Source organism: Stegostoma tigrinum, chromosome 21, assembly GCF_030684315.1.
Source record: "Stegostoma tigrinum isolate sSteTig4 chromosome 21, sSteTig4.hap1, whole genome shotgun sequence".
NCBI lineage: Eukaryota > Metazoa > Chordata > Chondrichthyes > Orectolobiformes > Stegostomatidae > Stegostoma > Stegostoma tigrinum.
Genome location: NC_081374.1, coordinates 47,650,623 through 47,894,792, shown reverse-complemented (window position 1 = coordinate 47,894,792; position 244,170 = coordinate 47,650,623). Strand labels below are relative to the sequence as shown.

The window sequence follows — 244,170 nt, the reverse complement described above, 5'->3', positions numbered from 1 at the left end:
GTCACATTCGGGTCACATTGTAGGAGGGAGGGTAAGAAATGGGGAACTTAGCATAAAATAAAGAAAGAGAGCATGGGAAGGAGAAGAGTTTGTGGTGAATGAAGGTGATACAATGACAGATGGGGGGACAGTAAGTGAGGGGACAGTGAAGGAGTGTTGGGGAGGAGAGAGAGTGTGTGGAAGAAATGGGAGATAATGCAGAGGGTTTAGTGAGGGAGGCAGAATGAGGACAAAGCAAAATGAAATGATAGGGCGGTAGAGGGGTAGATGGTGGGGTGGTGAAACGGAAAAAGAGAGGGTGAAACAGGGAGGGGGCAAGTCAAAGAAATGAAGAAAGAGATTGAACCTGCAGAGAGAAACTGAAGGTGCCTGACTGATAGATAGAGACCCAGTAGGAAGGTGAGAACTAGTACAATGGAGAGAAAGTTTGAATGTGAAAAATGTGTGTATATAATAATTTACAGAGATTTACAGAGATTTAAAGTACAGGCTAAATAGAAACAGGCCAAGGAGGGATATGAGGGGACAGGAATAGAGTTGTTGAGTGTTGTGGGAGATGTCATTCACCATAGGCTTTGCAGCTGTCACTGTTCCCAGTCCATATAAGGTGAGCTAAAGCCTGCTTAATGTGTCAATGGTCAGGGATCGCACTGAGCTCACACTCCTGTATTAAAGGGAATTACAGACCCTCTCTAGTTGGTCCCAGCAGATCTGACTAAACTGCTGCTTTGTAATGTTAGAGGTCTCTAATGTGACTGTTGCTGCATTAATTCTGAATACTGGGGGAGTAAGATAAATCACACACCTTCAGATCTTTCGTTGAGGCAATGAAAGGGGAACCTTACTCCCTATCTAATTCCGTGCTGTACCTGTCCTGGGAATGTTTGATGGGGATAGTGTAAAGGGAGATTTACTCTGTATGTAAACATGTACTGTACCTGCCTTGGCAGTGTTTGATGGGGATGTTATAGAAGGTACTTTACTCTCTATCTGATCACATGCTATATCAGTCTTGGGAGATTCAGGGAATAATGTAGGAGTTTCTGCTGGGAAAACGTACAGGGATTTTTAGCCTGTACATCATAGCTGTTCTAATTCTCTGGAACTGTTTCGTTGGAGTATTCGCAAAGAATTTTAATCTGTAGTTAACCTCCGCTCACCTGTGTTGGACCAATGGATAAGACGATATAGAGAGATTTTACCATCCTTCAATTTGTTTTATGAGACTATGGATGTCATTGGTTGTGTGAATGGGGATATCCTTGACACCATTGTCAGACCCTTTGAAATTATCATACTAATTACTATCTTTGCCAATTGTGTGGCCCTGGCTGTGTACACGCCCCTTCCAGGAGATGACACCAATTCGTTGAATTTCAAGTTGGTAAGTTATCAGTGAGTCCTTCACAATTATCTGAATATAAACAACTAAAAACAGCAGATAGCCTCTCAACTAAGCACACTCTACCATGAAGCGGTCTGTGCAAAACTGCTCTAAAAAAGACCAGAGGTACGCGAGGTTGAACATCACAGGTACACCCCAACCCTGGTTCCAAACCAGACAGTCAACTGGTGAAGGACAGAGAAGGAATCGGTCTTTCCCCAGTTATTTATTTGCAGACTCAAACTTTAGAAGCACACACCGCCTCCCCGAACATGCCCGGTTTCATCCACTGAATATGCATCCGTTCATCCTCTTTCCAGAGTATTTACATCTCTACCCCACCCCTTTCAAAACCCTCGCCATCAAGTCTATTTACATGGCTACCCTCAGTTTATTCACATCCCTCTCTCCCCAGTTTATCTACATCCCTCTCAGATTACTTAATTTAAAATTGGTGTGTGAGCAGTGATGGAAGGGTGTGAGTGCTGGTGTACAGGTATATGGACCCAGACGGTCGCTGTCATGGTGCCTCGACCTTTGCAATTGTCTAGCAGTTTTGAGGCTCTTGCATGCTGTATGGTTGAGAGTGGGAACTGCGGGGACGATGAGCAAACTGACAATGGCATGTTCAAGTTGTAGGAGGAGATAGAAAAGCAGTTGTGGTAGGGAATTGTATAATTAGGGACAGATTCTGTTCTCTGAAGCTGTGAGCGGGAGTCCCGAGAGCTGTATTGCCTGCTCAGTGCCAGAGTTAAGGATAACTTGTTGGGTCTGGAGAGAAACTTGCAGAGTTGGGGGAGAGATCTAGCTATTATCATCCACATGGGTGCCAGTGACCTTGGTAAAACTTGAAATGAGGTCCTCCTGAAAGAATTTGAACAGTCGGGATCTTAATTAAAAAACTGGATTTAAGAGATAATAATCTCTGGATTACTACCTGAGCCCAGGGCAAATTGGCATGGGGCAAATAAAGTGAAGGAGCTACATATTCAGCAGAAAGATTTGTCTGGATTGGGAGATAGTAGGAACTGCCGATGGTGGAGAATCTGAGATAACAAGGTGCAGAGCTGGATGAACACAGCAGGCCAAGCTGCATCAGAGGAGCAGGAAAGCTGACGTTTCGGGTCTAGACCCTTCTTCAGAAATGGATTGAATAGATTTCAGTTTGTGGGGCACTGGCACGGGTGGAAGCGAGCTGTTTTGGTGGGATGAGCTTCACTTGAACTGTGCTGGGTTATGCCCTGGTAAACTGAATACCTTGGACTGTAGAGAGGGCTTTAAACTAATTAGAGGGGTGATGGTTTACTGCGAGAGGATACGGCAGAGTTACTTGGACAATTAAGACTGGAGTGGTACAGGAAGGGAAAGCGTGCACAGACATCGAAAACCAGCAGTAAATAGGGCCAAAGGGGCAAAAATGGTAATAAGGTAAAACTTTTGACTCTTTACTTGAATATGCGTGGTATTCAGAACAAAATAAATGGCATCAATGCAAGTTTCTGGGTGTGAACTAGCCGTCATAGAGACATAGATACTGGGAGATCAGAGCTTGGAATTAACACTCAGGAGTATGCCATGCTTTGAACATACAGGTAGGAGGAAAAGGGCAATTGGACAGCATTGTTAGTAGGGGATGGATTTAGTATAGCAGCAGCGTAGACCCTCACTAGAGACAAAAACATCAGGAGGCAGGCAAGATTCAGGCAAGTGGAGGACGTTTATTCGAGCAGAAACTGGTTAATGCAGGGAGAGGGCCAATGGATCTTCCCCGAATCTGGCCTCAGTGTAAGAAAGCAATTTTTCCCGTAATCTTTGGCTCAGATCAGAAGAGAGATCAATGACACACTCTGATTTTTACAGTGAAAGTACAACATTTTACACACTTTATGTTGCATTAATCGAATACAGCGTAGTTGCTGTTCTTCCTTCTTGATCTATGCCCTCATTCCTGTGGGAGACCTAATCAATGATGGGCATTCCTGTCGATAACCCCAGATTCCCATGGTCTTACGGTGTTTACCAGACATTGTACTCTCTAGGCCTTGGGATCTTTCTATGCAGACTATTCATTCACATTCCAAAGTTGCTGGCTACACACCTTCAGATCTGTCTCAAACTGCTTATCTCTAAGGACAGTGTGAATTCTATTATTCATGTACTTTCTTTTATCAAATTCAGCCACTCCTCATATTTGCCATTGTCCTAATTATTTATGTAAAAATACAAAAGGCTGTTAGTTTTAACTAATTGCTATAAGATTAAATTTGATTATAAAGTTAGTTATAAAATGTAAAGTAGTACAGCTACTCCTACTCTTAGCACGTTGTAATTAGTGGATTGTGAGCAATCTATTTTGCTTAAGGCATAAGACGTTTCCTTAGGCTAATTAACTTTAACAAACAGGTTTAAATGCTTTTGCCCTAATGTTTGTAATATATTCTGGTTATATGTTGAAAACTACTTCAATGATTATCTGAATAATCTTTAACTAAAGCCTGTTTCTTAATGCTGTACGTAAAAAGCTAATTCCTGCAAGATATCTTTAGCTGTTCTGTTTGCAGCTGTTTAGATAGTTAATTGGGATGGTTCCTGGGGTGAGACTCACACCTAGTGTTATTCATTTACTGGGATATCATCTTTTCATGAATGAAGTTGGAATTAATCCCTATCTGTTCTTAGGCATCCTCTTATTAAAACTGTCTCAGATGGTTGGTGGTAAGGATCTTTTGCTAATCTTACAGTAATCTTGTTCAAAGGTATCATTGTGTTTCATTGAAATGTTGGAGCAGGCTGTCCCATTTTGTTCTAATCCTTGTCGGCCATTTTGTGTCTTTTAAACATGGGCCGCTTTGGTGTAAACAGGTATAGTTCACCCCAACATGTATAAAAACATGAAAGGATCTTGGATCAGAAGACATAAAATCTATATAGTTGGAGGTAAGAAATAAAAGGTGAGCGAGAAAGGGATTCTGGGTAATCCAAGATGGACGATAGGAAAAAATGGTGGCTCTAAGAGCTGCACCTTTTTTTTGAGGCATTTCAATATTGGGGCTAATTTCCCCAAATACTAAACACAACTATCAATGATTTTATAAGCTTTTGCATTGTTTTGGAACTTTGGAAAAGAAAGAGATCAAAATAAAGGCCCTTGGTCTCTCATCCTCCTTCATAAAGCAGAGACCAAGTGGGAGGTAAAATAAATGGAGAAATAAGCCTGCACACCTGTATGACCAAACAGTGAACTGGTACAGCTGCATGTCTCAGTTGTTTAGTTTCAAATATCTCTGGACATCAAAGTTCCTTCTAAGAAAAATAAGCAAACAGTAAAATTCGCAGCTGAATTTGGAGAAACCAATATGGGTGGGGGAGGGTGGTGCTCATGGTAGGGGAACAGCTAAGTGGCTATTTTTAAGGTGTAATTTTACTGCCCCCCCCATCCTCACTCCCCAAGGCATAGAGTGTTTTAGCTATTGGGAGAGGCTGAATAGGGTGGGGCTATTTTCCCTGGAGTGTTAGAGACTGAGGGTTGACCTTAGAGGTTTATAAAACCATGAGGGACATGGATAAGGTAACTAGCCAAGGTCTTTTCCCTGGGGTGGGGGAGTCCAAAACCAGAGAGCATAGTTTTAAGGTGAGAAGGGAAGGGTTTGAAAGGGACCTAAGGGGCAACTTTTTCACACAAAGGGTGGTGCATGTATGGAACAAGCTGCCAAAGGGAGTGGTGGAGGCTGGTACAATTACAACATTTAAAAGGCATTTGGATGGGTACATGAATAACAAGGGTTTAGCGGGCTATGGGCCAAATGATAGCAAATAGGATGAGATTGATTTGGGGTAACTGGTCAGCAGGGACAAGTCGGACCGAAGGGTCTGTTTCTCTGCTGTACAGCTCTACGGCTAAGTAGCGGAAAAGTTATAGCCCACAGGTTCCCTCTCAGTAAATATATGGTAGGACAGCAAATAAATTAGATCATGAGGCTACGTCAAAAAGTCAGTACATTGATCATGGATAACTTTAATTTTCATGTAGATTGTGATAGTCACAGCAGAGGAAGAATATGTAGTGTGTATTTGGGACAGTTTCTAGAACAAAACATTATGGATCCAATCAGAAATAAGGCTATTTTTAGATCTAGTCATGTATAATGAAGCAAGATTAATACATTATGTCACAGTAAAAGATCCCCTAGGAAATAGTGACCATAACATGGTAGAATTTAGCATTCAGTTTCAGAGGGAGAAATGTGGGTTGGAAGCAATGGTGCTCAACTCAAACAAGACTCATTACAAAGGAACGAGGGCAAAGCTGGCTGGAGTGGATTGGGAAGTGAGTTTACCTGTGAAGATGGTTGAGAAAAGTAGATTGTCGCCCCACAGTAAAACTATATCCCAGTATTCCTACTGGCACGTTCCTGGAAGGAATGTAGGAAGGGAATCAGCAACAGTGCTTATCCAGGGAAGTTCAGGATAGCATCAGATTGAAAGAACAAACATACAATGTGGGAAAGATTAGTGGTAAGCCAAAGGATTTGGAAAGTTTTAAAACCAAGAGAAGACAATCAGAAAACTGATAGAGGGAAGGGGCTAAACTTGCAACTACTATCACGATGGATAGCAAGACCTTCTTTAAATCGATAGAGAGAGAAGCCAAAGTGAATTTTGGCCCTTAAGAGAATGAGGCAGGGGATATAATGGAGAATCAGGAGCAGAGGAGTTGTCAAAGATCATGACATAGGAGCAGAAGTAGACAATTTAGCCCATCCAGTCTTCTTAGGCATTCAGTGAGATTATTGCTGATCTGAGAATCCTCAACTTCACTTTCCAGCCTTTTCCCATAACTTTTAAGTCCCATACTGATTAAAAATTGAATATTTGTAACAGCACAGCCTCAACAACTGTGTGGTGAAGAATTCCACAGATGAGAGAAGAAATTCCTCCTTATCTGTGCCTTAAATGCGCAACTTTTTTATTCTGAAATTATAACTTCTGGACCTACTCACCCACAATGGAAAGTAATCCTTCTGCACCTACTGTATTGTATGTTTCAATAAAGTCATCGCTTATTCTTCTGAATTCCAGGCCTCAGAAGTACAGGCCCGATCTACTCAACCTCAAACAACAAGGAACAAAGAAAATTACAGCACAGGAACAGGCCCTTCGGTCCTCCAAGCCTGCGCCGATCCAGATCCTCTGTCTAAACCTGTCACCTATTTTTCAAGGATCTGTATCCCTCTGCTCCCTGCCCATTCATGAATCTGTCCAGATATATCTCAAATGACGCTATCGTGCCCACCTCTACCACCTCCGCTGGCAACATGTCCCAGGCACACACCTTCCTCTGCGTAAAGAACTTTCCACTCATGTCTCCCTTAAACTTTTCCCCTCTCACCTTGAAATCGTGACCCCAGTAATTGAGTTCCCAACTCTGGGAAAAAGCTTCTTGCTATCCACCCTGTCTGTACCTCTCATGATTTTATAGACCTCACTCAGGTCCCCACTCAACCTCCATCTTTGTAGCATAAATAATCCTAATCTACCTCACCTCTCTTCATAGCTAGCGCCCTCCATACCAGGCAACATCCTGGTGAGCCTCCTCTGCACCCTGTCCAAAGCATCCACATCCTTTTGGTAATGTGGCGACCAGAACTGTATGCAGTATTCCAAACGTGGTCAAACCAAAGTCTTTTACAACTGTAACATGACCTGCCAACTCTTGTACTCAATACCCTGTCCGATGAATTAAAGCATACCGTATGCCCTCTTGACCACTCTATCAACCTGCGTTGCCACCTTCAGGGAACAATGGACCTGAACACCCAGATCTCTCTGTGCATCAATTTTCCCCAGGGCTTTTCTATTTACCAGATAGTTCACTCTTGAAATGGATCTTCCAAAATGCATCACCTCGCATTTGCCTGGATTGAAGTCCATCTGCCATTTCTCTGCCCGACTCTCCAATCTACCTACATTCTGCTGCATTCTCCGGTAGTCCCCTTCACTATCTGCTACTCCACCAATGTTAGTGTCATTTGCAAACTTGCTAATCAGACCATCTGTACCTTCCTCCAGACCAGTTATGTATATCACAAACAACAGTGGTCCCAACGCGCATCCCTATGGAACACCACTGGTCACAGTTCTCCATTTTGAGAAACTCCCTTCCACTACAACTCTCTGCCTCCTGTTACCCAGCCAGTTCTCTATCCATCGAACTCGTACACCCTGGACCCCATGTGACTTCACTTCTCCATCAGCCTTCTAATAAGAAATTCCCACCACTGCCAGCATCCACCTAGTGAACTGTCTGTAACTGCCTCCAGTTCCTGAATGTATTAAATCATATTGTTCACAGTAGTCCAGCTGTGACCTGACTAGAGTCTTGGATTGTTTTAGCAAAGCCTCCTTAATTTTATACTCCATTCCCTTTGAAATAAAAGCCAACATTCTAATCACCTTCCCTTTACCTGCTGAACATTTATACTTCCTAAATTTGTGAGGACTCCCAAATCCTTGCGTGCTGTAGCTCTCTGCAGCCTTTCTCAATTTAAATAATATTCAGCACCTCTAATCTCCCTGCTCAGGGAAGGTGATAGCTATTAAATGATTAAACTATTAACTACTAAACCAGAAACTCAGCTAACGTTCTGGGGACCTGAGTTCGAATCCCACCATATCAGACGGTGGAATTTGAATTCCATACAAGAAATATTTGGAATTAAGAATCTACTGATGACCACAATTGTCGATGGTTCACTGATGTCCTTCAGGAAAGGAAATCTGCCACCCTCACCTGGCCTGGCCACAGCAATATTGTTCACTCTCAGTTGCCCCCTGAAATGGCCACGCAAGCCATTCTGTTGTTCCAATCTCAACAGAATCTTGATGAAATGAAACTGGATGGATCACCTGGCATCAGCCTGGGTGCTGGAAGAGACAATGACGGAAACAGCCCTGTTGGGGGTGGCACGGCTCAATGGTTAGGACTACTTTCTCATAGCGCTGGGTTCGACTCCACCCTCGGGCAACTGTCCGTGTGGACTTTGCCCATTTTCCCTGTGCCTGTGTGGGTGTTTCCTCTAGGTGCTTCAGTGTAAAAGAAAGGACATAGCTGTTCGACTGGGAATAAACATAAGGGAGAGACATGTCTAACCTCATCCTTACCAATGTGCCAGCTACAGATGCCTCAGTTCATAACAGTATTGATAAGAGTGACCATCCGACAGTCCTTGTGGAGATGAAGTCCCACCTTCACAATGAAAATAACCTCCATCATGTTGTGTGGTGCTACCACTATGCTAAATGGGATAGACTTCACACAGATCTAGCAACTCAGTACTGAGCGTCCATGAGGCGCTGTGGGCCATCAACAGCAGCAGAATTGTACTCCAGCACAATCCGTAACCTCATGTCCCGGCCTATCCCCCAATCAACCATTACCATCAGGCCAGGAGATCAACCCTGGGGACAGTGGAGAAGGCCACGCCAGGAGCAGCACCAGGCATACCTGAAAATGAGGTGTCAGCCTGATGAAGCCACCAAACAGGACTACTTGAATGACAAGCTACATTAACAACGAGTTGACAGAGTTAAGCAATCATACAACCAATGGATCAGATCTAAGCCCTACAGACCTGCCACATCCAGTCATGAATGATGATGAACAATTAAACAACTCACTGCAGGAGGAGGCTTCATAAATATGACCTAACCAGCTCACTGATGGAAGAGCCCAGCACATCAGTGCAAAAGGTAAGGCTGAAACATTCTCAGCAATCTTCAGCCGGAAGTGCCAAGTGGATGACTCATCTCAATCTCAGCCTCCTCCGGTAGACCTCAGCATTACAGATACCAGTCTTCAGAAAATTCAATTCACTCCATATGATACAAAGAAACAGTTGGTGATTGTAGATATTGTAAAAGGTTATGAACCGTGTCAATGATCTGGCAATAATACAGAAGACTTGTGCTCCAGAACTTGCTGCTCCCCTAGCCAAGCTGTTCCAGTACAGTTATAATACTGGCATCTACCTGATAATGTGGAAAATTGCCCAAGTATGTTGTGTATATAAATAGCAAGACAAATCAGACCTGGCCAATTAATGCCCCATCAGTCCCCTCTCGACCATCAGTAAAGTGATGGAAGGTGTCAGTAACAGTGCTATCAAGCAGCACCTGCTCAGCAATAACCTGCTCAGTGACACCCAGTTTGGGTTCTGCCAGGACCACTCAGCTCCTGATCTCATTGCAGCCTTTGTTCAAACATAGACAAAAGAGCTGAATTGCAGAGGTGAGGTGAGGTGAGAGTGACAGGCCTTAACACCAAGGCTGCATTTGATTTGTGTGTGGCATCAGGGCAATGAGAATGAGGGGAAAACACTGCTAGACAGAATCATGTGTGGTACAAAGGAAGATGTTCTGATTTGTTAGAGGTCAGTCATCTCAACTCCAGGACATCTCTTCAGGATTTCCTCAGTGACTTTTACCATCCAGAAGGAAAAGGGTGGCAGATACAAAGGGATACCAGCTGCAAGCCACCCTCCAAGCTATTGATTATCCTTAGTTGGATGTCACCGTGCCTCCATTGTTGTAAGGTCAAATTCCTAGAATTTACACCGGCAGAGTTTTGGGGTGTCCCTACATTAGATAGAGAGCAGCAGTACAAGAAGGCAGCTCACTAGAACCTTGCACAGGTCAGTTAGTAATTGGCAACAATTCATGCTCTTTCCTATGTTTCATACACCAATATCTATCTGTTGAATTGGGCAGCAGAAAATATTTAGAGCTTTACAAAGGCTTTGTTATGAATCGATATAGTACGTACATCAGTTTCTGCCTTTCTTTTCAAAACCCCTTCTCTGTTCTGAAGCCAGCCTTACCTGGGACAAACTTAGCTAATGTTTTTTATACCGAAGGCAAAAATCAAAATCTTTGAGTCGGGGGAGACTGCGAACCAGGCTGGGGATAGAAGAAGGGCGTGGCTAACGGGGTAGTGCAAAGGTGGTAGATCACCCCACAGAATGGATCCACACAGGAAGGGAACTGCCGCAGCTAGTCCTGGTGGAAGGGAGGGAATTTTACAGGACTGGGAACAGAAGTGGATCTGAAGCCATTGACTCGTGAAAGTGATGCTGGCAAGCTGTTTGCCTCAGAAGGAATGTCACAACATAGTTCTCTGTCACTCTTACACTTACTTTTCTGTCTCTCTTGTAGGAAAAGGTTGAGTACATCTTCCTGATAATATTCACAATTGAAGCAATTTTGAAAATCATTGTGTATGGCTTCCTGTTTCACCCAGATGCCTACTTGCGAAATTTCTGGAATGTTCTGGATTTTGTCATTGTCTTTGTTGGGTATGTCTTATGATTTTTTCGTGAGTGGTCTGTTAATTCGCACAGTAAGCTTGCACAATCACGTTTTATTTGACACATCCAGTCATGATTCATATACTTTTTGTCAATGTAGAATTTGTTGAACTTCTATTGCCAAAAATATAAGAGGTGCACAGTAAACAGGAGATAACACGGTGTGAAGCTGGCCAAGCAGCATCAGAGGAGCAGGAAAGGTGACGTTTTGGGTCGAGACCCTGCTTCAGAAGTGGGGGAGGGGAAGGGGATTCTGAAATAAATAGGGAGAGAGGGGAAGGCAGATAGAAGATGGATAAAGGAGAAGATAGGGTGAAAGCAGACAGGCAGGTTAAAGAGACGGGGTTAGAGCCAGTGAAGGTCAATGTAGATGGGGAGTTGGCGAGGGGATAGGTCGGTCCAGGGAGGACGGGCTGGTCAAGGAGGTGGGGTGAGGTTAGTGGGTAGGAGGTGGGGCTGGGGCTTGAGGTGGGAGGAATGGTTGGGGAGGCGGGGATGAGCTGGGCTGGTTTTGGGATGCGGTGGGGGAAGGGGTGATTTTGAAGCTTGTGAAGTCCACATTGATACCATTGGGCTGCAGGGTTCCCAAGCGAAATATGGGATGCTGTTCCTGCGTATTTAGGGTGGCATCATTGTGGAAATGCAGGAGGCCCATGGACATGTCTTCCGAGGAGTGGGTGGTGGGGAGGGGGGGAGGTGTGGGTGAGGAGGGTAATTGAAATGGTTCACGACTGGGAGGTGTAGTTGTTTGTTGTGAACAGTTTGAAAGATGCAAGCTCCCACAAACATGAATGAGATAATCTCCAGATCATCTGTTTTTGTGATGTGAGTTCAGGACTAAATAATGAGCAGGACACAGTGAACTACTCCCTCCTGTTGCCCAGAGGTTCTACAACTAATAGGTGCAGAAATGTCAAAATTTGGTTCTGGGAACTATAGACAGAGGAGGTCTGGACACCACATGAGTAACTAGTATCCATTAAATTACATACAGGAGCATTGCAGAGCAGAACCTCACTGAAACCATCTTCCATCATGTCCAAATCTCATGTGACCTGACGATATTGAGGATGCAGTCTAGCTGTTCATGTGTATTCTCATCATTTTCTGCTACAGAATATAGACACTTCTAAAGAGAAACATGAGTTTGAAGATTTTTGCTTTGCATTCTCCAGGACTGCAACACAGGAAAGTGAACTTTAGAAATGAAACAATAGTTTATGTAGCACCAAAAGAAGCTGCTAATTGGTATGGAGATGTAGCACAGACATTTAGCTGCCAGTCTTATTTAAATTAATAAATTTCAAGCAGGCAGGTCAACTCTGGTCAGAGTATTGCCATTTTTAAATTCATTCACGGGATGAGGGTGTCGCTGGATAGGCAGCATCTATTGCCCGTCCCCAATTGCCCAGAGGGCAGTTAAGTGTCAACCACATTGCTGTGGGTCTGGAGTCACATGTAGTCCGGACCAGGTGAGGATGGCAGTTTCCTTCCCTAAAGGACATTAGTGAACCAGATGGGTTTTTCCAACAATTGATAATGAATTCATGGTCATTAATAGAGTCTTAATTCCAGACACTTTTTTAAAATTGAATTCAAATTCCACATCTGCCGTGTGGGATTTGAACCTGGGTCCCCAGAATATTGCCTGGGTTTCTGAATTAACAGATCAGCAATAATATCACAGGGCCACCACCTCCCCTGTGTGCAGCAGGGATTGGCCTTTTCCATGCTCTCTCATTGAAAAGGATACAGTGTGTGCATCCGTTTGCCTGCAAGGAACAGGAAGTTCTGCGTGTTTGTGAGTGTACATAGTTTCTAGCACACACAAGGAAATCGACTTGGGTGTCAACTGATATTATTCATTTGGTTTCCAGTCTAATTCTTAGCAACTGTCCAATAGCAGAATCACATGTAGTTTTAGATATTGTTCTCAGCTTTGCAAACAGAGACTGGTTGCACATGGTAGGAATTCATAGAGATGTGCTATTTAATATTTCTGAGATGCTCTCTCATTTGTTGGGATGTACAGCCTTTATACCCTGGCATCACAATGTCCCTGAAATTCATGTACCACGCTACTGAATTGCAACGTGAGCTGAAAGTCTTTTTGGCTTATATTGGCACCCTGTTAGTGAAGAATACAACTCATACATTTACTGCAAGATGGCAGTGTAGGATGGATAGCTTAACCTCTTGCTCAAATATTTGAGATGCCTTCCTATTTTAGCATAATCTAAGGTGGAGTGGGCACCATATTTCGGGCCAAAGTGGTGGCCTGCTGCCCTTTCATGAGGTTGCGATATATAGCAAGGGATGGTTTGATCAGCGTTGCCATTATTGTGTAGTTTTGCTATCTTGGCATGAAGCTTGCATAACGAGCAAATGGATAGAGCTCTGTTGATGAAGTTGCTGCTAATCTGAGCTTGGAGTACCTGGCTCGGTAGGAATCCCAATAGGGGTTAGTTTATAATCATCAGCCATTATTGCTAGATGTTACAATCCTTTGGTCCTTGACATGAGTTCTCATTATGGAAGGTATTGAGTTTTTAAATTCCTCTTTGTTTCTGGTTCCACCTTATAATGCTCTTATCCACCTGTCAAAACCACTTCACATTACCCTTTCAATTCAAGGTAGGTTTTTCCAGGCTACTTCCTGTTTCTGAAACCTTTGTCTCTATGTTTAAGGAACTAACTCATTTGCAGCCAATATAGTTTTGCGATAATTCCTGAGGGGCGGTGAAGCATAAATATCCTATGCTTTACCTGTCCACATACTCTGCAAGAGGAATGTCCAGTCCTCGTTTGCACAATACGTTTGTTCTGCCCAGGGGTAGGGAACCTTTTTATATTGGAAGGCCACATTTTATTTAACCGAGACCCTATTAGGCCACATGCTGAGAATTTAACACATACAACAAAATGTCACATTTTGACGACATGTTTACTCATTTTAATTATTGCCTGCTTTTAGGTGAGGAATTTGAACAAAAAAAATCCAGCAAAGACACATTTATTTGTTTGACAGTAGAAATAATAACGTGAAAGACTTTGACAACAAACCATTTAATGTCTCTTTTGTGATGGCTTATTGGTCCTCCGGGTGAAAAGCTGTCATCTTCAGATCTCAAGCCCGTTTTAATTTGTATCGCATTTGAAAATATTGATTCACAGCAGTAGGGTGTGCCTAAACAAAACAGCATTCGATGAACATGTTGATGTAGACGTGGGTATTTAACCACAGTTTTCCATATTACAATGGGATCCTTCCAGTATCAAATAGAGACTTCAGAATACTGTCTTCTGAGAGATCAATCAATTCAGGTGCTTTGGAGACATCAAACAGGTGTGGTTGAAAAGCTAGTTTCTGCGTGAGATCATGTTTCTCAAAATCTGCAAACCTTTCATTGTATTTTTCAATCAGAGCATCTAGAACAGTGTGTATTCTTTCGTGTAGCATTTCCTTAATAATTTGCTTGTATCCTGTTCATTAATTACTCTTTGCTAGTTCAGGAAAGTATTCAGCTGAAAGTTCCGAGAGTTTTTTAAAAAGGTCAGCTTTTACCAAAATGCCTGAATTTTTAGCCACATATCATATATAGGTTTAGTTGCACCCTGCAAAAAAAATTCAGATCGCTTTGCTTTGACATTATACCACACAGAAGTGCAGCATTTCTGCAGAAATCCTCATTTGACAGTTCGCACGGTTCATTCAGTTCCTCAAAAATTTTTGTGATTTATTTTCTCAAAGAGAAAAGTGTTACAAGCATTTGTCCTTGTGACAACCAGCGCACTTTAGAAAGATATGGCAGATCCGAGCTGACTCTTCATCACCAAGCTGAAACATGTTGCGAAGTTGGCAATGCCACGATGCATTTGCGCGAGTGTGGTTCACAATACCTACAGCTTTATTTGTGTCACTAAAAACAGTAGATTCAGCTCAGAGATTCTATTGGTGCATAAGACAATGAAAAGAAATCAAAGTATCTGGATCTGGCAGTTCTTTTTATAACAAATCCTTCATGCTTTCCTGTCGCGGAAGGTGCACCGTCTGTGCATACACTCACTAAATTACATAAATTCAGTTTTGCTTCATGGCATTTTTCTTTGAAGATAGTGAAGGTGTCAGTTCCACATGTAAGGGTACCCAAAGCCTGTAACTCCTCGTGGCAATGAAAATCCGCAGCTATAACACGAATAAAAAATAACACCTGTGCTGAGCCATCAGTGTCACTGGATTCATCGAAGGCAATCAAATAATAAATGCCTTCACTTTGGCATGTTCTGTTACATTGAGGGCTAATTCATTGTCGCCGATCAGTTATGGCCCTTCGTGAAAGGAGTAACTGTTCGTACTTACTAACCTTTTCTGAATCCAAGCATCCTGCAATTTCAACAGTGCATTCTTTTATGATTCCCACATTGCTACGTGGCCTACCTCTTCTTCCGAGTATATGTGCGACTTTATGAGTTGCTTCAGTGATGTCAGTCCCTTGTCCTGCTGCTGCTCCTTTTGATCTTTCATTTTCTTAAGTGCAGACTTTCGGATTTCTCCATCCAGCTTAGTATATTTGTTGTCCTTATGAACTGCATAATACTAATATTGTAATTCTTCACTGTTGCAATTATCGCAGAGCAAACACATCGTTATCTCTCACAGCAACTATGTACAATTGCAATTCGCGTTCTTCATTAACCACTCTGCTCTCTTTCTTTAAAATTCTTTTCTTAGTCTTTGACATGACTCAGTTACCAGTAAACTTTTTAAAAATGGTACACAGATTTAAAAAGGAGGGTTTAATATTTGCAGACAAATAGGCAGAAGGCCGCAACCAGTACCCCAGAAGGCTGCATGTGGCCTTAAGGCCACAGGTTTCCCATCCATGTTCTGAACCTTTCCTGTTCATATACCCGTCCAGATACCTTCTGAACTGTACCAGCCACCACCACTTCCTCTTGCCGCTTGTTCCATTCATTTGTGATAATGTTGCCCCTTGGCCTCCTTTAACATCTTTCCCCTCTCACCTTAAACCTATGCCCTCTAGTTCTGGACTCCCCTACCCTGGGGAAAAGACACTGCGGTTCACCCTATCCGTGCCCCTCATGGTTTTATCAACTTCTTTAAGGTCTCCCCTTGGTCTCTGATGCTCCAGGGAAAATAGTCCAAGCCTCTGTCTACAGCACAAACCCTTCAACTCTGGCAACATCCCCTTTTAAGTTTCGTCATATCTATCCTATAGCTTGTAGCATATGGTTTCCTCACAGCACGAGGTGATGGCTGTCTTCAGCTCTTTCCAGATCTCCTTCACTCTGTTAAATTTAATTCTGTGGAGATTTTGGTAAGGGTGTTGTTGGAAGTTTGCTGGTCTGCTAGGCTATTGAAAGCGATTATTGCCGAACTTTTGTTTTCTAAGCTCTTTCTTCACTTCAGGTGCTGGTATTTGATGGACTTTGAGGAGCAGATAAACCAATAATGTGTCCAGCAGCCATCTGCACTGGTCGTGACCATCCCTTTGGTTTCAGGATTGAATGATAAAGTAATTAATCATATACTTTCATCATGAATGTTTCCAAGAAGTCTTGAACCTGTCTTTTCAATGTAATAGTCCACTGGTGAAGATAACCTGCATGTTAACCTTAAGAGGAGCCTGAGCTAGGACTCCTAAGTACCTTGGTGTTTCAGATAATCAAAACCTTTTCCCATTTAGAAAATGGTCTATGCCTTTGTTCTTAACAAAGTGCATAACGTCGCACTTTTCCACATTGTATTCCATTTCCCGCATCTTTGCCCATACTCCTGGCCTGTCCAAGTCCTTCTGCAGCCTCTCCACCTGCTCAACAGTGTGCCGTCAGCCATCTTAGTGTCATCTGCAAAATTGGCAACAATGCTGTCTGTCCATTTGTCCAGATAATGAATGTAAATAGTTGTGATCCCAGCACTGATCCCTGCAGAATTCCACGAGTCACCAGCTGCTACCTTCAAAAAGATCTTTTTATCCTGACTGTTTGTCTCATGGCTGCCAGTCAGCCAATCCTCTATCCATGCCTGTACCTTGCTCCTAATACCATGGGATCTTATTTTTTGTTCTTTCTGCTAGAATTCACTGACTCAACCTGTCTTTGTCTCTTCGTGAACTCTATGCCTTCTCTTAGCGACTTGACTTTGCTACCTGCTTGGCATCATCGACAGGTTTATTTAGGGCGCCTTTTCCAGCCCCTTCCCCATGCGGGGTGAGCGGAGTGGATCGTGAAGAGAGCTGCCGAGTTGTAAAGAAAGCTGCCAGATGCTGTCCTGTTCCTATCCTAAGAGTGAAACGACCGAATCAAACTCTGTTCCCAAGTTGCTGGTTCCTGGTGTGACCCCACTGATGTGCTGTAAGGTTGGATGACTGACTTAATCCCTTCCCAAACTCTAAGCAGAGGAATGGCCTCTCCCCAGTGTCAGCCCACTGGCATACAGTGAGTTCAGATGATCGTTTGAACTCAGTCCCACAACGAGAGTCCTTGATTGGTCTCTCAACAGTGTGAATATGTTGATGGAACATCAGTTCCTCGAATGTCAGGAGCACTGACTGCAGGCTGAGCACTTAAATGACCTCTCCCCAGTGTGAGCTCGCTGATATAGTAGCACTCTGGATAATATAACAAATCCATTCCCACACTCAAGACCAGGTGAATTGTCTGTCCCTTGTGTAAAGTTGTTGATGTATAGTAAGGTTATAAAGTCATACAGCGAGGAAACAGACCCTTTGGCCCAAACAGTCCATGCCGATTATAAACCCAAACTAAACTCATGCCACCTGCCTGTGCCTGCCCCATATTTCTCCAATCCTATTTGTGCACTTAACCAAGTGTCTTTTAAATGTTGTAATTGTACCCACATCCACCACTTCATCAGGAAGTTCATTCCACAAGTGAACCACTCTCTGTGTAAAAAAATTTGCCCCTCATGCCTTTTCTAAATCTCCCTCCTCTCACCTTAAAAATGTGCTCCATAGAAACTCCCTCGTACTCTTGAAATGCCCCATCCTAGGGAAAAGACAATTACTACTAACTGTCTTATCTGTACCCCTCATTATTTTGTAAACTTCTATAAGATTGCCTCTCAGCCTCCTACGGTCCAGTGGAAAAAGTCCCAGCTATCTAGCCTTTCTTTATAAGTTAAACCTTCCATAGCTGGCAACATCCTCAAATCCCTTCTGAACCCTGTCCAGAATAATAATATAACTGGGCGACCCCACTTCCCTAACCTGTTCTTCCTCTCACCTATCCCCTCCTCCCACCTCAAGCTGCACCTCCATCTCCTACATACGAACCTCATCCCGACCCCTTGACCTGTCCGTTCTCCCCGGACTGACCTATCCCCTCCCCACCTCCCCACCTATACTCTCCTCTCCACCTATCTTCCCCTCTATCCATCTTCGGTCCACCTTCCCCTCTCTCCCTATTTATTTCAGAACCCTCTCCCCATCCCCCTCTCTGATGAAGGGTCTAGACCTGAAACGTCAGTTTTTGTGCTCCTGAGATGCTGCTTGGCCTGCTGTGTTCACCCAGCTCCACACTTTGTTATCTCGGATTCTCCAGTATCTGCAGTTCCCATTATTTATGACTAGAATTGAAACAGTATTCCAGAAGAATCCTCACCAATGTCCTGTATAACCTCAACATAACATACCAACTCCTACACTCAAAGGACTCAAAGGCAAGCGTGCGAAACACCTTTTTAACCACTTTATTTATACATGATGCAAACTTCAAAGAATGATGTACCTGCATCCTAGGTCCCTCTGTGCCATCATTTTGGTGTTGCCCACAAACGTACTCACTATGCCTTCTATATTAGAACATAGAACATAGAGCAATACAGTGCAGAACAGGCCCTTTGGGCCTCGATGTTGCGCCAACCTGTGAACTAATCTGAGCCCTTCCCTTACACCATCCTATCATTATCCATATGCTTTTCCAAGGAATGTTTAAATGCCCCGAATGTGGCTGAGTTCACAGCATTGGCAGGCAGGGCATTCCACGCCCTTACCACTCTCTGGGTAAAGAACCTGCCTCTGGCATCTGTCTTAAATCTATCACCCCTCAATTTGCAGCTATGCCCCCTCAATCAAGCCAACGTCATCATCCTAGGAAAAAGACTCTCACTGTCCACCCTATCTAATCCCCCGATCATCTTGCATGTCTCTATTAAATCCCCTCTTAGCCTCCTTCTCTCCAATGAGAACAGAGCCAAGTCCCTCAGCCTTTCCTCATAAGACCTTCGCTCCAGACCAGGCAACATCCTGGTAAAGGTGATAATGGGAACTGCAGATGCTGGAGAATCCAAGATAACAAAGAGTGGAGCTGGATGAACACAGCAGGCCAAGCAGCATCTCGGGAGCACAAACGGTGACGTTTCGGGCCTAGACCCTTCACCCTCTGATGCACCTTTTCTAATGCTTCCATATCCTTCCTATAATGGGGTGACGAGAACTGTACACAATATTCCAAGTGGGACCACACTAGCATTTTGTACAGTTGCAGCATGACATCACAGCTCCTACACTCAATCCCTCTACCTAATTGAGGTATACAAGATAATGAGAGGCATAGATAGAGTTGATAGCCAGAGACTATTTCCCAGGGCAGAAATGGCTAGCACGAGGGGTCATAGTTTTAAGCTGGTTGGTGGAAGGTATAGAGGGGATGTCAGAGGCAGGTTCTTTACGCAGAGAGTTGTGAGAGCATGGAATGCGTTGCCAGCAGCAGTTGTGGAAGCAAGGTCATTGGGGTCATTTAAGAGACTGCTAGGACATGTATATGGTCACAGAAATTTGAGGGTGCATACATGAGGATCAATGGTCAGCACAACATTGTGGGCTGAAGGGCCTGTTCTGTGCTGTACTGTTCTATGTTCTATGTTCTATGTTCTACCAGTAAAACCTAACACACCGTATGCCTTCTTAACAGCACTATCAACCTGGGTGGCAACTTTCAGGGATCTATGTACATGGACACCAAGATCCCTTTGCACATCTACATTACCAAGAATCTTTGCATTGACCCAGTATTCTGCCTTCCTATTATTCTTCCCAAAGTGAATCACCTCACATTTATCTGCATTGAACTCCATTTGCCACCTTTCAGCCCAATTCTGCAGTTTATCCAAGTCTCCCTGCAACTTGCAACATTCTTCCACACAGTCCACCACTCCACCGACTTTAGTGTCATCTGCAAACTTACTAACCCATCCACCTATGCCTGCGTCCAAGTCATTTATGAAAATGACAAACAGCAGTGGTCCCAAAACAGATCCTTGAGGCACACTGCTAGTAACCGGACTCCAGGCTGAATATTTTCCATCAACCACCACTCGTTTCTTACAGAAAGCCAATTTCTAATCCAAACTGCTAAATCTCCCTCAATCCCATGCCTCTGTATTTTCTCCAGTAGCTTACAATGTGGAACCTCATCAAAGGCTTTCTGAAGTCCATGTACACCACATCAACTGCCCTACTCTCATCCACATGCTTGGTAACCTTCTCAAAAAACTCAATGAGGTTTGTGAGACACGACCTGCCCTTGACGAATCCATGTTGACTATCTCCAGTCAATTGTTGCTTGCTAGATGATTATAAATCCTATCTCTTATAATTCTTTCCAAAACTTTTCCGACAACAGACGTAAGGCTCACAGGTCTATAATTACCCGGGTCATCTCTACTGTCCTTCTTGAACAAGGGCACAACATTTGCAATCCTCTAGTCCTCTGGTACTAAACCTGCAGACAATGAGGACTCAAAGATCAAGGCCAAAGGCTCTGCCACCTACTCCCTAGCTTCCCAGACAATCCTCGGGAAAATCCCATCTGGCCCAGGGGATTTATCTACCTTCTCGCCTTCTAGAATTGATAACACCTCCTCCTTACTAACCTTAATCCTTTCCAATTCTAGTAGCCCATATCTCAGTCTTCTCCTCTGCAATATTCTGCTTTTCCTGAGTGAAAACAGATGAGAAATAATCATTTAGCACCTCTCCAGTCTCCACAGGGTCCACACACAACTTGCCGCTCCTGTCTTTGACTGGCCCTATTCCTACCCTAGTCATCCTCTTATTCCTCACATACCTATAGAAAGCTTATAGAAACCTTTATTCTACCTGCTAATGTCTGCTCATGTCCCATCCTTGCTCTTCTTAACTCTCTCTTTAAATCCTTCCTAGCTAATCTGTAATTCTCCATCGCCTCATCTGAACCATTTCGTCTCAACGTCACAAAAGCCCCCCTCTTCCGCTTAACAAGAGATACAATTTCTTTAGTAAACCACAGTTCCCTTACCTTATCACTTCCTCACTGCCTGACAGGGACATACCTATCAAGGACACGCAATATCTGTTCCTTAAACCAGCTCCATATTTCGATTATCCTCATCCCCTGCATTTTGCTAACCCATTCTGTGCCTCCTAAGTCTTGCCTAATCGCATTATAATTGTCCTTCCTCAATCTATAACTCTTGCCCTGTGGCATGTTCCTATCCCTTTCCATCGCTAAACTAAACGTAACCGAATTATGGTCACTCTGTCCAAAGTGCTCACCTACCACTAAATCAAACACCTGGCCTGGTTCGTTACCAAGTACCAGATCCAGTGTGGCCTCTGCTCTTGTCGCCCCTTCGACATACTGTGTCAGGAAACCCTCCTGCACGCATTGGACAAAAACTGATCCATCCGACGTGCTAGAGTTATAGCAATTCCAGTCAATGTTAGGGAAGTTAAAGTCTCCTACAATGACCACCCTGTTCCTTTCACTCCTGCCCAGAATCGTTTTGCCAATGCTCTCCTCCACATCCCTGGAACTTTGCGGAGGCCTTTAAAAAACTCCCAGCAGTGTGGCCACTCCACTCCTGTTCCTGACCTCAGCCCATACCACCTCAGTAGACAAGTCCTCCTCAAAAGTTCTTTCAGCCGCAATTATACTGTCCTGGACTAACAAAGCCACACATCCCCCCCTTTTACCACCTTCCCTGATCTTTATCAAAGATCTAAACCCTGGAACCTGCAACATCCATTCCTGACCTTGCTCTATCCATTCTCATCCAAATCATTTATATAAATGGCAAACAAAAGAGAACCCAGAATCAATCCCTGTGGAACACTGCTGGTCACAGGTCTCCAGTCTCCTGTTGTAAATGTATCACTCTGTGCTCCTCTAATTACAGTTTACTCATTTCCACTCTTTTAAATTCTACTTCCCTTTCTTTATCTTTTTCCACCTTAACCTTGTCCTCTTCTGCTCTTTATTTGTGAACTTCTTCCCTCTGGAACTTTATCATCATTTTTTTTTTCCATTCTGTCCTTTTCATTTCCAGCTTCTTTAACCCTAACTTAATTTAAATGTTTCATCCCTGGATTACCTGTTTGCTTTTGTATTTCCTTAAAACCTCAGTGTTATCCTCGTGCCTCAACTAACTGCTTTTCTGTTTCCGTCAGATAACGCTACCTACCCACCAAGTCAATCAACCTAGTCTTTGCAAGTTCCCTTAGCACTTGCAGTGAACAATGTTGCCACTTGCAGGGACTATTTTGCCATTTCCAGTGCCGTGTCTCAAACACAGCACAGAACCTGATGTTTTCCTTCAGCTCTGTTATTTACTAACACCATACACAAATATTCATTGCCTCTGTTTCCATTCAATCCTGGATGAACCCCAAAACTTTACTCATTGGGGTTGCACCTGGAAACCAAGCCCTGCAAACTCAGAGCCATCACAAAAGTTAAAGATTTTAAAATGTATTTGAGGATTCCCATGCTTACCCCTCTTTAAATCATGGAACATGGGTTTGTATTTAACAAGAGTTTTTCCTTTTTACAAATAATTACACTTGAGCTACAGGTAAACAGCTATGAACCGTCTGCATATAACTCTACTGATTAAGACTCTAATCCACTTTACATACACAGACCTACAAACACAGACAGGGTTATCGATAGAGGGAATAATGAGAAAAACAGTTCAGTGCTTCATGGTTACAAAGCCTCCTGAAATGATTTTTGTGCTGCTTAGAATGCAGGTTCTCAATTGTCCATCTCCAAATGCTTCCACTGTTTTATATGAGGCAGTGGATGGATAATTCATTTATGAAAAGGTCTCTGGTCTATCAGATAATAATCACTGCTTATTGCAACTGCTGAAGGAAACATAAACTGGTTTTAAAGTGCCTTACTGTGGAGAATGGAGAGTTAAATCCTGATTAGTAGAGACCTGATGATTTCTAAGAATCTTGGTCCCAGCCTCAACTGTTTAGCTACCTGACAACCAATCACATGCTTGTTGGCAGGCAGAAGGCCTTTGTCATTAATGGTCACCTGTCTACAAACCAATCAGCTTTTTGTTGCCAACCGAAGCTCTTTATGTGCATAACCCTTTAGCTCCAGTTCATCTGCAAACATTGCTGTAACCCGCAGCTGTACAAATGGTGTTCACAATGAGTATACAATTAATTGCCTTCAAACTATGGAGAAATCCTTGGCTTTTAGTCTGCAATGAAAAAACACAAATGAACTATAAAGACATGTTTTTTAGGAGTCATTACAGAGACAGTGGAGAGTGATTACCCTGGCAGCAGGTAATAATTATGAGAATTGCTGTGGGAGTAATGAGTTTATGTCGGGGTAGCAGGAAGCAATTGGAGCAGAAAGGAGTGATTAGTGGGTGAGCTGAAGGGGCAGCAGGGTGTGATTACAGAGGAATGTGTTCAAAATGAGATATATGTGTATGTATTTGAGCATAATTTACAGCAAGTTTGCATTCTTGAAATTCTAAGTTAAACATATGGGTTAGTCTGTGTGTTTGGAGTTAGCTTTTAAAAGCTACAGTACCCACAATTCCAAGTGAATTCCTCAGGAAATAGTCAGAGATTTTTTGGCAAAACTTTCTGGACTCTGACTTTCATTTTGAGTTGATATTCAAAGCTGCTCGAGAGAGAGAGAGAGAGGCATGTATCAATCCCTGAGGTCTGAGAAGTCTTTCGGTGGATTAGCATGTGCTAAGCGGTGTTCCTAAGGAAAGGGGTTTAAAGTAACAAAATTATCGTAAAATCAGAAGTTGTTATCGATACCGAGTCGGTGTGTTGGGGTACAGTTTGTTGAAAATGAATTAATTTAAAGTTTTGAAATTTTCAAAAAACGAAGGAGTTGAAGCTGTGTCAGAGATAGTGTAATATTGAATGGAAGTTATGCCATGAACACAATAATAACTAAGAAATAGTTATGTACAGCTCCAGCAGGTGAATTGAAATTTTAATTTCATCAAGCCCATAGAAGCACTCGGAAAGAAGAGTCTCTCAGCCTGAGAAAAGAGCTGGACTGTGTCTTGCTTTAGGTACAGTACCAGGTGTTCTTAGATTTGCAACTCTGTTTGTAAGCTGTACTGGTGTACTGATATTGATATAGAGCTGCTGATTCTGTTCAGTCTATAAAGACTACCTGGGGTCTTTCGAAAGTGCCCACAGCATCACAGTCTTTGGCCAATTTGATTCACTTCATGTGATATCAAGAAACAGTTGGAGCCACTGGATATTGACAGCATTCCATCAACAGTTCTGAAGTCTCGTGCTTCAGAACTTGCCCTCCCTAGCCGAGCAGTTCCAGTACAGCAACAACATCGTACTGACCAGAAAATGTGGAAAATTGCCCAGGTGTGTCCTATACACAAAACGCTGGCAAAATCTACCCGGCCAATTACCGCTCTTGTCATTCTGCTCGCAATTATCAGTAAAGTGATGGAAGGTGTCAGTAACAGCGCCATCGAGCAGCACCTGCTCAGCAATAACCTGCTCAGTGACGCTCAATTTGTGTTCTGACAGGACTTGTCTTCGTTGCAGCCTTGGTTCAAACAGTTCTAGAGGTGAGGCGACAGTGAGAGCTCTTGATGTTTAAAGCTACATTTAACGAAGTGTGGCATCAGGAGCCCAAGCAAAACTGGAATCAATAGGTGTAATGGGGAACACTGCCCACTGATTGGAGTTGTATAGAGTACATAGGAAGATCACTGTGGTTGTTGGAGTCAAGTCATCTCAGCTCTGAACATCTTTACAGGAGACGCTCAGGGCAGTGTCCCGAGGCCCAGCCATTTTCAGCTGCTTCATCAATGACCTTCCCTCCATCGTTAGGTCAGAAGTGGGGATGTTGGCTGACGGTTGCACAGTGTCAGCACAATTCGCAGATCCTCAGATACTAAAGTGGTCCATGCCCAAATGCAGCAAGACCTGGGCAATATTGAGGTTAGAGTGGACAACGATAAGTAGCATTCACGGCACGCAAATACCAGGCAATGACCATTTTCAACAAGAGAAGATCTAATCACCATCCTTTTACATTCAATGGCATGGTCATCACTGAAACCTGGGGCTTACATTGACCAGAAAACGACCTGGTCTAGCCGTACAAATAATTAAAACAGCAACTGCTGGAGAAACTTAGCAACTCCAGCAGCATCAGTGGAGACCAAACAGAATTCATGTTGCAAGTCCCATTCTGAAGAAGGGCCACTAGACTGGAAAAGTTAACTGTTTTCTCTCCGCAGATGCTGCCAGAAATGCTGCTGTTTTGGTTTCAGATTACGAGCATCAGCTCATATAATTACAGGGGCTATAAAAGCAGGTCAGAGGCGAGGAATACTGCAGCGAGTAACTGACCTACTGACTCCCCAAAGCCTGCCCACCATCTACAAAGCACAAGTCAGGAGCGTGATGGGATACTTACTTCCACTTGCCTGGAAGAGTGCAGCTCCAACAACACTCAAGGAGCTAAACACCATTCAGGACATTGCAGCCCACTTGACTGGCATAGCAATAAATATCCACTCCCATCCCATTCCCCCCCCCCCCCCACCCCTCCAACTAATGCACAGTAGTAGCAGAGTATACCATCTACAAGATGCACTACAGAAATTAACCAAAGCTACTCAGACAGCACCTTCCAAACCCACAAACACTTCCATCTAGAAGGACAGGTGTAGCAGATACATGGGAACAGCACCATCTGCAGATTTCCCTCAATCCACTTGTCATGCTAACATGGAAATATATTGTCTTTTCTTCAGTGTCGCTGGGTGAAAACCCAAAACTCCTTCCCTAAAGGCAATGTAGGTTTACCTAGAGCACATGGACTGCGGTGGTTCATGGAGGCAGCTCACTGCCTACTTAAGGGCAACTTGGGATGGGCAAATCCTGGCCAAGCCTGTGATGTCCATGTCCATGAGTGAATAAACAAAAGTAGAGAGTGAGTGCGGGGGCGGGGTGGAGGGGGGGGGGAGTAGGAAGTAACTATGGGGGAGCAGAGAGTGATTGTAGTTGGGGGAGGAACAGGGACTGATTACAGTTGCGGGGTTAGCAGGGAGTAATTACAGTGGGATCAGGGATTAATTAGGAAGGTGGGGAGTAGGGAGTGATTAAGGTTGCTTACAGGGAGAGCAGAGTGTGATTACGGGGAATAGGAAGTGATTTTGTGGGGAGTAGAGAGGGATTAACGGGGGATTAGGGATTGATTAAAGGGGCAATAGGGTGTGATTACAAGGCAAATAGGGAGTGATTGGTGATGAAACATTGAAGTGGCTAAGCTGGAGGTGGTGTTGTAAGGAGGGATCATCAGCAGAACCTGGAGTGAACTTGGGGTTGGAGAGAGAGTGTTTGCTCCACCTCTCAGACTCTGTTGCTTCAAAGGCTGTGAAAGCTCAGTGTAGAGTTGCAGATTGGGTTCCAGTCTGACTAATCCACTTACTCCTTCGTTTGCAGACTCTGTACTGTGGCATTGGAGCACCTGAGCCCATCAGCAAAGAGTGCAGGCTTTGATGTGAAGGCTCTTCGAGCGTTCCGAGTGTTGAGACCATTGCGCTTGGTGTCGGGAGTTCCCAGTGAGTACACAAAGTGTCACTATTATTTCCCACACAAGTAGTTTTAGCAGATTGCTTACATACAGTCATAACGACTCACGAACTTCATTGTACCTCAGTATGTAGCAGAGCAATTTGTACTGCACACCCCCTCCCCCCCCCGCCGCTCTGATCTCTGCTTACAAAACTTGGAACAAATGGGATATCACTGGCTGTGATCTTACGTCATTCATGATTTTCTCAGCTTGGTGTAATACTGTGGCTAACTCTGTTGGCTTTGTTTTTGCCACAAGAACTTTGCATTGGAGGATTCACTGGGTGATCTGCATGTCTGGATTGTGTTCTTTCACCTCACAGACACATGTTTTGACTTTTAACGACTGGAGGCTGCTCTGTCGGTGCGAAATACGGCTCAAGTAAACTTGTTTCCCCTCAATTCGGTACCTGTTACCAAAATATTTCTTCACCAGCCGCAGGGCTTGGTGGCTCATTACAGGAGAAAGAGGTTCTCCTGAAGGGATAACAAAGTGTGGAGCTGGATGAACATCTGATGCTGCTCGGCCTGCTGTGTTCATCCAGCTTCACGCTTTGTTATCTCGGATTCTCCAGCATCTGCAGTTCCCATTATCACTTCTCCTGAAGGGAGTTCCCATCACCATACTGACATTGGCCAGCAGCTGGCAGTGTCTGCCTGATTTCTCAATCTGCACAAGGTCAGCTGTCATGTCAACTAGCCTTTTAACTGTATTATCAGAGAGTGGAATTTAGTCGGTCCCTTTTGCAGAAGCAGGTCCTGATACACCTTTGATTTATTTACCTGGAGGCATGACCAAGATTTCGGCGGTGGGTTCTTTTCTTCAGCAATGGTGTCAGGCTTTTTTGATTTTGCTGCCAGCTCAGCCCCCGGGTAACTAACCTCTCGAGCTTTACCCATTGCCTGCACGTATTCCATCAGACTTGGGTCAACTTGATATAGAGATAGTGGGAACTGCAGATGCTGGAGAGTCTGGGGTAACACGGTGCGAAGCTGGATGAACACAGCAGGCCAAGCAGCATCAGAGGAGCAGGAAAATTTGACGTTTCGGGTCGAGACCCTTCTTCAGAAATGGGGGAGGGGAAGGGGATTCTGAAATAAATAGGGTGACGGGGGAGGCGGATAGAAGATGGATAAAGGAGAAGATAGGGTAAGAGGCGGGGATGGAGCCAGTAAAGGTGAGTGTAGGTGGTGGTGTTAGGGAGGGGATAGGTCAGTCCAGAGAGGACGGACAGGTCAAGGGGGTGGGATGAGGTTAGTGGGTAGGAGATGGGGGTGGGGGACTTGAGGTGGGAGGAATGGTGAGGGAGGCGGGGACGAGCTGGGTGGGGGAGGGGAGATTTTGGGTCAACTTGATGTTTTGTTCTCAAGCTCTTGCCTACTGAATGTATCACGAGGTGGATGTTTTGTCTATAAATGACATCTTGACATACTTGGTATGATTGTATGTTTACAAACCTCTCTCTGCTGGTGAGGCATTCGCATAAGTGGTGTGAAAATCCAAAGGCCAGATAGCTCTCATTATACTATTTCTGAAGAATTCTTGCTTATTCCCTTTGGTTCAGATGTTTCATTGGTTGAATTAGCAGGGGAAGTGCCTCTTTTCACAAGAAACTTACAGATTTATTCTTAGAACCTACTCTAACATTAGATCAATGTTTTAACTAAAACTGTTCCAAAAATATTCACCTTATGTTCAATACTAATTTGGAAGTATGCCCAGGCAGGCAGGTTAGTTCAATAATTGCATACCTTTTTAGTGCACCGTGTGCACTTTTTTCTCTTCCTGGTGGTTTGATCCTCGATCAATGTACCTGCTCAGACTGAGTGTTTGGGCCTGCACATGTGAATGAAGCCTGCATAATAAGCATGCTCCCTGTCTTCCATGCATGCATGGTGATGAATCTCTACCCATGAGCAGTATTGGAAGTCTGCAGGAAGTGGTGCTGCTTCCTGAGAATTTTGTGGCATACTTCTCACCTCAAACCTCTGCCCTAGTGATAGGACACATTACAGAGAAACAGAACACTCCAGAAGTCCATTAGCCCGTGTCCACGGGGTTCTGCTAGAGAAGGCAGGCTGGGGTGTTGAGGTCCTCAGCACGGGATCTTTAGAATGTGGCTATAAACTGTATTTGGGAACTTATTGCTCTGAAAGTAAAGTTATGGTGAGTTTAGTTTGCGGTTTGCTTTTGAGGTCTCAGAGAGATACGAAATAAGGGAAACCAAAAGCATCTAGTGAATGCATGGAGCCTTAGCAAGGAACCTTAGGGTGGAAACTGATGTTTAAGTGTTGCTGTGATAATATGGTACCATCAATTTGAATCTGTTTCTGATGCCCGTGGTGTGTGCAGTTCTGGTTGCCCCATTAAAGAAGGATATTATTAAACTGGAGAGAAGAAGTTCACCAGGAGGATAGAGGGTTTGAGTAAAAAAAAAATAGGCTGGGACATTTTTCACTGGAGTGTAGGAGGTTGAAGGGGTGGCCTTACGGAGGTTTATAAAAAGGCAATGGGGTGTAGACAAGGTGAATAACAAAGGGTTTTTTTCCCTCGGGTGGGGGAATTCAAAGCTAGAGACCACATTGTTAAGGTGAGAGAAGAAAGATTTAAAAGGGACATAAGGGGCAACTTTCTTTACGCAGAGTGTGTGGAATGAAATGCCAGAGGAGGTGGTGGATGTGAGTACAGTTACAATGTTTAAAAGACATTTGGCTAAGTATGCGAGTAGGAACAGCTTAGAGGGATATGGGCCAAACGCAAGCAGGAGAGACTTGTTTAGTTTGGGAACATGGTTGACATGGACTAGTTGGACCAAAGGGACTGACTGTCTTCATGCTGTATGATTCTATGACTTCTTGTTTGGTGTCTTTTTGTTTTCTCATTCAGTAAACATTTTGTTATTTTGTACTGGTATCATCTTGTGACTACATTCAGTAACTGACTTCCACAGTTAAAAGTAAATCTAACTGAGCATAGCCATTGAGGTCTACATCACAGAAGGAGGCCTTCCAGCCCACTGAGACTGCACCAGTCAAAAATAACCACATCATTAATTTAGTTGCATTTTCCAGCACTTGGCTTACAGCCTTGTTTGCCTTGGCATCACACGTGTACATCTCAATACTTCTTGCAGGAAGTGTGTTTCAGATTCCCACAACCCTCCAGCTTCTTAAATACCTGCTCTACCCCTGTCCTGTTACCTTCAGTGATCGGTGTACATGTACATCTTGGCCAAGTCTCTCTGATCCTAGGTACTTCCCATAGACCTATCATTCGTCATGTATCCCCTTGTCTTGTTGTCCTACCTAAGTGTATCGCCTCACACTTATCTGGATTGAATTTCATTTGCCGCTGAACAACCCGACTGATCAGCCCATCATTATCCTCGGGTAATCTAATCAATATCCTCCTTGTAGTTTGCTACCCCAACAATTTTCATACCATCCCTGAGCTTACCAATCAGTTCAAATCGTGCATTCAGATCTAACATGTTTATATAAACGACAAACAGCAAGGGCAATGTTACTGATCCTTGTGAGAGCTGACTGGGCAATCTTCTGGTCTGAAAAACAACCCTGAAGTGTCTAGGCCCAAAACATCAGCCTCCCTGCTCCTCTGATGCTGCTTGGCCTGCTCTGTTCATCCAGCTCCACACCTCGTTATCTCAGATTCTCCAGCATCTGCTGTTCCTATTATCTCTCATCCATCACATCCTGCTTCCTGCTGCTCAGCCAATTGTGGATCCAATTTGTCAAATGTTCTGGGATCCTGGAGGCATTTACCTTTGCTCTCAATCTCCTTATCAACTGTCTTGCTGAAATGCATTTAGAGTACTTCAAATGTATTGCCCTGTTCCTCACACCTTGTCACATCTTCGAAAATTCAATCAATCTGGTCCAATGACTTCCCCTTAACAGAACTGTACTGACTGTTCTTGCTTAATCCCTGCCTCTCCAAATGCAGGTTTGTTCTGTCCCTCGGATTTGCTTCTAGTAGTTTTCCCCACCACCAAGTTTGGTCTGACTGGCCTGTAGTTTCCTGGTTTATCTCTTGCTCCCTTCTTAAACAAGGGTACTTCCAACGGCTGTCCCCCAGTCCTCTGGCGCCTCTCATGGGCAGACAGGAGTCGAAAATTATTGCTAGTGCTCCTGTCTCACTCAACAGCCTGACATACATTTCATCCAACCCTGGACATTTGTCTACTTTCAAACCTCCTCTCTGTTTACGCAACTTTCTCTGATGTACCACAGCCCTTCTCCCTAATTTCTAGACCCATTTTGTCTCTCTCACTTGTGAACACCAGCACAAAGTATTGAACCTTACTACATCATCTGACTCCATGCCCAAATTATCACTGTGATCCTTAGTTATCCCTCCTCTTTCTTTGGTTATCCTTTAACCCTCAAAGTACATGTGAAATTACTTTGGATTTTCCTTTATTTTACCTGTCCGTCACCCTTTCCTGTCCTCTTTTCTGTCCTAATTTTCTTCTTTTTTGGTTCCCCTTTGCCCATTCTGTCCACGTTTAGATCTTCTGCTGTTTTGAGCCCTCGATATTTACCAAAAGCTTCCCTATTTCTCTTTAACCAAACCAGTATATCCTTTGAGATCCAGACTTACCTAAATATATCTGCTCCCAGTCAAGTCTGACGAAATCATATCTGATCTTATTAAAACCAACCTTCCTCAGAAAAGGATACAAAATTGCGCACAATATTCCAGATGTGGTTTCACCAAGGCCCTGTATAACTGCAACATATCCCTGCTACAGTACTCAGAACCTCTCGCAGTGAAGGCCAACATACTATTTGCCTTCTTTACTGCCTGCTGCACCTGCACATTTGCCTTCAGAGACTGGTGCACAAGGACACCCAGGTCTTTCTGCACACTCCCCTCCTCCAATTTACAGCCATTTGGGTAGTAATCTGCCTTCTTGCTTTTTGCTTCCGAAGCGAATAACCTCACATTTACCCAAATTATACTGCATCTGCCATTGATTTGGCCACTCACCCAACCTGTCCAGATCATGCTTAAGGATCTCTGCATCCTCCTCACAGTTCACTCTCCCACCCAACTTGGTATCATCTGCAAACTTGGAGATGTTACATTTTGTTCTCTCATCCAAATCATTGATATATATTGTGAATAGCTGGCATCCCAGCATCAATCCCTCTGGCATCCCACTAGTTAACGTCTGCCAATCTGAAAAGGACCCATTAATTCAGAGTGTTTCCTCTCTGCAAACTAGTTTCCTATTTATCTCAATACACATCCCCTAATCCCATATGTTTTAATCTTGTATAATAATCTCTTATGTGGGACTTTGTCAAACACTTCCTGAAAGTCCAAATATACCACATGACTCCCCCTTGTCAACTCTCTCTGTTACATCTTCATAGAATTCCAACAGATTTGTTAAACACGATTTCTCCTTCATAAATCCATGCTGACTCTGTCTGATCCTGCCATTGCTTTCTAAATGCTCTGCTGTAAAATCCTCGATATTGGATTTGAGAATTTTCCCCTCTACCAATGTTAAGCTTACTGGTGTATAACTCCCTATTTGCTCTCTGAATCCCTTTTTGAATATTGGAGTGACGTTAGCCATCCTCCAATCAACAGGGAATGTTCCAGAGTCGACAGAATCCTGGAAGATGACCACCAATGCATCCACTATTCCTACAGCCACTTCCCTAAGTACTCTGTGATATAAAGAATGCAGTTGAAATTTCATTGGTGTGTGTGGGATCTTGCTGTGTACAATTTCACACAGAGTTTCATACATTACATCAGTGACTATACCTCATTCGTTGTAAAGTGCGCTGGATACCCTGAGGTTGTGAGAGATGCTTTGCAAATGTAGAATCCTGTATGTAAATGTGTGCTAATATGTTAATAAAAGTGACATTGATATAATGACAGAACTTGGCCAAGCTGAGCACTCCCTTATCTCTGTGTTTAGGTTTGCAGGTGGTTCTGAACTCAATCATCAAGGCCATGGTCCCCCTTCTTCACATTGCTCTGCTGGTCCTTTTCATGATCATCATCTATGCCATCATTGGATTGGAGTTGTTCATGGGCAAAATGCACAAAACATGTTTTTACGTTGGTACAGGTACTGTGTGGACACGGTGCGACACACATGCGCATACACGATGTAGAGCGGTGTGAACACACACAGTGTAGATGTAACATGAGCCCACAGTGTAGACATGGCGTGAAGGAAGACACACAGTGTTGACGCAGCGTGAACATGGATATACAGTGTGAGCACGGACACATACCGTGTAGACATAGCCCTGGACAGTTTATATACGTGCGCACACACACACACACACACACACATACACACACACACACACACACACACACACACACACACACACACTCTGTCTCTCCCCCCTCCACACACACACACACACGCATACATGCGCAAACACACACACGCACACACTCTCTCGCTCTCTCTCCCCCCCACCATACACACACACACACAGACACACAGACACACAGACACAAACACACAGAGCACAAACGTAAGGTTGGGCTCTGAGTGACGGGTCAGTTGACAGGGAGAGAACACGGAGGGTTAATTTGGGCATGACTGTGTGCCATTGAAGTCTGTGAAAATTTGGTCAGTGTTATTTTCTCTTGTTTCTGTTGTAACTGTCTCTCGCTGTTGTCTTCCCACTCTCTTATTCTGTTCTTACCATTTCCCACTCTAACTCTACTCCTTCCCCTCCCTCCAATCCTGTTCTTCACTTTCCTCAAATCCTCTTCTTCTGTCTTACATATTTGTAACTTTTCCTCCCATTCCATTCCTCCTTATCTCTCTACTCCCCATTCTTCCACCATTTGCCTTTTCCTCTCTCTTTCTTTATTTTTCAATCCATTGTCATGTCTCTGCTCGTGCTTTCGTACACGCACCTCACTCTTCCTGTTCTTCCCTCCTTGTCTTCCCATCAATTCCATCACCCGGCTCTCTCTGCATTTTGCCTGTCCACTCTCATTCCTTTAACACATTGTACCTCTTCCTCTCGCTTCGACTTCACTCACACGCTGCCTACTTTCACATGCACCCTCTCCTCAATCATCCCTTCTTCTCACTCACTTCCTCCCCTCATTCTCCTCCTCACCATCACGCTCATTCTCCCGCTTAAACTTCTCCCCCTCACTCTCAACTCCCCCTTCCCCCATGCGCACCTTCCCCTCACTCACCCTCCCTGCTCTCTCACCCCCCTCCCCGCGCTCTCACCCCTCTCCCCCTCCCCCCTCACTCTCACACTGCTCTCTCCCCGTCCCCTTCCTCTCTCCCCATGCTCCTCCTCTCTCCCTGTCCCCCTCCTCTCTCCCCTTGCACTCTCCCCCTACCCCCCCATCTCTCCCTTCTGCCTCTCTCTTTCCCGCTTCCCCTCTTCTCTCCTCTTCCCCTCCCTGCTTTCTCTCCCCTCCCCGCACTCTCAACCGACTCCCCGTTCTCTCACCACCCCTCCCCCCTCTCTGTCCCCAACCCCTCCTCTCTCTCCTCCCCCTCCTCTGTCCCCCTCCCTGCTTGTGCACCCCAACCGCTCTCGCTCACCCCTCCCCCCTTCCTCTCTCCCCCTCTCCCCTCACCCTTATTCTTCCTCCTCACTCTCCACATCCTTCTCATTTTCTCTGTGCTCCTCTCTCCCCCTCCACCCCTCTCTTGCTCCTGCAATCTTCCCCTCCCCATTACACTCCCATTCCCCCGCTCACTCTCTCCCTCTTCCTCCTTTCACGCTTACCCTACCTCTACCGCTCTCCCTCCCGCCCCTCCCCGCTGTCCTCCCCCATCTTACACCCTTCTGCACGCCCCCCCCCCCCGCTCATTGACACAGATATTGTTGCTGATGTGTGGCCGGCCCCATGTGCGCATTCAGGACACGGCCGTCACTGCGCCATCAATGGCAGTGAGTGCAGGTCAGGCTGGCCAGGACCCAACACCGGCATCACTCACTTCGATAACTTCGGATTTGCCATGTTAACAGTTTACCAGTGTATTACCATGGAGGGCTGGACCAATGTGCTGTACTGGGTAAGGGATATTGGCGGCAGATGGACAATGTGTGATATTCCAACATCCCACACAATTCGTTAATGTTGCAACTGGAGCTCAAAAACAATCTCCCATTTAATACCCCACAACTCACTTCATCTCGCCTTATCCCACACACGCTCACTCTGTGATGCTCACACTCACTATGTGACCCTCGCGCTCACTCCGTGACCCTCGCGCTCACTCCGTGACCCTCGCGCTCACTCCGTGACCCTCGCGCTCACTATGTGACCCTCGCGCTCACTCCGTGACCTCGCGCTCACTCCGTGACCCCCTCTTTCTCCGTGACCCTCTCACTGTCGCTGTGACCCTCTCACTGTCGCTGTGACCCTCTCACTCTCTCCATGACCCTCACACTCTCTCCGTGACCCTGTCACTCTCTCCGTGACCCTTTCACTGTCGCCGTGACCCTCTCACTCTCCGTGACCCTCGCACCCACTCTGTGACCCTCTCGCTCTCTCCGTGACCCTCTCGCTGTCTCCGTGACCCTCTCACTCTTTTAAAGGAGGCCTCACCAATGTCCTGTAAAATCTCAACATGACGTCCCAACTCCTATACTCAAAGGACTGAGCAATGAAGGCAAACGTGCTAAATGCCTTTTTAACTACCCTGTCTGTACGTGATACAAACTTCAAAGAATGATGTACCTCCATCCCAAGGTCCTACAATTAATTGTAGAAGCCTGCCATTGTATATTGTACCAAAATGCAATGCCTCGCATTTATCCTAAGTGAACTTCATCTGCCATTTTTAGCCCATTCACCCATTTGATCAACATCCCTTTGTAATCTTAGAAAATCTTCTTCACTGTCTACTATGCCACCAATTTCGGTGCTGTCCGCAAACTTACTAACCATGCCTTCTATATTCTCATCCAAATCATTTATATGAATGACCAACAAAAGTGGACCCAAATCTGATCCATGTGGAGCACTGCTGGTCACAGGCCTCCAGTCCGAAAAGCAACTCTCTGCCATTACTGATAATGGGAACTGCAGATGCTGGAGAATCCAAGATAACGAAATGTGAGGCTGGATGAACACAGCAGGCCCAGCAGTATCTCAGGAGCACAAAAGCTGACGTTTCGGGCCTAGACCCCTGAAGGGTCTAGGCCCGAAACGTCAGCTTTTGTGCTCCTGAGATACTGCTGGGCCTGCTGTGTTCATCCAGCCTCACATTTTGTTATCTCTGCCATTACTCTCTGTCAATTACATTTCCAATTGGTAAGCTCTCCCTCAAACCCCGTGACCTCACTTGACTAATTAGTCTACGATGTGGAACCTTGTCAAAGGCTTCACTCAGATCCAAGCAAACAATGTCTACTGCTCTGCCACCATCAATCGTTTTGGTAACTTCTTCAAAAAACTCCATCAAATTTGTAAGACACAATTTTTCTGGCACAAAACCATGCTGACTATAGCCAAGATAACAAAGTGTGGAGCTGGATGAACACAGCAGGCCAAGCAGCATCAGAGGAGCAGGAAGGCTGACGTTTTGGGCCTAGACCCTTCTTCACTCCATGACCCTCGCACTCACTACGTGACCCTCACACTCTCTCCGTGACCCTCACACTCACTGTGCAACCCTCGCACTCACTCCCTGTGCAACCCTCACACTCACTCCCTGACCCTCGCACTCACTCGCTGACCCTCACACTTACTCAGTGACCCTTGCACTCTCTCTGTGACCATCGTACTCTCTCTGCTACCCTCACACTCTCTCCGCAACCCTCACACTCATGCCCTGACCCTCACACTCACTCCGTGATCTTCTCACTCACTCCCTTTTTTTCTGAAGAAGAGTCTAGGCCTGGAACGTCAGCTTTCCTGCTCCTCTGATGCTGCTTGGCCTGCTGCGTTCATCCAGCTCTACACCTTGTTATCTCAGATTCTCCAACATCTGCAGTTCCTACTATCTCTGACTATGCCTAATCAACTTTTGCCTCTCTGATTGTCCATAAGTGCTTTCTTTTGTACTCACCTCCAACAATTTACCCACAACCGAAGTCAGACTAACAGATCTATAATTCCCCAGTTTCTCCATACAACCTTTCTTAAACAAAGACACAACATTAGACACCCTCGAGTCACCAGGCCCCTCACCTGTAGTTATCGGTGATATGAATATTTCTGCAAGGAGTCTCTCAATTTCCTCCCTTATTTCCCACAATGTTCTGGGATACGTTAGATCAGGTCCCAGGGGCCTTTATACTCTCTCAGAACTTCCCGAACTTCCTCTTCTGTAATATGAGCTGTTTTTAAAAAATCAAAATTTATTTCTTTGCATTCTTTTAAATCCATTTCTTTGTCCACAGTAAAAACTTACCTGAAATATTCATTTACTATCTCCCCCTTCTCCTGGGGTTCAGACAAAAATGACCTTCTGATCTTTAAGAGGCCTCACCCTCTTTCTAGTTACCCTATTGCTGTTAATGTATTTGTAGTAACTCTGTAGATTATCTTTAATGTTATCTGCCAATGTGATCGCAAATCCCTTCTTTGCTTTCTTGATTTCTTTCTTGAGAATGCCCCTTCACTCTTTGTATTGATTTAGAGATTCAATTGAACCAAGTTGCCTTTATCTAAAATAATATTCTCTTTTATTCTTGACTAGAACCTCAACACCTTTATTCAGTTATTATTCCTTAATCTTGCCACCCTTACCCTTCACTGTAACAGGAACACAATATCACTGAGCTCTTGTCATGTCACTCTTGAATGACTCCCACTTGTCAGATGTCGTTTTCCTCGTAAACAGTCTCCTTCAACCAACTTTTGAAAGTTCTTGTCTCATACCATTAAAATTTGCCTTACTTCAATTAAGAACTTTAACTTTTATGGAAGGCTTATTCTTCTCCAATACCATTTTGAAACTAATAGAATTATGATCGCTAGACCCAAAGTGTTCTCCCACTTTTACTTCAGCTACCTGCCCTGCCTTATTGCCCAAAAGAAGGTCTAGTTTTGCTCCTTCTCTAGTAGGAGCATCCACTTATCAATAAAGAACATTTTCCTGAACACATTCGACAAATTCTTCACCATTAAACCTTTAACACTATGGTATCCCCATATGGTGTCAGTGTTTGGAAAATTAAAATCCCCCATTATTACAACCTTGTAATGCCTACATATATCTGAGATCTCCCGACATATTTGTTTCTCATTTTCCCTCTGACTATTAGGGGGCCTATCGTACAATCCCATCAAAGTGATCTTTCTTATTTCTAATTTCTACCCATATATTTTCACTGGATGATTTTTCAGAAACATCTCTTTAAGGTTTATTTCTGAATACTATTTAAACATTTTTCATTTGGAGCCTTTTGTCTGTTTGACTGACACACCGCCCCATATCTGTGAACAATCATCACACTTGCACCTCAACCTGACCCAGAACAATGTGACTCTCTGCTGGAACACAGTGTCCTGATTCCTGATTTGTTCCTGATTCTCATTAATCTCTACGTCTCTGACACCAGTCCAACATTTCTGACTTCCACCAGATGTAGATTTAGTACGATAATAAATGTGGATTGTCCAGGGTCACACGGCCTTCTGCAAATTCTCTCTTGTTACAATTATATCACAGGAATGTCAGCCCAATCTAATTTTGGTATAGTTGTAGGATCAGCTTGGAAACAAACCCTTTGGTCCAACTAGTCCAGGTCAACCATGATACAACTAAACCAGATCCAATTGCCTGCATTGGATCCACATCCCTCCGGACTTTCCTATTCATATACTTATCCAAATGTCTTTTAAATATTATAATTGTACCTGCATCACTGCTTCCTCAGGCAATTCATTCCACACTTTTCCACTACTAGCTGTAAAAAAAATTTGCCCCTCATGTCCTTTATAAATCTTTTTCCTCTCATCTTAAGAATGTTCCCCCAAGTTTTGAACTCACTTGCCTTAGGGAAAATACCTTTGCTGTCCACCTTATCTGTACCTCTCATGATTCAGTTAATTATTTAGAGTGTGAATTTGTCACCATTTCATTTTTCTACACAATTAAGGTAGCATTTGATCTTGTACAAAAACAGAAGTTGCTGGAAAAGCTCAGCAGGTCTGGCAGCATCTGTGAAAAAAAAGAAGCAGAGTTAACGTTTTGGGTCTGGTGGCTTCCCTCAGAACTGTCTTGAGGAAGGGTCACTGCACCCACAACATTAACTCTGACATTTTCTTCACAGATGCTGCCAGACCTGCTGAGCTTTTCCGGCAACTTCTGTTTTTGTTCCTGATTTACAGCATCTGCAGTTCTTTCGGTTTTAATTTAGCGTTTGATCTTGTTTAACTTGGTAAGTTATTTTTAAATATTTACCTGTAAACTTAGCCCTCTGCACTTCCCATCGTTGCTATCTCACTTTGTGAGATTTTTCTTTTAGTTAAGTTCAACTTATCCTGCTGCTGCTTTTATTTAAATCCCGAGGGTGACTGTCTGGATTATCCTTGTTTTCCTCCCATCTGTAGCTGCTAACTACAGGATTTTCAACTCAATGACTGGATAACTAGGCATTTAGCAGCCCAACCACCAATAACTACCAGAGATAACACAGTGTGGAGCTGGGAGGACAAAACCTTAGGAGCACAAAAGGGCCTAGACCCTTCATCAGACAGGGGGATGGGGAGAGGTTCTGAAATAAATAGGAAGAGAGGGGGAGGCGGACCGAAGATGGATAGAGGAGAAGATAGTGGAGAGGAGAGTATAGGTGGGGAGGTGGGGAGGGGATAGGTCAGTCCGGGGAGGATTGTAGACGGCGGAAGTGTTGGAGGATGATGTGTTGTATCCGGAGGTTGGTGGGGTGGTATGTGAGGACTAGGGGGATTCTCTTTGGGTGGTTATTGCGGGGGTGGGGTGTGAGGGATGTGTTGCGGGAAATGCGGGAGACATGGTCGAGGGCGTTCTCTACCACTGCGGGGGGAAGTTGCGGTCCTTGAAGAACGCGGAGATCTTGGATGTGCGGGAGTGGAGTGCCTCATCCTGGGAGCAGATGCAGCAGAGGCGAAGGAATTGGGAATAGGGGATGCAATTTTTGCAGGGGGTTGGGTGGGAGGAGGTGTATTCTCGGTAGCTGTGGGAGTCAGTGGACTTGAAATAGACATCAGTTTCTAGCTGGTTGCTTGAGATGGAGACAGAGAGGTCCAGGAAGGTGAGGGATGTGTTGGAGATGGCCCAGGTGAACTTGACGTTGGGGTGGAAGGTGTTGTTGAAATGGATGAACTGTTCGAGCTCCTCGTGGGAACATGAGGCGGTGCCGAAACAGTCATCCCACCAACCTCCGGATACAACGCATCATCCTCCGACACTTCTGCCATCTACAATCCAACCCCACCACCCAAGACATTTTTCCCTCCCCACCCTGTCTGCCTTCCGGAGAGACCACTCTCTCCGGGACTCCCTTGTCCGCTCCACACTCCCCACCAACCCCATCACACCTGGCACCTTCCCCTGCAACCGCACGAAGTGCTACACTTGCCCCCACACCTCCCCCCTCACCCCCATCCCAGGCCCCAAGATGACTTTCCACATCAAGCAGATGTTCACCTGCACATCTGCCAATGTGGTATACTGTATCCACTGTACCCGGTGTGGCTCCCTCTACATTGGGGAAACCAAGCGGAGGCTTGGGGACCACTTTGCAGAACACCCCCATTCGGTTCGCAATAAACAACTGCACCTCCCAGTCGCAAACCATTTTAACTCCCCCTCCCATTCCTTAGACGACATGTCCATCCTGGGCCTCCAGCAGTGCCACAATGATGCCACCCAAAGGTTGCAGGAACAGCAACTCATATTCCGCTTGGGAACCCTGCAGCCCAATGGTATCAATGTGGACTTCACAAGCTTCAAAATTGCCTCTTCCCCAACTGCATCCCAAAACCAGCCCAGCTCGTCCCCGCCTCCCTAATCTGTTCTTCCTCTCACCTATCTCTTCCTCCCTCCTCCATTTCCTACCTACTAACCTCATCCCGCCTCCTTGACCTGTCCGTCCTCCCTGGACTGACCTATCCCTCCCTACCTCCCCACCCATACTCTCCTCTCCACCTATCTTCTCCTTTATCCATCTTCGGTCTGCCTCTCACTCTCTCCCTATTTATTTCAGAACCCTCTCCCCATCCCCCTTTTCTGATGAAGGGTCTAGGCCCGAAACGTTAGCTTTTGTGCTCCTGAGATGCTGCTTGGCCTGCTGCATTCATCCAGCTTCACACTTTGTTATCTTGGATTCTCCAGCATCTGCAGTTCCCATTATCACCAGTAACTACCAGTTCACCAACCCATACACTGTCTGACTTTGGGTTCATCGGACTAATCACTGATTAATAACCAGTTCACCAACCCACCCACCAGTTAACTATGGTTCATCAGACAAAGCATCAATTAACCACTGGTTCACAACCTGGTCACCAGCTATCTGCAGGTTCACCACCGATTCACTACTGGTTCACCAATCCACCCACCGTCGAACTACTGGTTTACCAGGTTATGGACTGATTAACTACCAGTTTGCAAATACATTGACCAGTTAACTCCAGGTTCACCAAGCTAACTGTAGATTAACTACTAGTTAAAAATTATACTCACCATTTAATAAAGGTTCAGCAGGCTAACTGCTAATTAACGACTTGTACACTAGCCAGCTACTGGCCCAAAGCCTGGCTAATTACTGCCTAATAGACACTACCTTGTCACTGCTGCCATCTCCTCCACATGCCATTGGCCTTTCCTGTTGCTTGCATGTGTATCTGTCCTGCAGGTCAATGATGCCATTGGAAATGAGTGGCCTTGGATCTACTTTGTCAGTCTCATCCTGTTGGGCTCATTCTTCGTGCTGAACCTTGTACTGGGCGTCCTGAGTGGGTGAGTCACAATGTTCCAGTGCTGAAATAATGCATTTCACCCCACAAATTATCGTTGTTGTGTTTTTCATTTGAAATACCCACTTTAACCTAACCCTCATCATCCTTCAATATCCTCCCAATGGTCTCTCTCTCCTCACCCTTTAATATTCCCCCCCTCCTCACTTTGCACACTCTCTTCACCCTTCATTATTCCCTGCTCTAACCTCGCCCTGCACATTCTCCTCATCTTTGAGTATTCCTCTACTGTAACTTCACTCTCTATACTCTCCTCACCCTTCAGTATCTTCTCTCTCTAACCCCTCTCACCTCATCCTTTAATGAGCCCCACTCTAACCTCATTCTCCTCTTTAATACCAGCCACCATTATTTGTTCAGACTCACACATGACTCCACACTCACAGCAATGAGGTTGCCTCTTAACTGCTCTCTGAAATGGCCAAATGAGCTACTAAGTTCAAGAGTAATTAGGGAAGGTCAACAAGCCGAGAGTCCCTGCAATGTGAAAGCAGGCCATTCAGCCCATTGAGTCCGCATCAACTTTTCAAAGAACATCCAACACAGACCCACCCCCCTACTCCTGTAACCCTGCACTTCCCATGGTTAATCCACCTCGCCTGCACATCCCGGTGCACTATGGGAAATTTAGCATGGCCAATCCATCTAACCTGGACATCTTTGGACTGTGGGGGGAAACCGGAGCGCCCGGAGGGAATACACGCAGACACGAGGAGAATGTGCAAACTCCACACAGACAGTCGCCCAAGGGTGGAATCGAACCCAGGTCCCTGAGGCAGCAGTGCTAACCACTGAGCCACCATGCAGCCCTTAAATAAAGGCTGACATGGTCAGGAAACACTCATTTTGCTGAAATCCAGGATTGTACCTGGGACCTTCATGTCTTCATCTAATGCTCTCCTAACTGAGCTATTTTTGACTTATAGCTACACTTGCACAGGGACTTGAACTCTGGTCCCTCAGATTAAAAGTCTGACGTTCAGCCGACTGAGCTATCTGGGCTCACAAGTGCTGGGGTCATCAGCAATGGCCACATAACAAGTAAGGGAAAGGGTTTTAATTCATTACCATCTGCAGTGACCACTCAGATGCTGCTTGGCCTGCTGTGTTCATCCAGCTGTACACCTTGTTATCTCTGTCTGTCCCAATGTGATGCCTGTCAGATCTCCTGGCAGTTAGGCAGCCGACTGGTTCTTCATGGCCTCTCAGTTGGGTTTAGGACCAAGGATCAGGAGGACCTGGTCAACAAGAGTTGGTGTGCCACAGAGAGGCAGTGACTGCAGTCAGTACAGCTCCTTTCCCAGCCTTGCTCTCTGTCTCTCTCACTCACCAATTCCCCCTCCTCTTCCTCATTCCCATTCATGTCCTTCTCCCACTCACCACACTCCCGCCCATTTACTGCCCCTCCCGCTCTTCGCTGCTGTCCCCTTTCCTCTTCAGATCTTTCTCCCTCTCCCAATCCTCCTCCCCTCCCTCCTCTCTCCATCTCCCCCTTCCATTCCACCTCTTCTGTTCCCCTTCCTGCTCAGCTCCACCGCCCTGCTATAAATGCCAGTTGAAACCAAGTGAGTTGATAATTTTCATACTGGAGTTGCTGGATTTTGTTGGCCAGAATTATTAAAGGTTGCAAGGGAAAGGTGAGTTTTGAGGAGATTGCCAGAAGGTCAGTCATGATCATATGGATTGGCCTCTGCCTGTTCCTGGGTTTACCTGGTTGTTGGTGTAATTTTCATCCAGCCAGTTTTATGCATTGGAAGTGGTGGAGAGCCTGACCTCCTCCTGACACCGAGCTCGTTGACTTCAGCTTTCTTTAGAGAATATTTCAGCCTGTTCAGGCACTGCTGAATGGCACAACCATGTTCACTTGGCGAGAGAGGCAGTCACAGGTACTTTGAGTTTAATGTATTGATTCAAGCAGTGAGGGAATTGACAGCAATTCCATTTTTTTTGAATTCCCTCAGGCATGTGGACATCGCTGGCTGGGCCAACATTTATTGGCCACCTCCAGATGCCCTTGAGAAGGTAGTGGTGAGCTATGTTCTTGAACTCCTTTAACCACCTGTTATGCGTTGACCCACAATGCCATTAGGGAGGGCGTCCCAGTATTTTACACAGCAAGAGTGATTGAACAGTGATATATTTCCAATTCAAGATGGTGAGTGGCTTGAAAGGGATTTGCAGTTGGTGGCGTTCCCACGTATCTGTTGCCCTTGACCTTCCAGATGGAAATGGTTGTGGGTTTGGTCATTGGGTCGTGGGTTCATCCAGCTCTACACCTTGTTATCTCAGATTCTCCAGCATCTGCAGTTCCTACTATCTCTGGGTTTGGGAGGTGCTGCCTAAGGGTTTTGGGAATTTCTGACGTGCATCTAATCGGTGGTGGAGGGAGTGGATGCTTGTGGATGTGGTGCCAGTAAAGCAGGCTTCTTTTTTTGTAAAAACCAAAAGAACTGCAGATACTGTAAATCAGAAATAAAAACAGAAATGGCTGGAAAAGCTCAGCAGGTCTGGCAGCATTTGTGGAGTGAAGTCAGAGTTAATGTTTTGGGTTGAATGATCCTTCCTCAGAACGGTTTCTTTGTCCTGGATGATGGCAAACTTCTTAAATGTTATTGGAGTGGCACCCATTCCAAGCAAGTGGGGAACATTCCAGCGCACTCCTGACTTGTGTCCTGTGGATGATGGACAGGATTTGGGAAGTCAGGATTCATTCCTTGTTACAGTATTTCAAGCCTCTGACCTGCTGTTGTAGCCACTGTGTTCATGTGGTGACTGTAGTTGAGTTCTGGTCAATGGTAAAACCCCAGGATGTTGATAGTAGGTGATTTAGCGATGGTAACACCATTGATTGTCAAGGTATAGTAGTTAGATGATCTCTTATTGGAGATGGTCATTGCTTGGTATTTGTGTGGCATGAATGTTACTTGCCAGTTGTCACCCCAAGCCTGGATATTGTCCAGGGCTTCTTGCATTTGAACATGGACTGCTTCAGTGTCTGAGGAGATGTGGATGGTGCTGAATGTTGTGTGAACATCCCCACTTCAGACCTGATGATACAGCAAAGACCCATTAAATGGTGAAATCTGAAAGAAAATGACATTTTGTTTCGTACAACTGATTATTTTTGACGTTATTATTTTTATAGATTCAGACGAGGGTGTTACCCAAAATATGATAACTGAGGGCAGAGCCCTCCTACAACATGGCAGTGGGAAGGTCAGCCTCGGAATAGGCTCAGATCTCTAGTGTGGGGTGACTCCAAGATGTCAGCAATGCCATAAATTGGGTGTTTTGCAGAAAAATCATGCGTCTCTGAAGGTAACACCAAGACTTTCTGTCTGCCATCCAGGGAGTTTTCCAGGGAGAGAGAGAAGGCCAAGTCTCGGGGAGATTTCCAGAAGTTCAGAGAGAAGCAGCAGCTGGATGAGGATCTGAAAGGTTACCTTGACTGGATCACACACGCTGAGGATATTGACCTGGACCACATCAACCATGGAGATGGTAAGGAGCCTTAGAGGCAGATGGTGGTGTAGGGGTAATGCCATTAGATTAGGAGTAGAAGATCAGGCCACTGCTCTAGGGACATGAGTTCAAATCCCAAGTCCATTGAATTTAAACTCAATTAGTAAATCCGGGATTGAAAGCTACTGTTAGTAGTAGTGACTATAAAACTACTGTTTAATTTTGTAAAAACTCAAGTGGTTTCTAATGTCCTTGAGGCAAGGAAATCTGTTGTCCTTATCCAGTCTGGCCTGTATATCGCTTCAAACACACGGCCACATGGTGCATCTTAACTGTCCTCTTCAAAAGGCCTCAAACCAGGACAATTAGGGATGGGTGAAAAATACTTGCTTTGTCTGCAATGCCCACAGCCCGTGAAAAATTAAAAGGGGGAGAAAATGTTGATTGAGTCCTTGAGTCCACAGTCACCTCACACTTCGGCAATCCAACGCTGGAATTTGTGCTAAAGATTTGGTGCCCCGTATCTCTGACTTACCCCCCCGACCTCTTAATTCGACTAACTGCTTACACACGCATTGTTGTGTTTCTGCATGCACCTAGCCCTATAGTTTCTATTACCAACCAGCCCCCATAGGTTGGGACCAGCAGTGAGCTGCAAGGATCAGTGCTGGATCCACTGCTTTTTGTCATTTACACAAATGATTCAGGTGTGAATTTAGGAGGATATTTATTATATATGTAATGTAGGAGGTTAGTAAGTTTACAGCTGGCACCAAAATTGGCCATGCTGTGGACAGTGAACAAGTTGCCTATTAGGACAATGGGACCTTCATCAGCTGGGCCAATGACTTGAGGAATGGCAGATGAGGCTTAATTTAGATAAATGTAAGGTGTAGGACATTGGAAAGGCAAATCAGAGCAAGACTGATACGCTGACTGGTAGGGTCCCGGGGAGCGTTGCAAAACAATGAGACCTTGGAGTGCAGGTTCATAGTTCCTTGAAGGTAGAGTCACATGTAGACAGGGCGGTGAAGAAGGCATTTGGTACTCTTGCCTTTATTGGTCAATGTATTGAGTATTGCAGTTGGGAGGGTCATGTTGAAGCTGTACAGGATATTGGTTAGGCCACTTTTGGAATGTTGTGTTCAATTCTGGTCTCCCTGTTATAGAAAGTATGTTGTTAAACTTGAAAGGGTTCGGAACAGATTTACAAGGATGTTGCCAGGGTTGGAGAATTTGAGCTACAGGGAGAGGCTGAACAGGCTGGGGCTATTTTCCCAGGAGCCTCGTAGGCTAAGGGGTGATCTTGTAGATGTTTATAAAATCAGGAGGGGCATGGATAGGATGAAAAGCCAAGGTTAAGAAGTTAAGAAGGCATACGGTGTTTTAGCTTTTATTAATAGAGGGATCGAGTTCCAGAACCAAGAAGTTATGCTGTAGCTGTACAAAACTCTGGTGCAGCCGCACTTGGAGCATTGTGTACAGTTCTGGTCACCGCATTATAAGAAGGATGTGGAAGCTTTGGAAAGGGTGCAGAGGAGATTTAGTAGGATGTTGCCTGGTATGGAGGGAAGGTCTTATGAGGAAAGGCTGAGGGACTTGAGGCAGTTTTCATTAAAGAGAAGGTTGAGAGGTGACTTAATTGAAATATATAAAATAATCAGAGGGTTAGATAGGGTGGATAGGGAGAGCCTTTTTCCTAGGATGGTGACGGCGAGCACGAGGGGGCATAGCTTTAAATTGAGGCGTGAAAGATATAGGACAGATGTCAGAGGTGGTTTCTTTACTCAGAGAGTAGTAAGGGTATGGAACGCTTTGCCTGCAACGGTAGTAGATTCGCCGACTTTAGGTACATTTAAGTCGTCATTGGATAAGCACATGGACGTACATGGAATAGTGTAGGTTAGATGGGCTTGAGATCGGTATGACAGGTCGGCACAACATCGAGGGCCAAAGGGCCTGTACTGTGCTGTAATGTTCTATGAATAGGAAGGGTTTAGAGGGATATGGGCCAAATTGTGGAAAAAGGGACTGGATGAATTTAGGATATCTGGTCAACATGGATGAGATAACAAAGTGTAGAGCTGGATGAACACAGCAGGCCCAGCAGCATCTCAGGAGCACAAAAGCTGACGTTTTGGGCCGAGACCCTTCATCAGAGAGGCTGAGTTGAAGGGTCTGTTTTCATGCTGTACATCTCTCTGACTCTATAAGAGAGTTTGAGAATCTTGAGTTACAGCAAACAAAATGGTGAACTTCTTATCATTTCTCCCACTGTCTTTAATCCCAGCTGATGGCAATACTGAACAAGTCAGATCCTAGACTGAAACCAGGCTTAACTGATCGAATATCTAATTTTTACAATTGTCGTGGTTGGTTGCAACATATTCACATGAGACTGCAGATGTTCTCGAACAGCAGAACTTCAGTTTATTATGCGAAAAGATATGTAGAAGGCAGTTAGAAAGATCTTCACACAAGTATAAAAGTAGTTTCCCAATATCATCTGTTACAGAGATTAAATTGTAGAAAATATCACTGCTGTCTCAGATTTGTAAATCATTGTTAGTTCACACTTTCCTGTTTCTTTCACTTGATCGGTTGAAAACATTTTGTTTTCTGCCTCTGAGTCTGTTGGCATGAACCTCTCAGAATTCTGAAGGTCTAAATTTTCTCTGTTCTAAAACTTGAAGCTTTCTATCCAAACTCTCCTGGCTTAGAAGCTCCATATTGATGAGAAACCATTTTTGCTGAGGTTTCTGTCTCCCCTGAACTAACTGGCTTCTCTTCCACGAGAAACAGTTTTACCTTCTGAACTCAACTCCTGATTCTGCTCGACTATAACATTGAACTTTGTGTTTTGAAGTCAAAACTAAACTAATTGCCTCAATGTGTTTGCTCTGCCATAAACTCGACAGTCTAAATATTCGATTCATTAACATCACAGGACTTCTGCAAGGCACCCCACTGTAGTCACATGCTTTCTCTGAACTCATGCATCTAGGTCACTGGAGTTTTAGATATTAAAAGAAAACCTTCTTAGGACTGGTCAAGATCTATCTGCATCTGTTTTGAAATCCAAATCCAAAAATAAATACAGGCATGTTATATACATTTATCACACTTTCTGCTCCTTAAATATTGGTGCCTCCTCTGTGGAGGCTTGCTGACTGAAGTCCCACTCCAGAAACACGAACATGAATCGAGTGGAGCTCTGAGAGATTGTAGCACAGTTAGAATTGCTGTCTTTGGATAGACTCCTTCTGCCCCCTTAGCTGTAACTGAGATCCTACGACAATATTCAAAGAAAGCGGGCAAATTTTCACCGTCGTTCGGGGATAAATATTTCTCCCCCAACCACTATGATCAAAGCAGTTTATCTGGTCTTTAATACATTAATGTTTGTGGGACCTTGCTGTGCCAAAATTAGATTAGATTCCCTACAGTGTGGAAACAGGCCCTTCGGCCCAACAAGCCCACACTGCCCCTTGGACCTCCCACCCAGACCCATCTCCCTACAACCCACACACCCCTGAACACTACGGACAATGTAGCATGGCCAATCCACCTAGCCTGCACATCTTTGGATTGTGGGAGGAAACCGGAGCACCCGGAAGAAACCCATGCAGACACAGGGAGAATGTGCAAACTCCACACAGGCAGTTACCTGAGGCTGGAATCGAACCCAGGTCCCTGGTGCTGTGAGGCTGCAGTGCTAACCACTGAGCCACCGTGCCGCCCCTATTAGCTGCCATGTTTCCTACATTTCAACAGTGACCGCACTTTCAAAACATCTTCACTATTTGTGAAGTGCTGAGATTGGTAACGATCGTTTGCTCTGAAAGCAGACCTGGCTTAGGGATGTGCTGTGCAGCCCTCGGGGGGGGCACGGCTGGCATTTTGAAATGTGTGAACACAGTGAGTGCATCTCTGTTTGTGCAGGAGTGCTAACCTCAGATGAAGGTGGCTCCCTGGCCTCTCAGGAACTGCTCGAGTTGGAGGGAATGAGCCTGCTGTCACGTGTCAAGTAAGTTACCAGCTGCAGCCTATTCCTGTGTGAAAGGCCCGTTACAGCCAGCCCTGTTGGCCACGGAGTGGGGCAAGGGGACTGATTTGGAGTTGGTCTGGGTGAGGTTGGGGAGGTGGGTTGAGGGTTTCTACATGATGTGATGAGTTCATTTGTGTTGTTGCTTGCGGAGGTCTAGGATTCACAGTACTGGACTCAGAACGCGGGCGCCTTGAGTTCAGATCCCACTGCAACAAATAGTAAACCAGTAATGCAGAGAATGTGCAGGGCATGACTCAGCAAGCAGCCTCCTAGATATGTCCAAGCTGACACTTCAGGCCAGTGCTGGATTGCCAGAGGAGCCAGCATTAACAGTTTGGGTTTCCCCAAGGCCACTTTCTTCCTGATCTCATTACAGCCTTGTTTCAAGTATCGGCAAAAGAGTTGAATTCCAGGGGTGAGGTAAGACTGACTGTCCTTGATATCTAGGCCACATTTGACAGTGTGTGACATCGAGGAAACCTAGCAAAGCTGGAATCAGGGGAAATCGCTCTGCTGGCTGGAGTCGTAGCCGACACAAAGGAAGATATTGAGTTTGATGAAGATAAATCATCTCAGCCCATTGAACTGGAGAAACGTTATGTGCAGAAAGAGGCCATTCAGCCAGTGGCCTGAAATAAATAGCAAGCAACCCAACCTCATTTCACGTTCCATAGCCTTGCAGGTTCCTGCAGATCCGGGTTCCTTTCAAATGAGTTGAGGGTCTCTGCCTCAATCCCCAAAATGGGCAACAAATTCCAGACACCCACCACTCACTTCTGGGTGAGGAGGTTCGTCCTTATTCCTACACCGCCCCACCCAAGTCTTTCCAGCAATGACCTTAAATCCGTGCTCCAGTTACTTAACCATTCCACAAAGAGCGACAGGTCTTCCTTGTACACTTTATCAACACACCTCATTGTTTTGTAATTAATTAATTAATCAAGCAGTTAATTCCAAATTGTTATAATAATTCATTCTAATTAAGTCAGCTTCCTCCATTTTAAGGAAAGCAGCCCTAAACTATCCAATCTTAGAGCTGCTATTCAAGCTCTGGCATCATTTTTGTAAATCTCTCTCAAGCAGTTATATCCTTCAGCTTCACAGCATCTCTGTAAGGTAGTGTCCTATGCACAAACATCTTCAGTCAATGACTTTCTCTCCATCATAAGGTCAGAAGGCGGGATATTCACTGGTGTCTGTGTCAGCACTATTGACTAGATACTGAAGGAGTACCATATCTACATGCAGCTATACTTAGACAATATCCAGGTTTGGCTTGACAAGTGGCAAGTAACATTCACACTACACAAGTGCCAGGCAATGACCATCCCCATTAACAGGGAATCTAACTGTTGCCTTTTGACATTCAATGGTGTTACCAACACTGAATCATCCACTTTCAACATCCTGGGGGTTATCAATGAACAGAAGCTGTGCCCACGCGCCATATAAATGCGGTGGCTATGGGGACAGGTCAGAGACTAGGAATCCTGTACTAGGAAACTCACCTCCTGAATTTCCAAAACCTGTCCCCCACCTCCAAAGCACATGTCAGAGAGAGAATTCTCTCCCACTTTCCTGGGTAAATGCAGCTCCAGTAACACTCAGGAAGCTTGACACCATGAAGGATGAAGCAGCCACCACATTCATAAATATCCACTCCCTCCACCACCGACACACGGTGACAACAGTGTGTCCCATCTACACTGCAGAGTTTCACAAAGGAGGTAGCTCAGTGGATCCCAGCTCCTTGGCCCACAGGACTAGGGCTGGTGGTTGGGGTGTGTTTAATTCTGGGAATAAAACCAGGCTCGGGATTCACCTCCTAATGGAATTTTCCGGCAGTTGGCGTTGTCAGAGGTGGAACCGACTGTTCAGGCGGACATGCAGAGCGTTGGTCAAATCCGACTTCTTCTACTGGCTGGTGATATTCCTGGTCTTCCTCAACACTTTGATGATAGCATCGGAGCACCACCATCAGCCTGATTGGCTGACCAACGTCCAGGGTAAGAACTGAGCCTGAGGGCATCAGGAACAAAAATAGCAACCCCTTCCATGCAATGACTCCTACTCCCTTCCAGCAATCTGCCTGTCCCTCCCCTTCCCTGTTACAGTCATCCCCTCCCTGTGTCTGTGTTTCTGTCCCTCATGCTCACTCTGTTTCTGCCTTGCTTTGTAGACACTGCCAACAAGGTGCTCTTAGCCCTGTTCACGGTGGAGATGATGCTGAAGATGTACAGCCTTGGCTTGCAGGCTTACTTTGTCTCACTGTTTAATCGGTTTGACTGCTTTGTGGTGTGTGGTGGGATCCTGGAGACGATTTTGGTGGAGGTGAAGATGATGTCTCCACTCGGAATTTCTGTCCTCCGGTGTATCCGACTCCTGAGAATCTTCAAAATCACCAGGTGCGGTTTGTGAGGGTGGGGGGAGGGGCGCCAAATACAGGTGCGGTTTGTGAGGGTGGGGGGGTGTGGGCCAAATACAGGTGCGGTTTGTGAGGGTGTTGGGGGGGGTGCGGGCCAAATACAGGTGCGGTTTGTGAGGGTGGGGGAGGGTTGGGGCAGCATAGCCATCCAACACTAGCGCTCAATTTTCTGGTGTCAATGAGTTGAAAATGGATATTTTCAAATTAACCTGTTCAGAGATGCCAATACGCAATGTGACAGAAGTGGAACTTGAACCCGGGCCTCCTGGCCCATGGATCCGGACACTAACACTGAGCCACAAATGCCCCTAGAATCGAAACATTGCTCACTGCATCACCATTGCTTTAGCTGTGTCTTGTGACACCTCACAGGAAAAATGATTAAACAGCTCATTGGTAATAATACCACAGATGAAGGCCAAACATGGCTAAAGATTTTAGCCATTGTAAAAGGGTATAGTGTCAGACAGCATGAAAAGGACATGGCCCAACTAATCCACACTGACCGTGTTCCCAAACTAAATTAGCCCCACTTGCCTGGATTTGCCCGATATCTGTCCAAATCTTTCCTACTCATATGCACATTCAAATGCCTTTTAAATGTTGTAACTGCAGCTGTGAATCCACCACTTCCTCTGGCAGGTCATTCCACACACGAGCCATCCTCTGTGTAAAATCGTTGCCTTTCACGGCCTTTTTAAATCTTTCCCCCTCACCTTAAAAACGTGCCCCCTAGTTTTGAACTCCCCCACCCTCGGGAAAAGACCCTAATCATTCACCTTATCCCTGCCCCTCATGATTTTATGAGCCCCTATAAGATCACCCCTTAACCCTCTATGGTTCAGTGATAAAAGTCCCACCCTGTCTAGTCTTGTTTTAAATCTCAAACTCTACCCCACCATTCCTGGCAACATCTTGGTAAACCTCTTATGAAGCCTCTCCACTTTAATAATATCCTTCCTATAACAGGGCGACCAGACTGGACACTGCACTCTAGAAGAGGCCTCACCAGTGTCCTGTACAAATTCAACAAAACGTCGCAACTCCTAAACCCCAAGGCCTGAGCAATGAAGGCAAGCAAGCTTAACCACCCTGTCAATTAGTGATTCAAATTTCAAAGAATTATGTACCTGAACCCCTAGGTCTGTCTGTTCTCTGACACCACCCAGGGTCCCACCATTAATTGTAATAAGTCCTTGTTTGTTTTACCAAAAGGCAATAGCTCACATTTGTCCAAATTAAACTCCATCTACCACTCCTCAGCCCATTGACCCAACTGATCAAGGTCTCTTTGTGATGTTGGATAACCTTCTCTTTCCTACATACCACTAACTTTGATGCCATCTGTGAACTTACTAACTACGGCTCCTATATTCTCATCCAAATCATTTATGTGAATGACAAACAAAAGTGGACCCATTATCGCCTCCTGTGGAGCACCACTGCCATAGGCCACCAGCCTAAAAACGTACCCTCCACCACCACTCTCTCTCTCCTACCATTAAAGCCATTTGGTATCCAATTGGCAAGCTCAATCTGAATCCCATGTGATTTAACTTTACTAATTTGTGAACCATGAAGGACCTTGTCAAAGGCTTTACTAAAATCCAAGGAAACAATGTCTACCACTATGCCTTCAACCTTTTTGGTTACTTCATTTAAAAAAATCAATCAAGTTTCTGAGAAACAATGTTCCTTGCACAAAACCATGCTGACTATCCCTAATCAATCGTTGCCTCTCCAAATGTAAATCCTATCCTTCAGAGTCACCTGCAACAACTCATGGACAATGTGCCTGACACAGATGTCAGACTCACAGGTCTATAGTTTCCAGGCTTCTGCTTACGGCCTTTCTTAAACAATGGCATAACATTAGCCACTCTCCAGTCCTCCAGTACTTCAACTGTGTTTACAGATGCCACAGATAATTCGAATAGGGGCCCTACAATTTCCTCTGTAACTTCCCACAACGTTCTGGGATATGCTTGTTCAGGTCCTGGAGATTTATCTATCTTTGTGTTTCTAAGACCTCCAGTACTTCCTCTTTGCATTGTGAGCTGTTTTCAGAACATCGATATTTATTTCCTTGAGTTCTCTGGCCTCTGTTTCTTTCTCAACAGTAAAAACTGGCATGAAACATTCATTTAATACCTCTCCCATCTCCTGACAGTCAGCACAAAGACAAGTGCTGTGTACAGGTCGCCCTGATACTGGAAGAATACCATTAAAATTGGAAAGAGTGCAGTGAAGTTTACAATGATGGACTGGAGGGTTTGAGTTATAATGAGAGGCTGGGTAGAATTATAGAATAGAATCACTGTGCAGAAAGAGACCTTTTGGCCCAAAGAATCTGCACCGACCCATAATATCGGCTGCGACTTTTTCCCCTGGAGCATAGGAGGTTGAGGTGTGACCTACAGAAGTTTATAAAATAATGGGGGTCATAGTTAAGTGGATATCAAAGGTCTTTTCCCTGGGGTAGTGGAGTTTAAAACTAGAGGGCATAATTTTAAGGTGAGAGGAGGAAGATTTAAGAGGGACCTGAGGAACAAACGTTTTCACTTGGGGTGATTCGTGTGTGGAATGAGCTGCCAGAGGAAGTGGTGGATGCAGGCACAGATACAACATTTAGAAGGTATTTGGACAGGTACATGAATAGGGAAGTTTAGAGGGATATGGGCCAAATGCAGGAAAATGGGTTAGTTTAGTTTGGGAAGCCTGGTTGGTATGGATGTGTTGATGATAAGAGTCTATTGCTGAGCCATATGACTGTACAGCACTATAACGTTATTTTAGATGGGTAGGAGCAGTATAAAGCAGTTCTGAGAGCAGGAGGAGGTGACTGTGTGGGTTGAAGAGGGGGCAGCAGTGATGGTCTTTCACTACAGCAATAATATCCATACTGGAATAAGGCAACCATCACAGAGTACTGATCAAACAAGTGAAGTGTCCGTTCTTTCCATGTAGTTCAGCTCATTTGGTTTTAACTGTCTGAATGGACCCTGAAATAAAGCGACCGTGCATTGTCTTACAGCTTACTGTGCACTTCATTCCTTGATTTAAGAAACGCGATGATTTCCGGCAGGCATCAGTACTAAAAATCTTTGTAGGATCTTCCCTTGACTTAAGCACCTTCCATCAGCATGAGGATTAGTTCACCAAAGGCAGGATCGAGTTTGCCAAGTAAGGATTTCAACAAGCAGTGCTGAAAGCGTCTGGCTGGAAGCCTTCACAGAAACTTTCAGTGCAGGAGCGTAGCTGATGCTGACTGATAGAATATACATTGTTAACTGACAAAAGAGCGAAAATCAGGACAATTTCTGCAAAATGCAGCAAAGCTCATATTTGCACCGAGCATGACTGGTGCACCATCACTGCCGGTGGGAATCAGTTTCTTGATTGGAATGTTTTCCTCAAGGATGTACCTTTTGAATTTGTTGTCATTGTCCTTTGTTCTGTCTTTAACGGGCAAAAAGGCGAGAAGATCTTCTAATTGTATGTCTATAAGAACCTTGCAAACAGAAACAATCATCTGGCCTGTGTTGGTAATATCAATGAATTCATCAAAGTGCAGTGAAAAACATTCAGAGTCCTTCAGCTCCTGCTGTAGTTGCTGAAAGAATTCCTCTCATTTGGCTACTCTGGACGCGTTAAGTGACACGTTCTGGTTTGTCATGGTTGTTTTTTCTTCCTTCTTAAAGGCTTTTAATAGCGAGTCAACGACCAGAGTCATTTCTTCTTTCATTACTTTGCTATCTGTGAATAATTTTTTATGTTTTACTCAAAGATGGCGAACACAAAATGATGCTTCAGTGCAGGCATGAGCTCCTTTTGCTGCTTTGAACAAAATGACCACTGAGTTTTCAAAACAACCTTCAACATTCATCAGTTTTCTTGCAGTTCGAGAGAAAACTATCCTTGAATTTACTGTACAACTTATGAGGCGTCATTCCAAACTCCTTTTTACTTACCAGTAAACTTTAGTGATGTATAAGGCCTTTTATGGTCGTGAACAGAAATTCATTTTCCCATTCTACACGGATGTTTATGGTTGTGTTTTCGATGGCCCAGGTTCATTACTTGTCATTATTGCTTCACCTTATAGTTGGTGATATCCCTCTGTCACTGGTCACGCTGCAAGTTGGAACACCCAGTATAATGCTGCTGCTTTCACGTTTGGAAGCTGGTCTGATATTGGATATGGGGTGTGGCAGAGGTCCCCGTAATTTTTCTTCATCCTGCACAGACCTATTCGATAAACAGCTGGAGACGAAATAAGTGTGGGTCAACACTGAACAGGCAGAGGAGTGGGACAAGCTCTTGGAGAGAGTCTGCATGGGCATGATGGGCTGAATAGTTTCCTTTGTTTCTGGTGCTGTGATTTACTGGCTCAGGCATTAGTTCCTTGTATATTCCTTATTCCTTTGTTGGCACTGCCACCACAAACTTACTTTAAATGGTCCTTCAGGCCTAAACGATGCAACAAGCTGACAAAACCTGTCAAGACCAGCTTCTGGAAGCAGAGCACTTGTTGCCAACCTTTTCCACATTCATATTCCTGATGTGTTGTATGTTATGTGTTTCTATATGATTGTACATATTTCCTTAGATATGGAGACTGACACTGCACGTGGTATTCCAAATCTGATCTCTAAATCCCTGCACAATTATGGTGATTTATATTTTAACCCCTTTGCAGTAAAGACCACCATTCTATTTCTTGAGGAAGGGTCACCGGACCCGAAACGTTCACTCTGTTTTCTCCTTCACAGATGCTGCCAGACCTGCTGAGCTTTTCCAGCAACTTTGTTTTTGTTCCTGATTTACAGCGTCCACAGTACTTTTGGCTCTTAGTCCATTTATTTTAATTGCGTGCTGTAGCTTTATGCTGATTTGCTGTGTTCCTTATGCCAGTCAATACACAAGGCTCACCTGCATGAGCTCTTTTCCCCTCAGTGTTTAGACTAGTCATTGTTCAAATATTTAGTTGGGACTATCCCTCCTGTTTTTCTGTTCTCATTGTCTCACTTTGCTCTTGCTCAGGTATTGGACTTCCTTGAGCAACCTGGTCGCCTCCCTGTTGAACTCAGTCCGTTCCATTGCATCCTTACTCCTCCTCCTCTTCCTTTTCATCATCATCTTCTCGTTGCTGGGGATGCAGCTGTTTGGTGGAAAGTATAATTTTGATGACATGGTTGTGCGAAGGAGCACATTTGATAACTTCCCACAGGCATTGCTGAGTGTGTTCCAGGTGAGTATTGGGTTGCATGAATCCCACTGTCATGCTGAATGTAATTGTGTATTTGGCTGGTCATTTGAGCAGATGGTTGGGAATTCAGGCCCCACTGCTGAGGGTTGAGACTGAATCCGGTCTAATGTAAACTGGTCACTTTCTGAATGGCAGCCAATGGATGCCACAGGGGTCAGTACTTGGGCCTCAGCCATTCACATTATGTATTATCGTTCATGTAGGGAACCAAATGCAATTTCAGGAAGCATGCAGGTGTCACAATGCTAGGTGGGAGGGTTCACTGTGTTGGGATGTAAAGATGCTTCAGTGTAATCTGGACGAGTTGAGTGAATGGACAAATGCGCAGCAGATAGAGTATAATATGGATAAATGTGAGGTTATCCACTTTGGTAGCAAAAACAGGAAGAGGCATTATTATCTGAATGGCAATAATTTGGGGAAGAGGGAGGTGCAATGAGATGTGGATGTCCTAGTGTACCTGTTGCTGGAAGTAAGCATGCAGGTGCAGCAGGCACCGAAGAAAGGAAATGGTATGTTGGCCTTCAGAGCAAGAGGATTCAAGTGCAGAGCAGGGATATCTTGTTGCATTTGTACAGGGTTTTGGTGAGGTTACACCTGAAATATTGTGTGCAGTTTCGGTATCCTTATCTGAGGAGGGATGTTTTGGCTATGGAGAGAATTCAACAAAGGTTTACCAGACTCATTGTTTGGGTGGCAGGACTGACGTACAAGGAGAGACTGGATTTTTTAGCATTATATTTACTGGAGTTAGGAGAGTGAGAGGTGAACTCTTAGAAACCTGTCAAATTTTAACATGCTCAGATAGGGTAAGTGTATCTGACACCTTGGGAGTCCAGGACCAGAGGTCACTGTCTAGGGAAATGACCACCGGGGATGAGACAAATATAACTTTCTTCATCCAGAGAGTGGTAATCTGTTAGAATTCTCTGCAGATGCCAAAACATTGAATGTTTTCAAGAAGGAATTTGATATAGTTCTCAGGACTAAATGGGTGATAGCAGAAACATGGTACTGAGTTGTGTGGTCAGCTATAATTAGATTAAATTTCAAAGCTCAAAGGGCCGAGTGGTTGAGTTCTGTTTTACTTTCTATATTTGTATACCCGGTCCTCGGGATGTGCTGCCCCGTCCAAGCCGTTGTGTATCTGATGGAACACCAAAACACAGATCTGATTGTTTCTTTAGGTGGATGCTAAAGGCCCTAAAACTAAAATATTGATCCCTCAGCCAATAGAATAAATAGACTAGATTAAAATAAAAAAAGGCAATGCCAGAAACCCTCAGTCTGATGAATTTTCACATGAGCTAGTAAAAATTTACATTTATTTTAGATTATTACCTTGTTGTCGTGATTTTGCAGTTTGTGTATCTTGATTTTGGCATCAGGTGGCAGTGCCTGCCACCCAGTTCACGTTGTAAAACGCTTCAGGAATTTGAGGTTGTGAAGGGAGCTTTTGGGATAAGTCTTGATTTTCCTTTAAACTTCCTGGAATCGTTTATATTTCCTCTGAACGAGATGTTGTCTTGTCTTTCCACATGGAACCAGTGACCACCTTCCCTCACTGTGATTGGTTGGAATGCAAGTTCCCTGCCCTGGGCTAGAGTGGGTGGGGTTTACTGACCCCAGGATAGATCATCTGAATTTTGAGCAGGAGTATTTGGCTCATTGAGTCATGGTTGCTTTGACTGTGGCCCTAATTCCACTGCCTATCTGTACCACGTAACCTTTGACCTCTTGTTGATCAAAAAATGTCTAACTCAGCTTTGATAAATACAATGATACTTGTTCCTCTGAGCTTCCTAGTGTCCTGCCATTCATTTACTAGTTCTTTCTTCCAAAGTGCATCACCTCACATTTAGAATTAAATTCCATCTGCCACTGATCTACCCATCAGACCAATCCATTTCTATTCTCCGATAATCCAAGTCCTTCTTTCTCACTGTCAACCACTTGGCCAAATTTTGTGTCATCTGTAAAGTTACTTATCACCCCCAAATTTTATTCTGTACTGTTTATATATGTATCATGAACGACAAGGAACGCAGCACTGATCCCTCCAGTAGTGCACAGCAGCCTACAGTCACATAAACAGACTTCTGTCACCACCCTGTATTTCCTACCACAAAGCCAATTTTTGATCCAACTTGCCAAGTCACCCTGAATCCCATGTACTTTTACCTTCTTTACAGTCTCTCATGTGGAACCTAGTCAAAGGCTTTGCTGAAATCTGTATAAAGTACATCGACTGCACTCTCCTCGTCTAACCACCTGATCACTTCCTCAAAAAAATTCAATCAAATTTGTTAAGCTATTCTGATCAAACCTTGCCTCCCTACATAGGGATTAATTCTTTCTTTTAGAATTTTCTCCAATAGTTTCCTCACCACTAATTGCCTCGTAGAACCCAGGGTTGTGCAGGATAGGTGGATTAGCCATGGGAAACACAGCAGGCTCTGGGTGGAATGATTTTAAGAGGGTCGGTGTGGACTTGGTGAGCCAAATAGCCTGCTACCACACTGTCGGGATTCCTATGATGTGGGACTCACTGATTTGTCGTTCCCTGATCTATTTCTGTCACCCTTCTTAAAAAGTGGAATGACATTAGCTGACCTCTGGTATGTCCTCCGTGGCCAGAAAGGGATTAAAAATGTGGGTTGGGGTCATCCAGCTCCTTCGAGCCAATGCTGTCATCACCTTCCAAAACAGAAAACTGATTAGTGTGCAGGACACCAGGGGACCCATCTGCTTGTTTCTCTTCGACAGTCTGGTGGTCAGGATCGATAAACTATTTCCTTCCTTTAATTTCCTTCCTTGTCACCCAAAGCAGCCTGTGATACAACTCATCTGGGACGAGAGGTTTGTACCTAATAAACCCACCAGAACTTCCAGTACCCTCTTTATCATTCTCTTCAAGAACCTCACAATCACTTTTGTCAAAGTACCTATATCCTCCTTTTCCCGAGTGAAGACAGATCTGAAGTACTCATTGAACACCCGACCAATGTCATCCAGCTTCACACGTAGATTGTCCTCTTGGTTCATAATGGGCCTTATTGTTATTCACTTCCCCTTAACTTTCAGAGTATCTTAAGATCATCCCCAATCTTACCTAATTGTTGTCTCAAGTTCATTTAGGCACTGTTACTACCCCCGCTAGGGCTCCATTTATTTGCTCCCCTTGCACCTGTTGAAAGCCTCCCTTTCCCTTCAAATCTGCACGTTTATCCTGAATATTTTCAGGGTTATTCGGGCTTTAACACTCCAAAGGGCATGTATTCAATTTCATTTTGAATGCAATCCTTCAGTTTTGCTGTAGTTTTACCCAGAAGTAGTTGTTGTCTGTTTACTTCGTCAGATCCTGTCTTATTTGAACAAAATCTGCTTTTCTGCGATTCAAAGGGGCTCTTTGCAAACCATCTTCCTGCTTTTCTATAACAACCATAAAATGTGTGGCGCTGTGGTGACTATCATTAAAACGGTCCCCCACCTCTGTCACCTTTAATCTACTGCCTAGTTCTGTGACTCTTGATGCAAGACTTCATCCCCCATTCTACCTATGCCATTTGTGCCAGTATATTCCATACCTTTAGTCTTATCTCCCTGTTCTTTGAGGATGCCATCCTGCTGCTCAGTGACATCACTGACCCTGGCACCAGGGAGGTAACACATCATCCTAGAATCGTGTCTGTTGCTGTAGAAACGCCGGTCTGTTCCTCTCATGAAACTCCTACCACAATTCACTTTCCTTTCTTCTTCCACTCCTGTACAGTCAAGCTGCTTGTGGAGTCAGAGGCTTGGCTCTGTCTGCACTCCTTCGAGCCAATGCTGTCATCACCTTCCAAAACAGAAAACTGATTAGTGTGCAGGACACCAGGGGACCCATCTGCTTGTTTCTCTTCGACAGTCTGGTGGTCAGGATCGATAAACTATTTCCACTATTTGGAGATTCTCAATCTCTGAGAATGAGGGCCAGATCGTTCAGAGAGATGTTAGAAAGCATTCTACACGCAAAAGGTAGTAGATGTTTGGAACTTTCTTCCACAAACAGCTGGAGAAGCTGAGATAACAAAGTGTGGAGCTGGATGAACACAGCAGGCCAAGCAGCATCATAGAAGCAGGAAAGCTGACGTTTTGGGCCTAGACTGCTCCTCTGATGCTGCTTAGCCTGCTGTGTTCATCCAACTCCGCGCCTTGTTATCTCAGATTCTCCAGAATCTGCAGTTCCTACTATCTCTGAAGCAGTAGAAGCTGGATCAGTTCAATTTGAGATAGATGGAATTTAAACTGAATGAGTGTGAGGTGATGTATTTTGGGAGGTCTACTCAGGGAAGGATATACACGATGAATAGTTGATCCCTCAGGAGTACTGAAGAAAATGCCTGAGCACAGGAAGCTGTGGAACAAATACAGATGAATGGGATTAGTTAGTTTGGTGCTTGTTGGTCAGCAAGGACATGGTGGGCCGAAGGGCCTATTTCTATGCTGTATGACCCTGAGATAACTCTGTTAAGCAAAGATATTAAGAGATATGGGCCAAATGCAGGTATATGGAGTTAGGCTACAGATCAGCCGTGACATCATTGAATGGCCAGGAACAGGCTGGAGAAGCTGAATGGCCTCGTCCTTTTCTTATGTATATATGTTCCAAACAGTTAATGCTATCAAAGAACTAACGATAATTAGTACTAGATTCTAAGGCAAGTGATTCATGCTCAAATTTCCACACTTACCATCTGCTACACTTTGCTGTCTGCAATTCGCACTCTGTCATCACAGACAATCCTGTGAATTTCTTTTTATCAAAGTAAGTCCTGGGAGAGAGGAATAGTTAGAGTTTATGAACAGCACAGTCACCCTAGCTGTGTACAGCAGAGTTAAGCCTGGCTTTTTCCCAAAGGCTTAGCTCTGACTGGCATGTTGTGTTGTCTTGCTGTTGATTCTTCACCCAGAGGCAGTAGTTCATTATCTACCAGACCCCTCCATCATGTAAAACGCACCAATTAAACATTCGTCTTAAACTCAGCAAATACAAGCTGGCTTTGTGCATCCTTTCTTCAGAATGGAAACTTGGATGATGCTGGGGATCCTCTTCAAATACCAAAGTGTACCTCCTTACTGAGACAAGGTCTGGTCACTCCTAGATATTCACAAATCTCATCAGTTCCTGTGGGAATCCTGACAGGACAAATTTTCAAATATCATTTCAGCTGCCTTTTTCTGCTTTTTAAGCTGATGGGGTGGCCGTGAATTTCCAGTAATTTCAGGTGGAGATATTATGAGGCTTTTTGAAGTATATAATATAAATTCGAAGCAGAGTAATGGAGAAACTCAGCAGGACTGGGAAAGAGAAGCAGAGTCTGGTATAACTTAAGAGTCTGGTCTTCTCCTTTCTGTGGTTGCCCGTGTTTGGATAGTATCACAGGAAAGCTGTACTGGTAAGGGAAGGATCCCGCGGTGTTGCTTCTTGAGGACTGTGATGGCTGATAAGGAGATTACTGCATACCCCCACCAAAATAAAAACGGTGGATTGTCTGCCTGCTGGAAGACCTGTGGTGACCCACTGTGTTTGCTGCAGATATTGACTGGCGAGGACTGGAATTCTGTCATGAATGATGGCATCATGGCCTACGGAGGTCCTTCCTTCCCTGGTGTGCTCGTCTGTATTTACTTCATCATCCTGTTCGTTTGTGGAAACTGTATCCTTCAGTGTGAATAGTCTTTCAGGTAAACTGGTGGGTCTGTGGACTGGGGTTGGGGAATGAGCATGGTGGGGGATGTGGAGACTGGCGAATGGTTCAGTGGCTGGAGTAATGCCAGCTCCAGCTGTCTCTGAAAGAGGAGGCTTGAGGCCTATTTGTGGTCACTCTGTAAAGTAACGGTAAGATGGTTTAATATTTGATGGACACTCAGCCTAGTTGTCAATGCATTGAGGTTCTTCTTTTGGAGTATATTTTGATCCTAAGCTCGATTTCTCCAGATATTCTGTTAAATGTTTTCTTGGCCATCGCTGTTGACAATCTAGCAGAGGCAGAAAGTCTGACATCAGCTCAGAAAGAAGCAGCAGAGGAGAAGAAGAGAAGGAAGTTGGAGAGGTGAGTTAGAGGGAGAAGCAGGTGGTGGGAGGTGTGAGGAAATTACCATTGCCATCATCACGCTGTGAGAACACAGCATCAAATTCATTGCTGCAATTGAATATTTATTTAGGGCAGGTGAGCTAAATTTTGAACATGGGACTCCTTGAGAATCATGGCCCAGGCCTTGGGCTTAATCACTGAGAATCATGGCCCAGGCCTCAGGCTCAATCACTGAGAATCGTGGCCCAGGCCTCAGGCTCAATCACTGAGAATCTGGCCCAGGCCTCAGGGCTGGTTACTTAGAATCATGGCCAAGGCCTCAGGCTTGATCACTGAGAACCAGAGCCCAGGCCTCAGGCTCGGTCACCGAGAATCAGAGCCCAGGCCTCAGGCTCGGTCACCGAGAATCAGAGCCCGGGCCTCAGGCTCGGTCACCGAGAATCAGAGCCAGGCCTCAGGCTCGGTCACTGAGAATCAGAGCCCAGGCCTCAGGCTCGGTCACTGAGAATCAGAGCCCAGGCCTCAGGCTCGGTCACCGAGAATCAGAGCCCAGGCCTCAGGCTCGGTCACCGAGAATCAGAGCCAGGCCTCAGGCTCGGTCACTGAGAACCAAACTGAGCTTTAATTCTGCAATCTGCTTTCATTATTCAGGGCTGCCAACCCGGGCCGATCAGAGGAAGAGAAACTACTGTTGAAGAAACTTGAGCTGGCGAAGCTTAAGGCTGAGGGTATTCCCACCACTGCCAAGGTCAATGTTAAACCTGTCTCTGCCATCTTAGCACTGTCGTGTATCCGTGGTAACTCAGCTCAGCTTCTCTGAGTCCTATCAGCAAACACAGACCCAGTAGCGCTGACTGACACTGCACATGGGAGAATTTATGGGGCATGTGAAACATTGACTTAATCACTGAGAACAACAGCACTACAGACTAGCACTGTATAATTCTAGTAGGGGAAACACAGCACAGGCCTTGATTGTATAATCTGGTGAGGAAATGCAGCCCAGGTCTGGCATTCTATAAATCTAGTGGGGGAACCACAGTCCGGGTGTGAGATTAAGCAACCCGGGGAAGTGGTCTTGCTTTAGGAGGATGCATGGTAGGAAATAATGATCAGTGTTCCTGCTGCTGTGCATGTGCTTGTTCGGGAAGAGCGAATTAAAGGCAGCCTGGAAAATGCAAAAGTTACGTGTAATCCAGCGAACATACCTGTGCACTCTGAAAAAGGTTTAGATGGTACATTGATAAGGATAGGTCAGACCATTCATGTTTACCCTACATCTCAGCAGCCTACCAGCCCCCAAGCCAGCACGGGGCTGGGGGGGGGGGGGCGTGCTGAAATTGTGTCCAATAACATTTCAACTTGTGTAAGATGGTTTGTTCAAAAATTAACTCCTTCCCTGCCCAATATCAAACAAAAAACCAATGGATAAACAAGAGATTCGTGTCACCAGTTCCAGGTTCCTGAAAAACAGATCATACTCTTTTATGGGGATGGGGTTTTAATGGAGTGGAGGAGGGGTTTGACAGAGTGGGTGTTGATGGGTGGGGGAGGGATGTTTTTGGAGATGGGGAGGGTTTTGATAAAGTAGTGTTGGGGCACGGGAGATATGTTTGATGGAGAGGCCAAGATTTTGACAGTGATTTGATGGACATGGGGGAGGGATTTCATGCAGTGCAGGAGGTGTTTGACAGTTTGGGTGTTGGAGGGGGCAGGAGAGGATTGATGGAATGGGGGAGCAGTTTGATGATGTGCGGGAAGGGTTTGACAGTTTTTTTTTTTTAGATTCCCTACAGTGTGGAAACAGGCCCTTTGGCCCAACAAGCCCATACTGCCCCTTGAAGCACCCCACTCAGACCCACCCCCTATAACCCACACACCCCTGAACACTATGGGCAATTTAGCATGGTCAGTCCACCTAGCATACACATCTTTGGCTGTGGGAGGAAACCGGAGCACCCGGAGGAAACCCACGCAGACACGGGGAGAATGTGCAAACTCCACGCAGACAGCCACCCGAGGCTGGAATCGAACCCAGGTCCCTCGCGCTGTGAGGCTGCAGTGCTAACCACTGAGCCACCGTGCCGCCCCAGTTTGGGTGTAGGAGGGGAAGGAAGGGGTTTGACGGAGTAGGTGTTGGAGGGTGGAGATGTTTGGTGGAGTGGGAGTTTGGCGGAGTAATGGGGAGAGAGTTTGATGGAGGGGGAAAGGGGTTTGATGAAGTGGGGGAGGGGTTTGACAGAGTGGGTTAGGGGTTTTGATGGAGCACGTGGCCAGGGGGAGGTTTTGATTGAAAGGGGAACGGGCTTGACAAGGTGGGTGTTGCAAGGTAATAGGTGCAGGGAGGGGGTTGATGTGTGCCAGCTGTTTGGCCAGGTTGGCCTTGTTACCTGAGTCACTGGGGACTTGGACTGACTTCGGTCTGGACTTGAATTGCTGGTTTGAACAAGACAATGTTAACTGGGGATTTTACACTGGGCTTGGACCCTGGAGTGTGGCATATGTGTTAATTGGTGTAGATATATCCTAGGATTGAAAATTCCACTGGGATTGGGCATGCTCTGAACTGGCTATCTGTCTGTATGAAACCTGCTGAATTACTCACTGGATCTGTTTACCATTTGCAGCTGAAAGTGGATGAGTTTGAAGCTAATGTCAATGAGGTGAAGGAACCTTATCCTTCTGCTGACTTTCCAGGTAATGCCCAACACTAAGGCCGGATCTTACATTTCCCTGATATCTTGTGCCAGGACATCTTGAAGCACTGTCTTGTTAATCAAGTAGTTTTGAAATTAATGTTGCATATAGGGAAACACGGGGCTAATTTGCACAGCAAGGTCCCACACACAATGAGATAAATGGCCAAGATCCTGTGGAGTGGCTCGTCTAAGATGCATGGAGCCTGGTTTTGCAGGAACCAGGAATGTGCTCCATGGGGAACAAGCAGGATGGGTACAAATTTAAATCTTTTAAGGCTACTTGGTCCAGCCGTCCCCTGTTGGTTGGAGTCATACCTGATAGAAAGTAGGATGGTTGTGGTTGTTGGAAGTCATTTATCTCAGTTTCAGGACATTTCTGCAGGAGCCCTTCAGGGTAGTGTCCTCGGCCCAGCCATCTTCAGCTGCTTCATCAATAACCTTCCCTCCGTCACAAGGTTGGAAGGGGGATGTTCTCTGTTGATTGCATAATGTTCAGCACCATTAGACTCCTCAGACACTGAAAACGTCCATGTCCAAAAGTAGAAAGACCCAGACAACACTCGCGGCTTGGGCTGTTAAGAGACAAGTAATATTCACACCACACAGGTATCAGGCAATGAGCATCGCCAACAAGGGTGAATCTAACCATATTCCCGTAACATTGAATGGCACCAGTATCACTGTATCCTCACAGTCAACATCCTTGGATTACCATTGACCAGAAACTGAACTGGACTGGCCATATAAATACAGTGGTTACAAGAGCAGCTCAGATGTTAGGAATTTTGCAGCGAGTAACTCACTTCCTGACTCCCTAAAGCTTGTCCACCAACTATAAGGTACAAGTCAGGAGAGTGGTAGAATATTCTCACACTCAGGAGTGTGATAGAATATATCACCTGCCTGGATGGATGCAGCTCCAACAACACTTGAGATGTTCAATATCATCTCAGACGAAGCAGCCCGCTTGATTGGCACCACATCCACAAGCACCCAGTCCCCTCACCACTGATGCACAGTGTAGCAGGATGTGTATCATCGACAAGATGCGCTGTAACAACCCACCAAAGCTCCTTCCAAACTCAAGACCATTTCCATCTAGAAGGGTAGGGGCACTAGATACATGGAAGCACCACCACCTGTGGGTTTCCCTCTAAAGCCACTCACCATCCTGACTTGGAAATCTGTTGCTGTTCCTTCACTGTCAGTGGGTCAAAATTCTGCAATTCCCTCCAGATGGTTTGTGGGCCCACCTATACCGCAAGAACTGTAAAAGTTTAAGAAGCTTGCCATTACCTTCTCAAAGCCATCTAGAGATGGGCAATAAATGCTAACTTTGCCAATGAAGCCTACATCAGTTGAATGAAGTAAAATTTGGGATACTGTGCCAGTCTTAATGTCACCGTATGCTGCAGCAAAGCAGCAAACAGAAGTTGGAAGGACTGTTGGTGTAGAATCCCTTACTGTCCCCTGCATGGGATTGTTGACATCCAGCTAAGGGAGAAGGTAGACCTCACTTTACCTCCAGCGGTGCGGCACTCCCTGAGTGGAATGTGAGGCTGGAATCAAGACTCTACAACCCACAACCTTCAGTGTTGAAGGATGAGTGTTACCACACTGATGTCAGCTCTGATATAATGAGTCTACCTCCCAGTGGCTTTGCTGTTGGTGACACCTCTCTTGATGATTAGATTAGATTTCCTACAGTCTGGAAACAGGCCCTTCGGCCCAACAAGCCCACACCGCCCCTTACAGCATCCCACTCAGATCCATCCCCTGAGAACCCACACAACCCTGAACACTACAGGCAATTTAGCTTGGCCGATCCACCTAGCCTGCACATCTTTGGACTGTGGGAGGAAACCGGAGCACCCAGTGTAAACCCACGCAGACACAGGGAGAATGTGCAAACTCCACACAGACAGTCGCCCGAGGCGGGAATCGATCCCGGGTCCCTGGTGCTGTGAAGCTTCAGTGCTAACCGCTGAGCCACTGTGCCACCCTTACATTGCTCTGGAGTCAGCATCATAAGTTGTGATGAAGCCTGAAGAGAAATGTGAGTGCTCTGTTTCTCTATCCTCCTTGCTTTCTATCCCTCTCTCTCCCTTTGACTGCCACGCATTTCCTGTATTTCTCCTTGTCTAATTGTCTCCTTTCTCTTTCTCTTTGTTTCCCTCTCCCTGGTGCCACCACCAAATTCCATGAATTAATGTCCCCCACCCACAGAATTCCCTATTCTATTGTTCAGCACTCACCCACTGAATTCCAAACCCTGACTCAGATGAAATTATATGAATATTCTGGGTTGCTAAGAGATGAAAGAGAGGAAGTAATGGTGACTGGTATCATTATTTTGTAATCCTGTTTGGTGAATAGGCATGGTGTCAGAGAAGTGGAGGACAGATAACATTGCATCATTGTTTAACAAGAGAGAAAATGATAAACTGAATAATTATACCCAGCCTCACCTCGACTGTGAGGAAGCTACTGGGGAAAATTCTGGAGGACAGGATAAATCCACATTTCAAAAGACATGGATTAATCAAGGACTGGCAACAGGGGTTTGTTAAAGGAAGCCCGCGTTTGACCAACGAGATTAAATATTTTGAGGTAATGAGAAGATTTGATGAAGGAAATGTATATGATGGAGTTGATGCAGATTTTTACAAGAGTTTTGACGAATAAACAGCGTGGTCTCTAAAGCAAAAACTCATGAGATACAAGTTGGTGAGAAGTTGGATGCACATTTGGATCTGTTTTAGGAAGCAAGCTGTTATGATCGCTGAGATAACCAGGTGTAGAGTTGGATGTACACAGCAGGCCAAGCAGCATCGGGAGAGCAGGAAAGCTGATGTTTTGTCCCAATTCTGAAGAAGGGTCAAAGCCCGAAACGTCAGCTTTCCTGCTGCTCTGATGCTGCTTGGCCTGCTGAGTTCACCTTGTTATCTCAGATTCTCCAGCATCTGCAGCTCCTACTATCTCTGTTATGATTGCTGAATCTTTTTGTTACTGGAAAGCTGTTTGCTGTGGGTTTGTGCAGGGCTGCATCCTGGGCTTCTTGGTAATTATGGTCATTATCAATTATTTGCACTTGAATGTAGAGATTGATTAAAAAGCATGATTTTAAAAAAACTTGGCCATGTGGTTAATAGTGAGGAAGAAATCTGTAGACTGTGGGGAGGTCTCAACAGACCAACAGGAGGTTGAGTTGTGGTTGATGGAGGTCAGACTGGAGAATGTGAAGTCTTGCATTTGGGGCACAGTACCAGTGCAAGAGAGAGAATAAATCATAGGTTACTGAGAGAGTCAAGGAACAGAAGAACTTGATGTACAGGATCACAGATCCCTGAAGGTGACTGGACATTGTGTAAATTAGTCAAAAACGTGTATTTGCCTGCACTAGCCAAGGTATAAAAATGTAAGAGTTAGTAGGATTATACTGGAACACAATGCAACATGAGTTAGGCCACAGCAACATTGCTATGTGCAGTTCTGGTCACACTATAGGAAAGGTGTGGATACAGAAGAGTGTGTGCAGAGGACAGATTTACAAGGATGTTGCCTGCCATGGAGATTTTAATTATGATGTAGTTGGGTGGCTCGCCGAGCTGATTCGTCATTTCGCAGATGTTTCGTTGCCATGCTAGCTAACATATTCAGATAAAGAATCTACTTAATTTAGCCTTAAATATATGTAAGGACTTTGCTCCCAGAGCTGTTTGTGACGAGGAGTTCCAAGACTGTCAACACACTAAGAGAAGAAATTCCTCCTTGTCTCAGTATTAAATTGGTGCTCTTCTATTCTGAGACTGTGCCTAGACAGTCCTATGACGGGAAACATACTCTCGGCATTTACCTGTCAAGCCCGTTAAGAATCTGATACGTTTAAATGAGATCACCTCTCATTCTTCTAAACTCCAATAGGTAGAATCCCAACCTGTTAAACCTTTGCTCAATAGATAATATCTCCATCCCAAGGATCATCTTAGTGAATCTTCTCTGAACTGATGCATTTCCTTAAATAAGGGACCAAAACTGCTCACTGTACTGCAGTGTGGTTTTATCAGAACCTTGTACAGTTGCAGTGAGGCTTCCCTTCTGTTATACTCCAACACCGTTGAAATAAGGGATAATGGGAACTGCAGATGCTGGAGAATTCCAAGATAATAAAATGTGAGGCTGGATGAACACAGCAGGCCAAGCAGCATCTCAGGAGCACAAAAGCTGACGTTTCGATGAAGGGTCTAGGCCCGAAACGTCAGCTTTTTTTTGTGCTCCTGAGATGCTGCTTGGCCTGCTGTGTTCATCCAGCCTCACATTTTATTACTGTTGAAATAAGGGCCTTCCTAATTAACTGCTGCAGATGGGTGCTAGCTCTCTATGTTTATGCACAAGTTACTCCAGTCCTTTTGTGTTGCAGTTTTCTGCAGTGTCTCTCCATTTAAATAATACTTTCTGTGTTCTCTGCAGGTGATGATGAGGAAGAGGAGCCTGAATTCCCCCTGAGCCCCCGTCCTCGCCCCCTTGCTGAGCTCCAGCTGAAAGAGAAGGCAGTCCCCATGCCCAATGCCAGCTCCTTCTTTATCTTCAGCCCAACAAACAAGTAGGTGAATTTTGGTGGAATGGGCTAGTGCAAATGGCTCTCCAGTGTGCTGTGATACAGTTGCTATGTTCCTAAGAGCACAGGTGGAGCCTCAGCAAGCCAGCCCCACAGTTGTAAGCACTTGTGATCCAGAACAACAGCATTCTATTCCACCTAAATAAAAACTGAAAGAACTGCAGACGCTGTAAATCAGGAACAAAAACTGAAGTTGCTGGAAAAGCTCAGCAGGTCTGGCAGAATCTGTTTCAGGTCCGGTCACCCTTCCTCATAGATGCTGCCAGACCTGCTGAGCTTTTCCAGCAGCTTCAGTTTTTGCTTCTGTTCCACCTGATTTCTTCAAAGCCGAAAATCTACAGCTGCCTCTCCTTTTGCTGTTCTCAAGTTGCTGTTCTGCTTCACAGGATATAACCCTTTGGGTTTTGGGACCGCAGCTATTCACATTATACATTTAATGATCCAGATGAAGGAACTGCGGGCATCGTTGCAAAGTTTGCAGATGACACAAAGATGGGTGGAGGGACGGGTAGTGTTGAGGAAGTGGGGAGTCTGCAAAAGGACTTGGACAGTGTAGGAGAGTGGATAAAGAAGTGGCAGATGGAGTTGATTGTGGGAGGTTATACGCCTAGGTAGGTAGACTTGAAGAATAGACTATTGTCTAAGTGGGGAAAGGCTTCAGATGTTTGAAGCACAAAGGGACTTGGGAGTCCTAGTTCAGGATTCTCTAAAAGTTAACATGCAGGTTCAGTTGGCAATTAGGAAGGCAAATGCAATGTTAGCATTTATTTCAAGAGAGTTAGAACATAAGAGCAGAGATGTACCACTGAGGCTGTGTAAGGGGTCTGATGCTAGACTGCATTTGGAATATCATGAACAGTTTAGGGCCCATCATTTAGGGAACGATGCTCTGGTGTTAGAGGGGCTCTAGAGCACTGGTACAAGAATGATCCTGGTGATGGAGAGTTTATCAAATGAGAAGAAGATGGCGTTGGAGAGACTAAGGCCCAAGAGCACAGCCTCAGAATGAAGGGATGACACTTTAAGAACTGGAGATGAGGAGGAATTTCTTCAGCCAGAGGGTGGTTTTAATCTGTGGAAATCATTGCTGCAGAGGGCCGTGGAGGCACTTAAATACATTGAGTGTGTTTAAGACAGAGACAGATAGGTTTTTGATTAGTAAGCGGATTAAGGGTTACAGGGAGAAAGCAGGAAAATGGGGTTGAGAAACAGGTCAGCTGTGATCGACTGCTGGCGCAGACCCGGTGTACTGAATGGCCTAAAGCTGCTTCTACAACTTAATGGTCTATGGACTGTGGTCTCACCTTGTTCATGGATTTCCCCCATTCTGTCTTTTCCAGATTACGCAAGTTGTGCCACAGGATCATAAATGCAACCACCTTTACAAACTTCATCCTTCTCTTTATCCTGTTGAGTAGTATCTCACTTGCTGCAGAAGACCCCATTCGAGCAGAGTCCTTCCGCAACCAGGTAGGCTGTTACTCTGCTCGGGGATTGGGGGGATGCAGTCTTTGTCTCTGATATGTTACTGTTGTGTTTGGATCTTGTGCGGTGTACCTTTCGTTTTCAACATTTTTACATTTCCCGATCTGTTACCTGAAGGATCATCTAATAGCTGCTCTTTGTATCTATTTTTCAGATTCTTGCCTATTTTGATATTGCTTTTACTGCCATCTTCACCATGGAGATTATTCTGAAGGTAATGCTTTATGTAATGCAGCATCACTCAAGCTCCTGTTTCACTGTACTTCTCAGTCTGTCTCCCCCTGTCTTCCATCTGTGTCCACACCTCAGTCTGCCTGTGTCCACGCCTCAGTCTGTCTGTGTCCACGCCTCAGTCTGTCTGTGTCCACGCCTCAGTCTGTCTGTGTCCACACCTCAGTCTGTCTGTGTCCACGCCTCAGTCTGTCTGTGTCCACACCTCAGCCTGTCTGTGTCCACACCTCAGCCTGTCTGTGTCCACACCTCAACCTGTCGATGTCCACGCTTCAGTCTGTCTGTGTCCACACCTCAGTCTGTCTGTGTCCACACCTCAGCCTGTCTGTGTCTATGCCTCAGCCTGTCTATGTCCACGCCTCAGCCTGTCTGTGTCCACGCCTCAGCCTGTCTGTGTCCACACCTCAGCCTGTCTGTGTCCACGCCTCAGCCTGTCTGTGTCCACACCTCAGCCTGTCTGTGTCCACGCCTCAGCCTGTCTGTGTCCACGCCTCAGCCTGTCTGTGTCCACGCCTCAGCCTGTCTGTGTCCACGCCTCAGCCTGTCTGTGTCCACACCTCAGCCTGTCTGTGTCCACGCCTCAGCCTGTCTGTGTCCACACCTCAGCCTGTCTGTGTCCACGCCTCAGCCTGTCTGTGTCCACACCTCAGCCTGTCTGTGTCCACACCTCAGTCTGTCTGTGTCCACGCTTCAGTCTGTCTGTGTCCACGCTTCAGTCTGTCTGTGTCCACACCTCAGTCTGTCTGTGTCCACGCTTCAGTCTGTCTGTGTCCACATCTCAGTCTGTCTGTGTCCACATCTCAGTCTGTCTGTGACAACAAGCTGTGTCTACAGCCCACTCCGTCTGTGACCACACCATCTGCATCCACAGCCCACTGATTCAGTGTCCATGCATAGAAACATAGAAGATAGGAACAGGAGAAGGCCATTTGGCCTCTCCAAGCCTATTCTGCCATTCTTCATGTTCATGGTGGATCGTCCAACTCATTAGCCTTCTTTCTCCCCATAACCTTTGACCCCATTCATCCCAAGTGCGGCATCTAGCCACCTATTGAATACATTCAGTGTTTTGGCATCAACTACTTCCTGTGGTAATGAATTCCACAGGCTCACCACTCTTTGGGTGAAGAAATGTCTCCTCTTCTCCATCCTAAATGGTTTACCCCGAATTCTCAGTCTGTGACCCCTGGTTCTGGACTCACCCACCATCGGGAGCATCTTCCCTGCATCTACACTTTCCCAACCCTGATAGAATTTTATAAGTCTCTATGAGATTCCTCCCTCACTTGTCTGAATTCTAGTGAAAACAATCCCAACCTAGTCAATCTCTCCTCAGACGTCAGTCCCACCATCCCCGGAATCAGCTTGGGAAACCTTCATGGACTCCCTCGAAAGCAAGAGCATCCTTCCTCAGAAAAGGATACAAAATTGCACACAATATTCCAGATGTGGTTTTACCAAGGCCCTGTACAACTGCAACATATCCCTGCTGCCGTACTCGAAACCTCTCGCAGTGAAGGCCAACACACCATTTGCCTTCTTTACTGCCTACTGCGCCTGCACACCTACCTTCAGAGACTGGTGCACAAGGACACCCAGGTCCTTCTGCACACTCCCCTCCCCCAATTTACAGCCATTTGGGTAGTAATCTGCCTTCTTGCTTTTGCTTCTGAAGTGAATAACCTCACATTTACCCAAATTATACTGCACCTACCCTTGATTTGCCCACTCGCCCAACCTGTCCAGATCATGCTGAAGGAACTCTCCATCCTCGTCACAGTTCACCCTCCCACCCAACTTGGTAACATTTGCAAACTTGGGGATTTTGCATATCCCATTCCATCAGTCTCTACTCACCAGTGTCCGCGCCCCACTCCGTCTGCGTCCGCGCCCCACTCCGTCTGCATCCGCGCCCCACACCGTCAGCGTCCGCGCCCCACTCCGTCAGCGTCCGCGCCCCACTCCGTCAGCGTCCGCGCCCCACACCGTCTGTGTCCGCGCCCCACTCTCTGACTGCATCTCTCTCTATCAGTGACCACTTCTCACTTTAACTGTGTCCATACTCCACTTTGTTTGTGTTAACATCCCACTCTGTGTGTCCACATCCCCAGTCCATAAACTCTGAGCTGAAGTGCTCAAGCAGCTGCTGACGTTCTTGCCCTGGATCACATCACTTGTCTTGCCATTCTTAACAAGTTCTTGGTAACTACTTCAATTATTCATTTCCTTCTTTGTTTACGTTTGGTTAGATTTCCCGAACTTACTACCAATTCATCTACTAATTTGTACCTTAAGAATAGAATCGATCTTTTTAACTGGCCTGGTACATATTCACCAAACTGCTCATGTTTGACCGTGTGGTGGATAAAACCCAGATCCAAAGGGGCGAATGAGTAGAAGTAACAAAACAAAAGTGTAACTCCTTCCTTTCCCCATCAAACTGTATCACTCATCAAATGGCCCGTACCCTGGTTCAAGTCACGTTGAGACTCCTCTGTTCATACGCCATGTTTTAGGCCTGAGTTACAATTTTTTTTCAAGAAAGGGAACCTCTAAAGGACGTGATTTCTGCATTGATATCCAAACAAACTGCAGATTGGCTTGGGACAAATAAGATTGAGAAGATGAATACGTAGCTCAGAGACTGGTGTGGGAGAACTGGCTTCCAGTTTTGTGGAACTCTGGTATCAGCCCTGGGAAAATGATATGTATCAATGGGGCGATGGCCATCTGAGCAGAATAGGGCTTTGTGTTCTTACCAGCCACATAACTACATAAGTAGAGGAGTTTAAATATTGTGAGCGCAGCACCATATTTGAGAATTCGTGGAAAGTCAAAGAGTAGAATTAAGGCCAAAGAAAAAGATATGCATTTGGAAAATGATAAACTTACTGTGTGATGTGAGAGGATACTGACTGTGAATCTAAGAATGAACCAATTGGAGTAAAAGAATAAAATTTAAATCTCTTGCATATGATAGGTTTCTATGAGTTCACCTCTCACTCTCCTAACTCCAGTAAATATAATGCTAAAAGATCCCGTCTCTCTTCACTTGTCAGCCCTGCCACCCAAAGAATGAGTCTGGTGACCATTTCAGAGAGTTGGCTGCACAATGACATTAATTGTGACCTGAACCTTGAAGTTTGGACTGACAGGGAAGGAGGAAAATTGGAGGTTGGCTCCATCAGTTCATGGTGTTAGCCTGACACAGACTGCAGATAGTTTAGGTAGAAATTAGAAATGTTTAAAGCTTGAAGTCACTTTGTGGGAGCAGTGTGAAAGCCACCTAACAGGCAAGCATACAGGGTAGCAAATGAAGGAAGAAATAATGAGAGCATCACAGAAAGGCATGGTGATAATCACAGGAAATTTTAATCCACACATCAACTGGAGAAGACAGATGGGCAAAAGTAGGCGAGATGAGCTCATAGAATGTTTTCAGGAGAGTTTCTTAAAACAGCACATTCTGGAGCTAACCAGAGAGCAGCCTATTACTAGAACTGGTACAAAAACTGAAATTGCTGAAAAAGCTCAGCAGTTCTGGCTGTATCTGTGGAGACAAATCAGAGTTAACATTTCAGGTTAAATGACCCTTCCTCAGAACTGATGGCAGCTAGGAAAATGTGAATTTATGTGCAGAAGATAAGCTGAGTGCAGGGGCTAAGGAATAAATGATAGGTGGGGATAGAGCCCAAAGAGACAGGACAGTTGGATAGACAAAGGAGTGAATAACTGTCTGGCTAAGATGGTAAATAGCTGTTAATAGGGGCTACCAATGGCTAACGATGGGTTGTATGTAATAGCTGTCTATGTGATAACAAGGCCTGGTGTGTGGAGGTTGGGGTGAGGAATAGGAGAACTCAATCCCTAAAGTTGTTGAACTGTATTGAGTCCAGCAGGCTGCAGGGTCCCCAAACGGAAAATGAAGTGTTGTTCTTCCAGCTTGCACTGAGCTTCGCTGGAGCACCGCAGCAAGCCAGAGACAGAGATGTTGGCCAGGGAACAGAGTGGCATGTTGGAGTAGCAGGCAGCTGGAAGCTCAAGGTCTGTTTTGCAGACAGAACATATGTGTTCTGGGAAGCAGTCACCCAGTCTATACGCTGTTTCCCCAATGTAGAGGAGACCATATTGTGATCAGCGAATGCAGTAACTAGATTGTTGGAAGCGCGGGTGAACCGCTGCTTCACCTGGAAGGTATGTTTGGGCAATGTGACAGAATTTTGCAAAGGAGTGAGTTCGAGACTATTTTCAAAAATGTAAATAAGGTCAGCTATGAGGGCATGAAAGTCGAACTGGCTAGAGTGCATTGACAAATTACGTCAAATGACAGGATATTGGAAATGCAGCAGCAGGCACATAAGGGCACATTTCAGAATATACAGAATAAATACATTAAGGTGGGTAAGAAAAGAAAAAGCCAAGGGGCAGACCCACTATCTGTGGTTGACTATAAATGTTAGAAGTAGAATCAAACTGAAAAAACATTGATTGCACAAAGACAGAAGATTGAACAGAACATTGACAAGCAGAGGTTTTTGAGGCTGTTACCACTTTACCCTGTTTTTAAAAATATTTTAGATTTCCTACAGTGTGGAAACAGGCCTTTCGGCCCAACAAGTCCACACCGCCCCTTGGAGCATCCCACCCAGACCCATCTCCCTATAACCCACACACCCCTGAACACTACGGGCAATTTAGCATGGCCGATCCACCTAGCACCTGCATATCTTTGGACTGTGGGAGGAAACTGGAGCACCCGGAGGAAACCCACGCAGACACAGGGAGAATGTGCAAACTCCACACAGACAGTTGCCCGAGGCTGGAATCGAATCAGCGTCCCTGGCGCTGTGAGGCTGCAGTGCTAACCACTGAGCCACCGTGCTGCCCACATGTTCAAGAATATGTTCATGAGATGTTGGTGTCACTGACAAAAAGCAACCAGTTATTTGCACATCCACATTGCTGTGGGCCTAGAGTCACCCGTAGGCGAGAGCAGGTAAGGATGGGAGATTTTCTTCCATAAAGGTTACTAGTGAGCCAGGTGAACTCGTCCTGCCCCTTCAAAAATCTGTAGACAGATAGCCCCAGAAACCCAGTTCAAAAGCCCCCTTTACAATTGCTGTGACTTCTTTCTTTCAGATTAATATTACCTTGTCCTTGATTATTTCTTGAGAGGCAATGGGAAAGACCTGGAGAAGCCACAGTGAGACAGACCTGGGGAAGCAGTGGTGGGATGGTGCTGGGGAGGCGGCAGTGGGATAGAGCTGGGGAGGCGGCGGTGGGATAGACCTGGGGAAGCTGCGGTGGGATAGACCTGGGGAAGCGGCGGTGGGATAGATCTGGGGAAGCGGCGGTGGGATAGACCTGGAGAAGCGGCGGGGGGCATAGACCTGGGGAAGTGGCGGTGGGATAGACCTGGGGAAGCGGCGGTGGGATAGACCTGGGGAAGCTGCGGTGGGCAGAGCTGGAAAAGCTGCGGTGGGACAGACCTGGGGAAGCGGCAGTGGGATAGACCTGGGAAAGCTGCGGTGGGATGGACCTGGGAAGCTGCGGTGGGATAGACCTGGGGAAGCAGCGGTGAGAAAGACCTGGGGAATCGGCGCTGGGATTGACCTGGGGAGGTGGCGCTGGGATAGACCTGGGGAAGCGGCGGTGGGATAGACCTGGGGAGGTGGCGGTGGAATAGAGCTGGGGAAGCGGCAGTGGGATAGACCTGGGGAAGCCACGGTGGGATAGATCTGGAGAAGTTGCGGTGGGATAGATCTGGAGAAGTTGCGGTGGGATAGACCTGGAGAAGCGGCGGTGAGATAGACCTGGAGAAGCGACGGTGGGATAGGGCTGGAGAAGCGGCGCTAAGATAGATCTGGAGAAGCCTCAGTGGGATAGATCTGGAGAAGCCTCAGTGGGATAGATCTGGAGAAGCCGTGCTGGGATAGATCTGGAGAAGCCACGGTGGAAAGATTTTGAAGTGACGGTCAAGCTCGGCTGGGGAGGTTTTCTAGACGTGAAAATGATTTGACAAAATAAATACTGAATAGATGAGGCTTCTTCTGACAAATGTGTCAATAGCCAGAGATTGTAAAATCATTGGAAAAATGTCGTGGTGGAGGATAAGAATTTTTGTTAATGAAAAGCTCCAATTGAGAGGCTGATGAAGGCTGAGAGCACAAACGTTTGAAAAGAGAGCTGCCAATCACTGGAGTTAATCAACTTAAAGAATACAGAGAAAAGGTTGCACAGCAGGATGATTGTCATTTAGATGGATCAGCACAGGCATGAAGCATGGAGTGATCTCATCCTGTTCTGTAAGTTCCTACTATTGTCGCACATAGTTTTCAAATTAATCAAAAATTCCTTACAAATGTAACTATCTCGATAGCTGTTTTTAATTCTCTCTTTCAGTTACTCATAGTTTCTCCCCTCTCTACTGTCATCTTCATACTTCAGGCATCCCTCTCACTCACTCCATTGTTCTTTGCTCTTTATCACTCACTGTCTTTCTCTCTACCTCCGCACCCCAACAGATGACAACATATGGTGCCTTCCTACACAAAGGTTCTTTTTGTCGGAATTACTTCAATATCCTGGACTTGTTGGTGGTCAGTGTCTCCCTCATCTCATTTGGAATTCAGTGAGTAAGATGGCATCTTCAGCCCCTTGTCTTGTTTGATAGCAGTTTGTTTTATTAGAATCCTTGGTTAATGCCATGCTGAGGAAGACTGTTCAGCCCCATCATTCCTTTGCAACTACTATGGAGAGCTAGCCAATTCACCCCTTGCTTTCCCCCACTACATTGCTCATTTCATTGTCATTTATCCAATGTCATTGTAGAAGTTCTGGTTGTACCAGTCTTCACATCCTTCGAGGTTGTGCATTCCAGATCATGTCATAGCTTGAAACAATTACTGCTCATCACCTCCCCTGTGCTGGCACTAACTTTAAATCCGCTGCTTACCAAACACACAGCCACTGGATACAGCTTACTGTATCATACCTGTTCATCTTTTTGAACCCTGCTGTTAAATCTTATCCTTCTCTGCTGTTAGGAGAAGAAGCTCAGCTTCTCTCTTTCTCCATTCAATTCAAGTTGCTCATTCCTGTTAAATTTCTGAGAAATCTCTTATGTCAGAATCAAACAGATTACTCCAACTGAGGGTTATCCACTTAATTGTAAAGAATTAAGATAGCTTCTCTGTTTTTGTATTCCATAACTCTATTAATAAGGGCACAGTGCCAAATACTAATTTTTAAACAGAATGTTTCTGCTCATTCAGAAATTAGACAGTCCCAGATCTCCCTCTACAGTTCCCTTTAAATTGTCTCTTCTACCAAACTGTTTCATTTTGTGTTTGCTGTTAAAATTCACTTATCACATGTCTGCCTATTTTCAGTAGGTTTTATTGTTTTACAACACTCCAAGTTTCATGTTGCAATTTTTATAATTTGTCAGTTTTATATTTTTGAGAGTGTGAGTGAGTGAAGACTGGTCCAGTCCTGGTTGGCTCATCCTGAAGTGAATGCTGTATATCAGCTTCCTGCCAACTTTGTTAATCCAGTGGGTATGAGGTCATTACAACAAAATCTGTTTAAAATCATTGCTCTATCATCCCTTTTGGGGCAGCACAGTTAATAAGTATGAAATGAGGTCACTTGTCTGGTCTTGGATGATGTAGAGTCCATTTGGGTGGAGGTAAAGGACAGCAAGGGAATGAAGACATTGGTAGGAAGAATGTACAGGTATAGACCCCCCAAACAGTAGCCACACTGTAAGAAAAACTATAAATCAACAAATAATAGGAGTATGTCAGTAGAATAGAGCAATAGTGGTAGCATGGCGGCTCAGTGGTTAGCCTTACAGCAGCAGTAGGTTGGGTTTAATTCAACTCTCAGGTGTCTGTATGCATGGAGTTTTCACATTCTCACTGTATCTGCATGGGTTTCCTCTAGGTGCTCTGGTTTCCTCCCACAATCCGAAGATGTGCAGGCTAGGTGGATTGGCCATGGGAAATACGGGGTTCCAGGGATAGGAAAGGTTATCGGTCTTGGTAGAATGTTCTTTGGAGGGTTGGTGTGGACTGGATGGGCCAAATACATGCTTCAACAGTGTAGGGATTCAATGGTTCTATGAATAATTTTTGTGTTGACTGGGTCAGTCGAGTTGGAACAAATTCATTGAATGCATTAGGGATAGTGTCCTATAGCAATATGTCATGGAGACAACTGGATAGCATGTTGACCTGTATCTGGCACTGGATAATGAGGCATGCTTAATAAGTGACCTCAGATAAAAGATTCCCTCGGAAGTAGTGATCATAACATGGTAGAATTTCATATTCAGTTTGAGAGTGAGAAACTTGGATGGGAAATAACTGGGTTTAAAATAAATAAAGGGAAGGACCATGAAATGCAGATAGCGTTTGTGAAGTCGACTGTGCAGATAGAATAGCAGGAAAAACAGTCAGCAAGCAGAGGTGATTTATGACTCAGAAAAAATATTCTAAGGCCAGCCAGGTAGGTTAAGGAGAGTATTAGGTTGAATGGAAAAGCATATAAGGAGGCAAAAGACAATATTAGCCATGAATCATGGAATCCCTGCAGTGTGGAAGCAGGCCATTCGGCCCGTTGAGCCCACACCAATCCATTGAAGAGCATCCCAGCTCTGTGATCCTGAATAATTTCTTTGATGTAAATTGCAGTTTGTTTAGTTTAATGCAACAGCCTCCCATCCAATGTTAAGTGCATGTGCTTTTCCACATCACTATGTTACCACATTGTGTAACATCCTATTCTGGTTGATTGTAGCACTATATAGTAAAATGTAGTTAAAGCAAAGTACTCTGGGAACTGGACATCAATTCTGAGGAAGAGTCTCAAAATGTTAATTCTGTTTCTGTCTCCACAGATGCTGTCAGACCTGCTGGATTTTTCTTGTACAATATAGTGTCTGAGATGATTTCATTTTACATAACTTTACAATTGGTGATTTGCCTCATTATTTGCTTCTAGTAAGACCTTCTAAATGAATGACAGCTTCCTCAGAAATTGCATAACTGAGCATTTACAGAGGCAGCGTACGTTCTCGAGATTGACTGGGATTGAGCAAATACAGATTTACTGAGTTCTAGTACCCAGGCTGACAGTTTTCCTGGGATTTTTCTGATGGAGTGAATGAGAAGATGTGAGAGTAGGCAAATGAGTGAGAAAGCCAGTGAGCGAGACCATACATAGTTCCCCCTGCAGTGTGTTCAGTTAAGGAGCTCAGTGCTTACCTTTCTTTTCCAGATCAAGTGCTATCTCTGTGGTAAAGATTCTTCGAGTCCTCCGAGTGCTCAGACCTTTGAGAGCCATTAACAGAGCCAAGGGACTAAAGGTGAGCCAAGGTGTGGAGAATGTGCCTTTGTGACTGCAACAGTATATGTGTGTACATGTACATATGTACATGCATGTGTGAGTCAGTGTGTATATGTGAATTTATGGTTTATGTGTACATTTATGTAGGTGGTTGAGAACAGGTATGTGTGTGTATGTTGTGCATGTGCAGGTGCACCTATGCATGAGTCTGTATTTGAATATGTGCCTCACAACATGTTTAGGTATGCATGCAAGTGTGAGTATGCATATGCATGTAAACACAGATGTTTGTGTTTAGTAAGGCGTATGACCCTGATCATCACGTGTGACTACACATCAGTACACATTCATGAGTGTGTCAATACGTGTGCATTTGTGTGTGTAAATGTGTGTGTTTATATGTTATGCAGGTGCGTGTGTATGGGTATATGTGCACACGTTAATCTGTATATGTGTGTGCATGCATATATATGCATGTGTGCATGTTTGTGTATATGTGAGCATATTAATCTATGTGTGCGTCTATATGTATATATAATGTGTGTGCCCATATATCTTGTGCATATATGTGTGCATGTTTATCTGTGTGTGCTTGTTTGTGTGCATGAATATATGTATATTTATGGGTGTGTAATAATGTCTGTGCATTTGCAACAGTTCATTCTGCGTATGTACCAGGGCCAATAGTAAAGCTTGTTTTCAGTTTTCTTGATTATCCCTTCTGTTACTTAAGTTTAAAATAGGGATTAACTGAAGATTTGATACCCATTCATGCTAGTGCGGTCAAATAGACATGGGGTCCAGACCCAATGACATTTTGGACTGAATCTCCTTTTAGCTTAACAACAACTGGAGTTTGCATTCATTAAACATCTTTCATGCGTCAAAACATCCCAAGGCCCAACCTCAAATGACTTACATAAGGACATATTAGGGCAGATTCCGAAGGCTTTGTGAAAGAGGTGAGTTTTGAAGATTGTGTTAAATCAAGTAGAGGGTTGGAAATTTGTAGGGAGGGAATTTGGAGCTTCGAGCCCAGGCAGCTGAAGACAAGGTCACCGGAGTTGGAGAGATTAAAATTTGGGATGCTCAAGAGGCCAGAATTGATGAATGCAGAAATATGAGGGTTGTGGAGCTGGAGAAGGTTTCAGAACTGGGGATGGGAGGAGCAATAGAATGACTTGAAAACAAGGATGAGAATTTTGAAACTCGGGAGTTGCTGAGTGTTTGTTAGGACACAGGTTTGGGATGAGCTGAAGTTTGTTATTTACAAAACCGTTTGGCTGACTCACTCAGCAGGGATGGGAATGAATGATTCTTGGGGGGAACAACTGTGTGACAAGAGTAGTGGCAGGGGCAGAGTTCAACAGCTCCAAGGAGCGGGTAATGGGTAGTCTTGCTGAGAAAATGAATATGTGTTCGCGAGCTCCTCTCAGGTTAAGGAGGATATTGAGGTTGTAAACGGCCTATTTCAACTGTCCAGGGAAAGGGAACAGAATTCATGGAAGGGTCCAAAGACAGTGGCCCAGTTAAAGCAGCGATGAGGCAACAGTTCTTTCTCTCAGAGGGTCGAGAGCCTTTGGAACTCTCTTCCTGCAAAGATGCTGGGAGCAGAGTCCTTGAATATTTCTAGTACAGGGGTAGCTAGATCTTATTAAGCAACAGAATGCAAGGTGATCAGGGTTATGTGGGTTTGCAAGTATGAGGCTATGATCAGATCACTCATGATCCTCTTGAATGACAGAGTGGGCTCAATGGCCTACTCCAGGTCCTTGTTCATACAGGAAGTTGAACCTTCTGCTGGGCATCAGGAATCCTCTGGAAAAGCCCCCAGCTGCTCAGTCTCCAGTTGTCTCTCTTCCATTAGGAATTCGCTGATCGAGCTACCTCTGAATACACTTGTGGTCCCCTGCCCTTATGTTTAAGGCTGCATAAGAATTGTTGTACTTGTCATAACAAGATGTGTGTTGCACGGTTCAGTACTAGCAGTTCCACAACATTCTGTACCCACCCCAGCTTCCCTGTGCCCTGCTGCCACCTCCTTAACCCACAACCAAAGTTCAGTTCGTTTTCCTGTGCACGGTCCTAGTATCCCTCATCCACTGTACCGCTCCTCATTCCCCTGCGCCAAGCTCCCACCTCTCACACACCCATGCCCATCCCCAGTCCTTCTTTGCCCACCCCATCCCCTAAGCTCAACCCCCCCTTCCCTCATTCATCTGTAACCCCCTTTTCAGTTCCCTCCCTACATCTGCCTTTGCACTGGCTTTTCGAATGGGTGTTTTGTGAGTCAATGTCAGCCTGTACTGTGAAGCTTCCCTGAAACCCCCATCCACCCCCCAAAAGAAAACTGTTGCAGTACCAATGCCGATTTTCTCTCTCTCTGCCTTTCTTGCAGCATGTGGTTCAATGCGTCTTTGTGGCCATTAAGACCATAGGGAACATTGTGATCGTCACCACCCTCTTACAGTTTGTGTTTGCCTGCCTCGGGGTGCAACTTTTCAAGGTGAGAGCCCGGTTTGAGATCGTGCTGACGCTGATACCATTGCTGACGACTGGAACTCTGGAACCCAGTCTCCCGTTTCAGGTCGATAGCAGTCACAGTACCCAGACTAAAGTGGTAGAAGCATTGCAGTCTGCATGGGATTAACCTGGGAGGCTAGAACGTCAGGCAGGAGCCAAATACAATCAGTATATCTTTCTGATGGCCTGGCTGATGGGTAGAAAAACAGTCAGGTTTCTGAAAGTACATTTGCGTTTTCTGTAAAGTAGCCCTGTATTGGCTCCATCCATTTAATCAAAGCTGCCCAGGCAAGACCAGAGAAATTGGTTTTCACATGGATCTGTGAAAATGTCAGATATAGAGCTGACCAGTTATTACTGTGTCAGGGTGGTGATTAATAATTCTCAATAACTGAGTGGACCATATAATACTGTGATCAGGGGTGAGAAATTATTGCTGGATGCAGAGCCGATTATTCCTGGTCCTTTGAGTTGAATATAGCTGAGGCATGTGGTTGAACTGTTATTAGACCTTGTCATGCAGGCCCATAGTTCCTTGAAGGCGGGGTCACAGGTAGAGAGGGTAGGAAGGAGGTGTTTGGTACACTTATCCTTGTTCGTCAGCGCATTGAGTATAGGAGTTAGGAGGTCATGATGTGGCTGTACAGTACATTTGTTAGGCTACTTTTGTAATATTGTGTTCAGTTCTGGCCTCCCAACTATAGGGAAGATGTTGTTAAACTCGGAAAGCAGCAAAGATTGAGAAGGATTTTGCTGGGGTTGGATGGCTTGAATTGTAGGGAGAAGCTCACTAGGATGGGGCTGTTTTCCCTGGAGTGTGGTGGGCTGAGAAGTGACCTTATCAAGGTTTATAAAATCATGAGGGGCATGGATGCAGTGAGTATCCAAGGCCTTTTTCCTGGGTTAGGGAATTCCGAAACTAGAGGCTATAGATTTAAGGTGGCAGGGGAAAGATATAAAAGGGACTAAGGGGGAAACTTTCACCCAGAGGGTGATGCGTGATGAAATGAACTGCCAGAGGATGTGGTAGAAGCGGGTACAATTACAACATTTAAAAGGCATCTGGATGGGTACATGAATAGGAAGGGCTTGGAGGGATGTGGACTAAATTATGGCAGTTTTTGTTTCTCTATTCACCTGTGGGTGTGGATATTGCTGGCTGACCAGCATTACTGTTGCCCATCCCCAGTTTCCCTTGAGAAGGTGGTGGGGAGCCGCCTTCTTGACAAATGGGACTAGATCAGTTTCGGATATTTGGTTCGTATGGGGAAGTTGGACCAATGGGTCTATTTCAGTGCGGAGCTGGAGGAACACAGCAAGCCAGGCAACATCAGAGGAACAGGAAAGCTGACATTTCGGTTCAGGACCTTCTAGGGTCCTAACCCAAACCGTCAGCTTTCCTAGTCCTTTGATGATGCCTGGCTTGCTGTGTTCCTCCAGCTCCACACTGTGTTATCTTAGACTCCAGCATCAGCAGTTCTTACACTCTCTGGGTCTATTTTGGTGCTGTATGGCTGTACTGAGTCAGAAGGCTGAGGAATCTTTACTGGGAAATTTTGACTGAGACTTAACATTCTTGCCAGATTGTTTTGTATATGAGGCCATTCACCCCACAGCGTGGTTCTTGGAAAGTAGCTCGGTTTGCCCAACAAACCCTCTCTTGCTCCATTTCCTTTCGATTATATTCTTCAAGTATCCATTCAGTTCTTGTTTGAAGACTGTAATTGAATCTGTATCCACCAGGAAACATATTCCAAATAGAAACCACCTGTCATTTCAAATAGTTATTCCGCACATAAATTCTGGCTCTTTGTCAATCACCTTAAATCGGTGTCCATTGGTTATTGATTCTTCACCCTCTTGAAGTGCTTTTCTTGCTTTACTTAATCACAATCCTAATGATTTTGAACTCCTCCATCACATTTCCTCTGCACTTTCTGTGCTGTGTGGAGAATAACGGTCTGTCCAAATGTACCACACTTCCTCTTCCACAGGTCAACCCTTTTCCGAAGCCTTCACAATTCTTACCAAAATGTGGTGCCCGCATCCAGACACACTATTCCAGCTGGAGCGGAACATTTCATTCACCTCTGGCATACAGGCATTGCTGGCTGGGCCAGCATTTCTTGCCTGTCCCTAGTTGCCCTTGAGAAGCCGGTGGTGAGCTGCCTTCTTGAGCTACTGCAGTGCATGTGCTCTAGGTAGACCTCCAATTCCATTAGGGAGGAAGTTGCAGGATTTTGACCGAGCAACACTGAAAGAATGGTGATGTATTTCCAAGTCACGTCGGTATGTAAACATAGAACATAGAACATAGAGCATTACAGCACAGTACAGGCCCTTTGGCCCTCGATGTTGTGCCGACCTGTCATACCGATCTCAAGCCCATCTAACCTACACTATTCCATGTATGTCCACACGCTTGTCCAATGACGACTTAAATGTACCTAAAGTTGGCGAATCTACTACCGTTGCAGGCAAAGCCTTCCATTCCCTTACTACGCTCTGAGTAAAGAAATCACCTCTGGCATCTGTCCTATATCTTTCACCCCTCAATTTAAAGCTATGCCCCTTCATGCTCGCCGTCACCATCCTTGGAAAAAGGCTGTCCCTACCACCCTATCTAACCCTCTGATTATTTTATATATTTCAGTTATGTCACCTCTCAACCTTCTTCTCTCTAATGAAAACAGCCTCAAGTTCCTCAGCCTTTCCTCGTAAGACCTTCCCTCCATACCAGGCAACATCCTAGTAAATCTCCTCTGCACCCTTTCCAAAGCTTCCACATCCTTCTTATAATGCGGTGACCAGAACTGTACGCAATACTCCAAGTGTGGCCACACCAGAGTTTTGTACAGTTGCAGCATAACCTCTTGGTTCTGGAACTCGATCCCTCTATAAATAAAAGCTAAAACACTGTATGCCTTTTTAACAGCCCTGTCAACCTGGGTGGCAACTTTCAAGGATCTGTGTACATGGACACCGAGATCTCTCTGCTCATCGACACTTCTAAGAATCTTACCATTAGCCCAGTACTTTGCCTTCCGGTTACTCCTACCAAAGTGCATCACCTCACACTTGTCTGCATTAAACTCCATTTGCCACCTCTCAGCCCAACTCTGCAGCTTATCTATGTCTCTCTGCAACCTACAGCATCCTTCGTCACTATCCACAACTCCACTGACCTTGGTGTTGTCTGCAAATTTACTAACCCATCCATCTGCGCCCTCATCCAGGTCATTTATAAAAATGACAAACAGCAGTGGACCCAGCACCGACCCTTGCGGTACACCACTAGTAACTGGTCTCCAGGATGAACATTTCCCATCAACTACCATCCTCTGTCTTCTTTCAGCAAGCCAATTTCCGATCCAAACTGCTATATCTCCCACAATTCCATTCCTCCGCATTTCGTACAATAGCCTACTGTGGGGAACTTATCGAACGCCTTGCTGAAATCCATATACACCACATCAACAGGTTTATTCTCATCTACCTGTTTGGTCACCTTCTCAAAGAACTCAATAAGGTTTGTGAGGCATGACCTTCCCTTCACAAAACCGTGCTGACTATCCCTAATCAATTTATTCTTTTCTAGATGATTATAAATCCTATCCCTGATAACCTTTTCCAACGCTTTACCAACAACTGAGGTAAGGCTCACTGGTCTATAATTACCAGGGTTGTCTCTACTCCCTTTCTTGAACAGGGGAACTACATTTGCTGTCCTCCAGTCATCTGGCACTATTCCTGTAGACAATGACGAGTTAAAGATCAATGCCAAAGGCTCGGCAATCTCCTTCCTGGCTTCCCAGAGGATCCGAGGATAAATCCCATCCAGCCCAGGGGACTTATCGATCTTCACACTCTGTAGGATTTCTAATACCTCTTCCTTGTGAACCTCAATCCCACCTAATCTAGTAGCCTGTATCTCAGTAATCTGCTCGACAACGTTGTCATTTTCTAGAGTGAATACTGTTGAAAAATATTCATTTAGCGCTTCCCCTATCTCATCTGACTCCACTCACAACTTACCACTACTATCCTAGATTGGGCCTAATCTTACTTTTGTCATTCTTTTATTCCTTCAATACCTATAGAAAGCCTTAGGGTTTACCCTGATCCTATCCGCCAACAACTTCTCATGTCTCCTCAGGACTATTGCAAAAATATTGTCAAGGCCCATAACTTTGACAGTATCCAGTGCCTCCAACCATTTGGGGCGGTACGGTGGCTCAGTGGTTAGCACTGCAGCCTCACAGCACCAGGGACCCAGGTTCAATCCCATCCTCAGGCAGCTGTTTGTGTGGAGTTTGCACCTTCTCCCTGTGTCTGCGTGGGTTTCCTCTGGCCACTCCAGTTTCCTTCAACAGTCCAAAAATGTACAGGCTAGGTGGATTGACCGTGCCAAATTGCCCATAGTGTGGTTATGTGTGCCCATTATGTGCCGGTTAGGTGGATTAGCCAAGGAAAATATGGAGTTACATGGATTGGGTGGGCCTGGGCGTGATGCTCTTCAGAGGGTTGGTGTGGACTTCATAGGCTGAATGGCCTGCGTCCATACTGTAGGGGTTCTATTCAATGATTTCTTGATAGCCTGTGAAATGATTCAAATTGACAGAAGACTGACGTCAGTAATGCTGGGGAGTGGAGGAGACTGAGATGGATCATTAACTTGGCACTTCTGGCTAAAGATTGCTGCAAATGCTTCAGCCGTTTATTTTGTGCTGATGTGCTGTGCTCCTCCATCATTGAGGATGCGTAAATTTTGAGTCCTTAGAGTAGTACAGCACGGAAAGAGACTCTTCTGCTCAATTCATCTGGACTTGCCAGATATCCTAAACTGATCTAGTCCCATTTGGCCCATATCTCTCTAAACCCTTCCACTTCATGTACCCATCAAGATGCCTTTTAAATTTTGTATTTTTACCTGTCACCACCACCTCTGACAGCTGGCTCCATTTATGCACCATCCTTTGCATGCAAAATTGCCCTTTAGGTCCCTTTTAAATCTTTCCCTCTCACCTTAAACTTATGCCGTCTAATTTTGGACTCCCCTACCCTGGGAAAAAGACTGCGGCTATTCACTCTATCCATGCCCCTCGATATTTTGTAAATCTCTTTAAGGTCACCTCTCAGCCTCTAATTCTCCAGGAAAAAAAAGAACAACCCACCCTATTCAGTCTCTCCTTTTAGCTCAGACCCTCCAATCTTGGCAACATTCTTGTAAATCGTTTTTGAACCCTTTCAAGTTTCGCAACAACTTTTCTAGAGCAGGGAAACCAGAGTCCAACACAGTATTTAAAAAATGGCCTCGCCAGTGTTCTGTACAGCTGCAATATTAATCCTCACTCCTACGCTCAAGGCACTAACCAATTAAAGCAAGCTTACCAAATGCCTCCTTCACCAGCTCTCCAGCTGCGACTCCACTTTCAAGGAACAGTGCACCTGCACCCCTCGGTCTCTTTGTTCAGCCCTGCTATTAACTGTATAAGACCTGCCATGGTTTGCATTACCTCATTGTGGAGCCGCCTCCTCCACTGATTTGTATAATCATCCACCACCATTCACAACTGAATGGGGCCGGACAGCAGAGGCTTGATGTGATCTGTTGGCTGTGGCTTTAGCTCTGTCTGTCATTTGCTGTTTATGCTGTTTGGCATTTAAGTCATCTTGTTTGGCCGCTTCACCAGGTTGGCACGTCCTTTTTAGGTAGGCCTGGTGCTGCTCCCGGCATGTCTTCCTCCAGTCTCCATTGAACCGGGGTAGATCCCCTGGCTTGACGGTGGAGGATCTGCTGGATTACGATGGTACAGATTCTGCTGCTGGTGCTGCTGATGGCCTTGAGTTGCTAGGTCTGTTTGAAATCTTGCCCGCTCAACATGATTAGAGTATCGCGCACGTTACTGGATGGTATTCTCTATGTGAAGGTGGTACTTTGTTAGCAGAAGGAATGCCCAGTGGCCACTCAATGCTGCCGTGGACAAATACATCCGCAGCAGGCGGATTGGTGAGGATAACGTCAAATATGTCTTTCCCTCTTGTTGGCTCCCTCACCAACTGCCATAGACCCAGTCCAGCAGCAAAGTCCTTTAGGACTTGGTCAGCTCAATCAGTAGTGATGCTGCCAAGTGGTGAAGCCCCCCACTTAGAGTACGTTTTGTGCCCTTGCCAACCTCAGTGCCTCCTTCAGTTGTTTGTGGTAGTCAGCAGGGGTTTCCTTCCCCAAATCTAACTTGATGCCACGATACATAAGGAATTCTGGAGTCAATGTTGAGAATCCCAGGGCAACTCTCTCCTGATTGAATGTGCCGAGCCTGTCCTGCCTTTGGGACAGCACATGTCCATGAAGGGTGATGATGGTGCCTGGCACATTGTGTGATTCTGTGAGAATGTCTTCTGTTGCTTGAACAGCCTGTGAGACAGATCTCCCAATTTGGCCCGACTCTCAGAAGCTTTTAGAAGGATATGGACCAAGTGCAGGGAAATGGGGTTTGTGTGGATGGACATTTTGTTTGGCGTGGACCGTTTAGGCCAAAGGGCCTGTTTCTGTGCTGTCAGACTCTATGACTCTAAGTTGATGAGTGGTACCTTGCAAGGTCAACAGGGCTGAGTTTGCTGTTTTCATTTCCAATGCCTACTTTGATGCCAAGATTCCTTACTTTGAGACTTTTTTTTTAGCAGATTAATACAACTGAGTAGCTTATTAGGGCCATTAGACAGAGCAGCTAAGAGTCAACCACATTGCTGTAAGTCTGGGATCACATGTTGGACACACCAGGTAAGGAACGCGAATTAACCCTTCCTAAAGGAAGGTTAGTGAACCTACAACTGTTTCACAATCATCAATAAACCATCACTTTCCTCAGAGTATTACCTGTATTTCTAGTCCAGTGACAATATCTGTACACCATTACCTCCCCATAGCTTACAGATGGATAACTGGAGTGTTGCTAATATAGTGTACTTATTAAAATTCTTTGAATTCTTGAACTGTTGCAGTCCATAGGTGTTAGTCCACCTACAGTGCTGTTAAGTTGGAGATCCAGGTTTATTCAGTATCGTTACAGCGAAGGGACAGTGATATGGTTCGAAGTCATGATGGTGCGTGTGGCTTGGAGCAGAACTCGCTGGTGGTTCTCAGTTTACAGTAGAGCTGTGTAGTTGGTGCTGGATTAATTCCCTCCTGTTGATAACTGACAATGTAAAATCACTGCTTGTAGCTAACTTATCGTTTTCTTTAATTTAGGGAAAGTTTTACAGCTGCACTGATCCCTCCAAAATGACAGAAGAAGACTGCAAGTGAGTGTGAGTAGGGGATGAGTTGACCCCTGTGTTTCAGTGAATGTCATGGCTGGATGCTCATGGTTCTCTGTGGCCTGAAAACCAGGGCTGAATTTTAACAGATGTTGGGCTGAATATTTTGGGGGATCAATTAGCACAAATGATTGACCTCTTTCTGCACTGTATCAGCACATTATGTCTGTACTGGTAAAGCTGCTACAATTCCACCTATCCTTTCCTCGTTCCTTTGAAAATTGTGTTTCGTTTTCCAAGTATAAATTCAATTCCCTTTTGATTTAGGTAATTTTTTATTTGTAAAGAGCGAGGAACTAATTCTTTCGTAGTTGTTCATTCAGAGTTTAAGTTTTACTGCTGCACTGCTCTCAGGTGCTGAGTCATTGTAACAAAAACACTAAGTCCACAGGTGAACAGCAAGAAATACGCTCGTTACGGAAGGTATTATTTTCAACGTATGGGAATTAAACAAGAAGTGGCTTTAGTAGGTGTCAGTGAGCAAAGCAACCCATTAAAATAGATTTAATGTTGAACTGGATTAAATATGTTTCACTGAAACGGGTGGCTCAATGTGAGAAACCCCTTCAGCCACGAGCACGCAGCATTAGCCCTGAATGGACTGTGGAGCTGATGATGAGATTGAGACATTTGGAAAGTTCAATGAAAAGTGTAGACTGACATTCAGAAGTTTCCTGTCATGCCCCAGTGAAGAGGCAAGTGTCAGGTACATTCTTCCATGGGCAGGAGAGAAGGGTTTGAGTCTGTTTAAAGATGGAAGATGAGAGTGAGGATGGGAGTAGAAAGCCAGACGAAAGTTCAGCACACATCTCCAGCCAACGTCAAAGCATCTGATCCAACAGGTATGAATTTCAAAGCCCGAGGAAGAAATTTACGTAAATTCTTGACAGTTTCCAAACAAAATTGAAAAACACAACTGCAAAGAGCAAAGTCCATGATACAGATGAAAGACTGAGAGGTGAGCTTCTTTACAACCCGGCAATCCCTGCAGTACAAAACAATTTGATTGGAAGGGACTAGTTCACAAGGCTGTAGACTACTGCCAGGGCACAGGTATACACTGCCAGAGGACAGGTAGACACTGCCAGGGCACAGGTATACACTGCCAGAGGACAGCTAGACACTGCCAGGGCACAGGTATACACTGCCAGGGCACAGGTATACACTGCCAGAGGACAGCTAGACACTGCCAGGGCACAGGTATACACTGCCAGGACACAGGTATACACTGCCAGAGGACAGGTATACACTGCCAGGACACAGGACAACACTGCCAGAGGACAGGTAGACACTGCCAGAGGACAGGTAGACACTGCCAGGGCACAGGTATACACTGCCAGAGGACAGGTATACACTGCCAGGGCACAGGTAGATACTGCCAGAGGACAGGTATACACTGCCAGAGGACAGGTATACACTGCCAGGACACAGGACGACACGGCCAGAGGACAGGTATACACTGCCAGAGGACAGGTATACACTGCCAGGGCACAGGTATACACTGCCAGAGGACAGCTAGACACTGCCAGGGCACAGCTAGACACTGCCAGGGCACAGCTAGACACTGCCAGGGCACAGGTATACACTGCCAGGGCACAGCTAGACACTGCCAGAGGACAGGTAGACACTGCCAGAGGACAGGTATACACTGCCAGGGCACAGGTATACACTGCCAGAGGACAGGTATACACTGCCAGGGCACAGGTAGATAGATGAAGATGCTGACTACCCAAAGAGTTAGCCTTCAGTTCAGTTAAGCTGATGCATCAAAAGGGAAATGAAAGAGTGAAAGACATGCAGGAGTTGTGGATGGACAGAAGGAAATTTCTTTCATATGGATCTAACTGCAGAGTTTGAAGAAAACGCAGTCACGAGGAAGAGTGTGTTGAACAAGGGAAGAAGATAGTCGAGGAGTTATCTGAGACAAAACAGCGGCACAGTGGCTTAGTGGTTAGCACTGCAGCCTCACAGCGCCAGGGACCTGGGTTCAATTCCAGCCTCCGGCAACTGTCTGTGTGGAGTTCGCATATTCTCCCCGTGTCTGCGTGGGTTTCCTCCAGGTGCTCCGGTTTCCTCCCACAGTCCAAAGATGTGCAGGCTGGGGTGGATCAGCCATGCTAAATTGCCCATAGTGTTCAGGGGTGTGTGGGTCATAGGGGGATGGGTCTGGGTGGAATGCTTCAAGGGGCGGTGTGGACTTGTTGGGCTGAAGGGCCTGTTTCCACACTGTAGGGAATCTAATCTAAATAAAACAGGGCAAATAAGAAGGAAAACATACGAAAGCTGCTGCAGCTGGATGATGAAGAATTTGCAAACACGATTAATATAGGGACCGTCAAACTGCATAAAATACCCGACTGTGACAATTCCCAAAGGAAAGAAATTCACACGACCATTCAATCCAGGAGGAGATTGGGAAATAAACCCAGGACCATAAAGCTGGAGCTGAAGCTTGATACCAGAGTACAGAGTAACATCATTGAACTCAGATGTGATGAGAAGATGTGTCTAGGACATTTAAAAGGCAATTGTAGCCCAAGGAAAGATGCTTTTGAACTGGGCGACATCATGCTAATGGCTGATGGAGAGCCTGTGCTTTGCCAGGAAGGAATAGCCCAAACCTGAGGGACCTGCAAATGAAAGGATGTTATCTGTACATTCCACATCGCAGAAACAATGGTTCTGCCTTCGTGGGGTTGTGTTGAATTGTAACTTGTCTCAATAAACTGTCAGATGAAGGAGTCAACACTGAGGGCTGAAGGTAATAGAGCTATTGAAAATCCCCTTTCATCAGAAGCTAGAAGGATCTGATACAAGTGTGTCCAGTGTATTTTAATGAGTTGTTAGGATGTTTTGAAGATTAGGACCATCACATCATTATTTCTTTTATTTATTCAGGGGATGTGGACATCTTTGGTTGGGCCTGCAGTAATTGACCATCACTAATTGCCCTTGAGAAAGTTTTGGCGAGCTGCCTTATTGAACCTCTGCAGTCCTTGTAGTGTGTAGGGACAGTGTTGTTTGGAAGGGAATTCAAGATTGTGAGCCCTGTGCCTTTGCAGTGAAGGAAGTGAGCAATCAAAATGCAGGCTTTTTTGTCCTGAATGGTATCCACTTTCTTGAATGTTGTTGGAGCTGCACTCATCCAGGCAAGTGGGGAGTATTCCATCACAATCCTGACTTGTGCCTTGTGGATCGTGGACGGGCTTTCGGGAGTCAGGAGATGACTTACTTCCCGCAGTGTTCCTATCCTCAAGGAGCAATGATCTGATCGTCTCTCACTGGACATGGTCGTTGATTGGCATTTGTACAGCATGAATGTTACTTACTGACCCAACAGCACAGACAGTGGTTTAACCTCCATGTCAATAGAACAAAGAGGATGTCTTGAAATAGAACTCCCAAAGTTGGAAAAAAAAATGGAGTGATCGCTATAGTCACAGAACGTACAGCTGGGTTAGTACTGTTTTGGTGAGTGAGAACCCAAGTGGATGGCTGAGAATTTGCCTGGATCCCAAAGATTTTAATGAAGCAATAGTGAGGAATCTTGACCTCATGCCAACCCCTGGAAGAGATTACACCGTGATGTGTACCTGTAATGTAAGCCAATGTCAGAAAAGTCTTCCTGAACATGAAGCCTGGTGAGGAATTTTCACTGTTGACAACATTCAGCACATACGTGGCTGGTATAAATTCCTGCCTTGAAGTAGTGAGAATGTGTTCCATCAAAATGTGGACATCACATAATGGTGATGTAAAACGTTGGTCAGCATCACTAATGATGTCCAAACCCACAGAGTAGTGGGAAAAAATATCCGTGGCATCATCCACACAGTCTAGCAATCCAGGAAATCTGCAATCAATCTGATTGCAGAGAAATGCGTTGTGAAGGTGGCAGAAGGCCTGTTCTTCAGAATGTTGTATATGCCCAATGGAGTCAAGCTGAGTCCTGAAAAAAATTACAGTTACCTCTGAAATGAAAGTTCAAGAGGCAAGAAAGTGGAGAGCAGTTTCCTGGCGTGACCCCGGACATGCGTTCTTCCATGCTTTGCATATCAAGAAATACAGTAAGCCTATGAGAGCTAATGAAGAAAGATGGTGAGTAGCAGGGCTAGAGTTACCTCCACAAAATTTGAACATTCTCTGAGAAGTCACGTGCAAGGAGAGAAATCTGTCATTCGACAGCAGAGAGAAAGCTGTCACTCTGCTACTCATTAATGCACAGGTCAAAGGAGGTCAAGGTTTTAATAAGAATCTTAATGCCTTACTGAGCTGTTGAAAGGGCAAGCTGTGAAAATCTAGTAAACGTTGATGATGAATCAGAAACTCCAGCATTAAACTGCAACTGGTGAGCAAATGAGAAGGAACAAGAGTTCATATTCAATCAGTACCCGAGCTGGAAAATGAAAGATAATCAACACCAGCATGGTCAGCAGCCTACAGAACAACATCAACAGTATCACAAACAAGGGGCACATTAGCAACATCAAACACAGCTCCTACAAACCCAGCTGCAACATTGCCCAGGCAGCATGTCAGGCCATAGCGGGAGCATTGAATTCCAAGCCTACATGATAGAGACACATCTTACCACCACAGCAATAGCATGAATAATATGTCAAGAAAAAAATAGTTATAAGACTCTGAAGATGTTTAATTTAATCAAAAAGTGATCATTAATCTTTTGATAATTATGGAAAGTTAATAATTGGAATAATATTGATTTAGCGATTGTTTTTTTAGAAGGTAAGGATGTTGCATTGTTAATTAATCCTTAAAGAGCTTGGAAGTGATTATCACGTGGCTATACTGCCAGGGGTCACATGTATTGCTCCAGTGCCTCAGAAACTGCAGCGATAATGTGCCAGTCACCAGGCACAGGGAGAACAACAAAAAATGCACTGCGTGAAGACATTCCTCTGAATCGAAAAGTGTGATTATCAAAAAAGAAAACCCTTCCCAATTCACCTCTGCTGATTTTTTTTCTACAAACCTGTGTTGTCTGTTACCATTCCTTACATTTCAAATGCTTCCACCTTATCTAGACTCATAGAGATCTACAGCACAGAAAAAGGCCCTTCAGCCCATTGCATCTGCATTGGTCAAAAACAACAATCGAATTATTCTAATTCCATTTCCCATCACTTGAGCTTGTATATAGCATCACAGTTGTGCATCTAAATACTCATTAAATGTTACAAGGGTTGCTGCTTCGACCATCTTTTAAAAGTATGATGTGGAGGTACTGGTGTTGGACTGGGGGTGGGCAAGGTCGGACGTCACACAACACCAGTTTATAGTTCAACAGGTTTAGCTGAAATTACAAGCTTCTGGAGTGCTGGGCTCTCAAAGCTTGTGATTTCAGATAAACCTGTTGGACAATAACCTGGTGTTGTGTGACTTCTTACTTTTACGGGCAGTGAGCTCCAGATCCCCACCACCCTCTGGCGAGCAACCTTTCCTCACATCTCCTCTAAATCCCCTGCCCATTAGCCTTAAATCTATGTCCCTTGTCATCAATTCCTCTGTCAAGGAAGAAGTTTTCTTCCTGCCTACCTGATCTACGCCCTCATAATTTTAAATGCCTCAATCATGTACCCCCTCAATTTCCTTTGTTCTCAGCAAAATAACCCCAGGCTGTCCAACCTCTCTTCATAACTGAAATTCTCCAGCCCAAGCAACACCTTGGTCAATCTCCTGTTCACCCTCTGGATTCCAGAACTGAACCCATACTCTAGCTGTGTCCTCACCAACATTTTATACAGTTCCAGCATAACTTCCCTGCTCTTAAACTCTGTAGCTCAATGAATAAAGACATCTATCCCCTATGCCTTCTTAACCACTTGATCAACTTTTCCTGATACCTTCAGGGACTGGTGTACATGCACCAGATTCAGAGGAATGTCTTCGCACAGTGCTTTACAAGGCCCTATTGTTTATCATGTATTCCCCTTGCCTTATTTGTCCCACAGAGTGCATCACCTCACACTTACCTGGATATTGGATTGAATTCTGTTTGCCATTGATCAGCCCATTTGACCAGCCCCTTTATATCCTCTTGTAATCTAAGGCTATCCTCCTCATTATTTACCACCCCACCAATTTTTGTACCATCTGTGAACTTACTGATCAACCACTCTACTTTTAAGTCTGAATTATTTTATATAAACCACAAACTGCAAGAAGCGCAACACTGACCCCAGTGGACCCCACAGGACACAGAGTTCCAATCTGAAAAACAGCCCTCTACCATCACCGATTTAACAAAGTGTGGAGCTGGATGAACACAACAGGCCAAGCAGCATCTTAGGAGCACAAAAGCTGACGTTTCGGACCTAGACCCTTCACCCTCTACCATCACCCTCTGCTTCCTGCTCCTCAGCCAATTGTGGATCCAATTTGACAAATTTTCTTGGATCCCCTGGGCTCTTAACTTTGCTATCAGTCTCCCATGCTGAACCTAATCAGGAGTCTTGCTGAAGTCCATGCGGACCATATCAACAGCATAGCCCTCACCTACACACCTGGTCACCTCTACGGAGAATTCAATCAAATTGGTCAGACCTCCCCTTAACAAAACCTCATGCTGACTGTTCTTGCTTAAATCCCTGCCTTTCCAAATGCAAATTAATTCTGTCCCTCAGCATTGCTTCCAACCAGTTGATCCCTCATTCTGCAATCATTCTAGTAACTCTTCTGTACTCTTCCTCTGGCCTTGATGTCCTTCCTAAAGTGATGCACAGAATAGAAAATGATACGACTATTGGGATTGATCATTTCTTCCTCCAGGGTTCAGCATAATTTCCTTGTTTTTGTACACAGTGTCTCAGTTATAAAAACCAAGTTTTCCAAGTATCATGCAACATCCTTCTCAACTCATTCTGCCATATTTGAAAGTCTGTTGAAAACTGCACTCATTTCTCTCTCTTTCTGCCCCTCCCTCCCTCTCATCCTCACTTTCGCCCCCATCCCTTCCTCCGTCTTTGTAATTCTCACCCTTCCTCCCCACTCCATCTCCCACCCCCCCTGTGCTCTCTCTCTTTCTCCCTCCCTCCCCTCCTCCAATCCCTGGCCCACTCTCTCTGCCCCCTTCGTCCATTGACCCTGATACCTCTGCCTCTCTGTCTCCATCTTGTATTTTTCTCTCCTGTCACTTCATTTCATTCCCCCTCACTCCCCACTCTACACCCCTACCCCTAAACTCCCTTCCATTGTCTTCCCCAAATTCTCTCTCTTCCTTTTCCCTATTCTCTCCATTGTGTCTCCCCCTTCAATATCTCCACTGCCCCTCTGTCCCCCCCTTCGCCCTCTTCCACTCTTCATTTTACATCGTCTTATTCCATTCTCCCAACCCTCTTATCCCTTTATCTACCCCTTTCTTTCCCTATCTCTTTCCTGCTCCCTCCTTTCTCTTCTCACTCAGAGGCCAGTTTATTGCCTATGGTGAACCAGATCAGCTCTCAGTCCAGGAGCGAATGTGGGTTAATAGCGACTTCAATTTTGACAATGTGTTGTTGGCGATGATGGCTCTCTTTACAGTTTCCACCTTCGAGGGGTGGCCCCAGTGAGTACCGAGGCTGGGGCTTGGGTTAGAACCGAGGGAGGGGCCGAGTGTGTCCTGAGGATAGGGCTGGTAGTACTGAAGGAGGGATCAACTGATGCTTTTTTAAATTCATGCATGAGATGTCAGCATTTCTGAACAGGCCAGCATTTAATGCTTAACCCTAATTACCTGGACAGCAGTTAAGAGCCAACTATATCGCTGTGGGTCTAGAATCATGTAGGCCAGACCAGGTAAGTATGCCAGTCTTCTTCCCCAAAACACATGTGTGTGCCTGCTGGACATTTAGGACAATCAGTAATATTTACATGGTTGCCATTAGGCTAGTGTTTAACTTCAGACATTTTTGATTTAAGTTCAAATTTCACCATCTGCCACAATCAGATTTGAACCCATGTCCCAAGATCATTAAGTTGGGTCTGGATTACTCGCCCAGTGATGTTAACACTATGCTACCACCTCCCCATCTACTGAGGGAGGGGCTGAGTGAGTACCAAGGGAGGGGCTGAGTGAGTACTGAAGGAGGGGCTGAGTACCGAGGGAAGGGCTGAGTGAGTACTGAAGGAGGGGCTGAGTGAGTACTGAAGGAGGGGCTGAGTGAGTACCAAGGGAGGGGCTGAGTGAGTACTGAAGGAGGGGCTGAGTGAGTACTGAGGGTGGGGCTGAGTGAGTACTGAAGGAGGGGCTGAGTGAGTACTGGGGAGGGGCTGAGTGAGTACTGAGGGAGGGGCTGAGTGAGTACCGAGGGAGGGGCTGAGTTAGTACTGAGGGAGGGGCTGAGTGAGTACCGAGGGCCGGGTAATAATTGTTGGTATTTTCAAGGACCATTCAGAATCTCTGTCAAATCTGCTCGTCTCATTGAGTACCCAGGGTACTGACTCTGAGTATACTTAAAGCTATGGCCCCATTAGTACTGGGGCTTGGGTGGCCCAAGCACTTATTTGGGATAGGGTGAGTAACTCAACTGAAGGATTTCCCTCATTCCTCTCATTTACTTCCCTTTTGCCATATTACAATTCAGATTTGCTATGGGACTGATTTAACGGAGAGCGCGAGCTAAAGATTATACAGGGTGCTGACTAAATGCCCAGACCAGAGGTAACAGATATCTCTGCCACTCAGGTTATTGTACAAAGCCATTGACTCTCACACTGAAGACATGGGCCCCATCTACAACTACCGAGTCGGCATTTCAATATTCTTCATCATCTACATCATTCTCATTGCTTTCTTCATGATGAATATCTTTGTGGGGTTTGTCATTGTAACGTTCCAGGAACAGGGAGAGGCTGAATACAAGAACTGCGAGCTCGACAAAAATCAGGTAACAATCCTCTCCCTCACCCCGTACCTGAGTAACAGTCCTCATCCATAGCCCATACCTTCACCCTTACTCCATACCAGGGTAAGAACCTTCATTTGTAGCCCATGCCCGAGTAACAATCCTCATTCGTAGCCCATGCCTGAGTAATAATCCTCATTCATAACCCGTGCCTGAGTAACAATCCTCATCTGTAGCCCATGCCTGAGTAACAATCCTCATCTGTAGCCTGTGCCTGAGTAACAATCCTCATCCGTAGCCCGTGCCTGAGTAACAATCCTCATCCGTAGCCCATGTCCGAGTAACAATCCTCATCCGTAGCCTGTGCCCGAGTAACAATGCTCATTCATAGCCCGTGCCCAAATAATAATCCTCATCTATAGCCCATACCCAAGTAACAATCCTATCCTCACCCATACTGCATACCTGAATAATAATATTCCCCCACACTTGATATGCCAGTAACATTTGTTACATTTTAAGGTGATGGTATGACTGGATATGTCGGATCCCAGAAAAAAACCTGGCTTGATAGCTATATGTCTTTGCTTAATTTGTTAATCTGGTGGTTAGTTGCTGGGATATATTCACTCAAGGCTGCAGACTTGCGTTAACACGGGGCAGAAAGTAACAATACAAAAAGAAGAAATTCAGTAAACTAAGCGATCAAAATGCAGAAAGAGTTACAAAAACCACAAAAGACAGCAAAAGGAAGATTCAACTTGTTGCCCAACATTGTACATGACACACCTCAAGTCCAGAGAAATAACGCCTCTATCTTTACTCTAACTTTCTAACTAACTGAATCCTGACAATTTCTTTGCGGCAGACTGCGGAGACAATTCGCTGAATCCATTCCAAATCTTCAACACAAATTTTTCACAATTTTGAGAGCCTAAACATGCTCAGTTTTAATTATGTGCATATTTCCAGTCAAACTCGCCTGATTTGAAAGCTTTACAATCTAATTCCTTCTGCTGAGGCAACTGATTTCCTGAACTGCCCTTCTAGGAGACAAACTAAATTAGCCCTGAACATAACTCCTCTCAATCTGGGATCCTTCTTAGAGAAGGAACTGGGAACAAAGCTAATGGTTTTAAATGTTTACCAAACTGTTGTAAACTCAACAGCATAAACATTTTCTCAGGAGTCAGCAGTTAGCTGCTTTCTGACAAAATGCTGGATTCACTCACTATTCCAAAAGGACCCTCTGACCATTTTTTTATAAAGAAAACTTTTCATAGAAGTAACTAATAGCCCTCTACCTCTAATTTGAATTCCAAACTTTAAAAATGATACTGAGTTGTACATAAAAGGTACACCTTGCATTAATCAAGCCACATCCACACCTTATATTGCAGTAATAAACCCCATTCAACACCATGTATCCCAGTCATCATCCCCACTCACAGAGTGTAGTTCAGTAACAATCCACACCAGTGCTCATGTCTGAGTAAAAATCATCACTCACCTCTCATTCCTGAGTGACAGTCTTTGCCCGTACCTGTATCCGAGTAATAATCCATGCCCACACTTTATACGAGTAATTTTCCTCATTTGCACTTTGTACAGAGTATCTGCCCCCATCAAAACCCAATACCTACAACCTGTGAGCTGAGTAAGCGATCTTCAAACACAGCCCATACCCAAATAGCATTCCTTGTGTACAGCTCACACTCGACTGACAAACCTCACTGCACCTGTACCCAAATAATAATCCTGACTCAATGGCCATGGCAGAGTAACAATCCTTACTCACACTCTGTACCCGAGTAACACACCATGCCCACATCTCATTCCTGAGAAAAAATCTTCACCCATGCCGCTTACCCAGGCAACAATCCTACCCACACTCTGTTCTCCAATAACAGTCCTCAACCACAACCCGTTTCCCCAGTGATAATTCCCACACACACCTTGTGTTCCAGTAATAATCCCCATCACACCTTGTACTCAAGTGATAATCCCTGTTCCTTTAACAATTCTCATGTACTTGAAGCACCCCAGTAGTAATACTACCTACAACCTGTACCCAAGGAATAATCCCCACCCACATCCTTTCTGTGGATGTTATGTGTTCCATTTCCCGTTGGTTGTGTTTGCCATTCCCACTGGCTTTGTCCTTTCCTGCGCTATGTTGCTAATTATATTTCTGTCTCCTGTGCAGCGTCAGTGTGTCCAGTATGCCCTGAAGGCACGACCCCTCATGAGGTACATTCCCAAGAACAAATATCAGTACAAGGTGTGGTATGTGGTGACCTCCTCGTACTTTGAATACCTCATGTTTGCCCTCATCCTGCTCAATACCATCTGTCTTGGGATGCAGGTGAGTGAGCAGCACACCGCAGTGTATAATCACATTGATGTACATATGATATGCTTTTTAGGATTGCAGGGCAATAAATATTGGGAACAGAGGGAGTGACTGTGTGGAGGCCGTTTCTATCAGTGTGGCACTGATGATCTTGCACTCAGCTGAGCGCGCTGGCGATATCCGAGGAGTTTTCCCCAATCCAACTACAGTATCCATTCTCAGTGGTGTCAATAATCTCAGCTGAAGCAAAAATGGACCAGTAACGTCTCTCAGGAGGAAATCTAATTTTTGTTCGAAAGCTGGGGACAGAGAGGCCATGAAAGTGGCTGTCATATTCAGATATGTTTCCTAATACCTCACGACTTTGAATGAATGAGTACAGGGTGTGAAGGAATGAGTGAGGGGGTGAGGAGTTGGTGATGGACTGAGTGAATTGCTGACGTGGCCGGCTGAGGAAGTGTGAGGGGCTGAGTGAATGCGTGAGAGCCTGAGTGAATTGGTGATGGGGGCGAGTTAATGGATGAGAAGCTGAGTGAGTGAGGGGGTGAGGAGGAGGCTGGGTGCAGGGTGAGATAAGTGAAGTGGGCAAGTATTCAGATCTTTGTGTAGTTTTGGTGGGAGGGTAGGAGGCATTTATTTCAGAGCCTGGTTGTGCTCTTCCCAATTACATTAGCTGATTAATACATATATTAAACTGTCTAGTATTCCCTGGGTAAATACAGAAACATAGGAATTAGGCGGGGAGGTAGACAATCAGCCCTTCAATCCCACTTTGCTATTTAACATGATCATGGCTGATCTTATCCTGGTCTCAGCTCCACTCTCCTGCCTGCTCCCCACAGCCCTTTATCCTGCTTTTCATCCGAAACATATCTATTTCTTTCTTGAACCTGTTGATTGATTCTGCCTCCACTGCACTCTGGGGCAGTGAGTTCGACAGATTCTCTAAGAGAGGTAGTTTATCCTCATCTCAGCTTAGAACTTCCCTCCTTTCACTCTATATCTACACCCTCTTGTTCGAGACTGTCCCACAAGGAGGGACATCTGTTCAATAAAAACCAAACGAACTGCGGATGCTGTAAATCAGGAACAAAAACAAAGTTGCTGGAAAAGCTCAGCAGGTCTGGCAGCATCTGTGGAGGAGAAAACAGAGTTAACGTTTCAGATCCGGTGACCCTTCCTCAGAACACAGGGTGTTGACATCCGTTCAATGTCCATCCAGTCAATCCCCTTCAACATTTTACACACCTCAGTCAGATTCCCCTCTCATGCTTCTGAACCCCAGTGAGCTCAAGCCCAAGTTATTCAACTCCTGTTAGTACAACAGCCCTTTCCTCCCTGGAATCAATCTGGCGAACTGCCTCTGAACTGCCTCCAGTGCCACCAGATCCTTCCACAAGTGAGGAGATCAAAATTGGACACAATACTCCAGCGGTGGTCTCACCAATGCCTTATATAGTTAAAATGACACATCTTTACTTTTATAATCCAGTCTTTTTGCAATGAATGCCAAGATTCCATTTGCTTTTCTTACTGTATGCTCCACCTGCATACCCACTTTCTACGATTCATTCACAAAGGTGCCCAGGTCCCTCTGCACTTATGCACTTTGAATCTGCCCCCCATTTGAGTAATGATTTGCCTTGCTTTCTGGGTGTATTCTGCCCACTGGATTGAGGTTGTGGTGAGGGTTACAGGTCGGGGTGAGAGTTCCATGGAAGTCTAGGTTGAGGTGAGTGAGCCAGGATTTTGATGAAAGTTTTGGTTGGTCAGTGTGTTTGAGGTCACCGTGGGGTGAGAGTCAGGGTTGGGATGAGGTTCAGAGGTCACAGACTGGGACTGATTCAGAGTTGCAGGTTGGGCTGCGGGTTCAGGTTGGATTGGAAGGGCATGCTCAGTGTTGTAATTGGTGATATCTGCTCAGATCCTGACCTCTTTGTCTCCTTCCACAGCACTATGAGCAATCAGAGGAGATGAACCAGTTGTCGGACATACTGAATGTAGTCTTCACTGGGCTATTCGCATTGGAAATGTTTTTTAAACTTTGTGCTTTCAAAGCGAAAGTAAGTATGAGGCTGAGTTAAACAAAGAATAGAATTTCAGACTCATAGACTATAATTCTGGCTATCGTGGGAATGCTAGAAACCATGTAATTACTGCAGGAATGCTGGTCACTATGGGATTACTGTTGGTTACTGTGGGATTATTAGAGTCATAGAGATGTACACCGTGGAAACAGACCCTTCAGCCCAGCTTGCCCATGCCATCCAGATATCCTAAATTAATCCAGTCCTGTTTACCAGCATTTGGTCCATACCCTTTTACACCTTTCTATTCATGTACTCATCCAGATGCCTTTTAAATGTCTTATCATTGTACCAGCTTCCACTGGCAGCTAATTCCAAACATGCAGCACCGTCTGTGTGAAAGATTTGCCACTTGGGTCCCTTTTAAATCTTCCCCCTCTCACCTTAAACCTATTCCCTCTAGTTTTGGGCTCCCCTACCCTGGGACAAAGACCTTGCTATTCACCCTATCTATGCCCCTCATTATTTTATAAACTTCTCAGCCTCTGACTGTCCAGAGAAAAAAGCCCATCCTATTCATCCTCTTCCCCAAGAGCTCAGACCCTCCAATCCCAACAAGGCCCTTGTCAATCTTTTCTGAACCCGTTCATGTTTAACACCATTTTGTCTACGGCAGGGAGACCAGAACTGAATACTGTACTCCAAAAGTGGCCTAACCGATGTCCTGTAACAGCTGCATCATGACCTCCCAATTCCTATTCTCAGGAAATAAAAACCAAAAGAACTGCGGATGCTGTAAAAGAGGAACAAAAGCAAAGTTGCTGGAAAAGCTCAGCAAGTCTGGCAGCATCTGTGGAGGGGAAAACAGAGTTAACGTTTCGGGTCCGGTGATGTTCTGCGGAAGGGTAACCGGACCTGAAACGTTAACTCTGTTTTCCCCTCCACAGATGCTGCCAGACCTGCTGAGCTTTTCCAGCAACTTTGCTTTTGTTCCTATTCTCAGTGAACTGACCAAGGAAAGCAAGCATGACAAACTCCTTTTTCATCACCCTGCCTACCTGCAACTCCACTTTGGTCCCTCTGGGAATTCTGGTTACTGTGGGAATAATTATTGCAGGAATGATGGTTACTGTGTGAACATTGGTCACTGTGGAAATGCTGGTTACCATGGGATTACAGTGGGAGTGTCAGTTACCATGGGGTAATAATGGGAATGTTGGTTAACATGGGATTATAGTGGGGAATGCTGGTTAACATGGGATTATAGTGGGGAATGCTGGTTACCATGAGGTTATTGTAGGAATGCTGATTATTGTGGGAATGCTGATTGGAATCTGGTTACTGTGGGATTACTGTGTGAATGCTGGTTCCCCCTTGAGGTTACTGTGGGAATGATACTTACCATAAGATATAGGAGCAGAATTAAGCCATTTAGACCATCAAATTTATTCCACCATTTAATCATGGCTGACCTGTTTCTCAACTTCATTCTCCTGCTTTCTCCCCATACCCTTTGATCCCCTTACTAATCAACAACCTATCTATCTCTATTTTAAATACACTGAATAACTGGGCGTTCACAACTTTCTGCAGCAGTGAGTTCCTGGCTGAAGAAATTCCTCCTCATCCCAGTTCTAAAGGATCATTTCTTCACTTTGAGCCTGTGCCCTCAGTTTCTAATCTTTCCTACTAGTGGAAACATCTTCTCCACATCCACTTCAACCAGACCTCTCAGTATTCTATAAGTTTCAATGAGATCCCTCCCCTTCTTTTAAATTCTATAGAGTACAGACCCAGAGTCCTCAGAATCCTCCAATGACAGGTCCTTCATCCCCAGGATCATTCTTGTAAACCACCTTTGCACTCCCTCCAATGCTAGCCTATCCTTCCTTAGAAACAGGGTCCAAAGTGGCTCATAATGTGTCATATGTCGTCTGACCAGAGCCTTATACAGCCTTAAGAGTACATCCCTGCTGTTGAATCCTAGCCCTCTTGAAATGAATGCTAATGTTGCACTTGCATTCTTAATTAGCAACTGAACCTGCATGTTAACCCTAAGATACTCCTGAACTAGGACTCTTAAGTCCCTTTGTGCTTCTGAGTCTTGAAGCTTTTCCCTCATTAGAAAATAGTCTATGCCTCTATTTTTCCTACTAAATTGCAGAAGCTCACAGTTTCCCACTTTGCATTCGTCTGTCACTTCTTTGCCCACTCCCCCAACCTGCCAGGTCCTTCTGCAGCCTCCCCACTTCTTTAACACTACTTGCGTCTCCACCCACCTTTGCGTCGTCTGCAAATTTGGTGACAGTGTCATCAGTAACCTTGTCCAAATCATTAATGTATAACGTGAATAGCTGTAGTCTCGACACGGACCCCTGCGGAACTCTACTCGTCACCAGTTACCATCCCGAAAAGGACCCCTTTATCCTAATGCCTCTGCCATTCATCATTCCCCTACCCATGCCGTACCTTCACCCTAACAGCATGGGCTGTTGTCTTATTTATCTTACAATATGATTACAGGGGGGATACCCCTTACCATAGAATGAACTGCAGGAATGCTGATTCCTGTGGGATTACTATTGAAATGCTGGTTCCTGAGTGGGTGTGTGATCTTGAGATGAGGTATGGGGTAGTCTTAACTGCGCAAAGAACATAAGAAATAGGAACTAGAGCAGACCATTCAGCCCATCGAATCTGTTCTAGATCATGATAATCTTCTACTTCAACTCTATTTTCCTGGACTAAACCTACATCCCTCGATGTTTTTGCACTGCCGACAGCATTTAAGCACTGCCCTGAAACTGCTCAATCATTGAGCCTCCACACCCTCTGGAGTAGAGAATCCCAAAGATTCACCATCTTTGAGATGACAAAATTCCTTCTTATCTCAGCTTTCTGTAGCTTATGCCTTGCATTGTACTGTGCACCCCCGTTTTGCCTGGGCAGACAATGCTCCAGGTGTGCTCTCAGTAAGGCTGTACAAGGCACCGTACAAATACAGTAAGACATCTTTGGTCCTGTATTCAAATTCTGTTCCTAACTTTCAGTGCCTCATGAACAAGGACACCGAAGTCCCTTTAGAAGTTTGACACTTTCCAGCCTGTCTCCACTGAAGAAACACTCTCTACTCCTGTTTTGCCGACAACAATAAAAACATCGATATGTCTCTGTTTTGCACTCCACCTGCCAAATACGTCACTCAGCCTGTCCAAATTCGCAAGTGGTTTTGTTCCATTTGCAAATATAGAAATATTGTATTTAATCCCCACATCCAGACCATTGGTTGAGATTATAAATAGCGAAGCCACAACCCCTGATCCTTGCAGCAATCCAAGCCAACCTGCCAACTTGAAAGGGATCCATTCATTCTTCCTCACTGTTTCCTGTCCCCTAACTCAGTTTTCAATCCATTTCAGTATACTTCCCCCTGCCAGCTCTATCCCATGTCCTCTGGTTTTAGACACCAAACTTTCGACTGGAATGTTATTGCAACAAAAGCCTCCTCTACATGTCTGTCTGCTCAGTTACCTGGTCACTAAGCCAGTCAGGGACAGGGTGGCAGATGTGAAGGGGAGTAGGCTGTGTTCCCAGAGTCAAGGCTGGGGTTTTGCCTGAAGCAGACGAAAGTGTGAAACTGACAGGTGTGGATGGTAATGGGGTGTCAATCTGATGAGGGGACAGGGCGCCCTGCTTTCAACATTACTCCTGTTCATTGTGGCTTCTCTCTTCTTTCATGCCTTCTAGAAGGGACCTGTAATTGGTGAGTAATAGACTGTGTCTCACTGTTACCCTCTCACTCGCACAGTGGTCAGTTCTGTTACACTCTCTCACTCTCTGTGATCAGTCCTGATATTCTCTCGCACTTTTTCAATGGCCAGACCTGTTACCTTCTCACTCACACAGTTATCAATCCTGTCTATTCTATGATTCTGTTACTCTCTTTCACACACATTCTGTAAGTGGTCAATTCTGTTCCTCTCTCGATCTCTCTCACCCTCGCTCCCTCTCTGTCTCTCTATCTGTCCTTTACCTCTCTCCCTCTGTCTAACTCTCACTGTAACAGTGATTAGTCTTGATGGCATTCTCTCACCCTCACAGTGATCAGTCCTGTTACACCCTCTCGCACAGTTATCAATCCTGTTCCTCTGTCTCATCATCTTTCTCACGCACATAGTGGTGAGTCCTTTTTTGCACCCCCCTTCCCTCTTTTAACAATCACTGCTTTGCTTCTCTCCCTCTCTCTTATTCCAGCTCTCTCAGTGATAAATTCTGTTCATCCTTTCTCTTTCTTTCTCTCACTGACTCTCACAGTTACAGTTCGCAGAGGCCACTGAACCAGCCCTTGCCTCTTCTGCAAGAACTAGCAATCTGTCCACTTGTTTGCATTGTTTGCTCTAACAGGTTCCAAAGGTTTTCATTTATTCTTCCCAAACAGTTTCCTTCGATCATCCACTGGATGTGGATCACTGATTATCCCTTCATGCTAACCCAATATTTCACTGTGATTTAGGGTTGGTTTTTAATCATCCTGGGATCAGTTACTGACACAAAGGGTCGGATTGAACCTGGCAGTATATCCTGAAACTGTTCGGTGATCCTGCATTGGAACGTGAATCTCAGTTCAATGATTGCCAGTTGAAGCTCAGAGATCCAGTGTATTCCAGAGAGAGGAAATTGGATCTCAGAGGAGAGCCATTGTGGTGTAGCGGTTCAAAGCATCCCTGTGCGGGATCAATAAGTGACAGAGTAACCTAGTGGATCACAATTAAGATGAGGTTACTGGATTCCTCAGTAGTACTCTGTGGCTCTCGATCTTCAACAGAGTAATCAGTAAGTCCCAGCAGAGGTTTTGTAGATCCCAGAGGTGTCCTATGCTCCTGCACTGCAAGGCCTGACCAGTTGGTGTAGCCATGTTGGAAGTGGGGGATCATTGGGAGATTTGATTGGATCAGTATTATGCTCTGTGCAGCCAATCGCGCTTCCCTATCCATCTCCGAGCCAGGCATGGACCCTCTGGAAAGTTTATTCTCTTTAAATATACCTGGGCCGGATCGCTCCGTATCTCTCCTCACCTTCACCTGCTGCTCCTCTCTGATTCACTGTTCCCCTCTGCGCTCTGTTCTCACCATACCTCTCTCCTCTCCTACACAAAAAAAAACCAGAAATCACTAGAAAAGCCCAGCAGGCCTGGCAGCATCCGTGGAGAGGAATCCCAGTTGACTTTTCGGGTCCAGTGACCCTTCCTCAGAACTGCACTTCCCTGGTCCCTTCTCCTTACCATTCCCTCTCTCACCTTTCCTGCCCTCCCTCTCTTCTCCCACCGCTTCCTCTCTCCCTCCATTCCACTACTCCTCCTCTGACACTCTGTCTCTCTGTTTGTTTTTAGGGTTATTTTGGAGATCCCTGGAATGTATTTGATTTCCTGATTGTCATTGGCAGTATTATCGATGTGATCCTCAGTGAGGTCAATGTAAGTAACGATGGTCTGATGATGAAAATGCTGTAGCAATGAGATGGGAATGTGAAGAATTTGGCCTCAGCTCTGCTTCATTCTCATGGCTGTGTTTTACAGTGGGTGCTTGGTTTGTGTGTGTCGGGATTCGAGTTACTTTGTTGACATTAGATATGCAGGGTTGGATGAACAAAAGACTTTTGGATAAATATGAACACATCTGAAGCACGTGTCCCTTGCAGCTTGATGTCAGCTCTGCCCAGCTCACATCGCCTGCTCCCACTCACGTCCACAGGGCAAGCTCTGAGAGTTTTCAATGAGCAGACTCTGGTGAGATGTTTCTGGTTTCCCAAAACAGACTGTGCTTGCAGATTCAAGCACACATGAAGGACTAGGGGACATGATGGTTGTGTGTGTGTGTGTGTGCACGCTCTTTTATTGATAGCACATGGTATGCTTGCCCGTTCTGTCCATGCCAGTGTATGCTGGGGTGGACTCGAGTGGGTTGGTGTGAGCTCGTGGGTGTTGTTGTGAGCTGTGTGCCAGTGCCGGTATGTGTTGTTCTGAGCTGGTGTGAGCTTGTGGGTGTTGATGTGAGCTGGTGTGTGTTGTTCTGAGCCGGTGTGAGCTTGTGGGTGTTGATGTGAGCTGGTGTGTGTTGTTCTGAGCTAGTGTGAGCTCGTGGGTGTCGATGTGAGCAGCTCACTGAGTGGCAGGGAACAGGAGGTAGTGAATTTGTTTGGGGCAATCCTCACTAGCCACAAGGACAGTGTTGGATCATACTGCTCAGTAGAAGTTCAGTATGGCCAGCTGAGCAGTAAACAGTGTGGTTTCAGCATAGGAGCCTAGTTAGTCACTGGTGTGCCCAGGCTGAGCCCTGACACATCACCCCTGGTGCAGTGTTTGTGGGTCTCAGTGTTTGTGTGTGTAAGAGCTTGCGCTGTGCAAACGTTCTCTCTCTTCTATGGTCATCTCTCTATTTTTGTTTTCCCCTCTCTGTGCATCTCCCTTTCTCTCTCTTTAGCCTTTCCTTTACGTTTTTCTCTTTCACATTCTTTCTTTGCCCACCCTTGTCCATTCCTTCTCTCACTCTGGACCTCTGTCTCCACTGCCTCTCCCCATTGTCTGTCTCACTCCCTCTCCCTCTGTCTCACTCCCTCTGTCCCCTGTCTCACTCTTTCTGTCCCTTGTCTCACCAACTCTTGCCCCGTCTCTTTCTCTTCCTCGCGTCAACACTCTTTTTCTCTACCCCATCTCTCTCTGTCTTCCCCCTTCTCTTCCCTGTGTCTCTACCTCTCACTCACCCCTGTCTGTCTGTCTCTCTCTTTCTCTCATGCTCTCTGCTCATCTCTGCATTCCTTTGACAGACAGCTCTGGCTTCCAGTGGGGGTCTCTACTGCCTGAGCGCTCGATGCGACTCCAGTGTAAATATCTGGCTGCATGTGGGGTTGGCTGTGTGCAGAGCATGTGCCTCGGAGTGTCCACTTTGTCATCAAACTCTCATCCTGTAGTGTGGTATAATCAACTAGCCCATTTGACACTCAAAGAAGCAAGCACATTGAGTTTACAGCCTGTGGGGGGCTGGACCCAGACACTTTGAGCAGAATGCTGCAGAGTTCTCTGAGCGATGTTGGCTGCGCTGAAACAAACGCAAACAGAAGTTCCTGGAGAAAATCACTAGGTCTGGCAGCTTCTGTGAAGTGAAACAGCATTCATGTCTCGAGTCAAGTGACCCTCCTTCAGAACCGGGCTATGGTGAGATATGAGGCAGAACTGGGCGACAAGCTCATTAAGATCACTCCTGACATTGGGAGCACGTTACTCCATCTTTCAGATATTTTTGCATCAGCCTGTTCAGATGGTGTTACTAACCACATCTAAGAGCAGGTAGGACGTGAACCTGGTCCTCCTGACTGCTCTACAAGATCCCTCACACCATCTTTTATACTTTTCACAAAGGTTGTTGCAAGTTCCTCAGTGGGCAGGGGTGAGTTGATAATTGGGGGGATTATAGCTTGTTTAAATGCCTTGTTGATGGCACCACCCACCTCATTAATATTCAGCACACTATCTTATCAAACTTGCCGAACAAGCTAGATGTCGAGAAATCTCGACATGGACACCAAAGTGGGTACCCCACCGATTCAGCCCAACACTTGCGCTGAAGAACCTCCGTATTGGAGACCAGGTGCCTCTATCTTGGGGCATGTTCCAGGCCACCAGCCACACCCTCCCTATGCCCATAGACATTGGCATCTGGCTTGTGCCAGCCTCTAAGACCCCTCATGGCAGATCTCCAAACGTCTCACAGAACCCTACAGTCCTTCAGTGCTGGCCCTTAGAATCATAGAATCCCTACAGTGTGGAAATAGGCCCTTCAGCCCAACAAGTCCACACTGACCCTTGGAGCATCCACACTGACCCTTGGAGCATCCCACCCAGACCCGTCCCCCTAGAACCCACACACCCCTGAACACTATGGGCAATTTCCCATGGCCAATCCATCTGAACCTGCACATCTTTGGACTGTGGGAGGAAACTCACACAGACATGGGGAGGATGTGCAAACTCCACACAGACAGTCACCTGAGGCAGGTATTGAACCTGCGTCCCTGGTGCTGCGAGGCTGCAGTGCTGACCACTGAGCCACCGTGCCGTGGGCTGTCTCAGTAACTCTCAGTGTAACGCTGGGCCTACAGAGAGACACTGCCAGCTCGTGGACTGCGCCAGGCTGGATCTCTGTCTCTTTGCTCACTGATAGCATTCACTCACCCTGAGCCTACCTGGATGCTGTTGGCAGCTATGCCTTACATTGCCATTTTGCACCCCTCAGCCAGAGATCATCTGACTGTTATCTTGTCGTGCTGTTCCATGCAAACACAAAGCCAGGAAGCTTGCCATTAGCCTCGGCCAGGTCAAGCAGGATCGCCTTCCTGCAGGGATTCTGACACAGAAAGTGCAGCGTAACCTCCAACTCCAGTCGAGGGGCTTGGACACAGTTAGTCAGCTCTCAGTGGTCAGAATGGGAAAATGCTCCTTGAAAGGAGTCGAATGTCAGGCAGCCCACCATCGACTTGAGTCTTTCTGCCCCTGTGTGGGGTGTTCTCCCACGGGATGAGAGAGAGAGAGAGAGAGAGAGAGAGGTAGATATTATGGGAAATGAAATTGGGAGGCACAGTATTACTGTTGGTGCGGGTGGGGGGTGTCCCAAAAAGGTAGCGCAGAGAGCATGCAGGGCTAGTGGTGTCAGGGGTTAGGGTGAGTGACAGTGAGTGACGGAAGATATTGCATTTAACAGTGGAAGTGGTAAAACATGAGCCTTAGTGGGCAGTGGGTGCAGTAGCAGAGATGGAATGAGTACGAGGTGTTGGCAGAGCGGAGAAATGGTGAAGTGAAGAAGGTCATTGACTTTCTTCCTAGATCCTACATTCCTCCAGATGGTTGAGAGTGCTTTAACTGGGTGGTAACCATGGACCAGGCTGGTAGGGTCTGGTGGCCTCACTGCTGGTCCTGGAAGAAGAACAGCACCCGCCAATTCACTGCCTCATACAGCAGGTGCTCCACATTTCCCCCTATCTACCCTGTCTGGGGCAAATGTCTGCAGGCACAGGCTGGGCAGTAGCAGACTGACAGGAACTGTCTTGGATCCACATTCTAAAGATGGCCCAAGCACAAGAGGTCCTGGTGATCCTGAGATACATGCTGAGTGGTGAGTTGACCAAGGAATGGTGTGTGGTAACATGAGGCTAGAATTGGATGTGAGGGATACTCTAGGGTGTGCTAGTTAGTTAATATGGCACATTTGGTAAGATACAACGAGAAATCCCTCCAAAATGTCAACATAACTTGGACTTAGTGAGTGAAATGTAAGATTCAGCCCATTGTTTTTCTTTCTAATGTTCAAAGCCTCTTAATGGTGTTAATGATTGATAGAAAGCTGTAACAGAGCTTGAGTCCTGCATTTATCAGCTCTCTGACTTGGCCTCCGAATAAAAAGCCTGGCATTAAATACAAATTGGCAAAGATGTACTTAAAAATGTGAGCATCATCTGGGAATTAGATGTATTCACAGTAATATTTCTTCATTAGTAGTTCACGCAGAGAGGTAGAACATCATGATGACCCCATTCCTTGTGAGCACTTGTCCTGGTTGAGGGGCCAAGCAGTCAGGATGAGATCGCTGCGTTGTGAATACGAATATACAGCTGGGTGGGTTTGTGTTCAGACCCGGCACAAACCTACTCCGCCATTAAATCTTGCCCCAATTCCTACCTCTCCATTGCACTGTGATAGTCTGGAAAAGGCATTGGGAACCAGAATATCCGATCCTGAACTTTCGACATGCCCAAGTTGCACCTGACTTCCCCACTTTGCTTCTTTGAGCAGTGCAGCCCTAACTGACTCAGTGTGGATGGAAATAGGTGTGATGACAGTCAATTAAACATTTACTGACGTTAAACTCCCAGCTCTGTTTGGTGTAGGAATAACGGCTGAGGAACTCGCTTCTTCAGTCACTCATTAACATGGTCTGTGAGCCCACTAACTGGGCCTTTCCTGTGGTCTCTCTCGTATCTCATGCACTAACTCTCCTTGCTCCATCCCATCATGTCCCTCCCCTTCCATTTGGTCCTCTCCCCTTGGGCACCTAACCCCCTGCCCCCAGGTTACCAGCTGCATGAGTTTTGGTTCCCCAACTTTACGATTGCATCACTGTTACTGAAGTGGGAACCACTTCTCCCCTCAATGACAAACACTTTCAAATACTGTTAATGGAAGCATAATGATGAAAGTAAACATTGAATCACAAATAGAGTAAAAATCAAGCAGATGGTGGAAACCTGAAATAAAAACAGGAAGTGTTGGAGAAACAGCAGATCTGGTGACATCTCTGAAGAGAGAAATAAAGTTTTTTTTGAGTCCTTCAGAACTGACGAGAGAAGTAGAAAAGTGATAGTTTTTTATATTGTAGAGAAAGGTGGTGTGGAGTCAGTGAAAGAGAGGGGACAGTAAGGGGAATGTTAGATGGTGAGGAATATTCACTTTTGCCTAAGTTGAAACTTACCAGCAGAGAGCTTTCTCACTGACACCCTGAACTAACTACTCGGACGTTGTAGAGATTGCGATTCTACAGTAAACTTTTGGAATTTGTGGTATATAATTTTTGCTGGTTATCATGAGTGCTGAGTCATTAGATGCCTGATAAAACAAAGTTTACTGTACTTAATATAAGGGGTGTTTTTAAAGGTGATTTTGTGGGATGTGGACGTCGCTGGCTGGGCCAGCATTTATTGCCTGTCCCTTGTTGACCTTGAGAAGGTGGTGGTGAGCTGCAGTCCACCTGCTGTGGGTTGACCCACAATGCCATTAGGGAGGGAATTCCATGATTTTGACCCAACCTCCTGTGAGTGACTGCCTCATGAAATACAGCATCTCAGTAACTTCCCCCAACCCTCCCTGATGAAGAATCGTACAGTCTCTACTGTATGGAAAGAGGCCATTTGGCCCCTCAGGCCCTCACCAGCCCTCCAAAGAGCACCCTATCCAGACCCAGACCCCTACTGTATCCTGTATTTCCCATGGTTAATTTAACTTATACTGTACATCCCTGGACTCTATGGGGCAATTTACATGGCGATTCCAACTCACCTGGGCATCTTTGGACTGTGGGAAGAAGCCGGATTAGTTTGTAATCTGTAAATATTTCTCCTGTTTACCTTGAATCCAAATGTAATTTATAATAGATAGTCAAATTAGTAGCTATTACTGATCAATGGACCAACGGTTTTCCTGCGATGTCACTTTGTTTTGTGCTAAACTGTTTAAAAAAAACTTTAAAACTATGAGCTAAAGACAATGAAACAAAAACCACCTCTTCCACTCTGCACCAAATTCCCCAAAACTCACTCAGGCTGTGTCTCAATCCGGATGTGATCTCTCCTTCTTGACTAGTTGAAGCTTACTGTTCCAAGACTTTTGATCTAAGCTTACTGGTCAGAGAGCAAACGGCAATGGGAGTGGTAATGGTCGTAGAGAGCTCCAGAGTTATTGTTAGAGTCGGTGTTAATGGTAGATGTTTCAGCTCCGCTGAAAGCAAATATAAAAAGACTGATATGTGAGGGACAGAGGCGGTGTCACCTGCCATTGTGATGAGGTGAGCCAGCTGGACTTCACAGAATATGAGTTCCCTGATTGGGGCTGTTAATCTGGACCAATCAGGGAGTTCTGGCTGACAGATGTAAACAGGAGTGTTGGAATTTCTGCTCACTCTGAAAGATGGATCTGAGGGAGCTAGACCAGCGTCAAGGACTGGACATGTGTAAGTAAAGGATGAGTTGGTGACAGAATACCGGCCTCTATGGAGTTATTTTGTCACCATAATGGAGGACAGAGGTCATGCTGTGAAGTTATGGAGTTCGCTGTTTAGACGTAGAGACTATAAACTGCCAAAATAGAAAACGAGGTGTTGTTCCTCCAGCTTGCATAGAACTTTGTTGGAATGTTATAGCAGGCTCAGGTTGGAAATATTAGCCTGGGAGTGCGATGGTTTATTGAAATGGCAAGCAACTGGGAAGTCAGAGTCATTCCCATTGATAGGGTGGAGTCACTCAGGCTCCGTTTGCTCTTGCAAATGTGAAGAAGACCACACTTTGAGCAGTGAATGCAGTCAACCAGATTGAAAAAATTGTACAAGTGAAACAGTGCTCCACCTGGGCCTTGGAAGGTGAGGAGACCCTGTGAGCGGATACAGAGGTGCTGTTGGAGGGTCATACAGTTTTAGGGGTGATTGTGGAGTGGACCAAAGTGCCCCAGACAGAAGGGAATGATGACTCGGAAAGGAAGGAGGTGTTTGTTGATGTATCCTGCTGGGGGCAGGAATAGTGGAGGACAATCCTTCGAATGCAGAGACCGGTGGAATGCAAAGTGAGCACAAGGTGAACACAATTGTTGTTCTGAAAGGGAGGGGACAGGGTGTGGGCAGAAATGGAGGAGATGGGCTGGACATGCTTGGGGAACCTTGTCAGCCACACTGAGGGAGCCCTCAGCTGAGGAAAAAGGAGCGTGTCAGAGGCAGTCTGGTGGAAGGTGGATCCGCAGGACACATGCGACAAAGGTTGGGAAGATGGAATGGAGTCCTTGCAGGAAGCGGGGTGTTAGGATGCACAGTCAAAGTAACTGTGTGAGTCAGTGGATTTGTCATGGATATCAGTGACTAACATATGCTGGTTAACTCAGTTGGCTGGATGGCTGGTTTGTAGAGTGATGCGAACTGTGGGTTTGATTCACATCCCATCTAAGGTCATCATGAAGGTCCTGCCTTCTCTCCCTCAACTGAGACATGGTGACCTTCAGGTTAAACTCAGCACCAGTCATCTCTCTCTCAAGAGAGAGCAGCCTTATGGTCCTAAGGGACTATAGTCACTTCATTTACTGGCCTTTCCCCAGCAAAAGACTCCTTTAATGTTAGTAAGTGCTGAGCTAACTGGTCTAGAATCTCTTGGGTTCCCTCTCTCGTTGATTAAGTATTATGTTAATTCCTGGCATTCAGGCACACACCAGGAACAGTTGTTCCTGTCTCTTTTGCTCATGCTGAAGCATGCTGGGTTTTCTCCCAGTTGTGGCATTGTTGGTGAGTGCCCTTAAGCCAATGCCAATATTAGTATATAGCAGAGTGGTGAGATTGCTCACTGCCCATTCCCCAGGGCTTCCTGTCTGCCCGTGACAGAAGACTTCACCTCCTTCTTGACTCCTTGCAGCCTCTCCTAAGACCTAAAACCCTCGCTGCTTTCCCTCAAGCCTTCACCCAGTTCCCTAAAACACACAGACTCTCCTGAGCATTCATCATTTTTTCCTAACCCTCGTGCCTTTCCCTCGTATTTAATGTGGCCACATGTGAAATTTTGTCTGATAATGTTCCTGTGAAGTACCTTGAGATACACATTGACTTCATTTTATGCAAGTTATTGTTGTGGGAAAGCACTTGGAGATTTCATGTGGTTATGTCAGGTTTCTCCAATCTCCCTCCCTCAGTCTTCCATTTCCCTTAGCCTCACTGGCTCCCCAAACCTTCCCAATCTCCACATCCCATCCTCATTCTCACCCTGTCCTGAACTGCCTATATCCCTGGTTTTTTGCAACTCATCTCACTGTCCCTTTCAATGCCTCCAAGCTCCCAGCCCTAGTCTCCTGTTTGCCCTTTAACTCTCCCTTTGCAGTTTGTACACAGTGTGCTCTTTCCGTTTTTGTAACCTGTGTTCTCTTGGTGATTTCTCAGGAGTCAGAGGATAGCTCCCGCATCTCCATCTCTTTCTTTCGTCTGTTTCGTGTGATGCGCCTGGTCAAGTTGCTGAGCAGAGGAGAGGGAGTTCGAACATTGCTGTGGACGTTCATCAAGTCCTTCCAGGTATAAGAGCGCAGCCATGTTAGCTAATCACAGACTGGACTGCAAACGGCCAAACAATTCACTAGAGAGCCAGCGACAAGCTGGAGCAGGATGGAAAGGAAACGGTTAAAGGCATGTAATATTCAGCAGCTCTGTGAGATCTGAAGGCAACTTGTCCAAATGCTGAGAGATTGCTGAGCTCTGATATACAGTGGGGTCTTGGTGTCCTAGTGCATGAATTACAAATGGTTAGCCTGCACTTAACAAAAATTGGAAAGATTAAACAATGATATCATTTAACACAAGGAGGATTGAATAGAAAAGTAGAGAAATAAAACAAAAACTACAGATGCTGGAGATCTGAAACAGAAACTCGGCAGGTCTGGCAGCATCTGTAGAGAACACAGCAGTTAAAATTTTGAGTCCAGTGTGTGTCAGCCGTGGCTCAGATCAACCGCAGTTCACTGAAGGGCAGAATACGCTAAAGGGGCTGAAAGATCTACTCCTCTTTGTTTAGCCACACCTCTTCCTGATCAGAACAGTGACAAGTTTATTGGCGAGGCTGGGTGTGACCTAAAAGGGTGGAGACCCTGATGTGGGAATAGGATCTGTTCTAGTTGGGAGCTGCGTCAGCGTCGGCCGTCTCACCATCTAGTAGATACTCGCTTCAGGCCACGCGGCTTCATGATCTGACTTCTGCTGAAAAAGGACACATTTTGTCAAATATTTGTGTCAAAAATCTCTTACAATAAACTTTGATGAGGGGCCTTAACAGCAATACTCAAATTCTAGAAAGGAGTATTGAGTCTGTTTTTTTATTTTGTTTTACTGACAGGCGCTGCCCTATGTGGCTCTGCTCATTGTGATGCTGTTCTTTATCTACGCTGTCATTGGGATGCAGGTAAGGCCAGGCTCCATTAACTCCACATCCAGCTGAGTGAGGTGCTCATTAACCCTCTAACGTGTGTGATTTCCACGAGTCAATGAGAGCTGTACAAAGATGTCCATAAACCTCAATGCACTGTAATCTCGAAAGCAAACCCTTTCTCGGAGATTCTGTACAGACATCTGTCTCACCCGCTGCCATCTCCTCTTGTTGACCAGGTCTTTGGTAAGATTGCCAATGTGGATGGATCACAAATCAATCGCAATAATAACTTCCAGACGTTCCCACAAGCTGTGCTCCTGCTATTCAGGTGAGAGACGCCTTGCCCCCTCGCCCGCTGACCCACTGCCCCCCTTCACCCCCCGACTTACTGACCCCTCACCCCCGACCGACTGCCCCCCTTCACACCCCGACTTACTGACCCCTCACCCTGACCGACTGCCCCCCTTCACCCCCAACTTACTGACCCCTCACCCCCGACCGACTGCCCCCCTTCACACCCCAACTTACTGACCCCTCACCCCGACCGACTGCCCCCTTCACCCCCAACTTACTGATCCCTCACCCCCTGACCCACTGCCCCCCTTCACCCCCGACCCACTACCCCCTTTCATCCCCCCCGACTTACTGATCCCTCACCCCCTGACCGACTGCCCCCCTTCACCCCCGGCTTACTGCCCCCTCACACCCTGACCGACTGCCCCCCTTCACCCGCGACTTACTGACCCCTCACCCCCTGACCGACTGCCCCCCTTCACACCCGTCTTACTGATCCCTCACCCCGATCGACTGCCCCCCTTCACCCCCAACTTACTGATCCCTCACCCCCTGACCCACTGCCCCCCTTCACCCCGACCCACTGCCCCACTTTACCCCCCCGACTTACTGATCCCTCATCCCCTGACCGACTGCCCCCCTTCACCCCCCAACTTACTGATCCCTCACCCCCTGACCGACTGACCCCCTTCACCCCCGACTTACTGATCCCTCACCCCCGACCAACTGCTCCCCCTTCACCCATGACTTACTGACCCCTCGCCCGCCCCCCCCACCCCCGACGACTGACTGGCCGGCCTGCTGCCCCCTGATAGACTCCTCCCTTGTCCCCGAGTGCCCACTTGCCCTGTGACTAGTCCTGTGACTAATCCAGTCTCCTGGCTGCCTGCCTCCTCCCACTTGACCTCTCACTGCCAACCTGAGCCTCAGTACCCCTCGTGGTGCCCCCTGCAGTAGCTGACTGTACCGTCGCTGTCTCTAGATGTGCTACAGGTGAAGCCTGGCAGGAGATTATGCTGGCCTGCCGACCGGGTAAACTCTGTGACCCTGAATCTGACTATGAACCTGGCGAAGAGTACACCTGTGGAACCAACTTTGCTGTCTTCTACTTCATCAGTTTTTACATGCTGTGTGCTTTCCTGGTAAGTGAAACATTGACCAGGAGCTCCCTCACCAACGTGCACAGGGTCAGGGTGGAAGTCTAATCTGGGGGTTAGACATAAGGTCAAAGGAAAGAAACAAACTATACCAGAGTAGGAGATATATCTTCACTCAGAGAACTGTGAGGCACGCTGTCCAGTAAATGACAGAAAACGTCTGTAGGAAGATGGAAACAGATGGGCTCATGATTATTAGCTCTGGATGTTAAGTGTGACCCTACCTTGGTTAGGTGAATAGCTATCTTAAAAATTTGTTCTCATGTTGACTACATTCATTGTCCATCCCAGACTGTTCTGAGAAGGTTGGAAGTGAGCTACTTTCTCCAACCACCACAGTTTGTGGACTAAAGGGATAACCGCTAGCAGTAGCTATTGAGCATGTGCTATGTCCTGATGACACCAGGTCATATAGAACTGGAATCTGGATGTGTACAGAGTAGATTCCAATGTAGATTGCTGGCGTAAGATGCCTGCTGGTGGGTTCCCACTGTAACATGCCCTGTGTAGGGTCCCTGGTGTAAGGTTTCCTGTGTAGGATTCATGGTGTAGTGTATTTACTCAATCAGAGAGGACTCAGTCCCATACAGGAGCTGCCTGTGCCTGCATTATCCATTCAACAATGTGCACATTACACATTGCGCCGTACGCTATACACTGCACTATATGTCAGACACTGCACATTACATTAAGTACTGTTATCCTTTTACAGATTATTAACCTGTTTGTGGCTGTAATTATGGACAACTTTGATTACCTGACACGTGATTGGTCCATTCTGGGCCCTCATCACCTGGATGAATTTAAGAGGATCTGGGCCGAGTATGATCCTGAGGCCAAGTAAGTTTGGTGTAAACATGTTCGGGCACACTCACAGGCAGAATCACTTTGTAAATGTGCTGACAAACACCACGTGCGTATCTTCTCAGAAACAAATCCTTGTCACCATCACAGACACATGCTCAAAGACACATGTACAAACAGTCATGTGCACACCACATTCTCATACACCCACACTCTTAGGCATACACCATTACTGTCAGATGCACGCAGACATACATATGCACACTCACTGACTCACACACACCACACTCAAACATGAACCATTCACAGAAACACAGAAGGCTCTTAAACATACACCGTGCAGCCACACACACATGCAAACACACACCACACTCACAGATATAATGGGAACTGCAGATGCTGGAGATTCCAAGATAATAAAATGTGAGGCTGGATGAACACAGCAGGCCCACACTCACAGATACGTGCTTTCTTACTGACACAGACACACCTAGTCAGGCACATGCTTATTTGGTGGTTTTCTTGATTATTCTCCACAGGGGACGCATCAAACACCTGGATGTGGTAACATTGCTCCGTCGCATCCAGCCTCCTCTGGGCTTTGGCAAATTCTGCCCCCACCGTGTGGCCTGTAAGGTAAGATCAACCGGACTGAGTTCCTTTTGTTCAGCCAGCACGTGATTGATTTGCTGGCTGGTAAGTCATTGCCCAGAGACTGCAGAAGTGTGTAGTTCATTTAGCAGCTCCTTCTAAGTTTGGAAGCATTCACATGAATGTCTGAAAACCCAGTAATTTTGTGGATTAATGTTGAATGTTCAAATCAGGGTATTGTGGAGACACTGTTTTCTTCTCATCACAGTTGCCACGTGATCCACTGAGTATTTTCAACATTTACTGCTTTGATTTCAGATTTCCAACTTTTACGGTAATATTTAATTCACTACCACTTCTTCAGGAGTTCCCACCTTGAAGAGGTTGTGCAGTTCACTCCTATGGCATGCCCATTTGTCCTTCTAGTTTGTATGTCTTCATTGCTTTGTCATTTTCTTCTCGTGTGTGATCTGGTACCAACAAAAGCCCATGTCCACAGCCATAGCTCCTTCCTGAACAACACTCTCTAGCTCCATCCTATTCCATACAGATTCCAACTGAAATTTCATCTATTGTATTTCAGATTCACCCACGATTATAGATATATCCAGGACATTCAATATTCTTGAATTACTGTCCTCGCTGTTTCCTCAGATGAACCGTCAATGTGCCGCCACATGATCATTATTAATCACTTCCTTAAGTAGCACCAAATCACCCTCTCTCACAGCTCTCCTCCCACAAGTTCACTATCCTTCACCTTATTCGATGCTTAAACAAAATCTTTTTATCTTCTTTCACATTTGAAGTATCTCAAGATTCACCAACACATGGGTATCATAAGTAACTTGTGCCCCCTCTGGAACCTACCTGTCCTCCCCTCTGATGCCATCCTTTTTTCTAATTTCCCCCCTTCATCTCCCTACACTCACACTTCTGCGAATGTCAGCTTCAGCACAATGCTGAGCTCCTTTGCTCCTTTATCTCTGTGCTCACCTCCTCGATCAACAGCCTTCCCTTGCTAATGGACCTTTTTAATTACCTTCAGTATTCTCCCTCCCTACCTGGACCCCATTCTGCAGCCTCATACCCTCTTGAAATCGTTCGATTGAGAAATTTTAAAAAAATAAGTACCATTGCAGAAACATGGTTGCAAGGTGACCAGGGCTATCTGAGAAAATTGAACATTTACGAAGGACAGACAAGAAGGAAATGCAAGTGGACCTGCACTGATAACAAGAGATGGTATCAGTACATTAATAAGGAAGAATCTCAGATCAGAAGAACAGTGGATGCAATCTGGGTGGAGCTAAGAAACAACAAGGGCCAGCAGATAATGGTTGGAATTATTTATGGGCCACCAGGTATTAGTGGTAGTGTGACATGAGAAGAGAAATACATAGCATGGACAACACAGTTATCATTTGGTGACTTCAATCTACATATGGACTGGGGAAAGCAATTGAGCACTAAAGCTGGGGAGAAACTCAATGAGTTTTCTCATAGAGCCATACAGCATTGAAGCAGACCCTTTTGCCCACCACATCAATGTTGACCAACACACACCAAACTCCACCAAGCCTGTTTACCCACATTTGGTCCGTGGACTACTATGCCCTGCCATTTTAGGTACCCACCCAAATGCTTCTCAAACGCTGTGTCCCTCCACTACTGCTTCAGGCAGCACGTTCCATGTTTCTACCACCCTCTGGGTGAAAACTTTATTTCTCAGATCTCCTCCTAAACCACTCCTCACCTTAAACTTACGCCCCCTGGTGTTATACACATCTGCCATGGGGGAGAGGTTCTCAAGATCTCCGTTGTCTATGCTTCTCATAATTTTCTATACCTCATTCAGATTCCACCCTCAGCCTCCTCTGCCCCAAGGAAAGCAAATCCAGTCAGTCTCATAGCTGAGACTTGCCTTCCCAGGCAAGGTCCTGATGAATCTCCTCTGCACTCTCTCCACTGCAATCATGGCATATCCTTCTGATTATGGTGACCAGAACTGCACACAGTAATCCATCTGTGGCCTAACCACCATTTTATAAAGTTGAAACAAGACTTTCTTGCTCCTATATTCTATGAACAGCATCCTTTACGCCACCTTCACCACGCTCTCTGCCTGTGCTGACACCTTTAGAGATCTATGGACTTGTACACCGAGGTCCGTTCATTCCTCAGTACTCCCTAGGGACCTACCATTCATTATAAACATTCCTCCCTTATTAGATCCCAAAATGCACCACCTCACATTTATCAAATTCCATCTGCCATTGCTGTGCCCAATTTACGAGCTGATCAATGTCAGTCTGTAGCATGAGACCACCCTGCTCGGTATCAAGAACATCTCCAGTTTTCTTGTCACCTACAAACTTACTAATTAAACCTTCTATTTTCACATCCAAGTTGTTATGTACATGACAAACTGCAAAGGCTCCACTGGTCACAGGCTTCCAGTCACAAAAACAACCCTCCACCATCACCCTGAGCCTCCTATTTCCAAGCCAACGTTGGATCCAGTTTGCCAACTTGGCGTGGATTCTATGGGCTCTTACCTTTTGGAACAGCCTTCCATGTAGAACCTTGGCACGAGCCTTACTGAAGTCCACGTAAAGCACACCAATTGCATTAACCTCATCAACATATTTTGTCACCTTTTCAGAAACTCAATTTGTCAGTCATGCTGACTATTCCTGATCAAGTCCTGCCTTTCCAAGTACTGATTAACCCTGCCCTTCAGAACTTTTTCCCAATTATCTTCCTACCACTGATGTCAGGCTAACTAGTCTGGAATTACCTGCCCTTTCCCTGCTGCCCTTATTGAACAAGCCATTTTAGCTATCCTCCTGTCACCTGGCACTTGACCAGTGGCCAGTGAGGCCACAGTGAAGTATTAAATACTTGTAAGTATTAAATGACCCCAGGGCCCCAGCAATCTCCTCACTTGCCTCTCACAGCAGCCTGGGATACATCTCATCAGGCCCTGGGGATTTATGCACCTTTATGCCCTCCAAAACATCTAATACATCCTCTTCATTAAATCTTAACATGTTCTACAACCTCACCATCCCAACTAAATCTCTGGCTGCAATGTCTTTGTGAATACAGATGAGAAGTATTCATTTAAGGCTTCACCCACATCCATTGGCTCCATGCACAGGTTGCCCCTTTGCTCTCTAATAGGTCCCACTCTTTCCCTGATAATCCTCTGACTGTTAATATACTTGTAAAAAGCTTAGGGATTTTCCTTGATCCTGCCTGCCAAAGTTACCCTCGTTGCCTCCTACTTTCCTTTATAAGCAAGCCCCGACACACTCTATACTTCTGAAGCACTTCCGTTTTATAGATGTACAGTACCTGACATATGCTTCTTTCTTTTTCTTTATCAAAACCTTGATGGTCCTTGACATCCAGGGTTCCTGAGACTTGCTACCTTTCAACATACCCCTGAACAGGAGACTGGGGTAGTAGATGGATAGATTAGAATTGTTTTCAGTTTCAGGTCCAAAATTCATCCAGTTGTCCTCCTGCTCTGTAGCCTGTTGTAGGGTTAGATTTGGGTTGTTGATATAAAGTAGTTCTCACCTGTGTCAGTAAAGACCAACAACCTTTATTGACTATATACAAGGGATGTAAGACAGGACACCTCTGGGACCATATACCCTTTGAACTCAAATACATATGATCCATTGGCACTAACCACCCTTCCTCCCTGGACACTGGCATGTTGCATAGAGCTATACCTTCTCACTATCCTGGCACCTCCCCAGTGCACTGGCAGTGCCCTCTGGAAGCCCAGGCTTGCATTGCAAGGCACACCAGCAGAAAGCATTGAAAAACTGCAGCAAGGACACATTTTGCTGAGGTGCAGGGCCCCAGCTCATGGATTGGTCCAGGCTGTATCTCAAAACCGTTTGCTTGCTCCCTTAGCGCCCACTAAGCATGCATGCCTTCCCTTCCCTCCCCTTCTCATGCTGCTGTGGGAGTTTTCACACCCACCTGAGTCGCTTTTTAAATTTGATTTCTTGTCGTCACTTGTACCTAGGTACAGTGAAAAGTTTAGTTTTGTATGCAGTAGGGGCAGATCATACCATACAAAGTGCATTAGGGTAATAGAACAGAACGAGGAACACAGTGTTACAGCTGCAGAGAAGGTGCACAAAAATGACATCAATATTAAATTTAAAATTAGAGAGATCCGTTCAGAAGCCTAATAACAAGTCTTTAACAGCTGATGCACTTTTTCTGAGCTCCTGGCCCAGTTTGTGAATGTGTTTTTCTGAGTTGTACTTTACTGACCCCACTGATGCTGATCTCTCCATTCTCTGTATCTTTGCCAGCGGCTGGTGTCTATGAACATGCCCATGAACAGTGATGGCACAGTCACCTTCAATGCCACACTCTTCGCGCTGGTACGAACAGCCCTCAAAATTAAAACCGAAGGTAGGAGAGCGAGTGCTGACAGTGAATGTCCCTTTGCTGACAACAGGCGAAGGCGGTTAAAGGTGAAACAAGGCTGTTTAGGAGATTGCTTCGCCCTGCAGAGTGTGGGCTGGCGATAAGGGCTGTGACTCCACTATATCAGGACTCGAAACAGCAAAGCTTACATCAAGAACACACAGACAAAGCGGTACTCTTAATAAACACTTGGGCTCATGATCCAGAAATATGGGTTGAAATCTCACCAGAATGTCTAAGGGAGTTTACATTCATCTGGAATAAAACAAGTTAGTCTAGTCTCTACGATGGTGACTATGAAATGATTGTGGTTAAAAACCCATGTGGTTCTCTCCTGTCCTTTAGGGAAGGAAATAAGCTGGCCTGGCCACCTCATGATAGCTGAACCACAACTTACTCAGACCATCAGACATCATGATCACCTGCAGAGATCTGTTATTTGGCCTGTCAACACTTTACTCACACCATTTGTGTGACTTTGGACCACGTCCCACCCCAGTCCAACACCGGCACCTCCACACCACGGTAATGTGATGACCTTAACGATCCTGTGCAACGGCTGAACAAGACACTCTGTTGTATCAAATCTACTGTGGAACTCTTGACTGAAATCATACCAGATGGACCATCTTGCACTGAGCTCAATACTGGAAATGACAGACGCAGTCTCATCGACCCTGTAAAGTCCTCCTCACTAAGATCAGGAGATTTGTGCCAGAACTGGGAGAGCTCTCTCATAGACCAACCAGGCAACAGCCTAACATAGCCGTACTCATGGAATCCTACTTTACAGACAAAGTCCTCAATATCACATCACCATCCCTGGACATGTCCTGTTCCACCAACTGGACAGATCCAGCAGAGCTGGTGGCTCAGTGGTATACAATGGGGAGAGAATTGCCCTGGGAGGCCACAACATTGTCTCCAAATCCTTTGAAGTCTCATGACATCAGCTCAAGCAAAGATAAAGAAGCCTCCTACAGATTATCATGTACTACCCTCCCTTGGTTAATGAATACTCCATGTTGAACATGGCTTGGAGGAAGCATTGAGGGTGGCAAGGGTGCAGACTGTACTCTGGGTGTAGGACTTCAATGTCCATCACCCCCAGGCATTGCTTGGCAGTACCACTGTTGATTGAGTTGGTCAAATCCTAAAGGACATAGCTGCTGGACTGGTCCTACAGCAGTTGGTGAGGGAGCTAAAATAAAGGAAGAATCAATTTGACCCTTATTGTCATAGAGCTGTTACAATAGTTTTCATAGAAATGATCTCCACACAGTCCTTTATTGAAATTATGTCCTGTCTTCACATTGAGAATACGCTCACTTGCCCACTGTGCTAAAGAACAGATCTAGCAATTCAAGACTGAGAGACTGTGGGTCATCAGAATTGAATTTAACGTCTGAAAACTAACCTTCCAGCTCAGCAAGCAAACTCACATCCAGATCCTTACCCACTCTGGTCTACATGTGACTCCAGACCCCATTCACCACTCTGACTTTGAAATGTATTGCTGTTCCTTCAATGTCGCTGGAATGTCCTGGATCTCCCTTTCTAATAGCACAGTTAATATAGACCTGTAATGTCTCTACACCCCAGGACTGCAAGCAGGTCCTAGGAGTTGGCTCACACTGTAACCTCATGGCCTAGCATTTCCTCCACTCTACCATTACTGTCAAACCGGGGAGATTAAAGCAATTAATGGGCCAGACCACCAAAGTTCTGCAGTCCTGCCATTTCCAGTTGTGAATGGAATCATTAAATCACTAGGCAGCGAAGGAAGCTTGATGAAGGTCCCCATCTTCAACAATGGTGCAGGCCAGATCATCAATATAAATGACAGGACATGAGATTTGCCACTTGAGGAGGAGGCATGGCCTAATGGCATTATCACTAGACTACTAACCCAGAGACCCAGGCAATGTTCAGGGGATCCAGGTAGAAATCCCACACTAGCAGATGGTGAATTTGAATTCCGTGCAAATCTGGAATTTAAATGTTGAATGTTGACCATTTTGATTATCAGAAAACCCCATCTGGTTCACTAATGCCCTTTAAGGAAGGAAACTGCAATCCTTACCCAAGGAAACCTAAACAGATAAATAGAAAGTGGGACATAACACCAGCGCTTCACCAGAGGCTCACTGATGATGTTACCTAGAATGGTGACGAAACGTCTGAAAACTAACCTTCCAGCCCAGCGAGCAAACTCACATCCAGATCCTTACCCACTCTGGTCTACATGTGACTCCAGACCCCAGCAATGTGGTTGACTCTTAACTGCCCACTGGGCAAATAGGGATGGACAGTAAGGGAATGTGATGGAATACTTGCCACTTGCCTGGATGAGTTCAGTACATAAGAAACTCAACATAATCCAGTGCAAAGCAGTCCCCGTGATGGTACCACACCCACAACTTACACATTCATTTCCTTCACCATTGATGCTCATTTGTGAGAGGGGAACTATCTACAGGATGCACTGAAGAAATGCATTACAGCTTCATCGGCAGTACTTTCTATATCTGAGTCCATGACCACTGAGGAGCTCAGGGCAGCAGCTCCATGAGAATGCCATCGTCTGCAGGTTCCCCTCCAAGCCATTCACCACTCTGACTTTGAAATGTATCGCTGTTCCTCTAATGTCGCTGGAATGTCCTGGATCTCCCTTTCTAATAGCACTGTTAATGTAGACCTGTAATGTCTCCACACCCCAGGACTGCAAGCAGGTCCTAGGAGGTGGGTCACACCACCCTCTTCAGGACAAATGAGAATGGGTAATAAAGGCTTAGCCACATCACAGGAAAGAAGAAAATCAACGCAGAACCTCGGAGGAGGTGCTAGTTATACATGGTGCGGATTTCCCCAGTATTGTTAGGATTAGAAGGGAGGCTCAGTGAATTTGACGGAGTAAGTGACCTAGAGTTGCTTATTGTGACCTCTGAGCTAAGGCCAGTGAGTGTGCTCCTGTTCCTCCTGGTGCTCCTGGCCCAATCAGAATTTTGGGCAGCTCTGATAGGTGCTGCTGAGGCAGGCCAGAGACTATGGCTTTCCCACCATCAAACAAACGTGCACAATGCTGGAAAGTATTGACCCATGGGAGTAGGGGTGACACTTAGATTCACACATGCACTCTCTTTAACACTTCCTCTCTCACACACATGCAACCCATGGACACACACATGCTCGCTCCTAATACACTCAACTGCTGTTACTGTCTCACTCACACACACACACACACACACACACACACACACACACACACACACACAGTGGAAGCAGAGATACAGACATGTACACTGTCACTTTTGGACACGCATTGCAGGGTATCATACACAGATAAGCACTTGGGATCCCCACATACAGTGGAGGGCGTTTATGAGAGTTTTACAGAGACTGAGTTTTATATGCCAGAACTGACAGTTAGATGATTGGTTGATGTGATAGCATGAATGTGTAATTATCTGGTTTATTCTTTCTGTCAACAGGAAATTTTGAACAGTCGAATGAAGAACTGAGAACCATCATCAAAAAAATCTGGAAACGAACTAGTATGAAATTATTGGACCAAGTGATCCCCCCAATTGGAGGCGAGTGACTGTTAAACATGTTGGTTCACAGAGTCAATTTCACTGTGTCACATTCTGTTGTAAACCACCATCATCCTGGGATTTACCATTGACCACAGACTGAACTGGACGAACCATATAAATATTGTGGTGACAAGAATGCATCAGAGATTAGGAACTTTGTAGCATGTAACTCACCTCCTGACTACCCAAAGCCTGTCCACTATCTATAAGGCACAAGTCATAGAGTCATACAGCATGGAAATAGACCCTTTGGTCCAATTTGTCCATGCTGACCATGTTCCCGAACTAAACTAGTCCCACCTGTCTGTAATGGCCCATATCGGCCCAAACCTTTCCCATTCATGTACTTATCCAGATGTCTTTTAAATGTTGTAACTGTAGGGGAATTCAAGACTTCCTCTGGCAGATCATTCCACACATGAATCACTCCCTGTGTCGAAAAAGGTTGCCCCTCAAGCCCTTTGTAAATCTTTCTCCTGTCATCTTAAAAATGTGCCACCAGCTTTGAACTCCCTCACCTTAGGGAAAAGACCTTTGCTATTCACATTATCTATCTGCCCCTTATGATTTTATAAACCTTTATGCGGCCACCCTTCAACATCCTACACTCCAGTGAAACAAATTTTAGCCTATCCAGCCTATTTTATAACTCAATCCCTACAGTGTGGAAGCAGGCCATTTGACCCATCAAGTCCACACTGACTCTCTGAACAGCATCCCACCTCGATCCATTCCCCTACCCTATCCTTGATTTTCCATGCACTTCCCATGGCTAATCTACCTAGTCTGCACATCATTGAAAACTTATGGGCGATTTAGCATCGTTAATACACCTAACCTGCTGATCTTTGGACTGTGGGAGGAAACTGGAGCACCTACAGGAAAATCACGCAGATGCGGAGAGAATATGCAAACTCCACACAGATAAGGTGCCCGAGGGTGGAATTAAACCAGGGTCCCTGGGGCTGTCAGGCCACGTACTAACCACTGAGCCACTGTGCTGCTCTATTCCTGGCAACATCCTGGTAAATCTTTTCTGAATCCTATCCAGTTTAATCCTTCCTGTCAGAGGGTGACCAGAACTGCACACAGTACTCCAGAAGAGGCCCCCTCAACATCCTGTACATTCTCAACGTGACGTCCCAACTCCAATACTCAGAGGGCTGAGCAATGAAGTCGAGTGTGCTAATTGCCTTCTTAACCACCCTGTCTACCTGTGACGCAAAGTTCAATGAATTATGTACCTGAGCCCTTAGTTCTCTCTGTTCTACAAGACTTCCAGGGCTCCACCATTAATTGTATAAGCCCTACTCTTGTTTTTTTTTCACCAAAATGCAGTATCTCGCAATTGTCCAAACTAAACTCCATCTGCCACTCCTCAGGCCATTGACCCAATTGATCAAGATCTCTTTGTAATCTTGGACAACTTTCTTCACTGGCCACTATACCACCAACTTTGGTGTCATCTGCAAACTTGCTAACCACGCCTCCTGTAGTCTCATTCCAAATCATTTATGATAAATGACAAATAAGAGTGGACCTAGTACTGATCCCTTTAGAACACTGCTGGTCACAGGCCTCCTGTCTGAAAAACTACCCTCCACCACCACCCTGTGTCTCCTGCTGTTAAGCCAATCTAGAATCCATTGGCAAGCCCTCCCTGAATCCCACGTGACCTAACTTTACTAATTAGTGGAACCTTGTCAAAGGCTTTACTAAAGTCCGAGTAAACAATGTCTACTTGCTCTGTCCTCAATCTTTTTTGGTAACTTCCTCAAAAAACTCAATCAGGTTTGTGAGACACAAACCCATCTCTCACACAAAACCATGCTGTCTATCCCTAATCATTCCTTGCCTCTCCAAGTTCTTATAAACCCTATCTTTCAGAATCAGCTCCAACAATTTACGCACCACCGAAGTCAGTCTCACAGCTCTCCGTTTCATCTTAAACCATTAGACACCCTCCAGTTGTCTAGGATCTTGCCTGTGGTTTCAGATGATACAAATATTTCTGTACTCTTTATTAAATTAGGACAGTAGATTAGAACAAGAGAGTTGGAAGAAAGTTCACCTGCACTGTGGAAAATTAAAACCCTAGACTGCCTTGTGTCAAAAGTTGCAGAACCTGAAAAATTCTCAAACTTCAAATTGTCCCAGGTTAATGTCACAGGTTAATGTTGTGTGTAATGTCACTAACCATCAGGATTGGGGAGCAGAAATGGTTCACAGTCCTAACAAAGGTGGTGCGATCATAAAATAGACCAAATCTTTTGTTTGTTTGAATAACAAAGTCAATTCAAATAATGTTTATATCAACTTAAACCAACTGAAGAGAACAAGTGTTTTAATATTTAACCTTCACTGCATAGTGGTGTAGTCAACATGATTTTTTACACAAAGGCTAATAATTCATAATTCACTCATAATTCATGCATAAATTGTCATGTGATACAGCACAAGGACATATAATTGAGAAAGTCAAACATTCAAATTCAGGAATGAGGGCAGTTGTTCACTGGACTGCCATTTTATAAAAATTATTGACCAATGAACCACAAACAATTGAAAGAAAAGAAGAAAAATCACAAACGCTTCAGATCTTGTAATTTACAATGGTTTGGTCCAAACAGGAATAACTAACACTCATCCCTCTGTTCTAATGGCCATCAGTGTGGGATCCAATAGAGCTAGTAAGAAAACCCACATGTAGCGTCTGTCCAGCAGACTAATGGTGACTGCATAAGCAATCTCAGCACAGATACATACATGAGACATCCTTTGACAGTTTGCTGGTTTTGGGATTGAAATCACAAAGGCATACTACTTACTCCCATTCTGTTCCAGGTATATCTTCATTACAATCTTGGACAAAGACCCTCTTCAGCAGCTCTGAAACAATAAAGTCTGGAGTGTAAAGGAAAACTCGCCACTTGCCTAGTTGAGAGCAGCTCGAACAACACATGATCCAAGATAAAACAGCACGCTTGATTGCCTACATCCTCAAGTATCCACTCCCTCCATCACTAATGCTCAGCAGTAACAGTGTATACTGTCTCCAAGATGTACTGCAGAAATTCACCAAAGGTCCTTAGACAGCACCTTCCAAACCCATAACCACGCCCACCAACAAGGGCAGCAGATGCATGAGAACACCGCCACCAGCAATGTTCCTCTTCAATCCACCCACCATCTTGAAATATGTCACCATTCCTTTGGCTTCTTTCCTTCGGTTTCACTGGGTCACAATCCTGGAATTTTCTCCCTGTCAGCTTTGTAGGTCTATCTACAGCACTTGGAGTGCAGCTTACTGCCACCTTCTCAAGGAGCAACCAGGGACGGCAAAAAATGCTGGCCCAGCCAATAACACCCATGTTCCACGAATGAATAAGCAAACCCAGGAATGACCAGGACTCCCGGGTTTGTTGCTGGTGAAATGTTTATGTTTTAATATGATCTAGTTGTTTCTATGGCAATAATGAAGCACTAATATTTTCTGTTCAGATGATGAGGTGACAGTCGGCAAGTTCTATGCCACATTTCTCATCCAAGAACACTTCCGCAAGTTCAAGAAACGTCAAGAAGAATATTATGGAATTCTCCCATCGAAGAAGAACCAGAATCAAAATGAGATTGTGCTCCAGGTAAGAATGATAATTTCTGGGGTTTTGAGTGCCTTGTGATCTTTAATCAGTCAGAAAGGATTAATATGCAGATTTCCAAATTTCTTCGTCAGGAAGTGGTGGCTGCTGTAGTGATTCTAGTTTGTGCTATGTTGCTGGGGAAATGGCGTGATTTTAACAATTTGCCATATCTCTGTGACTGTTATTTCTGTTTCTACAAATACTGCAAGGCCTTCTTAGTTTGTTTTCCCATAATTTTCAGTTTTTATTTCTGGCTTCCAGTATCTGCACTGCATTTTGTTATTTCTCTGTGATTTGTGCTGGTTTGTTTCTGTTTGTATTGAAACTGCCTTTGTGACTGACATTGGTTCGTCTCACAATGGGTCATGCTGTAAGTATTGAAAAGGGAGAAACATGGGAAGATGCTCTGATAGAGTCCAGATTTCAGCATTTAAATTTCTAGTCAATGGTAACTCCCAGGATGTTGATCATTGCTATGACATAGGGATAGGAAGCCAAACTAAATCAGACTTGCTAACTCTGGATTCACAGCACAGTGACATTAAAACATATGATGACCTCCCTAAATTGCTCACTTGTTCTTTATAAGTAACTGGACACTACGTTTATAATTAAACCAGAATGAACAAGTTGTGATTAATTCTGTAACTTCGGTGGAGTACAGATGAACTAAAAGGCAATCTAATTAATATGTACAATCTAGGCCCTATCATCTCTGATCATTGCATTGGGGTTACATATTTTAAAAATAGGAATCCTGCATTACCAGTTTGATAACCGTTACAATGACGTAGTCATTGATTATTGCAATCAGCTTCCACAGACCTCTGGAGACTTTCCTGATTTCCTGTAGACTTTTCTTTCCCCTCAGGACTTTCAATAACTGGACAATAACTAGACAGCAAAACTAACAAATTAAATCCAGCAGCCTCCAAATCAACACTGCATCCTACCCAAGACTCAGTCAAAACCACTTCATCCTTTGCTGGAAAAGCTCAGCAGGTCCTGCAGCATCTGTGAAGAGAAATCCGAGTTAACGTTTCGGGTCTGGTGACTCTTCCTCAGAACGTAGAAACATGAACTCTGATTTTTTTTCTTTACAGATGCTGCCAGACCTGCTGAGCTTTTGCAGCAACTTTGTTTTTGTTCCTGATTTGCAGCATTCACAGTCCTTTCGGTTTTCACTTCATACTTTGTTTTCTCATTCTGTATTTTGCGACATTCTCTGTGGTTGGTTGGCCAGCATTGGACTTCTCTTGATTGACCGATTCCACATCCTGCCAGTCTCTGAGCATAACGACATCTCAATGCTGTTTGCCTCCGGTGTTCTTAAAGCAGTAATTAGCCTAGATTATCTTTCCAGGTCGTTTCCTAACAGCAAACGTCAGTCTTTGGTTCCTTTTCTTTAAAAAAACAAGCTGCTTCAAAGTTCAACTCTCAACTGCAACTCAATTCCAAACTAACAACAGGAGAAATAAAAGCAATGGTGATCTCAACATAACACAGGATTCAGTGATGGTAATGCCATTGAATGTCAAAGCTTGAAGTGAAGGTTTGATTCTGTCCTGTTGGAGTTGGCCAATGCCTGGCATTTGTGTGGTACAAGAGTTACTTGCTGTTTCTCAGCCCAACTTCAATATTGTCCAGGTCTTGCTGCATTTGACCATGCAGTCAGTAACTGAGGAAGGGGAGCTGGTTCTGAACTTTGTACCATCAGCAAATGTCCCCACTTCTGCACTTATGAATTTATATAACATTATAACAGAATTTATAAGCAAAAGATCAAAGGGTCACAGAAGTGATGCAGTGTTGAACAAACCTAAGATGGTTGTTAAATCTTTAATCAGCTCGAAAGGATTAATATGCAAATTTATGAATTTCTTTCCAGTCACTGCCCTGAGATAACTAAAGGTTTTGTACTGAGGAAACGGTTAAAATCTTTTACTTATAAATTCTCTGTCTGATGCTACTTCTCTCACTCGAAGAAGCAACACTCCAAAAGCTTGTGTTTTCAAATAAACCTATTGGACTATACCCTGGTGTCCTGTGAGTTTTGACCTTGTCCAACCCATCTGACAAAGCCTTCTATAACGTTCTGTAGTTTAAGGCTTTCTTCCTTGCTATTTACCACACCATCAATTTTCCTGCCATCTATGAAACTCACTGATCATACTTCCTATCTTCACATCTAAATCATTAATGTCCACAACAAACTGCACCGAAGCATGTGGTACCCCACTGTACTCAGCCTTCCAGGGACGAAACACCCTCTGACCATTATCCTCTGCCTACTGCTACTATTTGCCAAATTGCCCTGGCTTCCATGGACTCTGACCTTCCTAAGCAGCCAGCCGTGCAAGATCTTGTCAAAAACCTTGCTAAAATCAGTGCAGACTACATTAACTGCACTGCCCTCATCTACACACATTGTCGTCTCTTCAAACCTCACTGAGATTTGTTAGACATGATCTCCCCTTAGAAAGCCATGCCGACTGTCCTTAATTAATCCTTATCTCTTCCTGTGCAGAGATAATGGGAACTGCAGATGCTGGAGAATCCAAGATAATAAAATGTGAGGCTGGATGAACACAGCAGGCCGAGCAGCATCTCAGGAGCACAAAAGCTGACGTTTCGGGCCTAGACCCTTCATCAGACTCTTCCTGTGCAGATTGATTCTGGTCCTCAGTACTTCTTCCAGTAGCTTCCTGATCACAGATGTCATTTTTCTTGAATAATACTATCATATTAGATGTCCTCCAGTCCTCCTTTTGTAGCCAGAGAGAACCTGAAACTTAATGTCAGAGCCCCTCCAACCTCTTTCTCAGCCCTCCACACCAACCTGGGATGCATCTCATCTAGGCCAAGGGATTTATCGATTTTCAAGCCTGATAAAACTGCTAATATCTCCCCCCCCCCACCCCCCCTCCCTCTCTCTGTGAAGGAACACAGTTCTGTTCCCTGATTTCAATACATACTTTACTCTTCTCAATTGTAGGCTCAGATGCAAAGTATTTATAGAATACATTGGCTGTGTCTTCCAGCTCCACACACAGAGATCACCACTTTGATCTTTAATGTGCCCTTCACTTTCCCTGGTTGTTCTCTTCCCTCTAATATATTTATAACGTGCTTTTGGATTTTCCTCAGTGTTGCCTGTCAATGTTTTTTCTTGTTGCTTCTCTGCTCTATTAATTTCTTTTATTAAGCAAACCCCTGCATTTTTATACTCTGTTGGGTGTTTGAGCCTTTGGTTTCTCCCATAAATTTCCTTTTTTTTTATCCAATCCTGTACATCTGTTGATGCACACAGTTCATAGAACCATCATAGAATGATTTCCTGGACTAGTTGACCACATCCTTTACTTTTACAGGAATATGTTGGCCCTGCACTCTTGTTGTTGTCTTGTGAAAGACTTCCACTGCTCTGATGTAGATTTTCCTAGAAGTAGATGTTCCCAGTCTCCTTTGGCCAGATTCATCTTATTAAAATTGGCCCATTCTTCCACCAATTCTACGTGCCGTCTTAAAATACTCTCCCGAATACATATTAAGGATTCAATCCCCACACTTTGCCTGGAAGTGTTGTTAACTACAAGGAGGTTCGTGTTGAACTCAGTAGTGGAAGTATCGGAATTAGATTTAAGGGATTGGCAAAAGAAGCAGTAGCTGCATGGGGAGAAATGCTTTCCTGCAGTGAATAGTGAGGCTTTCAGGAGGGAATCGGGTTGTAATCTGAAAAGGAAAAGTAGTTACGGTCGTGGGGAAAAGGGGTCCAAGTGGGTCTTGTTGATTTGATTCTTCAAAGATCTGATACAGTCCCAATGGGCCAAATAGCTCCCTTCTGTTCTGCAGCCATTCTGTGATTAACCAGAGCTGTAGGAGAATATGCTGAGCAGAGAGAAGGACTTGTTAGGAGCAGTTTGTTTGTGCAGCCCCTTCAGTCAATTGTAGATTAACATTGATGAGACATAAGTTCAGATCTTGTCTGTCAGAGGCAGCGAAAACCAAACAGTGACAGTGTTGTCTGTCATTTATAGAAACAATTTGAATGAGCATATAGGAGACATGGTTAGTAAGTTTGCAGATGACACCAAAATTGGTGATAAGTTGGACAGATCAACCAAGAGTACAATGGATTTCGATCAACTGAGTTAGTGGTCCGAGGAACGGCAGATGGGAGTTTAATGCAGATAAGTACAAGGAGTTGCATTTGGTGAGACAGACTAGGGCAGGACTAGCACAGTTAATGGTGGGACCATTGGGAGTGATGTTGAACCAAGGGATGCAGAAGCATAATTTCTCGGAAGTGGTGTCACAGGTATAGGCAGGGTGGTGAAGGAAGCATTTGGCACGTTTGCCTTTGATCAGGGCATTGAGTACTGGAGTTGGAATGTATTGTTGTAGCTGCAGAAGGCTTTAGTAAGACCACATTTGGAGTACTGTGTACAGTTCTAGTCGCCTTGCTATAGAAATGATATTATTAAACTAGAAAGGGTGCCAAAAGGATTTAGAAGGATGTTACTGAGACCAGAAGGTTTAAGTTAGTGGGAGGCTGCATAGGCTGAGACTATTTTCCCTGGAGTGTAGGAAGCTCAGAGTTGACCTTATAGACGTTTAATAAAATCACGAGGGGCATAGATAAAGTGAATAGCCAAGCTCTTTTCCCGGGGTCGGGGAGCCCAAAACAAGAGGGCATAGGCTTAAGGTGAGAGGGGTAAGATTTAAAAGGGACCTTTCACACAGAGGGTGATGTGTGTATGGAACGAGTTGTTGGCGGAAGTGGTAGAGATGAGTACAGTTACAACATTTAAAAGACATTTGGACAGGTACTTGGGTTGGAAAGGGCCATTCGGACATGGGCCAAATGATGGGACTAGTTCGGTTTAGGAAACCTGGTCGCATGAACGATGGGTTGAAGGGCCTGTTTCCATGCTGTATGCCTCAAAGACACTATAATCCATGATATAAGTGAGGAGAACTATATAGGTGTCTTTCTCCATGTAACATCGCACTGAGGTTTGTCTATCAGGTTGCATAATATATGTGGCAGAGTATGTGATTTGAAAGCTTGTACTTTTTGAGACAAACCCAAATTGAAGAGCGAAGCTGAACCTCTAAGTTTCTATGGAAACTAAATCTAAAATTGAGATTGTAAGCCAAAATTCCTGAAGATTGAAACTACTTTAAATAGACTGAAAGACACAGAGCCATCCCAGGCCAGTTCATGATGTCACCTGCGCAGCACAAACAGACTGAAGTAGACAGAAGTTCGATCAATGAGAATAGGCAAATTATCCAATTTCTGTGTCTGCTTCTGTTAGCGATTCACGCTAGCCAGGTTGTCTGCAGCAGAGGTAGCAGGAACTGCAGATGCTGGAGAATCTGAGATAACAAAGTGTGGAGCTGGATGAATGCAGCAGGCCAAGCAGCATCAGAGGAGCAGGAAGGCTGACGTTTCAGGCCTAAACCCTTCTTCAGAAAAAATTTTTCTGAAGAAGGGCCTAGGCTCGAAACATCAGCCTTCCTGTTCCTCTGCTGCTGCTTGGCCTGCTGCGTTCATCCAGCTCCACACCTTATTGTCAGAAGCAGAATTGGGGTCTTCTGCAGGCATGGGCCATTTTTCATAAAGGCCTGCACGTGGATCTTGGAAGAATAATGCACCAATGTCAGCTGGGGATCAGGCCAAATCCCAGAAGAAGGGGAGTTTAAATTTTTGGTGAGAAAGATGAAGATTTGAAGGACTTTGTGACTGACATTGATGACCGAAAGGCTGAGTACACTGCAGAATTATTTCATAAGACTTGTTTATATTTAATGTGTTAATAGTTTATAATATAGTTTATAATCAAGTGCAATTAGCCTGTTAATTCACATTTAACTCATGTTGGTTCAGGTGTTTGAGTATAGTTAGTAACCCAGTGAAAATATTCAGTATTTGGTTTGTTTGAATCTTGCACAGTAAAAATTATTTTGTCTTAAACCATGGAATCTTGTGGTTTCTTTTTCATTAGTAACTAACTGGAGTTTCTTCTTTAAAGCAAAGTCACTGGTTTTGACTAAAATTATACCAAAATGTATTTGAGGTGAACTGCATGTTGGATCCTGAAAGGGAGCTGAGGTATCACAGCCAGGTTTGTCAGACGTCATCCAGAGCACATTCAACCCGAGTCAACAGGCAACAGGAAAGAATTGGCAACACATGTAGTGTAATAAATAGAGATAAGTCGTAGGACGGGTGTGGAGTTTTTTTATTATTCAGTCATGAGATGTAGGTGTCACTGGCGAGGACAACATATGTTGCCCATCCCTAATTGCCCAGAGGACAGTTAAGAGTCAACTGCATTACTGTGGGTCTGGAGTCACACGTAGGCCAGACCAGGTAAGAATGGCTAAAGGACATTAGACAACCAGGTAGGTTTTTCTGACAAGTAACCAAGGTTTCATAGTCATCATTAGACTCTTCAATCCAGATTTTAACTAAACGTAAATTGCACCATCCGTCATGCTGGGATTTGAACCCAGATCCCCAGCTGGATTAGTAGTCTACCGCTAACACTGTTAGGCTACTGCCTCCCTCAGTAGGAGATGAAGATGTAGGGGATAAGTAGGGCTGCTAAGGGATGAGCATCTGAGAGGTGTTGTACAGTGCTTGACCTTTCATCCTACTTCCACGTTAGGCTGGATTGCGCAGTATTGAGGAGGAGGTTGGTGATAATCTCCATCGAACTGTATCCGGAGAGCTGCCAGTTGAAGAGGAAGGAGACCAAACTATGGAGGAAGGGGGCTTGGACGAAACAATTTATAGGGTGAGTCACTTCACGGCACTTGTTCCGTGGTGACGGTTTCAGTGGTGATGATCCACATATGTCTTTCATTGATGAGAAGAAATGGTCTGTAGAAATTCATTCAGCATTAAGAGTTTGTACATTCCACCAGATCAAGTCAGAACTCCCCCATCTCATTGAAGCAGAGTCATGATTGACTGCAATAGTGAGCATAGCTCCCATAGTAACAGCAGAGACTGTCGATAGTGATGATTCATAGTGAACATTAGTATCTCCCAAGCACTCACGGTGAGCAATAATACCTCTCAGTAAGTAATAATCGTTGCCAACACATAGTCAGTAATAATACCTCACAGCGATTAACAGTAACTTGTAGTGGATAATGATAATTCCCAAACACTTATACTGAGCATTAACAACTCATAAGAAGCAATGATAATTCTGGAACACTCACTGGGAGCAATAATGACTCTCAATAATGGCAATTCCCAAAAATTCAGTGAGCAGTAATAAGTCCTGAGCACTCACAGTGAGTAATAACAGAGACCACACACCCAGTGAGTAAAACAACTCCTCAACACTCACACTGAAAAAGGATAACGTCTATATACTTGTTGTGAGTAATAATTCCCAGACAGTCATAAAGTGTAGTAATAAGGCATGCACTGGTCGGACCAAAGGGTCCGTTCTGTGCTGTCTGACTGTATGATTCTATAAGTCCTAAACAGTAGTAGTGAGTAATTGCAACTCCTGAACTCTCGTATCAAGTAATAATAACTCCCAAGTACTCATATTAAATAATTATAGCTCCCAAGCAATGTCAGCAGTCACAAAACCAAGATATTTATAGTGAGCACCTCAATAAACACATTAATCAGGAGAGTGTGTGACCTTAACAGTCATTGCCATGTCTGTTTGTTCCAATTTTGAATCAAGGACAAAAACAGAAACATTTGAATTTTCTTTCTTGTGTGGTAACAGTTGAGATTTGATTAATTTCAGTTGTCTCCCTGTTGGCGCAATCCCGTTTGAATTCTGTCATTCCAGAGAACGGGTGGTCTGTTTGGAGAACAGCCTGATTCGTACCCAATGGACAGAAGTGGCTCCTTGCAGCCACACATGACGAGCCAGCGACCGTTACAATTCAGCAAATCTGAGGGTGGAGGAGAGGAGCCTGAGCCGCCACACAGCAGGCCGACTGATTCGCCATTTAACACAACCAGTTTCTTCCCAGCAACTGACAATGCAAACACAAATAACGCCAACAATACAGCCCTAAGCAGGTAACTGAGGTATTGTCTCTCTATTTCTCACCGTAGCCCCACCCACTCTCTCTCACACACTGCACTCCATCAAGTGCCCACCCTCTCTAACACACTGTATCCCCTCCCTCAATCACACACCATACCCCGAACTTTTTATACAACCTGTAACCCATCCAGCTCCTCTGTTACACACGCTTTCCTTCGTTCAGGACATGAGTGAACTCGATGGGTTTTCCTGACAATGAACATATGAGCCCCATTAGACGAGCTTTCTCCTTCCCGTTGTTGAAGGCAAATTTTGTTGTGTGTGCTGGTGGGATTTGAACTCATGTCATCAAAGCTTTAACCTGGGCTTTGGAATTACAAGCCCAATAAGAATGCCATCGCCTGCCTGAGCGTGTGGTGGAGGCATGTACTTCTGCAAACATTTAAGGGGCATCTGGACAAGCACTTAAAATGCCAGGACACAGTAAGCTATGGACCTAGTGCAGAGAAATGGGATTGGGGTAGTTTGGTGTTTGTTGGTCAGCATAGACATGGTGGGCCAAAGGGCCTGTTTCTCTGCTGTATGGTCACTTGTTAGGAAGGGGATGTCAAACACCTCTGATAATTCAAGTTGAAACACAAGCCCCTAGTCTGTTATGGCAGGAATAGAGAACCCCCTTCTAATAATTAAACCCGAAACACCCAGAGAGCCCGCCTCACCTCGCCTAATCTGTTAAACTGTTATAGAGAAGGGGAGGTTAAATGTAAGAAAATCCCTGATATTCGCTTTATAAGTAACAAGTAACAATTTATTTATACAACACTGACAGTGAACAAAATAACAGAACTACTAACAGACCAAACAATTCCCCCTTAACTACTAACTCCTCCGTAGCTGAACTAAATTCTACTGGTATGTTGTTCAAAAAACACACATCGTATTTATATAAACCCAAGTAATAAGAAAATAAATTAAAACTTAGTCTCTGAAATTTCATCATACATACCTTTCTTCTGCTGTTCTCAAGTCATTAACGCTTTTCTTCCACTGATCTAGCTGTCACAGGTTTATTCTGTGAATTCTTCTGTGAGGACTCTTAGCTAGAAGTGCCTTAGTAGCTTTTATGGTTAAGATGGTGCTTTCTTAGGGAGCTTAACAATTTCTTATGAGAGCTGATGCTTATTTCTTAGATGGTTGTTTGCTGTCACACTGATTTTTCAAAAACCCTCTCCTTATATACCTTGGATCACATACAAATTTTCTTACAAGAGCATTGGTCTGAGGTTGTCGGAACCATCCGATTTAAATGCAATCGGCTTTCAATCACTAAGTGCTTGGTTTAAATTAATTGGCTGACTCCAGCTTGTTGGCGAAACATCAAAATACTCCTGAGGTTTCCAATCACACTGCCAATTTCGGAACTGGCTGTACCCGTTCTGCTTACAAACATGCAAGCTGAGAAAGGCACGTCATCTCTTCAAGGAGCCACACACTCCCTTATCATTCTTTTACACACACGTTCTAGCTTCCTGCCTTCTAATTCGCAATTACTCTGTGCAATTTTGTAACACCACAAGATCGTTAAAATTGCAAACGCGAACATATCCAACTGCGCCCCCCCCGACAGACTGTACAACATCTAACAACCCACTCCCTCTCACACACTGTACAATATCTAACACCCCACCCTCACACACACTGTACAATATCCCACACCCCACTCCCTCACACACACTGTACACCATCCAACTCCCCCCCCCATACACACACACACACACACACACACACACACACAGTGCCACACCTAGCTCCACACACATTGTACCCCATCCAACTCCACATCTTCTCACACATGCTGTACCCCAATCAACCCCCACCCTCTCATACACACTTTACCCCATCCAACACCCCACCCTCATACTGCACCCCATCCAACTCCCCACCCTCACACACACTGTACCCCATCCAACTCCCCACCCTCACACACACTTTACCCCATCCAACACCCCACCCTCACACACGCTTTACCCCATCCAACACCCCACCCTCACACACACTTTACCCCATCCAACACCCCACCCTCACACACACTTTACCCCATCCAACACCCCACCCTCTCACACACTGTACCCCATCCAACACCCCACCCTCATACTGCACCCCATCCAACTCCCCACCCTCACACACACTGTACCCCATCCAACTCCCCACCCTCACACACACTTTACCCCATCCAACACCCCACCCTCACACACACTTTACCCCATCCAACACCCCACCCTCTCACACACACTGTACCCCATCCAACACCCCACCCTCACACAAACCGTACCCAACACAACTCCCCACCCTCACACACATGCTGTACCTCTTTACAACTGACACCCATAAAACTCCCCACATCGCATGTGCACTGTACCCCATCAAACTCCTCATCCTCACACAGGAGAACCACACTCTCTCAATTATTTTGCACTGGATAGTGTGCAGTGTACAGGGAGTGTAGCTATAGCCGTGTGTTGGGTAACAGGGACCCTGGCCCTGGACAGTGTGCTGGTACAGGGAGCCTGACCCCGGATATTGTGCTGGGTAGAGAGAACCTGGGCCTGGACACTGCGCTGGTACAGGGAGCCTGACCCTGGACAATGTGCTGGGTAGACAGAACATGGGCCTGGACAGTGTGCTGGGTAGAGGGAGCCTGGGCCTGGACACTGTGCTGAGTACAGGGCGCCTGGGCCTGGACACTGTGCTGGGTTCAGGGAACCTGGGCCTGGACACTGTGCTGGGTAGAGGGTGCCTGGGCCTGGACACTGTGCTGGGTAGCGGGAGCCTGGGCCTGGACACTGTGCTGGGTACAGGGAGCCTGGGCCCTGACAGTGTGCTGGGTGTAGGGAGCCTGGGCCTGGACACTGTGCTGGGTAGAGAGAGCCTGGGCCTGGACACTGTGCTCGGTAGAAGGAGCCCGGGCCTGGACACTGTGCTAGGTACAGGTGGCCTGGGCCTGGACACTGTGCTAGGTGCAGGGAACCTGGGCCTGGACACTGTGCTCGGTACAGGGAGCCTGGGCCTGGACACTGTGCTCGGTACAGGGAGCCTGGGCCTGGACAGTGTGCTAGGTAACAGGGACCCTGGGCCTGGATACTGTGCTGGGTACAGAGAGCCTGGGCCTGGATATTGTGCTAGGTACAGGGAGCCTGGGCATGGACAGGGTGCTGTGTACAGGGAGCCTGGGCCTGGATAGTGCGCTGGGTAATAGGGAACCTGGGCCTGGACAGGGTGCTGCGTACAGGGAGCCTGGGCCTGGACATGGAGCCTGGCTGTGGACATTGTGTACAGACAGAACTGGGCCCTGAACATTGGCTGGTTTTTATTTGGTGAGAAGGTCACAGAATTGTCTCAGCCTGTTGGGAATTTGTGATTTTCTGCCCGACTGTTGTCATTAGTGGAGAGACTGACAGCAGCTGGCTTGTAGTTTGTGTGTTGGGCTCAATAATGTGGCTGTCATTTTGTTTACAGAGAGTGCATAAGAGATCGGCATATTGAGAATAGTCCCATTTCTTGTGAATTTCATCCTTGACTTCATTCCTATATGTCAAATTGGGAATGGGTATTAACTAACACGTTGTTGACTGAATGTCTGGCTGTGGTGAGAACCAGTAGTGGAGGCCTCTGTTATCTCCTGAGACAGGCTTCTGAAGGTGGAGATGTGTTTAAAGTGTATTGACTCTCCAGGAGACGGGCCGACACTCTGACTCTGTCAACTCCATTGCAGGGTTGCCTATGAAGATGAATTCAAAAAGAAAATTACAACATGTAAATGCACAGGTGAACACGAAGCTCAAGTGGGCTGGCTCAGACAAGCCCCACCTCAAATGCCAGGTGAGTATGACCACCCCCACATCTATAACACTGAAATAGTATGTATCAGAGAAAACTCTTCGCCCATCCCTTCCCAAATAATGGTTTATTTAACAGAATAGGGCCAGAGGAATAGGTCATTCCTGCTGACCGGTCAGCTCTGCTGTTTAATTATCTCATGGCCAGCACCTCAATGCCACTTTCTCTCGCTACTTCTGTATACCTTCATATCACTAGTGTTTAGAAACTTACCAATTTCTGACTTGAACATGCTCAATGATTGGAATTCCCTAACTCTGCCTAAAGATTTACGGCTGCCTGAGAAAAGAAATTCCTCCTCTTCTCAGTTTTAAATGATCTGCCCTTTTGCCAGAGATTACTTCCCCTGGTTCCAGAGTCCTAGCATGGGGCAACATGCTATCTACACCCCCCCGCCTTCAGTGCCTTGTCAGAATTTTGCAAATGTCAACAAGACCACCTGTAATAGTTCCTTATTCTTAGACCCAGTTTATTCAACTCTTCTCATAAAAACAATCCCACTATCCCAGGGATTCATCTGTCTAACGTCTATAGATGCATTCCTTCAATATGTACCTTCCTTCAATAAGGAGACCAAAACATGACAGCATTCTCTGTGTGCAGTCTCACTGTACTCTGCCCCATTACAGTAAGACACCTTTGCTCCCATCTCCTTGTGCTGAACGCCAACATACCATTTGTCTTCCTAATCGCTTGCTGTATCTTCTTGCTAGGTTTTAGCAACTCGTGAACAAGGATGCCAAGGTCCCTTGGATGCTTGTACTTCCTAACAGTTTATTTTTTTTTCTACCAAAGCAAATAACCTCTTGCTTATTCACTTATCTTCTCCCTGCCGTGTTCTTGCCTATTCAGTTTGCCCACTTAAGTACCCTTGAAGTCTCTTTGCAACCTCCTCACAGCCATCATTCTCTTCTAGCTTTGTGTCATCGGCAAATTTGGAAGTATTACTTTGGATTTCATGAGCCAATAATAGCTGTGGTCCCACCAAATTATACTTTTCGCACCCCATTAGTAACAGCCCGTCATCATGGGAAAAATCCATTTATTCTGACTGTCCGTTAACCAATTCTCAGACCATGCTGGGTCATTGCCCCTAATCCCATGCATTCTAATTTTACTTACTAACCTCTGGTACACAACCTTATTGAAAGCCTTCTGAAAATTAAAATACCCTACATCCACCACTTCTCCTAGATCTATGATAGAATTAACATCCTCAAAAACTCCAACACATCTGTCCAACAGGATTTCTCTTTCATAAAACCATGTTAACTCTGCACAAAAATACCGTTATCTCCTAAGTGTCTGGTTATCGCTCTTTTTAACAGTTTCTATCTTGCTGATTCATCACTGCCTACTGAATTATGTGAAAAATTAGGAAGGCATTAACATGAGCTGTGCAGCAGGTGTCGGCTGGGGCTAGCAGTCGTCTGTATTGATAGATTGTTCTAATTTAACAGATTGGGGAGGACCAACAGACTCAAGATTAAACTAAGTAAAATCGGGAATGCATTGGATGTTGGGCAGTTCCTTTCCCAGAGAACCACCCTTTCCCAGAGACCAGTGGTTCTCTGGGATAGTAGGAACTGCAGATGCTGGAGAATCTGAGATAACAAGGTGTAGAGCTGGATGAACACAGCAGGCCAAGCAGCATCAGAGGAGCAGGAAGGTTGACGTTTCGGGCCTGGACCCTTCTTCAGATTCTGAAAAAGGATCCCGACCCGAAACGTCAGCTTTCCTGCTCCTCTGATGCTGCTTGGCCTGCTGTGTTCATCCAGCTCTACACCGTGTTATATCAGTGGGTCTCTGGAGTATGTTGTCGGTTGGTGTGGTCAGTGCTGACTTCAAGATGGAGCTGGATGGGTTCCTGACTAAGGTGGAGATTGAATCAAAGAGATGGGAAGTAACTTATTAAATATAATGCCTGGCCCATGATATGAGATCTCTGGTTTTGCTTGTCAAATGGGGATGGAGAGCAATTTTACAGAATATATTTTCCTTAATTTTGGCATCTCCTTGGAGATGAGGTGGCTGTGGGGTGGGTGGAAGGTGATGGGAGAGTGGAGAAGGAAGGGAAGGAGTGTTAATTGTAGTCGCCCATCCATCACAATGTGCAGGAAAATAGGACCCAACTGTTTCCGCCAGCAAGATTCAATTAACGAAAGAACTGGGGGTTCGGAGAGACTAATGCTTCAGACAGCAAGCTGTTGAGGAATGTGAAAATACAATCATAGGAAATAGGAGCAGGATTCAGCCCCTGAAGCCCACGCTGCCATTTAATCAAATGATGAAGATCTGAATTTTAACCTTAAATCCACATTTCTGCCTCTTCCCAATAACCTCTATCCCCGCCAATTAACAAGAACCTTTGTGCTGCTGAAAAGGACGATGCAAATAGATTTGTCTGTAACTTTCAAAAGAAAATTAGGTAAATATATGAAGGACCCAGATTGTGAGGTTACGGGAAATCAGGGGTGGGCTAGGGCCTGGTCTGGGTGGATAGTTGGAACTTTAATTAAATGCATCAACATAAGCTTGATGGTCCGAATGGACTGCCTGTGTTCTTGTCTGAAGCTGCCCAGGGTTCCAGCTCAGCCTGGAGCTGGCCTAGCATCAGCAGAGGGAAGCTCAACTCCAGGAGGATATGTTGCCAGTGCGGGATGCAGTGCAGATGGAAAAAGGCCTGTGTAAAACATAAACGCTATGTTACAATGTGGAGACCGAGTTGGAAAGAAAAGATTACCCACAATGCTAATAGAAAGAAAATCCGGGCAAGAGTTCAGTTTTTAAAACATTAACTGCAACAAAATCATTGAAAATCAACATAATTAACAGGTATAGGACATAGTAACAAAGAGATAAATTTCATCTTAAATAATCAGTGGAAGAAAGATAGGTTTTGCGTAATTCAAGGCACTCATTTTACTCCCGTACCAATGTGGGACCATGTACAATCTAATGGCCTTCCCAAAGCAGCGCCCATTCTCTAATATTTCTTACATCCTATCCTATTGTTTCTGCCCCTGGGTAGCACTGACCAACAGGCACATTCCACCCAACGCCCCGAGACACAGGTATCACAAACAAGCCAAAGGCCTGCAAATCCTGCTCATTCTCTCAGTCACGATGGTCCTGAGGGGACAGCATTCCTAGAGACTCACTTTTCAAAGCCACTTCATCAGTCTGAATGGCTCTGGCAATGCTCAGATATTAGCAAACGATTTTGTTCAACCTCTTGAGCTTCTCTGCCTTCAACTCTCTGCCCTCTCTAAATGTATAACGCTGACAGAAAGCACAGTCACTGTCCTATTCGCAGAGATCTGCTTCACCACAAGGATCTGTTAGGAAACTCACTTGTTTCCTCTCACATGGATTCTTAGTGCCTTCTGAGTTGCCAAACAGAAAACACAGGCAAAAACTTAACTCCACTGCAATTCACTTTCCATAAAACCTTAACTTCTCAGTTGCGAGCCAGCATGGTAACCTCAGGTCATAAAGGCAACTCTTGGAACCTAATGACAGGACAATCAAGAAACAAGTTAGTGATAATGGGAACTGCAGATGCTGGAGAATCCTCTCTGATGAAGGGTCTAGGCCCGAAACGTCAGCTTTTGTGCTCCTGAGATGCTGCTTGGCCTGCTGTGTTCATCCAGCTTCACACTTTATTATCTAAAAAACAAGTTAGCCCTCTTTCACAATATTCCTCTGCCAACTTTGGCCTTAAACAGGGGATGCAGCTCGAACATAGAACATAGAACAGTACAACACAGTTCAGGCCCTTCGGCCCATGATGTTGTGCCAAACCATACCCTAAACCTAAGGTCTATCTAACCTCCACCCCTCCCTTATTCTATCATCCATATGCCTAACTAATAGCCACTTAAATGCCCCTAATGAGGCCGACTCCACTACCCTCTCCGGCAATGCATTCCAAGCCCCTACCACTCTCTGAGTAAAGAACCTACCTCTGACGTCTCCCCTATATCTACCTCCACTCACTTTAAAACTATGCCCCATCATAGTAGCTACCTCCACTCGAGGAAAAAGTCTCTGGCTGTCTACTCTATCTATACCTCTGATCATTTTGTACACCTCTATCAAGTCACCTCTCATCTTTTGTCGTTCTAAAGAGAAAAGCCTGAGCACTCTCAACCTTTCCTCATAAGACCTTCCCTCCATTCCAGGTATCATCCTGGTAAATCTCCTCTGCTCCTTTTCCAACGCCTCCACATCATTCCTGTAATGAAGCGACCAGAACGAGACACAATACTCCAGATGTGGCCGAACCAGGCTTTTGTATAGCTGGAGCATAACTTCACGGCTCTTGAACTCAATCCGTCTATCAGTGAAAGCTAACACACCATACGACTTCTAAACAACTCTATCCACCTGGGTGGCAGCTTTCAGGGAACTGTGGACATGAACCTCCAGATCCCTCTGCTCCTCCACACTGCCAAGAATCTTTCCGTTAACCCTGTATTCTGCTTTCAAATTTATCCTTCCAAAATGAATCCGCTCACACTTTTCAGGGTTAAACTCCATCTGCCACTTCTCAGCCTAGCTCTACATCCTATCAATGATAATGGGAACTGCAGATGCTGGAGAATCCAAGATAATAAAATGTGAGGCTGGATGAACACAGCAGGCCAAGCAGCATCTCAGGAGCACAAAAGCTGACGTTTCGGGCCTAGAACCTTCATCAGAGAGGGGGATGGGGTGAGGGTTCTGGAATAAATAGGGAGAGAGGGGGAGGCGGACCGAAGATGGAGAGAAAAGAAGACAGGTGGAGTGGAGACTATAGGTGGGGAGGTAGGGAGGGGATAGGTCAGTCCAGGGAAGACGGACCAGGTCAAGGAGGTGGGATGAGGTTAGTAGGTAGGAGATGGAGGTGCGGCTTGGGGTGGGAGGAAGGGATGGGTGAGAGGAAGAACCGGTTAGGGAGGCAGAGACAGGTTGGACTGGTTTTGGGATGCAGTGGGTGGAGGGGAAGAGCTGGGCTGGTTGTGTGGTGCAGTGGGGGGAGGGGACAAACTGGGCTGATTTTGGGATGCGGTGGGGGAGGGGGAGATTTTGAAGCTGGTGAAGTCCACATTGATACCATTAGGCTGCAGGGTTCCCAGGCAGAATATGAGTTGCTGTTCCTGCAACCTTCGGGTGGCATCATTGTGGCACTGCAGGAGGCCCATGATGGACATGTCATCTAAAGAATGGGAGGGGTACTGGCAATGGTTTGCGACTGGGAGGTGCAGTTGTTTATTGCGAACCGAGAGGAGGTGTTCTGCAAAGCGGTCCCCAAGCCTCCGCTTGGTTTCCCCAATGTAGAGGAAGCCACACCGGGTACAGTGGATGCAGTATACCACATTGGCAGATGTGCAGGTGAACCTCTGCTTAATGTGGAAAGTCATCTTGGGGCCTGGGATAGGGGTGAGGGAGGAGGCGTGGGGGCAAGTGTAGCATTTCCTGCAGTTGCAGGGGAAGGTGCCGGGTGTGGTGGGGTTGGAGGGCAGTGTGGAGCGAACAAGGGAGTCACGGAGAGAGTGGTCTCTCTGGAAAGCAAACAGGGGAGGGGATGGAAAAATGTCTTGGGTGGTGGGGTCGGATTGTAGATGGCGGAAGTGTCGGAGGATGATGTGTTGTATCTGGAGGTTGGCGGGGTGGTGTGTGAGAATGAGGGGGATCCTCTTTGGGCGGTTGTGGCGGGGGCGGGGTGTGAGGGATGTGTTGCAGGAAATGCGGGAGACACGGTCAAGGGCGCTCTCGACCACTGTGGGGGGAAAGTTTCAGTCCTTGAAGAACTTGGACATCTGGGATGTGCGGGAGTGGAATGCCTCATCATGGGAGCAGATGTGGCGGAGGCGGAGGAATTGGGAATAGGGGATGGAATTTTTGCAGGAGGGTGGGTGGGAGGAGGTGTATTCTAGGTAGCTGTGGGAGTCGGTGGCCTTGAAATGGACATCAGTTACAAGCTGGTTGCCTGAGATGGAGACTGAGAGGTCCAGGAAGGTGAGGGATGTGCTGGAGATGGCCCAGGTGAACTGAAGGTTGGGGTGAAAGGTGTTGGTGAAGTGGCTGAACTGTTCGAGGTTCACCTGCACATCTGCCAATGTGGTATACTGCATCCACTGTACCCGGTGTGGCATCCTCTACATTGGGGAAACCAAGCGGAGGCTTGGGGACCGCTTTGCAGAACACCTCCGCTCAGTTCGCAATCAACAACTGCACCTCCCAGTCGCAAACCATTTCCACTCCCCCTCCCATTCTTTAGATGACATGTCCATCATGGGCCTCCTGCAGTGCCACAATGATGCCACCCGAAGGTTGCAGGAACAGCAACTCATATTCCGCTTGGGAACCCTGCAGCCTAATGGTATCAATGTGGACTTCACCAGCTTCAAAATCTCCCCTTCCCCCACTGCATCCCTAAACCAGCCCAGTTTGTCCCCTCCCCCCACTGCACCACACAACCAGCCCAGCTCTTGCCCTCCACCCACTGCATCCCAAAACCAGTCCAACCTGTCTCTGCCTCCCTAACCTGTTCTTCCTCTCACCCATCCCTTCCTCCCACCCCAAGCCGCACCTCCATCTCCTACCTACTAACCTCATCCCACCTCCTTGACCTGTCCGTCTTCCCTGGACTGACCTATCCCCTCCCTACCTCCCCACCTATGCTCTCCTCTCCACCTATCTTCTTTTCTCTCCATCTTTGGTATGCCTCCCCCTCTCTCCCTATTTATTCCAGAACCCTCACCCCATCCCCCTCTCTGATGAAGGGTCTAGGCCCGAAACGTCAGCTTTTGTGCTCCTGAGATGCTGCTGGGCCTGCTGTGTTCATCCAGCCTCACATTTTATTATCTACATCCTATCAATGTCCCTTTGTAACCTAGAACAGCCCTCCACACTATCCACAACTCGCCCCACCTTCGCATCGTCTGCAAATTTACTAATCCACCCTTCCAGTCCTTCATCCACATAATGGAAGCCCTCCCTCCTATGCCAGCCCTGTAGCCACATGTTTAGCTGCGCGCTCTCCCTATTTCTTACCTCGTTATCACATGGCACTGGTCGTAATCCAGAGATAACTACCCTGTTTGTCCTGGACTTCAGCTTCCAACCTAACTCCCTGTACTCATTTTTCATAATCTCAGTCCTTTTTCTACCTATGTCACTGGTACCGATGTGTTCCATGACTGCTGGTTGCTCACCCTCCCCCTGAAGGATCCTGAAGACATGATCTGAGACATCACAGACCCTGGCACCCAGGAGGCAGCGTACCATCCATTCATCTCATTTACGTCCACGGAACCACCTGTCTGAGCCTCTTACAATCAAATCCCCCACTACAATTGCTCTCCTATTCTCCCAACTTCCCTTCTGTGCCACAGGGCCAGGCTCACTGCCAGAGAACTGCCTGCTATGGTCTTCCCCTCGGAGGTCATCATCCCCAAAAGTATCCAAAACAGTATACTTATTATTAAGGGGAATGGCCACAGGGGATCCCTGCATTTCTGCCTACCCCCTTCCTGACAGTCACCCAGCTACTTTTTTCCTGAACCTTAGGTGTGACCACCTCCCTATCACCCCTTCAGCTTCGCGAATGATCCAGAGTTCATCCAGCTCCAGTTTCAGTTCCCTAATGCGGTTTTTGAGGAGCTGGGGTTGGGTGTGGTTCTCGCTGGTGAAGTCAGAGGGGACACCAGCAGTGACCCTTACCTTCCACATCCTGGAAGAGGACCATGCAAATGCTCTAGCTTCCATTTCCTCTACTCCAGATTTCCAGAAGAATAAGCCTTACCTTACCGACCCTCCATAGAGTCTTTTTTTTGGTTAGAGGAGGAGGATGGGTGGGAGACACTGCGCGTGTCGTGTTTCGGGTTTAGCCAATGCTCGAATATTTCAGTTCCTTCCTGGCTCACGTTCTCTCCACGCACCCTCCGCTGAAATACAGGCTTTTCCCAAAACAAGTACAGAAATTGCTGGAGAAGCTCAGGAGGCCTGGCAACATCTGTGGAGAAAAGTCAGAGTTAACATTTCAAAAAGTTCAGAGGAAGGATCACTCAATCGGAAACATTAACTCTGATTTCTCTCCACAGATATTGACAGACTTGCTGGGCTTTCCCAGCAATTTCTGCTTTTTTCTTTTGTTTCTGATTCACAGGATCGACAGTTTTTCAGGCTTTTCCCAAAGCAGATGGATTATTACAACTGACATGTATCAGGTGGGCTGAATGGTGTTTTTATCTCATGTGACACATTGTATGGATGTGGCTGGGGATTTCCAGAACCCCCAGATAATAGTATAGTGAGACTGAATCGTTGTCCTTATGCTGATAAACTGCACAGAAACCCCTGTGCGAAAGACCAGTGTCAGCCTGGCTGTCTGGGGGCACTCTCACCCCTGAACGGTAAGGTTCTGGGCTCAAGTCCCGCACCAGAGATGTGAACACAGAATCCAGACCTCTGCTCCCCTCTTAAGTGAAAAGAAAATAACACATTAATGACATTGGAAGAACAGCAGGGCGGTTCTGGCTAATATTTATCCCTCAACTAATAAGGTGACAAGATTATAACGTTAGTGGGATCTTACTGGTTGTAATTTGTCCGCTGGGTTTCCTGCATGACAACACTGATTACACTTGGGAATGATGTAGTTGACATGAAATTGCTTTGGGGCTTCATGTTCAATGCTAGGATACGCGTGTTTTTCATTGCTTTTTACATTGTTTAAAGGTGCACCAGTTTCGTGTATTAATCACTTATCAATGAACTGTTCTGACACCTCCAGGACTGCACCCCAACCATCGAGTAAAGACAACCTTGTCAGAAACAACAGGTGCCAAGAAAGCAGAGGGAGACACCATCGCACCAACATGGCAACAACACAACGGCCAGGTAATGGTCCAGCAGGGGAGGTATTGGTAGTTGCCTGTTGATGTGAAGAGCCAAGGCAGTCATGGTGATTTTGGGAACAGGCATGTGGCTTAAAGCACTCAGGACTAGTGGGGAGACAAAAAAAATCAATCCTCAGTCCCAGCAACACGACAAGCTTGCTGATTCACAGCATGTCGTCCACTATAGGATGCCTGCAACATCTCTTACCCCGTGAACATCACCAGTTGAACTCTCCCCTTCCAGTTTCCATATTGCTGCCGTCTGGCTCAGTTGTGACTATTTAACATTTTATTATTTTAAGCTTTAGTACATTTCATAATTGAGCAATAGATGACACTTTGACCACTTCCCACCTTGTGTATAATGTCTGCATACCACACACAGGCAGCTTGTACATTTTATGTATATCTCAAACATGGGTACAAGCTGTATAATCACAAACGGGGCACAGTGTTTAACTCGTACACGTGCGTCATGCTGTAGGTACAGTCTGCATATCACACACACGAGATACAGTGCCTCCATTTCATAAATGCTGGGTACAGTGTTTGGAGATTATATACATGCTCTGTATATCTCCCAAACTGCACAGGTGTCTGTATATTTCAACACTGCGAATATCTGAACCACAAGGTACAGTGTCTGTATATCACAGTCATTGAGGATAATGTTTGTGTGGAACACATTTTGGATACAGTATCGACACGTACCACATCCCAGGTATAGTATCTGTTTCTCAACCACACTGGGCCCGGTGTCCGTATATCACCCGCCAGCTGGGCCCAGTGTCCGTGTATTGCCCGCCCGCTGGGCCCGGTGTCCGTATATCGCCCGCCCGCTGGGTCCGGTGTCTGTATATCGCCCGCCTGCTGGGCTCGGTGTCCGTACAGACACCAGGCCCAGCGGGCGGGCAATACACGGACACTAGGCCCAGCTGGCGGGCGATATACGGACACCGGGCCCAGCGGGTGGGCGATATACGGACACCCGCCCCAGCAGGCGGGCGACATGCAGACATCGGGCCCAGTGTGCAGGCGATATACGAACCCTGTGCCCAGCGGGCAGGCGATACAGTGACACCGGGCCCAGCGGACGGGAGATATACACTGGGCCTGGTGTCCGTATATCGCCCGCCGGCTGGGCCCGGTGTCCACATATCGCCTGCCTGCAGGGCCCGGTGTCTGCATATCGCCCGCCGGCTGGGCCCGGTGTCCACATATCGCCTGCCCGCTGGGCCCGGTGTCTGTATATCGCCTGCCCGCTGGGCCCGGTGTCTGTATATCGCCCGCCCGCTGGGCCTGCTGTCCGTATATCGCCCGCCTGCAGGGCCCGGTGTCTGTATATCGCCCGCCCGCTGGGCCTGCTGTCCGTATATCGCCCGCCTGCAGGGCCCGGTGTCTGTATATCGCCCGCCCGCTGGGCCTGCTGTCCGTATATCGCCCGCCCGCTGGGCCCGGTGTCCGTATATCGCCCGCACACTGTCCCGGTGTCCGTATATCATCCGCCCACTAGGCCCGGTGTCCGTATATCGCACGCCCGCAGGGCCTGCTGTCCGTATATCGCCCGCCTGCAGGGCCCGGTGTCTGTATATCGCCCGCCCGCTGGGCCCGGTGTCCGTATATCGCCCGCACACTGTCCCGGTGTCCGTATATCGTCCGCCCACTAGGCCCGGTGTCTGTATATCGCCCGCCCGCTGGGCCTGCTGTCCGTATATCGCCCGCCTGCCGGGCCCGGTGTCTGTATATCGCCCGCCCGCTGGGCCCGGTGTCCGTATATCGCCCGCCTGCAAGGCCCGGTGTCTGTATATCGCCCGCCCGCTGGGCCTGCTGTCCGTATATCGCCCGCCTGCAGGGCCCGGTGTCTGTATATCGCCCGCCCGCTGGGCCCGGTGTCCGTATATCGCCCGCCCGCTGGGCCCGGTGTCCGTATATCGCCCACACACTGTCCCGGTGTCCGTATATCGTCCGCCCACTAGGCCCGGTGTCTGTATATCGCCCGCCCGCAGGGCCTGATGTCTGTATATCGCCCGCCCTCTGGGCCTGCTGTCCATATATCACCCGCCCACAGGGCCCGGTGTCCATCTATCGCCCGCCCGTTGGGCCCGGTGTCCATATATCGCCCGCCCGCAGGGCCCAGTATCTGTATATCGCCGGCCCGCAGGGCCCGGTGTCTGTATATCGCCCGCCCGCTGGGCCCGGTGTCCGTATATCACCCGCCCGCTGGGGCCGGTGTCCTTGTATCGCCTGCCCGCTGGGCTTGGTGTCCGCATATCGCCCGCACACAGGGCCCGATGTCCCCATATCATCCGCACACTGGGCCCTGTGTCTGTATATCGTCTGAACATGGAGCTTGGTGTCCACATATCATCCACACTGTGTGTGTGTTGTGTTGCAGTAATGGCCTTTAAATACCCATCAAACACTCTTCAGATAAATCATTTTGTTTTTACCCAGAGTGTGGACATGAACCAAATCTGTGAACACCGTCACAAACCCAAGAACTTGGAAAGTTATTGGACGGTCAACAACCTCGTAAAACAGGTAGACCATCATGTTCCACACTGTTAGCTTCATCACTACAATCGCCTCACAGCTCACTAATCCCCATGTCACAAGCTGTTATCCTCCACAGCCCATAAGACCATCAGGCCACAGGAAATACAAGCAGATCAGCTGTATATCCTTTAAGATCATGTCTGATCCAACATTCTTCACATCCATTTTCCTGCCCTTTTCCCATAACTCTTAATTCCTCTACTGATCAAGAATCTCTCAATCTCAAAATGTACAGAAAGACTCTGCCCCAAGAGGTCTCCGGGGGCAAGGAATTCCAAAGAAACTCAACCATCTTAGAGAAGAAATTCCTCCTCATCTCAGTCTTAAATTGGTGGCCTTCTGTTCTGAGACTATGTCTTCTGGCCCTGGACTACCCTTGAGGGTAAATATTCTCTCAGCATTTACCCTGTCCAGCCTCTTAAAAATCCTGTATGTTTCAATGAGATTATTTCTCATTCTTCTAAACTGCAGTGAAGAGTCCCAACCTGTTAAACTTTTGCTCATAAAACAATCCCTCCATACCAAAGATCATCCTTATGAAGCTTCTGTAAACTGCTTCCAATGAAATAATATATTTCCTTAAAGAAGAGAACCAAAACTGCACACCCTCAGCCTCCCCGTCAGGCCACTTGGTGTGTTGTCTGTTCAGTGCGAATATTGAGGGTATCCCAGAGCAGTCACAGATCACGCTGGTTGGGATGAGTGAAGCCAGAATCATAGAATTGTAATCATGCATAAAGTAGGCTTTGTGTGTAACTGGCCTGGTCTCTGTGAGAATATTTCTGCCTTTCCCTCTGTGCCTTGTCTTTTCTAATTCCTTTTGAAAGTCAAGATTGAATCTGCCTCTGTCACAGTCTCAGGCACTGTGTTCCAAACACTAACCATTCGCCCTGTAAAAGAGGTTTCTTTCCCTCATGTTACCTTTGCTGCCTTTGAATCTATAGCCTCCGGTTCTCAACTGTTTTACCAATGGGAAAAGATTCCCTGATGACTGCATTCAGATCCCATGGGATTTTTAAGATCTCTTCAAAACTCCTCGTAGGAGAGCAGCCACAGGCTGTCCAATCCACTCTTGTAACCAGTGTCCTCAACTCTACAAACCACCCTTATGAAGTTCTTCTGCACCTTCTCCAAAACGTTCCCACCTCTCACTGTGGCAGTGCGCACAATTGAAAACAATACCACGTGTTGATGGTGAACCAGTGCATTATCAGAAGCTTAGTCGAACCTCCTTGATTTTGTGCTCCAGGCGTACATTTACAAAATCCACATCCAAACCTCCTAAAGAATCCACATTAAAAACTGGCACTCCCTGAATAAGTAGCACTCTCTCTTTGTAAGGCTTATCAGCCCCTTCAGTAACCACAGTAATGCATGCCTCAACCTCTGATAACTGCTGAATAAAATCCTTCTCTACGTACCCCAGTGAGTGATCTCCCAGCCCTGAAATTCAGACAGGAGGCTATACCAGACATGCCAGTGACATGTTATTGGGGCAGTGCTGTGTCACGGGTGAACCTGGGTCATACCAAAGCGCTTTAGGTGGGATGGGGTGATTGGGTTGATCAAAGAATTCGGAAACCCCATCCCACCTCACGATTGTAAACCTGAGCCTGTTTGTTTTGTGAACAGAGGGTGAGTAGCAGCTGCTCTGCCCAGTGTATCCACCACTGAACAGCCTCGTTGTTTTTAAGGTCTTGCTCTTAGTTCTAGAGGCCACCCCTTCCCAGCACCTTCTATAAATAAGTTACCCTGTTAATCCTTTTAAACCTTTCCCTCATCTTAAACATCTCAATTAAATCATCCTCTAATTTCCTATACACAAGAAAGTACAAACCCACTCTGTGCTACCTGTCCTCAACACGCTATCCAAATAGACCTGATTTCATCCCAATTTATTTCTCCTGACCTTAAAGAATACCTGTGCCCTGAGTTCAAAGCTCAGAAAAATCAGCCTCTTCACCCGCTTCCCCAGTCAGCCAGCTTGTCCCTGTGGAATTTCTCACCCTCTCTGCCTCTCCCATTAAAGGTGCTGACAATCCGTGGGCTACAGGAACTGGCCAGTGACCCAGGCTTTGTGGCAATGACAGTGAGTGAGATGGCTGAAGCTTGCCTGATGGATCACAGTGAGCTGGAGGGAGCAGCACTGAACTTGGTGAAAGGCCACTCGGCACAGACAGAACCCAAAGAGACCCTCTTACCTGAAGCTCTGGTGGATCCTCCATCTAGCTGCTGCTGAGCACTTTATCAACGGATAAGCTGAGGCTAGGGAGTAACGCTCCACCGCCACAGCTGAGTTACCGTCTAGTTTACTTGTTGTGTTTTTGGAAATCTGTAACTGTTGCCGAGAGGTGTGAGATAATATGTTTGAGAATGTATGAGATTTCTGATTTTGCCAGAGTACTGTATGGAAGCACAGGACACAACAGGAGAGAATAGAATTCTCCACTGTCACTGCGACATAATCAGGCCATGTTGGCTATGTTTCTACTTCATAAGTGTGGTATCATTACTTAAGTACATCAGTGTGGAAAGGGCTCATTAAACAATCAGTGGCTGACAAGATCTTATGGACTTTTGTGTTTGCGGGAGTTCAGACACATTGTTCAAAAGCCACTAGCTCATTAAATAGTCTTAACCATTTCACCCAGGCCTGCACGTTCAGCTGGGAGTAACAGCACTATATTTGGGTGAACACAAAACATCTTCTGGTCTCTGCAGAATCTGGCTAGTGCATGATGTGTGGGTAATCATAGCCTGTTTCAGCCCCAGTTCAGCATTATTTGGGAACATCATTGGAATTTGACCAGAATCTTCCATGGCAAGAGGAGTAAGCCACTCAGTTCCTTCAGCATGTTCACACCATTTAGTCAGATTGTATCTGCTGTTAACTCTGACCTGTTTTCACATAACTTAATACTCTTGCCTCTAAATTTTAGTTTTGAATTCCTTACTTTACCATAACCTCAGCAGACTTTCTGGGGAGAGTGTTTCAGATTTCCAAAACCCCTTGTGTATGTGTGAAGGAGTGATTCCTGCCCTTATCCCTGAGGGGCCTAGGTGTAATTCTAACATCTGGGCACCCCAGCACTGGCTCGACACCTCCCTGACCAACATCCCATAATCCACGACCAACATCCTGTAATCCACTCTCAGTAAACCTGAGCCTCGATCTCATCAAATTCTGTTCACCATCACTCCTGTGCTAAACATTCTCATTCTTGTGTTCAAATCCCTCCACAGTCTCACCCATCCTGATCCCTTTAACCTACCCCAGCCCTCTGATCTGCGAGGCCTCTACACTAACTTAATTGCACTCCATCCTCTGCCTTAGAAATGAAAGGCACCAGGAACAATAAATGCTTAGATAGGAGCCTGCAACTTTCTCAGAGCTTATCCACGTGGCTCAAAACTTGCAGAAGCCGTGACACCATTTGGAGCTTTTCAGGCTTGAATATCATGAATTGTTACTCTGATCCCCCAGTGAGTCACCATCAATGTCACTTAAAGGCATTCTAACAAGGAAGGTTTAAAATGCATCTTCGTGCAGTTGCCACTGCAGTTTAAGCCTAAAAACTTTCACATTTAACATCCATGTTGCTTTAAGTTCTATGTTCTTGCCACTGCTACTTCGAAGACTCCTGTCTTTTCATTCCTTTTGCCCTCTAAGCCTCTTGTGTCCCACTGAATTTCCCCGCTCCAGGTCAGTGAGTGGTTCAGTGAAGGGTAGAGGTTTTTCACACTGACCACATTCTGGTGACAGCCCATACCCTCTCAGTCTCATCCAGGCAGTCACTGGGCAAACTCCACACATCGCCAAATATAGATGTCGCTCCTGGAACACTTCACTTTCAGAAGTGGCCAGTGCTTCAATTCTTGTGGTGTTAGACTGTGATTACAACATTACACGTTTTCACTCTGACTAAACCAATATTACCGACAAATGCAGCGAAGATGTGATCATAAGAAGTGAGGTTTATGCTGTGGTGTTAGTGTCATTCTGGGTACTGACACACTCTTCCCAAACCACACCCTCTGCGTGTGTCCACATTAATCTTAATGACCGAACAAATGAAACATGCTCCAGCAAGAGTGAGGGAGGGGAGTGATTCTGTGTGTGTTGGTGTGTGTGTGTGTTGAGAGGAGGTTTTCTGGATTATTGCAGGAGTGTGCATGGAGGGCCATTACATGGAGGGCTGGTCACAAGTGAACCCTTGCTAAACAAGCCACCATTAGAGGACAGCGGTCAGACCCAGTCCAGGCAGAATCCCTCAGGTAGGGAAAAGGGGCATGATGAAAGCCCAAACTCCTGGATGATTAAGGAGAATGGAGAAAGACAACATTACAGGGAAGAAATGTGAATAAATTGGTGACAAACAAAAAGGGAATCCAAAAGCTTTGCTTGGACATATTATCAGGAAACAAGTTCTCAAAGGAAGTGTGGAGACCAAAATGGAGATCTCTTATTCGAGACAGAGGGCATGACTCAGGTACTGAATGTTATAATGGTTTACCCCTGCCGAAGACTGAATTCTGTTCTGTCAACTGTCAGACTAATATTTGTAAATTTGCCAACATTTATATCGGTAGCAAAAGCAAATTACTGTGGATGTTGGAGATACTTAAAATCCTCACAGCGTGGAAACAGGTCATTCAGCTCAAGTCCACACCAGCCCTCTGCAGAACATCCCACCCTGACCCATCCCCCTAACCCTGCGTTTCACACGGCTAACCCGCCTAATCTACATGTCGCTGAACACTATATGGGTAAGTTAGCACGGCCAATCCACTTAACCTGCACATCTTTGGACTGTGGGGGAGGAAACTGGAGTGCCCAGAGGAAAGCCACGCAGACACTGACAGTTGCCTGAGGCTGGGGTCGAACCCGGATCCCTGGCATTGTGAGGCAGCGGTGCTAATCACTGTGTCACCCAATCAGAAAATGTAGAGAAACTCAGCAGGTGAATTACTTCTGAGTAAAAAATATTTTCCTCAGATTGCAACCCGCACTTCCTGTAAATCACTCACTCCTCATCTTAAAACTTATGCCCTTCAGTCTTAGGCACATCTGCTGTGGAGAAATAATTCTCATGATCTACTGTCCCCAAGCTCCTCATAATTTTATATACCTCAATCTGATCGGCCTCCTCTGCACCAGGGAAAACAAACCCAGCCTATCCAGTCTCTCTTCATGACTGTGATTTTCCATCCAAGGCAATATCCTGGTGAACCTCCACTCGCACCTTCTCTAGTGCTATAATGTCCTTAGACAGAGTGGTGACCAGAACTGCACACAGCGTTCCATGTGTGGCCTAACCAGGGCTTTCTAAAGTTGTAACAAGCCTTCCTTGCTCCTAAATTCTAACCCACAGCTAATGAAGACAAGCATCCATATGCCTTCTTCCCCACCCTGTCTACCTGTGCTGGTATCTATTGACTTGTACGCCGAGGTTCTTTGTTCCTCCTCTCTTCCCTTCCTTGACATCTGTGTTTCTATTTCTGGGGACAGACCAGACACCAATATTCACTACAAACCCACCGACTCCCACAGTTACCTTTACTGTACATCCTCACACCCTGCTTCCTGTAAAGACTCTATTCCATTCTCCCATTTCCTCCATCTCTTGCATCTTCTCTGATGACGCCAGCTTTGACAAAGGGGCCTCCAGAATGTCCACCTTCTTCCTCAACCAAGGATTCTCCACCACTGTGGTTGACAGGGCCCTTATCTGTGCCTGACCCATCTCCCATGCTTTGGCCCTCCCCCAATAATGACAGGATCCCCCCTTGCCTCACCTACCATCCTACCAGCATCCACATCCAAAGGATCATTAGCTGCCATTTCTGCCACCACCATACACATAGTCCCATCCCATCCCTTGTCAGCCTTCCACAGGGACTGTTCCCTCCAGGAATCTTGGTATCCACTCCTCCACTTCCCATGAAAACACAGAAGGTGTAATACCTGCCCATTTACTTCCTCCCTCCTCGCTATCCAAGACCACAGACACACCTTCCAGGTGAAGCAGCAATTTACCTCACTCCACTCAATCTAGTGAACTGTATTTGCTGCTCACAATGTGGTCTCATCTACATACAATCCCTACAATGTGGAAACAGGCAATTTAGCCCATCGAGTCCACACCGACTCTCCAGAAAACATTCCCCCTACATCCAACCTCTACCCTTTCCCTGTAACCCTTCGTATCCTGTGGCTAATCCTCAGAGCCTATACATCTCTGAACACTGAGCAGTTTAGCACGGCCAACCCATAATCTGTACATCTTTGGACTGTGGGACGAAACCCACGCAGACACGGGGAGAATATGCAAACTCCACACAGTGGCCTGTGCGTGGCGCTCAATCCGGATCCCTGGCTTGTGAGGCAGGAGTGCTAACCACTGAACCACCATGCCACACACACTGGGGAGATGAACCCAGGCTTGGTGACCACTTTGCAGAAACCCTATGATCTGTCTGCAAAATGACTCTGAGCTTCTGGTTGGCTGCCATTTCAGTACCCTGCCTTTTACCCTGGCCAGCATCTCTGTCTCAGGCTTGCTCCAGCAAAGCTGAGCTTTGGAAGAAAAGCACCTCATTTTCCACTTGGGAACTCTGCAGCCTTCTGGACTCAAGCTCATGATTTTGGGGCCTGACCACCTTCTCCCATCTCCTCACCCTCATCCCAATACACCAGTCATCACATGGACTGCTACAACTAACAACTCATTGTCAGCTACTAATGGCCTGCACTAGCAGCTATTCCTTCTCCCAGGCTGACCTTTACCTTGTGCTTTGTCTGCCCGATTGTGTTTCTCTCTATCCGGGCTCCATCTTCACCTTTAGTTTACTCTGGTCCCCCTTCCCGCACCCCTTCTCTAGCATATACACCAACCTTTTGCTAGCTACAATCAGTTCTAAAGATCAGGCACTGGACCCAACATGTTCCTTTTGCCTTTTCTCCGCAGATGCTGCCAGACCTGCTGAGATTTCTGATTTCCAGCATTCGCAGTTCATTGTGTTTTTATTTTCCCCAAGTTCTTGTGTCACTTAAAAAGTTTACTGATTCTAACTTCTACCTTCACATCTGAGTTATTAATGTATCTAACAAACAGCAAGGATTCCAGCATCGATCCCTGTGATGCACCACTGGTCAATGGCTTCCAATCACAAAAACAACCATCCACTACCATCCTGCACCTCCTATTTGCAAGCCAATTTTGGATTCAGTTTACCAGTGCACCTTGGATCACACTGGGCTCTTGCATCTTACAACATAGAACATAGAACATAGAACAGTACAGCACAGAACAGGCCCTTCAGCCCACGATGTTGTGCCGACCATTGATCCTCATGTATGCACCCTCAAATTTCTGTGACCATATGCATGTCCAGCAGTCTCTTAAATGACCCCAATGACCTTGCTTCCACGACTGCTGCTGGCAACGCATTCCATGCTCTCACAACTCTCTGCGTAAAGAACCTGCCTCTGACATCCCCTCTATACTTTCCACCAACCAGCTTAAAACTATGACCCCTCGTGCTAGCCATTTCTGCCCTGGGAAATAGTCTCTGGCTATCAACTCCATCTATGCCTCTCATTATCTTGTTTACCTCAATCAGGTCCCCTCTCCTCCTCCTTTTCTCCAATGAAAAGAGACCTAGCTCAGTCAACCTCTCTTCATAAGATAAGCCCTCCAGTCCAGGCAGCATCCTGGTAAACCTCCTCTGAACCCTCTCCAAAGCATCCACATCTTTCCTATAATATGGCGACCAGAACTGGACGCAGTATCTTCAACCAGCCTTCCACATGGGACCTTGTCAAAGGCCTTACTGAAGTCCAATTGCTCTACCCTGATCAATATATTTAGTCACCGACTCAATTCAGTTAGTCAGATGGAATCTCCCTGCAACAAATCTGTGCTGACTATCTTTGATAAGCTCTGGCTTTTCAACTGTTGATTAATGCTATCTCTGATTTTTTTTCTAATAATTTCCCTATCACTGACGTCAGAGTAACGGTCCACAATTACCTGACCTGCTCCTGCTGCCCTTTTTTGAACAAAGGAACCACATTAGTTATCCTCCAGTCATCCTGTGACCAGCAGAGTATCAATATCTCCGCCAGGGCCCCAGTAATTTCTTCCCTTGCCTCCCATGGTAACATGGGATACAACTTATCAGGTCCTGGGGATTTATGCACCTTTACACTTGCTAAAACATCTAATACCTCCTCCTTATTAATTTTAATGTTCTGATCAGTACCCAGCTACACTGGTACTTAGCGTCCACAGAGCTGCACCTAACACCAGCAAGTACCCCCACCTTTTTCACCCTCCCAACTTCCACATTCCTCTCTCCCTTGTAAATGTATGACCTCCCCCATTATCCTGAACCCTATTACAGGATTTACCTGTTTAACGTTGACACTTCTGGACCCAGAGTTATTTTGTTGAAGTAACTAATGTTCAAAGATGCAATAAATCCTGCTGAATTTGGGATTTTCCCCCTGACGGCACGAAGGGTTCTGTTGAAAATGTGGACTTGATTCCAGGCCTGGGTCCCTCTGCCACATTAAAAGGCCTTCAGTCTTGGCCCAAAACCAAAATCCAGCCCAGTTATCTACATCTGGTCGAGGCCAAAAAGCAGGAATCAAAATATATGGAATTTTTTCAATTGGTGACGTTGTGACAGAATGAAGGCCAGTTGTCAATTTATGAAGGCAATCCTTTACAGCGATATCTCGATAATAAAGTAAATGAGAATGATGGAGTGGGACTTTATCCTGTGATTGGGACAGGCCCATGTGGGAGTGGATGTTGACATGCCTGCTCTCAACTCTCAGTCCATGCCCACTGACATCACTATGTCCCTCCTGACCCTGATCCCACATGCTCTTGATACCATATACCTGACTTTCCAAAAGCCTCCCTCATGAGATCATTCTAATATATAAACATCCAAAGTAGAAGCAGAAGTAGGCCACTCAACCCTTTAAGCCTGCTGTGTCACTCAACAAGATCATAGTTGATCTGATTATTCCACATTCCTGCCTACCCCTGATAAACTTTCACTTCCTCCTCCCAGTCTATCAAGACTCTATCTACTACTGCCTTAAAAATTTCCTCCCAGTGAAACTCACTGCCACCGGAACTCCTCCCAGTGAAATTCTCTCCCAGTGAAACTCCCAATGTAACACCATTTAATGAAACTCCCTGTCTTCCTTTCTTCTCACTGCTGAGAACAGCACAAGGTTCTGCCCCAAGTCTCTGTAGCTCATGTGAACAGGCTGCCTTATGCCGTCTCACTGCTAGAAGGGCCTGGCACATACTTCTCTCAATCACCATCAGTCCATTCCTTATTATAGAGACCATAGATGGTCTGCTTATCTCCTTCCTTTACTGTGGTGACTCCCATAAACTATGACAAGTGAGCAGGTGACCGTGATTCCAGATGAGATGAATATCGATAAAGGTGAGGGATATAAAAGCTGCTGGTGCTGGAAGTGTCGGAGTCAGCCAGTGTGGGCAGGGGACCCACTCAGTTGCTCAGGGAAGAGTGAAAATTGAGTAGCTGTTGATTAGAATCTTCTGAAGCTTCATAGAATCCCTACGGTGTGGAAACAGGCCAATCAGCCCAACAAGTCCACACTGCCCCTCCAAACAGCATCCCACCCAGACCCATTTCCTAACCCTGGATTTCCCATGTCTAACACACATAGCCCTCACATCTCTTAGCGCCATGCGTATTTTAGCATGGCCAACCCAAACACCCTGCACATATTTGGATTGTGGGAGGAAACCAGAGTGCCCAGAGGACATCCACACAGATATGGGGAGAATGTGCAAACTCCATGCAGACAGTCCACCGAAGCTGGAATCAAACGCAGGTCCTTGGCGCTGTGAGGCAGCAGTGCAAGCCATTGAGCCAGTCAGACACAGCGCTGGGAGACTGTCAGTACTGCAGCCTCATTACTGCTAAAGAAGGGGAATAGTGACCTGTTGATTTAAGTTTGTAGTGGAGCTCTTTTAGAAACATTAAAATAGGAGAGCTATCGATGTGCTCCTGAGACGCTGCTTGGCCTGCTATGTTCAGCCAGCTCCACACTTTGTTGTCTTGGATCCTCAATATTTATTTGTTTCCTGCCTCCATTTTTGAACAACAATGTGACATTTGAAGAGATAGCAAGAACTGCAGATGCTGGCATCAAAGACAACACAGTGTGGAGCTGGAGGAACACAGCAGGCCAGGCAGCATCAGAGGGGCAGGAAAGTTGACATTCCTCCAGCTCCACACTGTAATAGAACATTTCAACCTGTTCAGTCCTGTTGCACCAGTCGCACATCAAAGCAGAATTGAAAATGACCTGACAACAACTTGTTCTTTCATCTGCAAGTTTTCCTGCAGCAAGTTATCTCACAGTGACTCAACACCAAGCACACAGAGCCAAGGGATTCCTGCTGCTTTACCACGTGGTGACCCACACTGTTGGAAATTGGCTTCCCTTTACAACTGAAGCTTCCTAATATTCACTGTGCAGCATGGGGTCTTGTTTCACTGCTGTTGCGGCCATGACTAGCTTTCCACGTTTCTAATAAAGAAAGAGAAAAGTACAAAAAAAAACAGGTCCCTAAGAATCACCGGGATCATCGAGGCCATGATGCTCTGTTGAACTGGTAGCTGCGTTTTACCTGGTACAATGAAAATGTGCAGTACAGAAGAGCCTCTTTGGCTCATCGGCTGCCAAAAATATTTTACTAACTACACTAGTCTGACTTCTCTGCACAAGGTCTATGGCCTTGAATTTTATGACATTTCAAATACTCAGACATAAAAAATACTTGCATGAGTATTTGAAAAGTTGTGTCATTTCCTGCCTCAGCTACTCTCAGGTGGTCCATTCCAGACCGTCTGGGTGAAAAACTTACCTTCAAATCCCCTCTGAACCGCTTGCCTTTCACGTTAAAATTAAGCCCCTTTGTTATTGACCCTTCAATTAATGGAAAACATATTTGCTATCAATGCACTGTTCTGGAAAATAGGAAGTTATTTTGCTCTTAGGAGGAATTAAAGTGACTTTCAGAGGATGGTGAGCAAGGGATAATTGTGACGTCATTTGTAGCTGTGCTGTGACGATTGGCCAAAAGGGTCTAGACAAATGATCGGCATGGTATTTATTGCTGGCTCCACAATGGCGAATATTAACGCGGGTCAGTGAGGAGGGAGTTAGATGGAGAGCACAGTGGAACATGCCAGCACCTTCTTGGGAGAAGATTAGGAGTTCAAAGGAAGAACATTGCTTCAGATTTTCAAGGACTGTGAAGATGAACACACCATCAGTGCAAATTTGAGGAGTCCATGGTTTTCAGGAACACTTCTGGGATCATTAAAATGTTCTCATCTGTCATGGGTGGTATTTCCTTTCTTTGTCTCATTGAATAATAATGCATCGCATCAAACCTGCTGCTTCTGAATAAACTGTCTGAAAGTCCTCACAAACTGCTAATTGCCTATATTTTGTAACTTTGGTTTTGAACCCAGAAAATCAATCAGTATTATCATCAGTGGGATGTTACAGAAGCCAAAGTTACATTCGCTTTAAATTTGAGACCCTGGCATCTCAGATTATGGTTAAATGAATCAGGGGAAATTACAATGGCATTGACACATGCGAGGGAATTAGATTTCCTATTGGAGATGGTCATTGGCAGTTGTGGGGATGTTATTTGCCACTTTTCAGCCTAAGCCTGGATATGGTCCACATCTTGCTGCATTTGGACATAAATTGCTTCAGTATCTGAGGAGTTGTAAATGTGGCTGAACATTGTGTAATCATCAGTGAACGTTTCCGACCTTATGATGGAGGGAAGGTCGTTGATGAAGCAGCTGACAAACTGTGGGCCTAGGTCTCTGTCCAAAGAAATTTGTCCCAATGAGATGACTGGTCTCCAACAACCACACCATCTTCCCGCATGTCAGGTGAGATTCCAACCAAGCAGAAAGTTTTCCCCTGATTCCCGTTGACTCCAGTTTTGCCAGGATTCCTTGATGTCACACACGATGAGATGTAGCCTTAATGTCAATGGCAGTCACCTACCTGCCATTCTCTGGGATTTAGTTCTTTTATCTATGTTTGGATTAAGACTACAATAATGCAGTCAGGAGCTGAGTGGGGCTAGTATAGTGTGAGTCTGTTACTGCTGAGCGAGTGCTGCTGAAAGCACTATTGTTGATATCACCTTGTTATAAGCAATGTGGACATAGGGATTCTACAGATGTAATATAGCTGGACTTCAAGAAAGCATGTGATAAGGTGCCACAGAAAAAGTTAACATGTAAGGTAATATCACATTGGGCTTGGGATCATTTATTAACTTGGATAGAGGACAGGGCAACCAATAAAAAGCAGCGTTATAGAGATATAGGGTTGTGTGGCAGGGAAACAGACCTTGGGTCCAACTCTTCCATGCTGACCAGATATCCAAAATTAATCTAGTCCCATTTGTCAGCAGTTGGCCCATATCCCCCTAATCTCTTCCTATTCAGAGACTCAGGATAAATGGGCTTTTTCTGTTTGGCAAGCCATAACTAGTGGGGTACCACTAGGTTTGGTTCTCAACTAACCCCAACTATTTACAATCTATATTAATGACTTACATGCAGGAAGAGCAATACAAGCACATTTGCAGATGATGCTGAAATTGGTGGGAAAATAAGTTGCCATGAAGAACTAAAAAACTTACAAATGGATACAGTCAAGTTAGGATAATGGGCCAAAATTTGGTAGATGTAGTTTAATGTGAATAAGTGTGAGGTCCATTCACAACATACTATTTATCCTCAGCCCACTGTCTACCCACAGCCCACTGTCCACCTACAGCCCACTGTCCACCCACAGCCCATTGTATACTCACAGTCACTGTCTAGACATGGTCGACTGTCTACCCACAGCCCACTGTCTAGCCACAGCCCACTGTCTACCCACAGTCCACTGTCTACCCACAGTCCACTGTCTACCCACAGTCCACTGTCTAGCCACAGCCCACTGTCTACCCACAGTCCACTGTCTACCCACATTCCACTGTCTAGACATGGCCCACTGTATAAACACAGCGCATTGCTGCACTGATTACACTGGTTCGGTCATATCCTTTAGGGAGAGAAATCTGCCATCCTTAATTGGTCTGACCTACATGTTATTTCAGACTGACAGCAATGTGTTTGATTCTTAACTTCCCTCTGAAATGGCCTAACAAGCTGAGATAATAAGGTGTAGAGCTGGATGAACACAGCAGGCCAAGCAGCATCATAGGAGCCAGAAGGCTGACGTTTTGGGCCTAGGAAGAGTCTAGACCCAAAATGTCAACCTTCCGGCTGCTATGATGCTGCTTGGCCTGCTGTGTTCATCCAGCTCTACATCTTATTATCTCGGATTCTCCAGCACCTGCAGTTTCTATTATCTCTGGCCTAACAAGCTATTCAGTTACATCAAAACTGCCACAACAAAGTGGAGATAGAATTGAACTGGATTGAAGTAAACACCAGAAATAATAAAACCAAACCTTGGCTAGTTGAACCAGCAAAGACTTAATAACTTAATGTCTCATAACTTGTGCCAAATTGGCAGTGCTGGCTCACAGACTGATTAATCAACTGGTATAGTCAAACTCACTGAGTTTGTGTAGAAAACATCTGAGACACCTCCAGTCCCTATGAAGTTTCACGACATCAATGGCAAGAAATCATTTTATTTATTACAATTTTCTGTCCCCCAGTCAGCTAACAAATCAATGCTGCTCCATGGCAAATGCCAATTGGAAAAGGTATTGATGTTGGCAAAGGTACAAAATACACTCTGGTTGTGTCTGATTTCAATGTCCTGCTGGTTAAGCATAACACACCGCCCGCACATGTCCCACTAGCTCTTCATGTCCCACTGACCCTATATATCCCACTGCCTGTACATATCCTACCGCCCGCACATGTCCCACTAGCTCTTCATGTCCCACTGACCCTATATATCCCACTGCCTGTACATATCCTACCGCCCGCACATGTCCCACTAGCTCTTCATATCCCACTGACCCTATATATACCACTGCCTGTACATATCCTACCGCCCGCACATGTCCCACTAGCTCTTCATATCCCACTGACCCTATATATACCACTGATTGCACATATCCTACCGCCTGTACATATCCCACTGACTGTACATATCCTACTGCGCGTACATATCCCACTGACTGTACATATCCTATTGCCCGCACATGTCCCACTAGCTCTTCATATCCCACTGACCCTGTATGTCCCACTGATTGTACATATCCTACCACCTGTACATGTCCCACTGCCTGTACATATCCCACTGATTGTACATATCCCACTGATTGTACATATCCTACCACCTGTACATGTCCCACTGCCTGTACATATCCCACTGATTGTACATATCCCACTGATTGTACATATCCTACCGCCTGTACATATCCCACTGATTGTACATATCCTACCGCCCGCACATGTCCCACTAGCTCTTCATATCCCACTGACCCTATATGTCCCACTGCCTATACATATCCTACTGCCCATACATATCCCACTGACTGTACATATCCTACCGCCTGTACATATCCCACTGATTGTACATATCCTACCGCCTGTACATATCCCATGGATTGTACATATCCTACCACCCGCACATGTCCCACTAGCTCTTAATATCCCACTGATTGTACATATCCTACCACCTGTACATATCCCACTGACTGTACATATCGTACTGCCTGTATATGTCCCACTAGCTCTTCATATCCCACTGACCCTATATATCCCACTGATTGTACATATCCTACCGCCTGTACATATCCCACGGATTGTACATATCCTACCGCCTGTACACATCCCATTGACGGTACATATCCTACCGCCTGTACATACCCCACTGATTGTACATATCCTACCACCTGTACATATCCCACTGATTGTACATATCCTACCACCTGTACATATCCCACTGCATGTACATATCCCACTGCCTGTACATACCCCACTGCCTGTACATACCCCACTGCCTGTACATGTCTTACTGACTATACATATTCCACTGGCTATACATAACCCACGCCTGTTCATATCCCACTGGATGCATATCCTAGTGAGTGTTCATATCCCATTGCATGGCCACATCACACTGGCTAAAGATATTCTACTGGCTGTACAGACTGTACTGCTTGTTCATAGCCCACTTGATACACATATTCCACTGCCTGCACACATCTTGTTCACAGTATGTATTTAATTGACATTGCATATCACATTTCTCATTGACTGTCCATATTTCTTTTGTTGTATATATTTGATTGGCTACGGGGATCTCATCAACTACAGTAGCTTACTGGCCCAGATCCTGAAGAAAATTTCATCTGTTTGGCTGAGGCTTGGCTTTGTTTTGGGGTTTTGCAGTGGGTTGACCTTGTCTCCCTCTGTTCAGGATATGTCCTGAGTGAGGCTATGAAATTACCTTCACTAAGTAGTGTCCCCCAGACTCAGCTAGACTGGCAAGGATGTCCATTTCCATTGGAACACCCTGAAACTCATACGTCCCACTTGCTGCATTTTCCAATGAAAAAGCCAGTTGTGGTGTCTGTTTAAGGTCCAGTTGGGCTTCAGCTGGTAGGCACTTTTGCCTGGTTACACCATTAATCCTACATAGCAAATGGTCTCTCAGCATCTCATTCAGGGTTAAATCAAAGTCACAGGTCACTGCCAGTCATCTTAAATGAGTCAAAAATCCCGACACCAATTCCCCTGGTTCTCGAATTGCCGAGTAAAACTGAAAGTGTCCGAATTAGAGGACTCTGGAGGTCATAATATTCTTTAGCTAAATCCGCCAAATCTTGAAAGGTTTTCAGGGAAAATTAGACTCCTAATAGCCAAGAGAGCTGCGAGTCAACAAGCTGTTTGGAGAATTATTCGTTGCTTTCTTGGCTGGAACAAAAATAAACCCTTTCTTTCCACATACAGGGTACAGACTTTGATGGCAGGATCAAATGAGTCAAGCTTCTCAAATTAGAGCATCATGTCCGAGATGCTTACTCCAACTCAAAGACAACTGTTGTGAGTGAATTTCTTCAGGAACATGCTTTTCTATTGTTGCCACCGAAATAAGAGACTGATATCCTGCCAGAAAGCTACCCTTTATTTGCATGTGAAGAGTCCTTGACACTGGCTGAGCTCCCTCTGAGCCAAGTCCTAGAGTGAACAGAATTCCCGACGTTCCTGTTTATATCTGTCAGCCAGGGCTCCCTGATTGGACCAGAGTAACAGCCCCTACCAGGGAGCTCATATTCTTTGAGGTTGATCTGGCTGACCTCATTACAATCACCACAGATGCACAATTTAAGAATAAGAGATCTCCCATTTAAGGTAGGGAAAGGATCTTTTTTCCTCTGAGGCATTGTTGCTAGAGGCAGATTGTGAAATTTTATTAAAAGTTATGATGGTAGATAACAAGCACGAAACATTTCATAATTCATAATTCTGTATAAATATATATTCCACTGGTAACTGAATTCTCCATGAGGAAATAGCTAACTGAAAGGTTTTAAAAAAAAATGAGATTAACAAGATTGCTAAGAGCAGTAAGGCTGAATGCTGGCAGAGTTTTAGATACCAACAAAGGATGACCGCAACATTGAATATAAAAGTGAATTGTGAGAAATTCTACAAGCATGCAAAATGGAATAATTTAGCAAAAGTAAGCATAGGTCTCAAAGGCTGAGACAGGAGAAATTATAATTTGAACCAAGGGGACAGCAGGAACTTTAAATGAATATTTAGTGACAGTGGAAGACAAAAATCAAATACTGGAAACGGTAAGAAATTTAAAGTAATTGATGCTAGAAAAGAAAAATGAGGCAGCATGGAGGCTAAGTGGTTTGCACTGCTGCGTCCCACCACCAGGGTCCCAGGTTTGATTCTTACTCCATGAAGAAATATTGCAAAAATTAGCAAGACTGAAAGCTGACAAATTTCTAGCATCCAAGATAACGAAGTGTGGAGCTGGATGAACACAGCAGGCCAAGCAGCATCTTAGGAGCCCAAAAGCTGACATTTCGGGCCGAGACCCTTCATCAGACAAGGGGGAGGGCGAGAGGGTGCTGAAATAAATAGGGAGTGAGGGGAAGGTGGATCAAAGATGGATAGAGGAGAAGATAGGTGGAGAGGAGACAGACAAGTTAAAGAGGCGGGGATGGAGCCAGTAAAGGTGAGTGTAGGTGGGGAGGCAGGGAGGAGATAGGTCAGTCCAGAGAGGACGGACAGGTCAAGGAGGAGGGATGAGGTTAGTCAGTAGGAAATGGAGGTGCAGCTTGAGGTGGGAGGAGGGGATAGGTGAGAGGAAGAACAGGTTAGAGAGGAAGGGACGAGCTGGGGTAGTTTTGGGATGCAGTGGGGGAAGGGGAGATTTTGAAGCTGGTGAAGTCCACATTGATACCATTAGGCTGCAGGGTTCCCAAGCGGAATATGAGTTGCTGTTCCTGCAACCTTTGGGTGGCATCATTGTGGCACTGCAGGAGGCCCAGGATGGACATGTCGTCTAAGAAATGGGAGGGGGAGTTGAAATGGTTCGTGACTGGGAGGTGCAGTTGTTTATTGCGAACTGAGTGGAGGTGTTCTGCAAAGCGGTCCCCAAGCCTCCATTTGGTTTCCCCAATGTAGAGGATGCCACAACGGGTACAGTGGATGCAGTATACTACATTGGCAGGTGTGCAGGTGAACATCTGCTTGATATGGAAAGTCATCCTGGGGGCTGGGATGGGGGTGTGGGAGGAGGTGTGGGGGCAAGTGTAGCATTTCCTGCGGTTGCAGGGGAAGGTGCCTGGTGTGGTGGGGTTGGAGGGCAGTGTGGAGCGGACAAGGGAGTCACGGAGAGAGTGGTCTTTCCGGAAGGCAGAAAAGAGTGGGGATGGAAAAATGTCTTGGGTGGTGGGGTCGGATTGTAGATGGCGGAAGTGTCGGAGGAAAATGCGTTGTATCCGGAGGTTGGTGGGGTGGTATGTGAGGACTAGGGGGATTCTATTTGGGCGTTATTGCCGTGGCGGGGTGTGAGGGATGAGTTGTGGGAAATGCGGGAGACACGGTCTGAGGAGCTCGAACAGTTCATCCACTTCACCAACACCTTCCACCCCAACCTCAAGTTCACCTGGGCCATCTCCAACACATTCCTCACCTTCCTGGACCTCTCTGTCTCCATCTCAGGCAACCAGCTAGAAACTGATGTCCATTACAAGCCCACCAACTCCCACAGCTACCGAGAATACACCTCCTCCCACCCATCCCCCTGCAAAAATTCCATCCCCTATTCCCAATTCCTTTGCCTCTGCTGCATCTGCTCCCAGGATGAGACATTCCACTCCCGCACATCCCAGATGTCAGTGTTCTTCAAGGACCGCCACATCTCCCCCACAGTGGTCGAGAACGCCCTCGACCACGTCTCCTGCATTTCCCGCAACACATCCCTCACACCCCGCCCCCGCCACAACCGCCCCCAGAGGATCCTCCTCGTTCTCACATACCACCCGACCAAACTCCGGATATAACACATCATCCTCCGACACTTCCGCCATCTACAATCTGACCCCACCACCCAAGACATTTTTCCATCCCTACCCTTGTCTGCCTTCCAGAGAGACCACTCTCTCCGTGACTCCCTTGTCCGCTCCACACTCCCCTTCAACCCCACCACACCTAGCACCTTCCCCTGCAACCACAGGAAGTGCTACACTTGCCCCCACACCTCCACCCTCACCCCCATCCCTGCCCCCAAGATGACTTTCCATATTAAGCATATGTTCACCTGCACATCTGCCAATGTGGTGTACTGTACCCATTGTGGCTTCCTCTACATTGGGGAAACCAAGCGGAGGCTTGGGGACCGCTTTGCAGAACACTTCCACTCAGTTCACAATAAACAACTGCATGTCCCAGTCGCAAACCATTTCAACTACCCCTCCCATTCCTGAGACGACATGTCCATCATGGGCCTCCTGCAATGCCACAATGATGCCACCCGAAGGTTGCAGGAACAGCAACTCATATTCCACTTGGGAACCCTGCAGCCCAATAGTATCAATGTGGACTTCACAAGCTTCAAAATCTCCCCCTCCCCCACTGCATCCCAAAACTACCCAGCTTGTCCCCGCCTCTCTAACCTGCTCTTCCTCTTACCTGTCCGTCCTCCCTGGACTGACCTATTCCCTATCTCCCCACCTACACTCACCTCTACAGGCTCCATCCCTGCCCCTTTAACTTGTCTGTCTCCTCTCCACTTATCTTCTCCTCTATCCATCTTCGATCCGCCTACCCCTCTCTACCTGTTTATTTCAGGACCCTCTTCCCATCCCCCCTCTCTGATGAAGGGCCTAGACCATTTGGGTCAGCTTTTGTGCTCCTAAGATGCTGCTTGGCCTGCTGTGTTCATCCAGCTCCACATTTTATTATCTCGGATTCTCCAGCATCTGCAGTTCCCATTATCTCTGATCACAAATTTCCAGCAGCTCATGGTTTGACTATTTTGAAAAAAGTGGCTGCAGAATTAGTCGATGCACTGATCTGGATCTGTCAAAATTCTCCAGATTCTGGAGCAGCCCCAGTGAATTGAAAATTTGGCAATTGTGTAAATGTTTAAATGATTGAAACGTTTAATATTTAAGAAAAGGAGAGACAGAGAGAATACAGGCCTGTTAACTGACATCAACCTTCAGACAAATGCCAGTAAATTCAAGTGTAACAGGATTTTGAGCAGAGTTAATAAAGGAGAAGCAGTGAATTTATATATTTAGATATTGAAAAGACATTTGATTAGATGCTAAATGAAAAGGCACAAAGTAAGGATTCTGGGATAGTGGGCATTATAACAGCTCGCATGGAAGATGAATTAACTGTCAGAAAACAGACTTGGAAAACAATCCAGTCATTTTTAAGTTGACAGGCTGCAACTAATGGGGTGTCACATGGATTAATGTCATGACTTCAGTCATTTCTACATTGACTACTTAGGTTAATGACTTGTATATCTGATTTGCTGGCAGTACAAACTTAGACGATAAAATAAGCTGTGTGAATACAAGTGATGATGTTTCCCCAGCCCTGCCATGAAGCTGGGGAGAGTAGATAAAATTTGGAATGAGGTGGATCTGGTTAACAGTACACAGCTCCCTACTTTTGTACACTTTAGAAGAATGAGAGGTGATTTCAATGAAATTGCTGGTTTCTGACAGGCACTGACAGGTGGACATTGAGAGTCCTGTCGCCCTGATTAGAGTCTCAAACTGTCTCAGGATGACAGGGCTGAATTGGTGGACTGAAATGAAGGGAAAGGTCTTCCCTGAAAGGCAGTATGAACATTGGAGATTCCTTAATCCTCTGGGCTGTGCATGCTCAGTTACTGAGACTTTGCAAGGGAGAAACACGGCTGTGAAGGTGTGTAAGGGCTGGCAGTGGGAGTGGAGGGGATAAGAATGGGAGTGTTGGTGAATGAGTGTGAAGGTGTGAATTGGAGTGTGAGGGTGATGAAAGGGGCGTGAAGATGGGAGTGTGGATGACAGTGAGTGAGGAGAAGCGTGGCAGCAGTGAGGGTGGGTGTGCGTTTGAGTGAGAGTGTGGGTGAGTGTGGGAGGGAGAGCAGGGGTGGAAATGGGAGTTTGAGAGAAGGGGAATGGGAATGTGAGACTAAGAGCGGGAATAGAAGTGGGAGTGGGAGGGAGGAGGAAGTGTATGGGAGTGTGAGTGGGAGGTTGTTGGGAGTGACAGTCTGGGTGGGACGTGGGAGGGCAAGGGTGAAGGGAGTGAATACCTGGATGGGCAGTGGGAGGGTCAGGGCAGTGGTGACTAGATGGGCAATGGGAGGGTGTGGGTGAGGAGAGTCTGACTGGGTGGGCACTGAGAAGTTGAGGGTGAGGGGAGGGAGTGTCTGGGTGGGCAGTGGGAGGGCGAGGGCAGTGGTTGGATGGGCAGTGGAAGGGGGAGGGGAATGGGTCTGTGGGTGGGCAGTGGGAGGGTGAGGGCAGTGAGTGTGTGGGTGGGCAGTGTGACGGTGAGGGCAGTGAGTGACTGGGTGAGCAGTGGGATGGTGAGGGCAGTAGGAGGGTGAGGGCAGTGAGTGACTGGGTGGGCAGTGGGAGGGTGAGGGCAGTAGGAGGGTGAGGGCAGTGAGTGGCTGGGTGGGCAGTGGGAGGGCGAGGGCAGTGTTTGGATTGGCAGTGGGAGGGTGAGGGGAATGGGTCCGTGGGTGGGCTGTGGGTGGGTGAGGGCAGTGAGTGTGTGGGTGGGCAGTGTGATGGTGACGGCAGTGAGTGTGTGGGTGGGCAGTGGGACGATGAGGGTAGTGAGTGTGTGGGTGGGCCGTGTGACGGTAAGAGCAGTGAGTGACTGGGTGGGCAGCGGGATGCTGAGGGCAGTAGGAGGGTGAGGGCAGTGAGTGACTGGGTGGGCAGTGGGAGGGTGAGGGCAGTGAGTGTGTGGGTGGGTAATGGGTGGGTGAGGGCAGTGAGTGACTGGGTGGGCAGTGGGAGGGCGGGGCAATGAGTGTGTGGGTGGGCAGTGGGAGGATGAGGGTAGTGAGTGTGTGGGTGAACCGTGGGAGGGTGAGGGCAGAGTGTGCGGGCGGGCAGTGGGAGGGTGAGGGTGAGGGTAGTGAGTGTGTGGGTGGGCAGTAGGTGGGTGAGGGCGAGGGGAGTGTGTGGTTGGGCAGTGAGAGGGTGAGGGCAGTGAGTGTGTGGGTGAACAGTGGGAGGGTGAGGGCAGTGAGTGACTGGGTGGGCAGTGGGAGGGTGAGGACAGTGAGTGACTGGGTGGGCAGTGGGAGGGTGAGGGCAGTGAGTGACTGGGTGGGCAGTGGGAGGGTGAGGACAGTGAGTGTCTGGGTGGGCAGTGGGAGGGTGAGGACAGTGAATGACTGGGTGGGCAGTGGGAGGGTGAGGGCAGTGAGTGACTGGGTGGGCAGTGGGAGGGTGAGGACAGTGAGTGACTGGGTGGGCAGTGGGAGGGTGAGGGCAGTGAGTGACTGGGTGGGCAGTGGGAGGGTGAGGGCAGTGAGTGACTGGGTGGGCAGTGGGAGGGTGAGGGCAGTGAGTGACTGGGTGGGCAGTGGGAGGGTGAGGACAGTGAGTGGCTGTGTGGGCAGTGGGAGGGTGAGGGCAGTGAGTGACTGGGTGGGCAGTGGGAGGGTGAGGGCAGTGAGTGACTGGGTGGGCAGCGGGAGGGTGAGGGCAGTGAGTGACTGGGTGGGCAGCGGGAGGGTGAGGGCAGTGAGTGACTGGGTGGGCAGCGGGAGGGTGAGGGCAGTGAGTGACTGGGTGGGCAGCGGGAGGGTGAGGGCAGTGAGTGACTGGGTGGGCAGCGGGAGGGTGAGGGCAGTGAGTGACTGGGTGGGCAGTGGGAGGGTGAGGGCAGTGAGTGACTGGGTGGGCAGTGGGAGGGTGAGGGCAGTGAGTGACTGGGTGGGCAGTGGGAGGGTGAGGGCAGTGAGTGACTGGGTGGGCAGTGGGAGGGTGAGGGCAGTGAGTGACTGGGTGGGCAGTGGGAGGGTGAGGGCAGTGAGTGACTGGGTGGGCAGTGGGAGGGTGAGGGCAGTGAGTGACTGGGTGGGCAGCGGGAGGGTGAGGGTCGTGAGCGACTGCGTGGGCCGTCGGAGGGTGAGGTCACTGGGGTTGTGAGGGGTCCCAGGGAGGGCGGGTCCCAGTGAGCGGTTCCCACTGGTTCACGGCTCAGGCCCGGGGGCGGCTCCGCGATCCGCTGGTGCATATAAAGAGCCGCGAACAGAGCGGCCCCATCCCGCTCTGTGCCCCTTCTGTTCCGTCTCTGTCAAACTTCTCAGACTTGGAGAATATGTCTCCCAGCCCGCCCGCGGCATCCGAGATCCCCTTGGAGGGTGAGGAACGGGGCGGGGAGGTGAGAGAGTGGGGGGGAAAAAAAGAGTGTGATTGGGATAGAGAGTGGGTAGGGTGCGTGTGAGGGATTGAAAGGGATAGATAGTGAGTGGGTAAGGTGCGTGAGTGGGGTTGAATGGGATAGTGAATGAGCGAGAGGGTGAGTGGGTAAGGTGCGTGAGTGGGGTTGAATGGGATAGTGAATGAGCGAGAGGGTGAGTGGGTAAGGTGCGTGAGTGGGGTTGAATGGGATAGTGAATGAGCGAGAGGGTGAGTGGGTAAGGTGCGTGAGTGGGGTTGAATGGGATAGTGAATGAGCGAGAGGGTGAGTGGGTAAGGTGTGTGAGTGGGGTTGAATTGAGGGTGAGTGGGTAAGGTGCGTGAGTGGGTAAGGTGCGTGAGTGGGGTTGAATTGAGGGTGAGTGGGTAAGGTGCGTGAGTGGGGTTGAATTGAGGGTGAGTGGGTAAGGTGCGTGAGTGGGGTTGAATTGAGGGTGAGTGGGTAAGGTGCGTGAGTGGGGTTGAATTGAGGGTGAGTGGGTAAGGTGCGTGAGTGGGGTTGAATTGAGGGTGAGTGGGTAAGGTGCGTGAGTGGGGTTGAATTGAGGGTGAGTGGGTAAGGTGCGTGAGTGGGGTTGAATGGGATAGTGAGTGGGTAAGGTTGAATTGAGGGTGAGTGGGTAAGGTGCGTGAGTGGGGTTGAATGGGATAGTGAGTGGGTAAGGTTGAATTGAATAGAGAGTGAGTGGGTAAGGTGTGAGTGGGTAAGGTGCGTGAGTGGTGTTGAATGGGATAGTGAGTGGGTAAGGTGCGTGAGTGGTGTTGAATGGGATAGTGAGTGGGTAAGGTGCGTGAGTGGTGTTGAATGGGATAGAGAATGAGTGAGTAAGGTGCGTGAGTGGTGTTGAATGGGATAGAGAATGAGTGAGAGGGTGAGTGGGTAAGGTGCGTGAGTGGGATAGAGAATGAGTGAGAGGGTGAGTGGGTAAGGTGCGTGAGTGGGGTTGAATGGGATAGAGAATGAGTGAGAGGGTGAGTGGGTAAGGTGCGTGAGTGGGGTTGAATGGGATAGAGAATGAGTGAGAGGGTGAGTGGGTAAGGTGCGTGAGTGGTGTTGAATGGGATAGAGAATGAGTGGGGTTGAATTGAATAGAGAGAGGGTGTGTGGGTGGGGTTCGAATGGGATAGTGTGGGTGGGTAAGGTGCGTGAGTGGGGTTGAATGGGATAGTGAGAGGGTTTGAGTGGGTAATCAACATAGTCATTGTCATGATGGAACACTTGCACTATTTCTCTCTCTATAACTGTTTCTAACGCTGTAAGTATTTGTCTCAATCCCTAACTCTATCTATCTCTAAGTTTCTCTACTATGTTATCCCTACGTCTACCTCCTGCTCTAAACTTTGTGTCCTCTTGACTGGTTGCTATGGGATCAAAGCATTTCTCTGTTATCATCTGCTTATATAGTTTGAGTTGATAGTCTGGAAAGCTGATTGCCTCTCACCACCACTGAGCTGTTCCCTACTGTGTCACAGCCCCTTAAACTCTACTGTCCTCTCTTGTAGTACCTGAAGGGCAGCCTTTGGATCTGGCTGTTGATGATGTGACTGGCACCTCGCTGACCCTCAACTGGAACCCGCCCATGTACATTGGTCCTGCTGGGCTGGCAGGATACCTTGTGGAATATCGCAAGGAAAGCAGTGAGTTACACCCTCATTTCCCTCCACACCAACTGATGCAGATAATGCCTGTTCCACACCTTGATTAATGGTCTGAGGTTTGCCAACATGACAAGCTGCAGATAGCCTGAGCAAAGGAAAATGATAGGGACTTAGACTGGGCACAAGAGGGCAGATGGAGGAGCCTGTAGTGTGGGAGGGATCTGTAGTTAGGATTACAAGTTTGCACAGATCCAACACAGACTTGTGATTGTGCTAAGCCCACCACAGAGATCCCTATCCATAATTTGCTGACAATGTCTTTGCTTGAAGTCGAATCCAGTTCAGTTGATGAGTGACGTCTTCAACTCGCTACTTTTAGACAGTGATTATGGAGCATAGAGATCTCAAAAGTGTTTGATCTGGACTCCTTGCCTGAGTCATCTCACATTTGAGTATGGACCTCAATCCAAATAAAGGTTAAATATTTAAATCAAACATATCATTGACCAGAAATAAAAAAATTACTACAATTACAATTCTTCCAGTCACCTTCAGTGAAGGAATTGACTTACATACATTCTTCCTCGTGTACATGTGAATTGATGTTGATTCAGATGAATATTTTATGCACTGTAAGTGTTTCTGTTTACCTATATTTAGTGACCATCTGTCTCCAATCTGGAATTGTACATACAGCAACAGAGAGCCACTACCAGGGCAACAGGCAGAGTGGGATCGTGAAGAGTTTATAAATACATGGCAAATAGAATAAATCCACTGAATGAGAAGTAAAATTCAACTTAAGGATATGTGACATTGTGACCATCTCTGAGACTTGGCTACAAGATAGTCACAATCGAGAGATAAATTGAGGGATATATGTGCGTACAAAAGACAAGGAAGAAAAGGAATATCATTAAAGGACACTATTAAATGGCGGTTGTAGTAGGGAAGAGCAGGCAGTAGAATGCTTTGGGTACTATTGATACATTATAATGGAATGGAAGTTATTTACAGATCTCCTGATGGTGGTGGTGTCGCAGGGTGCTTCAACATGGAGCTCACAGAAGCTTACTACAAACATTTGTGCGCAGTTATAATTGGAGAGTTTAATTTTCACATTGACTGGGGGAAACAGAAGAGCATGAGTTCTGAAGGCAGCAGATGTCTGTGTTCAAAAGAGTTTTCTGATCCAAAACATTGACACTAAGCTGTTTTAGACCTGGTGATGAGTAATCAGCTTGAATTAGTTAGTAATCCAACAGCCAGTAGCATCTGTTTGATAATAACCACATGAGTAAATTCTATATTTGGATTCCGAGGAAGATGAATCACAAACCAAGATTTTATACTAAGGTATGGTTCTTTTTGAAGGGATGAAGAAGGTTGAATTTTTTTGAAAGTAAAATGAGACCATCGCTAGCACTAAAGGATGCAAGGTCTACTTATGTCCTTCTGTTATGAACAATACATTACATTTAATTGATATTTTGTGTGTTTAAAAGGGGAGACTTAAAGAATAATGTTTGAATGTTGGTGCTGGAAACTCTAGAGGTGTGTTTGACTGTATATAATTTTAATGGAGCTTTACACCTCTTGCACTGAAGGGTTGGGGGGTGCTTGAAGTTTAATGCATGTAGGAGAAAAGGAGATGACTGCAATAGGGTTAGGAATCTACATGAGACAGAAAAATTTAAACATTACTGGGTGTGTGCGAGAGAAAGACTGCTGAAAATAGAGATTAGGGAACTCGTCTAGTTGGTCTGAGGTGTAAGTAGTTTAGAGAATTTACATTGATTTGAGTGAGTTTAGCTTGCATTTGACCCAGTGAAGTGTAACACTAAAACAATGTACTGGAAACCAAAGCCTGCTACTTTAAGAGTCATCAAAAAAAACCAGCTTTCTTTACTGAACAAGAATCACTATTTGCAAAAGTAATCTGACTCTGGCTACAGATTAATCATCAGCAATGATGTTCCTAACTAAAACTCTGATCCCCTAATAAACTCCCGCTTACACACATAGCTACACCAGCTTAACTAGGTTTTGGACACGGAAGAAATATTTAGCAGTCCCTGTCTCCATGTTCTGTGGTTGAGCTGATCATTATGACTCCTGTGCTGTCCAGCAAATTGATTTGGTCACCTACCTCCAGATGCTTAGTGAGAGACACAACGTGCTTCGTTTGCTTATTTTTAAAAGGTATCAGTTATCTGTTAAAAGTCACTGCTTACAAGTATTGTTGCATGAAAAATAAACTGGTTTTCTTCAAGTTTACAGTGAGTTTGTACCACAGAGAACAGAGCGACCACTCCTGAGCTGGGGAAGAACTAAACACTTTCTCTTTGAGATGTTCTCAGCTCCAAACTGTTGAGTTACCTGAGAACCAATCACACACAGTAATTAGCAGGCAAAAAGTCTATCATCAATAGCTGGTCACTAGTCTATAGACCTGTCAACTTTTCGTTGCCAGCAAAACCTGCATCACTATACTCCCAGAACCCCAAGTTGTCTGCAGCTCAGTTGCTACTTGTTCAAAATATGTAAACACCATGGGAGTCAGGTTATTTGCTTTCAAATTATACAACTATCATCTCAAACTTAGCTTTTAAAACTGCTCTCTCATTTCAGTTCAGTTTTTAAAAACCATAAAATGTCATGGCAGACCAGGTAGCATCAGAGGAGCAGGAAGACTGACATTTCAGGGTGGAACCTTTCTTCAGAAATGGCTTCACAGTGGGGTTATAACTCTTGGAGATAGTTAAAAACTACCGATGCTGGAGTCAGAGATAAGTGTGTAGCTGGAGGAACACAGTAGAAGGGTCCTGACTCAAAACATCAACTTTGCTGCACTTCTGATGCTGCCTGGCCTTCTGTGTTCCTCCAGCTCCACACTCTTGTCTCTGACTCCAACATTGGCTGTTCCTACTGTTGCTTGACATAAGATGTCATGGTCCTTGCATTAGGTATCTCCAGAAGACATACATCAGCTGAAGGTAAAAGAATCAAAGGAATTTGTTTGCAGTAAATTGGTTCCAACCACCTTGACAAGAAGCAGTGGCTTGGAGATTGAGCAAGCTGCTCACCAGCGGTTTGATGATTGTAGGGATATTACTAAGTAACAGGAATAATGAAAATTTGAATTAGTTCCTGATGGAATTTTCTTTCATTCACTCATGGGACATTGACTTTACTGGCTGGAACAGCATTACCCATCCCCAGCTGGCCTCGGAGGTGGTGGTGATCTTCCTCCTTGAAGTAAATATGTCAGAATTTTGACTGTGACACTGAAAGAACTTCCAACAGGGTAGTGAGTGGTTTGGAAGGGAACTTAAGGATGATGGTGTTCCTGTGTATCTGCTGCCCTATTAGATGAAAGAGATTTGAGAGTTTGGAAAATGCTGTCTAAAGAACCTTGCTGAATTTCTGCAGTGCATCCTGTAGATGGTACATACTGCTGCTACTGATCATCGTTTGTGGATGTAGTGAATGTGGTGCCAATCATGTGACTTTGTCCTGGATGGTGCTAAGCTTCTTGAGTGTTATTGGAGCTGCACCCATCCAGGTAAGTGGGGAGTATTCCATCACATTCCTGACTTGTCTTGTAGATGGTGGACTGGCTTTGGAGAGTCAAGAGGTGAGTTACTTGCTGAGAATCCTACCTGCTCTGGTAGCCACAGTTGAGTTCATGGTCAGTGGTAACTTAGGATTTAACCGTCACTCTCCACCCTCTCAACCTCAGCACCATTGATGTAGACGTTCTGAAGTCAATACTCAGTTCTTTAGTTTTGCCAACATTGAAAGGGAGGTTGTTCTCATTGCACCATGTCACCAAGCTCTCTATCTCCTTTCTGAATCTGACTCATCATTGCTTAATATCAGTCTTAACATGGCGGTGTCATCAGCAAACAATTGTACATGGCATTTATTTGGTGTACAAAGAGCATTGAAAATTTGAATTAGTTCCTGATGGAATTTTCTTTCATTCACTCATGGGACATTGACTTTACTGGCTGGACCAGCATTACCCATCCCTAGCTGGCCTCTAAGGTGGTGGTGATCTTCCTCCTTGAAGTAAATATTTTTTGGGTCATTAAATGTCAAAAGGAGATGGTTATATTGCTCCTTGTTGTAGACAGTTATTACCTGACACACGAATATTACTTGCCACTTGTTAGCCCAAGGCTATTTTCCAGGCCTTGTTGCATTTGGACATGGACTGTTTCAGTACCTAAGGAGTTGCAAATGGTGCTGAACATTGTGCAGTCCTCAGAATGTTCCCACTTCTGAATTTAAATCGGAGGGAAGGTCATTGATGGAGCTGCTGATGATGGCTGGACCTAAGTCACTACCCTGAGGAGGTCTTTGTGGCCCTCTTGTAATACAAGCTTAGTGTCCCTAACCCCTGGACACCGGAGGTCTTGATTCAAGTCCCACAAGTTCAAGAGGTGTGCAATAACAATCCCGAGCAGGTTGATTAGAAAAATAAATTAATTTTTTTAAATAAAACCGAGGAACTCCTGCAGAGATATCCTGGAGCTGAAATGACTAACCACCAATAACCATCTTTCTATAAGCCAGAAATAACACCCCCTGATATCAATTGTTTCCAGTTTTGCTAGAGGTCCTTGATGCCACACTGAGCCAAATGCAGCCTTAATGTCAAGGGCTGTCCCTCTCACCTCCCCTCTGGAATTCAGCTCTTTTGTCCATGTTTGAGCCCAGGCTGCAATGAGGTAAGGAGCTGAGTGGCCCTGATGGAACCCAAACTGGGCGTCACTGAGCAGGTGCTGCTTGACAGCCACTGTTGATGCCTTCCATCTTTTCATTAATGATCATGTGTAGACTGGGGTGGCGTTTTCCCCACTTGTTGGTTCCTTTGCCACCTGCCACATACCCAGCTTAGCAGCTAAGTCCTTTAGGACTTGGAGGTCAATCAAGTAATGCTGCCACCGAGCCACTCGTGATGGTGACATTGAAATTCCCCATGCAAGTATATTCTGGATGTTTGCTGATGCTTCCTTTATAATCAGCAGGATGTTTCCCTCTATCTAGTTTACTTGAAGCTGGAAGACTTCATGGGATCTAGAATGAATGTTGAGTTCTCCCAGGACAACTCCCTCTCCGCTCTATACCACTGTGCCGCCACCTTTGCTGGGTCTGCCCTGTCATTGGGACAGGACATATCCAGCGATGGTGACAGTGGTGTCTGGGATATTCTGTCTGTAGGTGTGGGTTCTATGAAAATGACTATTTTTGGCTGTTACTTGACTAGTCTGTGAGACGGCTGTACCTATAATCCGCCCCCAGTTACTAATGAGTAGGATTTTTCAGGATCAACTGTGCTGGGTTAGCCTTAGTCAATACCAGGTGGTCCATCTAATTTGATTTCTTTTTTCCCTTTCTAGTGACTGTTACAACTGCGTGCCCTGCCCAGCCATTTTAGACTGCAGTTGACTATCATTGACATTGCTGTGTCTCCAGAGTTAGTATGCGCCAGACTGAGTTAAGATGACACTTGCCTTCCTGTTAAACTGATCAAGTTCATTTAAGTCTAACTGACAATCAACAGTGGTTTCATAATAATCAACAGACTTTTAATTCTTGGATTTTTTTCAAATTCAAATTCCACTATCTGCCACGATAACAGTGTGGGGCTGGATGAACACAGCAGGCCCAGCATCATCTTGGGAGCAAAAAAGCTGACATTTTGGGCCTAGACCCTTCATCAGAAAGATTTTTCTGAAGGGTCTAGACCCAAAACGTTGTCTTTTGTGCTCCTCAGATGCTGCTTGACCTGCTGTGTTCATCCAGCCCCACACTGTTATCTTGGATTCTCCAGCATCTGCAGTTCCCATTATCTCCCACCCCCCCTCTTCCTTTCCTCGCTCCCACCCCCCCCTCTTCCTTTCCTCGCTCCCACCCCCCCCTCTTCCTTTCCTCGCTCCCACCCCCCCCTCTTCCTTTCCTCGCTCCCACCCCCCCCTCTTCCTTTCCTCGCTCCCACCCCCCCCTCTTCCTTTCCTCGCTCCCACCACCCCCCCCCCCGTGGGATTTGAATGCAATCCCCAGAACAATACCTGAGTCTCTGGATTAACAGTCCAGTGAACCATCACCTCTCCGTTAATGAAATTTTGTCAAAGATAATTTAGCTGGTGTTTTTCCTGTTTTAATAACTGCTTCATTTTTCATGTTAATAGGACTCTGGCAGGTTGTTGTGAATCTGTCTATAACTGTGTTTTTTTAAAGAAAGGAAATTTGCGGCATTCCAAGCTAAGTTTTAGTCTCAATTCTGAGTTATCCAGCATTGAAATCAACTGGCTTCACAACAAACTCTGGGCTCATCGAGGATCAAAAAATCTTGAACGAGATGGGTATGCAGAGGTACCAAATAGGAACAGGAGCTGCTGTGGAGTAAATTACACGGATTGGAATTTTAAGGCTTTGACTATGCTAAGACTTTTCTTTTCTAGAAGTAAAAGATGTAATAGTGGAGTATTTGAAGTCTTTGACAGGTTAACCTGAGAGTTTTCAGATGAATTGAAGGTAGACATAAAAGTAGGTCAAGGATCCTGTGACTACTCAGCATTTGAACTTAAAGGGTGAAAAGCCTGAAATTGACACATCACAGCTAGACTTAGGTACAACATAGTCACCAATTGAAGAAAAAAATTGAATTGGAGAGTTAAAAAAGAGAAATGGAAAGTGAGGAGAAAGGAAACTAAAAAGAGAAATCAAAATATAAAAGCTTGCACTGGAGTCGTAGAGATTAACAGCAAGGAAAGAGATCCTTTAGTCCAACTTGTCCATGCTGACCAGATATCCTAGATAAATCTAATCCCATTTGGGAGCATTTGGCCAATATCCTTCTAAACTGTTCCTATTCATGTACCCATGCAAATACCTTTTAAATGTTATGATTGTACCAGGCTCCACCACTTTCTCTGGCAGCTCATTCCATACACGCACCATCCCCTGTGTGAAAATGTTAGCCCCTTATGACCCTTTTTCTCACCTTAAACTTATGGCCTCTACTTCCGGACTCCGTTACCCCAGGGGAAGAAACCTTGGCGACTTACCCTATCCATGTCTCTCATGATTTTATAAACTTCTGTAACGTTACCCTTAGTCTCAGATGCTGTTGGGAAAACAGTCCCAGTTTACTCAGCCTCTCTGTGTAGCTCCAACCCTGACAGCATCCTTGTAAATTTTTTCTGGACTGACCCATTCAAATTTCAGAACATGCTTCCCAAGGCAGGGAGAACAGAATTGCATGCTGCATTCCAAAAGTGGCCTAACCAATGTCCCATACAGCCTAAACAGAACTTCCCAACTCCTATACCCAATGCAATGACCAATAAAGGCAAGCATACCAAATGTCTCCTTCACTATCCTGCCTACCAGCAACTCCACTTTCAAATATGAACCTGCATGCCAATTGGTGAGAGAGAAGAAAAAGAATTGAAGTGGAAAAGCTTGAATGAGTGAGAGACGGTGAGACCTCTGACAACAGGACCGAGCTGGAGAAAAGCTTATAGTAAAACAAGAAAAGAGTTGGTGGCTCAGGATGATTTCAATTCCACTAAGCAGTTTTATTTAACTGGAAATTTTGGTTTAGTGCCCTAAATCTACTGAGGATTAAGTTGAAAAATATGTACTTAATTTGAAAAGCTGTGAAGTTGAATGACCAAAAGATGCTTGGACTTTCGTGTTAGCTGAAAAATGCAGCTATGGAAGTGTACACCAGTCTGTCAGATTGTAGATTATGAAACTGTCAAAAAGGACAATACTCAATGCTATGGGCTTGTCTCTGAAGCATATCTATTAAAGTTTAAGACTAGAACCAAGCCATCTAATCAGTCACATGTAGAATTTGCAAGAGAAAAACAAATATAGGATCAGTGGTTTCAGTCAGAGGTTAGGAAGAAATTTTGAGAATATTAGAGAAAGCATGATTATGACAGACTTCCCACATTGGTCAGATGGGAATCAACCAGGAAGCTGGAGGAATAGAACATTTGGGGATGGAAAGGGTTTTCGTTTTAGGGAACAAACAGAAGAATGCCAAAATAACAAAAAGGCAGGAAACCTAAAAGTATTGCAAAGAGTATCCTATGCTTCCATATTATTAAGACTCGATGAACCAAAGCCAATTCGTGGGAATTAAGTGAAAGACCTACTGCAGGCTCGGATAGTGAAGAGATTACTTCCTTGATTATTAGTAAAGAGACCAGACAACTGGTGGTTCTGGATACCTTATCTCAAACAGATGTGTTCTTTTTACTCATTCAACACAATAAATAAACCAGTTATGGTGAGGGATCAAGATTTTGTTGAAGTAGGCATTTGCTTACTCTTTATAAAGAAAGAAACCAATAAAGATATTGAGATGCTGGAGCAAGTCAGTCACTGATGTTGGCTAATGATTCAACTTGCCTTCTGTAGGCACAAATGAAGCATAAAGTACAGTGAAATAAACAGTTGCATTGTATAGAGTTGGATTAGAGAGTGACTCAGTGAATGGAACAGCTGTAGTGGAGTAGTTTATCAAATCTCTAGAGAAGGAATAGACTCACCTTGGGGAATGACCTGCTTCATAAATATTAGCCTCACCAAGAGTCTTGGGGAACCAGTGGAAGTGAAAGGAACTCTCATGTTCTAGGAGAAATATCCTGGATTGTTTCCTGACTCTGTTTTGACTGGATCTCAAAATTAAACAGGAAGACTAAGTAAAATAGAGGTAGTGCTAAGAGGGGATCATGATTTAAATGAAAATGCCACTTAAAAAAAATAATTTTTCACTAGTTTTCCTGATGGAAGATGTTAAAAACAATTTAGAATTTTAAATGTAATTTGCATTATGTTGAGTGTTAAGAGGGGGAGCTTTCAGTTTTCCTGATAATAAAATGTGAGGCTGGATGAACACAGCAGGCTAAGCAGCATCTCAGGAGCATAAAAGCTGACGTTTTGGGCCTAGACCCTTCATCAGAGACGAAACGTCAGCTTTTGTGCTCCTGAGATGCTGCTTGGCCTGCTGTGTTCATCCAGCCTCACATTTTATTATCTTGGATTCTCCAGCATCTGCAGTTCCTATTATCTCTGATTCAGTTTTCTTGAGTTATTTTTGTGGGCTTCACGTTGAGGAGTCTGGAGGCATCTTTGTTTGCACACATTATTATGTTATACAAAGCTTGCAGTGAGGAGATTAGGTTTGAAGTTTAGTCCTTTTTTTTGAAAGGAAGAACTGTGCTGTTGTCGAGTGAAGATGTCCAGGATAACGTAGACAGAAAGAGCCGGAAAGCGCCAGAGAAAAAGACTGCTGAAAGCTGAGTTCAGGGAACATGTGTAATTGCTTTGAAGTTAAAGTGACAGTGAGTTCAGTTTTCAGTCACTCTGAGGGAATGATACCAGCTAAGGGAAGCGCATCTAGTGAATGTACAGAAATTTACTAGTAAGGTACCTATGCAAGCCTGAACAAGAAGCCTTGGTGTGCAGATAGTGGTATCTCTTCACTGGCAGCTTGGCGCTTGTAAGAATATTGCTAGGATTAAAGGAATAATTTGAATTCAATTCATTTTCTGATGTCAGTAATGAAATCTTTCCAACTTTTTAGTCAAGTCTAATGTAATTCATGCTTTTCTCCTTAAATAAGCATTTTATTCTTTATTTAAAAGCTCACTGGCAGATTTTTGTGAATATGTTCAGCAACTGACCTCCATTTCTTTCTGGGGGTGGGGGGTGCGGGGTGTGTTTAAGAAAAAAAGTGGTAAGAGGACATCAATGATACAGTGTGTACATGTATATTGAGAGGCCAAGGATGGTTAGGGACACTATTGGCTACCTAATGACTGGTGTAGATGTTTTGTAACTGGAAAGCAGGAAAATACAGGCATGCACTAAATGATGAGGTTAAAATGCCAAGTATCACCATAAATGAAGAAGTTAAAGTGCTAAAAGTATAGGGAAAACAAAATAAATCAAGGTCTACGTAGTATTAATATAATTAAAGTAATGGTGATGGAGCAATTAGTAAGATTTTAAAAATAGACACATCTCCAGCACCTGATGCTTTCCAACCTCGGATGTTGAGCAAAGTGAATGAGTAAATTTTCAAAGATCCTTTCAAAACCCTCCTGATTCAGAAAGTGTTACCCGACTTTGACAATCACCAATCTCATTCCCTATTCTAAGATGGATATGTGAGATGTTGTCAGGAGATTACTACAGCCTGTTAGTGTCAGAGCATTTCAGTAATCCACAATTCAAAACAGATCCAAGAGAGGCAGTGTGAATTGTAAAAGGTAGGTTATGTGGATTGAAGCAATGTTTAATTTTTTGAAGAGCTATCTATCATGATAGAGAAAGGAGTGATGGGAATGACTAGGAATGTTATTCATATGGCTGCTCAGAAGGTATTCAACTAGAATTCCTGCAATAAAGTAACAATGAGCGTACAAGATGGCAAGCTAATGATTTGGGATAGAGCACTGGTTAGATGATTGTGAGAGGGTTAATGTGTATGTACGCAATTTGGCAAGATGTGACTAATCGTGTCTCCCAGTGATCTGTTTTACAATTTTTATTATTCTTATAAATAACTTGTGTGAATAAACAGAGCAGGAGGTCCATATTTGCTTATCACACTTAGATGGCACAGTTAGTTGTGAAAATGAGACAGAAGGTTGTATGGGGACTATAAAGGAAAAATTGTGCAGGCATCCATTTAATACCTTAGAAAGGTGCCTCAGGTAGTCCCAGCTAAGAACTTATGTCAAGAGCCTTTTAACACAGGGAGGCTATGCATTGTGGCTTTCAAGGATCTGGCTGACCAAGAGACATTTTCTATCCGTCCGTATATTCGAAGGATTGGCAGCCCAACCTGTTTGGCTGCATTGCAAGCACCCATTCCATGACCATTAAGTCTGGGAGTGGGCTTGAAGCCAGACCTTCTGGCCCAGAGGCAGGGCCACTACTGATTACACCCCAAGAAAGCCTCTGAGACAGTGGGAACTGAGAGAATAGAGACATTTAGATTTCAGTATAGAAATTGCAACAAGTTTGTGGACAACTATGATGATTTAGAGTAGAAGGCTACTGGAATATTTTCACTTAATTCAAGGGAGTAGGAATACAAAAAAGTGGAAGTTTCAGTTTATATGAAGTTCAGGCGAAGCTTTAACTTGAGTATGAGACCCTCTTCTTGTCACTGTACAATAGATTGGTGGTGACTGGGGTACAGTGCAAGTTCACCTGAATGCCCCTGGCCAAAAGGCTCGTGTTAAGAGGACAGGTCCTCTGTTTCTTTGAGTAGCTTTAAGCAGTGATCTTGCTGAGGCTGAAGATGATTTAAGGCAGTATTAGAGGGTGTAGAGAGAAACTGTTCTCCCTGTTGAGTTCAGATTGAGAATACTTTGAAGTTAGAGCCAGTCCAGACAGAGGTGATGTGAGGAAGAACATTTTCCTCAACAAATAGTAGAAATTTGGAACATTCTTCCCACTAATGCCCTCTTGATATTGGGGATCAGCTGAAAATCTCACACTTGATATTGCTGTAGTTTTGCAAGGTTTCTGGAGCCAAAACAGGTAATCCTGAGGAAGGGTCACCGGACTCAAAACGTTAACTGTTTTTTTCCGTTCACAGATGCTGCAGCAACTTTGTTTTTGTTCCTGATTTACAGCATCCGCAGTTCTTTCGTTTTTTTTTTATTTAGGTAGAAAGTTAACTGAATGGTGGCAACTGGTTCAGGGTGCTAAGTGACGACTGCTAATTTTCCTCAGTAACTGTCACCAATCACTTGGGATCGTGTGCACGTGTGTATAGTGCCTGTCTGTAGCTTGGGATTAAAAACTCACCAAGTATTATAATTATTTGCTATCGATCTCCTGGATACTTTCTTGCACTCTTAACTACATGAGACTAAGGTTTCCAAATTGTTTCTAAACAGAATTTCAGATCAAAAGCCTGACACACTTCTAAGATAACAAAAACAGAAATTGCTGGCTGAACTCAGCAGGTCTGGCAGTTTTTGTGGGAAGAAAGCAGATTTAATGTTTTGAGTCCAGTGACTCCTCTTCAGTTCTGAAGATGTTGCCAGAACGGCTGAGTTTCAGCAATTTCTGTTGTTGTTTCAGATCGCCAGCATCCACAAGTTCTTTGTTTTACGTTATACTTCTAAGGTGATCTGTTGGTTTTTTGGTTTTCTTTTTAAGATGAAACTTGGGTTGCTGTGAATAAGGAAGTTACCACAAAAACCGTTTTGGTGATTAAAAACCTGACTGAAGGCGACAAGGTGCAGCCTCGGGTTAAAGCAGTTCATGGTGACGGTGGAATAGGCACTGCTGTATTTCCGGACTCTGTGCTCATCAGGCAGTCCATTGGTAAGTGAAGAGTTAACTAGTAATTGAATTAGAGATGAAAACATTCCTGAGCAGAGCGACTGGGAGGGTGTCACATTTCCTCATTCCCAGCAGACTGATAGTGACAAGTGTTAGTATGTGCAAAAAATTCCTGGCAGATTCCTGAGTCAGGGAAAAATGTAATCTCAGCTGTGTCAAGGACATCTGGACCTCAACAATTGAAGTGTTCAATGTGGAACTGCATGGCAATTTGCAAAGAATGCCTCTAACTTATGAACCTACTGCCATCAGTAATGAACATTATCATGTTGAACCTACCATGGATTGAGGAGCTGCTTATTCTATAATGTACATACCAATTCAATAATCTACAACCCCATCCAATAACTTTGATTCAGCTTGAGTATTTCACCTTCCATTCAGTGAACGTGTTGGGCTTTGAGTACATTCTGAGAGATTTATTCTCTTTACTTTTTAATTTGAAGACTTGTTTTTGAAATTGAGTCACCAAAGTAGAATGCCGATTCCCATTCTATGACACTTCTAATTTAGTAGCAAATCCATTGCATTAAAACCATTCAAAGGAAAAAACTTAAACAGTCACTTAACCTCAAACATATGATTCTGTATTAATCTGACTACTTGTCAGATGGCTTTCATGACGTGTTGTTGCAAGGTTTGCTACCCAGTGTGTTATTGCTCAGGGGAAGGTGGGACCTGTACAAGAAGGACGGGTTGCATCTGAACTGGAAGGGGACCAATGTCCTGGGTGGAAGGTTTGCTCGAGTAGTTCGAGAGGGTTTAAACTAGTATGGCAGGGGGGTGGGAACCTGAGCTGTATACCAGAGGTGAGCGTTGATGCAGGTGAGGCAGTAGCAAGAGGTAGACCAGCTAGTGGGAAGGATTTTCCTGGGAAGGAACCAAGGGATCGGTTAAAGTGTGTTTGCTTTAATGCAAGGAGTATCAGGAATAAAAGTGATGAACTTAGAGCATGGATCAGTACCTGGTGCTATGATGTTGTGGCCATAACAGAGACATGGGTTTCTCATGGGCTGGAATGGTTGCTGGATATTCCAGGGTTTAGAACATTTAAAAAGAATAGGGAGGGGGGAAAAAGAGGAGGGGGTGTAGCACTACTAATCAGAGAGGGTATCACAGCTACAGAAGCTTCCATTGTCGAGGAAGATCTGCCTACTGAGTCAGTATGGGTGGAAATTAGGAACAGCAAGGGAGTAGTCACCTCGTTAGGGGTTTACTACAGGCCCCCCAATAGCAGCAGGGAGATTGTAGAAAGCATAGGTCGACAGATTTTGGAAAAGTGTGGACGCAGTAGGGTTGTTGTAATGGGTGACTTTAACTTTCCTAATATTGATTGGAACCTCCTTCGAGCAGAAGATTTGAATGGAGCTGTTTTTGTAAGGTGTGTTCAGGAGGGTTTCCTAACGCAGTACGTTGACAGGCCGACGAGGGGAGAGGCCATTCTAGACTTGGTGCTCGGAAACGAGCCGGGGCAGGTATCAGATCTTGTGGTGGGAGAGCATTTTGGTGATAGTGACCATAACACTCTCTCATTCTACATAGCTATGGAGAAGGAGAGGATTAGGCAGAATGGGAGGATATTTAATTGGGGAAGAGGAAACTATGATGCGATTAGACACGAGTTAGGAAGCATGGACTGGGAGCAGTTGTTCCATGGTAAGGGAACTATAGACATGTGGAGATGGTTTAAGGAACAGTTGTTGGGAGTGATGAGTAAATATGTCCCTCTGAGACAGGCAAGACGGGGTAAGATAAAGGAACCTTGGATGACGAGAGCGGTGGAGCTTCTAGTGAAAAGGAAGAAGGTAGCTTACATAAGGTGGAGGAAGCTAGGGTCAAGTTCAGCTAGAGAGGATTACATGCAGGCAAGGAAGGAGCTCAAAAATGGTCTGAGGAGAGCCAGGAGGGGGCACGAGAAAGGCTTGGCAGAAGGAATCCGGGAAAACACAAAGGCATTTTACACTTACGTGAGGAATAAGAGAATGGTCAAAGAAAGAGTAGGGCCGATCAGGGATAGCATAGGGAACTTGTGTGTGGAGCCTGAGGAGGTAGGGGAAGCCCTAAATGAGTTTTTTGCTTCTGTCTTTACGAAAGAAACGACCTGTGTAGTGAATGAAACCTTTGAAGAGCAGGTGTGCATGCTGGAATGGATAGAGATAGAGGAAGCTGATGTACTGAAAATTTTGTCAAACATTAAGATTGACAAGTCGCCAGGCCCGGATCAGATTTGTCCTCGGCTGCTTTGGGAAGCGAGAAATGCAATTGCTTCGCCACTTGCGAAGATCTTTGCATCCTCGCTCTCCACTGGAGTCGTACCTGAGGACTGGAGAGAGGCAAATGTAATTCCTCTCTTCAAGAAAGGAAATAGGGAAATCCCCGGCAATTATAGACCGGTAAGTCTCACGTCTGTCGTCTGCAAGGTGTTAGAAAGGATTCTGAGGGATAAGATTTATGACCATCTGGAAGAGCATGGCTTGATCAAATACAGTCAACACGGCTTTGTGAGGGGTAGGTCATGCCTTACAAACCTTATCGAGTTTTTTGAGGATGTGACTAGTAAGGTTGATGAGGGTCAAGCTGTGGATGTGGTGTATATGGACTTCAGTAAGGCATTTGACAAGGTTCCCCATGGAAGGCTCATTCAGAAGGTCAGGAGGAATGGGATACAGGGGAACTTAGCTGCTTGGATACAGAATTGGCTGGCCAACAGAAGACAGCGAGTGGTAGTAGAAGGAAAATATTCTGCCTGGAAGTCAGTGGTGAGTGGGGTTCCACAGGGCTCTGTCCTTGGGCCTCTACTGTTTGTAATTTTTATTAATGACTTGGACGAGGGAATTGAAGGATGGGTCAGCAAGTTTGCAGACGACACAAAGGTCGGAGGTGTCGTTGACAGTGTAGAGGGCTGTTGTAGGCTGCAGCGGGACATTGACAGGATGCAGAGATGGGCTGAGAGGTGGCAGATGGAGTTCAACCTGGATAAATGCGAGGTGATGCATTTTGGAAGGTCGAATTTGAAAACTGAGTACAGGATTAAGGATAGGATTCTTGGCAGCGTGGAGGAACAGAGGGATCTTGGTGTGCAGATACATAGATCCCTTAAAATGGCCACCCAAGTGGACAGGGTTGTTAAGAAAGCATATGGTGTTTTGGCTTTCATTAACAGGGGGATTGAGTTTAAGAGTCGTGAGATCTTGTTGCAGCTCTATAAAACTTTGGTTAGACCGCACTTGGAATACTGCGTCCAGTTCTGGGCGCCCTATTATAGGAAAGATGTGGATGCTTTGGAGAGGGTTCAGAGGAGGTTTACCAGGATGCTGCCTGGACTGGAGGGCTTATCTTATGAAGAGAGGTTGACTGAGCTCGGTCTCTTTTCATTGGAGAAAAGGAGGAGGAGAGGGGACCTAATTGAGGTATACAAGATAATGAGAGGCATAGATAGAGTCGATAGCCAGAGACTATTTCCCAGGGCAGAAATGGCTAGCACGAGGGGTCATAGTTTTAAGCTGGTTGGTGGAAAGTATAGAGGGGATGTCAGAGGCAGGTTCTTTACGCAGAGAGTTGTGAGAGCATGGAATGCGTTGCCAGCAGCAGTTGTGGAAGCAAGGTCATTGGGGTCATTTAAGAGACTGCTGGACATGCATATGGTCACAGAAATTTGAGGGTGCATCCATGAGGATCAATGGTCGGCACAACATTGTGGGCTGAAGGGCCTGTTCTGTGCTGTACTGTTCTATGTTCTATGTTCTATGTTCTATATAATCAAAGCCAACTTTCCAGTGCAGAATAAATGGAGCGTGCGTTGTTGGAGGGCCAACCTTTTTTTGGATGAGATGTTCCACTGAGGCCATGCCCTCTCATGAATGTCAAGGATTTGAAGGCAGTTCTCCACAGCGTCCCATCCAATATTTTCCCCTTTGAGCATCATTGAAACAGAGAATCTAGTCATTGAAGTTATTGTTTGCAGGATACACTGGCAGCCATGTTTCCTATAATATGACAGTAATAGCAATTGAAAGCATTTTAATTGGCTGTACAGTGCTTTGGGATGATATGAGGTCATGTAAGGCACTGTAAAAATGCAGTGCCTGTGACTGAGTTTCCACTTCTATTGTTTTGTTCTTTTTTTCATAGATCCTCCCAAAATCCGACTGCCTCGCAATTTGAGGGAAACCTTTGTTCGGGAAGCTGGGCAGCCATTAAACCTGTCCATACCTATCCAGGTGAGTAATTGAGCTGAGGTCTGAGGTGTTCCAATGAGGATTTGTTACCACAGCGCACACTGATTAGCATTGACTGCATTACAGTTACAACCGACTCAGAAAGGCAACACATCATAATAAACCTTTGGGTTAAAGATTAGTATCATTATGGCCTAAATTTGTTAAACCGGCAGCACTCAGTCCATATAATTCAACTTTAAATCAGCAAACCTACTTTACATAATAAAATAAGCTTGCATGGAAAAAAGTGGAAGTGACTTACTTAGCACTGTGTTTATCCTAAATTCCTAACAGTTCAGTAAATATTCAGTTTGAGTTCATTATAGAAATCCACTAAATCCTTGACATTTATAACAATTTTATGTTTGCTTTAATATGTTTGTATAAAAGGTTTTTTGAAGTGTTCATTCCACCTAATGACCACATACAAGGTGCAATATGAAATTCCTTTCAACCAATTCTTGCCAACTAACACATGGATTTTTAACATCATGAAATCAACTTCTCTCATTTCTTGACTCATTCTCTGTCCACTCTAAACCTGCTAAGGTCAGTCTGAATTATAGTGCAGACTGGGGGCCTAAGGGTGGAATGGTTGACTCCATTGTCTTACAATAAGACCAGAAGAAATAGGAACAGAAATAGGCCTTTCAAGCCTGATCCATTCACTTGGATCATGGCTGATCCAACATTCCTCACATCCACTTCCCTGCATTTTCTCCATAGCCCTCAATTTCCAGTACTGTTCAAGAATCTTGCCTTAAATGTACACAAGGACTGTGACCCCACAGTTCTCTGTGGCAAGGACTTCCAAAGACACACCTCCCTCTGAGGCGGGGGGGTGGAATCCTGCTCTTCACAGTCTGAAATTGACACCCATTTATTCTGAAATTGTGTCCTCTGGTCCTAAACCATCTCATGTCTGGACAGCTAACACATGGATGAATCAGATTAGTGCCAACAACACCCGGTTTGCTTGCTATTTTGGCTCAGGAACCTGCTTCCTTGCTCAATGCAGAGTAAAGGATTATGGTACTTTACCGTAGTTAGGTGTGTGTAATCACCCGGACCTGCCTTCAGGGATAGAACTGAAGAGGAAAGAATAGTGGCTTGTTCGTTCATATTCACATCTCCAGGTTGAAGCCTGATGGGACGATCCGACAAGGAATCTCGGACAGATCATAAATGGGACAGTGTAAGCTGACAGGCAAGTGAATGATTATTGCTGCAGCTTCATGGAAGCAGATCGAATTACAACAGTCTGTGGCCTGCTTCCCAATGTAAGGGTTATGTGTTCATCAGAGTAAGTCATTTGTAGGGTTTTTTCAACCCAATGAGTGGTAACATTATACCACCAATAACCCTGCTCAGATTCACATCCTCATGGCTGATACCTTCAGGAAAGTTCAAGCCCTGTAACTCTGGCCGACATCACATGATGGTAAGTGTAATAATCAAAAATTAGGTCCAAGAGTTTGGACTCTCCAAATCCATTCTCTCATGCTTCCAGATTGAATTCCATTTGGCACTTGTCTGTCCCCCAGACTGACTTTTCATTTGTTTTCCTGCAGCATTCTTCCCATTTCCTGATCACATCACTAATTTCCAAATCATTAACAATCTTTTCAATCATGTCATACGGTCATTTCAGCACAGGAAGAGGCCATAATTGCCCTTTGAGCACATGCTAGCTCCCTGCAGAGCAATCCAGTCACTCCCATTCACCCCCTCTATTCATGTAACCCTGAGTGTTTATTTCTTCTAAAATCATGAAATCATTCCACATCTGTCACCCTCTCAGGCAAGAAATTCCAGGACATTAACACAGTGTGGGGGAGGAAGGTTCTTCCTCCCTGTATCTCTTGTCCCAAATTTTATACTTTTTTCCCATAATCCTAGTTCCATGAGATAATGGGAGCAGCTTTGTTGACCTTATCCATGCCCATCCTAATCTTGTATGCTTCCATCAAACCAGTTTCCTTTGCTACAGGGAAAACAACCCCTGCTTCTCTAACCAAAGCTTGTAACAAAAATCTTTCTTTTATCCTGGAACCACTTGAGTAAATCTCTCTGTGCACACTCTGAAGAAACATTTCAACCTTTCTAAAGTGTGATAACCAGAAGGGGACACAATGTGGTTGTGTCCTGGCCAGAGTTTCATCAACGTCTCGCATAACATACCTGTTTTTATACTTAATATCTCTACTCATGATGCTTAAGATCCCATATTCTTTAGGAGATAAGCTTCAAGATATCAGAAGTATGGATGTGGGGGTAAACTAAATTTAGTAGAAAGTTGTGAAGAGATATTTTTGTACGAAAAACACAGACAATATAAAGAATACAATTCAAAAGTGAAGGCAGGTGCAGAGTGACCTGGACATTTTTGTACGTTAATCATTGAAGTGAGAACACAAGTTGAGAGTACAGTTGATAAAATGTGCAATATCCTGGGTTTAACATCAGGAGCATAGTGTATAAAAGCAAGAAGAAAACTTGTTGAAATCTGTTTCAGCTTCAAGCAGAGAATTGTATTCTGTTCTGGGATGACTTCAGGAATGATATATAGGGATAGTGCAGGAAAGTTTTCACAAAAATCATGCCAGATGGAGTTACTTTAGGGATGTGGATGGATTGAAGAATTGCAACTGTTTACCTTGGAGAAGTGAGAGGGGATTTGATTGAGATTCTCAAAATCAGCAGGAACCTGGACAGAGCAGGTCACGAGAAGCTGTTCTCTCTCATGCAAGGGTCAAGAATAAGAGGACACAGGTTACAGGTGATAGTTAAAAGAAGCAACAATTAAGTGAGGGAAAAGTCTTTTTCTTGTAACACCTTGTTATGAGTGTGGCTTAGGTAGATTTAACTGACATTTTCAAAGGACAGTTGGAGATTTGAGGGAGGACATTTGTAGGGCTTTGGGAAATGCTGAGAAATGGGATCAGGTGATTTTCTTTTGCAGTACACAGGCACAGTCTTAATGGACTCGGTGGTTTCCTCTGTTCTGTAACCATTTTATGATTCTAATTACTCTCTCTCAATATTTCCTCCAACCTAAAAATAACAATGCACACGAACTGCAACCCACTTTGTCACTAGTGATTATAACAAGGTCAGCCAGGTGAACCTCATAAAATATGTTCCCTGACTGGTGCTGTTAATCTGGTCCAATCAGGGAGCCCTGGCTGACAGATATAAACAGAAGTGTCGGGGTTATGCTAACTGACAGCTGGCTCTGAAGAAGCTGGCCCAGTGTCAATTACAATGGACACGTAAATAAAAGGTGACTTGGTGACAGGGTAACTTTTTCAGAGGGTGATGCATGTATGGAATGAGCTGTCAGAGGAAGTGGAGGAGTCTGGTACAATTAGAACATTTAAAGGCATCTGGATGGGCACATGAATAGTCAGGGTTTAGAGGGATATGGGCCTAAATTTTTATCGGATATTTGGTCAGCATAGGCAAGTTGGATTGAAGAGCCAGTTTGCATGCTGTATTTCTCTATGACTCAGGATATCAACCTCTGTGGAGTTATTTAAGTCACCATGCACTCTTTTTAAACTCTGCCATTAGACCTAATCTGTCTCTCCTTATCCTTTAACCCAAGATACATCAGCTCACACTGCTGTGCATTGAATTACATCTGTTACTTGTCTGCCCACTGTGCCTATCCATGTCCTGATGTCTTTGATTGGTATCATGCCTGCAGTTTGTACATGTCAAATTTAGCATCAGCAAATTTTGGAAAGTTGCTCTGTATTCAAACAAAAGGCACTGGTCCTGGCAGTTGGGAACTTTGGGGAAAACAGTGGTATTACATGACTGTTTCTGCTCTCAAGGCATCTTTTTAATCCAAGCTGACACTGACTCTGCCACAAGTTTCAATTTTGTTCAGCAGCCCTGTTATTATGTTAAATGTTTTTTTAATCCATATAGACCACATCTGCCACAATGCCTTCATCAGTCTTCTGGTACTTCAAAAAAAATCCATTAGATGAGCCAAGCATGATCATCTCTTACAGATTCATGTCGACTCTTCTTAAATTAATTCAAACCTTCCCAAGTTCTTGATGATTTTTCTAATTTATTCTTTCTGAAATCTATTTACCACATGACGTTTAAAGTGACCACCCTGTCATTAAGAAAATATTTGCTCTCTTTCTTGAACCAGGGTATCAAATTTGCCTTTCCACTCGTCTTGCACCTCTATTTCCCAGTAATCCTGAGATACAAACTATCCAGAGCAGCATTAGCCACTTAAGGCATAGTGTCTTTCCAGTAACCCTGCTGATCAATATTCCTTCCATCTTTTCTGCTTCTACTGATATTTTTATTAGTTTCCTCTTCCTCAGTAAACACTGACATAAAGTACTCTGTATTGTATCCATGCACCGTGCCTCTAACAATACGTCACAATTGAATCCCTACAGTGTAGAAGCAGGCTATTCACCCCATCGAGTCAGCACTGACCCTCTGAAGAGCATCCCACCCAGTCTCATCCCCTGCCCTAACCCTGTAATCCAGGATATCCCATGGTTAATCCACCTAACCTACACATTCTGGACACTATGGGCAATTTAGCATGGCCAATCCACCCTAACCTGCAGTCCTTTGGGCTGTGGGAGGAAAACGGAGCACCCGGAGGAAACATGCAGACACGGGGAGAATGTGCAAACGCCACACACAGTCGCCCGAGGCTGGAATCCAACTTAAGTTCCTGGTGCTGCTGCTTTTTCCCATCTGAATCCTCCCTGCCTCTTATTACCTGCTAACTATTTATACACTGAAGATCGTTGGTTTTTTACATTAATAGTCACTGTATTCTTGTATCCTGTCTGTGCAATTCTTTTACTCTTCAGTAGAGTCAAGGATGCATGCAGCACAGAAACAGACTCTCTGCTTAGATGTCCAAGTTCAAGGACCGCAACTTCCCCCGCAGTGGTCGAGAACTCCCTTGACCGCATTTCCCGCAACACATCCCTCACACTCCGCCCCTGCCACAACCGCCGAAAGAGGATCCCCCTCGTTCTTACGTACCACCCCACCAACCTCCGGATACAACACATCATCCTCCAACACTTCTGCCATCTACAATCTGACCCCACCACCCAAGACATTTTTCCATCCCCACCCTTGTCTGCTTTCCGGAGAGACCACTCTCTCCGTGACTCCCTTGTTCGCTCCACACTGCCCTCCAACCCCACCACACCCGGCACCTTCCCCTGCAACCGCAGGAAGTGCTACACTTGCCCTCACACCTCCTCCCTCACCCCTATCCCTGGCCCCAAGATGACTTTCCATATTAAGCAGGGGTTCAACTGCACATCTGCCAATGTGGTATACTGTATCCATTGTACCCAGTGTGTCTTCCTCTACATTGGGGAAACCAAGCGGAAGCTTGGGGACTGCTTTGTAGAACACCTCCGCTCAGTTCGCAACAAACAACTGCACCTCCCAGTCGTGAACTATTTCAACTCTCCCTCCCATTCTTTAGATGACATGTCCATCATGGGCCTCCTGCAGTGCCACAATGATGCCACCCGAAGGTTGCAGGAACAGCAACTCATATTCCACTTGGGAATCCTGCAGCCCAATGGTATCAATGTGGACTTCACCAGCTTCAAAATCTCCCCTTCCCCCACCGCATCCCAAAACCAGCCCAGCTCTTCCCCTCCACCCACTGCACCACACAACCAGCCCAGCCTGTCTCTGCCTCCCTAACCTGTTCTTCCCCTCTCCCATCCCAAGCCGCACCTTCATTTCCTACCTACTAACCTCATCGCACCTCCTTGACCTGTCCGTCTTCCCTGGACTGACCTATACCCTCCCCACCTATACTCTCCAGCTATCTTCTTTTCTCTCCACCTTCGGTCCGCCTCCCCCTCTCTCCCTATTTATTCCAGAACCTTCACCCCATCCCCCTCTCTGATGAAGGGTCTAGGCCCGAAACGTCAGCTTTTGTGCTCCTGAGATGCTGCTTGGCCTGCTGTGTTCATCCAGCTTCACACTTTATTATCTTGGATTCTCCAGCATCTGCAGTTCCCGTTATCACTGATACAATTTTAACCCCTTTGGTCCAACCAGTCCATGCCAAGCATAATCCCAAACCAAACCAGTCCCACCTGCCTGTTCCTGGTCCATATGCTTCCAAATCTTTGCTGTTCATGTTCATGTACTTATCCAAATATCTTTTGAATGTTGTAACTGTACCCACATCCACCACTTCCTCAGAGTTCATTCCACACATGAACCACCCTCCATATAAAACATGCCCCCCATGTCTTTTTTAAATCTCTCTCCTTTCACCTTTAATGTGACCCCTAGTCTTGAAATCCCCCACCCTAGAGAAAAGACAACTACCACTAACTCTATCTCTACCCCTCATTGTTTATAAACTTCCATAAGGTCGCTTCTCCTACTCCTGTCAACTTATTGAATTTGACCTCATTCTTGCTTAAATTCACTGTGCAGCCTACTTTTTACTGTTGTTTCAGATGTATTCTCTATTCTATTATCCGAGAAGCCCTGGATTTTGGTTTCTTTGCCTTTCTGCCTTGTTGTAATGGACTTTGCCCGTACCTCCGACATCTCCTCCATAGATATCACTGTTTTGATAAACATTTCCTTGTTAGTTTTTTGTTCAATTTCACTCTGATTAGATACCTTCTCAATGCATTGAAGTTGTCCTCTTCCAGCTTCAAAGTTAAACTTTCGATTGGTGCTTGAATGTCTCTATTACTAATCTAACTGTGTACAACGATCGCTCTTACCCAAGTGTTCCGCCACTGACACTTGCTCCTCTGAACCTACCTCGTTTCCCAGCAGGAACATCCCTTGCAAGGTTCCTCTTTGAGTTGGACTAGGAACACACTGAACAAGGAAGTTTGCTGAAAACATTTTAAAAGTGCCACACTGTTTCCCCTCTATCCTTCACTGTGCCCTAACATTAATTGCTTAAATGTCAGTTGGGTAAATCTCACCTCCCCCCATTTTTTGGTATTTTTTGCATCTGTGACTTTCCTGCTGTTTTGGGCAGCTGAAAAAGGAAATACTGAGCAGGCTTTATAACTTGCACTCATCAGGACACATAGAAGCATACCAAATTTATTTATACTGTTTCCCAATGTTGCCCTCCCTTCTCTTCCAATTCTGCAGCCTCACCATTCATTTGGTTCTTTCCTGCTATTTCTGCATTTAGTGTTTGGTGCTGGGTATCATCCAGCATCACTGTCTTTGATTTTTAATTTACTTTTAACTTTTCTTTCCTAGCTTTTTAACTTCCTGCCTTTCATTGGACAAGTGCATATTGTTTCTCACTCCTCTCTTTCAGAATTCTGCATCCATTCAGTAGGCATCCTGAATTCAACTCTGTGACTCCAGGAATGTCTGCCTATTTCAACAACAAATCCCCATCACTATTTTGCTTTTCCAATTTTCTTCCCCGTGGCCTGGTACCACTGATCCTGCAAGGGGTATTGGGGGCTCAACACTGGCTGAACTCCTAAAGAGGCATAATCAGCCTCACCATCATTCAGAAGAGAAAGTGATGACCCCCGCACTCCTTCCCTGATCTCTGGTGGTCATCTATTGGCCCTGTAGCTGAAGAATGTGCAGGCACAAGATGACAGTCTCGAGGAAACCTGCAGCAGATGTAGGCCTCGTCCTCATGCTGCCCATGTTCCCAAACCCAGAGCTGGAGCTCCTCCAACTGTTCCCACTTTCTGCGGATGTGCTTGCCCAGGGTTTGGGGGGCATCACCCAGAAAGTGTCTGACAGAACTCTGCCTCAGTTGATTAGATCAGCAACTAAAGCTTCCAGAATGAAACTTTGTGTCTCAAAATCTGAATCTCATTTGAATTAGAGGTAGTTTAAATATTTTCAAAAAACTTATACTCACCACCCTTCCTCGTGACGTCACAACTTCCTCATCCATGTTTACTCATCACTTTCTCAATTCGCTCCGTCTTTGTTTTCTGCCATTTCTGACTCCACCATCAATTTCAATCCTTGGGCCCCTCCAGTGGTTCCCTAAGCTCAGCAGATCTGTGCTTTGAGCCTCTTTGGTCTCAGATTGGTGTCTCCTTTACATTGGCAAGACTGGGAGACCACTTTGTGGAACCATTGAACTTTCTCCACAGGAATGGCCCTGAACACCCCAGTTGCTTGCCATTTTAGTAAGCTACTTTCATGCTAACATTTCTGTCCTGGGCCTACTGCAATGTTCCAATGAAACACAACACCCAAGCTGAGGGATAACACCTCACTTTCTGCTTACCCACTTGCAGCCTCAAGATCTCAATATTGAACTCAAAACTTTCACCACACCACCCATCCCCCAACACTTCCATCCAATGCCATTGAGTCCTGCAGGTCTACAGCACAAAAAAACAGACTCTGGCCCATCACATCCATTCCAGTCAGAAATAACCACTTTACTGTTCTGATCTCATTTTCCAGCACTTGGCTCATAGCCTTGTATGGCCAGGCATCCCCAGCGCGCATTTAAACACTACTAAAATGTTATGAGGGTTTCTGCCTCTATCAACCTCACAGGTAGTGAGTACCAGATTCCCACCACGCTCTGGGTGAAAAGATTTTTCTTCACATCTCCTCTAAACCTTCTAACCCTTATCTTAAATCAATGCCCTTGGTCATTAATCCCTCCAGCAAGGGGAAAAGTAAAGTATTCTTCTTGTCAACCCAGTCTATGCCCCTCATAACTTATACATCTCAATCATGTCTGCCCTGCACCCCCCACCACGTCCACAACCACCACCTAAGGGAAACAACCCCAGTCTGTCCAATCTCTCTCCATAGCTAAAACTCTCTCCAGCCCAGGCAACATCCTGGTAAATTACCTCTGCACCCTCTATCACATCCATCCTATAATGTAGATTCCAGAACTGCACACAGTACTCCATCTGTGGCCTAAACAACATTTTATACAGTTCCAGCATAACTCCCCTATTAAACTCTATGCCTCAGTTAATAAACTATGTGCCATCTTAACCAGTTTATCTACCCATCCTGATACTTTTAAGGCACCTGTGTACATGCACGGAAAGGTCCCTCTGATCCTCAATGTTTCCTATGGTCCTACCTTCATGTATTCTCTTGCCTTGCTTGTCCTGACCCTACCTTGTACTTATCTGGATTAAATTACATTTGCCTCAATCAGTCCTTCTGACCAGCTCATCTATAACCCCCTGTAATCTAAGGCTATCCTCCTCTGTATTTACCACCCCACCAATTTTTGTAATATCTGCAAATTTACTCATCAACCCTCCTACATTCAAGTCCAAATCATTTACATAACCCACAAACAGCAAGGACCCCAACACTGACCCTTGTGGGATTCCATTAAACATAGAGAATCCATTCTGTCTGTTTCACACCTTAATTCACACCCCTTTCACATATCTTTCTCGATCTCCACTATTAACAACCCCTTTGTCTTTTACACTAAGCATTTGCCTCTCTATAAAAAGGTATTAAAAAAATTAAACATCTTTCAGCTCTGAAGAGTCATACCAGATTTGAAATGTTAACTTTGCTTCTCTCCAAGAAGCTGCCAAACCTTCTGAGTTCCTCCTGCCTTCTGTTAGTTTTACCTGACATGTACTGTCTGAAGTTTGAACTATACCCCAGCCAAGTGCACACCTCTGTATCCTGGTCTTATTCCCGACCCTGCTCAGTTTTACAGAGGCTAGTGATTGTGACTGTTTTTATAAAACATTCTAACACACTGTGACCAATCCACTCTCAGCAGCACCTGTTCTGTTCACTTCTGTCAATTAAAAACACATTTCTGCTCCACTGTCTTCAGGGCAATCCTCAACCTTCCATCACCTGGACAAAAGATGAGCAGCCTGTGGACCAGGCACGTGTGAACATCCGGAATAGCCCCAGGGATACTATCCTATTCATCAGGAAACTGGAAAGAAAGGATTCGGGGAAGTACAAGCTGACAGCACAGACAGACAGCCTGGTGGATGAAGTGGCCATTGACATCCAGGTTGTGGGTATGCAAATATAAATTATTTAGCAATATCCTCTGAATTAAAAGACAGTTATTATAAATCTTCTGGACTTCTAAGTGGATTCAGGCAATGCATAGTTATGATTGTGTCTGTAACAACACACTTCTGTCCATGTCAGAAGCTTTCTGGTTTTAGGTCTGAGTCCAGTAACTGAGCAGAAGATTCAGGTTGACATTTGAATGAAGTGGGGCAATGTATTGCAGTCAGACGTGCCATGGTTTGGATGACATGTTATCCTGAGCCCTTGTACTCTGCGGTGAATGCAAATTTAAATTAAAATCCATGGCAGTTGTGCGAAGAGCACCAGGGGGCATCTTGGTATAGTATACTAGCCAACATTTATCTCTCTCCCAATATATGTGCAATACATGATTCGGTGACCATGTCACTGTACAATTGATATGCACAGACTGCACTTCCTTTACTTAACGTCTCAAAAAAAATTCTAGCGGCTTTCGTGAAGTGATTAGGGTTGTCCAGACTCTGAAATGTGCTTTCAAAAATGTCGTTTCATATTATTTTTCTGTAACTATCAATTTTTATAGAGCATGAGGAGTAATAGATTAGACAAACAGTGCTCTTTTTCCTCAGAGCAGAGGAGATTGAGAGGGGACGTATTTGAGGTATAAAAATAATAAGGGACATAGACAGAGTAGACAAGAACAGATGTTTCCTCTTGATGGTGGGATTGATGACTGGAGACATAGATTTAAGGTTAGGGGCAGGGAGTTTAGTTGAGATGGTATGAAAAGCTTTGACACCCAGAGGATGGTAGGAATCTGGAACTCTCTGCCTATAAGAGTGGTAAAGGCAGAAACCTTCATAGCATTGAGGAAGTATTTAGATGTGGACTTGTGATGCCAAGACAAACAAGATTATGGGCCAAGTGTGGGAAATGGGATTAAAATAGTTAAATGGCAGGTTTTACTTTGCCCACTGTAAGCTGAAGGATTTTTTCTGCACTGGAGACTTCTATGACTCTAACAGAACCAAAATGGGTAAATACAGTTAGGATACAGAAGATATGATCTAACTCTGAGCTCCAATCCCTTTGCAGCAAGTTGTGAAATTAAATTCTATTAATATTTGTAAAAGGGCGGCTGACAGGCTGAGATGGAAGCGCCAGCCTAACCCATACTCTGGGAGATTTTAAGCCTCCCAAACTGAACATGTCAAACTTCACATGGGATTGAATGGAAGGGACCATTGCCAGGGTGGTCAGGGGAACTGACCCACTCTGTTATTGCCCAGATACCCAACTGGCAAGGACCAGAGTGCTCTGCCTTCTCGTACACAGCCTGAAATGGCTGGACTGAAAGAGCAATAGCTGGGATATCCTCCAGAATCCTCATCCTTAAAATCAGAAGCGTGACAGCCAGGGAGAGAGGAAACTGTGGTGAGAAAAGGTTCCATCCCAATGATTAGCCGCTTTGCTCCCCAAAAGAGCCTGGTTATCACCTCGCAACATGATTTAAGACACCTCACTAATTGGGTAACCATGGTTTGACTTTGCAGAGAAACCTGGCCCTCCACAGAACTTGAAGATGCTCGACGTGTGGGGATTTAATGTGGCACTGGAATGGCAGCCACCTGCTGACAATGGAAACGCTGAGGTCAATGGCTATACCATTCAGAAAGCTGACAAGAAAACAGGGGTAATTGGAGGCAACATCAATTTGATCCTTGTTAGGCACTGTTGTTTTCATTCATTGATCAGCGTGACAGAGGTGCCATAATATTTTCCATTCTAATGGAACCTCAAACTTGCCTGCTGTTATTCTTCCTGGCCAAATTCTCATTCATCCCAGACGTTAGTCTGGATGGGAGTGTTTGAGTTGAAGTTGCGCACCAAGGGCTTGACGACAGAATTTAGGCTGATGGTGCATTGCAGCAGGACTGAGGGAAGGCAACAAATTTCATGAGGTCCATCTCTTGGAGACCTAAATTTGAGCCCCATCTGACCTTCTCAGCAAGACTCCAAATCAGTGTTCAAACAAGGAAAAGTAGTTCTTCCCAGTCTCCACATTTTATGCCTCATCAGGTCTTTTTAATTCTGTATTGATCCTGGGATTTAGCTGTGCCAAAAATGACTACTGTGCTCCTGAGATGCTGCTGGGCCTGCTGTGTTCATCCAGCCTCACATTTTATTATCTTGGATTCTCCAGCATCTGCAGTTCTCATTATCACTGCAGCAGTGCGACAGTGATTTAGAGTATATAACTGACTGTGAATGGAGAGTGAGGTTGTGAAAGGGGCTATCACTGTCAGTATTTCCATCCATTTGCATCAGAATGGGGAGCTTTTTGAGTTCTTTGCACTTTTTTGAAAAGCCAGTTGGCTGACTGAAGCAATGACTTGTGCTCTTATCTGTAAGCAGTGACTTTCGCCATGCAATCTGCAGCCCAGTATTGAAATCTGTCTCTAGCCTTCACTGCCTCACTGACTGGGAGATTGGCACTAACTAGTCCCAAATCACAATGCTGTACTTATTGCAGTGAACAACCAGGGCATGTGTCAATAACCTCATCAATAGCAGCACTATCTGAGGTGCTATGATCTACAGTGTGAGCTCTGACACTGGGGTAGGTATGTTTGCCACTGAAGGACCAAACCTCATATACCCCAGGTGCAGGAGTCTGAGTACATACCCACACAAGGCCATGAACCAATTGTAGCTAGGACTGGCTGAATGAGAAAACCCATTCAATTAGTCACAAGCCCCTTCTCCAAACTCATCCAGCATCACTCACCCAGCTCCCTTCTCATCTCTCTATCATCTCTATCTACCTATCATTCTGGCACTTATCTCTGAATCAGCAGTCTATTATGGGGTAACCTATCTAAGGTTTTTGAAAATCCAGAGATACCACGTTATTCCAATACCAATTGTGTTAAGCCACTGCAGAAACTTAAAAAAAAACGCACAAAGCACCCAGCTTTAGGCTACACACCAGAAACTGTGATGGTTTATCCTGACCACCTGACCAGGCATAATCCTCTTCACTCATTGTGAGAGATAGTCAAGCAACAGCTGTATTCATGGAATCACACCTTACACCCAGTGTCTCAGACACCACCATCGCCATCCCTGGGTATGTCCTTTTCTACCAGTCGACTGTGTAGTGTGGCACTATCACTGTACTAAATGGGATAGACTTTGAACAGATCTAGCAACTCAAAACTAGTCATCAGCAGCAACAGAATTATCAGAACACCAGTGTCATGTCCTTGATCAAAGATTTGAAATAAGAATCAATACAGCAAAGTTCGGGGTGGGGGGGAGGTTGCAGCTAGGGGAGACTAAATGCACCATGTTCAATAAAATATGGAATGCATTGATAGTAACAAAGACTTGCAGCCCCCTCTGCTCCCTCCACCCTTTGCAGTGACAGTTTGTCATCCACACAAACTACATGAACAATTGTTTCCAATTATGTATCAACAAGCTTTCTTCCCAAGGACAATCCTAAAATGGGACAAGCTGCCAGATCATTTTAATTCATCAAATCCACTTCTAGATGATACCTACTTATAATGTTATTCCTGTAAATATACGATTTCTGTTATTAATGTAGGCATCAGAGTATGGTGACGTAAACACTTTTCACAATTTATTTAAAAATACATGTGACAAAATACTATTTTATACTCTAAAACAACTTGCAACCCCACGGATTACAAAATTCTTCACTGTACCATTACCATTAAGTCAGGGGATCAACTCGGGTTTAATGAAGAGTGCAGGTATAAAAAAGGACATCTTGCTAAACTGCATAAGCAGCAAGTAATCAACAGAGCTAAGCGATTCCACAACCAACAGGTCAGATCTAATCTCTACAGTCTCACAGCCAGTTGTGAATAGTGGTGGACAATTAACAACTCACTGGAGCAAGAGCCTCCACAAATATCACCACTGGTAATATCAAGGCTGGGAGAGGGACCAAAGTCATCAATGTAAAAGACAAAGCTGAATGCACTCCATACTGCAGAGGGTATGGAATCTGATACTATTCCACAAGAATACTTGTGCTTCCGAATTAGCCACACCCCAAGCCAAGCTGTTCCAGTCCAGCTGTAACACTGGCATCTACCCGTCAAAGTGGAAAGTTGCCCAGTTATGTCCTGTACATAAAAAGCCTGATAGCATTCAGTCCTTGCTGCATTTGATGGATTGCGCTAGTATCTAAGGCGTGGCTAATTGTACTGAACATTGTTGGCTACTGATTGCACATCCCCACTTCTGACCTTATGATTGAGAGAAGGTCATTGATGAAGCAGCTGAAGGTGGTTGGGCCAAAGACACTGGCCTGAAGAACTCCTACAGTGATGTCCTAGAGCTGAGATGATTGACCTCCAACAACCACAAATATTTTCCTTTGTGCCAGGTATGACTCCAAATAGTAGAGAGTTTTCCCCTGATACCAATTGATTCCTCTTTTGCTAGGCTGCTTGCTGTAACACGACGTGGCTTTGATGTCAAGGCCTGTCACACTCACCTCACCTCTGGAATTCCGTTCTTTTGTCTACGTGTGAACCAAGGTTGTAATGAAGACAGGAGCAGAGTGGCCCTGGTAGAACCCGAACTGGGCATCACTGAGCAGCTTATTGCCTTCCATTGCTTTACTGATGATAAAGAGTAGACCGATGAGGTGGTTATTGGTCAAGTTAGATTTGTGCTGCTTTTTATGTACAGGACATACCCGGGCTATTTTCCATATTGTTGGGTAGATGCCAGTCTTGGAACTGTACTGGAACAGCTCGGGATGGGAACAGCAAGTTCTGGAGCACAAGTTTGCAGTACTATTGCCAGAGTGTGATCAGGGCTTATAGCCTTTGCAGTATTCAGTGCCTCCAACTATTTTTTGCTATCACATGGAGTGAATCAATTGCCTTATGATATTTTATTAAATTAAAGCTGTTTGAAAAATACAGCATGCTGTTTGCTCTTCCCATATAGCCATAAAAAGGTTCCAACTTCAATACTTATTCAATTCCCTTTTGAGAGTTTCTATTAGATCCATTCCTATTGCCTTTTCTAATTATGTGTTCCAGAGGATAACTCTCTGTGAAAGACTAAATATAAAACTCCCTCCTGTCACTTGGCTGATCTGAAACCTTGCCTCTCTTTCCTTTTCCAAAGAGGCTGACGGACCTACTGAGTATTTCCAGAATGTTCTATTCTTATTTCTGATCTTCGGTGTTGATTTCTCATTGTTCAGTCATGTTACCTCGTGCCCTCATGTCCTCTGATCACTGACACTTCTGCAAGTGGTCATTTTCAAACTCTGTAGTCTGGAAACTCCTTAAGGTTTTGAACACCACAAACAAATTTCTCTTGAATGTTCCCTGCTCTGAGGAGGACAGTTTTTTTGCTCAGACTGCCCACTTAGCCTGACTGGTTTGTTGGTGTGTTCTTATATGTTGTAAGGTCTTTATGAGATACAAGGATACAGTGTGTATGAAGACAGCTTCTGATGCACATATTCTCTCCTTCTCTTCCCCTTTTACATCAGGAATGGTTCACTGTGATTGAGAAGTGCCATCCCTGCTCCTACACTGTCTCCAACCTGGTGATGGGCAATCGGTACAACTTCCGGGTCTTCTCTGAGAACCTGTGTGGACTGAGTGAGACAGCAGCACAGTGCAAGGATACAGCTAACATCCCCAAAATAAGTAAGAGCTCACTCCCCGATAAACAACCCAGGCAACTGGCCTCCTTAGCCTCCGCAAGGAGAGCCTGGCTCAGTCCCAGTCAAACGGGGAGCAGGAAACCTCAGCCAAACCTTCCCACATCTTGTATTGGTGGAGATGGGTCACTGGGCAGGGAAATGAGCTGATCTCAGGATTTGGGTCAGTCAGTGAAAGGAGTTGACCTCTGCATTCACTGACGTTTTGTGTTTAGTTTGTGGATACCAGCAATCTGAATAGGTAAAAGGAGATGAGAAGGCCAGAAGGAACAGCCATTACTGAATGGCGTGTGAGATATTGGGATGTTGAAATGTCCAACATGTAGTCCCTGCATCCACACTTTCTGACTACTGCCCCTTAGCCCAGCATTCTCTGATCCCAGCACTGGGACCCCCACCCCTAATCCCAGAGTCCTATACTGTGCAGCTCCTCCCCTGGACCTTGCTGTGAAGGCCCCCCGCCTCCACGAACCAGAACCTGCTCTGACCAACTCCCCCTTCACAACATTCCCCAAGCCCATGCTGTTAGACAGCCCACCCTATTCAGTCTCACACTTCCAAGCCCAACGGCTGTTTGACACATGCCTGTCCCACAGTGACCACCTTCCCTGGGACAGCTTACCAGCTGTTATATAGGAAAGCTGTTTAAAACCAGTTCAGCTTGTACATCCAGTGATGCCAATGAGAAAGCCAAACTTCTGAAAATCCTGCTCCCATCCTACTCCCTCTCCCACCCTTGCATGTCTCCTCAGATTGTGAAGCTCCCTCCCCTCAGGCTATTGAGGAGAACTGCACTGTTTGTGAATCAGGGCCATCCCTACGGCATCAATCACTGGGAGGACATCCCAAGGACGAAAATGGTTCACAGATCCTGTGCTGATTGATCACTGATCCTGGGTTCAAAGAACGGAATCTCATACTGTATGGAAGAATGCCATTCAGCCTACCAAGTCCCTCGGAAGAGCATCATACTTGGACCCACCCCGCTATCCTATCCAATGGCCAATCCACCTAACCTGCACCTGGACTGTGGGAGGAAACCGGAGCACCTAGAGGAAACCCACAGAGACAGTCACCTGAGGCTGGAATCAGACCTGGTTCCCTGGTGCTGTGAGGCAGCAGCGCTAAACACTGAGCACTGTGCTGCCTTGATCACTGATCCTGGGGTAGTCACCAATACCAAGCTGATCACTGATCCTGCATTAGGTTGAGGATGGCTTATATCATCCTCTGTTCTTCAGTATCTGGCTGTCACAGTGGGTGTGAATAAACTATTTAAAGCTTACCTCTCTGTGAAGTCCAAGATGTTTCTAACTCAGAAATGAATAAATGAACAGAATGCAACCTGTCCTAGCTCAGGATTTGGTGAACACAATACAACCCACCATCACAAACTCAACAGTATCTTGGAATAGAAGTTCATCAATTCCTGGTCTGCATAGTCCAGAATCAACCATTGTAGGACAAGTAGTTCATTACATGACTACTGACCAAGCTTAGCCTCTATCAATAACTGACAGTAATGACCACCTCTATTTACAGGTAGCCCATATAATGCCCCTGTGTACCAAGAGAAAGACTTCAATGAAGCCCCTAAATTTACGCAGCCTCCAGTGGACAAGACTGCAACTGAGGGATTCACCACCAAACTCTTCTGCAGTGTCCGAGGAAATCCCAAGGTAAGTCACAGATACACTCTCCTACGCCGTGTGTTGTAGTCTCACAGTCAGACACACATACACACCCTGAATATTACTCCCTGTGAAACTCTCCTGTAGTCTTTTCAGTTATCCATATCATCCACAAAACCCATATCCTCACACAACACCCAGAGTGATTTGAATATGATTACAAAACTACCTTATCTCTTACAGCCCAGAATCAGTTGGCTGAAGAATCAGATGTTGATTGACCAAAACCCCAAGTTCAGAATTCTGACCAACGAAGGGATCTGTACACTGGAGATCCGCAAGCCCAGCACCTTTGATGGAGGAGTCTACACATGTAGAGCAGTCAATGCACTTGGAGAAGCAGTAGCAGACTGCAGGCTCAATGTGAAAAGTAAGTTGGAATGAGCTGGTATTTTGAAACCTAGCATGAACCAAACCTTCAAAAATTTCAATTATTAAGATTGACATATTTATGCAGCAAGATCCAACAAACAGCAACTATAGTGACTAGTTTAGTAATGCTGACTGAGCAAAAAATATTGGTGGCAAGGAGAATCTGTCTACTTTTCTCCAGAACAGTGCAGTGAGATCTTTAATTCCACCTCAGTGGGCAGATTTGGCCTTGGTCAAAACTCTCAGAATTAGGACAGCATTTCCAACAGTGCAGCTCTCCCTCAGTATAACATGGAGAATATAGACCTCGATAATGGATGAAAGACTTTGTATTGGGGTTGGTCTGAACTAAGAGAAAGAAAGAATTGTATTCACATGGCACTTCACAGCCAGTGAATTACTCTCGATTTGTAATCATTCATGTAATAAAGGAAACACAGCAGTCAATTTGTACACAAGCAGCAATGTGATTATAAATAATAATCTATTGATCAAGATAGCCTGGTAATCAATTGATAAGCATTGGTTAGAGAACCCCTCCACAAAACAGGGCAATAGTGTCCTCAATATCCACCTGAGGGGACAGATGAAGCAGCAGTTTGACATCTCATCCAAATGGTGGCAGCTCCAACTGTGCAGCACCCCCTCAGCATTGCACTAGACTGTCAGTCTTTATTGTGGTACTCAAGTCCTGGAGTGGGCCTTGAACACAGATCTGTGTGATTTTAGATGTACAGGTGGTATCAACAAAGCCACACAGTGCAGCTGATATCTAACAACCAAGGGAGAGACTAAAGTCTTGGAGCCAGTAGTGTCTAGTGTGTATTTTAAAGACTGAGATAAGGAGGAATTTTTTTCCCCCCCCCCTGAGGTTTGAGATTTTTTGGCACTCTTTCCTAAAGAGTGGTTGAGGTAGGATCATTGAATACTTTTAAGGCAGAGTTAGACAAATACTTGACTAATAGAGTAGTAAAACACATCAGGGGAGGCAGGAAAATGGAATCAAGGTCAGGATCAGTTCAGCCATGAACTTACTGAATGGGAGGGCAGGTTTGAGTGGCTGAGGGGTGTACTCCTGATCAAATGTTTATATGAAAACCCATGGAATTGCCTGTAATTACTTGTGTTATTACTCCTGGCTATGTTCTCTAAAGACCAGAAATTTAAAACAGATTGTTTAGTTCCTGTTTGATCAAAAGTTGAGGCCATTGAATGTATAAATCGGGAGACACAAATTCAAAGGGAATCAAAACTCATTCATGCCGACCAGATATCCTACATTAATCGAGACCCATTTACCAGCATTTGCTCCCTATCCCCCTCAACCTTTGCTCTTCTTGTACCCATCCAGATGCCTTTTAAATGTTGTAATTGTACCAGCCTCCCCCACTTCCTCTGGCAGGTCATTCCTTACATGCACCACCCTCTGCGTGAAAAAGTTGCCCCACAGTCCCTTTTTAAATCTTTCCTCTCTCACCTTAAACCCCATGCCCTCTAGTTTTGCACTCCCCCACCCCAGGGTCTATTCACCGTATCCATGCCCCTCATGACTGTATAAACTTCCATAAGGCCACCCCTCCGCCTCCGATGCTCCAAGGAAAATAGCCCCAGCCCATTCAGACTCTCCCTGTAGCTCAAACCCTCCAAACCTGGTAACATGCTTTATAAATCTTTTCTGAACCCTTTCAAATTTAATGACATCTTTCCTGAAAAAGGGAGACCAGAATTAAATGCAGTATTCTAAAAATGACCTAACCAATGTCCTGTACAGCCACAACATGACCTCCCCACTCCTATACTCAATGTACTAACCAATAACGGCAAGTGTACAAAAAATAGTGTATGATTAGAGTTAATAAACCACTTAGCTGTTCCCCAGCTGTGAGGAACTCCTGATACTGAGTTCTCTAAGGTCAGTAGTGAAATTCCACTGTTGTTTATTTTTCTTAGACTGAACTCCCATGTCCAGAGATACTTGAAATTAACAGCACAGGCAGTCAGCTGTGAAAGTTCAGTGCTCTGTCAATCAGATGTGCAGGTTCACTGTTCCCTTTTCTCACCTCCCATGTCGTACCTGCTCCACCTCTTGTTTTATTATACCATTGATTTGATCTTTTCTTCCCCAAAGTTCCAAAACAATGTACCAGCTAATAAAACTGTAAGTACTGCTCCAAGAAGTTGAGGAAATCAGCTCCAACATTTAAAATACCTCAAAAACAGAGCAGCTCCTTCAGCTGCAAAGTTCTCCCATCCTCCATCTTGGATTATCCAGAATCCATTCTTCCTTTCACCAGGGTTTTTTTCACTTTTTTGCAAGAGACATAGGACAATAGGGGCACTGACTGCAAACTCTCTTAGTTACTGGTTAAAGGCAACAGTTTATAGCAACTAGTGAGTAAATTAACTGACTTTCTTCAGGGTTCAGGTATTTTCACTGCAGAGAATCACAAACACCTCTGTCTTCCCAACAGTTTGAACAGATTTCCCTTTATCATTCACACCCATGTGCTGTTCAGCTGCCCATCAACCAACCGGAGAGCTGTGGTCAGGGTGATGACCTTTGGCATCCACAAATCATTATGATTGCAGAAACCAATCAGCTATCTGTTTCCAGCCAACAAACTGCAGTGCCTGCACTGGTGCCTATACAAACATCTTTCCCCACTGATTAAACCACACGTAATGAGTTTCAGTAACTTGTTTCCAAACGTGCAACAATTACTTACACAGCCCTTGATTTTTAAACTTCTTTTTCCCCTTTAGAAAAGGAAATAATGTCTTTACACAACAGAATTTAGAAACAAGATTTGCAGCTGAGGAAAGTGCTGGACTGTAGAGAGACAGCAATAGTGGAATTAGTTTGGGATTGATAAAGGGACAGAGTGTGGTAGTGAGGCTAATATTAGTGTCAAATGTTTACCGTTGTCAAGTTGGTGAGTCTTTCACAGCTGAATCAGAAGATGTTTTCAGCCAAAGGATGGTGAACCTTTGCAAAACTCTGCATGAAAAGGTGATGGAAGCAAAAGCTTTGATTGTTTTTAAGACTTTATTACCTGAAACCACCCTCTTGGATGTATATAAAATATCCACAGGAACAGGGCTGTTATGTGTCAAATGGGGTATAATGTAGAAAGATGTGAAATCATTTGTTTGTCAGCATGAATAAAAATCATATTCTTTAAATGGTATATGAGTGCAGAGCTCTGAGAGGGATCTGGGTGTCCTCGTGCAATAAATGTAAAAGTTTGTCTGCAGACACAGCAAGTAATCAGGAAGGCTGATAGAATGCCGTTGTTTATCATGAAGGGGGTTGAATGTAAAAATACGGAGGTTATGCTTCAGTTATACAGGGCATTGATGAGACTACATCTGCTATGCTGTGTAGAAGATTGGTCACCTTATTTAAAGAAGGCTGTAAAAGAATTGGAAGAACTTCAGTCTGATACCAGAATGGACAAATTATCTAATGAGGAAGAATTGTACAAGTTAGGCTTGCATGCAGTGTTGTTTAGAAGTGTAAAAAGACTTTATTGAAATATGCAAGAACTCAAGGGTGGAGGTGGAGATTTTTCCACTTGCGGGAAAATCCAGAACTAGTAGTCACTTTAAAATTAGGGTTACCCATTTCAAGAGATAATAAAAATGCTTTCATTCAAAGGACAGTGAGTCTTTGGAAACTCTTCCTGAGAAGACAACGCTAGCAGTTTTGACTGTTCTTAAGGTAGAAATAGATAGATTCTTGATAGAAGAGTGAAAGATGAACGGGAGAAGGCAACAATGTGTACTCATCAGATTAGTTAAGATCTTGTTGAATGATGGAACAGGGTTGGGGCTGAATGGCCTCCTCCTACTTCTCATTCAAACATTCATAACCCTGTTGTTGTGACCAACAAACCAATGTCATTGTAGCAGATGATCTGGTCATTATCACATTGCTGTTTTTTGGCAAGTTATTCTTTGAAAATGCTTCTCTCTTTAATATGTCTGGTGATTGTGTTGGGCAAATGCAAGTTTTATCGAGATTGAGTTTACATTCTGAGATGAGAATGGAGCTGTGGGTTTAGTTTAATATATGTGTAGAAACGTTGTTACAGGGTGATAGTGTTTCTGGGGAATAAGATTCCCAGTACACATGCAAGTGCCATCTAGAAACAATGTTTAAAAAATGGTAGAAACACAAATCCATGTTTCTTTCCCCCCTTCAGTGCTCTGCCCTTCACGGGAATTTGATATGGGCAGTAGTCTGCAAGTAGTCTGACGAAGGGTCGCCAGACACGAAATGTTAGCTCTGATTTTTCTCTTCACAGATGCTGCCAGACCAGCTGAGCTTTTCCAACAATTTTTGTTCTTGGTCTTGATTTACAGCTTCCACAGTTTTTTTTTGTAGCCTGCAGTTGTTTTCCATCCTTCAAAAATCTGAGAACCCTCAACCTTCATATCTACTTTCTATTCTTCCAACAATGATGTCTTAGCTTGACCTCTCCTTGATACACCTTATAATGCTCACACACCTTTTCCCCTCAACTCTTTGTGAACTCCATGAAACTCAAATTCTTTCAAACCTGAATACTAGCTTCTATACCCAGGCTGTGCTGCTAATTTCTCTTTCGCTGCTGGACATGACACAAAACAAAGTTTACTGCACTTAAGGGCTGATTTTTAAAAGTTCTATCATTTGCTTCTGCTAACCTACAGCTGTTTGTTCTCCCTTCTCTCCATAGCCTGTGGCCCTTCAGTCTCTCTCTGTCTCTCAATCGTCTTATTGATGGAGTTCAGTTTCTTAGGAGGGTTGTAAGTGATCATTGATTAAAAATCGTGAGTGAATATAGCCAGTGAGTGCAAGGGGTAACAGATGAAAGAAGCTTGGTGTAAGTAAAATCACCGGGCAACAGAATTTTAGACAACCTTGTGTTTATAAAGAGTACAATTTGGGAGACTGTCCAGGAGCGTGCTGGAAGGCTGACGGGGACCTGTTACAGATGTGTACAATTGAAGGTCATAGATATATTGGTTAGGAATACACATTAGCTATTAGTCTAGGAGTCAATAACCAGAGGAACTGATTTTAAGGTAAAACTAAGAGGGGAGTTGAGAAATATTTTCATTCCGAGGGGAACTGCAGTCTGGAACCTACTGCCTGAAGGGGTGGCTCAGTCAGAAATGTTTGTAACAGCTAATCAATAGTTAGTTATTGTCTTGGTTTCCAGTTATTGACCTGGAATTGAAAATAAATGAGATTAGTATAGTCAGATCTTTGACTGGTACAGATGGGGTCCTCTGCACTATAAGCATTTTTGAGGCTTAGGAGGCAGGGCTAAAACTGCAAAGGTGGAAAAAGTGTTCTTGAGTAAATAGGGCTCGGTGGCTCTATTCAGATAGTGAAGAAGCCACAATTGCAAATGTCCAATACATCCTCAAAATTGGTGAGGTAGTGGTGACAGAACAACAGGATAAGTCAGGATTATTTGGTATTGAGGTAATCGTAATAGCTCAGACACATCTCACACAGATAGTTAGATGTTATCACAATTTTCCCAACAGCCCTGCTTTCTTAAGCAAGCTACATTCAAATTGACAGATATTCCTACAAATGGGATAGTACCTTCCATGTCACAGGGAGAATGACCTTTCTTTCACAAACATCCTGTGGAATGCTTTACAAGGTGAGTAAGCATTTCTACAAGTGAGTTTATAAACTCTACATAAATCACCCTGTAAATTAATCTGGTAATAATATCCCAACTGGCAGAAGCAGATCTCGGGACATTATAACCAAGAGTGTGATGCCCTAAATACCAATCATTTCTTTTTGAACCTGGGTGCTATGCCAGAGCTGAACTCTTTGCTGCCATTTACTACATGATCTTGTTTGGGGGAAGCTGGCTCTGATCCAGTTCCATACTAAAATAAGTCAGAACCCAGGCCAAATCTCATGGGCAATGTGTTTAGAGGAATTAGCAGCTGATTAGGTTGCTCTCTGAACTCAAGTTTGCTGCTTTGCTTTGTGGACTGCACAAGCTGCTAAGCCTCCTTCAAACTTGCTCTGTCTGTGGAGTCCTGCCTCAGACTCTCTTTGCCATGCTGCAACCCCGTTTTTATAAATTCATTCAGGGGAGTTGAATGTCACTGCCTCCACATTTGCACTTGGGAAGGTGGTGGTGAGCTACCTTCTTGCACCATTGATTTCCATGCATTGTAGGTAGACCCATGGTCCCATTAGGAAGGGAGTTCCAGATGCTCGGATCCTCTGGGAAGCCAGGGAAGAGATTGCCGAGCCTTTGGCATTGATCTTTAACTCGTCATTGTCTACAGGAATAGTGCCAGATGACTGGAGGATAGCAAATGTGGTTCCCCTGTTCAAGAAGGGGAGTAGAGACAACCCTAGTAATTATAGACCAGTGAGCCTTACCTCAGTTGTTGGTAAAGTGTTGGAAAAGGTTATAAGGGATAGGATTTATAATCATCTAGAAAAGAATAAATTGACTAGGGATAGTCAGCACGGTTTTGTGAAGGGAAGTTCGTGCCTCACAAACCTTATTGAGTTCTTTGAGAAGGTGACCAAACAGGTAGATGAGAGTAAACCAGTTGATGTGGTGTATATGGATTTCAGCAAGGTGTTTGATAAGGTTGCCCACAATAGGCTATTGTACAAAATGCGGAGGAATGGAATTGTGGGAGACATAGCAGTTTGGATCGGAAATTTTCTTGCTGAAAGAAGACAGAGGATGGTAGTTGATGGGAAATGTTCATCCTGGAGACCAGTTACTAGTGGTGTACCGCAAGGGTCAGTGTTGGGTCCACTGCCGTTTGTCATTTTTATAAATGACCTGGATGAGGGCGTAGAAGGATGGGTTAGTAAATTTGCAGACGACACTAAGGTCGGTGGAGTTGTCGATAGTGACAAAGGATGCTGTAGGTTGCAGAGAGACATAGATAAGCTGCAGAGCTGGGCTGAGAGGTGGCAAATGGAGTTTAATGCAGACAAGTGTGAGGTGATGCACTTTGGTAGGAGTAGCCAGAAGGCAAAGTACTGGGCTAATGGTAAGATTCTTAGTAGTGTAGATGAGCAGAGAGGTCTCGGTGTCCATGTACACAGATCCTTGCAAGTTGTCACCCAGGTTGACAGGGCTGTTAAGAAGGCATACAGTGTTTTAGCTTTTATTAATAGAGGGATCGAGTTCCGGAACCAAGAGGTTATGCTGAAGCTGTACAAAACTCTGGTGCGGCCGCACTTGGAGTATCGTGTACAGTTCTGGTCACCGCATTATAAGAAGGATGTGGAAGCTTTGGAAAGGGTGCAGAGGAGATTTACTAGGATGTTACCTGGTATGGAGGGAAGGTCTTGCGAGGAAAGGCTGAGGGACTTGAGGCTGTTTTCATTGGAGAGAAGAAGGTAGAGAGGTGACTTAACTGAAACAAATAAAATAATCAGAGGGTTAGATAGGGTGGATAGGGAGAGCCTTTTTCCTAGGATGGTGACGGCGAGCACGAGGGGGCATAGCTTTAAATTGAGGGGTGAAAGATATAGGACAGATGTCAGAGGTAGTTTCTTTACTCGGAGTAGTAAGGAATGGAAGGCTTTGCCTGCAACGGTAGTAGATTCGCCAACTTTAGGTACATTTAAGTCGTCATTGGATAAGCATATGGACATACATGGAATAGTGTAGGTTAGATGGGCTTGAGATCAGTATGACAGGTCGGCACAACATCGAGGGCCGAAGTGCCTGTACTGTGCTGTAATGTTCTATGTTCTGTGCTGACCCAGTGATAATGAAGGAACGACAATATTTTTCCAGGTCAGGATGGTGAGTGGCTTGGAAAAGATTTTGCAGTAGCATTCCTATGCATCTGATTCCCTTACAGTCATAGAGATCTACAGCACATAAAAGGACATTTCAGCCGATTGTATATGTGCCAGACAAAAACAATCACCTATTCTAAACCCATTTTCCAGCACTTAGCCCATTGCTTTGTATGCCTTCGCATTACAAGCATGTACATCTAAATACTATGAGTTTCTGCCATTACCAACTTTTTACAGGCAGTGAGTGCCAGATTCCCAACACCCTCTACTACTCTTCTCCTTAGATCATGGTGATTATGGGTTTGGAAGATGCTGTCTAGGGAGCATTGGTGAATTTTTGCAGTGCATCTTGTGGATAATACACGCTGCTGCTACCAAGTGCAGGTGGTGGATGTTTGTGATGTAGTGCCAATCTAGCGGGCTGCTTCGTGCTGGATGGTGTCAAGCTTCTTGAATGTTGTTGGAGCTACATCCATCCAGGCAGGTAGGGAGTATTCCATCACACTTCTGACTTATAGATGGTGGATGGGCTTTGGGAAGTCAGGAGGTGAGTTACTCACTGCAACATTCCTAGCCTCTGACCTGCTTTTGTAGCCACAGTATTTTTATGGCTAGTCCATTTCAGTTTTTGGTCAGTGGTAACCTCACATTGATTGTGGAGGATTCAGTAATGGTGATACCATTGAAGTGATGGTTAGATTGTTTCTTATTGGAGATGGACAGTCATTTGCTGCTTCAGTATTTGAGGAGTGGTGAATGGTGCTGACCATTGTTCAACCATCAGCAAACATCCCTACTTCCGACATTTATGAATGTCAATGATGAAGCAGCTGAAGATGGTCGGACCTAGAACACTGCCCTGAGGAACTCCTGCAGAGATGTCCTGGAGTTTAGATGACTAACATTTAGCCACTACAATCATCTTGCTATGAGCTAAGTATGAGTCCAACCAGCTGATTCCCATTGACTCCAGTTTTGTTAGGATGTCGTGTTTTGTTGTTCATGATGTCACACTTGGTCAAATGCAGCCTTGATGTCAACAGCAGTCAATCTCCCCTCACCCTCTGGAATTCAACTCTAGTCCATGTTTCAACCGAGACTGTAAATGAGGTCAGGAGCTGAGTATCCCTGCTGAAACTCAAACTGGGCATCGCTGAGCAGGTTACTGCAATGCAGGCAGAGAGGAGGGCAGGAATTATAGATCAATCAGCCTGACATTAGTAGTGGGGAAATGTCAGAGTCTAATAGAGAAGATTTAATAGCTGAACACTCGGAGAGTAGAGGCAGGGCTGGACACAGCATGTAGTTGTGAAAGGGAAATCATGCTTGACAAGTGTACTGGAATTTTTTTGAGGCTCTAACTGGTAGCGTTGATGAGTGGTAGCCAGTAGATTTTATTTATTTAGACTTTCAGAAAACGCTTGACAAAGTCCCACAGAAGAGATTGGCATGTAAAGTTAAACCACGTGGAATTGGAGATGTTGTGTTGAGATGGATGGAGAACTAGTTCGAAGAAGGAAAGAGTAACAACAAACAGGTCTTTTTTCCGTTGGCAGGCAGTGACTCATGGAGTACGTAAGTGTTAGAACCCTAGCTATTCACAATGATTTATGACAGGAGAATGAGGGACCTAAATCTAATATCTCTAAATTTGCAGATGAAACAAAGCTGGGTGGGACGGTGAGCTGTAAGGAGGATGCAGAAATGTTGCAGTGTGATTTGAACAAGCTGAGTGAGTAGGCAATATTTTTTATATCTCATGGGATGTGGGCATTGCTGGCTGGGCCATCATCTATTGCCTGTCCCTAGTTGCCCTCGAGAAGATGGTGATAAGCTTCCTTCTGGAAACGCTGCAGTCGACCCTGCTATATGTAGACCCATAATACCAGTAGGGAGGAACTACCAGGATTTTCACTCAATGACAGTGAAGTAACCGTGATATATTTCCAAGCCAGGACAGTGGGTCACTTTGAGGGGAACTTGCAGAGGGTGGTGTCCACTGAGCAATGTCAGGGCTTTGGACTACTAGTCCAGTGACAATATCACTACAACATCACTTCCCCGTACTGTTCAATTCATAAATCTGGAATTAAAAACTCATCTAATGAAGACCCATAAAACCATTGCTAATTGTAAACACTCATCTAGTTCACTGCTGTCCTTCAGGGAAGGAAATCTGCTGTTCTTACCTGGTCTGGCCTCCATGTGACTCCGGGCCTACAACAACATGCTTGACTCTTACGTGCCCTCTGAAAAAGCCACTCAGTTGCATCTGATAAGAGGAAGTGGAGGACCCATAAGCAGCAACAGGAACACCACCTCCTGCAAGTTCCCCTCCAAACCACTCACCATCCTAACTTGGAAATATTTCACTGTTCCTTTAGTGTTGTCAGGTCAAAATCCTAGAATTCTCTCCCTGAAGCGATTGTGAGTGTCCCTAAACTACATGGATGCAGCAGTTCAAGAAAACAGCTCACCACCGGTTTCTCAACGGCCCAGTTAGAGATGCCCACATCCCATGAATGAATAATGAAACAAAGCATCCTTCTAAAGGACGGAATAAACCAAACATGTTTGTACAAATACTGGCAATTGTTTTATGGTCACTATTGGAGTAACTCTTAATTCCAGTTTTCAGACAAATTTAATTTTCACCATCTATTGTGAGATTTGAACTAATATTACCAGAGCATAGCCAGGGTGTCCAAATGACTAATCTGCAACATTGCTAATATGTTGCCATCTTAAAGCTCTCTGGCAATAATACCATCCAACCATTTTGTTTCCTAAGAGGACCAATGGGATGGACCTCAGTTTAACATCAACCTGAAAACTGGTACCTGTGACAGCCCTTGTTCATTACTGCAATAGAGTTTTAGCCTGGATTATGTATCTGTCTATCTCCCTCCTTTATCCATCTTTCTCCTCCATTCTTTCTCCACTCTGATTCTGTCTTTCTTTGCTCCCTCTAGCTGTCACTGTGTCCCAGTGAGGATGGAAACCATTGGAACCAGCTGAAGACAAGTAAGGTTTAATATGATAGAAACACAATGTTCTACAAATCTGCCATTTCCACAGGAAGGGTGGACAACCAAACAGTACTTGGGAATTTAATACTTGAAAAATTGGCATTCTGCTGTTCTGAGATAGCAGGACTGACATATGAAGAGAGATTGGATCGCTTAAGACTGCATTTCACTGAAGTTTGGCTGAATGAAGGGGATCTCGGAAATCTATAGCATTCTGATAGGGTAAATGCAGGAAGGTAGTTCCTAATGACTGGAGAATTCAGAACCATAGTCTTAGGATACGGGATAAACCATTTAGGACTGGGATAATGAAAATTTTCTTCACCCAGACCGTGCTGAGCCAATGAAATTCTCTGCCGTAGAAAGTGATTGAGGCCAATACATTGAATGTTTTCAAGGAGTTCAATGTAGTTCTTAGGGCTAAAATATCAAAGGGGATGGGGAGAAAGTGGGAACAAGGTTTTGGATTGGATAATCGGCCGTGATCATATTGAATGGCAGAGCAGGCTGGAAGGGCTGAATGGCCTGCTGCTGCTCCTATTCTTTGTTTCTGCGAGGTTTCTATTTAAAAGTGTTCCTGCCTCCTCTGGTGCAACATCAATGGAAGACGAAGATCAGGTGGGAGCTGAGAATGTCAAGAGTTGTCCTGGGCATGTCGTCAAGAGGGTCCACCTCAGACTACACAGTGGTGGTGGGGGTAGCGGGGTGCTCTGGTTCAACCAGCAGGAAATCTGAGAAGGATGGGGTGTGCGGGTATGGAGCAGTTCCTGAAACAGACTGCAGGGTTTTTGTTCCATGTGATCTGGCACCACGGTGTGTACTGGAGACATTCTGTCAGCCCTTGTCCCATAATAAACCACCATGGTAGCTGGCTGAGCAGTTTATTATTCCTCATTAGCCAGTTTCCACTTGGAAGCCAACAGTCTTCTTGGTGAACTGATTCAACTATTCTGCAGTTGAGGAATCCCAGGATCACAAAGCCAAAAACTGTCGGCAATATCTGTAATTTTCTTTATTCCTTGTTGTTCTATGTGAAATCCTGTGGCTTCCACACCATTGCACTTCACATCCTACAGCTCAATGTTGAGGGAGGTATTAAGAACTGCCGATGCTGGAGTCAGAGATAACAGTGTGGAGCTCGAGGAGCACAGCAGGCCAGGCAGCATCATAGGAACTCCATGTTGAGGGATATGGGCAATGAAGGGACACTGAGTCAGCACCCTGTCCCAACAACACACCATGTCAATGCTACCGACTTTCAAGAACTGCACCTCCCATCATTTGAATCAGAGAGGTATATGATTGATGATTTCAATCTAATCTGCCATATTGCCCAACCCAAGCATGGTTATGCCATACTTCTCCAGGCAACCATTGACTGCATCAAGATTGATGGCTTCTGAATAACAGATATCTGCAAGCAGAACCAACTGTCCCCCCAATCCTACTGCAATCAGCTGTCTAAAGTGAGGACTTTAATGGCACCACAAACAGTGCAGCTGCCAAGAGGTTAATGCAGTTTGACCTTGCTCTGATTCACAATTTCAAACAGCCTGGAGCTTTATCGCCTGCTTGATGGAAAGCTGCTTCAGCTCGATACATAGTAATCTATGTGCCGCATCATGCCAAGTTCCTACAGCAGTTTGTGGCTACTACACACTATTACATTGTCAGCATTGCTGACCAAAATGAGCATCTAATTGATGCTGCCTTTTAGCTGAATCCTGTGGGAATGGGAATTGTTGACAATGCGCACTGTTTCTGACACTCTTTTTCCTCCTAGTACACTTCCTCTTGGAGTGGGGGACGGGGATGAAAGTTAGCCACCGTAGGAAAGTGTGTGTAAGACTGTAAGGAAGGTGTGAATGAGGACAAATTGGGTCAGCGAGGGGTCAGGAATAGCTGTGAATCTGCAACAATTCTACAGTGACACGTGACTCACTAAGGTATGCTCCCTGCTTTGTCCATGACCGCAGATGTCTCCAATTTCTGATCGTGGCCAGGATTATGTTCTCAGGGAATTTACGTCATTGTTAATCTCGCTCTCTTACCCACTATCTTATCCTGGAAATTAAAGGGTGGCTTTAGGAATGAAGTTATTGGCAGATGCCTGTGTGTGTGTACTTTCATTTTGTTGAAGAGCTGTGAGATGTTGCTGAGGTTTGTATCTCTACAAGATAGGGTAGTGTAGGAGGTGGGAATGCCAGATGGTGGATGTAATGTGTTCAGGTTTTGATGATGGGCATCACACAGTTAATGAGAAGTGTGATTGGGAAACAGATTCTTTACCTTGACCACTTGAGTCACATCATTACAGCTCTAGTGGCACTGCAGTGGCAATCTTGGGTAATTCTCCTGGTTATCACCTCCTTTGTGGTATCTTCCCGTTTTGGCTGCAGTTTGTCACTGTGCTCCCTCTGTTCGGACTTCTAGCATACATTGAAGAGTGTAGATGCCTTGCTTCTCAGGCTGGGTTTCAAGCCCAGCCAAAACATCCCATATCTTCAGAAAATGTGTGTGCGTAGAAGCTCCAAATTCCTGAAAATTGGCTTGATGAGGACTTGAGTGCAAATTATCTTCGTTTTAACTTCTTCAAGTGCATTCCAGACAATTTATTCCAAAGTTGTGGGAAAAAGCCTGAACAGTCCTATTAATACAACAACAACTTGGTGCCTATTGTCATCTTTTTCCCCAAAATGTGATTGTGTCACTGTAAACAGGAGAGTTAGGCTGTCCAGAATTAAGTGGTGAATCCTCACTGTGTCCTTTATAAAGAGTTGGACCATCATCATGTCTCTAATAAAAACCAAAAGAACACCTCTTACACAGGTAGATCCACATCCAGTCCATTAGTAAGATGTGGACCCTTTACTGTGTTCCTTACAGAGAAATTAAGTGCTTACCCATGATGGCCAAATGGTATTGGTGTAGGTGGAGACAGAGCCTATGTCATCAACTGGCCACCATAAGCAACAGGAAGGATCTGTGTGCACATGTCTCCAACATGCTCAACCCAATAGCCCTCACCACCTGCCCTTTGTTAGCTTTCACACTGCCCAGGCTGGGAAGCCAATCCTGGGGGCAGGGCAGCTTCTGAGTCTGCTCCCCTGCACCATTACTGTTTGAAGAATCCACTTCCTTATCCAGAAGGTAAAATGGCTACCAGTGTATTTGGAGACAGGGCTGGAGACATCGGCTGGCCATGGCGCTGTGTTAATGCACATGCTCGATAGTTCAACTGGTAACGGCATTCACAATAAAAGTTCCCATCGAGAAAGCAATCCTTTTGTATACTTCCTGTAAAGAGATCCACCTGTCACTTACAAACACAATCTAACAGGCAATATCTTCCTGACAGCACTGGCGTCAATAAAATATGGAGCTGGAAGAGCACAGCAGGACTCCTGATGAAGGATTTCAGCCTGAAATGTTGTTTTTCCTGCTCCATGAATGCTGTCTGATAGGCTGTGCCTTTCCAGCTCTGTTTATTAACTCTGGCTTCCAGTATCTACATCCTTACTGTCTCCAAGTCCCAACAGCGCTGGGCATGGTTGGTTCGAGGAAGTTTGGTTTTAAAGGGACCCCCACGTGACCATGTGACAAATACATCTTTTCTCACATGATCTTGTACATCTCAACATGCCTGCAGGTTAGTGGTAGTGAAGAGGCCTCCTTAAAGAGATCAATGAGCGTTCAAACTGATCTGTGTCTGTTTCAATTAGCTCACTGTAAGATTCCATCTGAATATGTTCTATGTATGATCTATATTCTCAATCTAATCTATGTTTCCATTTGTTCATCACAGGTGCGTTTATCTTGCCTCTTGCCTCATAGACCTGAAGGTCAGGCCCCAGCTATCTTTGCTGCTGAGCTCGGTCAAAATTAGGAGTGTTTATTGAGAGATTTATGTGTCCCTTAACCCCACTGTGAGCTGGACAATGGGTAAATCTTCCCTTGTCTTGTCTGTTTCCTAAAATGATAACATTTAAAATATTGTGTGACGTTAATAAAATGGACAAAAATTGAACTTTGGCATTGGGCTCTGAAAATAAAGATGATACACAGGTCAGGATGTGTGTTTACTCGAATAGAAAACCACTGATGACGCACACATTTCAGGGACTGGACACTGAAATCAGTCTGACACCAACATGCATCTCCTGAGCATTCTCTCAGAGTAGGAAATCCGAAGGAGCTTCATAGAATCATGAAACTGTACAGCATGGAAACAGACTCTTTGGTCCAACTTCTCCTTGGTGACCAGATATCCTAAATTAATCTAGTCCCATTTGCCAGCATTTGGCCCAGATCCCTCCAAACTCTTCCTCTTCATATACCCATCAAGATACCTTTTAAATGTTGTAATTGTACCAGCCTCCACCATTTCCTCTGGCAACTCATTCCATATACACACCACCCTCTGTAAGAAAAAGTTGTCCCTTCGGTCCATTTTAAATCTTTCCCTTCTCACCTTAAACCTATGGCCTCTACCTTTGGCCTCCACTAACCTGGGGAAAATACCTTGTTTATTCACCCTGTGATTTTATAAACTTCTATAAGGTCACCCCACAGCCTTTGATGCTGCAGGGAAAATAGCCCCAGCCTATTCAGCCTCTCCCTGTAGCTCAGACCCTCCAACACTGGCAAGATCCTTGTAAATCTTCTCTGAACTCTTCCAAGTTTCACAACTTCCTTCCAACAGCAGGGAGATCAGAATTCTACTGTCTTCCACTAGTGGCCTAACTAATATCGGTAGTTACAGGAGATTCTTGCACTACCTGCCTACCCCACAGATCCTTACTGGAGGTAACCTCAGAGCACCAGGGGCCCAGGTTCAATTCCAGCCTCAGGTGACTGTCTGTGTGGAGTTTGCACATTCTCCCTGTGTCTGCGTGGGTTTCCTCCGGGTGCTCCGGTTTCTTCCCACAGTCCAAAGATGTGCAGGCTGGGTGGATCGGCCATGCTAAATTGCCAGTAGTGTTCAGGGGTGTGTGGGTGATAGGGGGATGGATCTGGGATTGGGTCTGGGTGGGGTGCTTCAAGGGGCAGTATGGACTTGTTGGGCCGAAGGGCCTGTTTCCACACTGTAGGGATTCTAACCCATTTACCTGTTTGCATCTGTGGTTTTTCTCCCGTTCTGGAACTGCCATTCATCACACCCCCGCCAGCTCCTGTAAACTTCTCATTGCCTCTAACTGCCACTCTAACTAATCAAAGTGATCACATAGGATTCACAATCAAACACACTTCCTGCAGACATAATTAGATCACATTGAAATTTTCCCTAAGCTTCCACATTCGACAAGAATACATCATTCATCAATGACATCTTTGTACCTTAACAATATATAGACCCAGCAAATAGCACAGTCTTACTCTAAAAACACTGCTCCAGGCTAACTTGATACTTATGTTTAATATTTTTAAAGTTTAAACAAGAGACAGATCTCAAACAAACGTTTAATCTAAAAAGGAACCCACTCTAATGCCTATCGTAGATTTACAATGAAAAGGTTACATTAAGAAGAGCCACTTAGCTACTCCCCTGCTGTGAGCTCCCCACAGAGGGTTCTCTGAGGTCAGCTGTGAATGTTACTGTTTGCTTATTTTTCTTCGATGAACCTAGATGTCCAGAGATACCTGTTACTAAACAGCAAAGGCAATCAGCTGGGTAGGTTCACTGCTCAATCTCTGAGCTGTGGGGGTTTACTTCTCCAATTGTTTCCCCTCCCTCCAAGGTGTCTGCTCCCTCTCCCTTCCTCCTTTTTTAAAGTGCTTTTATCTTGATCTCTTTTTTCCCAAGGTGCCAAAACAATGCAACAGATTATATAACAATAATTACTGTTCCAAAAAAATACCCCCCAAAAAAGCAGCTTTTACAGCCACATCATCTTTTTTCGTCCTCCATCTTGGATTACCCAGAATCTTGGGTGCAGCTTTCAAACACAGTTTGACGTGTGTCTCATTAAGGACAGGTTCAAGGCGGGTCTTGAAAGAGAATAGAAATTCAGAGAGGTTTTACACAGAACTTAGGCCGAGCAATTGAAGATACGACTGCCAGTGGTCGAGCAAGGAAATTCAGGATTTTCAAGAGCCTTGAGCAGGTGAAATAGAGAAAACTCAGACGGGTGTAGGGGCAAGAGTGGATTAGAGAGGCAAAGAAAGGTGTGGGGTCAGGGGAGGTTCAGAGACAGGGAGGGGTGCAGGGACCAGAGGGGTTATGGAAACAAGGCAGGATGAGAGGGCTATAGGGGTTATAAAGACAGGGAAGGGTGCGGGTTCCAGAGGGAATTATGGAGACAGGGAAGGGGTAGGAGGCTGGAGAGGGTTTTATAGAGACAGAGGGATGCAGGGATCAGAGGGATTTTTTCCTTCTGTTATGGGATGTAGGCATCACTGGCTGGGCCAGAATTTATTGCCCATCTCTAGTTGCCCTTGAGAAGGTGGTGGTGAGCTGCCTCCTTGGAACCACTGCAATCCATGCACTTTTGGTAGGCCTACAATGCTCTCAAGGAGGGAATTCCAGGATTTTTACCCAGCGCCAATGAAGGAACAGTGATATATTTCAAGTCAGGATGGTGAATGGTTTGGAGGGGAGCTTGCAGGAGTTGTTCCCATGTATTTCCTGCCCTTGTCCTTTGAGATGGAAGTGGTTGTGTGTTTTGAAATGCTGTCTAAGGATCTTTGATGAATTATTGCAATGCATCTTATACACACTGCTATTACTTAGCATCGGTGGAAGAGCATGCGGACGCCTGTCGATGAGGTGCCAGTCAATCAGACTGCTTTGTGTGTCAAGCTTCTTGAATTTTGTTGGACCTATACTCCTCCAGGGATGAGGAGAGTATTCCACCACAATCCTGACTTGTGTAGATGGTGGGCAAATTTTGAGGCGTCACTCGGTGCAGTGTTCCTAGCCTCTGACCTACACTTGTAGGCACTGTGTTTATGTTGTAACTCCAGTTGAGTTTCTGGTCAATGATAACCTCCAGGATGTTGATGATGGAGGATCCAACGATGGTAATGTCATCGAATGTCAAGGGACAATGGTTAGATTACCTCCTATTGGAAATGGTCATTGCCTAGCATTTGTATGGCATGAATGTAACTTGCCCTCGTCAGCCCAGCCTGAATATTGTTCAGATCTTTTTGCAGTTGAATATGGATTGCTTCAATATCTGAAGGGTTGCAAATGTTGCTGAACATTATGCAATCCTCAGTGAACATCCCCACTTCTGACCTTGTGATGAAAGCAAAGTCACTAATGAAGCAACTGAAGATATTTGGAGCTATGACACCACCCTGAGGAACTCCTACAGAGGAGCTGAGATCACTAATCTCCAATAACCACAACTGTCTTCCCACATGCCAGGTATGACTTCCCCTGATGGCCATTTACTCCACTTTTGTTAGGGCCCCTTGATGCCACACTTGGTTGGATACAGCCTTAATGTCAGGGGCAATCATTCTCACCTCACCTCTAGAATTTAGCTCTTTTATCCATTATGTCTGGAGTTGAGTGGCTCTGGTGGAACCCAAATTTGATAACTCTACCGATGACACCTTTCATTATGATGATCAAGAGCAGACTGATGAGGTGGTAATTAGCTCGGTTAGATTTGACCTGCTTTGTGTGTACAGGACATACCTGGAAATCCTTCATTGTCATGTAGATGCCACTGTTGTAACTGTACTGGAACACCTTGGCTGGAGGAGCGGCAAATTTTGGATCACAGGTCTTCAGTACTATTGCTGGAACATTGTCAGGGTCCCTAGCCTTGTCAGTATCTTGTATTGAATTGGTTGAACATCTGTGACCCTGGAGACCACTGAAGAATATCAAGATTGGCATTTCTGGCTGAAGATTGTTGCACTGGTGCAAAAGCAACAATTTGTACTTGTCTCATCCATCACTGAGGATGGGGATATTTGTGGAATCTCCTCTTCCAGTGACTGGTTTAATTGTTCACCACCATTCATGACCGAACATGCCAGGACTGTGGGGCTTAGATCTGATCTGTTGATTGTGGGATCACTTATCTCTGTTTTTCACTTGCTGTTTATTCTGTTTAACTTGGAAGTAGCCTGAATAGTAATGGAGGGGTGGGGTTCAGAGCACAGGAAATTAAAAAAATGAAGGTAGGACTAGTGATGGGGTTGATTGAAGAGTATAAGGAAGGAACAAATGTGTGTTTGAGATATAAAGCAAACGTAAAGCTGGAGGGAAATTTGATAACAAAACAAACTTTAAGGGTTTTGTATCTTAATGAATGAAGCATTCAGAATAAGGTGGATGAACTGGCCACGCAAATTGAGGCAAATGAATATAATCTCAGAGCCATTACAGAAACAGAGGGACATAGATAAGCTGCTGAGCTGGGCTGAGAGGTGGCAAATGCAATTTAATGCGGAAAAGTGTGAGGTGATTCACTTTGGAAGGAGTAACAGAAATACAGAGTACTGGGCTAATGGTAAGATTCTTGGTAGTGTGGATGAGCAGAGAGATCTCAATGTCCATGAGCATAGATCCCTGAAAGTTGTCACCCAGGTTGATAGGGTTGTTAAGAAGGCGTACGGTGTGTCAGGTTTTATTGATAGAGGGATTGAGTTTCGGAGCCATGAGATCATGTTGCAGCTCTACAAAACTCTGGTGCGGCATACTTGGAGTATTGCGTACAGTTCTGGTCGCCGCATTATGGGAAGGATGTGGAAGCATTAGAAAGGGTGCAGAGGAGATTTACCAGGATGTTGCCTGGTATAGAGGGATGGTCTTATGAGGAAAGGCTGAGGGACCTGAGGCTGTTTTCATCAGAGAGAAGAAGGTTAAGAGGCGACTTAATCATACAAGATGATTAGAGGATTAGATAGGGTGGACAGTGAGAGCGTTTTTCCTCAGATGGTGATGGATAGCATGAGGGGACATAGCTTTAAATTGAGGGGTGATAGATACAGGACAGAAGTCAGAGGTAGGTTCTTTACTCAGAGAGTAGTAAGGATGTGGAATGCCCTGCCTGCAACAGTAGTACTCGCCAACTTTACAGGCAATTAAATGGTCACTGGGTAAACATATGGATGATAATGGAATAGTGTAGGTTAGATGGGCTTCAGATTGGTTTCACAACATTCACATCAACAGGTCTGCGCAATATCGAGGGCCGAAGGGCCTGTACTATGCTGTAATGTTCTATGTTCTATGTTCTGTGTTACACAAGATCAAAACTAGGAACTTAACATTCAGGGATATTCAACCTTTCAGAGAAACAGGAGAGATGGAAAAGGTAGAAAAGGGCAGGACAATTAATAAGAAATGAAATGAGGGCATTTGTGAGAGATGATCTAGGCCTGGAAGTGGTAAAGTCCATTTGGGTGATGGTAAAAAATAGCAGGGGAAAGAAGACATCGGTATGAGTAATGTACAGAATCCCAAACAGTAGGCAGTCTGTGGGAAACAGTCCAAATCAACAAATAATAGGAGCATGTGAAAAGACTAGAAAAATAGATGACATTAGTGCATAGAGCATAGAACAGTACAGCACCATACAGGCCCTTTAGCCCACAATGTTGTGCCAAACCTTTACCCTAAACCTAATATCTATCTGACCTTCACCCCTCCCTTATACTATCATCCATGTGCCTATCTAATAGCTGCTTAATACCCCCAATGAGGCCAACTCCGCTAACCTCTCTAGCAATGCATTCCACATCCCTACCACTCTCTGAGTAAAGAACTTACCTCTGACATCTCCCCTATATCTACCTCCACTCACTTTAAAACTGTGTCCCCTTGTAATAGCTACCTTCACCCTAGGAAAAAGTCTCTGGCTGTGCACTCTATACCTCCGATCATTTTGTAAACCTCTATCAAGCCACCTCTCATCCTTCATCGTTCTAAAGAGAAAAGCCCCAGCTCTATCAACCTTTCCTCGTAAGACCTTCCCTCCATTCCAGGCAACATCCTGGTAAATCTGTTTTAGAGATAGTAGGAACTGCAGATGCTGGAGAATCTGAGATAATGAGGTGTAGAGCTGGATGAACACAGCAGGCCAAGCAGCATCAGAGGAGCAGGAAAGCTGACGTTTTGGGCCTAGACCCTTCTTCTTTTCTAGGCCTGGTCAGCTTTCCTGCTCCTATGATGCTGCTTGGCCTGCTGTGTTCATCCAGCTCTACACCATGTTATCCTGGTAAACCTCCTCTGCACCTTTTCCAATGCTTCCACATCTTTTCTGTAATGAGGTGACCAGAACTGGACAAAATACTCCAGATTGCGCTGAACCAGAGTTTTCTTCATATTAATGGGTTAATCAATTTAGAAAGGATAGCCACAATGACAAATTTATTAAGTGCATTAGTGATAGTTTCCCAGAGCAATATATCATGGAGTCAACCAGGCAGCAGGCTATCTTGGATCTGGTACTAGGTCGTGAGGCAGGTTTAATAAACTACCTCAGAGTAAAAGATCTCCAACAAAGTCGTGATCATAACATGATATAATTTACTGTTCAGTTTGATGGTGAGAAACTGGGTTTGGAAACAAGTGTGTTCAACTTAACTAAAGGGAATTACAAGGAAATGAGGGTGGAGTCAGCTGAAGTGAACTCAGCTGATAGATTAGCAGGAATGACAGTAAGTGAGCAGTGGCAGACATAAGGGAGATCCTTCATGACTCTCAGCAAAAGTACATCCCAGTAAGGAAGAAAGATTCTCAGAGAGGGATAAAATAACATTAGCTAACCGAGGAAATTAAGGAGAGTATGAAGTTGAAAGAAAATGCATATAAGGAGGCAAAAGTCCTCCTGGAAGACTGGATTAAATTCAGAATTCAGCAAAAGAAGATAAGAAGATGATAAAAACAGATAATAAACTACAAGGGCAAACCAGCAAAGAATATAAAATATGATAATAAGACCCTCTTTAAATATACGAAGGGGAAGAGAGGTCAAAATGAATACGTGCCTTCAGAAAATAAATCTGGAGAGATGGTTATGGGGAACAAGGAAATGCCAGAGGAGTTAAACAGCTATGTTCCATCAGTCTTTACAGTGGAAGATACTTCAAACATCCCATTAAATCTAAAGAACAACTGGGGAGGAATTAAATACCATTGCCATCACTAAAAAAATAGTATTATATGATTTGATTTTAATTTGATTTCTTGTTGCCACATGTATTGACATGCAGTGAAAAGTGTTGTTACACAGGCAGATCATACATACAGTGTGCATGAGGGTAGCAGACAGTGGAGAATACAGTGTTACAGCTGCCAAGAAGGTGCAGAAAGAGAAAGAGATCAACATTAACACTTGAGAGGTCCATTCAAAAGTATGATAATAGCAGGGAAGAAGCTGTTCTTGAATCTATTCATATATGTATTCAAATTGTAATCTACTTCCTGCTGGAAGAGGGTAGAAGAGAATATAACCAGGCTGGGAGAGAGTAAAACCAGGGCAGTTTGTGTGATGGACTGGGCTGTGTTGTTTCTGTGGTCTTGGGCACAGCAGTTGCCATACCATACAGTGATGCTTCCAAATAGGATGCTTCCTATAGTACATTTATAAAAATTGGTAAGGGTCTTTGTGGACATGCCAAATTTCTTCAGCATCCTAAGGAAGTAGAGATGTTGTTGTGCTTTCTTGACCGTTGCATCAAAGTGGATGGACCAGGACAGATTGTTGGGGATTATCACTCTCAGGAACTTGACGCTCTTGACCATCTCTACCTCAGCACCATTGACGCAGACGGGGACATGCCCTCCACTCCAGTTCCTGAAGTCAATGACCAGTCCTTTCATTTTACTGACTTTGATGCAGAGATTGTTCTTTTTATGTCATGCTGCTAAGCACTCAATCTCTTGCCTACACTCTGTCCTGTCGTTGATTGAGAGCCGACTCACAACAATGGTGTTGTCAGCAAACTTGTAAATGGTGTTGGGGTGGAATTTAGACACACAGTCTTGAGTGTATAATGAGTACAGTAGGGGACTGAGTACACAGACTTGTGGGGCAGTGGAGGAGGTAGGTATACCTATGCATATTGATTGTGGTCATGGATCAGGAAGTCGAGGTCCCAGCTACAGAGTCGGGAGCCAAGATCTTGGTCGTGGAGTTTGGAGATGAGTATTTTTTGGAATTATGGTGTTGAAGGCGGAGTTGTAGTCAATAAACAGGAGCCCGACGTAGATATCCTTGTTGTCCAGATGTTCCAGGAATGAGTGTAGGGCCAGGGAGATGGCGTCTGCTGTGTATATATTGTGCTGGGAGGCAAATTTCAAAGGATCAAGGCTATTTGGTAGGCTGGAGTTGATGTGAGCCATGGCTAATCTCTCAAAGCACTTCATAATCATGGAGTTCAGAGCCACCAGACGGTGGTTATTGGAGCATGCTGTATGAGTTTTCTTTGGCACCAGGATTGTGGTGGTCTTCTTGAAGCAGGTGGAGACTTCAGATTGAAGGACAGAGTGATTAAAGATGTCAGTGAATACTGCCAGCAGCTAGTCTGCACAGGATCTGAGTGCGTGGTCAGTGCTCCATCCGGACTGGTTGCTTTCCACGGCTTCACGCTCAAGAAGGCTAATCTAACATCTGCCATAGGTACAGGTGGACCTGAGATTGTTGGGATTGGTGACACGTCTTCATTGTCCTTCTCTTCAAAGTAAGCATAAAATGCATTGAGCTCATCAGGCAGGGGCGCCCGCGATTCTGTTTGACTTTCCTTTGTAACTTGTTATGTCATGTAAGCCTTGCCATAAATGATGGGTGTCTGCATGATTAGTCTGGGTCTCGAGCTTAGTTGTTATACCCGAATTTCCTGTATCGGTAATTGTCACCTGGATTGAACACCTCTGACCTGGACTGCAATAGATTAGATTAGATTAGATTCCCTACAGTGTAGGAACAGGCCCTTCAGCCCAACAAGTTCCCACTGCCCCTTGAAGCATCCCACCCAGACCCATCCCCCTATAACCCACATACCCCTGAATGCTACAGGCAATTTAGCATGACTGATCCACCTAGCCTGCACATCTTTGGACTGTGGGAGGAAACTGGAGCACACCCACGCAGACACAGGGAGAACGTGCAAATTCCACACAGACAGTCGTCCGAGGCTGGAATTGAACCCGGGTCCCTGGCGCTGTGAGGCTGCTGTGCTAACCACTGAGCCACCGTGCTGCCCCAATAGTGAGTGGATCTCCCGGTTCATCCACGGTTTCAGGTTAGAGAACACGCAATACACAGTAACTTCTTCAGTACACACTCTTCCACACACTTCCTAATGAAATCTGCAACTACTGGACAAAATACTAGGGCTAAAGGCGGCTAAGTCCCCTGGCTCTGATGGTCTACGTCCTAAGATCCTAGGGAAGGGAACTACCGGGCTAATGGATATATTAGTTGTAGTTTTCCAAACATCACTGAATTCTGGAGAAGTACCTGAATATTGGAAAACTGCCAATTTGATACTCCTGTTCAAAAAGGGAGGGAGGCAAAAAGCAGGTAAGTATAGGCCGACTAGCCTAATGTCTATTGTTCACGAAATATTGGGATCAATTAGAACACAGAACATAGAATAGTACAGCACAGTACAGGCCCTTCAGCCTACGACATTGTGCCATGGAATAATCCAAATCCAAAAGTAAAATAACCCAACCTACATTCCCCTCAATTCATTGCTGTCCATGTGCACGTCCAGCATATTAAGGAAGTAATAGCAGAACATTTTGAAAATCACCACCTGATCAAGCAGAGTCAGCATACCTTCATAAATATGAAACCAGGTCTTTGAAGGAGTTTTTTGAGGAAGTCTTAACCAGAGTCAAGAGAGGGACACCAGTAGATATGTTGTACCTGGACTTCTAGAAGGTGTTTGACAATGTATCACACAAAAGGTTTATGTCATAACAACTGATGGATTTGGAGGTAGTACGTTGGTGTGGATAGAGAACTGCCTAGTGGGCAGGAAACGAGTGGAAAAAGGGGTTCTTAATCGGGGATCAGTGCTGGGACACAACTGTTTACAATATATATTAGTGATCTGGAGGAAGGAAGTGAATGTACTGTCGCCAAATTTGCAGACAATACAGAAAAAGTTTGAAAGTCAGATTGTGAGCGCATACAAACAGATTACAGAGAAATATTTATACGTTAGGAGAGTTGGCAAATGGAGTATACTGTAGGAAAATGCAAAGTTGTTCATTTTGGAAGGGAGAACAAAAGAACAGAGTTTTATTTAAATGGAGAAAAACTGCAGAAAGCTGCAACATAAAGGGACTTGGGGAACTTGTGCTCGAAACCCAGAAAGCTAGCACACACGTACAGCAGGTAATCAGGAAGGCTTTTGCAATGTTGGCCCTTATCTCAAGGGGGTTGGAGTGTAAGAGTAGGGAAGTCTTACTGCAACGTACAAGGTTTTGGCCAGATCATTTCTGGAGTACTGTGAGCAGTTTTGGTCCCTAATTTAAGGAAATGCATCTTTTCATTGGAGGCAGTTCAGAGAAGTTCTACTAGGATGATCCTTGGTATGGAGGGATTGTCTTATGAGCAAAGATTAATCAGGCTGGGACTCTACTCACTGCAGTTTAGAAGAATGATAGGTGAACTCATTCAAACATCGAATTCTTAACGGACTTGACTGAGTAAACGCTGACAGCATATTTCCCCACAAGCGAGAGTATAGGACTAGAGGACATAATCTCAGAATAAAGGGACACCAATTTAAGATTCAGATTAAGAAGAATATCATCTCTCAGGTGGCTGAGTGTCTTTGGAACTCCTTGCCCCTGACAGCTGTGGAGGACAGTGTCCTTGTGTATATTTAATGTTGACATAGATAGATAGATCAATTGGGAAAATCAAGGGTTATGGGGAAAGGGCAGAAAGTGGACCTGAGGATGCTAGATCAGCCACAATCCTATTGAATGAGAAGCAAACTTGAAGGGCCAAATGGCCTACTCCTGTTCCTATTTCTTATGGTCTAGTCCTGTTCTTCAGCTTCACCAGGTCAAAACCTCATTTTTAGGTGTGCCTGGTGGTGTTCCTGGAATGTCCTCCTGCATTCTCCATTGAACTAGGGTTGATCCCCTGGCTTGATGGCAATGGTTGAGTGGGGAATATGCTGCACCATGAGGTTACAGATTGTGCTGGAGTACAATTCTGCTGCTGTTGATGGCTCATAGCACCTCATGGATGCCCACTCTTGTGTTGCTAGATCTGTTCAAATTCTGTCCTATTTAGCACGGTGATAGTGGCACACAACATGATGGAGGTTATTCCCAATGTGAAGATGGGGCTGTGTCTCCATAAGGACTGTGTGATAGTCACTTGGACTGACACTGTCATGGTCACAGAGACAGGGAAAGTTTTCGAGGCTGGAGGTGGCTGTACAGACAGGGAGGGGTGGCTAGTGGGGATTGCAGAGACAGGGAGGGTTTAGGGTCTGGAGGAGGTTACAGAAACAGGGAAGGGTATAGGGGCTGCAGGAGGTTACAGTGAAATGGAAGACTTTGTGACTTTAGGAGGTTGCAGAGACACCATAAGGCGTAGGTACTGAAGGAAGCTGCAGAGACAGGAAAAGGGCTCAAGCAGGTTATAGAGACAGGAAAGGGTTTAGGGCTTGGAGGAGTTTACATTGAAATGGAAGACTTTATGGCTTTAGGGTGTTACAATGATAGGGGTGTAGGGGCATGAAGAGGTTACAGAAATAGGGAGGGCATAGATGCTGGAGGAGGTTTCAGTGATAGGGAAGACTTCAGGACTTAAGGTCATAGAGATATAGAGGGTTGTAGGACTTGTGGTTGTTACAGTGAGAACGAGTTGATAGGACTTGAAGGTACAGAGATATCAAGGGTTGTAGGGCTTGTACAAGGTTACTGAAATAGGGAGGGGTGTATGAGCTGGAGGTATTTACAGAGAGAGGGAGGGTTCAATGGACTGGAGGGGATTACAATGTAGGGAATGTGGTAGGAATGAGGGGGTTATAGGGATAACAAAAAGTACGGTTAGACAGGACTTTGCAAAGTTGAATTGAGAAATTTAAAACCAAAACTATGTCGAACTGGAAACTCATTTGATAATTGTGTGCTGGAGAAGCAATGGGTGAGCAGGATCCGCTTTCTATTGCACAATGGAACAGTGCATCAGACTGGGTCCTTCAGTGATAAGAAGTGGCATTAGACTGAATAGTTTATTTGGAGCTGACATAGACACATTGGATCAAATGACTTGCTTGAGGGTAAATCTGCAGCAGCTCAGTGCAACGTTTTCAAAAAGGTACTGCAGGGAATCAGGCCCATCATGTTCCTTTTAGGGTGAAATGTAGGAACAACAAGCCCAAAGAACGCTATATATCTAAGTATATTTAAGACTGGATAAAAAGGGAGGCTTGCTTTTATCAGTTGTGCATTCCATTCCTGAACTACTCACTGTATGACAAAGTTTTTTCTTTCTCATTACGCTTACTTCTTTCGAATTTCACTTTAGAACTATGCCTCCCCATTCTCATTCATTTTATAAATGGGAGCCTGCTCATGATTTTGAAAATCTCAATCAAATCTCCTGTCGGCTTCCTTTTTCTCAAGGAGAACAGTCCCAGCCTCTTCAATCTCTTCTCATAGCTGAAGTTTCTCATTCCTGGAGTCATTCATACATATCGCATCTGCACTCTCTCCAATGGATTCACATCTTTTCTTTAATGCAGCACCCTCAACTATATACAATACTCCAGCTGAGGACTGACAAAGGAGAAGCGATGGCCAAGTCTAATCTTCAGCAGACGGGGTTCAAATCCCACCACTGTCGATTTGAATTCAAAGAAGATGTACAATTAAGAATCTAGTGATGACCATGAAACTATTGTCGGAAAAACCTATCTACTTCATTAATGGCCTTTAGGCAAGGAAAGCTACAGGTAACTCCAGATGCTTAACTCTGAAATGCCCTCTGAAATGGCCTAGCAAGCTGCTCGGTTGAAACAATTGATTCAAAGTCTCAACAAAGAAATGAAATCAGACAAATCACCTGGTATCAAAAGAAAAACACTGACGAAAGCAGCCCTGTCAAGTCTATATAGTCTCCTTTACTAACATATGGGAACTAGTGCCTAAACTGGGACAGTTGTCTTACAGACTAGTCAAGCAACCTGACATACCTTATAGCATTGTCCCAAACACCACCGTCACCATCCCTGGATATGTCCTGTCTCATCAGCTATTGTCCTTGGAGTCCTCAACATTGACTCTGATGTCAATAATGTCCCCCGTGATGTCTCATGGCACCAGGTCAAACGTGGGCAAGGAAATCTGCTGATTAACACATACTATCCACCCTGAGTTGATCAATCAGTGTTCCTCCACGATGAATAATATTTGGAGAAAGCATTGAGGGTGAC

At 45.2% G+C, this 244,170-nt stretch overlaps 2 protein-coding genes across 6 annotated transcripts; both read left to right on the top strand.

The window, feature by feature from the left end:
• Positions 1–1,278: 1,278 nt before the first annotated feature.
• Positions 1,279–159,525, top strand: LOC125462805 (voltage-dependent L-type calcium channel subunit alpha-1S-like). 4 transcript variants are annotated; one of them, XR_009447021.1, is made up of 42 exons: positions 1,279–1,384; positions 26,523–26,641; positions 32,618–32,770; positions 34,515–34,711; positions 41,490–41,593; positions 44,960–45,111; positions 49,015–49,099; positions 50,966–51,126; positions 51,300–51,525; positions 56,589–56,796; positions 62,393–62,513; positions 62,795–62,909; positions 63,543–63,639; positions 65,519–65,588; positions 70,061–70,193; positions 71,549–71,678; positions 71,848–71,907; positions 78,449–78,555; positions 81,207–81,294; positions 83,674–83,781; positions 91,048–91,100; positions 98,539–98,679; positions 99,799–100,000; positions 102,165–102,323; positions 104,264–104,374; positions 109,728–109,811; positions 111,161–111,217; positions 118,066–118,194; positions 119,009–119,074; positions 119,278–119,369; positions 120,318–120,477; positions 121,205–121,332; positions 121,836–121,932; positions 126,231–126,333; positions 129,840–129,941; positions 133,446–133,585; positions 140,263–140,391; positions 141,418–141,653; positions 145,394–145,500; positions 154,301–154,407; positions 155,000–155,127; positions 156,861–156,947. XR_009447021.1 is itself a non-coding variant. In XM_059653513.1 (42 exons), exons 3-42 carry the CDS (start codon positions 32,653–32,655, stop codon positions 159,199–159,201), a joined length of 4,980 nt encoding a protein of 1,659 aa, XP_059509496.1. In that variant the 5' UTR covers positions 1,279–1,384; positions 26,523–26,641; positions 32,618–32,652; the 3' UTR covers positions 159,202–159,525. The 4 variants fall into 4 exon arrangements, 3 of the variants coding, with proteins under 3 accessions (XP_059509496.1, XP_059509497.1, XP_059509498.1); XM_059653513.1 differs by lacking the exon at positions 155,000–155,127 and adding an exon at positions 158,992–159,525; XM_059653514.1 differs by lacking the exons at positions 111,161–111,217; positions 155,000–155,127 and adding an exon at positions 158,992–159,525.
• Positions 159,526–179,760: 20,235 nt separating this feature from the next.
• On the top strand, positions 179,761–230,818 carry LOC125462703 (myosin-binding protein H-like). Of its 2 annotated transcripts, XM_059653511.1 has the most exons (12): positions 179,761–179,895; positions 181,457–181,591; positions 193,763–193,930; positions 198,080–198,168; positions 207,995–208,190; positions 209,724–209,863; positions 213,722–213,881; positions 215,438–215,574; positions 215,770–215,956; positions 225,420–225,494; positions 226,735–226,786; positions 230,597–230,818. In XM_059653511.1, the coding sequence occupies exons 1-11, from the start codon at positions 179,853–179,855 to the stop codon at positions 226,752–226,754; spliced, it is 1,350 nt and encodes a 449-aa protein (XP_059509494.1). In that variant the 5' UTR covers positions 179,761–179,852; the 3' UTR covers positions 226,755–226,786; positions 230,597–230,818. The 2 variants fall into 2 exon arrangements, with proteins under 2 accessions (XP_059509494.1, XP_059509495.1); XM_059653512.1 differs by lacking the exon at positions 225,420–225,494.
• Positions 230,819–244,170: the final 13,352 nt, after the last annotated feature.

Bases quoted from the DNA above. Each gene is read 5' to 3' on its own strand.
- LOC125462805 (XM_059653513.1), top strand. From the start codon at position 32,653: ATGGTCCCCCTTCTTCACATTGCTCTGCTGGTCCTTTTCATGATCATC. The intron at 51,526-56,588 runs GTGCGGTTTGTG...GCTCTTGCTCAG, and splicing joins AGAATCTTCAAAATCACCAG to GTATTGGACTTCCTTGAGCA. The intron at 140,392-141,417 runs GTGAGTCACTTC...CTGTCATTCCAG, and splicing joins TGGACGAAACAATTTATAGG to AGAACGGGTGGTCTGTTTGG.
- LOC125462703 (XM_059653511.1), top strand. From the start codon at position 179,853: ATGTCTCCCAGCCCGCCCGCGGCATCCGAGATCCCCTTGGAGG. The intron at 198,169-207,994 runs GTGAGTAATTGA...CACTGTCTTCAG, and splicing joins ACCTGTCCATACCTATCCAG to GGCAATCCTCAACCTTCCAT. The intron at 225,495-226,734 runs GTGAGTAGGCAA...TGCTCCCTCTAG, and splicing joins GTGTGATTTGAACAAGCTGA to CTGTCACTGTGTCCCAGTGA.